The following is a 240,424-nucleotide window of genomic DNA, read 5'->3' as shown; positions in this document are numbered from 1 at the left end:
ACATAGAGGAATACTTTAACAGCAACTCCAAATGTGTGTGGCAGGAGATAAAACTTCTCAATGGCTAAAAGGACGGCTAGCTGCACAGACAAAACACTGCCAGACAATCTAAACACAGTCTTTAAACACAGAACGAAGTGACGAAAGTCCACACTGCATTGCCAGAGAGAAACAACCCCATACAACTGCAGCAGTAAGATCCACCCTTCACAGGATTAACGTGAGAAAAGCAGCTAGTCCAGATGGAGTCACAGGAAGAATCCTAAAGACCTGTGCAGACCAGCTAGCAGGGATATATTCACCACAATTTTCAATCTCTCGCTCCTACAATCCATTGTCCCTAGACTCCCAACCTGCCTGAAGTCTGCTATAATTATTCCGGTTCCGAAAAAAGGCACAGTGAACTGCCTTAATGATCATCGACCAGTCGGCTTAACCCCCATCATCACTAAATGTTTTGAGAGACTAATTCTCTCTCATATTAAATCTGCCATCCCTGCTGACCTTGATAAACACCAATTTGCATATCGAGCAATCAGATCAACAGAGGATGCTGTCATCACAGCTCACCACACAGTGCTCACTCACCTTGAAAGGAGAAACATCTATGTGAGAATGCTATTTGTGGATTTCAGTTCAGTCTTAAATACAGTTGCTCCCCATAAACTGGCTCAAAACCTAGAGAGCCTATAGGCTTCGACAGCTCTCAGTGCAAATGGACACTGGACTTTCTGAGTAACAGACCCCAGGAAGTCAGGATTGGCAAACCTTACATCATCCATCCTGAACACGGGAACACCACAGGGGTGTGTTCTAAGTCCCCTCCTTTACTCACTCATCACCACTGACTGCTCCCACATTCATCCCACAAGGACCATTGTCAAGTTTGGTGATGATACCACCATAGCAGGGGCTGATATCAGATAACAAGGAGACAGCCTACAGGTAGGAGATTCAGCACTTCACAGAGTGGTGCTCTTACAATAATCTGGAACTAAACATCAGCAAAACCAAGGACATTATTTTGGACTTCAGGAAATCAAAACGTACAGAGCACTCCGCCCTCTGCAGACAAAGAGGAGGAAGAGAGGGTAAAGAGCTTTAAATTTCTCAGCCTGCACATCTCGGCCGACCTCACCTGGTCCAGACACATCTTCCAGCAGGTGGAGAAAGCCCAACAGAGACAGCAAGTAAACACGCTCGGCTGCCTCAAAACCTGCTGACCAACTTCTATCGCTTACTTACTGCTGCACGGTATGGTACTCCAGCTGTACAGAAGAGAACATGAAGGATCTGCGGAGGTTATTGAGGGCAGCTGAGCGTGTGACTGGTATGTCAGTGCCCATACTCCATGACATCTACACTGGCCGACTTCAGAAGAAGGCCAGCTGCATCTCAAATGACCCTGCTCACCCTGGACATCATCTGTTCTCCCACTTACCTTCTGGGAGAAGGTACAGACGGATAAAAAACAATAACCAACAGACTGAAAAACAGTTTCTAGTTTTTATCCCCAAGCAGTAAGATGCTTAAATACATAATCATTTACACACCAAACTAAAATGTGCAATAAAAACTCCTATCAAGGCGCAATAATAACCCTCCCCTATATGACTCTGCTGCACTATTGCTTTACTTGCAATGTCACTGCACTACACTTTATATGTTTTATATTATTGTGTAGATATATACCTTTGTTTATGTATGTAGGTCTTGGCTGTTCTGACATTCAATTGTGTAGCCTATATTATATTTGTATAACTGTACAATCTTAAAGAGCTGCTAAACTGTATTTCATCATTCCCCAAACAATGACAATAAAGTTCTGTTCTACTCATGATGGTGACGGGTCACTATATCTGTTTGTCCTGAAAATGAAAGATGTAAACATGTGTTTTTATATATTCTTACTGAAAATATATTATAAATTGAAAGAAAATGACTAGAGTTTTTATCACGCAAAACTCTTTGGTGAAAAAAGTAACCATTTAGTAATCGGAAAATAATTTATAAAATTTAATCCTTATTTCATGACCTTCTAATTCTAGTTGAAATACAGTTTCCATACATACTGCTGTAAATAACTAAATAAAAAACAAAAAATATGGATTTGAGAAGACCCTCCCTATCCACAGCAAACTAGCCAATCAGACGGGCCAAATTGGTGATCATGTGATCATTCAACATGGCTTCACTGGTGAACGCATAGAACAACAGTAAAGAAAGAAAGTAATGGTGCTCGTTTATTAAAGTAAAACGAGGTGAGCGCAAATTTACTACATTAAATGTGTATTAAGGAGGAGATATTTGCGCCTAGATGTTTCAGTGACGCATTGAATAGGAGTGTTTAGGGTGTATCAGACGCTCCACATTATATTGTATATTCAGTGTTGACGTTATTAAAATCGCTTGACCTGTAACGTTAAACCTCGTAGTGTTTAATGTAACATGCTTTGCACCACTGTAACATGGTATTGCACTTACTGTCATTTTGTTAACGTTAGCAATAAAATTGTCAGATCTATAGCATATCATCTGAACAATACTATGCTGTGTTTTTCCAGATGAAGCTTCGCGTTCAGCTGCAGTGTAAAAACTTACACGAGTATCTGAAGGAACTGAGTCCAGAAATACTCGACAGACTCTACAATCATCCAGCAACATGTCTGGCAGTCTACAGGTTCATCTGCTTCAATGTTTAATAGTGACTCATAAATATTGAAATAATGTGCATACATTTACCTAAATATATGCAATTTGCATTCATTAAAATACTTCAAAATGTTTATTCGTTTTTAAGTAATAAAATAATATTTACTGTGTGAAGTTAGACGAAACACAACATATTCTGGGTGTCAGAAGTAAGTAAAACATGTCCAAAGTCAATCTAATAATTGACCTTTTTGGTCAATTATTAGTGGTCCTATATTCAGATAAACTTGGGTAGTATACAAATATACTGTACATGTGTCCTAAAATGTGACATCGCAAGAATTTGTAAAACAAACCGTAAATAAATATACAATAAACCGTTTTTGCTGTCCCACCATAGGACACATTAGTTTATTTGTCAACTAAATAATTATTTTGAATACCTTGAACACTCCTGGTTAAAAAATAAAACAACTAAAACATTTGAAGTTGTTATAAAATGTCTAGTCAATCAATCAAATAATGCAATGACATACATTTATATGCAGTTGCCAAAGGTGATGTTTGGAGGACATATTTGCACAATATTCGCAAATGGTTTGTTTAAACCATAAACATATACGGTGTGTCGACCGATATACATTTTTTTCAGGCCGATACCGATTATTTCCATGTGAATTGGACCGATAGCCGATATTTTGAACCGATATATATATGGTGTAAAACTTTAATTTATATAGAAATTAAGAACACAGGCTCTGAAACTTTTGAAAGATTTTTAATTCTGACTGAGAAATCTTAATCATAACACTTATATTAATAATAACTAAAGAAAGAAGGGAGCACCCAGCAGAATTCTGTGAACATTTTGTAAACCACAAGCAACACAGTAAAAAACTACAAGGAACAAATGAATTGAAAGGAATAAATTATATTTATTTATGGGAAAAAATATGTTCTGATGACTAAAAAATTGCATACAATACTAGAACTATTCAATTTATCATTTTGCTCATCATTGGATTAACTAGCACAATTTGAATTTATATAATAAGTGTAAATGATTGAATTGCCTTCACAGCTTTATTGTGTATGTTGTTGAAAAGTTAAATTAAATTGAAGTGTTTTGCATATTCAGTGTAGTGGATTGAGATTTATCTCAACGTCTGATGCTGCCTTACCTCAGAGAGCATGAACCCGAAGCAGCGCTTTCGGTGTGAGAGTGAAAAACACTTTCTGTTCCGCAGCCTCCCGCGTTGATTGGCCCGACAATGTGACTTAGTCCCAACAAATCAGAGGGGCAGTGGGCGGACATTACTCTAGGCAACAAACTAGAGTGACGTGTTCCGACTGCTCTCACTAAATCCTTGGCTGCATCCGAGCCAAATAGCGCATTTCAAAATTAAATGATTTTATCGGCAAATCGACTTTGAAAACGATCGATATCGGTTATCGGCTAAATATTTGATATCGACGCCGATAATCGGCCAGTTCGATAATCGGTCGACCACTAGTTGCCACAATGGACGCCTCTCCACTCATTCGATTGGATAATGGAAAAAGCATACTTGACGTCAAGCGCTTTTCTGCTCAAAGTTTAGCTTTTTCAACTTCGGGCACTCAGAGCGCTCCTCCTAAAACGCGAGACACAGCAGGCATCAGAAAAGCGAGGCGCCTGGCGCACATAAGCAGTGCACAAAACTCTCCCTGCCAACTGAAAACAATTCAAATGAGGCAATAGACTCGATCTGTCTGATCAGGCACGAATACCGTTGGTCGACGTACATGTGTGTTTAAAGTTTGGCGAATGTAAATAGTGTGTCTCCGCTGGTCTTACTGGTGCTCCAAATCCACATTTTGCTGTCGAAACGTTAATTCATAGTCGAGCAGACAGAGCTCAAAGTACGGAAGCCATCATATTGTTTTGGCTATACTGAAACTCAAAAAGTTGCACGACGGTGTCGTATAATGGCCTCCGAGACCAAGTGTTTTTCCAAAGTTGGATGTCGCTTCAAGCCATATTCTTTTCTGAGTGCACTTTATAACCGTGAAACTAAGGACAGTCAATGACTGATGCTAATTGGCTCATTGTCCTGTGTTTGCGTGCAGGGAACTTCCATCGCTGGGGAAAAATTATGTAATGCGGATGCTATTTTTAGACCACCCCCTACCACAGGCCGCAGTTGCTCTGTGGGTTAAAAAAGACAGCCAAAAGTAAGTACAAAGTTTGTATCGCACGATAGCTGTCTGTACTGTGATATATAATCTTTTTATACGTATCACTTTTGTCTGCTTTTTCCAGAGATCACGATCAGTGTGTGTCTGTGTTAACTGGTTTACGGCTCTGGCACAGCCAGCAGCTTCAGGGTGGACTTCAGGGTTTTGTGCTCAACCCTGTGTTTAAAGACAACCTGAGGATAGCACTGCTAGGCGGGTGAGGAACGAGACGGGAATACATCACCAATATGCATATTCGCATAATTGTGCTAGATTAATATTCTCTCTCCTTGTTAGTGGGAAACCATGGGCGGATGATGGCAGCAGTCTCGGTCCTGATCGACATGGCAGAGATGTGCTGAGTCTCGACCGCTATGCCATGGAGCGTTGGGAGGTCATCCTTCACTTTATGGTGGGCTCACCGAGCGCCGCCGTCAGCCAGGATCTGGCCCAGCTGCTCAACCAAGCGGGGCTCATGAGGAGGTACATTCACTGCAGTTATAAAATACTTCAAAGTAGGTCAGATAAGATCCGTGGACCAAATGTTCTTGATATTTCTCAGTGAACCTGGAGAGGCTCCATGTATCACATCGGCAGGGTTTCAGTTTCTGCTGCTGGACACGGCCTCTCAGCTTTGGTACTTCACCCTGCAGTACCTCAAAACCGCACAGGTTGGTGATTTCTAGATATCTTCTCATAAAATGTATCATAAGAGGATTACATGTTCAGATTTGATGGAAGGTGCTGTTTATACATCTATGTAGCTAGTGGGGTTTGGAAATGTTTTTATAACACTCACACTCTTATTCACAGTCAAGAGGTATGGACCTGGTGGAGATTCTTTCCTTTTTGTTCCAGCTGAGTTTTTCCACTCTCGGTCGGGTGAGTTTTGCTTTAGAGTGTCAAGGATAACTTGACTCGAATATCAAAGGCTTTACTTTGTATCATAATTAGCTAAAATATTCAGCTCCATTCTGCTACAGGCACACAAGGTCATTTTTGCTATTTTCTTCACTTTGTTTAAAGATTTTACTTTGTAGTTTGACCAATGTTATTTCTTTGAAACAGGACTATTCTGTGGAGGGCATGAGTGAGTCCTTGCTCACATTTTTGCAGCATCTACGAGAGTTTGGCCTGGTCTTCCAAAGAAAGGTCTGATATCATGTAGAAAACTCATTACTTTTATGATACAGTTGGTATGATATTACAACTATAAATCCGTTGGATTAACATAAAAATGCAGTACCGATCAAAAGTTTTTGAACACTTCTCACTTATTATACCTATTTTGTCCCCATTTTAGAAGCTCATCAAAACTGTAGAATAACACAAAGGGAACTATGAGGTGTATGTTTCGACTAAAATATCAAAACCATAAAATAAAACTTGTTATAATTTAGCATCTTCAATGTATTCACCTTTTGCCTAAAAGTTGGAGAAATTTTCTCTTGCCATTTTCTCAAGCAGCCTCTTCATTTTCTATGAATTTTTCCCGTGGCTGTACGTCTAGTTTTGTTCTCCACAACTTGTAGATTTGATGATGCAATATTGGACCCACCCGAGGTTAGAGGGACAGTTCACCCAAAAAGGAAAATTCCATCATCATTTACTCACCCTCAAGCTCTTTCGAATTGGAACAGATTTCTTGGTTCTGTGAAACATAATTTGAACCATGTGGGAAACCAAATAGTTCTGGGGCGCTATTGACTACACTTTAAACCCGAATAAGTTGGGAAACTCTTTTGAGTTATGATGTTCCCAATTTTAAGTAAGCAGAACTATAAAGTTTTGAGTTGGTTGTACTGTTGTTAACTCCTCTTAATTTTAAACATTTAGCAAAGTAACTCTTTTATTTACAGTTAAAGAAAAGAAAGGTCTTAAGTCAACCTAAATATTTCAGCTGCATCAACAATTAACAAACCGCCTTCATAGAGAGTGATGCAACACACATGACTGTCATTGCGCCTCCCACTACCTAAGCATAAGCACCACTCTTCTGAACGGTGGTAACCCAAAAGTGAAAAAAAACTCTTCTAAATATCCAAGATAAATGAACATTCATCATAATGAGGCCCATTCCTTTCAAATATCTAAAATAACACTTAATTTCAAAATGTACTCTCCCAATTCAATCTCACGCAAAGCATGATGGGAACTGAAATTCAATCTTCTTGGGTTAACTTGTTGAAATTAAGTTAAACTAACTTGAACTGTTTAATTTGTTTGTACATTCGGGTTTACAGTGTACCTTAGTTTTGTTTCCTACTATAGTTGTCAGTAGTGCCCCAGAACAAATATTCTTCCAAATATCTTCTTTTGTGTGCAGTGTAGCAATATTTATATAGGTTTGAAGCAACTTAAGGCTGAGTAAATGAGAACAGAATTTAATTTTTTTTTACCTTTTAAGTCACTATTTTGCATTGTTGTCTACATCACAGAGAAAGTCCAGAAGGTATTACCCCACAAGGTTGGCCATAACTCTAGCTGCAGGCATCACGGCAAACCCTTCCTCTGGTTCCGCTTCCTCTGCGCTTGGAGCTACACCAGGAACAGGAGACACAGGCTTCATTGTCGTAGAAACCAACTATCGTGTATACGCCTACACCAGTATGTGCACCCACACATACGAGTCTACAACCTATAGTGTTCATTGCTCTGTATAACATCAGTAAAACCATCTCCCTTTGTCTGATAGATTCTGAACTTCAGATCGCACTCGTGGCTCTATTTAGCGAGATGCTGTATCGCTTTCCTAATGTGGTGGTTGCTCAGGTAACCAGAGAATCAGTGCAGCAGGCCATAGCAAACGGCATTACTGCACAGCAGGTGAGAGAGATGCACACAGATGCTGTTGCTCCATTTATGAGTTTATCTCTTTAATGACTCGACTGTTTCTGTCATCTTCAGATTATTCATTTCTTACGGACCCGAGCTCACCCTGTAATGGTTAAACAGGTAATTATAAAGAGCTTGCTTTATTCTGCATCCTCTGCATCTATTTATTACATGGCAAGGTACCCAAACATATAAATTATTTAAATGAGAGAAGATTTGTTCATGGGCAAATGCTTGCTACTTGGCATAGTTAAATATAAGTCTTGGTAGCCGGAGGTTTAGTGTAGTATCAGATAAATCTTGGTAGCTGGAGGATTTGTTTTGAAAGAAATAAACACTTAACATGTTAAAAATTCAATTAATGTAAAACCCTGTTAATCCTATTGATTTAAAATCCAATTAATCCTGTTAGTTTGCCTTTTTAGGTCTAGATGTCCCTCAGGTGTCTCCCGGCAGAATATTGTGATGCTTATCAGGAATATTCTATACTGCTGTGCAAACATTTAATCTGTATGTGAACGCACTTTGTGTCTCCATCTGTGTTTTAGACCCCTGCACTCCCCCCAACCATCACAGATCAGATCAGACTGTGGGAGCTCGAGAAAGATCGCTTGCAGTTCACTGAGGGTGAGTGTCTTGGGTGTATATTTAAGCAAGATCAGCACTTTATAAAATAATACAAATCTAAAGTGTATACATATTTTATATACAGTTAATCTAGTCTACCTGTTTCATATTTGCATTTACCCTCAGGTACATTAATGCTTCTCTCTTACATTATTCTGTATTATTTAAATGAGTAGATGTAACTAGAGCAAATGAAAATGCTTCCATTTTGATATAACAGCATGTTAGTGATATACCATCACTTCCATGTTAAATAAGATTGTATTCATTAAATTCTTTGCATTGAAATAAGGTTTGATCAAGGTACCTTTAAAACTATCTATATGCAGATATGAAATAATGCATTATGCACAAGTCTTAATTATGGATTTCATATATGTGAGAGTTTTTGTGACACCACTTCCGAAAGACTAAGAAACATTACACTACCGTTCAAAAGTTTTTGGACACCTACTCACTTATGTTTTTTTTTTTACATTTTAGAATAATAATAAACTCATCAAAATAATGAAATAGAACAAAGGGAACTATGTGAATTATGTTGTAACTACAAAAAGTAAAAAATAGAAATGAATACATGTTATATTTGATCTTCAGTGAAGTCACTTTTGACTAGAATTAGTTTTCTCGTCATTTTATCAAGCAGCTTCTTGAGGTCTTAGCCTGAGATGCTCTTTAAACAACATTAAAGGAATTCCCATATATCCTGTGCTATTATTAGCTGTTCTTTCTTCATTATTCTGTTATCCATTTAAAAAATATATTAATAAGTAATCATATTAATAAAATGTTTGTTTTCTCTTGAGAAAAAAAAGGGATATTTGCAGAAACATATTTTTGTCTACTTAACTAATTTCAGACATTTGTGCAAACACCTTCAGATTCAATTTGTTTTTTATAATGAGAAACACTTCACTCAGGTGTCCGAAAACTTTTGACAGATTTAGTGTATATGAAGAATTATCTCTCATTTGCATTTGCTTATTTTCCCCCTTTAACTCCTTTTTTGTCTTTCAGGAGTATTATACAACCAGTTTTTATCCCAGGCTGATTTTGAAGTGCTGCGAGATAGAGCTCAGGTAAATGACTAAATTTTTTTATTTTTACTAACTGTTTTACAGTATCTCACAAGAGGGAGTACGCCCCCTAAATATTTTATTATATCTTTTCATGTGACAACACTGAAGAAATTACACTTTTCTACAATGTTAAGTTATGAGAGTACAGCTTGTATAACCGTGTAAATTTGCTGTTATCGGTCTCACTGTCTCATACTGGTCACTGGAAGTTCAACATGGCACCTCATGGCAAAGAACTCTCTGAGGATCTGAAAAAAAGAATTGTTGCTCTACATAAAGATTGCCTAGGCTTTAAGAAGATAGCCAACACCCTGAAACGGAGATGCAGCACGGTGGTCAAGACCATAAAGTGGTTTAACAGGATAGGTTTCACTCAGAACAGACCTCGCCATGGTCAACCAAAGAAGTGGAGATAAGAGCTGTTGTCCCAGAAGGAAGCCTCTTCTAAAGATGATGCACAAGAAAGAACGCAAAAAGTTTGATGAAGAAAAGCAGACTAAGGATATGGATTACTGGAACCATGTCCTGTGGTATGATGAGACCAACATAAACGTATTTGGTTCAGATGGTGTCAAGCGTGTGTGGCGGCAATCAGGTGAGTAGTACAAAGACAAGTGTGCCTTGCCTAGACTCAAGAATGTTGGTGGGAGGAGGGTCATGTTCTGGGGCTGCATGAGTGCTGGCGGCAGTGGGGGGCTACAGTTCATGGAGGGAACCATGAATGCCAACATGTACTGTGACATACTGAAGCAGAGCATGATCCTCTCCCTTCTGAGACTGGGCCGCAGGGCAGTATTCCAACTTGATAACGACCCCAAACACTCCTCCAAGATGACCACTGCCCTGCTAAAGAACCTGAGGGTGAAGGTGATGGACTGGCCAAGCAGGTCTGCAGACCTAAACCCTATTGAGCATCTGGGGGGCATCCTCCGACGTGAAGGGTCGCAAGGTCTCTAACATCACCAGCTCTGTGATGTCGTCATGGAGGAGTTGAAGAGGACTCCAATGGCAGGCTGTGAAGCTCTGGTGTAGTCCATGCCCTAGAGAGTTAAGGCAGTGCTGGAATATTGACACTTTGGGCCCAATTTGGACATTTTCACTGAGTGTACTCGCTTTTGTTGCCATCGGTTTAGATATTAAGGGCTATGTGATTAGTTATTTTGATGAGACAGCAAATTTACACTGTTATACAACCTTTACACTCACTATCTTACATTGTAGCAAAGTGTCAATTCTTTAGTGTTGTCACATGAAAAGATAGAATAAGATATTTACAAAAATGTGAGGGGTGTACTCACTTCTGTGAGATACTGTATGTAACAACCTGCAATCTTTACTGTGTAAAGTTAATTTACTCTGAGTTGACTGTAAAACTTCTATCTTATAGGGTTTGGGTGTATTGGTGTGGCAAAACCCGGCTCACAGGGTAATGGTGGTGTCGCCACATGGACACAGCGAGGTTAAGAGATTCTGGAAAAGACAGAAGAGTCATACATGAGAACAAAACAAGAACACACTATTTATCAAGACAGTGAGAATGACAGTAATCCACTATTCACTTTCATGTGACATAATTACTGCTTGGTGGACCTTTGATGAGGACAAACCAACCAACCATAGATCCAAAATGTTTTGGTTCCTACACATATCATAACACCTTTGATATTTGCAAGACTGCTTCTATGTACATAATCACAACCTTATTGACATTCTTTGCTTTTGTAATCCTCTGCTCTTGCTAGATTACATGTTTGTGTCTAAATTCAATGGACTGAAATAAATACTTTTTATAAGCGCTTCTCTCTTGTTTGATAACATGGAGATTCAGTCCATGAGGTTTACATTTTACCTACAAGTAATAGGCAGGAATAAAGCGCTTCCTTATGATTATTCACAGAATGGGAATTATGCTTTGAGGGTAAATAACAGTGCTAGTGGATGAATCTTGTTAAATCGTTACAGAATTAAAAGAATAGAAAATAAAGCTTATTTTATGATACCTGTTCATGTTTATGCATGTTTGAAATGAATTGCAATAATATATTTTACATTTTATCACCATAAAAAAGGAACAATACTAACATTATGTATAAAAGCAATTTGTGTTGTATTTATGTATACAGTTTTTCCAAACATTTATGCACTATTACAGTAATATGGGTGGTGACATTTTGTCATAAATAACGATGTCACATTGACAACCCTTAAAAAATAAGCATGTTTTTACCACAGTACTCATAAATGCAGATAGCACACTCCATCTGGCTTACGTCTATTTGACGCTGCATTTACATCAGCAAGACATCTACAATACAAATGCAGACGTCAAATAGACGTAAGCCAGATAGATGTACAGTCATGGCTAAAATTGTTGGCACCCCTTAAATTTTTCCAGAAAATCAAGTATTTCTCACAGAAAAGTATTGCATTAACACATTTTTTGCTATACACATGTTTATTCCCTTTGTGTGTATTGGAACAAAACAAACAAAACGGAGGGAAAAAAGCTAATTTGACATAATGTCACACAAAACTCCAAAAATGGGCTGGACAAAATTATTGGCACCCTTTCAAAATTGTGAATAAATAAAATTGTTTCAAGCATGGGATGCTCCTTTTAACTCACCTGGGGCTAGTAACAGGTGTGGGCAATATAAAAAATCACACCTGAAAGCAGACAAAATAGGGAGAAGTTGCTTTAGTCATGGCATTGTGTGTCTGTGTGTGCCATACTAAGCATGGACAGCAGAAAGAGGAGAAGAGAACTGTCTGAGGACTTGAGAACCAAAATAGTGGAAAAATATCAACAATCTCATGGTTACAAGTCCATCTCCAGAGATCTAGATGTTCCTTTGTCCACAGTGCGCAACATTATCAAGAAGTTTGCAACCCATGGCACTGTAGCTAATCTCCCTGGACGTGGACGAAAGAGAAAAATTGATGAAATGTTGCAACGCAGGATAGTCCGGATGGTGGATAAGCAGCCCCAAACAAGTTCCAAAGAAATTCAATCTGTCCTGCAGGCTCAAGGTGCATCAGTGTCAGCGCGAACTATCCGTCGACATTTAAATGAAATGAAACGCTATGGCAGGAGACCCAGGAGGACCCCACTGCTGACACAGCGACATAAAAAGGCAAGACTACAGTCTGCAAAAATGTACTTGAGCAAGCCAAAATCCTTCTGGGAAAACGTCTTGTGGACAGATGAGACCAAGATAGAGATTTTTCGTAAAGCACATCGTTCTACTATTTACCGAAAACGGAATGAGGCCTACAAAGAAAAGAACACAGTACCTACAGTCAAATATGGTGGTGGATCAAAGATGTTTTGGGGTTGTTTTGCTGCCTCTGGCACTGGATGCATGGACTGTGTGCAAGGCATCATGAAATCTGAGGATTACCAAAGGATTTTGGGTCGCAATGTAGGGCCAAGTGTCAGAAAGCTGGGTTTGCGTCCAAGATCGTGGGTCTTCCAGCAGGACAATGACCCCAAACATACTTCAAAAAACACCCAGAAATGGATGGCAACAAAGCGCTGGAGAGTTCTGAAGTGGCCAGCAATGAGTCCAGATCTAAATCCCATTGAACACCTGTGGAGAGATCTTAAAATTGCTGTTGGGAAAAGGCGCCCTTCCAATATGAGAGACCTGGAGCAGTTTGTAAAGGAAGAGTGGTCCAAAATTCCTGCTGAGAGGTGTAAGAAGTTAATTAATGGTTATAGGAAGCGATTGATTTCAGTTATTTGTTCCAAAGGGTGTGCAACCAAATATTAAGTTAAGGGTGCCAATAATTTTGTCCAGCCCATTTTTGGAGTTTTGTGTGACATTTTGTCAAAATTGCTTTTTCCCTCATTTTTTTGGTTTGTTCCAATACACACAATGGGAATAAACATGTGTATAGCAAAACATGTGTTAATGCAATACTTTTCTGTGAGAAATACTTGATTTTCTGGAAAAAATTAAGGGGTGCCAACAATTTTGGCCATGACTGTATGTGGTATCGGTGTTGTGTCTCATTACATTACTGTAGTTTAACTGGCAAAAAATACATTTAACTATATAGTTATTTAGGGTACTTTAAAAAAAACTAGTTCATTTTCAAGTCGTAACCCTGATAGCACACATAGACATCTACAATACATAGTAACTATGATAGTTTGCTCATCTGCAATACGTCTCGGAGATGTCTGCTGTCAGACATAATTTAGACATCTAGAAGATGTCTGTAAGATGTTTATGATTTAGAATGGATGTAAAGCTGCTCTTTCTAAGATGTTTTCACGCAGCAGATCTCCAGATCTTTAGCAGACGTATTACAGACGTTCTGACGTCTCCGAGACGTATTGCAGATGAGCAAACTATGTATTGTCGATGTCTTGCAGATGTAAAAGCAGACGTCAAATAGACGTAAGCCAGATATATGTGCTATCTGGGAATGGTTCTCGAAAAATATTTATTTTTGAATCAAAATTTGGTATAAATAATGATCTTCTATACTTCACAAATAACGGTTCAGAGTTATCTTTTTCGCTGCTTCAAAGAGATGCCAGATTTATTCGTTATAATTGTTTTGACAGGGAAACATTAAATTCCACAAAATATGCAGATTAGGCGGCAACCATTGTTTCCATGGCAATTTAAAAGCTCCTCCAGGACTAAAACAGCTGGCAAGAGAAGAAGACAGCCTGAGCTGAAACGTGTGTACAGCGGAAGCTGCCGGTGGCTGCGTGAGAGCTGAATGATGCGTTGAACTGACTGCGATTGGTGCTGATGGTAAACAGCCGCTAGCCGTGAAGCTAACGGTTCAGCCCGCTTTATTCTGCGCTGTCAGCTCGAGCGCTGCAAACATCACGTCCGCTCCGTTTACCTCACCTTCATTCACCGATTATGTGGCGCTTTGTCGTTAGATTATCGAATAAATATGTATTTATAGGCATGGGAAACATTTAAGCACTTAAATATTGTGATAAAAATAAGAGCACAACGGGTCATTCTCAAGGCCACGGATGGAACCGGCGCGGCAGCGTGAGAATCCCCCCGGATCCGGGGAAGCCGAGTCAGGGGAGTGGAGAGAAGAGGCCACCGGGGTGGAGGCTGCAGAGAGAGACGCGACCCCGAAAAACAGGAGCGGGGATGGAGGAAACGAAGCTGTGAAGAACACGCAGGAGAATAGCGAAACGGCAGCGAAAGAAAAAGAAGAGTACGAGGAAGATGAAGAGCAATATGAGGAAGAGCTGGACCCCAGGATTCAGGTAATAAAATGTGAACACAGAATTAACATGGAGGTTTGACAGGTGCATTATCATGGTCATTGTCAATCTAAGCAAAGTGTGTGTTTAGTGTGAAACAGGAAACGTGTGATGGGACTTTAATCAGTGATTTAACATATGAGCATGTTTATAATAAAGTGTGTATACCATAATCTGGGATTTAATAGTTTCTTTATGGCAATGAATGCATTTTATGTTCCTTCCCTTTTTGCAATGGTCAGGAGGAGCTGGAACACTTGAACCAGGCCAGTGATGAGATCAACAGACTGGAACTACAGCTGGATGTGAGTAATATGTTTGACATAAAGGCTATGAGTCAAAGCTTAAGGCCCTTGACAGTAACTTTAGGTCTTGCAACACTACATTTTGAGAAGCTACAAAAGTAAATCTTTCAAAGTTGAACAGAAATGATTTCAGGCTGTTGCCAGTGCTTGTAGTGATTTAACCTTGTTTGTCAATGACGATTGCTTATGCCAGATTATATGCTCTTCATCATGTGTGCTCGAAACATTACATGCTTTGTGAAAGCAAGAAAAGGATTTTTGAGATTTCTGGAGCTTTGGTGTGCTGACTTTGTATATATTCTTCATTTGATTCGTTTTTGGTTGAGCACCCGTTTTAACTTGATGTGTGTGCTTTTGCCATGTTTTAATTCTAGTTTATACCAAGAATTTGAATAGTTGATTCTGTTTGACTGGAAGGTGTGCATTAAAACCGTTTAATCCACACGTATTTCCAGTGAGTTTGATCAACATTTGAAATGAACTGACGAAAACACCTGTTTGATCTAAATTTACGCTGTTAACATTTTCTTGCAAATGACCATGGTATAAGCAGGATAACCCACGGCTAGCTGTGCATTAAAGGTTATTCATGCACTTCGCGTCGGGTGGTTCTTGTCCTCCAATGTTGTGCGTTAAAATCCTTTAATGCATGGGTAGTCGTTGATTATCCCTTACATCGAGTGATGTAGCCGATGTAATGCAATATATATATAATTTTCCTTCATCATTAAATTCTATTAACTATTGCTTAATTTTTACATAAAATTAAAGAAATAGGCCTATTTGTATGTGACTTTCTTTTTCAGTTAAACAAAAATGTTTAAAAATAGTTATTTATTTGCTCCATCCGTTCATTTTTTCATAAAAGTAATCAAACAGGCCCGATGCTGGGTCGGATCAACTGGGGTGAGCAATCACATATTCTGGTTGGGTAGATATAAATTCAATGTTCATTGCATTTATATTTTTATTTTCCTGTGATTAAATTGACAGTTATTTAATACAAAATACAAAAAAGGATTAAGTTTAATTTTGTATTATTTTAAGTGTCAGTCTTTTGAGGGGCCCTAGAAAAATCTGGGGGGCAGTGCCCCCCGAGACCCGGGCCTTAATCCAATTGACTCCAGTTGGTTAATAAATGTCTTCCAAGCAAAACAATAGGTTTGTTTATGTGGTTTTAACTGTGCACTGCTTTATAAATAAATTGTTTGAGAAAACAATGAATATTTTGAGTTCTTGGCCACTATTGACTACCATTGTACGAAAAAATGCTTTATTGTTGAATAGTTAAGAAAATATTTTGAAGAATGTGGGAAATCAACCAGTTCTGGTGCACTTTTGACTACCATTGTCATTGTATCAACATTGATAGCTAATGGTGCCCAGAACTGCTTGGTTCTACAATGTGTTGTTTATATTTCATACTCATTACGCTTTATGTTTACTTTTTTTCTCTAACACTCATTCAGGAGGCGAGATCCAGCTACAGGAGGATTCTGACAGACTCTGCACGGAAGCTCAACGCTCAGGGCTCTCAGTTGGGAGCCTGCATCGAGAAAGCCAGGCCATACTATGAAGCCCGTCGACTGGCTAAAGAGGTGTGTGTGTGTTAGAGAGCAGATGAACACGGTGTTACATTTGTATGTAACATCTTTCATTTTTGTGTTCGCTGACTAATTTCCAGTTTCTCATCATTGAGAAATATCCTCCTGCTGACCAAAAGGCATTTCTGAGCGCAGTGGTCTTTACGGTAAAAGAGCGAGTGTGTTAATGTGATTAACCCCTGGTAACACAAGATGCGATTTGCACATCACTTTTCATTAGCACATTTTGCAGCCAATTTCGAATATGTAATTGAAGCGATGAAAATCGCTTAGCCGAGGCCATAGAGAGTAATTGAAAGCAATTGAACCGACGTTGAATTGAAAATTTGACTTGGTCATTAGCCCGTCCCGTGAAAAATGTAAAAATGTTAGCGTGTGGATGAGCTGACTAGCATGAACACTGACCCAAGTGTCCTTCCTGATTTTGTCAAAGCAGATACTCATAAATGGTCTCTAGTTTCGAAAACAATACTGTTTCTTATTAATATACAGTATTGTTATGATGCAGGTGTTATGTCATTTCAAAGCTTATTAGCACTTTGTACTTTCACTTGTTTTTTCCTGTTAACATTTAGAAAGGAGATTGTGGGAGGCCGGAGGCGGAACTTCAAAATACTCTTTGTGCTCAGAATGAAACAAAATGCCAGACATTTCATTTTTAACATCTGCTGGTGTCTTTACATTGTTGGGGGTTTTGTATTAACAGAACTTTTTCTCTGCTTATTTTGCTCTTATATGGTGATGTAGAAAACTGACTTACCCCAAAATAATTCTAGTGTTTGCTTCCCATATTAAAGTACTTACCTCTTATATGTCAATTTGGTTCGTTCAGACAGTGGAGATAGAAGTAAGTCAGAAAAACAAACAAAATGACTTTTACAAACAGTAAAACCTGTAAAGTATGTTTACTGCATCTGAAAGTGGGTTGCTTAAACGTTTACAGATTTGATTAGCTTCTGAAATAACGTTGCTTCCAAAACATGAGTTGCCCACGTAACCCCACAAACATCCCAAGCAGTTATTTTACTCCTTCCAAGACATATGAATAAATCTTTATCAACGAGCATCTCGTATGAAACCAAGTCAGAAATCACGCTCGGTTAGCGCAGCCATATTTCCAGCAGGTTATCCCAGTGAAATACAGCCCGGTTCCTGACTTTATCGATCGCTCCGGGTGTTCTGATCCGTGCTCAGCAATTTTCGCTGACAGCAGGTCAGCCGTTTGGAGCTAAATGGTTTTTTAGATCCAACCTTGCTTGGATTATGATTGGCTGACAGCTTCATTATCCTCACCTCCTATCATCCATCTTTGTTATTTCAACTGCATACGCATCCAGAGAACTTTTTACTTCACAAATAATAATGTTGCAAAATCATGCCACGCCCTTGCTGCCGTTTTAAAGCCTGAATATGACCTCACGTAAACCTAGGAAAGATTTGTTGCCCCCCTCCACTTTTATTTCTTTTTCTGAGGTCAATGCGATTCACCCTAGTGGTCGAGTGTTTAGAGAAGCGAGTGATTGATTGCTGTATATGAAATATGATGGATGAACTCACCAACAGGCTCAACAGGAGACCCAGAAGGCGGCGCTGAGGTACGAGCGAGCCGTCTCCATGCACACGGCTGCAAGAGAGATGGTTTATGTAGCTGAGCAAGGTTTATTGGCTGACAGGAACACATTGGATCCTACCTGGCAGGAGATGCTAAACCACGCCACGGCCAAGGTATGTGACTCAGCATCACTCTCGGCTGAATGAGATAATTACAGCCACAGGCACCAGGAAATTCTCCTTAAAGATACACAAGTCAGGATCTCCGGTTGAGAACACGTCCTGATTCACGTTCAAAATCAATCCTTTCTTGTCACAAATGATAGATTTTACGTGTTAAATCTTAATTCGCCTTCAGATGTTCGCGTGGATTGTAATGCCAGCCTTGGTTTGATTGTCACAGTCGGGGGGGATCAATAACGCTGATGTTGGCACACCCACACTTAAAGATCAAGGTTACATGTCTTCATTTATATTTTATTTGCCGGTAAAATTGCTGCTCTATTCCAGTCTTAAATCATTTTAGAGTTTTTGTTTTCTGAAGTTTTGTCTCTGAAGTCGATATCAATGCCGGTGAAAATATCCTGTTTCGGAACAACAGCACAAACTAGTATGCTAATGGGCAGACTGCTTTATCTTAAAGGTTATTTGCATATTTGTAAATATAATTATGATCACATTTAAAGTCTATTTACATTGAAATTCTCAGTTACGTTAGAGTCACCATGAAATTGAAATTGACAACTCTTATTCAACTCTTTTATATACAATATATCGTCGTGTTTTTTAAAAATGACTTGCGTCATATGCACTTCATTATCCTTCCCTTGAAACAACCTCTCTTCACTTCCTGTCATGACAACTTCCTGTCCCGGCAAAAGATCGCAGTGATAAGCGATCAACAATTAGTGTTTGACAACGATCCATTCAGTTCTTGATGAACAAAATCAATTATTGATTTCAGAAGTTCACTTGGATATACGGCACAATATGGAAAAGAAGAACCTCGCTACTTCTGTTTCATGACGACTTTTTGGAAGAAATAGTCTGTAATAAATTATATAATAATACATAATGAAAAAGGTCAACAGCATTAAAACATTATATTTACTTTTACATGTATGCATTGGGCAGTTGCTTTCATCCAAAATGACAATGCATTCAGTAGTTCATTTTATTAGTTTTATGTTCCCTGAGGATTCTCGTAATACTAACAAAAGATAAAACAATTGTACAGTTTTTTTTAAATCAAAGAGTATACAAAAGTACCGATACTTTTAAAGCAGTCAAAAATATTTTTAAATCCCAAACTCATGAAGGATGCATAAATTAATGGGAATATATTTTCTTGAATTGTTTCATGTTTGAATGTCCTCAGGTGAATGAAGCTGAAGAGGAGCGCTTGAGGAGCGAGAGGGAGCACCAGCGCGTCACTCAGAACTGTCAGGAGGCGGAGGCGCGTGTGCAGACCTTGCAAAAAGCTCTCAAGAGGGTCATTATCAAGTCCAAGCCTTACTTTGAGCTCAAAGCTCAGTTCAACCACATCTTAGAGGTATGCATCTGAGACTGACCTCTGTCTTGAACATCTTCAAGGACTTCTGAGTATGTTGATTTATGTTTTTTTTTAGCAAATAAAATGTGGTAATGCCTGCTTTTGGATGATCTAGTGAGTTTAATTCCCTATGAATGCAAGGTGTATTTTTAGATTCAAGATTATTCATAATACACGAGTGGAATAGTGTAGAAAATGGCTTCACGTTATGTATGCCTTTTGCTAAAAAGAACAAATGACTCAAAACAGTACATATTATTATTATTATTATTATAATTACAATATTGAGTGTTGTCTTGCCAACACATAATTCACTAATTGTCACGTGACCTAATCTGGATGTTTAGTCAATGTCAGTTCGGGGTATAAATCGAGGATTAATCTTTAAAAGGATCTTTCCAGATCATCGTCTTGTCCTGACTTCTTGTTTTTCTCATTGCTGAGTGTTTCTCTGCCCTCATGTGTAAACAAGTTAAGCCGTTCTGCCCACTGTGAGCTCTGCAAATATTGCTACTGCTGTACACACACAATAACAAAATCTCTACCAGTTACACGGTATTTAATAATATGAGCTCTGTGGTCTGTGCTCTGTGAAGGCCAAAAGCAAAGGTGGTGTTCAGTCTATGATCGTCCCAATGTGACTGTATAATGAAATGTGCTTATCATCGCGCAGGAGCACAAGTCCAAAGTCGTCCAGTTGGAGGTACGGGTGGCAAAGGTGAAGACCAGATATTCCATCGCCCTCCGCAACCTCGAGCAAATCAGCGAGCAGATCCACGCACAACGGGGCCGCATCCGTGCCACCAGAGAGCGCAACAGAACTCGTGGGGGACGGAGCTCTCCCATCGGGGCGGAGTCCGAAGGTGTTATCCAGGCAGGGGCATATGGGGGTGTGGTGGCCAATCCTTTAATGGATAACGATTGGGCAGATCAAGAGAAGACCAGGCAGTGGGTGGAGAAACACAGGGAGGCAGGGTGGGGCCACAGAGAGCGGACAGAGAGGGCGGGGTCAGACTCCATGTCCGTCATTAGCCTGCAGACCATCGCCTCTGACCTAGAGAAGTTCGATTCTGTGGAGCACCTGGGCGACATGAGTGATGTCGGGAGTATTATAGGAGAGGAGAGAGATGCGGAGAGCGAGAGAGGATTTAAGGCTGAAGATAGAAAGATAGTTACAAGAGAGGCGGCGAATATCTCGAGGCAGGACAGAGGCAGTGACGCAGAGAATGAAGCCTCAGGGACAGATAGACAGCAGAGGGATAAAGAGAGAGAGAGCTTTCTGAAGCAGCACCACAGAAGTATTAGTTTGTGAGAAAACAAAGAGAAATTAGAGTTGTTTGGTAATCCACCTCAGTCCCGGAGAGCTAAACCTTGCCCGCGGGCTTCAACACAAGCCTCTCGACTGACTACAAATCAAAAAGACCTTCAACAACAACAGTTACTTTAAGGTGAAGTGTGTAATTTCTGCGCCATGAGATGGAATTTCCGAATATAAGGGCCAAACACTCACGCCATCGGATAGCCCCGCCCCTGATGCCATTGGTTGTGCCAATTTTGCTTCGTCAGATTTGAAAACGTCACATGACACTTTTTTTTTTAAATTCAAATCACGGTGGAAGATCTCAGATTTTAGCATTATGCATGGAAAAAAATTACATACTTCATCCTTAACGCCATAGTTACTGCTGCTTTAGTCAAGGATGGTGACTAAGATTCCGAAGTGATTTTGAAATAATTTTAAGATGTAAGCAATAGAGTCATCGAGAGTTTATTAATACTGTTACACTGATTGAATTGGCATTATTGTAATACTGCACTATAGCAGAGGGGTCTGAATGTTCTCTGCAAATTAATTAATGGGGGGGTACATCTCGCTCTCTGATCTTTCAACATCTCGGTCAAGCTGTTAAAAAAAAGAGAATGATTTTAAGAATAGTCTAAAAACATGAACTTAAAAAATTCAAAGCTGCTTGTAAGAGATCCAGTGCATTGAGAATTTCTTCTTTGGTGTACTTGTGAAACCTGCTTATGTGCGTGAATTCAGAGCCATTCAGACAAACTCACATTTTTTGTCTCATAGTATTAATATTTCTGTTGATATTCATGATGATTCCCACCTCCAGATTCCCTCAGCCGGATATCTGGAATAATGTTTTGGCTTAGATGTAGACTGTACATCATGGATATTCTTGTGAGGTGTTTACCATTTTAAAAATATTATTTTTTAATGGGTGTTTTCACACTTGGTCAATTTCAGGGGTCTGAGAGCTGTTTGAGAGTTTTGGCTTTTATGTAATGCTCAAAAATCAATATTGGACATTTTTAAGCAAACGAAATTGAAGTGATTTGGGGGCATGAACTAACTTCAGTTTCTTTTTAAGCATGTTTATGCTGTGTGAATAGAAATTTATATAGTTGATGTTGGCACACAGTGACGCTGTGGTGATAAGCCGGTTATTTTTGTGTGAGAAAAACAAAGAATCATATACACAGAGTATGAGCAATGTCATAGTTTTTTTGTGAAAATGGGAGCTTATGGGAATAACTAGCTTGCCTTTTAATGTTTTGTCAAAGTAAAGAAATGAACATTTACACATTTTGCAGACGCTTTTGTCCAAAGTAAACCGTGCATTCAATGTATACATTTTTCAGAATGTCAAAGGTCCAATCTGTAGTTTTTTGGAGGAAAGAAATGCAATATAAGGAGAGGTGTATAAAGACCTTACATAATAAAGCGTTATGTTTTATTACTTAAGAATGAGCTATTTCTATCTACATACACCACGGGTCCCCTTACATGGAATCCGCCATGTTGTTTCTACAGTAGCCCTAAACGGACAAACTGCTCTACAGAGCGTGTTTCATTTATACGTTATCTTATTCGACAAAGAAGCAAAAAACGCGACGACTTAGTTCTGTGTCAGCCACCGTAGTGCTTCGAAAGGAAGGGGTGGAGTGAACCGTTGGTTGCAATTCACAACCTCACCGCTAGATGCTGCTAAATTTCATACACTGGGCCTTTAACCCAAAGGGGATAGTTTCTGATAGTATGAGAGAATATACTGTAGTGGTCTAGGTTACAAGGAACAAAAGTGTGCATGATAAGTGAACAGATCAAAACTGGATTCATTTCTCAGTTTGTAAGTCAAGTGTGAAAACACCCAATGATATTCTTTAGCTATACATGAATCGTCCGGGTACGAGTTAATGAGGGTTTTGTCTCACCTGAGAAATGTTTACAAGTGTGTCTATCCTACTGGATTTGTAAAATAACACGTAAAAACATTGAGAAACTGAATGACACCGAAGTGTGCTCGATGAAATTTTGTTTTGCACATACACTGTACACTCTAGATTCATGTAAAATGCTAGCTGTTTGAACAAACCGTGCTTTTGGTAGTACAGTATTGTCTCCAAGTTTACATCATGCTCTTCTTTGCCAGTTTTTTTTATTGTTGTAGCTTTGTTTACCACACACCCTGTAAATTCATCCTGTATTCACCGTCTCCTCTTCTGTACAGATTTCATCTCAGAATGTCCTCATAGTAAATAGAAGATGCTCTATAGAGTTATTCCAGTATGCTGCTGTTCCATGCATTAGGTCACATGAAATCTATGCATATACTAGCTGATGTATAATAAATACAAATAACCCTTACGTGACTGATAAGGTATTCTTTAAATGTTAATTTATTGCACAGTAAGAGATATTAAAACTTGAATTTACCAACCGTGCTTGTTTCTGTATGTTTTGTCTTGACACAAATAAGAAAACAGAGTAAGTTACTGTTTGTCTGTGGGCCATTGTATGACTGATATTTAAAAACCTAAAATAAGTTTTATATATATTGTGGAACACAAAAGATATTTTAAGAAATGTCTCTGTGGTTTTGTGTCCATATAATGGGCGGTTACTAAACTTCTTGAAAATATCTTATTTTGTGATCTGTAAAAGAAAGAAAGTCATACAGGTTTGGAATGATATGATTATTTTCATTTTAAGGGAAACCAGCCCTTTAAAGCTAGCTTTGAAAGCTTGAAAAGAAAGCCACGCCTCCTCATGTCAATCTCCACATTTCTTATGAAACCGGGCCAAAGTGTTTTTGTAGATTGTTTATCTATGAGCAGGGTGTGTGAATACACACTTTAAAACCTGACTTTATACAAGTAAATATAAGTGTTGTGAATTCATCTCAATATATATTTATTTGTTTTAAAACTTAAAGGCAATCAGTTTCCTACATTTTTACATAACACATAAATTGACAGTCAAGAAGGACATCCTATCATTGCATTCCTTCCAAATATTTTATGGTCCTGTGTTTTAGTAAAAGCACTATTAGGATGTGAAGGCATCTTCAAAAAGTATAACAAAAAAAGTCAAACATTGCCATAGCTCTACATATTTTTGGATAGAAACACAAATATTTTCAGAGCAGTTTTACACAACATACTACCTTGTTTTAAGCAGATTCAAAGATTCCTTTGTTTAACAAGTGCGCACTTAAGTGTAATACTTCAGATTAGAGGTTTGTTAAAATCTTAAGAGTGAGCAATAGCAGTCCAATAGTACTGCTGGCTTTAGCAAACACTGATAATTACCGGCTTCATTCCAAGCGTCTCAACAGTTTCCTAATTGTTTGTAATTAACAAAGATGCCAAATTCCCCAGTTTCTTGGTTATTTTAAGCTGAACGTCAGGCTCTTTTGACTGGGTTTAAGAGATCAGCAGGGCACTCCGGCTACCTGAAATCAATCAGATGATGTGTTGGGATCCAAGACTTCTCTAATGAAAAGAGAATGAGAGAAGATTATCCTCCATCTTTGGTATTTAATTATTTAACAACGTTATCAATTTTGGGATAAGTACTCGTGAAATCTTCCCGCTGGGGAGATGAAGAAGGTGATGGATCCATAGAGTCATTGTTATGTAAAAGAGAAATAATTATCATGGCCAAAGAGCAGCTAAAGGGAGGATGAGAGTAGTTTGAGGAGAAAGTGGGTAGGAGTCATTTTTTCTGTGGCTTTAGAGAAGGCAGGTGACTTTAGAGGTGGGACTCTGTGAAAGAGAGAGCAGAAAGGATGACAGGTGCAAACGTTTGCAGTTTAATCTTTCTGACTTTAATCATGTTGAAATTTCTCACAGGGACTTTCTGACTCACCCATTCCATTACTGGCATACCTGAGGGGTAACAGATAAGACGTGTTTTTGTTATTGTTTATTTTGATTACAGATGAGAGCGAGGCATGTTTCTTCACGAAATTCATTGACACATAATGATTTTTAAACCAGTCACATCTCGTTTCTGTCAACACTTTTTGTTTATACAGTATGTCACATTATAACTTGTAAAAAAAAAAGTGCTTGGAGCAGGCGGTACAGTAGTTTAGGAATTGAATCGCTGTCACAATTTCTTCATTGATATTTGTGACCCTGGATAACAAGACCAGTCTTAAACAGCACGGGAAAACTTTTAGGAAAAGACAAAAACACAATGTATGGGTCAAAATTTAAGATTTTTCTTTTATGCCAAAAATCATTAATATATTAAGTACAGATCATGTTCCATGCAGATATTTTGTAAATTTCCTACCTTAAATATATAAAAACTTTATTTTTGTGAGTGGATGGCCTGCCACAGTGCCTCTGATTAACAACTTCAAAGGCAATTTTCTCAATATTTTGTTTTTTGCACTCTCAGAATCCCGTGTTTTAAACGGTTGTATCTCAGCCAGATATTGTCCTATTCTAACAACTCATACATCAATAGAAATCTTATTTACTCAGATTTCAGATTATGTAAAAATCTAAATTTCGAAAGATTGACCCACAAGTTTTGTTATCCAGGGTCACATTTGTTATCATTTTCACTTCAATTTGAACCACCTGACAGTTCGTGACACTTTATAGTCATGTATGTCTACTTCATGTTTGTGTGAAATATGACACATCGCGCTGTCAATTGCCCTGGTACACATCAGAGAATAACTGAGTTTGGTCTGGGATAAGAACCCAAGTCCCTGGGCAGATGAAACAAATCCCAACTGGGTAACTTGTGATTTCACTGATCTTAACTGTCTCGGAACAACCTTGAAATAGATTGACCAGTTGAGGGATTTGTTCTGAATTGAGGAAAAAGAAAAGTGTGAGATTAAGACTGACGAAAATAGATAGGTGGAATTGATCCAGAAATAGGAAGAGGCAGATAAGTCATGCCTCTGTTCTCTGTAGCAGTTGGCCTTGTTAGGGAAGATTTATTTGAAGTCTGGGTTTTAAAGGAATGACCCAGACAGAATACATAAATTCGAAGAATAAGAATTGTTTAGATACTTTTAAAAATACTGCAGTGGTAAGGTTTTTATTTCTATATATTGATCTCTCTCTCCGTCTTTCTATCCATCTGTCATCTGTCTGTCTGTCAGTCTCTATTTATCCATCTGTCTGTCTATCTATCACTCTTGTCTGTTCGTACGCCTTTTCGTCTTTATGTCTGTCTGTCTTTCTATTTTTCGATCTATCTCTATCTGTCTGTCTGTCTGTCTTTCTATTTTTCGAACTATCTCTATCTGTCTGTCTGTCTATCTTTGTATCTATCTATCTGTCTGTCTATCTGTCTGTCTATCCATCTATCCATCCATCCATCCATCCATCCATCCATCCATCCATCCACCAACCAACCAACCAACCATCCCACCATCCCACCATCCCACCATCCCACCATCCGACCAACCGACCAACCAACCAATCAACCAACCAATCAACCAATCTATTTTTCTATCTATCTATCTATCTATCTATCTATCTATCTATCTATCTATCTATCTATCTATCTATCTATCTATCTATCTATCTATCTATCTATCTATCTATCTATCTATCTATCTATCTATCTATCTATCTATCTATCTATCTATCTATCTATCTATCTATCTATCTATCCATCCATCCATCCATCCATCCATCCATCCATCCATCCATCCATCCATCCATCCATCCATCCATCCACCCACCCACCGACTGGAACCACTATAATACAAAAAGCAAACAATTTCCTCAAGTTAATACAGAAATGTATTTAACATCACTTAAACGTATACCATACAGCAAGAAATATGCATCCATCTCTCCAAGTGGGTTTTTAAAAATGTATGCTAATAGGTCTACTGGTCTGTGGAAATATCCTCAACAGCACCCTTTCTGTCCCCCACACTAAGACTATTGCTTATGGACTCATGTAAATGATTTGCCTCCAAAGCATGGTGTTAAAAATATAAATGAGAACTCTTTCAAAGTTTCCGAGGAGAAAAATTTGCAGTGGGGAATAATGAAATGCTACCTTTCTTGCTGTTCTAGGCAAGAGCAGTCCATTGTTATGATGTATGTATGAGTAATTACTGCAGCCCACTTCACACCATCCAATCTCTCCATCGTCTAGAAGGGTGCTGAATTTATGCTCGGAAGAGTTTATGAGTAATCTATAGAGACAATGAGATTTGACAGTGGCAATGGATTGGCTTTACTTACGACTGCCTGTTTGGGTGCTGCTGCGGTATAGTTGTAAACATGCAAATTGCACGGCATTTCTTCCCGACCAATCAAAAAGTTTTAAAGGTCATTATTGACTTTTGGGGGAAGAGACTGCTGAGGTGTTGACATCCTAATGTACTAGGTCTATAATTAAATGTTTGCTTGCGCCCTCACTCACATGATAAATGCTGCTCTCATCGAATAGTGAGATATCATTTTCAACCAGCGTGACTCATCCGCTCAGCTTCCACTGCCAAGAACAGAGCCACAGGATTTAGATCTGTGTTCTCACAGAGGTGTGCTTCTATTCCCAGTCTAGAAACAAGACAGTCAGGCTGCGTTTCCTGACAGAAATACTAGTGTTCAGAGGACGGCGACAAGAAGAAAGCTAAAGATTTAGGTTTGTTTAGGTTTTGGGTTTGGTTTTGCATGAATAAGATGCAGCCTTGGAGTCGCTTTCCAGTCTTGTTTTTTCTAAGCCACGCAATAAATGGATATGTGATATTGCTTTTATGCAGCCTTTGCAGATGCATAAAGGAAAACACCAGTTAGAATTTGGTATGGAAATAAATGCAAGACACAAGACCAATTTTGTATTCAAGAACCTTGGGTTAATTTTTTTAGTTGTATTATTATTAACATAAATCATAAGAAACATGATTCCCATAGCTAAGTTAGTACATCATTGTGTTAGCAACACAGAGGGCATGGGGTTCAATGCAAGGGAACACACAGTAATAACAAAAATTGTTTGACCCTTTGTGATGTTTAATTTATTTACTACAAAAAATCATGCAATTAATGTTTTTGTCAACACATTGTTTTTTCAGTTTAAATACATAATTTCCAGAAAATGAAAAAACATCTTTTTTCATAAATGACAATTATAACCCATGCAATATGTTGCTTGTATTTGTAATAAATGAAACTATTTAAAACTAAAAAAAGTATTTTACTTTCTACATTTTTTTGTTAACATTGGCTGAGTTACAAAAAAGTCCTAGAATAATAATACAATTTTGGAAAGAAGTGAGCCAATTTCATGAATGCAAAATGTACAAAAATATTTTCAAAAACGATACAAAAAATAAAATAAAAATACACTACATGTTTTTTATCTTTTTTTCTTAAATTTTATTCTTCATTATACGTGAAAAAAATGTTAAATTATGTAAAATAACAGCTTTTTTTTTAAGTATAAACCTTTTTTCAGTACAAGTTTAGTGCTTTAGGTTAAGAACAAACCAACAATAGTTTAAGGTCCCTCAATACAGCCCTGTGAAATATCAAAGCTGTAAGTCCAGGAAATGACAATACAGTTGCACCAGAACATTGCCTCCCACAAAAGAATCAACCGAGGATGCTCCAGTAGAAACAGAATGAATATAATACAGTGACAGAATGCCTACATACATCAAAGTGACAGAACATGAGAAGATGGGAACTGGGAATCACGGCTTTCCATTGGCTGCTCTCTGTAAGGCATCAACTCTATGCAGGGAGGAGGTTTTCACTATTTATCTGGGATATAAACGCACCATCTGTCTTTCCATCAGCCAATGAGCGCTCTAATCTGCACTCTATTCCACCTGCGGTGTCTTCATAGTCTGCACACTACAGACTGCAGATTAGAGAGAGAGAGAGAGAGAGAGAGAGGAGCTCTGCCCACTGACGTCGAGAGTGAGAGAGGGACAGTATAGAGAGAGGGAGAGGAGAGGGAGGTTCCGCGATCTGTCGTCGTTGTCTGTGTGTAGCTGCCGTGTTTCTTTTTGCCGATATTACATCATTTTTACCATTCAAAGAAAAGGGGCACTTTCTTGTTTTTAATAGCTCCGACTAGTTTTCACACGCGACACTCTCACGAACCCTTTAATTCCCATCGACGTTTGGTATTTATTTCTCCTGCCAGTCTTTTAGGCGACGGAATTATGGCAAGTGCGCTGGCGTCTTGTATTCGTGAGTACGAATTCCGATTGTCCGACGTTTGTAAACAATAGTGCGTAAACCTCTCCGTCCGACTCGACGTGAAATCGCTTCTTTTTTCGCGTGCGCTTTATGGTGTTTGTTGTCAGCCTCTGTAATTGAGCAATACATACAGGCTAAGCACAACTGTATATTTCCTTTAAAATAACAAGTTGTTTTAATCATTTCGAAACATTCGACTGTTATTTATCCGAATATTAAAAGCAATCATTTGGCGAGATCCGTCTTGCACATGTCGAATCGCGACGCACGCAATATTCATCGTACAAGAGCAATTTCACGACACTTGACAGTTGAAGTTTTTTCTGAAGCTGTGCGTATTAAACGACCATAAGCACCTGCGTGTGAGCAATTGAAATACGTTTATATACCTGTGGTCTTACGAGCAACCCCCCTCTTTACGCGCGCGCACGCACATATATATATATGCACACGTTGGCTATATCAAGCATCCCTCAAGGACCATCTCCACAGACCATCCAAAGACGCAGTAAGTAATATTACAGTTCGTCTGGAAATGTTTCGTTGTGTTTGTACCAATCAGAGGTTTCATAATAATTTAATGTGATAATGTCACAGCATTTAAATGAATGGGATTGTTTTGTCATTTGGAGCTTTGAACCTAAAACATCGTCTCAGGTAACGTACTACATAAATTATACGACGTTACCTAATAGGAAATTAAATGGTCAAAGTGAAGCGAAGTGTGTGAAGTGCACGAGCCACCAGACCGGTCGCTGTCCGTGGTGCTGAAACACGCGAGCGATACACAGCAGTGATTCTACTGTAGATGCGGGTCCAAGAGGCCCCTCCGAACTGCACGTTTTGGATGTTAGCATTATTAAACCCACCTGGTTAATTCAACTGAGTGCCATGAGATTTAAAATGGGTGTGTCGAATACGGGACACCTCCAAAATGTGCAAGTGGGGTTGAAGAACGCTGGTATAATGATGAGCAGATGAAGCGACAGGAGAAAGTAGTGGTTGAGGGATTTTGATCGTTAAGTTGGTTACAAATGTTGGTTGTTAAGAGCAGTTACATTCTACATTCCATCAGTTTGATGTACGGGTATCACTCTGTCATACATATAATGTACATACATATTAGTCTATACGTTGAGCTGTTTTGTACACTGTCAAAATAGTTTCCCTGCTTTTTTTACCAGATTCACAAAGTTAATCATCATGATTGATCATCCACCCATATTATCGAACATATACAATCTATACAGTCTATAAAAAGTTTTCATATTCCTCGGTTGCTATATAATGATCAAAATGACGCCTGTGAGATATTCTCTTACGATAATTGGGGCTTATGGGCATCATTTGGCTTTTCTAAACATGCGGCTGTCTGGATGTAGGTAATAGGGTGAAAGGTGACCCATCAGACCATAGTACCAGGTTTTGTCTCTCACCCATTTATTTTTCTTCTGGTGTGTTTGCCTCATAAAGTCTTCAACAAGTTGCTGCCCTGCTGTAAATTCGTGTCCTGTGAGGTGTTGCTCATGTGAGCTAACAAGTAAAAATGTTTAAAGCCACACTTGCGTGGCATTTAACTACCCTGTGTTGTCTGCCTATGTCTGGGAGCGCCAACTCTCTGCAACTATATTTCATCTCGCCGATCTGTTTTTTGCGCATGTTTGGCATGTTGATCGTATTTTCGAGATGTACTTCTTGACATTTCAAGTAATTTGGTAGTTTTTGTGACTGATGCACCTGTAATTTAGGCAGCTATTATTCCGCCTCTGTAGCGCTGTGTTATTTTCCTCTTGTTGCTTTGAAGACTCATGTAACAGAGTGCTAACTGTCAGCTCTCTTTTATAACTGACACATACTGCAAATTGGCAATCAACCCGGCGTGACTCACCTTTTGCAGCTGTATTTCAAATTGTGATCTTGTTTGTTCCTTTTTGTATCTATACCATACCTTCATCATGCATACATGTAGATTTGTAAACTATATTTTCTTGAATTTGCTGTTTTGATGGAATACTGTATCTTGAGATGAGGCGGTGTTTGTCTCCGTGCAGGTGTGCAGTCTGGAAACGTAAACGGGGTTAATTGGCATTTCCGTAGCAAACTGCTTATGTGTTCATCAGCGAAATAAAGCCTCCGGAGGGGAGAGAGTGAGCTAATGAACTCTCTTCATTAGAGGAATGATGAATAATAAAGTTTTTATCATATCCATGTGGATCTGTGAACGGAACACAATATTTAGTCGTGTAGGTAAAAAGACTGTACTGAAAGAAATACAGAGGATACATACTGTAGATATTAAACTTACATTTGACAGACAGCAGACTGGGTGCACACAGAATGCTTAAATTGTTCATTGTACAATCGATTAAAACAAGTAGATCCGCGCAAAATGTTAATCACTTGTTTGAAGTGTCCACAATGTATTCGACCTCTGTTCAAACATTTTTGTTTGGATTCAGGTAGTTTGTGTATGGGATCATAGCCTCGAACAATGTAAACACATTAGTACCTACCACTGCGGTCAATGTGAGTCATCTCTTGCGACTTATTTTCATAATGTTACATATTTTCTGGGTAAACAGGACTTGGAAAATATATATTTGTATTACCTGGATTGTTTATTGACTGGGATTTAGTTGGATTGTGAAGTGGGTGAAACATCGCCGCTGTCTTTCTGAAACCTCAGATATCCAGATTCGCTGTTTTTCAGGAAATGGAAAAACTTTGTACTTTTTAAAATGATGAAATACTGTGTTGTCAAAGTTGACAAGCACTTTTATTACTTTGTATTGGTTAGAAAACCCAGTGACAAACATAAAGGGTGACTAATAACAATGATTCATGGCAGAAAATAGAAATAACAGAATATGGAGATACAAGGCTATAAGACGCTATAACAGGCAAATGTTTTGGTTAAGAATAATATATAGTACCTATTTGTTCACAATACTACCTTAATATAGTCGTAAAGAAATCAGTTTTTATTTAATCTTGACTTCAACCACCCTTTTTCCATTCCGATACACTCCCATGACTTTACTTCTGAACTGACAGCGTTCCTGGCATAAACTCCAGCGTTGTTATCACTTTTAGTGAGTCAGTGCTCTTGACTTCCACGCACATTAACACAGTGAGCGAGTGGCCGTCTCCTGCGGTAGACGCATGCTGCGCTGACTGACAGTACGGATGACTGAGGGAGGACTTAAGAGAGGACATCTGCCCTGCGTGACTGCTGACTCAAGCCGTGCGAAGAAAGGCTGAAATAACTTCACAGATCAAGAGCCACTTGGACTAACACGGCCATTACAGCGGCGAGGAAAGACCAGCTGATGGACAGACTAATTGACTCGTTCCTCACCTATTTGGTTTGAGTTTTGTAGCCGTCGCGGGCTCCTCAGAGAACGTGTACAAATTGCTAGAGGGAGGCTGACAGATTGAACTGCATTACGGCTTGGCGTGTTCAGCTGGCAGGTAAATGCACTTCCTTGAGTGACATGCGAGGTCAGAGACCCGGGAGGATGAGGTACAGGCGGTGGCGTGATGAGTTCTACACCTTAACAGCGACTCTTCCAGCCACTCCGACTCGATGACATAGACTCCGGAGCCCACATCTTGATGTGTTTCCTCGCACCTGTTCCCCTGTCGAGCTCTCCCCCTGTCTCAGTCAGATTCACTGATATCTCCAAGTTTGCATCTGTTCACATTCCAAAATGTTACATTGATAAGTCGCCCACCGCCTGATGCAATCCGAGCACAAAAAAGGCAAACACTGACTTAAATCTCCAGTTCTGATGTGATTGGTCGTCTGGAAAGGTATAGGCTGCATTGATGAACTAGTCATCTCAATTTGCAAAAGTTGGCAAGGTCATTGGCACAAAATCTTTGAAAAAGTTTGAGGTGGTTGAGGCGGTAAAATGTTTGGCTTACATGCACTTTGGGTAAAACCATCTACCAAATGCATGTGGTGAGAGTTTACTTAACATCCGCAAGCAGAACTATTGTATGTTTCATTTTGTTTTTCAATTTGTTACACCGGAAAGATAAAGTCTTAACAAATGCTTGTGGTGTTCTGTAACAGGCACCCAGTTTGTTTCCTCAGTGCTCTACAGGAGAATCTAGTTCATTCAGCCCATGCTGCTTTGTTTTCCCGTGTTCTCTCACGCCTGGCTTGACATTTGGAGTCTCAACACCTCCGATAAGATGCTAAACAGTTCTCACTATCGCACGAGTGTTGAACCCGGCTGCCTCAGGGAGGAGAAGCATCTTAACGCATCAATGGTGCTCTGAAATCCAGAGGGTCAACTTCGTAAGCCCCCGTCTTAGCCTTTCCCCATGGTAATTTGTATCGGGAGCTCGACACAAACGCTATTTAGTTACTAATGTGATTCATATCTACATTCTAATCCTATCCCTCATCTACCGCCGTCTCTATTTCTTCTGTTTTTATCTCTTACTGCCATTTTCATTTCCTGTTCTTACTCTTCCCCAGACCTCGTGTCTGCAATTTGTAGATAGCGACTGCGAAAAAGTCTTAAAGAATAGTGAAAATCTATTTCCATATGGCACATTGATTTTTTGCCTTTCGTATGATGAACATTGTGAAGGTATAAAGGAACCACTATTCAAGGAGTATATTCCATCAGACTTCTCTGTCAAGACAGCTAAGCGGGCTTGTGGATTTTTGCCGTTCATCCCTTCATTTGTGATTGAAAACTGGAAAACACAAACCATATTGGATAAATAGAAACAAGGACTCTATAATATAAAATTCTGAAATCAATAAGAAAGAAAAGCTTTTGAAGCAGAATTGATGGAGATCTATCAACTGTACTCAGGGCTTGGACAAAGTGTAGAGCGATAGTTGTGGCTCTGATGCACGGGTCACAAAAAGCCATTTTGGCTCCAATTTGAGCATCCTCTGTGAGGGGAGATGAGGATGCTGTTACTGAACTGCCCATCAGTGCTGAACTTTGACTGTAGCTGTGTGACAGCGAGAGCCCATCAGTAGTACATCAAACACACTGCTCCTCTTTGCAATACAAAAAATATCAGAGCTTGAAATATGATTTGATTCAAGAACAATTAGAATAAAACAATTAATTTCTCTTTTTGTGAGTCATGCAAAACTTAATAAAAGGAAATTAATTGGGTGTTAGGTCAAGGCCATTCCAGACGCAGCCATCAAGTTAAATTAACACAGAATTTTTATATTCGACCCAATAATGGGTTGAAACAACCCAGAATTATGGACTCGAAACAACCAAGCACAGTCTAATAACAACTCATCAGTTGGTTTCGTCCCTTTTCGACTCAACACTGGGTTGAAAATAACCCAGTGTATGTCCGAATATGACAATTCTCTCAAAATGTACTCACCCTCATCAGAGTTGTATGTCAAATGTTGAATTTCCTTGGTTCTCGTGTGTCCCATGACTAGTCGTCATATGCAAAAAACAACATGCCACCATGTCTGAACTTGCCGCGTTGTTATGTATTTTGCAATGGGCATTCAACGTATCCAACGATTAAAAAACGTAAAATATGATTTATTTACCTCACAAACGTGCTGCTTTATTAAGTCTTTCATTTCCAGCATTTTTAAAAAGTTGCAAGCCAGCCGAGTTATCTTTTACCCGCGTTGGGTCAAAGGGGACAACCCCAACGGCTCGGTTGAATTAACTAAAAAATGTTTTATATTTAACCCAACAAAGAGTTAAAACAACCCAGGAAGGGTTCATTTTTATGAATTATTGAATATTATTGATCCATTTTTGATCCAACGCTGGGTTGAAAATAACAAGTGTTTGATGGCCCCCTAGAATGTTTTCTTCTAAATGAACATACTGTACAATATATCAAATCCGCCACCCACTATATAACCCTGAAAACACTGAAATCCAGAAATCCTTGTTAATGGCGGGGAAATATTGTGTCAGATATGATGGAAAATCCTGCGACTCATAGCGAGAAAGAGTTTACCCAAATGTGTATAACGTTAATGATAAATACAGTATATAAGAAGATCACAAGATAGCATTTTAAATTAAAATTATTTATTTGTATTTAAATCTGCGATGAAATGAGAGTGTTTAAATTATCACCAAATTTTCATAATCGGGTGAACTAGTCCTTTATGGTCTTACTATATGATTCCCGGGGTGTTTGGGGGGTAGAGCCCACCCCCCAAGTCTCTACATTATTCTAGTACTCAGATATCTCAGATCCTTTAATGTAAATCTGTGGGATTTGTCATCTCTTCTATCAACCTCCACCTATCTGATCTTTTAGAAATACAGCAGCCCACCACTCCATCCTTTACACGACCCGAGTTATCACTCATTTCCACAGCACGTGTGCCGACATTTAATACATACTGTTAAGACACGCACAAACCTGAAATAATACGAATGAACAATAGTAATAGCAAATGGCAGTAATTACACATTCACGTCGGCTGTCACTTGTTTAGCGTCTTTCATTAGTATGCCTGGCCGCTGGGACGCGTACACCTCTGATGTGTTCTCTTATCAGGTCCTTACACGGGGACGCTAGCGTTTGTTCAGCATTATTCTTTCAAAATGGCTGATAATAGGCTTCAGTGTGTGTTTTGTGAAACTGCCGTCGTGATTAATGGCCGTCTGTTGCATTGGACGTCGAGTTTGTGGGCAGGTTTTCTCCAACATTATGCTTACATTATGGTTTTGAAGCCTTAGATATGGGTGCGTTTTGTAAAGATAATGGTGTTTGTGTCCTAAGCCAGATTTGCACAAGAGAGAGAGAGAAAGGGAGGGGAAAGACGAAGAGAGAGAGAGAGAGAGAGAGAGAGAGAGAGAGCTGGCAGTCAACGATAAACCCAATACCAGATGGAGATCAGAAGCAGCAGGAGAGAGAAATCACTGTCTATGTGTGTGTGTGTGTGTGTGTGTGTGTAAGAGGGAATAACTGACAGGTCTGGTCAAGCTAAGACAAAAGAAACACCTTAGACCAGGAACAGCACTGCTGACCACAGCACTTTTCTTTATAAGGCCTTTAATACCTAATGGCCACAGATTTACCAACCATAAACTTTGAGGCTGTAGTTTGTGGCAGTGCTCGCATATTTAAGGTATAATAGGCCCATAGTTTAGTTTGAATGGACATACTATTTAGTTGTTCTAACAGTAACTGTGTGAGTGACAGACCGGCTGTGAGAAAGAAAGACGTGACTAAGCTAATAAATCCACCACTGAACTCATCAGACACTGAGTTAATAGGAAGATTTATTACTAAAGTTTAAATGTTAAACAAAGCACTGCAGATGTAAGCGTCGCTGCCAGTTTTCATTTATGGAAACTACGTTTTTGAACACGTATTTAATTAAAGAGCCTGATAAATTGAAAAAGTGAAAGTCTGACTAACAATAGCATGTATTGTAATACTGAATTTTAAGCTTACAGTATGTTGTTTTCAGGTCCAGTACTAGGCTGGCTGGTATATTTCTTATACTTATAGTTCATAGTTTTTACATTGTTCAGTGATTCATTTGACGGATCATTATTTAGTAGATAATACTAATAATAATAAGAGAAATATGCAGTACTTAATTTTATGGTCATGTGTATGGGAAAACTTGGATTGGTTATTTGTCGAACGCCACATGACCATATCGGAAAACAGGTTTTGTTAGATTCGCTTGTAACAAACAGTTATCTATTGATCTTTGAGGTAATCAGCGAACCTAGTTGTCATGTGTGGCATTTTATTCTATTGTTATATTAAAACGGCAGTCCGTAGGATTGGCCTCTTTGTCGCCATCTCAGTTTGTAAATGTAAATGTCATAAGATTAATGTTACCTGTTCAGAAGAAATAAAGCGATGTCTGCATCCGACATGTCTCAGATCCCCGAGTTCCCGCCACCTTTGAAATGCCTTGCCAATGTTAATTCTTGTTTTCGCACGAGTCTGATCACGTTCCCTGTTTCTTAACTGTCATCAGTTCGTTCTTTCTTGTTTTTCACAAATGATGAATCCCCAGATGAACACTGCTTGGCGTTTATAAGTAAAAGTACTAAACGCCGCCCAAAAATAATACTAAACGTTGTATAAAATCCTCCCCAGCAGTTGCGAGTAACTGTTACACGTTAAAAAAACGCCTGTCACTCGCATCCACATGCGGGCTAGCAGCCAGATCCTCTTTGTTCTGTGTACGAATGTGACGAAATTACGCATAGACGAAAAATACCATCTAAGGATCTACGGGATAGTCAATTAGTAAATTAACAGTGAGAAGAAGAAATATAAAGAACTTTTATATCAATATGCCTTTATTATAGACATCGAAAAAGTTCATCTTAACTAGGAAAAGTTATATAACTAGCAGCCATATCACCCTATAGCCCAAGACTGGTTGCCCACTGGAGTCAGTACCTGGATGTGAGACCTTCTGGGAAAACTAGGTTGCTGCTGGAAGAGGGGTTAGTAAAACCAGCAGGGCGTGTTCACCATGTGGTCTGTGTGAATCCTAATGCCCCAGTATAGTGACGGGCACACTATACTGCCAGAAATTGTCAGAAGAACCCAAGCGCAGGTAGCAGCGGTGAAGGGGCGACAAGACAAACTAGCAAACATAGCAGACACCCAAAACAAACGAGCACAGGACAATAGACACGAGGGCATTTTATAGGGGATACTAACAAAGGATAACTAACAATGGACAGGTGTCGGGGATGAAACACTGATGGAAAGCTAAACAAGGAACGAGAGGGCAGGAACATAGATGAGACCGGTGAGAGCAACAGGGCCAAAAAGGCCAACAGGGCCAAAATGCCTCTCTCCACATAAAACAAGGGATCCTGCCAAGATTTTGCCACATGATCAAGAAAGACATGACATGATGAGGCAGAATCATGAAACTATACTGTCAAAAAGCACAGTCCTTCGGATGAAATGTTAAACCAAGGTCACGACTCTCTGTGGTCATTAAAAATCCCATATAAGAGTAGGGGTGTATCCCTGGTATCCTGGCCAAATTCGCCCATTCGCCTCTATACATCATGGCCTCCTAATCATCCCCATATGTACTGATTGGCTTCATAACTCTGTCTCCTCTACACCAATAAGCTGGTGTGTGTTGGGCATTCTGGTGCAATATTGCTGCCATCGCAACATCCAGATGGATGCTGCACATTGGTGGCGGTTGAAGAGATCCCCCCTTCCATGTAAAGCACTTTGAGTGTCCAGAAAAGTGCTATATAAATGTATAAAATTATTATTATTATTATAATTATAAAACCGCTCTTACCTAAAGCAGATGAGATGAGACTTGATTTCTGCTTTCTGCATTTGATGTTCTGCAAATAGTTTTGACAGGCTGTGTTGTTTAAATCGTACATGCTGTTATTTCAGTAATTTTTTAGGTGCGATATACAGAACAACTTATGAAAACGACATATTTTTCGTTGATTGTAATGTTTAAGTGACCAAAACTCAAATGAAATTGAAAAAACTACTAGGATTCTCCTGTTGAGCCAAATTTTCTTTTTCTTCAGTCTCACACTGCCATATAAGACAACACTGCCAACACAAAGTAACAGCAGTTCTTAACTAGTTTCCTTGGAAGCTTGTTCCTATGAATATCAGAGTTTATGACAAAAAAATTCAATTGTTCGTTGGTTTACGCCTTTTTGTTCTTGGACACTGGATGTACAAGCAAGCGCTCAGAACGTGGATGATGCACACATTTCATTCTCACCGCGTTTATGAAAAAAAAGTGCCGGTGTCATCTGTCCCACCCGCAAATTACACCTATGTTGATACGTTTTAATAGGATTTGCCTTGCCACAAGTGATGGTTAGCTTTACGTGTGGGCTTTTTGTATTGTTTTTATCTACTTATCGTACGTTTTTGTACGTTTCACATGGTACGAATTCATACAAATCTTCAAGCTCATAAAATACTCACGAATTCCAGTGATCAGGATTTTTTATACTGAAATGAAATCTGCAGGGTTTTTTTTGTAACATTCTCGATTGTTTTGTTCGATGCATTTGACGTAATTGAGAATCGAGAATTCATTCCAACATTCATTCCAACAGCAATTCATAACTATTTTACGAGATGGCTTTGTATCAAAGTACGATATGAATTGTACAAAACCGTACCATTATTTGTGGCTGTATGGCTGATGCAAATCCTGGTTAACTGAGTCCAGATGTGCATCTATCTATGACAGCAGCCTGCATGTTATTTTAAACGTCTAAAGGGAGTTTGCTTGTGATGCTGGCCACATTTGTTGCTCCCAAACTCTCATTATCGGCGACTGGAGGCCTAATTTTACCCAGAATGCATTAGACCCAGTTTGCTGTTTGCTTTGAGTGTGTATTCTCCCCTTAGCAATCAGTTTTGTTTGTTGGCTGGCATTCGTATGTACATGCATACGTGCACATCTGTGTGTTAGTCTCCATGTGCCGCCCCTTTCTCCAATCCGCACAACACTGTACGTTTAACTGGCTCCCACTCCTCATTTTCATTGCACACAATAGCCCTGATGGCATAGCTGTGGTGTTTAAAGCCGACCGGAGCTGCCGCTTTCATACCTTTGTGTGCCCTGGCGTGCTTTCTGCCGCAGAGTTTTGAATACAGAGCTGCCTGCCCGAAGCCTTTCTCATCCTCCGGGGATTGGAGTTGAGGTACAATCCATTCCAGGTGGCCTTTTAAAGCCCAGCGGTGGAGGAGATGGAGTCTCCCTCACATCTGGCCTCAGGACTCTTAACTCAGGCTGCAGGGGCTCTAACAGATTGTGGAGTTCCTTCAAAAGGCCTCGATGAAGGTCTTACCACCTGCTGAAGAGAGAAAAAAAGGACTGATGCTTTTATTCAGAGTGACCTGACTGTATGAAGGACTGGAGGATGAGTGTGAAAGAGCTGGAGATTGCGGTGGTCTTGAGTGGATTACGTTGCTTAAGCTGCTACCAGTGTGTAGCTGCCGATATGTACATGAAACTCTCTGAAGCCTCAATACTGACCAGCCTAACCGACTTGGCGATGATGGTGGTCTGGAAAACTACCAGGAAAAGCAGAGTTTGATCGCTGCTGAGACCAGGTAACTTAAAACGCTCTGAGAAAGGACCCTTGAGCCAGAATGGTTATTTGTGGAAGTCGATGCAACATGACACTTGGCAATCTGAGATTCATAAATGTTTAAAGGGGTCGTATCATACATTTTTCATCACTTTATTGTTTTCTCCCTGAGGTCCACTTATTAAGTTTGTGAAATATTTTTACTGCGGCGAAAAACAGTCGTGATTTAGTTTTTCCACTCTCTCTCTATGGCCCTTACAAGTGAGGTGTGCTGTAATTTGTTCTACCTTTAAGAAACACTTTTTTATTTCCTTTTAGAAATCACAAACATCAAGTTTTTTGTTGAATTTAATAGACGGCAGAAACAATAAAACAGTTTGCAAATCACAAATTGGGCATTCGGCACAAAAATTGCTTTGGAATAAAGCATAATAGATTTTATTAGTAAATGTTGCAGAAATAGGTCGTTTTTTTAAAACACATGACTAGGATTTCACGCCTACAAATGTCCTAAAATACCTTTTTATGCAATTCATTCATTTTATGATTATTATTCAAATCATTTTTAATGACATTTACCTTAGTATTACAAATATGATTGAACATTTGATCATATTTGGAAGAATGGAGAAGTATTATGTGAAGTAAGGAAGAATGTTCAAGTCCGTATATTTGACAATATCTTAATCACCTTTTATGAATAATATTGACTAACAGTAACAAATATAGCAATAAATCAGTTTATCACTTTAACACATGAAACAGGAAGAATAAACATTAGTCTACATTTCTGTCCATTTTTCATTGAATTTCCGCATTACATTTAAACAAGCCGTTGTGTCCATGATTAAACGCACCTCTGTATCGGTCAAGTTATTCACAAATATATTTTTTATAAGTATATGTGCGAATAATCGTGATGATTTATGTTGAAGCACAGGTTTAGTTGAATAAATCACAAATCAGACTGACCGGATTTATATCACATTCATTACACTGTTAAAAATAAAGGTGCTTAGTAGGTTCTTCACAGCGATGACATAAAAAAACCTTTATTTTAAGAACGTAGACTGAGTTTTCAATAGTGTTTCATTTAAAGTTCAACTAAGTCTCAGATGTTTCTCCTAAAAGTGTATTGGGGATATAAAAAATGAAAGAAATGAGACAATTGTTTAAATACATTAAGATGATGGAGGTGTAAATTGAATGTAGATTTTGTAGGTAAAATAATATGGATAAGAGTTGATGTAAAGATGAATATTTTAGTTCATATCGGGTTCTTCAACAATGTTGATTTTTGATTGGTTTCTTGGCAAATCAGAGCTCGGTTTGTGACTTTGTTCTTGTGACATTGTTGAGATCTATTCTCAATCTTTAATGGTCACATTTGTGAGATTTCTGTGTATTTTTTTCTCAGGAGAAATACTGTTTCTGACACATTGAGGACGTAAAGAGATAATTCACCCCAAAATGCAAATTATGTCATCATTTTCTCATCACCCTCGTGTCATTCAGATTTTTTTGATATTTTGAAGAATGTTGGTAACCAAACCACATTGGAACCCATTGACATCCGTTGGTTTTGTGTCTTTACAGGAAAGTGAATTTGTACCGCTGTTGTTTGGGGTGGATGAGTAAATAATTTTCCTTTTTGGGTGAGCTATCCTTTCAAGCTATAATTTCCATTTCCTCTCAATTCTCATTGATGTCGTGAAGAAATTAAGTTATTTAATAAATCCCATCTGCGATTTTCTTTCTTAAGGGCAGATATCTTAGAGGATCCCCGAGCTAGCTGTCATTTTCTCCGTATAAGCTTGTGTCAGAAAAACAAAAATGCATTTGATTCGTATGAGATTTGAAATCACAAAGGACGGCTTTGAAACACAAATTTACCCTTGAATAAAGCTTAGGTGTGTAGTTGTTGCACTATAAAAGAATGAACCGAAATGTCAGCATTGTCAAGAGCAGAGAAAAGAGATGTCAATGTGCGTATGCTGATGTGAAAATCCAGGCTTAAGTCTTTGAGATATACTATCAATAAGCCATCTGTTACACCTCACACTGATGCATCATGGGATTGATTTTTGAAAGACAACATGGCATCTTCTCCCTCTGTCTCTCTTTGAATCCTCTGTGTCTGTGATCTCTGTGGGCGTGTATCTCAGCATGGGTTCGCATGCGCCCTGGTGCGTTTCGCTTGTGTGACTCGATGGGAGTCTGTGTATGTTTGTCTCTCGCTGCTTCCAAGTCTGTCTCTGAGCTTCATGTGCTTCGAGCAAGTTTTTTTCCTTTTTGTTTTTTGGCGACCCGTGAGCTGTACCATGTGTCTTGGAGCAGATTTTCCTCCTCATCTTAGTCACAAAAATATTGTCAATTTTCTGATGACTCAGTCAATCGGCTTTCTAAAAATAAGCGTGCGTGCTGTACGTTTGTGAAAGTAAGATATTTTGTTTAATAAAAACCCACTTGTTATCCGTGTATGGAAGAGAATGCAAATGGGCTTTTGACCTCAATTACTGTTTGTGAGAGTTGATGTTTCTTAAGATCAAAGCGGTAAATGATACGCTCTTGTGTGGTTGAGCATTTTTTATAAATAAAGAGCTGTGTGCCGAATAACCTAATACATTTTATAGTTGAAATATACTGACCAAAACATTTTTTTTTTGATGAAGCTGGTTGAGTTCACTGGTTGAGGAAAAGTTCACTTCAATATAAATTTCCATCATGCTACTTTTATGTGTTTGGAATATAGCACACTAGCTATATAGACACTTTTTTACGTTTTGGAGCTTGACATTGATTTGTCCATTAGTGATTGTAATTGTGACGGGGTAAGAGACACGATACACACAAGTCAGCAGTGTGAGCTGCCCCAGTGGGGAAGTTATTAAACAACTTAAAATATACTCGGCAGCACTCTCGTTCGGCTGAGCAGGATTTTCTGCCGGGGGGGAACGTCCCTCAATTCGGCGCCGTCAATCTCTCTCTCTTCTTGGTCGTCCTCGGGTTCCTCCCTCTTGGACCACGGAGAGAGAGAGCGTGTTCGTCCTTCTTGAGACCCAGGAAATACGATGATTAGGGAAGACGCTTCACGAGTCGGTCTCTCACCTCTATCCGCCCGCATTCTCCACCAGTTGTGACGGGGTAAGAGACACGATACACACAAGTCGGCAGTGTAAGCAGCCCCAGTGAGGAATTTATTAAACAATTTAAAATATACTGTCCAAAAGGTGACACTCGGGGTGCTCGTGGGTTAAGATCTGCCGGTCCGTGGTCGTGCAAGTGGGTCTTCTTCCGTATTTCCCTCGCTGTCCTTCCTTTCTCTCTCTCTGGGGTGGAATAGGCACAGCGGTTGGTCTCTCTCCGAACCAGGACCTCGAGTGCTGGGAGCACGCTGCTTTTATGCCCGGCAGCTAATCGGCGTCAGGTGAACACAATCAGCATGGGCCGTTTCCCAGGTGACGCTGATCTCAGATCGGCTCCTCGTCACATAATGTGTTGAAGTTGCTCTTTCATAGCTCTGGAGAGTTCATGTTTTAATGTTGCTTTTAAAATTGCTTAGAAGAAATCAACACAAAGATTAAACAATTGTTAAAATACATGGAGGTGTAAAATAAAATGTGGATATTACAGGGTAAAGTAATCTGTATTTGATCAATTTGGTGGCAATTTTTTTAGTTCATATTGAGATCTTCAATGAAATTGAATTTTTAATGATATTGACCAATCTGAGCTCAGTTTGAGACTGTAGCCAGGTTTCCATTACCCTTCAAAATGCGCAAATTGAAATAACGCATTGAAAATACGTCAATTTGGGAAAAACTCCCATGTATCACAAAACAGTTCTCACGCTCGTCTGAGGTGTTTTTTCAGGCAATACAATAAAGGCATATTTTGCGAAACTGCAATGGAAACACTTTTTGCAGTATTTACAAGTCACGTGGCGTATAAAAACGTTACATGGCCATTCGCTGTATGTTTTGGCAGAACATTTGGAAAGATAGGATGTAAGGAATACACATGAAGTAATATCTTATATGATGGCCCAAATGCAAGAAATAAATGTATAGGAACAGTGAGGTAATATGAAAATATATTAGGAAATATAGACATTTCACTCCTTCATCACAGTAGGTGCCACTATGCGCTAAAGTTTAATAAAACGTGCAAAGAAGTACAGCCAGAATGAGTTATTGCGAGAAGAATCAAAAGACACTTTAACATAATATCATTTAATGGAAACGCAGTCATTGGGCGATATTGATTTAATCGACATTTAGAAAACATCGTTTAAGTTTTGCGAAAATCTGTTATGGAAACCTGGCTATTGTTGAGATCTCTTCTGATTCTTTTTCTCAGAAGAAATATCTTGAGAGACAGATCAGACTCAAGCAATAGTTTAATTTGCTCTTCGTTTATTCTCTTTCTAATCGAATCGCTAAAATCTAGGAGAAATAATCGAGAGGTTAAAGAGATCTCATATGTGATTATTCTGTCTTATGGGAAAAGTTTCATCAACATTCTGTTTATCTTCTCCTTTTGAAAAATACCGAAAGGGGAAATGAAGATTAGGCAACAGAATTCCTGGATACTGATCGGTAATGTCATAAGGATAGGTAAAAAAAACATTACGTTCATTTTTGAAAGAACTGTTTTTTTTTTAAGTTCCGGTGAACCAAAAGTTGCAATGGTTTTAACTTCCGTGTTCGCTTTCTTATAGATTGAAAACCAGGGGCGTGGCTTGTGTTTTCCATTGCAAATAGTGTACCTCAGTGATTTGTGGTTAACAAAACCTCAAAATATTTTAGATATCTAAATATTTGTATTAAAGTTTTAATCTATGACATAAAACACATCAATTATAACTTGCTAATGATTTTTTAAACCCTTATTGTGTCTTAAAAAGGGTGCTATAAGCAACTACATCATCGCACAAATAATGCAAAATGGGTACAAATCTCTAAAATCGTGGATAGGGCTTCATTCACTGATTAATTTCTAACCAGGGAATATTTTTAATAAAGTTTAAAGCTGTAGGAGGCTTAGTGGTGGTGACATTGATATTGAGCGACCTTAGTGTAGTCTTTAAAGCCTTCTGTTAGCTTTTTACTTTGGACATTATATTAGGCTTCAAAAGTAACAATTTTCATTTAATTTGTAAAGATTATGTTGACAGACAAAATGTGTAATGTGTAAAGGTCCAGGTTGGCCTACAAAAATACATCATCTCTGAACCACTCAATTAAATGGAAATAGAAAAGTTGACTTTTTTTATTTTAGGAATTGTCATTTTTATTTCACCGGGACATTAAAGGCCTTTAACTCTCAAATACATTTCACGTATATACATCTAGAAATAATGGTCTATTTCTGATGGGCATTTACTAAAGCGATTCATTTGAGGTCATCACAGTCTGTTTGAAATGTTTGTGTTATAAATCCAGATCAGGAGTTGTATATATACTGTAGATACAGCATCAGTACTGTTCCATCTCTGAATGTTTATTGACTACGTGATGTGCGCAGGCTTATTGGCTTCACGTTCTGCCAGCTTGAATTACATCCCTCGACGTCTGGTCACGTACTCCACCAGCCGAGCTTCCAAACTTAGACGTCTCCCGTGATTCTGGAGGAATTTGAATTGACAACTTTGAACTTCCCTTTGAATCCTGCAGATTTAGCCGAATTACCGGCGGAGGAAGGCGGCTTGCATCGGATGTGTCAAGGTGGAATAAAGAGTTTACATCGCTCACGTTTTATTTCCTGTGACTGTGCGAAGAGGAAACCCCGAGAGGATATGTGTCCCTTATTAAAAAGCACATGCACACTCACCCGGTGGGGTTTCTGTTCTCTTCCCACCCTGATTTAAATCAGTCTGCCGGTATCGTTTAGTGAAAGGGTCGATAGCGAGAAAGAGGCCAGTGACAGTCTTGTATCATTCAATGTGCTTTTCACAGAAAGTGACAGGAAGAGGCTGTATGTGCAACACTGGGTGGTAAATGTTGTCAGCTGGTTAGTGTTTCCTAAGAGACACAAAGGTATTCTCCATAGTTTTGTTTTCTTGAAATATGCTTAATATAATTGTTAATAATTCATTTATAATATATATATATATATATATATATATACATATTACATAAATGTCGAAAAAGGTTCTTCAGATTATAAAAAAGTTAAGAGATGGTTCTTTAAAGAACCTTTGACTAAACGGTTCTTTGTGGAACCAAAAATGTTTCTTCTATGGCATCGCTGTAAGGGATCTTTTAAGCACCTTTATTTTTAAGAGTGTATTATAAAATAGATTTCTAATAATATGACGTACACATGTAAACACTGGTTAGATCGCAAATCTACAATGTAAAAAAAAATATGACTATATTTAAAAAAAAATCATACATTTTGTCAAATCTGTTTTTTTTACATTTTAAGTGAAAAAGCACAGTCAAAAAATAACTGTAAAATTACAGTTTTTACCATGTACATAAACAATATGTTTACACCGCTTTTTTGTCTAAACAAAAATCAAATACCTTCATTAATAAAAGTCACAAATCCATGTTTTTCAGTTTATCCTAAAAGAACATTCTTGATACACACACAATTTCAGCCGGGATCGGTCCAGAATGGCAGTAATAAGGAAGTTAAACTCCAGTAGCGTCTGTCGCATAAGCAGTTAATGAGATCAGGGATTGAGTTTTACACACTAGCGTCACAGGGAAAGTCACACAAAACAGAAACAAACAAACATAAGCCCTCACAACTCACTTAAACTTATGGAGAAACAATCCCTATAGGGAACTCTGCAAGCTCTGTATACTGCTGTGTGATATTACAGATGCCATAAGAGAAATGTCTTCCCATTGGATAAGAGCCTTGTGAATGATTTAAAGACCCGCTATGTCACTGCTGTAGTTTACAACCTCTGACATTGACAGAATGTTGACTCTTAACCTGGGAACAGAGCATTTATGCAATTTGTTTACCATTTTTTCTTGCGAGTAAAACATTGTCTTTAATAAATGTGCAACACATCTGTTAAAATCTAATAACGTTTAAACCTTTTAATGCTCTGGTGGATATTTTACGTGTTTTACCTAATTTTAAAAGAATGCCCTACCCAAATATATTGTAATAATTAAATAAAAATAATATTTTTTTTCTGTGAAATAAGACAATAATTTGATAGTAATTCGACAAAAAAAATTCAATTTCAATGACGCAAAAAGGGATGATTTTTTTAGTAAGATCTGATATTGGATAAATGGCCCATCTATGTATGGTGAGTTTTACATGTTTTGTCTGATATACGAATACGAATAAAACCTGTCAAAGTCCGGTTCCAATACACAAAAACACAAATACAAGAGAATGCATGAAACTAGTTTTTAGAAATCCTTAAATGGACAGTTTACCGAGAAGTAAAAGATTTGTCTCCATTTACTCACCCTCGAGTTGTTCCTCATGCATTTAATTGTTTCGATAAACACAGAGAAAGATATTTGGACGAATGCTTGTAACCAAACAGTTCTTGGCCACCATTGACTACCATAGTAGGAAAAATAACAATGGTCAAAAGTGCCTCAGAACTGTTTGCTTTCCTACATTCTTCAAAATATCTTCTTTTGTATTTGACCTAACAAATGCATTTATGATGTAATTTTTCCTACTATATTAGGAACCAACTTGCGGGTGAGCAAATGAAGACTGAATTGTCATTTCAGGTTAACTGTTCCTTTTAGTCTACCATATTCATACTAAAAACTTCATTTCATGGGCACTTTAAGGCCTGTTCACACCAAGAACAATATCTAAGATAACTATAACGTTTTTAAAAACTGTTCTAAACATAAAAGAATAGACATGGATGGTAATATTGTTATAATTGAATCTTTACATTCTTGGTGTGAGTAGGCCTTTAGATAAAATTGAATTGTCTACCGAAAACATGCTTGACCTAATTCCAACAATGCTAACCGTGTGAGTGGTTACCAGGGTATTGTAAAGACTTTCCGTGTGTTGCTATGTGGTTGCTATGGTGTGACCTGATGTGCTACGCTAAATAATGCTAAAAAATGGAATACTTAGATTTGTTTGAAGCGTGAGCTTTAGTACACGAAAACATTAGCAAGCTGCGCTAACTAGACAAAACACGTTTTAAGCCCCGCCCACTGTAAGATCGTCAGTTTGTGGTAATTCACTTTTACATTTGCTCACGTTATTTCTATGGTGTGTAATATTAGCTTCCAAGGCGTGAACTGTCTATCCACACATTTACGCCAGATAAGATGCTGATGATACGCTGCGGCACAAGGATGGCGCTCTCCCTCACCCCTGCAGGCTGATGAGATAGTTGGTTTGCAGAGGCGAGGGGTAGACGTTGTGTCACCAGGGGTTAAAACATGAAGAAAGTCTGACAGCAGTCAAAGAGTGCGCGGAAAGAGGGTACATGAATGGTTGCCTGGCAACAGAATTAGGCAGTTTTCAGCTTTGGTTTCAGTCAAAAAGAGCTGCGCTTTTCCTTCTGTGTCCGTATAGAGATTGCCACCTGTCATCCAAATGCATCTGAATGAATTGGCATGTGTGTGTGTGTGTGAGTCCGTCAAAACCACGAACCACCATAGACTTGAGGCGGCACCATCAACGCCCACCCTCGAATATTCAGATTAGTATTAATACTTTAACATAATTTCAACACTTCGGTCTTGATTATTTGGTTACAAATAAGTCTTCACTGTTAGTCTTGGCTGGTCTCCACATTTACTCAGACCGGACTTGCTGACTAGTTAAACCAGCCGGGCACCAGCTTGACTAGACAAGATGACCAACAGGACCAGCAAACCATTGTTTTTTTCCAGTAGGAATCAGTTTGAGACACAATAAAGATGGCATCACCAAAACTCAATTCAGATTACGGATCTAAAAATGCAAGATCTGGTTATCAGTACAGGGAACCGTGAATGCCTCACGCTGATATCTGCAGCAGTCAGTGAGCCGTGTTTTATATAGGCGATCTTAACGTGGCGTATAGCATTCAGACTGCGTATAATGAGAAGATGGTGTGAGAAGCGCTTTGAGTGAAAGATTTGCTGTTTTCATCAGACAAGCCAGTTAGAAAGATGGAGGAGAAGAGAATGAGAGTAATTGCACTGTGGAGAGATAAAAGAAGAGCGAGGAAAGAGAAAATAGCGGCGATTTTACGAGGACGCTATAAAAAAAAACAATGGCCTGGATAAAAATGAGAGAGAGACAATATGTTAAAGAGGAAAGAGAGCTTGCTACCGAGTGGTCAGTTTTGCGCCTCAGGTGGAGGCCTTGTCTCCATGCCACTGTGGGATTGTGTTTGTGTGTGTGTGTGTGTGTGTGTGTTCACCCAGCACTGCAGCAAACACTTTTCATTAGCCTCATTTTCACATAACAAAGCGGCAGTCACAACTCAAACGCTTTTCTCCACAGGCACAGTTGCCTGCATCAGCCTCTCTCTCTGACATAAGCTCTGTTCCAAAGCCTGGCGAGCTGTCTACAAGACAGCACTTTAATGTGTAGGTTTTTTTCAACGTTACTACTATTTTGGCTCAATATGTGGAGACTACACGTGAGCCATTTGTAGATCGAAACCCCTGAAAAGTTTAAACATTGCAGCATCTAGACCGGCATGGATAAAGTCTGTTTGTCCAGCCAATGAAAGACAGTCTATATTTTTACAATACATAATGCTAGTTGTGCAATAAACTAATACATTTTTGTGAAAACATTCAGGTATTGTTGACAGGTGTTGTGGAATGGCCTTTATCCATCATGCATAAATCGTCAACATCAACTATGGAATTGCCTGTTTTGCATTCGACATTTAATCATATTTTAAGACACATATGAAACAGTCTGATTTTCAATCCTACAGACGATTATTTTTTTACAGTTACTGTCACTAATGTACATCTTAAAACCCTTAATATTATTATACGTTAAAAAAACGTTTTTTTTTTTCAACTTAAAAATTAAGTAACCCAGCTGTCTACATTTTTTGTTAATTCAACGTAAAGATGAGTTATTACATGAATTTGATGCAAAATTGTTATTTTAACTAATATTTTTAAGTTGAATTAACTAAAAAATGTAAGACTGCCGGGTAACCTAATTTTTTAAGTTAATACAACAAATAGATTTTACAGAAAATGAATATAATGAACATTCAGATTAAAATCTCGCTGACAGTTATTGATGAAGATCAGTAATGTATATGATATGGAATATTTGAAATAATGTTATGTATTCTGTAATACAATGGATTTTATAGATATTTCGGTAACACTTTCCTAGAAGCATGTATACATTAAAAAGAGTTATTAAAGTGTAAAATGCATTAAAATGATATTTGTTGTAATGCATTATATGTAGTTGTAAAAAAGTAAAACCAATTTAAAATGTGTTCTGTAACAATGAATTGCTAAGTGTCATAATGTTTAAACTGTAACAACAATTATTTATAAGACATTACAATGCATTAAAAGGTGCATTACAATCCTTTTAAACTACTTTTATAATGCATTATACATACATGCTTCAAGGAAAGTGTTACCAATATTTCTATTCTATTCTATTCTATTCTACATTCTATAATTACTCTTTCTATATACTTTCTATTAAAATCATTATAAATATAATGACCAATATAAAAGACATTACATGGAATTGCAGCTATAAATATTACAATATCTATAATACAATGTTTTACAGCTGCTTTCCAACAATTCAAAATTGTGACTATAAAATTGAACTAGACATAAACCACTCCCAGAATGCATTACAAAGAAATGATGAGTTATGACAAAATATTCTTTTAAAGAAGTACGTCTGTTTCATTCTTTAAAAAAAAACTACCAATAAAACACTTAACACTTTAACATAACAATTATAAATATAATTAAGGTTGATCTAAGTTATGTTTCCTTAATACAAATATTTGTGAACTAACTGGATCTGAATAAGTTTGAAGAATTTATGTTATTTTAAATGATTCAAGCTACAGTAGTTCATTCAGCAAGTACCTGTTGATGCTTGACAACAAAATAATAGATAAAAACAATTCTGAACTAGTATAGGTTTCCTTGATTATTTATAATTTATAATATTTAAATATGTATGTGTCCTATTGGCAATATGCAATTAAACCATTCCTATCTAAATAAATGACTAATACATAAAATCAGTAGACAGGGTTGTGCCAGTGCCACCCACAGCTTTAAGCCACTATTATGGTGTTTAGTGTTTCTCTTAGTTGATTCTTCATTAAACTAATGATAGGTTTTCGTCTTGCCTTGTGTTTGTAAAACATGTAAGTTTGGCAAAGGAAACAGATTAGAATGTCATGAAGTGGCCTTCTTCACTGATTGTTGGCTTATTACACTTAATTGAATACACTTACCCAGCATGCATTGCAACATAAATAATGCTGCTGAACTAGATACTTGTTTCATAAAGGATGTGCAAATTGCTTCTATTATTTTTATAACGTGATTATAACAATGATTTAAAGGGATAGTTCACCCAAAAATGAAAATTCTGTCATCATTTACTCACCCTCAAGTTGTTCCAAAACTTTTTAAATCTTAATAAAAAATACAGATATTTTAAAGAATGTGTGAAACTAAACAGCTCTGGGACACTATTAGTTTTTCTCTACAATGGAAATCTAGTGGCCCAGACAAACATTCCTCCAAACATCTTTTCTTTTGTGTGTAACAACGAACAACTTGAGCAACTCTTGAGCAAAATTCTCATTATTGGGAGTAACGTCCCTTTAAGGCAATTTCTTTCCTAAAATGTTTCTCAGAACTTATTGGATTTTACAATGTACTTAAATTGATTATGTTACTCAATATTGTGTGCGCTGTGTGTATTTTATGCTAACTAGATCACATTATCAGCTCATCACCATGCTACAGTAATATCACACTCTGCTGGACCCTCTGAGCTGAGTTGTTCCAAAACAGTCACTTATGAGGTTCCATTTCATCTAGGATGTTGCCTTGGGGGCATTTTTGGATGCATTCTAGCATTAAAAACGTCTAGACGGAGCGTAACAGAAGGTGCGTTTACAGGCACATTAACTCCCATAAACCATGCCGTTATAAACAATTAAACTGAATGTCCCGCCCCAGATTCCTCTGATTGGTCTGTTGTTCCAACCCTGATTCGCACAAAATGTACATAAGTATTTTTATCTTAAATGTGTCTTGAAACGCAGCGCCCGTGGAGCAAAATCTTACATCATTGTTTACACAAACCGACATGAAAAACCGCTCAGGCATAACCCTGCGTGAATGACCCCTCAGAAAGCAGTGGCCCACGTAGGCAGTCGCAACGCAGAAACAAAACGCTTCTCTCTCCGTTCGGCCTTTTTTATCAAGCCTGTCCACCCCTCCGTATGTTGACTGCATTCATGGAAACGCTCTCCGGCTAAAGTTAATCCTAACCTGTCTTTCATGTTAAGACCTCCCTGAGAGCTCGCTCCGCTCCCGTGAAGGAAAGCCTCGTCTGCTTTTATAGTGTGGGATGAAATGTGTTATGGCTCATACACTCATTCATACTCCTTTGAGACCGGTTAGAAGCCGTGAATAATCTCCAGAAATTGCTTCTATTGTGACGACGGCATTGGATGTCGAGTTGAGTCTTCCCGCCTGGCTACCTGTACTTCAAATTAGCGTATCATTCCAGTGAAATTATTTTATGTATATTAGTCCTGGTGTATTGTTGCCATAATCAGATTTTGCGAACGTGTTTGTGAAGGTCCCGGTGATGTACGTCCTAGATTTCACTCTCTGTGAATCCCGGCTCTTTGAAGCCTCTCTCTCTTCCCTGCAATTCCTCGCTCATTAAAGTGGCCTACAAACATGTCCTGCTATTGCATCTTTCTTTCAGTGTTGTTCCACCCTTCAACAGGGTCCAAATTTAATTCTCAACAAATAAAAATGAACGTTTCGGGGTATGTTAAATATTACTCGGCGGTTGGTCGGTAGCTTTGTCTTGGACGTGCAACATCGTGCATGGTTTATTTGATCGAAATGTGTTTTCGTGGCAGGTGCGGTTTCACAGAGAGAAAAAAATATGTTTGCGTTGTTTTGATCCGGCAAGCCAAGGACACAATGAGCTGTGCTGTTCCCCACAATATGCAAGCAAAAAAAGGCTTATTTTTAGTGGATTTATTCCCTGAAGTTCACACAGGTGTCCGAGCAGATTGGCCACAGATGTATGTCATGTTACACCGCTTCGGCTACCAGATACTTGGACACTAGTCTTTTGTTTACTGCGTATGTATTTGTAAATGTGTTTCTTTACTTAAAGCCATAATATAATAAGATTTTAGCATTAAATATCCAAAAACCACTAGCAGAGTGTTCAATACTCTGTTCACGTGTGTACTTACATTATCTCAAATGTTTCCAAAAATATTGAATCCTGACAAATTTACAATATTAAACAATGTAACACCTATTACTCGAAACCCGTCTTGGCCTTGGTCTTGGTATCAAATGCATTTGGACTCAGTCTTGTCTTGGTCTCAGACTAAGAGGACTGGGATTTTATCTGAAAACCGGTCAAGACCACAACTACAGGGATTTATCTTAACTGCCGATGCATCGTCTGATTAATTTGTTAAGATCGTTAATGTGATTGGATTTCAAACAGATTCATTTTTTTGTTTTTTGACTTAAGTGTTTGGAGAAATGAAGGGATAGTTCGCCCATAAATAAAGATATTTGGAAGAATGTCTGTAACCAAGCAGATCTCGCAGCCCATTGACTCCCATAGTTTTTACTGTATTTCCCCTACTATGGCAGCAAATGGGGGATGGAATCTGTTACTGACATAGGTTACTGACATTCCTCCAAATATCTACCTTTGCATTTAAAAGAACAAAGGAATTTATGCAGGTTTGGAACATGATGACAGAATTTGGTGAACCATCCCTTTAATGCAAGTGACTTAATTCAAGAGGTCAGTGCAAAAAGTACTTGTATAAGATCTTTTTTTCATATATTAAATTTAGGAATATCACAAGGGCAACTGGTAAATGTGATTTTAAATATTAGGTGACTAACATTTTGGACACAACATTTTTGCTCTATTTCTGTGTTGAAAACTGTTCCATTATCAGCTCTTCAGTATTTGTTTGCTCAAAGAAACTGAAGGAAAATCACTAGACACAACATTCGCCTTTAATACATGTTTTTATTTTATTATGACTTTTTAGGGTTCAGGTTATGTGGATCTTTCGGATGAATTTGTCTGGTCTTGGTCTATGCCCTGCCTTGGTCTAGATTTAGGTGGTCTTAACTGCAACATGCAACTCTTCATTGCCTTGTCTGTCAATGCGGTCATATCCGTCTCATCCTTAGTTTTACGGATTAAGCTGTTGTTGAAATCATGGGTGTGTTTAACTTCATGTGCTGCTCAGACCAGTTGGCGTATGGCATGAAATTATTGCAAAAGCAATCGAGACGTTCTCGCAATACTTTGATGTCATACGTCAATCAATCTGGACTGTGTGCAATTGAACACACCTCACGGCAACAGTGAAATTCAAAGTAGTTGCTAAACCTTTATGCCACCCATAAACATGATTCCGAGGCCCATTTTTCTTGATTTTCTATCAGCAGTCTACCAAACTGCTTCTCAGCATCATCTTTGATGTTCTTAAACCTTTGTTTTTGTTTTGCGACTTCTTGCTCAAAAACTGATTTTGGTTCTTTTTTAAATGCAGCTTTTGAAATCCCTTGATTTGATAAATCTGCTGTATTTGATTTATATCATGCAAATCAATTGCTGACACTACGACCTCCTTTCCACACGTTCCAGCATTTAACCAGCCCCTTCACCCTCTAGTTACCCCATTGGCATGGGCCATTAAAAACCCCATAGAGATCGACCAGAAGTAATGTTGTCCAAACCGCCACCAACAAATGCTTAACAGCCACTGACCGAAACAGCGGCTATCATTCATCACGTCCACCCCCATCCACACGCGACCACTGCTCGCAGGAGTGTCTGAGTCAGAAAGCAGTTAGGTGGAATGAGAATATTGATGGGGGCCGACCGGGCAGCGCTCGCACCTTAATGCAGATATTAAGCGGATCTGTGGGCTGAGTAAGGAAAGGCACCCTGCCGCGAGTGACTCATTTGGTTGGTTGTGGTAGACTAACTGTGAATCTAGAAGAGGAGATCAGCTGTTCAGAGATTTCAGAAGGGCCGTCCGTTGGCGAGTGCTGTTTCTGATCTCTCGGCCTGTGCCTCCGCCCCTCCCTCCTCCTCTCTCTTCTCATCCATCAGAAAACTCTCTCGCACACTTTGAACAATCGCTCTCCACCCTCCGTTTTCACACTCAGACCGAGCATAATAATTCCTAACCTTTCTCTCTCTCTCGTTCTGCAGGTGGAAGAATGGCCTTCTCGCTTGTTCTATTGATTCTTCTCTGGTCTTTTCCTCTCACCGCGGTCTCACGCAATTCGACGGCAGGTAATACAGCGGAGATCTGCTGCATGTGTTTGATGTGATGTTTGTTGCGAGTGTGGCGTGTCTAATTTCTGTGATAATTCTGTGATTTCCACACTACCCTGTAAAATAGTCCTACCAGCATAAAATAATTTTACAGCGTAAAAACCCTGTCATATTATCTTTCCAGCATAAAAGAAACATGTAGGATTCATTTACAGAGCAAAACCCTATCAAACTGTACTACCAGTATTAAATAAATATGTTCAATGATTTAACAACGAAAATACACTGTCAGATTCCCCTAGCAGTATTACATAAACAGGTAGGATGATTTTATAGCGCAAAAAATGATGTAAAATTGATGTGCGCATGCCTGGTAGGATAATCTCAAGGGTAAAAGGAAATTTCAGGACACTATTACTAGGCTGGTTTGACTTAAAGTAAATTTTTTGAATAATATAGTTTATTGCATGCATCATTTTGAACATTCTCCGGATTAATTTGACAGATGGCTATTTAATAGATAATGCACAAAATATGTATGTATTGTTGCATTTTTTAATTGTCAACTGGGCATTTTTGGATGGGCCCTTGGAAAATCTGGCGGACAGTCCCCCCCTCTAGCCTCCTAAATCTCACCCTGGTAAAATGTTTTACAAGGTTCAAATATTAATGTAACAGCCCCTTTTTCTAGAAGTATGTTGATAAAAGTAAGGTGGGCGTACCTATCAGTTTAAACCAGTGGCGGCTGCTGATCTTTTAAAGAGGGGAAGCTCATTTTCGGCCTAAATAATACAAATTGTCCATTTATTTATATGTAAATTCTGCCCTACGTTCCTTTTCAAGAAAATGCTCTGTAACCCATGTCAAGAGACATGGCCAGCAGTACATTTTCTTTTTCACAGCACTTCCAGTCATCCAGCTAACTTTGTCATACCAGGAGAGCTGAAAAGACCTGTTACTTTTCCCTATCTTTTGCACTAAATCAATCTTAGGTGTTGATCTGCCCTGCTGTTTAATTCTAAGTTTCTCCTCGTAAGGAAGACTTTCTAATGGCTTTGCCAAAATCAGGTCGACAATATTAGCACTGTCTGCCATCGTGTGCAGTTTGCTAGCTGGCTAGTTCAGACTATATGAATTAATGAAGAAACGATCTAATATATATATTAGTGGTGGGCATAGATTAATTTTTTTAATCTAGATTAATCTAGATTAATTCCAAGATTAATCTAGATTAATCTAGATTAAAATGGCTCATTTGAATTCTGCCGAAGGCATTCAGAATATGTGTGCCACCCAAATAATGACTAAAAGCAAGTCTTTGAGAACGGGTTTCTCAACCCAGGTGGCGCATTAGACCAGGGGCTCATCTCCTGTTTCCAAAATGCATCACAAACTGCTTGAGAAAGCTGTTCTACTACGATAATTGGTGATGAAAATTAAATTATGTTCAATAAGATGAACTTGTGTTTACTTCCGCATTAGCTAAGGGATGATTTGCGTTTAGGTGGTACTTGAGACTGGAAGAGCTCCTACAGTACATTTACATTTAGTCATTTAGCAGACGCTTTTATCCAAAGCGACTTACAAAGAGTGAGGGAGCAACAAGCGATATGTCATACAGGAGCCACAATACATTAGGTGCCAATACAAAGTTACTGGTTTCAACTAAAGCTAGACCACTACCTGTTGAGAAAAAGTGTTTTTTTAAACCAATTCCGCATTGCACAAGGTGCAAACAACCTTAGCCTTGTCGATGTTTCTATTGGGAAGCTTCTTAAAAATGAATATTCCCTGAAGCAAACCCGGCGGCTTCATAGCTGCATCCATGTTAGCACGTCACTTTTGATGCGGTAATTTCACAGTAACGTTATGTTGTGTTCAGACCAAACGCGAATGGCGTGTCAAGCGCGAGTGATTTATATGTTAATGAAAAGAGCCAATAGACCTACTTGCGGCGCGAATCGCGCGAATGAAGCCCGGGTTATGAGATGATGAGGCGGCTTCTGCTTCCGCGAATGACGCGAATCACGCGAGTTGAAAAATCTCGTTCTCGCCCCGTACAGTGCAGTTAAGCTGGTATACATCCGCGCTAAAATATCAAGGTGAAAGTCATCATAGCTTGCGTAGTATAGACCCAGCTCCCAACCCAACTTTGAGAATAGATTAACGGTAGGGTGACCACCTGCTAATAAGCCAAAGGGGGGACAAGGGGTATGTTTCTGAGGGACAATGTGGGACACTGCCTGGCGCGGCGGTGCCCCCACCCCCCGAACAGACTCACAGATAGTGGTTTACCCATTTCTAGCACATACCACCGTACATGGTATATTAATAATGCTCTATTCCCCTAAACATGTGTAATTGCTGATGTATGCTCATATATATATTTTTTTACATAAAGATTCACAATATTTTGAACATTCAATGAATTGACAAATGCACTTCCACTTACGATTTACTTTAGCTATTTTATTTTCCCAGTCTTTCTTGTACCCACACCTTCTCTTTTTAATTAATGGCTCAGACCAGTGGCCTTGTTAGGCCCTTTTTGGGGTGAGCTAAAGCCCCCCTAAAGTTCTAGCTCAGCCCCCCCTAAAATATTGTGTGTAATGTAATCTGTACAAGAATTTGAGATCGCTTTATAGCCCCCTTTAAAACTCTTATTATGAAAACGGCGTTAGGCTGCGTTATTTAGCGCATTCTTCAGTTCACACACGTCAGCACATTGGAGTTAACGTCATTAGCAGTAACGTTATAAGGTGTGTTCATTAACATGACGTCTGCATTTTTGCCATTCTTTGTTATAAATGCATCTTAATATGATGTGCGATGATATGATTAATATGATCTTAAGCGATACAAGACCATTTCCCATTCACTGTTAAAAAGTTTTATGTGCGTTCACCCCTCGTTAACGATTTGTTAACGTTACCTCAAGGCAAATGAAAGCACTAAACACCAATGACGTCATACTTCCACGATCAAGATGATATTGTAGCGCACAGAAAGTGTCATTAATGATGATGTGCTATAGTTATAGAGAGTCGACGGTAGTTTTGACAGCTCCGGAAAGAGGACGGACAGAGTTACTGTAGATCAGCCCGGTGCGACAGTGTTATTCAATGTTCTGAGTTCTGAGGAAATAAAAGTGTACAGAAGCTCTATGTCGTTTTTCAGACTCTTCAGTATTTTTATCATTAATTGAAAACATATTGTGGAGGTAATAGATGAACACACAGTCATGCAGAGAGAGTCACAGCGCTAGTGCTAAACAGAATGAATGGCAGAGAAACATATTAAGTTATTTTTACTAAATAATGATTCAGCAGTTGATTGTGACATTTTATTTTATGGATTTGTGACTGTTGTTGTCACTTTGAAATATAAATGTTGCAGATTAACCGATTAATGTGATATTCATTTGAATAACAATAACTTGTATTTATGCTTTTCTGCATATTCTTTCTTAATTATTTATTTTAGTAACGTATACAATATGTGGTGATTAGAGTGTGTCTCTCTCTCTATATATATATCCTCATTGGAGGCTGAGCCCCCCTAATATTGAAAACCTAGAATCGGCCCTGGCTCAGACTCAGTCTCTTTCTCCATTTTTCAAATTGGAGCGCGCATCTAAAAGTTCCTTCTTAGTGTGTGCACGTGTGCGCGCTGTCATGACAACAACAACGGAGGTGTGGTTGTGGCAACAGTAGCGTGCTGAACTGTCAAGTAATGTTCGTTTGGTTGTCTGGGGCTCGAGGATATAGAGCAACCAACTTTTTTTTGAGCAAGTATTGATTATGCGTGACACGGTCTCAATTTGCGGGACGCATGAATTGGGCTTCAAACGCTGTGCGCGCACGCGCTACGCGGGACGGGTGGTCACCCTAATTAACGGCGACAATTTTTTTATCGCGCGATAAGAGTCTCACTGCGTTAACGGCGTTAACGCCGTTAACGGCCCACCACTAATATATATATATATATATTTAACTCAATGGGAGGAAATGTGCTTAGTGGTTAGCACGTTCGCCTCACACCTCCAAGGTTGGGGGTTCGATTCCCGCTTCCGACTTGTGTGTGTGGAGTTTGCATGTACTCCCCGTGCCTCGGGGGTTTCCTCCGGGTACTCCGGTTTCCTCCCCTGGTCCAAAGACATGCATGGTAGGTTGATTGGCATCTCTGGAAAAATTGTCCGTAGGGTGTGAGTGCGTGACTGAATGAGTGAGTGTGTGTGCCCTGCGATGGGTTGGCACTCCATCCAGGGTGTATCCTGCCTTGATGCCCGATGACTCCTGAGATAGGCGCAGGCTCCCCGTGACCCGAGGTAGTTCGGATAAGCGGTAGAAGATGGATGGATGGATGGATGGAGGAAATGTGGGAATTATGTTAAACTGAAACAATGAATGTGGTGTTAAATTGTGTGAAATATACGATGAAGGTTGCAGCAGTTTGTCTTTCGACTACACATGTAAAATCCGCGATGGGACTGAGTTGGAAATTGAGACACAGAGTGATACGGGTCATAATCTGAAGACCACGCCCACACCAACCGTCTCTTTGCATTGCGAGAAGCTGCCGCCTCCTTGTCATTTATGATTTATATAAAAAAAAAAAAATGTCTAAAAGCTGATAGTCCGGGCCAGCCCACTTCTCCATTCATCCCAGAGACGCTGAGCGTCCGTGGGCGGGACATAATCGCAGCATTATCCAATGACAGTCTTGTTTCTAAGCACTGAAAAAAAACTGTTTAAAGCAGCCCCATTGAAGTCAATGGACGCTGGGCTTCAACAGAGTAATGCACTGTATGCTATGGGAATGAATGAGAAGGAAATCGAGTCAGCCGACCTAAGTAGCTGATTCTGGACGAAATTGTTTTCGTTCAAGATGAACATGTTTAACGCATTTTTAGTCAATAAAATGTTAACATAATAGTACATATATTTGACCATTCATTTTTTTGACAATTATAGAGGAAGCTGAGCTTCCCTTGCAGTCTTAAAGAAATCGCATCTGGTACAATTGCTTTGGAACCTGATGTTCCAAATATGGTAAGAGGCGTTATATTTCCGCCACACGCTTGCTCTATTCGACCAATCACTACGCACTGGTTAACTGGCCAATCATAGCACACCTCGCCTAAAAACACCTCGCGTTTCAGAGAGGCGGGGCAAACAGAACATACACACATGCACGGTATGTGAAAAAAACAGCGTTTTTGAACCTTAAATCGTGTATATACATTGCTTCACATCTAAAACAAACGATAATACTCGTTTAAGGCGTGTCATATGATCCCTTTAAGCAATATTGTTTTACTGAATATCACAGCAAGGTTGCAATATGGCTATAGACTTACATTTGTATGAAAATCACTGTTAGTTTTTATTTCAGTCGAAACATTCGTTTCCTCATACACATAAACATTTCCAAAAGTAGCCAATGCATCATCTCACTAACTAAAAAAGTGACTGTATGTGAATGAGAGATACTGAATTTACTGTAATAACAGCCGCGTTTGTGAAATTTAAGGGATTTGTATGTGTTTGTGCATAATATTCTGTCCTTTATCTGGTTATATTCCGCCTGTGATACGCCTTATTCAGCGGTCCCATCAGTCAGCATCTGGAATTGAAGTTTCCTCACGTTGTCTAGGTCCAGCTGTAATTGCATCCTTCCTATCTCAAATATTATAAGCTTAGCTAGTCTGCTTCGCCCAAGCTGAACGGCTAATGAAACCCAATATAAACACTATTAGATGTCTGACAGCTATAATAAGTACATAAATCCTCACGTATATAATCCCCTCATGCATAATTGTCTTGTTCTATGGGCTGTTGACTGGCAAAAGTGCCTGTGGAATATCTCTTGTCACTGTGTATCTCCTCATCTATCACTCCTCTCAGCTGTGTACACACTGCAAAGTTTTGGGAGTGACAACCACATTTATAAAAAGGGGAATTTAACGTTCTCTGCGTGTATGGAATACAGGAAGCATTTCTACCACCCCGGCTCTTGTGCAGATCTCAATGAGAAACGTGAATGTGCCCTGTGCGAAATGCTGCCTTCGGTTTGTACAGTATAATGGCAACAAAATTTGGAATCATAAGATGACAAATGGGATACTCTATGGGTTTAGGTTTAGTTTAGTCTGCTTATTTTTCCAAAAGCAGGAACACTGTGAGCATTTCTAGCAATATATATATATTTTTTAGGTTCATTATTTACTAACACTGTTTTCATTTTAAACCTGTGTCATATTCTTTCTTCTGCAAAATGCAAAAGAAGATATTTTGAAAAATGCCAGTAACCAAAAACAGTTGGTCCCCATTGACTTCTGTTGTATGGACACAAATCCAATGTAAACGGATTTTCTATTACCACCATTTTTCAAAATATCTTTATTTTTCTTCTGCTGAAGAAAGAAAGTCATACAGGTTTGAAATGACAAGAAGGCGTGTAAACAATGACAGAATTTTAATTTCGAAGGTGAACGATTCCTTTAAATCCCAAGTATAACTGTATGAGTAAATCGACGTAAAGCCAAAATAAAGACAGATAACGGTATCAGTTTATTTAAACTATATTAAATGGAATAAATAAAAAGATATAGTAAAAAAATTATACTAAATAAACGTGATAAACAGTTGCGTTGTTCCCTTTATGACGAATTAATACAATAAACCCGACAAAATAAAATGAAAGCGAAGCAACACTAAAGCCGTACCTCTAAACCTGATGTCACTCGGTCGAATACCGATGAAATATACAGATAAGACCATATACAAATTCTTTCAAATGACCTACATTGGAAATAGTTATGAATTTTACAATTTAGAATTATTACTATTTAATCAAAATTCACACCCAATTTGGCAATTTGGCCGAATACAGTCATATTATTCACAAGTCAACTTGTACAAGTTACTGAGCAAAGCATCTAAAAATTGCTTATAGGAGAGGAGTGAACAACTAGGCCTATAGTATCTAACCGCAGCGTGTACGTGGCCTTCTCAAAAACAACACCAGAATACATATATCACTCACGATAGGCTTGGCATTTCAAACACCTCTTCAGGGCTACAAACACTGAGCCAATGGCAACGCACAAATTGAAAATTCTGCTCATGTTTTTTATTCAATATAAATATACGCATACACACATAGACTTGTGCGGATCTGTGCTGCCTTTGGCCACTGGGTTTGGTGATGACTGTAATTAGCTACTGACACTGTAGGTGAAGCAGACTGTAATAACAGGCTACAGCAACAGGACTCTTTCTTTCTGACAGCAAATCTCAGGCGGAACATTGAGCCCGAGAGAGAATCAGACATTTACACAGATTAGACCTCTGAATGACAGAAATATAATAGAAAATGATGCTTTCAAATTGTACTCGCCTACTATTCTGGGCCACACGTGTAGTCTGTAATTACAATGGGCACTGCCCGCTGCTGTGAAAGGCAGTTTCTGCTGTGTGTGAGTTTCTTGTGGACTGGGAGATAGTATTTTTAGACCTCTTATTTAATCATAGTGTCAGGAATAGGAAGTTGTATGAATAAATGCCTTTAGTCTTCGCAGGGGCTTCCATCATGGCTCTCTTATTGATTCGGTATTCTCAATGATGGCTCTGATATTTGAAATGGAGAGGGCGACACCTATTGGGCAAACTGAGTATTTATAGTTTTGATTTTAGTTTTATTTAGTTTTATTAATATTTAAATCAGCTTTTATTTTTAGATCTTTAGGTTAATTTTTGTTAAAGTGTTAGCAATTTTTGTATATGCTTTTGTCTTTTTATAATTTATTTGTTCAATTTTACATTGCTATAAAATATAAATTAATTTATATTCTAGTTTTATTTTTGTTTAGTTTATTGTTATAATTGTTGTGCTTATTTCAATTCATTTTTCACAATTTCCCCCAAAATGTTTAGTTCAATATTTTATTTGAATTCACTGTACAGGGACGTTTTCAAAGTTTTAATATTAGTAAACTAAAATAACCTTGGTTCTGACCACTTTGCCAAAGAGCGGCTTGAATGGTCTGGGAGTTTCAGATTGATACGTAAAGCAAACATCAGATTTTTTTAAAAAAAATTATCTGAAATAATACTGTTAAACCACGACAGACGGCTGTAAGCTAAATTAAATATTTGCATGAAGTGTTTTCATAAAGATGCTACACAATGCAATAGTTTACCTTTAACATCCACTGGACATTTTTCGTTTGACAAAATGGGTTTAACAGATTATAAAATATATGATTTAAGAATTTTAGACTTCAAAGGTTATATAGAAAACAAGTTGTTCTTCTACGGCATTGCTGCAACGGAAACTTTATGAACCTTTATTTTCAAGAGTGTTGGCCCATGAAAATGATAAAATTTTCATGAATATCTTTAAAAACTCTATTTATAAAAATATTTGATATAACCCACAGAACAAAGCTGAATTTGTGCTTGTGTGCAGTATCTGTCTACTTACAACACAAAACAAAAATTGAGAATGAAAACAAATCACAAGTTTGAAAATAAAACAAAATAAATATGAAATGATAAATAAACATTCTATTGTTCTTAAATAACAATCGACAATTAGAAAAAAATAGGTTTTTATCAAAATATTGTTGACTGTTGCATCTGAAAAGGACTCAGTATTAACAGCCAGTTTGCTAAAAAATACACAAAATATGTTTGTAGTACAAGATGTAAAGGAAAGGATGAGGGCAAGATGAAGTTGCAGCAAAACCATAACTTGGACAACTGAGGTAAATTCCAATATAATGACAACAGAAAAGAGCAACACAACAACTTAATATTGGAAAACATTAACCAACAATAAAATTGATAAACAAAACAAGAAGGTTTTATCATTAAAATCGGAACAGGTGAGCGGACAGAGAAACACAGAGAAAGTGAACACTGAAATCACACCAAAATGCAAGCAAAAAGACATACAATTTCAGAGAAGACAGAATTTTGTTGAATTGGATGAGACATTTTGGATTTGTGTTTACTGTTTTGAGAATACAAGGCATACTTTCAAGAAATGTGTTTAAGCAATTGATAAACAATGTAGTTAAAGAACAATAGACTTGTTATTTTATAATATATGTGTTATTTTGTAACAATGGTCAAAACGTGTCCTTGATGCTTAATTGGTTTAAAAATTCTGTTCATGAATCACACATTACTGTCATTACTGTCTTTTGTCTCAGGTTGTGCCATCATTCGTCCGCCACGGGATGGAGGAATAAGATACAGGGGTCTGACCCAAGAACAGGTGTGGAGCTTTTGTGTGTTTATTAAACATCACAAAAGAAGTCTGTGTGAGTTTGGGAGAGTGTTTGTGTTTGGTTAAATCAGTGTGTTCTCGTTCTTCATGCAGATCCGTAGCGTGCAGGTGTTGCCGGTAGATTATGAAATCGAGTACATCTGCAGAGCCAACAGAATCATTGTGGGGCCGAAGGTCAGAAAGTGTCTCCCAGACGGCACATGGACTGATCTCAACCAGCGCAGCCGATGCTGTGAGTTCAACTCTTTACATCGTTTGTGATTTATTTCGGTTTTCAATGATGTCCCAGAAGGAGGTTCATGATGTTTGTGTTTCTCAGTACTCATGTGTGCGAGGGTGTGGACGTCTCTGGAAAACGGGCGAGTAACTGTGCATCCGCCCGGCCCGGCGGTGGAGGGCACCATACTGCACTACAGCTGTCTGGAGGGCTTCATCCTGGTGGGCAGAAACAGCACGCAGTGCAATAAACTCGGCAAGTGGGACTCGCCCAAACCTGTGTGCCATTGTGAGTATCAGCCTGTCTTTCACTCTGTTACAATTCTATTTATTTATTGTGTATAATACAATACATTCTTTTTCTCGTTGACTTGCTTCAAATGTAGATGACAGACATTACACAGGTAAGAAGGATTTTTTAAATATTTTCATTTAAGATGAATACTTTTGGAGGACATTTTGATTATTAAAAAAAGAATGCAGAATCTGTGTGTCATTAGAGTGGAAGGAAACAATAAATGTTTGAAACAAAAAACAAAACCGTAATTTGGAAAATCGTGTAATGGTGAAAGATTTTTCCAGTATAAACTTAAAGTGGTTGTGCACCCAAAAAATAAAATTCTGTCATCATTTACTCAACCTCTTGTCCTTTCAAACCTGTTTGACCTACTTTTTTCTGAAGAGCACAAAAGAAGATATTTTGAAGAAGGTTGTTAACTAGCCCCCATTCCCCTTGCATTTGTTTGGTTTCCATACAATAGAAGTGAATGGGGTCCAGTGCTGTTAGGTGACCAACTTTCATCGACATCTTCTTTCTTGTTCTGTGGAAGAAAGAAAGTCATACAGGTTTAATAGGACAAGAGAGTTTGTAAATGATGACAGAATTTTCCCTTTTGGGCGAACTATCACTTTAAATGAAAAAGAACAAAGTAGGTTTGTTTGATTTAGCAATGTTTGTGCATATCACAGCAGAAAAAAAGCAATTCGACATCATGCTGGTACATGGCAGAAAAGTCCCGGTCATGGCAGCGCCTTGATATTCATTGCCATGTGTCTCTGTTCATCTCCACCAGCTGTGTAAACTAAAAGCATGAGGGGAATTCAGTCATTTTGGGCCATGAATATTTATAAAAGCTCTACAGGATCCTGATGAAAGTGATAAAGGCTTATGACAGTGTTTCTCGGTTCCAGTACTCCCAGAATGATATAGATCCTATTTACATGATAAAAAAATCCTTAGCGTTTTGTAAAGTTTCACGTGAACGTCTGCATTTAAAAATGAGGAAAAACGCTGTATTACACATGCCAGGCCAGTAGTCGGCGATGTGTACAGAAACATTATGCACTTGCGCTGATACACATACCCAGTTTTAGGCCAAAAGCACTTTTTGAAAGCTTTTCAAGTTTCTCAAATTGCTCATGTCCAACTGTGATGTCATATGCCGATCGGTCTTGGGTCTCAAACAAGCCTAATGTTGCCAATGTTTTGATAATTAAAGGTATAGTTCACCCAAAAACACAAAAGAAAATATTTTCTAGAATGTAGGACAGCAAACAGTTCTGGGGAACTGTTACTGAAATTTTCCCTACTACGGTAGCGTGGTCCATGAACTTTTTGGTTACAAGCATTCGTCCAAAAATCTTTCTCTGTGTTCAACCAAACAAAGACATGTATACAGATTTGGAACAACTAGAAAGAAAGTCATTCATGACAGAATTTTCATTTTTGGGTACATACTAACAAACCGATGAATAAGGTGTTTTATATTGGGAGAGATCTAAAACATTCGGGAAGGGGGGCGCGAGCACTGGATCTTAAAAACACTGACTTATGAGGTTGTGAATAGAATACTTGTTTACAAGTATTCTATACTTACTGTATACACCACACTGGTTTCTGTTATTAAACTGCAGTGAACAACGCATAGTTACAACGCATGATGCACCTCATGATTTAAGACTGATTTCACTCCGCTGTCATGTTGAAATCTAAAATGAGGCAGGAAGGGAAAAAGGTGGGAATAGAACCAGACAGATAGACTGCAATGGTTTTGACTACCACCGGGTGTCTGGGACATGAATAAACAAATGATGTGTTTAAAAAAACGTTTGTGGGTGCCCGAATGAAACTCGCTTATGGCAGTTTAAAAAGTCACTCATATTTGATGGTACGGGTTAAGAGGTCAAGTAAAACAGCTTGCGTGACATGCATCCTATGCTTATATTGTTGCATTTAAGATCATTAATCGTTTTAATAACTCCAGGTTGGTTGTCCAAACCATTGCAGTCCATCTGTCCTTTCGGGTTTCTTCCCACCTCTGCTTCGCTTTTGATATCAAGATGGCGGTTGCGTGAAATCAATCTATACTTGCAAACTCATGACAACGTTGTCAAAATGGTCTGCATTTACACATATCCACTATCCATTATTTTTTCATAATTTCACACGTGAGTGCCATTCGGTTATTATCTTGTTTAAAGAATAAGGGTTGCCAGATTGGTGCAACGTAATCATCCCAACAGAGAGTCAAAACTTGCCTCAATAGTCAATACCAAAACTTAAAATATTCTATTCCCTAACTTAAAGTGATACTCCACCTTAAGATGATAATTCTGTCATCATTTCCTCACACTCAAGTTGTGGTGGTCAATGATGTCACCAATTTTTTTTTAAGTTTTGGAAAATCTAGGGAGGGGGAAAATTGTGACAAAATGTAAATTTTTTGACGAACTATCCCTTTATTTGTACTTTTTTATTTACCAGCAACAATGAGTGACCCACCAACATGTTACCTCTCCACAAAATTGTGCTTACTATCTTTTCAATAAAACAATTTTAATCGGTTTAACTGGGAACATTGAAATATTTCAATACAGGAATTCAGTCAAAAATATATAAAGTTTGCAATATCCCAAACCTTTAACCCCAAAAAACGAATCATCATGTTAAAAGTAGCTCAATTACTCAGGCAATCCACAGACTTGGCAACAGAGAATTCAATGATTGTAATGCTCCTCCCTTCCTCTTGCTGGCAGTGTTGAGTAATAGCCTCAATCCAATTTCCCAGTGGAAAAGCTAAATGCTGTTCTATTAGCCCATCCATAGGGGGCACTGTTCAACAGTCAGTACTTCACAAACGAACCACAAGGTGGCAGCATAATACAGACAAACCACAGTTATGCAATACTAATAGAGTGTCAGAAGATGGCAGTAGTGAGACAAGCAAAATACAGACATAATTACAGAGGTTATCTTTTAAAACTGAAAGATGAAACTCGCTGTTATAGCGTGCGTGCATACATGACATGCATTAAAAATTTATCTTAAATTCACAATGGTGAGCACAGAGGGTGTAACAAGCCAACATGAGTTTAGATCACATACCTATTCATCACCACCCGACGTAACAAGATTGCCTGACCTTGACTTCCATGAATGGGGAGGAGGTGAATGAATCGTCCTCTGTGTTTTGGCATGTGTGCGTGCGTGCAACACCGTTTGCAGATCTGCCCCTGGTGTTTGCTAAATTGATTAATGGAGGTGTCACTGTCTCAATATGGCAGTTGATGTCTGCGCACCAGCAGGGCTCGCAGAGAGGGGTGGTGATGGAAGGCCGACCAGCAGGAAATGAGAGAGGTTCGGAAGATGAAAATGAAGGAAGGGAAATGAGATGGAGAGAGAGAGTAGATGAGGAAGAGGAAAGGGGAAAGAGGGGGTAGACAAAAGCAGGGGCTTGTGGGAAAAGAGAAAGAGAGAGAGGGGAGAATAGGCAGGTAGAGCAAAAGCAATTTAGGAGGAATGAGTAGAGTAGAGAATGATTTATGCGATACATCTACTTAGTAAATGGTGTTTTCTCACTGCTTTTACCTGGATGGAAATACACTTCCAAGTTCTCGCACATTCTCTGCCACCACCTGCCTCTCTTGAGCTTCCTCCCCCACATTCATCACAGACACATCTCTGATAACTTACACACCAGCGGCTGTAATAATCTATATTTCCCAATAAGGCTGATTTACAGTGCTTTGCCAACAGACAGCAACTTCAGAATTGTTTAAAAGCAAACAATAACAAAGAAATACTCAAGATTTATATAGTATTAATATTATAAATTACTACTAACAATATTAATTCCAAATTACAATTTCTAGTTGAATTTATTTGCAGAAAATGAAAACTGGAGAAACAGGTGACAATAATAGAGAAAATATCTGTATAACCTCAAATAATGCAATGAAAAGAAGTTCATATTCACTTTTAAGCAATACAACAGTAATGTTTATGTGTTGTGGAGAAGTTCAATTTTTTTTAAATCATAGTTTTCATGTGTCTTTTCATGCTGTCAGTCTTTCACATTGCTATTGGATGACTTTTTGACACTCCTGAGGTTTAATTTTGTTGAAATTCGACCAAAATCGGACTGGAATGGCCACAATACATCTTAAAATGAAGAATAAATGAAAATTTTGTCTCTTAATTTTTTACACGGCTGTGTACATCAGAGTTGTTATAGTTTTATTTAAGTTTTATATCGCTTCATTAATATTTTAAATTACCTTTTATTTTTAGATTTTTGTGATAATTTTAGTTAAAGTTTTAATAAGTTAACTGTACGCTTTTGTCATTTTGTATTTTATTGCTTTATTTTTAATGTTGCTTAATAACAATAATTCATTTTAATTTTAATTTAATTTTAATTTTATATTAATTTATTTTTATAATTTACTGCTTTAAACGGAGTTCAGTTCATTTTTGAGGCACCATTTAAATTCCTTGAGATAAGTTCTCCAATAATTTTTTGGTCAATATTTTATTTGATTTCAATGAACAGAAACGTTATCAAAGTTTTGATTTTAGTAAACTAAAATAACCTTGATGTATACCCTGAAATTGTTTTTAAACAGTATTGTAGTTCCCATCTATTCTGTGCTCTTACTTGCTGCTCTTTTTCAATAATCATTTAAAGTCATCAATTTTAAAGACATTTTTTATTAAATGAATGTTAGTTTGTCTACAAAACTATTTCAGTCGTTCAAGGACACACCTCCAGATCAAAACCTTTTTTAAGAGAATGAGAAACAATTCACTCGAGTGTTCTAAAACTTCTTACCGGTGTTGTACATACACAAGGCTTTCATGTAAATAACATGCAAATTAAAAAATAATTTTTTGTAATCCTAACACTGCATATTATTTACAAATGATTACTATTTATCAAAATGTGTAACACTAGCTACATTCTTTAGTCAGTTTATGAATCTTTTTCATAACTGTTTTAATGGAATGTTTAAACATTTTGATTTAGCTTAAGCCACCCCCGCAACACTGTCACCGGGGGACAGCTCTCCAGTTTGGGAAGACCTGGGGCCGGTTGCATAAACTGCTTAGACTACAGTCTTGCATGTTATTCCTTTAAATTTTTTCTTCAAGACTGGTCATAACTACTCAGTTACATAAAAGGTAGACTGGTCTTATTCAATTCTGAGGACCGATCCGTCTTAAAGATGGGGTAACATGCTATTTCGTGCATGCTGATTTCTTTACAAGGTCAACTTGTCAAAAAAACGTGTTGAACGCATGACGTAGTATTTCTGTGCTCAATTCACTCGACCAGGGTTCGTACAGGTTTCGGAAAGTTTTTTTCTAACACGGATTGCCGTTTTGTAAAGGATCTTGGTCCCTTATTGGACAATTCTGCTGGAAAAGCACGCCCACGTGTGCTAAAGAGCACGCTCACCCATCAACCAGCAAGCCTGAGAAAGAGCGCACCCATCAATGCGATTTGGAGATCGTTTGAAACTGATAGACGGCGACGTCCCAGCGCTAAAAGATGCCAGACATGATATGCAAGTGGGAAGTCAAACTAAGTTATATGTCTGTGTTTTGAAGGCAATCGGCATATACCTGCATAATGTAAACAACACAAAGGGACAGCTGTATCTCTCGTTTATAAATTTGATCAAACTAAATACTCTTCGAAGATACAAAGTGTGCAATACTACTGTATATGTTCTCAGGATTAATGTGAGATAGGAAGAAACCGCGTGTGTTACCCCATCTTTAACTAATTGCTATAGTCAGCGGGATAAAACACTTAGTGGCTATGTTTATGGGTGCAACTGGCTCCTGGTCTCGATACAACTGCAAATTTTTTAATGTTAGACATGTTGGAATGTCCTGTATTAGTTGTTGATCACATTTGTAGTAGTTACAAAAGACATTTACATCGAGGGATAGAGTGGTAGAAAATAATAAATGTAGTTGTCCTGCAAAGGTTCAGTTGAGTCGGTGTGTATTTTAATGAGTGGCGATCCAGAACTGGAGTTGGTTATTTTTAATGTTTTGCTGAGTGGTTGTTTCGCTTGTTATCAGTCACAGAAAGCACTGCCGCACACAGCTTGACACACACTCCAACCTATCGCTTTTCTGCAGCTCATTTTCCATTCCTGTGAAAACACACAACTAATTGGAAATTAATGCGGCCCCACTGCTTATATACGTTCAAAGCTGCATTCTGTTTTTTTTTTTAATAAATGATTACTGTTGGTTATAAACTGGAACTCCCAAATACTCCAAGCTCCATATTTACTGTAAACATTTATATAATCAGTGATTTATTGGTATTCAGGAGCTGATCTATAAATTGATCAACTTATCTGCAAAATACTTTAACCAAAAATGGCAGATATTAAAGGACCAGTGTGTAAAATTAAGTAGGATCTATAGATAGAAACGCAATATAATATACACAACTTGGTCGTCGGATGTTTATAAAGAGCTTACAAAATGAAGCGTTATATTTTATTATCTTAGAATGAGCTATTTCTATCTACATACACTGCGGGTCCTCTTGCATGAAATTCGCAATGTTGTTTCTACAGAAGCCCTAAATGGACAAACTGCTCCACGGAGAGCTTTTCGTAAATACGTTATCTCCTTCGGCAAAAAAGTGAAAACGTGAAAACATCTTTGTCCTTGTTTCAGCCCTCGTAGTGCTTCGAAAAGGAGGGGTCAGCGGTGGACTGAGCCGTCGGTCGCAATTCGCAAAGTCACCACTAGATTCCTCTATATTTCAATGACTTGTCCTTGAATGGGCTAGATGCACAAGATGACGGCGGTGCGTTTTTGTGACACCAGGGTCATTTCCATTCGTATAACACCATCGAGCTGTTCAAAACCCATCAAGTCATTTTTTGTGCTTAACGATTTTCTTTCAAAAAATTATCCTAAATAACATCCTATATAAGTTAAAGAACATTCTGTAAAAACACAATCTTGATATCTTTTATGATGACCAAGAAATACCATGTGAAATTTCCAGTGGCTCAGTGGTTAGCATGGTGTTAGCAATGCCAAGGTCATGGGTTTGATCCCAGGGGATTGCACATAGTAAGAAACAAATGTATATTCCATGCAATGTCAGTCACTTTGGATAAAAGCAGCTGCCAAATGTGTAAATGTAAATCATAAAGAAATTAATCGCTGAAATTGAACTTTCATGCTAATAATAATCGTATAATTATACAATAGCATTCCTGTAGCTCAGCGGTAAGAGCATTGCGTTAACAACACAAGGTTGTGGGTTCAATCCCAGGGGTTGCAAATGCTTATGTATAAATGTATAGGATAATGCATGTAAGTCGCTTTGGATAAAAACGTCTGTTAAATGCATAAATGTAAATGAATATTAGATTTTGAGACTTTGAGTTTTCACAGACTGGATCACATAGTCCCTTAAATTAGTATATCAGAAGACTGGTTTCTATTACAAATATTTTCTAAATGTCATGTACTAAAAGAATATCGTGAAATTACCAGATGCGACTAAAATGTCATTTCTTATCTTATCGTCTCCCAGTAGCTCAATGGATGAAGCACTGCATTTGCCACACAAAGTTTATGGCTTCAATCCCAGGTAACACACACACTGATAAAAAACGCTAAATGACTCGTAAGTCGCTTTGGATAATGGCGTCTGCCAAATGCATAGATGTAATGAAATGTCTCCCGTATTGTCGTTCATGCAATTGGAAGAATCATTCCATCGCACAAAGGGTTATGAATTTACACATTGAACTTTACACTCAGTGATTTAAACATTCTCCCGACCCAATGTTCGAGAAACAACAATAGTGCTTTAACAGGCATCTTACAGATCTAAATAATAAAAATGGACTATTAGAGTGAAGGAAGTATTCAAGTACTGGCATTGAATACACTGTCTGGCCATTGGAAAGAAATAGACGCTGTCTTTGGAAATCGTTCGTTCTTAGTTGGTGAGACGAGCGGATTTGGTTTATTGATTGATGAAATAGGTAGCCAGGAATGAGTGTAATGAAGGTTCTGTGTTTGTTGTGGGTTTTAATCATTAGACAAGCACATTGATGCTCTCTAGAGAGGAGAACTTAAGAAATGCTGCTGTTGGGTATTGGTGTTTGGAGTGAAGCGATGTGATTGGTTTTCTCCCAACATGCAGCATGCCGCATTAGAGGATTTTAATTAAGAGAGGATGCACACAGAGAAAGTGCAATCGCTCTCTCTCTCTCTCTCTCTCTCTCTGTCTAGCTCTTGCTGTGCAACCTATTGACAGATCTCACAGCATGTAAAAGGTCATTTCATGAATGCATTTTAGTTCCCGTGCAAATGAATGTGTCATGCTTGTTGCGGCTGGTTTCGATTAGTCAGTCTTACATGTGTTTATTTGTATACTTTAAATGTCTATTTGCTCCATTGGTGTGTGAATTTCATGGCTATCCAAGGAAAACGCTTTCCCTCTGAATCGAATTCCCCTTTTGAATTTACATGTCTCCAAAATGCCTACATAAACCTGTAACGTGTTTCTGCATCCGCACTAGTGATCTCATCCTCGACGTGTATGTGTATAAAACCTGTGTGCAGGGGAGCAAGCAAAACCACAGAGAATAAACACGGGCCGGTTCAATTGCTCCTTATTTTCAGAGTAGCGTTTCGTTTAAAAGCTCTAATAAATAATTCAAGAACAATCACTGAATTGAAGGATCTGAAATCGCAGTAGCAGCTCGCACCTCCGGCGCATTTGCAGCTCACGCTTAGTCTTATTCCTGTACCTGCACATGTGAGTGCATGGGCTGAATAAAACACAATCACAGCTACTGACGTGTCACCAGCTTGAAGAGATCTGCCACCTGAGCTAACAGAAAATGTTACATCTGAAACATCTACCGGGTGATATCTAACAAGGTTCAACATGAAATACAACACAGCTGCTCCCCTCACGACAATGGATAACCCATATCTGTCTCTCAGCCCATGATGCAAGGCCGTTCTGGGTGGTTGTCAGGGGATGATATGTGGTTGCTAAGATGTTCTGGGTGGTTTTGTATAGACTATCTGGCAAGACGTTAACACTGGTTCAAAAGCACTTCCAGTTTCAGTTTTTATTATTATTTTTATTAGCTACTATAATCTTACAATATAATTCAATTAATCAATAAATAATTCAGTAACAAACATTCTGTGGGTTGGTTTTTGTTCAGAGGTTTGTGTAGTGAAACAGGAAGTTCCTATGGACCAGCGTTTAATCTGGATTAATTACATCATCCAAACGTTTTTCAAATCTTAAACAACACGGGTCCAAGCTATTTTTACCACAAAATATTAAAACACAATACTGGCAACAGAACATTAATAACACCGTCAAAATGCTAAACAAACGTCTTCAAGACCTAAATTTGTGTTAAATTAGAAAATGACTTAAAAATGAGTGTTTAAATATTTTTTTTATTAAAAATGTGTATGTTTAATAGAATGTGTTTATTATAAATTAATGAAATTAATTAATACATGTGACATTTCTTATTAAGACAAAAAAGGGCAAAAAATGTCAGGTTTTAATTTAGGAATTATCTGATATAAAGTATATAGACTGATAAAGAAATTAAATATGGTAAATTACCCTGTGATTTATCGGGTAGTTCATTTATCCACAGAAATGACTTTGAGACCAGTTGGTTAATAAAAGCAGTTGCAAAAATGACTAGAAAGAGTGAACATTGTATATTAATTTGACAGAATTTCGTTGATTTTACGTATTTTTTAAATGCGGTAAAAATTACGATTACAGAAATAGGTTGCAAATTCACAAGTTGTGCGTGAAATAACATGAAACAAGCCAAAATTGAATACATTTGAAATGAACAAATAACTATTTTAAGCTTTTTTAATTCTGACCCAATATTACAGTTTTTTTACGGGTATTTTTTTACATGGGAGTTTTTATGAAACTCGGTCTAGAGAAGAAACAGATTCGGCATCCAAACACCCTTAAGCGTGCTTGCCATCACCGGTCATTATTTTTAAAACTTCCCACAGTGTTTCTGCTGAAAGTAAACACAATTTCTGTGACTCTACAAAGAACATGAATATTTTATGGACAGAGCCTTCAGTTTATGATTGGTTGTCTGTTGCTAAACAGCTCACTACCACCGTTTCACATTATAATTCTGTGGCCGTGCTCTGAAGCAGTGATTCCTAAACCGGGGTTAAGGTGGATTTAACCTGATATCAACCCAAAAGATAACTCAGGGTTAAGCGTAGTGTAAAAAGCCCACAAGAAATCCGATCCACTGTCCGTATAAACATCAGTGACCATCTACGAATGCGGTGAGCCAGCAGCGGTTGGCCTGGAAGTTGTGGGATGAAGCCGCTATCATTAGCGTAGTGATTTATCGATGTATCTGCTGAACCCCAGCACCTCCATCATGCCCACTCATCATCAGCACAGCCCAGGTTAAGTGGCTCACCTGCAGGCGGCGTTTGAGGGAATCGTTCTTGTAGCATCCTAATCCTCCAGTGGAGCTCATCACCCTGCTTTCCACCCCCATTACCCTTTCTTTTCTCTCCCTCAACCCCCTACATAGGTAAAACTCTTGTATTAATAATGTGTCCATTGATTTGAATCCAAGTATTCTCTGCCCTTGAAGGCTATTTGAAAATAAATGTTGTGCTGTACCGATCGCATGGTCTTAACAAATACATAAACTTCTGCTCTGGCGTAAGAATGTTTAAGATCTGACTTTGCATATGTTTCGTAATTATTCTTGCCGCATAGCCGCATAGGCTGCTTTATGAGGAACTCCATGATGCGCTGCATGCCTCCGTTGCAGCCGCATGCAAGGGGAAGATGCTGATGCAATCGCATCTAAATTATTTCGCAGTTTATCATCGTCTTCCCTCCCTCGGATTCTCACTTTCCCATCGGAGATCCTGGAAACACCAGCATCAATCCTACTAATTTTCTGCGCTTCCACTCCTCGCGGCTGCAAACCTGGGGTGCCCAAAAATGCAGTAAGCAAGCTCGGTTTAAGAGATGGGTCATAAACATGAGGAATTGCATAGCCAGAAATAGCAGAGTGGGTCCAATTTTGCCCAGACGGCTGGAGAGATTAGAGTTTGTTTACTGTTGCATGGCACATCACATTGATGTTATGACATCTAGCTGAATGAGAAGCCAGGGGTGAGGAGATAAAGCCACAGGTAAGATGAGGAGAACAGAAACTTTACACTGGGCTAAACAGCGTTGTCACTCCTTTCTGAGTTCTAGATTCCATTTCTAAAATGTACTATAGGAAAGGATCAATGCAAACATTATCTTGTAGGTAGGTCGGTTCTGAGCTCTAGAGGATGCAATAGCAATTTGGACCTTTTGGCCAGAAACCTGAATTGTCTGTGAAAATGCACTTGTCTTCACTGGTCTACTGGACATACGCCCAGTTTTGAAACTCATCAACATTTAGTGAATTACTGCTTACATGAGCAACAAAAAAATGTCATATCTTAATCTAAATTGAGCCAAATTTGCTCTGAACAGAAGGATGTTTGCTTTAACAATGACAGTGACAGGACAGTACAACACCGTTTCAGTGTATTAAGTGTCAACTTAAACTGAACTGGGGATGACTGGGGAATAAGATGCTATTTGCATTGAACTAGTGCATGTAAATGTGGCTGTAAGCTGTTTAGTGAATTTGCCCCTGAGTTATATAATTTACATAAGAGACAACCTCATTTTACTATCAAATTCATGCACAAAATATTCCTGTAGTTTGGATTTTATTTTATTTTCATTAATACTAATAGCTTCTCTGTAGCCCAGTGGTAAGAGCATTGTGTTAACAAGGTTGTGGGTTCGATCCCAGGGGATTGCACATACCCATCTAAAATGTGTAGGATAATGCAATGTAAGCCACTTTGGATCAAAGCATCTGTCAAATGCGTAAATTTAATATATCTCTGGTCAGTTTGGTCAATTATATAACCAAGTAGGCATAACCTAAACATTCAGTCAAAATGCATGCACACAGGGGGTGATGATGTACTTCCGCTAAAATCTCAGCAAGCGAAACCACATCCGCTCTCATAGAGCTGAGGTCATTTTTCACCAAAACTTCTATTTGCATCGCTAGATCGCTTCTATTTACATCGCTTTGTCATCATGCCTCTAGTAAGTACAAAAGTTTACTTCGCTTTTTTCATATTCGTGGATGTAGCTTGAAACGAATAGCCTGAACTGCATCTCCCTTTTGATTGTCTATGTATGATGTAGAGTTTGGATGATTTGACTTGTCCTTGACTGTAATCGCATATGCATCTTGAAGCGATGAAAAATGCTATTGTTCCCTGCGGACGTTACATGCCCCGATGTAACAAAGCTGACTAAGATTTTAGCGGAAATTTAGCTCTGTGTTCATACACCCCATTGAGTTTAGATCAAAATCAATTTTATTAGACTATGTTCTGCCACGTGACAGACAGATTTGGCCCTGTAAACTTTCAGAAAAAGATTTCGAAAAAGGAGTGTGAATATTGCAGTAACCACAAACTCCATAGTAAAGTGGACCTAATGGGGCAATGTGTAGGATTAAGAAGGATCTATTGACAGAAATGCAATATAATATACATAAGTATGTCTTCAGAGGTGTATAAAGACCTTACATAATGAAGTGTTATCTTTTTATTATCTTAGAATGAGCTATTTCTATCTACATACTCTGCGGGTCCCCTTGCAAGCACTTCGCCATGTTGTTTCTACACTAGCCCTAAACGGAAAAACTGCTCTACAGAGCACGTTTCGTAAAAATGTGTTGTCTCCTTCGGCAAAGAAGAGAAAATGTGATAACATCTTTGTTCTGTGTCAGCCACCGTAGTGCTTTAAAAGAAAGGGGGAGGAGTGGAGTAATCAGTTGGTTCCAATTCTCAACCCCGCCCCTAGATGCCGCTAAAATCTCCACATTGCACCTTTAAATTGGACGTACAATAAGAAACCCAACAATGGTGAGAATCAACAAAAAAGCTTCATGTTGCAATGCTTGCTGATCTACCAGCATATAATAAAACTCATCCACGAGTCCCAGCATGCATTGCAGTTGATCTGAATTATTTTGACGATTGTCATTTGCCACTATTGTTGAGGTTTGTAAAATGTTGATGTCAGAATGTGTCAGTAAAATATTCATTATAACTATCACCAATTGCTAAAACAGCAGCTACACCAATTATGAATGCCTCCATCTCACTATTATTTTCTTTCATTTCTCAGATTTTAGTACAACCAGACAAGATCAATAAAAGTAAACAACTTTAGCTGATTTCCTTATCAGTCAAGTTTGAAACGCTGCAATTTCTGAAAAGAAAATCATTTAATTAATTTAATTAAAGAAAACTGGATCATCATTTCGGTGACATCATACAAAACTATTATTTACAATAAAAATAATCCTTTGTTAAAAACCTTTGTTAATTTTCAATAAGAACTTTTGTAGACATGAAACTGGAACAAACTGGTTTGTAAGTGAAGATGGTGGTGATGTTTATGGAGTTGTTAGGACACTCAAAGCGATAAGTAAAGTTGACTAATTATTTGTAAGTCAGGAATTACTGTATTATAATTGGAATAACAGTGTAGTTTGAGTCTCCAGTATTCGTAAAGAAATGGTTGGCTTGCAAAAACTTTAAAGCATTCCATGACCATGGAAATGTTTTTGTGTCGCAGCACGCAAACAACTAAGTAACTAAATCCAAAACGGAAAAAGGGGGAGGTGGGGGAGTAGGCAGACATTGGAGATGGTCTGGAAATTTTGCAATCCCCATGGTTTTATCACATCAAGTAGCTTTATTGTCATCATTCCCATTGTAGATCAAGCATAAGAAAAAATTAAATGAAATTGTTCCGCAGCGTGCAGCAACAAAAACGCCGCCGATGACAGCTGTAGGAATCTTTTCTCAGCAAGCATCATCTTACGCTTTTTAAAAATCTCTTTACCTGCCGTATGGCTTCACGTAATTAGACTCCGCCGGACCGGACGGGCCGAACCGAGCAGCGTTCGACAGTCATTTAGAACAACTGTGCGCTTTAAAGCATGCTGTTGTTTTTTGGCGCGTCTTAGCCAGGAGCGTTAACCATCAGTGGGCTGGTGGAGAATTTAGAGGGACAGACGTTCCAAACAGCAGGTGTGTTATTAAGCAACGCTTGGTCATATTTCACACTCCAATTCAGCAGAGCAGCCGGGGGCTGCGGTCGCGTCTCGCTCGATGTGACGCAGTACCGCTGCGAAAAGATCTTGCCGTTGCTTCCTCATTGCCTGTTATCAGAACGACGAACACAGAGGTGGTTTACTGGCTGTCGGTCGTGAAAGACGGTGCTTTTTCCTTCTATTTGATCTCGCCTGAGCTCCTCAGTCATCTCTGACAGCCGAATGATCTGTCTCCTTGCGTCCTCCAATTCATTTACTTCCAGGAGGCCTGGGGAATGGGCGACGATGCAATTTCGAACCTGGGCGTTTACCAGTAAATGAAATTTGGTGTCGAATCTAACAAATCTGTCTGGAGAATGCACTCTGCAAATGAAAGGATTACTGAGGTGATGAAAGGGAAATCTGTGTCTTGCTACTGAGATCTCACTCCAGACAGCCTGTTGAGGAACCGAGTAGGAGGGGAGCATCATTTCAGACAACTCTCATTTATTTATTTATTCATTTTATTTACAGCAAGCGTTATTTGCGTGCCTGATTTTTATTCTCTGAATTTGATCTATACTAGCACCTTGGAGATAGTGAGGCATATCAGTCCTCACAGCTGCCTGCAATGACCTGGCAACCTCAAGAACCAATCAAGCAGGCCAGCTGTGACCTGGCAACCGCTCGGCCAATCACAGTTTCCCGCTGTGACCTCGTAGTCATGCCATGGCTCTGTGACACGGCAACTTGTGCAACTATTCAACATGTCTCTGTTGTATGAGCATTAGCCGGCAGCCACCTGTCACTTCACTTATTCCACTCGTCTGTTGAGGTCAAAGAATCGATGAAAACCGTACATCTTTTTAAATTACGGCCCGTGTTACGAATGAAGTTGATAGTGTGTCATTTTCTTCGACAATATGTCTTGATGGTGGGTTACAACAGTGCTCATTTATCTGTCTTTGAAGCTTTCAATATGTTCTGACGTTTCTCTCCTATTTAATGACCTCATATCCAGACAGCTGAGTTTTGTGGCATGATATTAATAAAAACTTGTCCAGTTGGATCCAATCGGGTTTTTTAAAGATTATCAAAACGATTAATCGTGATTAATCGATTCTAAAATTAATGATTGTTTTTATAAAATGTGTTTTTGTTTAGTGTATATTTATATATATACATAAATAAACAAATAAACATACATAACAAATGAATAAATAATAATGATAAATACTTAATTATAAAGTATACACACATATACTGTATATATATGTATATATATATATATATATATGTGTGAATACTATATAATTATGTGTATACTGTATAATTAAGTATTTATTTATTGGTTTTATTTATTCATTAGATACACATATAGAAATGCTGATTAAATGAAAAAATTGGAATGGTCGTTATACACAAGACACATCGTTTATTTTACAATGATGACTAATCGATTTCACATCTCAAGTTTTTTTCCATCGGTTGTATTGTATAATGACCAATAAGCTCTTCATTCCACGACTTAACGGTCAGTAAGTGCTCGCTAACTACACTACAACCCATTGTCTTCCATTTTGACAGTCTGAATGCAACTCAATCCTGTAGTTAAGAGTTTTCCGTGAACAGTAGTAATGGATTTTAAATGACCAAATAGCTGCCATTCTTCACACGAGGAGTGACATCGGTTTTCTTCTGGAAACAAAGAGAGCTGTATTTTAACACCTGAATACACAGCATCCACTTGGCCATTGTTATTTCACACATTTGCCACCAGACGAACTCTGTTTTGGTCTTAAGGTTCAGCCGACACGAGCACTTATCACAATCGTTCAGATCTTTCTGGCAACTGTGAGATCTGACCACAGCACCACTTAAACTTGAATTAGACATCGAATTGCTCGGTTATCTAAGCACAGATCCCATTTGACTTCCTCCCCAACCTGCGGTCGGTGTGGATATGGCAGTCTTAAAATGATCCGTGCCTTCAGATGCGGAGAGAGTGATTTAATTGGCCCCATTAAGCTAGCAGTAGAGTGCATCAGGTGTCTGATTTACTGGCAGAGACAGTGAGAGGTGGCCCACAGGGACGTCGGCAGCCGGCTGCTGATCTTTCTGTATGCAGAGGGAGTGTGGTGCAGGGCCGCTGACCCCAACGTGCAGCAGCTTTGCGGGGCTGTGCATGACAGCGGAGAGATTTCTCTCGAGAGGCAGTTTTGCCTCGTATTCCCCCAGTCGCCTTCAACCTTGACATTCTTTCAAAAAGCATGTGCGGATATCCATACTAATTCCAATGAGAGCACAGGACATAATACTCTGTCTCTGTCGCTACGTCCTTCTGTATGCTCGTATTTAGAGGAATAAGATGCACAGAAATACACATACAAATGTACACAAGGTGGTACAACAGGTTCTTTTCAGCAATGTCATACAAGAACCATTTTTGGTTCACCAAAGAACCAGGATCTTTGGATGTTGAAGGTTCCATGTCGAACCATTCAGCCAAAAAGGGTTCTTCTCTGGAATCGTGAAGCACCTTTTTTTAAGAGTTCATAATCCAAACCCCAGGGGTGACATATACAACTGTCAAATGTGAAAGACTGACAGAATGTTAAAACAAATTGTGTTGTTTAAAAATTAAGATGAACTTGCTTTCTTTGCAGTATTCAATATTTTGTCATTTTGACCAGTTTGTCATATTTTATTATCTGATTTGTTTTTACAGCGTGAAAGTAAATACTGTAAGTAATAAGATAGCAAGTTTTTTTGAACACAAAATGTTATTGTACTGTACATGTTATGTACATGTTATTGTACGTGTAATTGACATGTTTTTAGGTTATTTTACATCCAACTGTTTTTTAACATTTCCAGTCAATTTCTGTAATTTGACATTTTTTACTGTATTTAAACAATTTTACAGTATTTTCGAATCTTTTTGTAGCCAACAATGTGGGGGGGGGGTTACATTTCAGTTACAATTAGCAATGCACCCTCAATCCACAATAGACTTCAATACATTTTATTTAAAAGAAATTAAAGGGATTTTTCTCAATATCAAAAACATGCAGTATTCTTTCCATATAATGAAAGTAAATGAGGGTATGTGCTATAAGATGTTAAACGGCAAAACAAACAGTAGAAGCTTAGTCTATATGATTAAATTACAGCCCGCTGTGTGTGACGAACCGACCAAAACTTCAGATGTTAGTCACCACCACAATCTCAAAAATATAGGTGCTTAATGGTAAAGTTCCCCCCAAAATAACAATTCTCTCATCATTTATTGACCCTTATGTAATTTCATACATTTTAAAAATTACTTTATTCATGGGACATTAATGACTATCATAGTAAGAAGAATTTAATGGTAGTTAAAGGTGCCCCAGAACTGTATGTTTTCCTAAATTCTTCCAAATATCTCATTTTGTGGTCAACAGAAGAAATAAAAACATATCTTCTATACTTTGGTATAATGAATGATGTCCCATAACTGAAAACAGCTGACATTCTTTCAAATATCTTCTCTGTGTTCAGAACAAAGACATTTATACAGGTTTAAAACAACCTGAGGGTGAGAAAATGATGACAGAGTTTTTTAATTTTCGGTTGAACTATGCCTTTAAAAGGTTCTTTACAACAAAGACATAGAAGAACCATTTTCGTATCCGCAAAGAACCATTCAGTCACAGATTCTCAAGAAATCATCTCTTTTATATCTGAAGAAACTTTTTTCACCAAAAAGAAACTTTTGGACCATTTAGACAAATGGAAAGAAAATAAGAAAGCAGCATTGTTGATTCATAAGCTGGTTCTTTTTAATGATCCAGTTCATAAAACCAGTCTGAATGATTTGTTCACAGATCACAACGAACCGGTTCTCAAGTTCAAAGATGCCATTTTAAAGGTCGGCAGTGAGAGATTATAAGTGATAATGGCTTACATTGCTGTCTGTTTCTCATGTCAAGAGTTGGAATCACTCGGAGCACCATTTTATGGTGATTGCTTGTCCATAACTTGACAGCTTCAGTCCTCACTCTAATTATACGAAAAATCTTTAAAAAACAGTTCACGTTTCATAGGAAATGAAAAGCCATATGTCTTTAGAACAACACTAGCGTGATTAAATGCTGACAACATTTTCATTTCGAGTTTCCTTCAAATCAACAAGTGTGATTAGTGGAAGGCATGAATTAATCATCACAGCTTTAATTGGTTAAAGAAGCGAATTCGAAGACACATGGACTGTGATTTTAGTCCATCACTGATTCATTCTGAGTTTTAATGGTCCAGAATCGAATGGTATCGCCACCCTTGAGACTAATTGTTCCTCTTCATTGGGCCGCAGATATAGGAGTGTAGTTCATCTCTGGCACAACCCCAGGCCATTCACAGCAGCTGCTAAGCTAAGACCAGTTCTCTGATATATAACCAGTGCCTCTGGGTTTTGATTCTGGAGAGAATACGGAAATCAGAAGCCATTCCATTTCGCCTACATCGCGCCTCTTACGAACATGATTCATTTAAAACAATCCAGAATTTCTAATGAGCTTTGCGACAAATGTTGGCAAAAATATATGAGGTAACATTCTCAAGTGCATTCCTAAGGCACCTAGCCCAAGCATATCTTTTGTTTCCGGCTGGGTTTTCATTATTCATTTCGCAGTCTGCTTGATCATGGCCCATGTCAACCCTACCATTGAGTAACAATGTGATGTAACTGGGTAAGCGAGCTTGCGCTGAGCTTTTCCACATCGAGAGAAGTTGCACGATCCGTCAAGAGTGGGCAGGGAATACACAGGGAAGGAAGACAAATAGATAATCACATTTATTTCTATAAACTGAAGCTGCTGAACGTGTAGCTCATGCAGTTATAATGCAGTTTTGAAAGAATACATAAAAACATTAGGTTAGGGGAAAAGGTAAGCGAGTGAGATGCCGAGTGACCGTGGAGAAATGCAAGATCAGTGACAATCCATCGGTTTGGAGATGCATTATTGAAGAGTACAGTTTCTCGCCGTGGCACGAGCGCACGCCGTTTACCACAATGTTTTTCCTGTAAGGGGGAGGATTGGTGTGCCTGGTGACTGGACGATTGGAAGGAGATGGCGTAGTGGAGATGAAAATGTGTGGGAGAAAGGAACAGAGTGTGTGATTCATTATGTATAGTGTACAGCAGAATCTGCTTAATGATCCCGGAACGATTCGATCCTTCATAATGCCCGGGATATGAAATAGTGACGGCCATACAAAAACAGTAAATATGTAATTTTGTGACTCCGCGTGTGTGCTATTGTGCGAGAGAGGAGACATGATTAAATATGGAAGATGATTATAGACCACCTTCATAATTAAATTGCGTGCGTAATTTACGCGCGACGCAGAGACGGCGAATCGTGTTTTTTTCTGGTTAAGGATCACAGGCGAATGTTTCGAGGGTCTGGCGCGAGGACGTGGGGTGGGGGGTAATAAACGAGAGGCTATGTTAAGGGATTGCAAATTCAAAGCGCTCTGTGAAACGGAGAAGGAAAGTGAGCCCCCCCCTCCCCGTTTACTCTCCCTCTCTCTCTATAAACGCAGCACATTGTGTTTCTCCTTCAGTCTCTCTGCTGCGTCCTGCACACACGCGCGCACCACACACCGCACTTCAGGGTTTATCGTCTCTTTTGTTTCATGCTTGCCTAGATATTATACCAGCCAGCCGAAACCAGAATATCGGTCTTCCGTTTTCCATCGCTAATTCGTCGATTGTCATTACGCATTGAACGTATCGCGGACAACAGAAGATGAAAGTGGACAGTGTGTAACATTGCGGTTTCCAAAAACAAGATGTAACGTTCGTTTCGTTGTAATATTCGTTCCGGGAGAAGCGTGAGTACATATGGCTAAAACAATTTTAACTAGAGAGTAAGTGGCTTTGTTTTTCCTTTAAGCAGCGACCGTGATTTGTTAAACGTATCGTCGTATAAGTAGTCTGCACTGTCGCGTGTTGCTGTTCATCAGTGCGGTTTATTTCTGTCTAACTTTTACTTTCCGTCCAGCTGGCTCTGTGACTTTGATGTCGACGCAAACATTTGACACCTTACCTGTTTAAAAATCTTTACACCGTCGACAAATTGTTTGAAAACATTATAAACCAACGTAAAGCGATTGCGCGCAGTCATCAGTGAACGCAAGACGATAATCGCGCGCTAATTGTCATAATTAAACATGCGCTGTTAGCGCAGTTTATTTTTTTAAGATCCTATAAATACATTTGAAACTTAAAAAACAATTCGCAGTGATACCAGATGTCTTTGAATCTACATCGATGTCTTGTTTATGCTTTTGGATTAAAAACAACAAAAACAAAAAATTGATATAAAAGTGCCTGTATATAAGTTTAAGGTAGTTCACTTTTTTTTGCTACTGAAATTTACCCCTTCCAAAATACTTGAAAGTCAAATCCATCATTTATTAAACACATTCAGCTTTGCCTTTCATCTATAATAATATCAGGAACATAAACCGTGTTGGGATACACTCTCTCCCACTATGGCCAAACTATCCTGGCAACATCACAACAATGGACAGTGCTTGGCTAAGAGTTTCTACTTCATGTTGGCGACCCTCACTTTACTATTGTCCTGGTCCTGCCCGGTTCTAGGCAAGAAGAAACTCTACATCGGAGCCCTGTTCCCTATGAGCGGCGGATGGCCGGGCGGGCAGGCATGTCTTCCTTCTGCCCAAATGGCCCTGGATCTGGTGAACAAGAGAACGGATATTCTCCCGGATTATGAGCTTGAATTAATCCACTACGACAGTATGGTAAGTGAGCACTGCTTAGTTACTTTCAATTATGTGAACGGTTTGATGGTAAAGCATACTGTATGTCATTCAGAGTGCATTGAACTAGTCATTTCATGAGAGTGTTGACTTGATGTTGTTTGTTCAAACAGCGTGTGTGTGTCCTATTCTTGGCTGCTTGAAGATTTCTGAGCAAATGTACATTACAGCAGTAAGTCCCTTTTGGGTCAACTGTAGTATGCTAATGGCCATAATTACACTTCTGAGATGTGTTGGTCGACTCTTACAAATGTTATGTTGTTTTCCTCGTTTAAATGGCAATCTGTGCTCGATTCAGTATGACTTCATTAAAGATGCGCTGAGGAATGTTTTGACAGCATCATGTTATTTATTGGTTTTAGCTATCACCCCGAGGTTGGCTCGGAAAAATCTATTCATAGTCTCTCTGTATACCATCCACTTTCCTCTCTATCTTTCTGTTTGCCTGACTTTCTCTCTCTTCCTCTGCTATCTATCCCACCTGCGTCCCTCCTCCCCCGCACTGGAGATGCCAATGCACACACTCTCACTCGCACTCGCACACGCACAAACACACACTAAAAGTGAAAGATCAAGTGAGAGTTTCAGACTGCGAAGACTCACAGATACATGCAGACCGCAAACAGTTAATTCCCTGTGACTGTTCTGTGTTGCTAAGAGCTTTGCCGTGATTGGTCGGAACGGGTCTGCATTGGAACCCCGCTTCAAAGATACAGGAGAAGGAGGAAAGACTGGGGGTGGAGGTTGGCATGACAACAGTTACGAAGACCACTGCTGTTCAAACAAACACATAAGGCCTATGAAAAGGAAAATAGCGTGTATGGCCCTTTAAAATGATGGCATAAACACAGGGATAAGTAAAAGTAATTAACCCGTAAGTGTCACCCAGCGCGCTTTTAAGAAAATGTATGAAGTACTGTTCAAGGCTGCTCTTTATATTAGCCGATCCAGAAACTCAAAAATTTTTAGAGGAGCATCTCTGATCCAGCACGGTAGGTAGATGTTCTCAAGACCCCTGTGGATCAGAGCGAATACTCTCTCTCTCACACACACACAGAGAGTGGCACTGATTACAATTCAGCACCACGGACAGCTACATTTAGAAAGCTTAAAAGAGCTGTGTCATCAGGAGGGAAGGCAAGCGGGAAATCTTCATCTAAGTTTAGTTTTAGGTATTCAGACCCAAATCTTCCCTTCCGAGCAGCGGAAAGAGCAGGATCATTAAACCTGCACCCGGTGTGCTCTTTCTGATTGGAGCAGGGAAGGCTGACCCCTCGCTGGGTGACTGGCTGGTACGAGGGGGACATATTAGCATGTACTGGACCGGTGCCTGATTTCCCCAGAGCCCCAGTGTGAGATCACTCGGAATTAAAATGTGTGTCGTGGGGTCATGAATGTGTTTTGGGGTTTTTTTGTGTTGTGATTTGAATGTGGTTTGGCTACTGTGTTCTAATGACCGAGTACTTTACAATAAAATGTATGCATTTGGCAGACGCTTTTATCCAAAGCGACTTACATTGCATCATACTTCAGATTTGTTTCTGAGGATGTGCAATCCCATGGGATCGAACCCAAGATTTTGGCATTGCTGAGACACAGGAAAGCATGGAAAAAAGAGTACTGGAGTGCTGTTATTACAATGATTGTTTTAACAATGTTTCATGCTTCATTTACAGTGATGCACTTAGGAAAATTAGCCTTGTTTTTTTAGTACACAAATGTTGTGAACATGTTTTAGGGGCAGATTGATTACCTTTTGTGTAACTAGAGTTTTATTATTGCAAAACCGTGGTTCATTTGTGATTGCCATACTGATAGAGACAAAGAAAATCCTGCTAAATTTACAGTACGCTTGCAGGTTTCATCGAAAGCACACGCCTGGCCCAAAGTTAATTTATGGACCATGTTTGGATATAATATAACAATTTATTTTATGCTAAATTCATATTAACATTTTAGTGTATATTAACTGTATCAAATTAAAGGAATACTTTCCCCCAAAATGAAAATTCTATCATAATTTTGTTCACCTTTGAGTTGTTCCAAATCTAAAAAATGTCTTTGTTGTGATGAACACAGAGAAAGATATTTGGAAGAATGCTGGTTTTCCAGAAAGGAAAACATACAATGGTAGTCAAAAGTGCCCTAGAACTGTTTGCTGTCCTATATTCTTCAAAATATCTTCTTTGTGTTCAACAAAAAATGCTAAAGTAATTTTTCCTACTATGGGAGTCAATGGGGGGCAAAATCTGACTGGCTTTAAGCATTCTTCCAAATATCTTTCTCTGTGTTCATCATAACAAAGAAAATTATACATATTTGGAACAACTCGAAGGAGAGTAAATGATGGCAGAATTAAAATTTGGGGGTGAAATATCACTTTAAATTTAAGATAATTGGCCCACATAACATTTGTTAATGTTTTTCCACTGAAACAGTCGAGTTAAAGCTTTAATGTGTAACTTTAATCTGTCTCTTTATCGCCATCTCTGCTTAAAACATAATGTTGCGAGTTGCTTTATTTACTTATTTACTTGACAATCAGACGTAAAGCTAACAATCTTCATAATTATTTTGCTAGGTTGCTAATTTGTATGAATGTATGGTCTCATTTTTACTTTTTCGTTTAGGTTTAGGGGCTAATCGTATGTTATTTTCTGATTCACATTTTATGAATTAGCCATCTCATAAAATAGTTACGAATGCTTGTAATATCAATTCAAATGATGTCAAACTGACATTAACTGTAAAATCGTATCCGGGAGGTCAAATTATAAGTAATTTTTATTTGTAAATTGGGTAAAGGTTAAGAGACAGTTTTAAAAAAAAATATGAAATTACTCAATACTTTCTCAATAACTTATTTTTGATTATTTTCAATCTAACAAATTACGAATTGAAGCTTTAAACCATGGTTAATTTTTGTTTAAAAACTTTTGACAAAACCATTATGGTAGGTTATAAGTTTGCAGTCTGAAGTGAATGTGATGAAGTAGGCAGTTCAAAATATTACAAAGACAAAAAATAGACAACATGTCTTTCCATTGGTTTTCTGTTCAACACAAAAACATATCACTTGCAAACATACGGGGCTGCGTTTCCCAATAATGATGGATCTTAGCATTTCTTACGAGCCGCTTTGTGAACGTTCGTCATCGTTTCACGTGGGTTAACACGACTGCACGTAGAATTGCTTTAAGTGCTACTACTAAATGAGTAGCCATCCGTTTGTCAGGTGCTGAAATTTCACCTTATTCAATGGCTCGTTTTTGTAGCACGCGCTTGTTTTCAAAATGTTTAGGCTAATTATTTTCACATGATGTGCATGTGGTAGGTGAATATTGTTAAACGCTGTTTTAAATATTTTTTGTTTTGTTCAACGTGTAATCCTTTTTCTATGTGTAGATAGGACTTTTCTCTACTATAATTTTGCGCAATGTATTTAGCAAAAAAATTCAAAAGATAAAATCAAAAGTATAAAAAAAAAAATGCTGTCTTGTGTATGTCGGACCACATTTTATTGCACTTTTGGAAAGTGTGGAGGTGGCAATTTCAAGGTAAGTTTTTATTAGGGCCTATGTATTGTCAAGCTTTTTAGGTCCAATCAAAATGTTTATTGTACACATAACGCTAAATACACTTTATTAATAATTAGCACAGAGTTTGGTCATTATGAATATGAACATTTCAATTAGAGAACAATAGAGGGAAGAGATATTCAATCAAATTTTCATTGTATCAGACTTTCAATTTCTTTAAGTATTCCTTTCTGCAGTTGTTGGAACGTATGTGTGATGTTTAAGCTTTGTAACAGCCTGAAAACCTTTCATCGCATACATGTATTTCCTCTAAATAATTAGAGGATAGTTCACTATAGTCTCAAAGAGAAATACAACATTTCTACTTTGCATAAAATGTGGAGTAACTTTAATACAGCAATCCAGCAACAAACATGCATCCTTTGTTAGAACCGATAACTTGCCCATACTATATATTTTTAATCTTTACTTTATTGATGTATGTTCATTCATTAAGTTTTATTGTACTATTTTTTTATTGATTTAGTTTAGAAATTAAAAAAGATTAACAGCAAAAAACTATATTTAAATAAATATAAATTATTATAAAAATATGACAAATCACATATAGTCGTGTTTAAGTTTAGGCGCAATTTCTGCAGGTGACCTTCTTACGATGCACTTAGGGATTTATGATTCCTCCATAGCACCTGTAGATCCACGACGATTTTCAAGTGCTACTTAAGTTACAAATGTTTTGGGAAACAGTACGTAATTCTAAGATGATTTGTATGTTTGGTTTTACGATGCACTTAACCTTACAATGCTTTTTGGGAAACGCAGCCCAGCTCAACCAGTGAGTTTGAATGAATAAAAACTATACTTTTTTGTATAAAACAAATGTTGTTTTTAGACAATTGCACTACAATATTAGTATTTGTATCGACAAAATAGTTAGAAGGGGTGTCTTCAAAAACAAATAAGAAGAAAACATTATGTGTTAAAACAAACTGGATTTTGTTTCACAATAACCAATTGTAATCAAATAACTTTGCTTTTAAGAAAGAAATGGTTCTTTTAAATCGTCATGGTAACCTAGTTAATCTGAGAAATTCATGATTGCATTACTATTGGCATTCAGTTGTGGTTTTAATTCAGTTGACTTGACTTGATGGTATCCAGGTGCATTGAAAGAGGGATGCTTATGCATGGTTTCCCTCAGGGCTGGAACATCAGGTCAGGGTCGGGCTATAGAGCCCAAACTGGGTCTCCATCCTGGGGATCCAATTGTGCTGATGACCCGGGGGAGTCTGGAGAGAGCCTGGAGCAGCATTCTTTCATGACAGACACTGGAAGATTGAAAAAACAAACAAACAAAAAGACGAAACCGACAAATGCCTAAACATATTACGAGCAATCAGGCTCATTTTCAATGTTAGGTACTTCATTTTTAAGAACGTGTGGGCATATAGCTGTATGAGCAGCCCGAGACAGATGATGTGCCCTCATCCCTAATTGAACAGAATGCCACATTAGTTTTCGTGCCTTTCATAGGGAACAGCAGTTGCGAAGAGCGTTTCGATTTGAAATTGGAGCGATTTAGCTGCATGTTTGGAGGACTTTAAAAGTGGGGCAGATTGAAACAGAGATGTCTTGGGATAAGGAAGCCAGATTACATGCCAGTCAGCCACAGCAGGATTCTGCCAATCGAACCGACTGAACCATGTTCAAGCCTCTCGTCATTTGGTTAGTTTATATTCCCTTTTTACGCCTCTCTTTTTCCAAGGAAACAATATAAAAGCCCAGCACGGTCTTGCGGAAATACCTCCTGCGCCCAAGGCCGCTGGTTTGCTGTGAACAGATGATCAATGGTGGCTTTAACCTACTATTATCATTTAAATGAGATATTGATTTTTCATTGACAGTCATTTTAAGACGAATGAAGAAAACAAAATGCTTTTTGTCAGCATCGGGTTGAAGACTGATGGGAGTATTGTATATGTCCCGCAAACAAACGTTTGAGGACAAATGCAAACATCATTTTATATCCCATACTTATTTACAGTATATATACCACCATTTCAGTGCGATGTGCTTTGAAGTCTCTCTCCCCGTGGAGCTGCTTATACTGTAGCGGTGAATGTGTGCTGTAAGTGTGAAATGTGTCATTTTGTCGAGGTGTGCAGTTTTCCTCCTGATGTGACAGAATGCCTCGTAAATAGTGGTGCTGTACTTCAGATATGAATATAGATTCACACGTCTTTCTCTTTTCAGTGCGACCCGGGCGAGGCCACTAAGCTTCTGTATGACCTTCTGTACACGGAGCCCATAAAGATCGTCCTGATGCCGGGCTGCAGTTCTGTGTCCACGCTGGTGGCCGAAGCCGCTCGCATGTGGAATCTCATCGTGGTGAGTTCTCTTCTTCATCGAATATCAAATCATTTCATATGCAAAGGTCTGTTGGTAAATGGTGTGAGGTGGGCTGGTCGACCTAAAGGTTGTAGGTAGAAATCTGGCAATGCAGTCCATGGCATTCTATCATCACGTTCTTTAGCAAGGCACTTGCAATACACATACATACTATTGATTTCAAGGGGGTTGGTGCATCCATGTAGAGGATCAAGAGGGATAAAGTTGAGGGTGTTTAAGTGAGTGATGTGTCGTCATGCTTGGAAATGCATGGGAATGGTCAGAATGAATAAGATAAATATGATATTAGAATAATGAGCAATACAAGAATGTTATTTGACTTTGAGGATATGGTAAATTCCATGCGGCGACCTGTTAAGGTCATTATTGTGTCCTGCTCAAGATGCCTGGGGCTTACACACTACAGTTTACCATTTACATTGTATTCACTGATACTCATACAATACAGTTAGTATATAAAAGGGCTGTGAAGAATAATAGTATGTTTGTGTACTCTGCATGTAAATTTTTTAAATATTTACATGTGTTCATTTATATGTACCAATATTTTAAATTATATATAAATATTTATAAATTTTTATATGTTACATTTTTCTTAAATATATGCATTTATGTGTATATTTTTATAAATAGAAAATGAATAGGCACAGTACACAGACATATATAATGCAAACACAAAGTTATATTCTAGATGTGATAAATCACGGTTAATCGTTTGACCGCCCAAGTAGATCATGTTAAATGAAAACAGATTATTCACGTGTAAACCTCATAGGGACCGGACACCGCGCGAACAAGATGAATAGACCAACAACACTTTTGTAGAAGCACTTTCTGTTTTTTAACACTATTTAATGTTCATCAAACATCTTTAAGACTTGATTTCTGGACCACTGTTGTTTAGATCCTGCATAAAGATTATTATGTATTTATGTTATATCATGCATTTGTGTTATCTGGTGTTTTTGGAACACGCATCTCATCCGAGAAAGCTAGACGAGTTTACTAAATGTATTCCCATCTCACAACATGCCTCACTTCACTAAAATATCTCACTGAATTGGCCTCCAGACATTTTCAATCAGATATTTATGTCATTTTATTTCCCTTTCGGCTCATCTTTGAAGTTCACCCCCTCTGCTCATCTTCCTTTTGCTATTTTTTTATCTTTCTTTAAGTCTCTTTATTTTTCATGCTGCGCTCTATTTTTACATCTGTAAAAAGCTTTTTTCTCCCCACATATGAGATTTGACCTATATATCCCCCCGCTGGCCTTGAAATCATTGCTCTTTCCAGCCCTTCAGCAGACCCGTCACTCAGCCGTGCATCACTGCGTCTCTGAACGACAGCAAGTTATCAGAAAATAACTAAAACTCCTTGTGCTGTCATCCGGTTTGACTGAAATATCTCAGTGGCACACTTAAAACAGGAAATGGGAAAATTTACACCTCTTTTTAAAAATGTTCACCTCTGAGGTACATTTGTAAATTTTAGCTGTGTTTCGCACGATGGTAGCACACTGAAAATCCACCATGTTAAATAAGGCTTTTTTGAGGGAAATGTAACTGCGATCAAGCAGCCGGAGACCATTTAGCCCTTTGGGCATTGGCTTTCTGGCAGGTGATATTATCGTATTTATTTTAACTCGGTTGATTCTAATTCTACACATGCAGTTGATACGTGTGAATGTTTCTGTTCCTCATGCTCTCTGAACACCTCTTCCAGTTGTCCTACGGCTCCAGTTCTCCAGCGCTCTCCAACCGACAGCGCTTTCCCACATTCTTCCGAACGCACCCCTCCGCCACGCTGCATAACCCCACCCGCGTACAGCTCTTCCAGAAGTGGAGCTGGACCAAGATCGCCACAATCCAGCAAACCACAGAGGTCTTCACTTCGGTGAGTGTATAGTTACATAATATGACGATAAAAATAATAATAATTCAAGAAAGCTTTTAGACTTGCATAAATATTTGGGAGTTGATTTTATAAAAAAAGAAATTGATTGAATTGTAAAAGGTTTGCAGTTGTTTTGTTGCGCTCCTAAAACACCAAGCCATCTGTATGTTGAAAATTAAGCTGACTTTGTGACATCAGCTGAAAAGCAAAGTTCTTTAAGGGATGGAGCAAGTTATTACATTAGATGAAAATATAAAAGTATAATATAATTTTTCTATAGAATTATGTACCTTGATGAATGTTCACGTTGATATATTAAAGGGACAGTTCACCCAAAAATGGAAATTCTGTCATTTACTCACCCTCAAGTTGTTTCAAATTTGTATACATTTATTTGTTCTGTTGAACACAGAAAGATATTTGGAAGAATGCTTGTAACCAAATAGTTCTTGGACACTATTGATTACTATAGTAGGATTAATTTCTTTGTGAATGTTTCCTACTATAGTAGTCAATTGTGGACAAGAACTGTTTGGTTACAAGCATTCTTCCAAATATCTTTCTCTGTGTTCATCAGAAAAACACATTTATATTGATTTAAGAAAGTGATGACAGGACTTTTGGGTGAACTGTCCCCGTAATAATATGTTTAACGTTATGTAATACTACTTACATTATAATTTCATAAAAAATACCATTAGTGCACACTAAGATCAGGAAAAGTAAAAAGAAATCAATACTGATCTCTGTTGATTTATGACTGTAATTGTATCCCATTATGCAGCATAGTCACTTCAGTTTAAATACACACAATTCTCGTCTCTCAACACAGTGTAAGTGAATGCAAGTAACTAAGATATGTTTCAACAACACATTTTATTTAACCGAAGGTTTTAAAAAAACATTGTTTCCTTAGGGTACAGAGAAGCACATTAGAATTTGTAAATGTAGTCGTACTTTTTATGCAGTTTACTGTTGTACTGCGGTATAGATATAAAGCATGTAATGTGAATATGATATTTAGTGCTCTTCACTATACATCAGGGACTGTATTATGGGCTGTAAGTCGGTCTGCCTTGGCTTCAATCCATTGTTTCCTCTAACTCTCCGCAGCCTGAGGTTATACACAGTGTATTAAAATGAACACTCTTGTTTTATTGGCAGACGCCGGAGTGTAAACGGGAAACAAGTCCCAACAAAAGAAATTAAATCTGCCCGTCTCTTTCAAATTTTCTCTCCCCCTTCATTTTCTCCCTCTGCCCGTCTTATCTCCGCTTTCCGCAACAACAATATTCATTTCTGTCTTGCGTCTGTCTACGGATGTTTTTCTCCCCTCTACGATCTGCTTTCTGTCTTTGCCGCCTCTCTGCTCCTTTAATCTCGTTCCGTGTCTCTGTCTCTCAGACGCTGGATGATCTGGAACAGAGGGTGAAGGAGGCCGGCATCGAGATCAGCGTTAGGCAGAGCTTCCTCACGGATCCCGCAGTGGCCGTCAAAAACCTCAAGGTGCTTCATGCTTCTCTTTCACTCATCTCATTTAGGACCTCGCTGCCACGGGGACGAACAGGTGATGTCGCTGGCGCGGTGTTAGCCGAATCGCATCAGCGTCTCCCAAATTTTTTATTACAGATGTAAAATGCACACAGACTCGAAGTCTATAAGGGTGAATGAAAACATGTCCAGGTCCCAAGAAAAAATATTACATTTATTTAGCATTATAGAGTGAAAGATTGATTCAATCTCTAAAATCTAAAAACAAATTTCATTTTGGTTTAGATTCTTCACTTTGGTTGAAAATAAGTGTAAGTAGATTAAAAAAAATAAGTATTTAAATCAATTTACAATTAGATTTTTGTATGATATCCCGGAAAATGTCAGTTTGACGTCTTTTGACTTTCGAAACATGTAACAAAAGTAAAGACTTAAAGTAAAGTAACCTGCAATTTTACGTTCGAAACAAAGATGGCGATATAGAGGCAAAATAAAGGCAGCCAAAGCTAAATTGAATTTCTTTTCACCCTTATTTTGATTTGGGGGTCAAACATGACTCGAATACGTTCTTGACAGGTTTTGTGAGATTCCACATAACCATTTCAAGACATGAAAACATGCACACACATCATTATTACAATCTGCTTGCTAGCTCTTGGCACAACACATTAAAGGACATCTGCACAATAAAACCGAATATATTTCAGAGAAATGGATTTTGTTGTTGAGGAAAATCGTTTTAATTAAAAACATGGGTCAGATGATCTGCCCCCAACATCCCTACCGCCTCCCCCTTCCTGCCTGGGCCCTCGTCGCCTGTTCAGCATAGGCCTGCCTTGTGTGCCGCCCTAGATTTGGTGCAGAAGATTAATGGGGTACCACCACAGGAACCATGGTAACCTGGAATATAGCACACCGCTGAGAAGGGAAAAAGAGCGCTGATTGGGCGAATTGTCCGAAACAATATTACTGCAATGCCGCTCAGAGTAGCACTCTTGAATACTATAGGGAACACCCTCCTGCATGCTGATATACTTCACCACGCTAACTGTTGCATTCATTTCTTTGGTCTAATTATTATTTCTCCTTTTGCTTTTGTAGCGGCAAGACGCTCGCATCATTGTGGGTCTGTTTTATGAAACGGAAGCCAGAAAAGTGTTCTGCGAGGTCAGTGATCAGACATCCAGCTAAGAACTATAAATCTTTGTCACTGTCAAACGGGAAACATTGTCTTCCTGTTCATTTTTCACTCTTGTCAAAAGTCGACCCTTAAACCGACCTTTCTTTCCCCAAAACCTGAATGCAGGTCTATAAGGAGAAGCTGTTTGGGAAAAAATATGTGTGGTTTTTGATTGGCTGGTACGCCGACAACTGGTTCAAGATCAAAGATCCATCCATCAACTGCACCGTGGAGCAAATGACTGAAGCCGTGGAGGGACATGTTACCACGGAGATCGTGATGCTCAATCCAGAAACAGTTCGAGGGGCCTCTAACTTGGTGAGTTTGCCGGAACGATCTTTAAATTCTATTGTTATCTATTTATTTGACTGACTTGATGAGGACAAGGGTGCAAAAGTTGCACTGCAAAATATGAATGTCTTACTTATTTTGTTTTGTTTTTCCGTACAAATATCTAAGCATTCTTTAATCAACACATTTACTTGAGAAGCAAATTGGCTTAAGATTTTAAGTCTTGTTTACTGAAAAATGAAGAAAATCTGAAGTCGTAGTAGGAAAAAATAATTGTGATTTTTCGTTTGATTAAGATCGTAAATGGTCAAAAAAATTCAGTTAAAATCTATTTTACTTCTCAATAAAACGTATCTTGATTTATGAATATTTGAAGAGTTTTTTTCCAAAATGAGAAAACTTAATACATTTTTCAAAAATCAGGTTTTTTATTATGTAATAATGTTTTTATTGTGTTTTATTGTGTTAGTTAGCTGTAGTTTTAAATTTATTATGGCTTAAATAAAAACAACTGATTGTTATTAAATGGAAAACATGGATTTTTGAAAATGTATCACAGTATCACAGTTATCTTATTTTGGAAACAAACTCTTCGTTTTGAAAATTATACTGGAATACAAAACAAAAATAAAGGAAAAAAGGAAAATGTAGTCATTTAAATTGAAATGGAACCTCAGCAATATCTACCCTTCCGAAGAAAAAAAACATATGCTGAGTAAGTTATTTTTGATGCTGGTTTGCTGGTTTGTTCCGGTTTAAACTGGTCAACATCTTCAAAATGTCTATATGACATCTGTCAGGAGACATCTCAGAGATGTATTGCAGATGAGCAAACGATCAAAAAAATATGTCTTGCAGGTGTAAGTGCAGAAATCAAATAGACGTCTCACAGATGTATGTTTACTATGAAGGTCTTACAGTAGTTTTGGAATAGCGATATGCTAACAGCTGCGAGTAGAATCACACTAACAACAACTCGGAAAAGCTCAGCTAAAAAGTTGCATCATGCTAACGACTCACAACACCTCAGCTACCGAAAATCTAACATGTTAACAATGATATTTACATTTTTGAACAAAAATATATAAAACAAACACACACGGGAGTGTATATTGCCGTGTAACAAAAGCAAAATACATAAAACCTATCACAGGAATCTGCAACCAAACTGAAGTACGTAAGAAACAGAGCAGGATGAAGCAAAAGCTTATTCATTTCCTGACTCAGAACGTTGTGTTGTTCCAGGGGCAAACATCACTCATATTTGCTTAAAAATTTGAGAAATTTAAGTCTAAATTAATTGTAACAAAAATGTTCTGTACATCATCTATGGTATCGGTAGCCGACATTTTTTGTGTATGTATCTGCTTCCTAAATATTGTCATCAGCCATTGAAAAACCTAAATCTGTCGACCACTGTGTCATGTGTGTACCCATATGCCGCATGGTTACAATGACATCATGCTTTAATTTGTGCGTACACAAGTTTCGTTCTATTTATAAAGCTAGCTCTGTTTTCCAGTTGGGAATAGCCCATAACCTATAGTTATATCTTCAGCTTTCAACACGTTACTCTCATATATGAAAATCCAAAAAGTCTCTAAGGGGTCGAACCACCCGCGTCAAACTACTGTTCCCCAGGGAGAGCTGAACGGACAGGTGTGAGCTCAAGGGGGTGCTGTCTGGATCTCACCCAGCTCCGGTGTTCTGTGCTGGGATTTGGCTCGGATAGGTCCCTGCTGTTTTCCTGGATGCGGTTCAATCTGGGCACGAATCCAGACACCTATGCTTCACATCGGACGTAGAGAGACTGTCATAGCAGACAGGCAAATTTGCGATAAGATGGCCATACTAAATTGGCCCTGTAACTGTCATTTGCTCTCTTCCTCCTCGCTCATTTTACTTCACTTCCAAGATGTCGTTTTAAGAGAGTCGAAATGCCTTCTGACACCGCACTTTTCTTCCCCCTACACCCATCAGACTGCACACCGCTCTCTACTGTCCATTTGCATCAAGCAATCTCAGATGCCCATCTGCAGCTTGGCTCATTTCCTAAAACGCACCTGTTTGAAGCGAGGACGTGCCTCAGCTGTTTCTATAAGGTGTGAAAAAAGGAAATCGATTGAAAATAGTTTTTCATGTGCCACCGTGATAAAAGCACGCCAAGTCGATGACAGTTCCGTCATTGTTTATTCATGCTCATGTCATTCCAAACAAGAATGAATTTCTTTCTTATGTGGAGAACACATTATGAGTTATTCATAGCAGAATGTTCAAGGTTCACTTTTTCACTTTGGTGACCACGGCTATAAATCATAAAACAATTCGGAATGTATGTGACATTATTTTTTCAAATGTTTATATGGCTCTTTTGTCCTTTTGAGTGCTCGAAACCATCCGTTTTTATTAGATTGATGGCAGTGCAGCTCATACATTTAGCTAGACTATCCATGGAATAAAATGAATACTCCATGCATATGCAATAACTGAATTTTCATTTTTGGGTGAACTGTCTCTGTAAGGACATGAAACATCTTCAGAGTGTATGTGCATGTGGGCGTCTGCAAGCAAAAAAAGTTTATTTTCGGCACTTCTGATCGTAGTATGTGAGAAATGAATATTGCACACCCAAGAAAAATACATCCATGTTGACGACGCACTCCCAAAATGAACCGCACGGTGACTTATCTTGACCTTTTCCGTTGTCAGGAGTCTGACACATTTGTCAGCGCTTTTATGGTGGCAATGGAGTACTGCTTGTTAAATAATGAATGTTATTTCATCAAGCATAATCATCCTGACAGTGAACTGCTATTTTCCTGTGCACACATATACATACACACACACGTGCACAGCAGATGATACCGTATGTTCTTGTTTTTGTTCTCGATCCAGACCTCACAGGAGTTTCTAGCCCAGCTGATGTCCAAGCTGGGTGGGAAAAATCCAGAGGAAACCGGAGGTTTCCAGGAAGCTCCCTTGGCGTATGATGCTGTTTGGGCCCTTGCTCTGGCTCTCAATAAGACGGTGGGACCCTTGAAATCAAAGGGTAGACGGTTGGAAGACTTTAATTACAATAACAAGGACATCACGGCAGAGATCTACAGAGCCCTCAACACCAGCTCCTTCGAGGGAGTGTCGGTAAGCGACAAATTAGGGCCGTAACGGTATTTTGTTTGTCATTTCTGTAGTTTACATCAATGAATACTAAAGACTTTTAATGCCAGTTTTTGTATTATTATAAATAAATAAAAATTTGGGCAATTTTTGTTGTTGTTGCTGTTTAAAACAGTAGAATTAAAATGATCAGACATCAAAAGTCATAAAAAAAACATGAAAGATCACAAATGCTTCTATATAATGTAAAACTGTGAATATGTACATCTACACAGTAAATACCATAAAGCTAACATCACTACAGCCTTATTCACTCCTTATTTATTATGATTACTGTAAAAAGTCATACTGTAGTAAAAAATGAATTTATGTTATTATCGATTTAATACCAAATTAATAATACCAGATTAGTAAATTAACCACAGTAAATGAGTTTGTCCCATCCTCCCCAACATGTTATTTGTACAAGCAACTTTTCATGGCGTGTAGTTAAATTGTAGCCTGTTAACTGTCACCTGTTCCGTATACGGGACACCTAAGTTTGCGTCCATATTGTGCATGTAATTTCTAATCGAATCATGACAAACTATATAACATTGGAAAGGTCTAAGCCTCTAGAATACAGACTTTTTGGGTGTTTTTTTCAACTATTAATGTAGGGAGAGTAAAATAATTCTTTTTTATAAAGAGTTTTTCTTATCCTTTTGAGACCCGTATTTTTTCAATATATTTTTTAATAAAAAAAACATAAACTTTTTTATTTATTTTTTACAATAAACCTAACAACAAATCTTAATTTTTTTTGTGTGTGTGTGTGTGTTTTTTTTTTTTGCAATAATCAGCTACTTTTCTTTTTTCAAACGAGACAAACCGTAAGTCATGAGTTACCGCCATTTTAGTTTCAACATGCGTTTTCATGTCAAAATGCCTGGTCGTTTATACATAATGTGTGAACTTTTTACATGGTCCCTTTCCTACCATTTTTATTACGATATTACATTTGTTTTAAAAGTATATATTTGACAGATGCTTAGACAACTTACATTGCACTCAAGATATACATTTTATCAGTATGTGTGTTCACCGGGTCTGAACCAATAATTCTTGCTTCTAACGCGATGCTCTGCCAACCGAGCAATGTAAATTTCTGATTGGCCTGCATATTAAACCCCATAAATTTTAAGGCAAACGTCTCAGTGGCTAAAGGTGCTACTTTAGTAAACATTTTGTAGAATATGTTGCTGTGTCAGTAGTACTTTTAAGGACTGGGAGGATGTGTTAACATTCACTGCACAAGAGGTTTCAGAAATGTTTCTGTTTTCTCAGGGTCATGTGGTGTTTGACGCACAGGGCTCCAGAATGGCCTGGACCCTCATTGAGCAACTGCAAGGTGAGCAAACTGTAAACATTTACGAGTCTAGAAAACAGATACAGATGTAATAAAGAGTAAATGAGAGCATGGTTGAACAGCAGGTGTGATTTGTATGCATAGCTGCTCTGATGACTTTCAAAATGATGAACATTTTTTCTTTCGCTCCATTTGGAAAATAGCGCAGGTGCCTGTAAATCCCTTTACTGTTTCTCCTGCGTTCAAAACCTCTGGAACTGTGATCATTTTGCCACACAGAGAATACTACATTAGTTTTTTTGCTCATCATCTTAAGCCCAACGAATGTGCGATGATAAAGTGGGGAAAATACAGTTTCATAAAAATGTAATACAATTTGCAGAATATTTTATTAGATAGAAGAAGAAGACGGCGCTACGCCAAATTAGCTTTATTTAATCCAATACTTTTTTTAAGAAAAGCACAGGCTGCCAGGATTTCTAATTCAAATCCACTATTATAGACTTGCAAAAGTATAAGGAACTTGAGAAAACATCTCTTGAACAGGTGAATGTGTGTAGGCCGGGGGTATAAGAAAGCTTTCAAGACATCTTTAAGTCAATTATCTCATAGAACGCCTACATCCTACTATACTTTTAACATGTTTGTCAAACGTACCATTGATTTCTTTCGATTCAAAACAATGCACAGTTTGAACAACAATGAGAACTGAAGATTGTAAGATGCACTTGCCTGCAGCAGAAAAAAAGCACCGCACCTACATTAGCTTCAAGAGCTGGTGTTTGCCCCCATTGACACAAATCAGTTCTTGTTTTTATAGCTGTGAGAAATGTTCACATTCTCTCTACCTTAAGAACTGGATTTTTATATACTGTGCTGTTTATACACAAGATCAAAAGAGAAAAGAGAAGGCAAATATGACTAAACCTGGGCAAGAGTTTTGGGCACATTAGATGCTTCTATGAGATCTTGAATTTCATTTTGCCAATCAATAACCCAACATTTCTTCTTTTTTATTTTTTTGGTCTTGGTTGAGGCTTTTGAGTCATTGTTTTGCAAGGTGTCTACAGCCCAACTTCAGCTTTTTGACAGATGGTCTCACACGGTCTAGTCCTCTGGTACAATGTGGAATTGGTGATTTACCCTGTGATGCCAAGCTGACAGGCCCTGAGGCGGTGAGCAGGCCAGCACCATTGAAATCTCTTTACAGCCGCTGTAAGGGTCTTCTGATCAAAGGCTGTTTTGGTTTTCCCATTTTTAGTCCAGCATCGTGGCAAAACTTTCCCTCCAGAACATATTGTTCCATTAGTGCTGATCCATTATATATTAGTGCTGGTCCATTATAAAGAATTGAATAGCTCATTTGCATATTATTGCATAAGTTTAATCTTTCGCAACAGTGTGGGACCTGCTGATAAAGTCGGTTCCTCTTTATGAATTTGAATTTTAGTTGTGAAGTGGAGACTTCAAACAAGAAGAAAATCCACATTAGGTGTAATGTAAAGCAATAGGAAGTTTTGTTACGCTGGATGATCAAAGTTGAACACAGCCCAATGAGTCACATTTCTGGCAAAACAGTACAGAAAATGTGTTCTGTGCACTAAATTATAAATTAATTTAATAAAACAATTCTCTGTAAAAATTGATTTGTTGTTTTCACTTAAAAATTTAAGTTCCTCGACTTCCTTAAAATTTGCAGTTAATTAAATGTAAAAAATATTTGGTTTTACATGAATTTTATGCAAAATTGTTATGTTAACTTATAGTTAAATTGAGTTAAAGTCCCTGTTAACCGGAAATTGCAATTGTTCCGAGTGAAATGGATTTTGGAGAAAAATATTGGGCGTTTTTTGCATTTTGAAATGGACCTGGCAGCAGACTGACATTTGATGGGGAGGAGTTAACAGATGCTCCGCCCAAACCTGTCTGTTAGAAATATGCATGCACATGATTAATCATCAATGGCCAACATTTCATACAGCAAATGGTCAGGAAATGTTGTTCTATATATGTTTTTGTCTTTTCCATTTAATTTATGAACAAGGCATTAAGGTGATTTTTATTGCAGTTAGTTTATGGTTTTGGTTGGATAGGGCATTACAGACGTAATTGCGCTTTCTGCCATATTGCTTGTCTTGATATCATCCAAAGCACATGTGTAAGCACTCTACCTCCTATTTTGCATACGAGAGGCGAGCAGAAGCTCATTTGCATTTAAAGAGACACACACAAAAAGGATGCGTTTTCCATTGGAGCCAAAAATGGTCATGTTCAACATCTTGTAAAGATAAGTTGTGTATTATGAGCTGAAACTTGAAAGACACATTCTGGGGATACCTCTGACTATTTTTACATTGCAGAAAACACATGGGATTGCGTCCCTTTAATGATCTTGTGTGTGAAAGTATAAGCAGAGAGGACCTTTGTAAAATTACGGCGGGTTTCACTCGCACACACACTGTGTTTTTAAACACATCATTTGTTTATTCATGTTACAGACACATTTAATAATCACATAAGTATGCCGTATCCCAAAAGTTACCACTTACATTGTTCTCTCGTCTATTTAAGTTGGTTCGTTTGAAAGTGACAGCACGTCATTTCTTTGGTCTGCGACCTAAAATAAACAAATTATGCGTTTAAAAACACCACTGGTGCTGTGTGTGCGAGTAAACCCGTTCGTGGCAGTCACAAGTAGCCTATGTGATGATAAAGCTGAAGTGGTCAAGTAAAACATCTCGTATGATTTAACACACATCCTCTGTAGGTTCCAAATAATGATACACTGTAAAAAGTATCCACGATCATTTTGTGCATGAGCAAGAAACATTTTTGCTGTATTAGTCATCTGCTCCGCAGTCTGACAGGCTTCGGACAGACGAGAGATTAATGATGGTGGGCAGGGTTTTTTGTGAAGTTGTGCCGGTAAATGTAGCAAGATAAACTGTCTGGAATGCGTTTAGATTACACTGAGATCTGATCACAATGCGTCCTCGTATACCTCTGGATCAGGACACGCTGATCGGATAACATTCCTATCAGTTTAAATTGTCTCTTCAATGTGTATGTGGACAACATCCAGATACATGTTGCATGTTAATGCCAAATGTAAACGGAGCCTCTGTTTTCTCATAAATACAATCGGCAATCGGTTTGTCATGAAGACCTCACGGAACAAAAGCTGAAGCAGGAAGTGTAAAATAACTCTCTAAAATAACTCTCCATAAAGCTCTTCAAGGTCTGAATTAATGTATTGACGTGAACGATGGTGTAAAAAATGGATGGGATGAAAGGTTCCCAGAGCACAGTGACCTCCATTACTGATAAATAAAAATAGTTTGCCACGGCTATGAGTTTTTATGACTACTGCAGTTGGGCCGTATTGGTTATTTGGGAAGGGATGGTGAAGGTCAGACAGGTTAACAAGAATCCAAGGTCGCTCTAAGAGATATTTAGAATTAGCGGTAGGAGAAAAAATCTCTCCAGCCCCTCTTCAGTAACGTGAGAGTTTATTTTAAACAACAGAATCGGAACCATCCATGCTTATACGACCAACCTTTGTTTACATATAGCCGCACATTCTTCGGACATGATTATTTCATTATACCCCAGCGCTTCGACAGGGGCTTGTCTTCCTTCATTTTCTTGTTAACCTCTGCGCCTGACAAGCGCGTCGCGTCTGCAACCTCGGCTGTGGCGCTCAGATTGGATCCTTTTCTTTCCTGTCGTTTGTTTTCTTCCTTTGTATTGGCATGGCTTCAGAAGCTGTCTTTGAAATCAGCACGCCTGTGTTTCCCTGTTCAATCTGTCATGCTGCTTTGTGCCTCTGCCTGTGCCCAGATCCGACGTCAGTACCTTTTGTTTGACACAATAAAAAACCAAACTACATTTTTCGCTGAAAATAAAAATGGCGCTTGTCCCCGAAAAACAGGATGCTGGAGGGTTCTGGATGGTTGGCGGAGCATGCTATACACTTGTTATGATGTCATGAGTTCTTTTATGGGTGTTGCTATGCAGTTGCTATGGCATTCTGAGGGGTCGCTTGTTGGTAACTCACTGCTTGGGTCAAAAGAGCCTGAAAATGTGAGTGGAAGCTGTTGCTGTGCGGTTCTGCTGTGCTACGTTGTTTTGGAACTTTCCAATGTAGCTGCTTTGCTGGTAGCTTAAAGTAATAGTTTACCCAAAAATTTAGATTCACCCGCATGTCATTCCAAATCTGTGTGACTTTCTTTCTTCAGCAGAACACAAAAGAAGATATTTTGAAGAACGTTGGTAACCAAACAACACTGGTCCCCATAGACTTCCATTGTATGGACACAGAACCATTGAGACACTTCTCAAAATATCTTCTTTTGTGTTCTATAGAAGAAATATAGCATATTAAATCTTAATGATATGGTCTCTCATTCATTTTTTTTCTTGTATGGTTTGCACCAACTTCATTATTCATGTCTATAGCATAAACATAGCTAAGCACCAAATTTCTATGCATATGGTTTGAGATTTCTTCTGACAGCTTTAGCAAGCATCACCAAAATGTTTCCTTCTCATTCTACCTTGTTTTAGGACTTAAGAAAGGCGATTGAAGCTTTTTAAGAGCCCTGTAGCTTTTAGACTAATTGACGTTGAGAACATAAGGTGAAATTGGTTTCTGCGAGAAGATTTACAGAGAAGCGAAGCGGACACCATCTAAGTGGTGTAAATTGCCCGTCTTTTACCCATGGCTTCTCACGCCTGCGTCACGCAGCATCTCTGAGCGCTCCCTCTTTCTTCTTTTATCTCCTTTTCCTTCTTTTCAAGTCTCCCAGAGGGAAGCCAAAGCTAAAATAATTACGCCTAATGATCACCTGATAATTATAATGGTTCTCACTTAAGCTAATTTCTCGTTGTGTTTGGGGGTGGAGGTCCTCTGAGCTCCGCACAGCTCTGTAATGCCCATCTGTGGGTGTGTGTAAGAGAGGAGGAAGGCGTGCATGAAAGAAAATGGAGAAATGTGGCTAGGAGGGAGGAAAGGAAAGAGAAGATAAATTTCTCTGTCTTACGGTTGGCGCTCAAGCGCTGCTGATACAGTGGTACCCAATTACAGTGTTCCTATGAAGCTGATTTAAAGAGAGAGCGACCCTGTTGCGCATCCTTGTTTAAAGCTCAGCTGATACGCCTGCTGGAAATATAAGGATTGATGATGTTTTCTGTTTTGAGTCTGTTTGTGTAATCCAAGTGTTGTTTGCGCTCTAAAAGCCGCCCAGAATCCGAAGCATCCTTGCTGTATTGATTTACAACACTTTGTAGTGAGATATTTCTTCCTTTTGTTCCTCTCTTCCTAAATCTCACATCATGTGTATTTTCTCCTTTGTGGATGCCGTTTCAGTAGTTGTTGGTTACTGAAGTCATTCCATAAATGCACTTATAGTAGAACGACAAGATTAGTTTGTTCTGTGAGTAAAAGTGTCTGAAATTTGGGGAGGAGAGGTTACTAAGATTAATGGGCTATGGATGTGACATATTTTGTCAAAACTCGAAATATACATTTTCGGTTTTGTTACTAATATCTCATAAAACCTCTCTGTTTATATTTTACAAAATCCCTGATGATAGATTCCAGACATCAGTAAAATATTGGTCTATACATACGTTTTCTATTTTAAAAGTGGGAAAATGAACGCATTATAGATGTGACAAAATGGTTGCAAGTTTTTGTGAAACAATTATACTTTGTGGGATTTCTGTACATTTAAATGTGCAAATCAGAAGCAATTGTACCCAACACCTAGAGAAAGGATTGCTCTTTATAGAATATACATACTAAAATAATATTGGGCAGTTATAAATGTGACAATTCACAAAAATAGGCTTTAAAAACTCAAAAAAGCGTTAACATTTTTAATAGAGACTTCACATGACTATTTAAATCAATAATGAATCTGACCTATCAATATAGAGAAAACCTTTGGTAACTTGATTTTTTCGTCTGAAGGTTGACATTTGCATGGAAATGGTCACGTGATCACAATAGGTCAAACCCACGTGAAGACTTCATGGAAAATTATACAGCTTTCAGTACACAACTGATGGGACTTTTATTTTAAACATATTTTAAAATAATTATTAATTTACTCGGTGAAATAACCTTATAGTAAGAAATGTTATGTTCTTATATGTCTTTACGGACTGTATTTGGCAAAAAATGTGTCCTCCCTGGGAATTCGACCCATGATCTTGGTATTATTGTGCACAATATACCATTACATTTTATACTGAATAAAGTTTATGTAGGTGAACCATAGACTGTATAAAATTGGACGTAGTGTCCAGGATGTCAACCAAAGGTTAGTGAAGAGTAAAAACAAAGCCTAAAGTAGGCGGAGTGGGCCGTTGCCATCTTATTAGTGCGTCACTCCCGGATAATCAAAAATGGGCCAATGGGCGGGACGCAGTCGGAACTGAGATCCCTGGTTGCTGAAACCACTTGTCACTCAAGTGGTCATGCACCTAATTTGCAGAACTTTAAGGCTTAATATAATCTAAACCGATGAGTTAAAAAACAATTCACCCCCTCTCAGTGCAAAATTACCTATATAGACCTAATTTTTTTTGTACCAGCCTGTAAATATGTTTTTTGTGCTCTAAAGTTGGACTTTTTAACATGGAGCTCAATGAGATTCTGCTCTGTTTTGCAGCCAGCCTCTAGCAGCCAGTGAATGAATTGCAATTTTAGTCACTTGCGTGTTGGTTTCACTAGAGAGACCAGAAGATTGCCCCTTGAGTTGAACGAGTGCTGAATTATTTACAATATTACATTATGTGAAGAATGAACACATAGTGAATAGTGTTTTTTTATATTACGATCATTGTCAATTAATCTGTATATTGTGACATTGTGTATATTTCATTTTACTTACATTTAATTACTTAAATTAATAAACTAAATGAAATTTTTTAATGTTGCTTAAAAAACAAAAAACAATTAAAAACACTAAAATAATAATAATAAAAACAAACAAAAATTAAACAAAAATGTAATTTAATCTTTTATAGCAACACAAAAAAATGTATTATAATAAATTAAATATATTTTTGAATAATTAATAATAAACTGACAAAAGCAGATCCCAAAATTGCTAAACTTAATACATCTAAAAATAAAAGCTAATTTAAAATATTAATAAAACAAAAATCAAAACTATCATAACTATGCCCTACTTTAACTCAAACCTCCTGAAAAGTTGCTGTCAGACGTTTCAGGAGATGGTAGTCTTCCACAATCCATTGCAAACTCATTCCTGTCTGCTTTCTGGAGCACTTTACATCAAATCAATTCCTGATGAATAGTAAAGTCTAGTCGAACACAGTTTTTTCTCATTGAATATCCTGCTTCACCCATAAACAAAGTGACATTACAGATGTCAAATGGGTCGTGAATGCCACTTCACGTTGACTTGAAACTGCTTCTGAATTGCGCTCTCTTTCTCTTTACCCCTGCAGGAGGGAGCTACAAGAAGATTGGATACTATGATATGACCAAAGGCAATCTCTCCTGGTACGGGAATGACAGGTGGATAGGTAAGGACGCATTTGTCTCTCTCATCTCCCATATATGGTCTTGTTTATCACTGTCTGTTACGTTCTCCTCCGCTTTAAACCCGCTCGCGCGCAATCACTCACTTCATTACTCTCGCCGAGCGCCGCCTCATCTTTCCTACCGTCACGGCCTCGCTTCCCAGGCCCCGCCCTCTCCCGAAAAACCAAAACGCATGCGACAGGCTGCTACGGTGCGTTAATCAATCAGTCAGTCAAATTCTGTTTAGCATTCCGTCAGTGAGGCCATGCGCTCTGCGGGAACTCTGAGCGGCTCGACAAAAAGAGACAAATGAATGGCATTAGAAAACCGGCAGGAGTTAATTTCAATCATAACTTGAGCAAGCGCGCTGATAAAAACTCTGCCCAGTATGTAGTGAGCGATGGCTTCATTGAATCACTTTAATTGTGTTTGATGACCAGTTCACGTTCCGTTTTGGAGATGCTGTAGTGAGAAGATTCCAGCTGACAGCTGAAAACAACACAAATCAGAAAGACCCGGGTTGCTCTGCAGCTGCTCCCAGCACGCTCTAACCTTGACTGCGTGTCTCTGAATCGTCCAATCAGCACCATGCGCCTCACCAGATTGTCTTTGCCTGTCATTTAAACCCTGGAGGACTCCAAATGAGGAGATATATCTTCGAATCATACCTGCCTGGTTTGCCGTTATAATGCTGTATTAGTGCACTCATTATGTGACCGTTTCTATGCCTAGACGTCTCCCAAGACATGCTTTTAGCGTGCTTATCTGTTTTCAACCTTATTAAAACTTACTGAAGCAGCGAGCTCCATGGCAACCGTAGCACGTCCTCTTCGCGAAACACACTGATTGCCATTTTCGCAAGTTGTTGAGGGACAATGCCCAATTTTTACTAATTCTCCCAGCTGGGAATAGAGCCCACAGCATGTCATATTCCCCAGGTGAGCTGGCAACGTCTGGCACCTTTAACTCCGGCATTAGCTGTCAATGATACATCTCTTTAGAGGTCAATGCTATAACAGCAACCTTTGCCTTTGCCAGACTGCGAGGTGCTGTTTCGCTTTACAGTCCTGCTGAGAGGCACGCCAGTGATGTCAAAGGTTGTCCTTCCCCCTTAATAGGGATGAGATACAGTCTCTTATCTGGACCTATGACTAAATGGCATGAAATGTGGTGGACAGTCTGACCGTCTTGTCGTTTTTAGGTGACGTTTAGGGGTTGGTTTTTTCAAAAGCATTTTTATTATTATTATGGTAAATTATATAATTAAATTAAACTATTAACAGTTTCTGACAATCCAACATTGTTTCATCTTTTACTTTCAAGTTTTATCATTATTTCAGTTTCAAGTTTCATTTGCAATTGCAAATGAATACATTGCAAAATTTGCAATGTATTTTAAAAATATATATTGTCTTTATTTTATTTATTCATATAGTAGTGTCATATCTTTTAATTATAATGTATGAAAAAATGTTTAGCAGCAATGAAAGATCTAAAAAAGCACTACATAAATACAACAGAATTTATTAATAATAGAAATAAAATAAATAATAATAATAAAATATTTTATTCATATATATTTACATATATTTATTTATTATGAACTAAAAATGGTAAAAAATAATAAATAAATGGAAAGAGACAAAAATATAGCTGCAAGCAGCAATACAGGGCCAATTCCCCGAATCAGCACGGAGCCACGCCAGCACAGAGTAATGAGAGTGAAAACGGCAGAAACACAGCAAACGTAAATAATGAACAGGTTGATAAGAACTGGTGAGAAAGAAACCTAGACTTAACATATAAACGTAACATACTCCACACAGGATTCGAATCGACAAACTCAAAGTAAGAGGAAAGACATCTAAATTACAATAAATGACTAAATTAATAAATAAATAAATTATCAACTGGTATTATATATGAAAAATATTATACCAGTATAAGTGTCACTGTCTCTGTTTACAGTTGTGTCGAAAACACTGGAAAATGTGTGAAGATATTACAGACTCATTTATGCATTTGGCACACAGATTTATGCAAAATTACTTGCAAGCTATACTCAAGCTATAGAGTTTTCATTAGTATGTGTACTGATCCTGTTTACTAGCATGATGCTCTACCAGTTGAGCTACAGGAACAGACATAATGTCGTTTTGTTTTCAAAACTTTATAGTTTTGTTTGATTTTAAGTGACAATTTCATTTATCTTCAAAAGCCCTCAGCCATCAACACGTTTTGCTTCCCGACAAATAGCTAAAATAACCTGCCCTTGCTCCCAGAAGTTGCGTGAAATCAGATTAGAGCGAGAAAGTGCTTTCTGCATCTGATCAATATGCATCAGGCGGTCAGCAAACAGTCTAGTGGGCGTAGCTTGGGCGTGCCCTCTAGGAATGAGACTAAGGTGAACATTGCTGCAAGATTATGAACGTCGATATGGCGAGGGGGCACATCGGCAGCAGATGACCCTTGCAACAACGACTATGCTACACCGTCTGAGAACACGCACACAAATGCCACCCATCCCCACTCAACCCATTCACCTTATCGCCATGGTCACTGGCGCTGCTGGCTAGATTATTCCAGCAAGACAGAAAAGTGTAGGGCTAAAAATAATCAGCACCATGACATGCTGAAATAAAGGCCCCTTGAAGAAGGTGACTTTGCTTCCGAATGGAAGCCATGCATTGACTAATCAGGGCTCTTAAATCAGCTCATTGCGATGGGTCATGGGTACTTCCTTCCCCATCCACAATTCTCATTCGACCTACGGAAACCGAAGGTCTCGTTTATTTACCTCCTAGCTGAACGGGATCATTTCTCTTTGACCCTTTATGGTATATTGTCTCATCGCTTCTCTGGCCTGGCTTTTCTTTCATTCTCCCTGGTCTCCCCTGACAACCACTGCATCAGCGCCTTGTTCTCTCATTGCTATGGCAACCATTATGGGTCTTGGTTGCCATGGCAACATAATGTCCCGATTCTACCATCAAGGACAGAGGGAGGTATTAAACAGCATGCGCTCTGTTGGACGTACGCACACGATACATTATTAACACACACATCATTTGCCCTCGTCGTACACGCACATCCATTGTCGTCCCAAATTGCTTTCAACGGCAAATCAAAAATGACGTTCCGGTGCTACCGTGATGATTTAAGAAAAAATTGCTGTCTTTGAAATCTTTCATCAAAATGTAATAACTTCCACTGCCTTGAAAATTACTTTCCTTTGCTGCTAATGTTACCAAGCGCTTATTCGTAAGCCCCTTCGCTCCAATCGCCTGTTATAAACAGTAGAGACCCCTGGATTCACCACTGCCGAAATTTAAATAAATAGTGCCACCCTACATTTCTTCGTCATTAAAAATCCTCTTTCATACCCGCGCATTTCTTGTCGACTTAAAACTTGCATGTACTCCAGACACCTGCTAATATTTGTGAATTGCATTAACCAATCAAAACAGTGAGCTGTGTATAAATTTGCTGCATCAGATGCACAACGCCTCTTCGCACATACTCCGAGTTAATTTTAACACCATAGCAACACTGCAACGTTAACATTCTGACCTCAGACACCATAGCAACCGCTTTCAATTTCCACCAACCGCTTAAAACAATGTGTCGTGCCATATCGCAACCTTAAGATTGCCCCAGCATCAGACCAGATCCCTGCTCCTTCTGTCGCCCTGAACGCTCCTGTTCGCTCGGATCTCCTGCTCGAATTTAATCAATACCCGCCCGATCCACGAGGGAGATAGAGAACCTCTAATTAAGACTGACAGTCTGTCTGTGAGGGGCTCCCGCAGGGGCCGTAACCCGAAGTCCTGACGGTTCCAGGCTTCAGGCTTTATGAAAACGACCACCTCTAGAGAGAGCCGTAACAAGCCGTTCGATCCACACCCAATTTGTCACAGGAAAAGAATGAAGAGCGGTGTATGTATTGTGTGCAGCCCACCGTCAGAAGAGAGCTGACCACAATGCACCTCGATGTCCTTTGTTGTCGGCAATTGGGCAACGTATGGAGGCATTGAAACAGTCTGTGATGGTATCGCTTTTCAGGAACAAGAGAGAGAGAAGATTTAGTCAAATTGGAGGTGAAATTCAATATTGGTTGCTCTCTCTGCGGACTGCTGTCAGATAGAGAGAGAGAGAGAGAGAGAGAGAGAGAGAGATGTAAAGGGACTCATTACTGTTCTCAGAATGGCAGTTTTTCATCATCATCAACTTTCCTCTCTCTTAATTGTTATATCACTTAATATACATTTATACAAATATACAATTAAGATTTTATTAAAAAATTCTCAAGAATACATATTAAACATTATATAACTCTTAATGTGTATCCATCATTTTTTCTTTCTCCCTTGAACAATTCCTATCTCTTCTCTACTGTATCTGTATAAGTACATGTTTGAATACAATATGATGGCATGTGCATATTGATCTTTTGTTCAATGCATCATATAATTTGTGTACATTGTATATTTTGAGAAGACCTTTTAGGTGGTTGTTGCCCATGTAAAACTTGTTGCTAGGGTGTTGGGGGTGGTTGCTGGGGCGTAGCTATGTGCTTCTTATGCTGTGTTCACACCAAAAGTGAAGTATCACATTCCTCGTTCTTTATTACTCGCTGGATTAGTTTGTTATACTCTTGCGCCTGGGTGTGTCAAACAGTAGGTGTGAATGAGCTCTTTGCACAAATTTCTCACTCGATGTTTCGCCGCAAGTTTGTGTCTATTCGCGTCTTTGCGTTGACTTTGAATGTGTGTTTTTCACAGCATTGCATTACTGCACTGTTGCATTGCTGTGAGTGTCCGGGATTGTTATGTAAGCATACCTGGGTTGCTAAGCAGTTCATTATTAGGTTTTAATGACTCTGGTCCCTGGATATGGCGTGGATCCCTCCTTCAATATACTTTATCACCCATTAATGACTTAAAGGTGTAATGAACTGGCCTTGCTTATTGTTTTAAACTGTTGTATGAGGTCTATTTATGCATACATTCAAAAAATCTAAATCAATAAGTAATAGGCTATTTTCTAGACTGGTTTTGAGGCCAGCTCTCTAAACGCTCGGTTTTAATGGGCGTGCCCCGCATTGAAGACTTTATAAGTAAACGCCCACTGCTTTGATTGGATAGCAGGTTGCGTAGTTGGAGCTTTCTGTGAATTTGGTTAGAGACGTAACATTAGGTTACACATAAGCACCATTCACAGTTTTCGCAGGGCATCAGTATTATCTGGAGACCTCCTGTGATTTATAGATGACCTTCCCACGTCAGTATTTCATGTGACGCATTCGCAAGGGATGATTTTACTCAAATTTACTGACTTATTTCCCCGGATGTGATGGCAAGGCTTTGCGTATAGTTTGTATAGCCTATAGTTGTATGGTGTATCTCAGCATTTGAGAACTGTGATCGCGAACGGGACAGAAGATCACCGTGATCGCGGGTCTCAAATGTTACAAGAGTTTCCATGATAAGTGAACTAACGGGAGACTCACGGTAACTTATGGATATGACCCAGCACCCAAAATAATACCAAAACACTTCGAAACAGCCTCCATTATTAGCAAACGGTGGATAAATCCTTGAAAAATGATATGCGAGCCCGCCAAATCACAGAGATGCCGTTTCGCATGAGCTTAAGATCACAGACAACCTCTGCAATTAATACAAATGACTAGAGGTCCCCAGGTAATAGCACATCAAGCGACATCTAACAAAGCAATATTGACACATGGTTCAAAAATGTTTTACTCACATAAGATTGCTGCACCATTCCTATCGGATCCAATATTGACGACACTGCTTTTTCATTTTTGTCATTCCACAAATCCAGTGTTGATCTCTGCCTTGTTCACGAAGGAATCCTCTGAGAAATTAAACAAACAAACCCTCCATGTTCTTCCCACATGAGCTGGAACGTCTTTAAAAATAAACTTGAACCACGCATTACTAATGTCAGAATCCGAAAGAACGTTATGCAGCAACTTTATTCTTCCACAACCGGGGTGGCACACTATTTAGCTATCTTTAACGGCATGTTTATTTAATGCTTGCTGCGTCTTTCTAATTCCACGCCACCTGTGTTACTTTAGAATTGTCATGGGCAAACCAGTGGGCGGGACTAGAGAAGTAGTCGTTGATGTTTTTCTGTGGAAGCGGTGTTCAACCTATCAATGTCGTCATAGATAGGTGCATTCCTGAACCCAACGTTCGCTAGGCCTGGGGTCAATAACAGATGTAATCTCTTTAACAAGGGAGATTTCAGTTCTAACACTTACATGATGTTCACGTGAATACGATTCCCTCTTATATAACAAAAGCTCGGGTTAAAATTGTGATTTTAATTGAAGCCCCATTTAATGAAAGCCATTATGAATTTGCCATTTTAACACACTTTCTCTCCCTTTCTCTCTATCTCTCTCTTCCTCTCTCTGTCTCTCTAGGCTCTGGTCCACCTGCAGATCAAACGGTGGTCATACAGAAGTTCAGATACCTGTCACAAAAACTCTTTGTCTCAGTGTCTGTATTTGCTGGCTTGGGGATTTTAATGGGGATCGTTTGTCTCACCTTCAACATTTACAACAGTAACGTCAGGTACGTATTGCTGTGAGCATGTGTGTTTCTCTTATGTATCCATGACTTTAGAGAACAAAGTGGTAAATGCATGCGAACTGCTGCTGTGCTGGGGTCAGATTCACATATTTATGCATTCTGTTCGAGTCAAGTGTCATAATGCAGAAGAATAGCGATAACATTAAATACATTTTAAACTCAGCAGGCACCATATTATGAACATTCACACTTCTGTGTGTGTGTGTGTGTTTCAGTCCTTTAACACATTTAACACATTTTCCACCGGATTTTCTACACCAACAGCTTAAACTAATACATAATACAAAACTATTGATAGATCCAACTATGAGATATGGCTTGTAGATCTTATAGATCTAAACTTTGAGTCCAGTTTCACTAGATCTCTCTCCGTCAGGAACAAATTACACCTGGAGATATCAACTCCGTTGTGAGTCAATCCTTTAACCCAACCACCAGGAAGATATAGAGCTGAAGGGAAGAACAGCAGGCAGGAGACGAAGTGATGTTAAATAGACAGACAAATGATTTATTGAATAATCTCAGTTGTGCGTTGATGCTCAGTCAAGCTCTGCCAAACTTCGTCTGACTAGAAACAGGTTCAATATGTGTTTTTAACATTCAAGATTACAGTATCAAAACATTGTCTCGTTAGATGAGATGGACACCAACGGATACTCATATCAGCATAAGACACAATACAACTCCCAATGAGGTTAAACAACAGGAAAGTAAGGAGCAAATAATATGAATAGAAGTGAATAATAAAATAAAGGAATGAATACATATGATGAATATTGAAATAAATGTGATAAATGAAATAGAATAATAAAATGAAATAAACAAGAAACAAGTGTATGTTTCTATCCAGATCTATCAGTATACAGTAAATAATATATATATATATATATATATATATATATATATATATATATATATACATAATATTTATAGTATAGTATTTACCATACTTACAAATCTCATCTTGCATGTGGAAAATTAAAGTAGTCTGCGAGAAGATAATAGAAATATATAAAAAAGGTGTTACTATTGCACTCTAAATTATAGTGAAGTACCAGGTCTTATTAAATACTTTGTAATAGAAAAACACAGCATTTGAATATGGCAACCATAGTTCAATATCATGGAATGCTATGGTTCACTATCATGGTACTACCATCTGATACTTTTGTATATTTGACTATGAGCATCTGTTCTGTAACCTGCTGTACAAACATACATGAATGCATATACAGTGTGAAACATCTGCATTGTGCAGATTCAGCAATATGTAAATCTGTACTGTATGTTGAAGGTATATACAAAACTCTCAGCCCTATCTGAATAACATGACTGCGGTGGGCTGTATGATGGCACTGGCAGCTGTTTTTCCTCTGGGAATCGATGGACTCCATGTACGAAACTCTCAGTTTCCAGTGGTCTGTCAGGTGAGTGCTCAGGCATTCTGGGAATTCAGTTTTCTGATTTATGTTGATGTTATTTATAGCAGTTATTCAACATTTTTATTATATGAACAGCAGTGAAAAAAAAATTAAGAGACAACTCTAGTTTTGCCTTTTATCAGGATTTCTGCATGTATCGTGGCAATTTCAGTCCAGTGGCAGTTGAATTTCAGTCTCTGTTTTCTTTGCAGTATTCAATATCTGCAAACATTCGTCTCGTTTAAGTTTTCAGAAAAATATGGAAATAAAAAAACTATATTATCATTTGGAATTTGGAAGATGTATTGTCACTGAAACAAAATTGATCATTTTACTTGTACATGTATCTATTAAAAGTTAATTTAGAAAAAAACAGGAAATATAATCTATACTTCACAGCCTTGAAGGAAATTGAAAGACCTTTGAAAGTTTTTTTCTGAATTTACTATCTATAGGTATGTGTTTAGGTAAAATTATCATTTTTGTTTCATTCTGTGAAGTACTAACAATATTTCTACAATAATCAGGTCAAAATAAAAGACTTTTTTTCAGACCTTAAATACGGCAAAGGAAAGTATTCACATGTTAACTTTAAGGCAAACACAACAGTAATATTTCTACATGTTTTTGGGGGTTTGTTACATTGCTGTTGAGTGACTTTATGTCACTCCTGAGGTTTGATTTTGTTGAAATTCAACAGACACAAGACCAGAATGGCCACTATACATAAAAAAAAAAAAAAAAATGTGTCTCTTAATTTTTCTCTGGCTGTATATATCTGTATATATTGTAATGTTAGTCATAGTTTGGATTTTGCTAGCCATATTTATTTTTATGTAGCCATTTGTTGATACACTTCTAAGAATTTTATACACTAAGCAAACTTTCCTTTGTATCTTACTCAAATAGACATACAGTACGTCTGTAGTTATATTCCAACTAGAATAGTAGAAGTGTTTAGAAATACCATCTCATTATTATGTCCCAGATAGTATCTTAAAAGCACCTAGATGTTGATGCCCTGTAAATTTTCATGTAATAATATATTCAGATTTCCGAGGTCAGAAAGATGCAATTCTCATTTTCGCTTTGAGAATTAAAGTTCTCGAAGTTACAGTGTATTTGCATAGTACATTGTACTTAATTTCACAAGATCAAGTTAAATCAGATTTGTCATGATACGCCCTTTTTGAAATATTTACACATTGTAAATGAAAGTGCTAAACTATCGTCTGAATCGCTTGCTTTATTGCTCTTCTAGTTCCGTTTGTGGCTGCTCGGACTCGGCTTCAGTTTAGCTTACGGCAGCATGTTCACAAAGATCTGGTGGGTCCACACTGTGTTCACAAAGAAAGATGAAAAGAAAGACAAGAGGAAGGTAAGTGGAAAAGATTGCCGTGTGTATTTGAGGTTAATTAAAGGTGTTTCGAGACAAATTATCTCTCACTCGAAACTCCTCGTAGGAATAAACTCTACTGACTTCCTGTCAGAAGACTCCGGTACACCTTCAGAATGATCAATACATCATAGCCGAGTAATTATTCTCTATGAAGAATATATTTTGTAAACCTCTCGGTTATCATCCCTGTATCTACATCTCACTTGCTCCTCTGCCTCATCTGGCTTTCCACCCATCTCTCCGCCCGACCTCATAAAGATGGGTATCCCGTTGTCCTTGAGCATCCTCAAACAGCACATTCATCATCCAGCACGACTCGATGAGCTCTCCGCACAGCACCGCGAGCCAGCAGTCACTCCATCATGACAAACCCTGTCAGGCCCCGTCTGCCGGCACACAAACACGCTGCCAAAATCAACCATAATAACTAGACAAAGACTCAGAGAGGGCCGTATTATGAGATGAGAAAGGTATTTTCAGGGATAAGTAGATAATGCCTATTATTCTGTATTCATGAGCGTCAGTGTGGCAGTGGAGAAGAGGTTGTCAAATGCGAGCGCTGTATGGCGTACGATCTCCGTCTTTATGTATAAAGAAAATATTTGAAGCTTGAGAGAAGCTGTGATGCACAACGTGGCTGTGAATTTGACGCTTTGTCTTTTTTACGTTTGCTTGCACATCAATGTATCAAATCAGTCTTGTTTGAAATGAAAATCAAAAGCGATCGCAAACCATGCTTCAGTGAGTTTATTTGAAGTGGGTTTGTCAGGTTTACAAACGGGAAAAGATTGGAATAAAGAACAGATTTGACATTATGCCACAGGAAAATATGGAAGAATTTGGGACATGCTAGCGCAAGAGGGATTCAAGCTAGAATATTATTGTGTCATGAAACAAAAATACAATAATTAACACTCTTCCAAGTACTGTCAAGATGATGGGTTCACATTTTAATACAACCCTTGAATGGGTAGTTCACCCAAAAATGAAAAATTCTTCCATCACTTGATAACCAAACAACATTGACCTTCATTAACTTCCAATGTATGAACACAAAACCTGAGTTATTTCACAATATATCTTTTTATGTGTTAGACAAGAGTTAAAGAAATAGTTATTGATAATAAATTGATATTCTCGCATAATTTACCTGAAAATGACATTCGTACAAACATTTGTGTCACTTTATGTCTTTATATATTACTCAATACAACAGCCCAAAACTCACATACATACACCCACCGCAAGTATAACATACTGTATGACTCCAGTTGGTTAATATATGTCATCTGATCATAAATATTTTGAATGTATTTAGCAAGATCAAATATGGTGGCACAGCTGTAAATTCAAATTTAAATCAAGTTGTTTTATGGTAGGCTATGACAGGCAAGAACAAAATAGATTTAATGGGACAGTATGTCATTTTTGCCACTAGAGGTCACATTTTCAAAACAATAACAAAGACGTAGCCTGATGTTGCTGATACTGTTTAAATCCAGAAAAATGTGCAATTTTGTCAATGTTGGTAATATTTTGGCAAATTTTTTATCTAACTCCATTTCATTTATATAATGCTTCTCACGAGTTTGCATTGATGCAGAGCAGCTTTACATACAATTAGGCGGTTGGTGTAGTAAAGAAAAATGAGAAAAATTGACAAATAAATAAATGACACAAAATATTACTATAGATGGTAATATTGCAATTTTCTCAATACGATGTTCACTGGTTAAACTCAATGCAAGTACACCACACATAAAAAATCCTATAAATAAACAATAATATTCCAGCAGCTGGTGCGCCAGAAAAATATAGTCAAATTTTTTTTGCAAAGTACAATTATGTTTTTCATGTTATTTTACACCAGACTTGAAAATTTGGCTATCTATTTCTGGAGTGTGACTTTTTACTGTTACGTTATATTCCTTTAAAGTCTGGCTTGGCATGAGTGCCACAAAATTATGAGACTATTTTCAAACTTTTACTTTTAAAGTATATTTATGAATATGCACCAGGCAAACTTTTTGTGGAACTCTGTTTAATAAACATATATCTTTTTTTTTTATAAAGAGATCAACAGCAGTCAATATCAGATCATATAAACTGCGAACAGGGCTTTACTCATTTTGAGGCCAAAACATTTCTTGGCCGTAGAATATGAAAAGATTCCTTCATCCTCACTGTTGTGATGGTCTTTGAGTTCCCTTTCTGTCGGTCTCTCGACGTTGTGTCGAGAACGACAGATGGGGTTCGCCCTTGAGAACCAATCAACTCTGACTACTATAGAAAAGGCCAATGAAATTTGGCGAATGCAATTTGCATGCCGGGCTCCGCCCCCGGAAATCCGGTATAAAAGGAGGCCGGCGTGCAGCATTCACTTACCTTTTGTTCTTCAGAGCCATCGCTCATGAGTACAACTCAGGATTCAATCCTCTACAACTACACGCTGGTGCTACGACGTGTTACAGCGGATCGTCCCTTTCTGCAGCGACCTTCCCCTGGGCGTCTCGGCGGTTCCGGAGGTGTTAGAGATTTTTTCTAAAAGTCCTTTTCAGGACTGACTGAGCATTCTCCAGCGCGGCATGTCCCGCTGTTCTCTTGGGTGCGGCACCCTCATCGAGGAGGGGGATGGACACGATCGCTGCATTAGGTGTCTGGGCGTCCAGCACACTGAAGCAGCGTTCGTTGACACATCTGCCTGCACTGCGGGCAGATTGTCATTCAGAAGTTGCGGTCACGGGTGGCTGTCTTCCTACGGGAACCAGCCACCATTTCGTCTGCTACCCGGGCTGTGACATCTGTGGCTACGGCCCCGATGACCACCCACGTTAGCAGCGTTAGTGATACGGGGAACTCTGCGAACGTAAACCCGCCAGCCAAGTGCTCACGGGCCGATCGCACCCCGATTCGCTCTTCTGAACGTTCCCCAACCGGCGGTGGCATACCGTCCGGATCCTCACGCACACACTCGGAAACGATGTGTGACGTAGATGAGATGTCGCTCGCAGCATCGGAGGGAGACTGCCATCCGACTCTGCCGAATCCAAACTCCACCCCCAGCGGTCGAGTTCAGGAGGAAGCAGAAGTGATGTCATCCGTGCTAACCCGGGGATACGTGGTTCCCGAGGTCGGTGCGCGGTGCAAACCGCGCCCACCCCGGGTGCCATGTTTTTCCCGGAGGTGCATGAGGAGCTGTGTAAAACTTGGAACGCTCCTCTCACGGACCGTTCCAGTGAAACCAGCTCCGGCTCCCTTACTTCCCTCGATGGTGAGGCAGCCAAGGACTGCGTCGAGATCCCCCGGGTGGAACGTCCGCCTGCGGTGCACCTGTGCCGCGGACGGCTACCACCTGGGGGGGGATCGACCACTCCTACCGTCCAAAGCACGTAAGACTTCGGCATCACTGGTGTCGAAAGCTTGCGATGTTGCGGGCCAGGCTGCCTCCTCTCTCTATGCCTTGGCCATCCTGCAGGTCCGCCAGGCCAGGGCGTTGAGAGGGCTCCACGAGGGTAAGGCCGACCCGGGTATAATGCAGGATCTCCGTGCCACCGCTGACAGCGCTCTACGGGCGACTAAGGCGGCGGCACGGGCCCTGGGTCGGACGATGTCCACGGTAGTGGTCCAGGAGAGACACCCCCGGCTATACCTTGTGCAGAAGAGTGACAGCAAGGAAGTCCGCTTTCTTGATGCACTCATCTCGCAGGGTGGGTTGTTGGTAACACCGTCGAGGACTGCGCTCAGCAGTTTTTTGACGGCGAAGCAGACAGTGGCAATTAACCACATTTTTTTCACGCCGCGACTCGGCCGCCTACAGGCCTCCGAGATCTCACGTGACGTCTGCTTCCCTGCAACCCAGGACCCTTTCGACATCGGCTCCGGTTCCTGTGCCCCCACAGGCGGCACCCCGGAAGCAGAGGTCGAGGGGGAAACCTCCACCCCGTCAGCAACCTCCTCGCGAGAAGGGACACTGACGGGAAGACCCCAGGGAGAACAACATCGGGCCCGAACCTTCACAGCCACGGCTCTGATCGGTCGGTACGGGACGACTCCTGCCTCGTCACCAAAGCCGGGCCCTTGTTAGGGCTTGGCGCCCACTTACTCACTGAGTTTTTTGTTCTCCCCGGGTTTACTTGCAGCCGATCGCACACTCCACTGGACTGTGCTCGGCGAACCGACCTCACACCCTGGCGAGGCGTGAGGTCGTACACATATACGACAGCCGTCACCACTCTCAAACCGACAGTGCGTGCCGTTGTCCCGCCAGGCAGGTAAGCAGGCGGAGCAAAAACCTTCCCTCCGGGGACTCCCCGCGACATGGTTAGCTCCGCCAGCCGACGAACCACCCCCCGTGGGAATGATGAAGCAGACCGTCCCCTTGGTCACCCTGTCACAGTCCCTGGGAGCTCGAGAGCTGCCCACACTGTCTCGCTGGCTAATGAGGGCGGTCCGTCTTGGTTACTCGATCCAGTTCGCCAGAGACTCACCCAAGTTTCGGGGCATCATCTCTCCCTCTGTCAGAGGCAGGGACGCCTCCGTACTTCGGGTAGAGGTCCCCACCCTTCTGGCAAAACAGGCATCGAGTTCGTCCCTCAAAACCAAGATGTTCAGTGGGTCACCACCCGCACTTCATCGTTCCCAAGAAAGACGGCGGGTTGCCCCCAAAGGCTGCGTACCCTGAACAGAGCACCTTCACAAGCTGCCATTCAGGGTGCTCACACAGAGGCGCGTCCCGACATCTATGAGGTGTCAGGATTGGTTCGTGGCAATCGACCTGAAGGACGCTTACTTTCATGTCTCGATCCTCCTCGACACCGGCCGTTCCCACGGTTCGCGTGCGAGAGGCGGGCATATCAGTACAGAGTCCTCCCTTTCGGTCTGTCCCTGACCGCCCTTTCTCCCTGAGAGGAGGAAGGCGAGCGGGTACTAAACTATCTCAGCGACTGGCCTATCTTGGCACACTCGCGAGATCTGTTATGTACACAAAGGGACCTGGTGCTCCGGCACCTAGGTCGATTGGGACTCCAGGTCAACCAAGAGAGGGGCAAGCTCTCCCCAGTGCAGAGCATCCTCTTTCTCGGTATGGAACTCAGCTCTGTCACCATGTCGGCACACCTGTCCGCAGTTGTGCCCAACCAGTGTTGAACTGTCTGAAATGAACATTTTTAGGCAGACAGCGGTCCCCCTGAAACAATTCAGAGGCTCCTGGGACACATGGCGTCCTCGCGGGCTAATACCCCTCGAGTTGATGCACATGACACCGCTCCAACACTGGTTTCAGAGTCGAGTTCCGAGGAGAGCGTGGCACACCGGCAGCAGGCGCATGGTGATGCCGCCCTGCTGCCGACGCACCATAACCCCTAGTCTTTATGACTTTTTCGACGGACTCAGGTCCCTCTGAGCAGGTTATGAGGCAGGTCGTGGTGACGACTGAAGTCTCCCTGCAGGGGTGCGGTGTAGTGTGCAACGGGCACGCAGGTGGGGTGTTGGACGAACCCCCGCCTGCGCTGGCATATCAATTGCCAAGAGTTGTGGGCTATGCTACTTGCACTGAGCAGGCTACGGCCTCTCGTGCGAGACATGCACGTGCTGTTCCGAGGACAGCACTATAGCTGTAGCGAATACAGATCGTCAGGGTGGCGTTCGCACACAGCAGCTAAACACAACTTGCTCGACGCCTCCTCCGGTGGAGTCAACAGGTGACTCGTTCCCTGCAGGCCACACACCCCGGGCAAACTGAACTAGACAGCCGACGTGCTTTCTCGCCAGTTTATGCCTCGTGGAGAGTGGCGACTCCACCCCCGTGCAGTCCAGCTCATTTGGAGGCTGTTCGGGTAGGCCCAGGTAAAACCTGTTCACCTCCCGTAACACCACCATTTGCCCGCTTGATAGTCCCTGCCCTCGGCACGGATATCCTTGCGCACAGCTGGCCGCGGGATGGGCGGAAGCACACCTTCCCCCCCCCAGGAGCCTTCTTGTACAGACTCTGTGCAAGGTCAGGGAGCAGGAGCACCAAGTGTTATTGGTTACACCACACCGGTCTAACCGCACTTGGCCTCAGAGCCGATGCTCTGGACAGCGACTCCCCCTGAACCATTCCCCTGACAGAGGACCTGCTCTCTCAGGGGAAGGACACGTTCTGGCATCCCAGATCAGACCTCTGGAACACCCATGTCTGGTCTCTAGACGGGACGAGAAGATCCTAAGATGGCTACTCCCCCTATACGGCTGAGACCATCACCCAGGCTAGGGCCCCATCTACTAGGCGGTTACACGCCTCTAGACGGTGCCTCTTCTCGTCCTGGTGTCTTTCTCAACGAGAAAGACCCACTGAGGTGCTTGATCAGGATTGTGTTCCCCTCCTCACGAGACTGGAGACTAACATCTCCCTTCCACACTGAAAGTGTATGTAGTCGCTATTGCCACTCATCACGACTCAGTCGGTGGAAAGTTTCTAGGGCAACACGACCTGGTCACCAGGTTCCTAAGCAGCGAGAGGGCGGAATCCGCCTCATCTCCGCTCCATACCCTCTTGGGACCCTAAGTGGTCCTGGGGAGCCTCAGGGCCCCCCAAAGAGCCCCTCGGAGGTTCCGATCTTCCTCATAGAGTAAGACGGCCCTCCTGACGGCGCTCACTTCTTTCAAGAGGGTAGGGGACCACCGAGCATCCTCCGTGTCCCTGGATTGCCTTAAACTCGGCCCTGGAAACTCTCACGTTATCTTGAGACCCAGGCCCGGATGCGTGCCCAAGAAGTTCCCACTACTCCCTCCGGGGCCAAGTGGTGAACTTGCAGGCGCTCCCCATAGGGGAGGAAGACCCAACCCGATTAGTGTTGTGTCCAGTACGTACTGGACCGCACGCAGAGCTCTGAAGCTCTGACCAGCTCCGTGTCTGTTGGAGGACAGCAGAAGGGGAAGGCTGTCTCCAAACAGAGGCTGGCGCACTGGGTCGTGGACGCCGTTACGACGGCATTCCGATCTCAGAATCTCCCATGCCCATTGGCAGTGAGGGCTCACTCCACACGGAGTTTAGCCACCTCCTGGACACTGGCAGAAGCGCCTCTCTAGCAGACATCTGTAGAGCTGCGGGTTGGGCTATGCCCAAACACCTTCGCAAGGGTTAACAACCTTCGCGTAAACCCGGTGTCAGCCCACGTCCTGCGTGGCGACATGTAGGACTGGCATCCGGGGGGGCGTATGCCTGCGAAAGCACCTTTCCACCCTCTAACAGGTTGGGTCAGTGTGCTATTTACCTTTTCTTCTTACCCGAACACATCGCTAAGAAACTGGTACCTCACCAGCCTCCCTTCTTACCCAGACACTGGTTAAGAATAGGCATTCCATCCATCACCAAACAAGCACCCCCTGGGGGCTGGCTGGGCAGAGCAGCCTTCCCCCTTAGGCCGGGATACCATGTGAGCTATCACAGATAGCTCTAACCGGACCTAGTGCTACCGGACGTCTGTAACACCCCCTCCGTGGGCTGTTCCGTCTGATGTATCCTCATGAGAATGGTTCCCACTCCTGGTAACCCATGAGCTTCCCCAGGTGGGCCTCCACCTCGCGGTTAACTACTCAGTCCGCACGTTCCATGCGTTCTCCTCCAAGGACGAGACCATACCTATATCCACCATATTCCTCCCCACGGGTAGGAGGTGGCCTCTGTAGCGCTTCTCTGATTAAGAGTCGCGCTTACCCGGTGTAAACTGATCTGGATGGCCTCTCGCCTATAGAGAGCTAAGGCCCCGTCCGTGAAAGTTACCGGTCAGGGCTGTACCCATCTTTCTCCAAGAAAGCTCTGGAACCCCCCGACCACCACACTGGAAGGTTACAGTCTCACGAAAGCTTCGAGATGACACGCCCAGGCTTGTTACCGTCGCTTCGCTAGAGATTGTGACGCGATACAGCGTTGTGGCGTTTTCCATAGGCAACCCCATCTGTCGTTCTCGACACAACGTCGAGAGACCGACAGAAAGGGAACGTCTTGGTTACGTATGTAACCTCAGTTCCCTGATGGAGGGAACGAGACGTTGTGTCCCTTATGCCACGAACACGTATCGTATTCTGCTGCAGTTTGAGAGGTCTCAGGCTCTTCAGAACAAAGGTAAGTGAATGCTGCACGCCGGCCTCCTTTTATACCGGATTTCCGGGGGCGGAGCCCGGCATGCAAATTGCATTCGCCAAATTTCATTGGCCTTTTCTATAGTAGTCAGAGTTGATTGGTTCTCAAGGGCGAACCCCATCTGTCGTTCTCGACACAACGTCTCGTTCCCTCCATCAGGGAACTGAGGTTACATACGTAACCAAGACGTTTTACGAGCTCACAAAAGCCAAGATTAACAATGTGAATCTCTGAAAACATAAATGCTTTTTATGTTGCTTTTTAAATAAATGCTTTTTATGTCCACACAAACACCACCCCCAATACATAAAGAGTATTGATTTTACTGCAGTGTAATGGTCTCGACTGAAATCCATTAAAGACACTTTCCTTACATAAACCATGAAGAAAAGGCATAGTGTAGCAGATTGAATTGACATTCCAATAATGGTCCATTGTTTTCTCTTCAAGCTCTCTGCACTTATGCTCTTTACGATGCTATAAATCACCTCATACTTTTTTCATTCACTATCCTGGATGGAAAGTTGATTTGTTGGTCTTCTTCTATTCCAGCAACATCTTGAGCCGTGGAAGCTCAATGCCACCGTCGGGGTTCTGCTGGTTATTGACGTCCTGTCCCTCATGATTTGGCAGATCGTGGATCCCCTGCACATCACTGTGGAGGTACGTCCACAGATTTTTTGTTTTGGCTTTAGGGTGTATACGAACTAAACATTGTATTGACTACAGCTACTTTTTTCTTTTCTGTCCCCTGCCTGTTCTTTCTTTGATCATTTATCTGAGCAGAAGTTCACTAAAGAAGCACCTAAAGGGGACGTGGATGAGTTGATTGAACCCTTGCTGCAGCACTGCAGTTCAGAGAAGATGAACACATGGCTCGGTAATGACTGATCTGGGTTTGTTTAAACTGCACTTGATCCTGGCTTGTTTTTCCAGTTCTGTCAAAAAATAAATGTTCAGATTGTCCAGGGTTTTAAAGGGGTCATATGACACGGCTAAAACGAATATTATCGTTTGTTCTAGATGTAATGCAATCTGTATACACGATTTAAGGTTTAAAAACGCTGTATTTTCCTCATACCGTGGATGTTTGTATCTCCTCTTTGCCCCACCTCTCTAAAAACATACAGATTTTTACAAAGCTCATCGCTCTGAAAAACAAGGTGTGCTATGATTGGCCAGTTAACCAGTGCGTAGTGATTGGTCGAATACTGCAAGCGTGTGTAATGTAACGCCTCTTACCATATTGGGAACATCAGGTTCCAAAGCAATTGTTCTGACAGGTACGCCCACCTTACTTGAGTATATATTTGGGCGGTCTTAGTCAAATCATTCCATGAACTGACGTAGATTTGTGGGAGTGTGGATACACGAGGCGTTTCAGGCAGGTCTGGGTGAGCATTCGGTTTTAGATAGAATGCATCTTTTCTTTCCACCCTTTCATTTTTGCAATTTTACGTGTCTAATGCATGCATGGGCAACTCATAACACACCAAAGACACAGAAAAACACGTATTCACGCCATATGACCCCTTTCAATTGAGGTCTGGGGACCCCCACGGGGCCTAAAGAAGGTTTTAAGGAATCCTCAGAAAATTGTAGAGAACAAAAAAAGTCTACTGAACATTATTTGTGTTTTATTTTATGTATTTCATTCATTTTCATTCTCTTCTTTCTGCATATATCTTCAGGTTTATACTGTACATCCAACATTTAGTTTAGCCAATTATTTATGTTTGTGAACAATATGTTGTCTTTTGAATATCACTAAAATATCTAACATAGTTTAAATGGTTCTTTCGAAATAAATGTATAGATGGATGTGTTTTTTAGAAAGGGGGGGCCTCGCAAAATGTTCATTTATTTGGGGGTCATACAATTTGAAATTACCTGCTATAGTTCATACTGACATTGGTTGCTATGGAAACAAGAGATTGCAAGACTAGGGCTCGTTTTTTCTAGCTGACTTGCTTCCCAGAAATGTAGATGACTATTCGGCAGGTCACTGTTTGTTTACTTCATGTAAATGAGTCACTATATGGTGTGCAGCATCAGCATTCTCCACTGCCTTAACAGCGTGTCAGTGGTGAGAATGTCCGCACAGCTGAGATGATGTGGGTGGACAGCACATCTCCGATGTCGACAAAATTTGCCTGTGTTGCCACGGACAGTGCAAAAACAGTCATGATATTTTAAATAAATATAAAATTCTGTTCTCTACAATAAGTTTCACATTGCTTTAGAAATGTTTTCATATATGAAACCACACAAAGGCTCTCCACAGCACCCCTTACAGTATAACGTTCTTTGTAAAGGCAAAACACACTAATGTCACTTTTTATTTTTGCATGATTCCATAGATATTAGCATGCAAAATCCATATACTGTACATATATCATTTGAAAAGAGGAATGTTCACGCTGCCTCTTTAAGGACTACAGACACAACAGGTCACCCTAATAGTGGCAGAATCATCAACCAGTTCATTATCTGTATCAATACCATACTCATTTGTCGTAGTGCTGAACTCACCAGAGGCATCAGACAAAAGGTCAAAGAATACTGCTTGTGTATTTTATTTGCAAATTCATATATTCTTACTAGATAGCAGCAGTGGACAGTACTTCAATGTTTTACTCTCAACTACATTTTGAAAACACTTTATCAAAATTTGTTTACTTTGGAAAATGTCCACTTACTACATTCTAAAGCATTACATATCAAGAAGATAATTTGAAGAAAGTTAGTAACCGAAAAGCACTGGCCCCCATTCACTTATATTTTATGGACACAAAACCAATGCAAATGAATGGGGGCCAGTTAACAACATTCTTTGAAATATCTTTGCTTGTGTTCTGTGGAAAAAAGAAGTTTGAAATGACAAGAGGGTGAGTAAATGATGACAGAATTAAAAATGTTTTTAAGTACATTAAAAATGAAGTACTTTCTTAAATAAAGTATTTTTGCTCCAAAAATGTGCTAGATTTTTTATATAGTTCTTCCAAAGCCTTGGATGTCCAAATTTGCTGTTTTTCAGCAAAGATTAGAGAGTACATAACATGAGATCATGTAAAAGACTTTTCATGCAGTTTGTAATGTTGCCGTGTTTGAAAGTAAGCAGTCGGCCAAGTTGTAAATCCGAAGGTGAAGAACAGTTAAGGAGAGGAGGGGATTAGACAGATGAAGCGCGGAACGAATCATGTGAAAGTCAGTCAAGAAGTAAGATAAGAATAACTACCTATTTTTACAAAATAATAGTGTTTTACACCTTCTTTGTACATAAACTTGTTATTGGACACTCCTTAAACCAAATAAGGACCTTGAAATGCCTACTTATGTACTCTTTTTGCATACTTTTTTTCATACAATACTTTTTATTGGTTTGATATTTACAAAACCCAGTGACAAACAGGAAGGGTGATTAATAATTATAATGATTTATGGCAAAAATATGGACATACAAGGTTACAGAAGGACAACCAAAATTTGGATGTCTGAACAAAGCTAATGAGCGTGTGTGAGAGTTAGTGTGGTTTAATGAAAGACCCCCATGGTTTTGACCTTCCGCTTGTCTCCTCAGGTGTTCCCTTCATGTAAGTGTTTAACTAATTAAACAAATTAATTGCTTCCTTCATGAGACAAATTGGACCAGCAATGCTCTTCCAGTTACGGTCATAAAAGTGTGGAATGCTAATCTGACAGCGTCCTAGAGACAGGGACACAGCTGCCCACAAACAGAGCTGTCAAACATTTGAAATTGTGTTTTTTTGGAAATGTTTATATTAGAGTCGATGTGTTTATTTTTTCAACTCAAGTACTTTCTTCTGCCTCAGTTCGATGTGAAGAGACAATTATAGTGTATGCAAGTCATTCGGAGACTGCCTAACCAGAAAGCATAACTGTAGGGGGAATTCATTTAGAATAAATTGTGGCCACTGTCTGTATATTTTCAGTAAAAGGAATTATTCAAATCAGGTAACATTGCAAACATACCAAAAAAGAATGATATGAGACGCAGTTTGCAATTGCAATTTCCCATCTTGCAGACTTAATTCCGAAAGATGCAACTGATCTGACATGCTTGGGACTGTACAGCACGACTTAACTGTATCATGTGTCTGGAAGTATGTTTCATTATTTTACAGCGGTCTAGAATACTTGATTCTGATTGGTCAGTTGTGACATTCCGAAGTATGATATTCCCAGATAGAAACCTCTCAAAATGTATAACACATCGTATTCCGGATGCTGCAAAACCTTTTGAAAGGCACAGTTTAATATTACACAAAAATGAAATATAAATATTTCGGTAACACTTTATAAAACCATGCTATTTGTTAAAGGTGTCATGAACTGGCCTTGTTTATTGCTTTATACTGTTGTATGAGGTCTACTTATGATGTTTGCGTGGTTTTTACATTCAAAACATCAAAATCAAGAACTAATAGGCTATTTTCTATCCGGGTTTTGAGGCCGGCTCGACAAATGCTCGGGTTTTAACGATTTAAGTTTGAAGACTTGGAAGTAAACGCCCACTGCTATGGTTGGAAAGCAGTTTGCGTACTTAACTTAGTTGGAGCCTTCTGTGAATTTGGTAAAACATGTAACGTTAGGTTACACATTCACCCTATTTGCATGGGATTAATATTATCTGGGAACATTGTGTGATTTAAAAACCTTTATTTCTGTAAACCTGTAAATCTGTATTTCATGTGGCGAATTCGCACCGAATAAGTAAAGCCTGTGATTTTACTCAAATTTACTGACTTATTTCCTGGATGTGATGGCAAGGCTTTGCGTATAGTTTGAATAGCCTATTGTTGTATAGTGTTTCACGATATATGACCGTACCTGTCAGCATTTGATACCTGTGATCGCAAACGGGACAGAAGATCACCACGATCACGGGTCTTAAATGTTATGAGAGTTTCCGTGATAAATAAACAAACGGAAGACTCCCAGTCAAAATGAATGTGTTGGCAGGTAACTAATGCTCTCTCTATCTGCTTCCGCAAAACTTGCGTTACTTCAGTACTCTCATACACGTACAAGTGGGGGGGGCTAGAGAAGTGGTCGTTGATATTCTTCTGTGAAGGCGTTGTTCAACCTTTCATAGATAGGTGCATTCCATGACCTGCCGTTCGCTGGGACTGGTGTCAGCAAGGATAATACAAAATAGCAAAACGAACAAGCACAGGACAGCAGACACAAGGGCAGTAAATAGGAAACTAACAAGGGATAATAACAATGGGTAGATGTGGGGAATCAGACACTGGTGGGAAGCTAATGAGGAAATGATGGGGCGGGGTCAGAAGACAGGAGAACACATGGCACGCCAAAACAAACAATGCCATGTGTCATGACCCTGCCACAATACTAGAAAAGCATGACAAAGGGAGGCAGGATCATGACAAGTTCATGTCCGGCAACTTTTAGCACTGGGACTGTGTCATCTATCAGTTTCAAACTATCTCTATATCCAGCGTTTTTATATCAACCATCACTGAAATGCTGTGAACAAACAGACACACCTAAACTTCACTATTGCTATAGTGAAGAGCTGCAGCTACATGCCCACAGCGCAGCCATCTTGACACAAAACGCAGACAATCTTGATGGTAAGCAGATCTCGCTCGATGGTTGGAGCGTGGGCGAGCTCTTTCTTTCACCGTGCCATGCTTTTCCGGGAGAATTGGCCAATAAAAGGAATAGGAGAAAACTTTCCGAAACAAGTTGAGTGCTGGAAAATACTATTTCATACGTCCAAGTAGGTTTTTAACAGGTTGACCATGTTGAGCATGAGAACCCTGCACGTTTAACAGTGTAAAGAAGTCAGAATATATGAAATAGCATGTTATCCCACCTTCAACTAACATAAACGAACAAGGAACAACACCTCTAAAACATTTATTGATACTTATTCATGTTAATTTCAGCTTTTACTAATACATGATTGAAATCATTTGTTGTCAATGTTAACATGAGTTAATGTCCCACAAACTAACAAAAATAACTGTATTAACATGAACTAACATAAATATATGTTATGTAAAAACATGTATGACATTATATTTACAAACGATTAAGCCAAATTGCCTGTTTGTGGCATTTGAAAGTCGCGTCATACCTTAAAACGGAAAGTCTTTTTTTGAGTTTCATTTTGTTATTATTTAGCATTTGAATGGATCACTAAGCTTTCTTTGTTTTTTAAATTGTCTTGTGTCTCTGTTTTGTCCTCTAGGAGTTGTGTATGGCTATAAGGGCTTGCTGCTGCTTCTGGGTATTTTCCTGGCGTACGAAACCAAATCTGTGTCCACAGAAAAAATAAACGACCACCGCGCCGTCGGAATGGCTATCTACAACGTCTCGGTAAGTGTGTTTATCTCTTTAAACACTTTCCTCCTGATATTTTAAAGAGCGCCCCGGGTGACATTTCAAAAGTCAGTATAATGTCAGTTGTCGTCCAATTAAAAACACTCTTCAGGTAAAACTATTCAGCTGAAATCACTAACATGGCTCCGGAGCGGTTATGTTTTCGTTGGTCTGTGTGAATTGGCCGTGGCATCCGTCTGGAGCTGCGTGTCACAACAGAGTCGCGAGCAGCCAGGACACGTCAGGAGCTCCTCGGTGTGGGCTCTGCTAGTTTTGATGGAAGTGTCTGAGCCTGCCGTCTCAAATGTTGCCCAGGGACGCAGAGCTTTCCAGAGGACGGAGAGAAGGAAGAACAAGTGTTTTCCCTCATCACAGGGAATAAACTTTCACGTCAGTTTGACAGGACTCGAGCTCTAAAGTAGTTAGAAAACTGGTCCCTCAGTATTGCTCGAAGTTGTTTGTTTTTGCACAACATCTCGTTTGATTTCAGCATCTCGGCGGGGTCCAGAGGCTCACGGGTTACACTGTGTGCGCCGCACTTATAAGACACTCAATGTGAAATCTCATTTCGCTAAAGGCTTTAGTTTTGTTCTTTTGGCTTAGCACGAATGGAAATAAAGTTTTAGTCTGTCAGTCAATTCATTAGGGGCTTTTAATTCAGAAAGTGTGTTTTGCTTGATTTCGGCCACTGAGGATTAACCATTATACAGTGAAGCCAATTTGAGCTGAAGAAATTCGACTTTTAGATCAGCAAGGGGCCGACTTTCGCATTTTAATCTATATGTTTTCATTTCTTCCAAGTCGCAGAGTCTGCAGCCCTCAGCGAATGGCCGTTCTGTTAAAGAATGATTTCAGATGCCATCTGCCATGTCATTATGGACATCACTTTTTAGAATCTCTGCTCGCAGAACAATGAGGAATAATAAACGCTCACCTATTCATGGGGAGGATAAGATTTATTGAATTCGCATTTTTGAGGGCTGGTTTGACTCCTAATTTTTTAAATGAGCTCAAATAGGTTCAAAAAAGTTTAGAGTTTAAAGTCCATGAAGCGGAAGTTGCGATCGTTTTTACTACTGTATTCTAACGCATGTCAGAGTGAAATGGAGTTTCAAAGGAGAAAATAAGTGGCCATGGCTCGCGTTTTAACTGCGAACTGATGTAAAAAAACTTCTGATGCATTTTGAAATGAAACTTACAGCAGACTGACAGGTGAAGGGGAGGAGTTAACGGATGCTCCGCCCAAGCCGTCAAATTTACACCATTTGAGATGTATAGTGCATTTTCTGATTTTAACTGAAGATTTTTTTGAGTACATGAATTTAAAAAAGAAAATCACCCACATTGATAAACTATTTACTATAAACGCTTCAATATTTCATGAAAAAATAAGAATTGTCATTTTTTATTTCACTAGGACTTTAAAGAAATGTGCGTCTGAATTTGAAAATGGTGCACTGTGTTGGGTTACGACTTAGCATTTGCATAACGTGACTTTAAATTTTACAGTTACACTACACCAAAAACATCCTTTTAAAAATGATGATGCAGTTTTGGAACGATAAGGGAGTAAATTATGACAGAATTCTCATTTTTGGGCTTTAACAGATTTTTAAGTGAGTCAGATGGAGCAATAAACTACAGGGGCATTCAGCAGCGATAGCCTGCATATATTGGCCAGCACTGTAAACGCGGACCATGCGTCCATCCTGGACTAAAGCGATGCAGATTTGGTCATATCATAATGGCTCTGCCGCGCTGTGATCCAGATCTGGCTCTGTGCTCAAAGCCCAGCAGACTGCACTGATTTACAGAGAATGCTTTGCACTTTTTGCTCTGTCCAAATAACCCTGCAAAGAAAAAAATCACCTCTTTTAATGCCAGCCTGCATTTTCTTTTTGCTCTCTTTGCTGGATTTTAGTGGTTTTGAGGGAGATGACTGACTGTTGATCGATATTTATCGATTCGTGTGTCTTTCTAGCTCGATTTTTTGCGCTTTTTTTATTCCCTGCCTGTTTTCTCAGTTCTTTGCTTTTTCTCGGGTGAATGTGTGTCTTTCGTCCCAAGTAAAGGAAAGAAATAATTTTTCAGCGCTGATGTAGACAGAGGACAGTACGGCACAAAAATGTATTAAAATACCCCAAATATATAATAAAATATAGTTTGAATTGGATGGGGTTGGAGAAAGACCTGTCTGTGAAAACCCATCATATTTAAAAGCATCCTTAATAATGTAAGGAACATTCTATGAAAATAAAAACTTTATATCTTTTATTTTAATTGAGGAAGGCCATGTCAAATATTGAGATCATAGTGAAATTAATTGGTTGAAAACTTGCTCGTAAACGCATTGGACTTGGTTTTCACAAAACGTTTGTAAAATTAGTTCTATGAAATAAATTGTGATTTGAGTCCCAAGAATACTTTTTGCCATACAATGGCAGAAAAAAATAAGAAATGTTTACTGATCAAACAAGTGAGATATTGTGTTCTATGCCAAATAGTGTAACATATGAGATGAGTTAGTCTCTGTCTCTTAGTAAAATTGCACCTGTCACAAAAATGCAAAGACCATATTGATTTTATTCCGCTGTTTTTGAAGGGAGACTTAATGCTATAAATATTCAACATACTTGTCACCACACAGATTTCTAGAGAAATGTTCACTGAAGTTACAGAATGTTGGAGTCGTGACTGCTCATTTTGACTTTTTGTCTTGACCGTCTCCTGAAAAAGTAATAAAGTACAGCAGCTGTTATATATATATATATATATTTCTTACATTTTATATCAATCGATTACATATTTAAGGTTAATGGTTAAGCAGATGCATTCTTAATAGACGCTCTATATGCATCTCACTTACTGTACATCAGTGAGGCTTTTTACAGTTGTATATGAAACCACACACATTGTTGTGTGTTATGTTGAAGCTACAAATAAAGTTACCAACCGGCACATTTTTCTTGCATTTGTTACTTGATGAACAATTTGGACCCCGCGAATTTGACTTTCAATTATGTTCAAAGCCTATGTAAACCCCATAATTACAATAACGTGCAGAGTTGCTTTGCATCCAAAACTGCCCACAATTAGCATAATGATGAACCAGATCGCACACTATTAAAACTGTTTTTTCTCTCTCTTTCAGGTGTTGTGCATGATCACCGCTCCAGTCACGATGATCCTGTCATCCAAACAGGACGCCTCATTCGCCTTCGCCTCGCTGGCCATAATCTTCTCCGTCTACATCACGCTAGTTGTGCTTTTCGTCCCCAAGGTACCTCAGACGATCTTTATCTCAAAACAACACAGTGCCAATGTTAATATTGTTTCGGAGTGATGAATATTAAGTGTGGATATGTAGACATAGGGGACGGTGCATTGATGTATGAGGTACGCATCTTTCTTAGTGGACCTTCGATGAACTCAAGAAGCATGTCGAGTGTTAATGTGATGTAATCTGTGGCGTTGGAGGGGAAGGTGTTATTAGACACCTCAGGGGAACATGAAAGAGATGCTGTTCTGAAATGGCACTCTTCTTTTTTTAAGTGAAGTTTATATAACACACAACTAGAGCAATTCTAGTCACAAAGATGGAAGAAATCAGTCATTTTGTGGAAAAGAAATGTCTCTATGGGTGTGTGCCGAACCGTGCACAGTATGCAAATTTTTCTGGATGCATGCAATACATAAATGACCCAGTGCATACATACTTGTGACTTATCTTGTTTACTTCCTACTGAGTACTTTAACAAAAGCATTGCAAGTTTTGATGCCACTTACCCGACAAACTTTGGCAAATCTAGTAAATACTTTTTCTTAGAGCAACATACTGACATTACTATATGGCACAAGAATGCAACATAGACATCGTGCTGTTAAAATGTATATCTAGTGGTAATGCATACTTTTTCACATAGTATTTTAATATATACATGTACATGAGTTTTTTGCCCAAAAAATTAAATGATGTTTTATTGTGTTATTTAGCTTTATTTTTTTGAGTTGTTATTACTTTAACAAAACAACCTAACTGTAGTTTGATTAATGTTAATTGGAATGTAATTGGAATGCTGCGCCCAAATAAAAGCATTCAAAAAAATATCAAAACAATTTGCCTTAAAGGAGAGGTTGTTCGAATGGTTTCACTAGATGATAAATAAGTCTCTGGTGTCCCCAGAGTGTGTTTGTGAAGTTTTAGCTCAAAAAACACCACAGCTCTTTTAATATACCATGCGCTACATGCCCACTTTTGCATGTGAGGAGAAACATGCTGTTTTGGTGTGTGTCTCTTTAAATGCAAGAGAGCTGCTAGTCTCCGCCCCCTTTTCAGCAGAAACTGTGCAGTAAGCGAACGAGAAACAAGGTCTCGTCTTTGAACACCAAACACATTGTTTTCGATAAGCACACTGGTTTCCCCCCGGGCCATTCCCCAGAGCCCGTCCGGTCACGACCACATTAGGGCGAGAGAACCGCGTTGCGTTACAAACCATACACACAGTTTTCTGAAGTGATGATACTCGAGACAAATGCATCGCTATTTCTCCAAGTCAAATTAATGTTACACAGGACAATCCCGCCGCATGTTTACAAGCCACAGACATCGCATTCTAATAGTGAACAGACAAACGTGTCACAGTGACATTTTATCTACTTTTAAGTTGATACCTATACCTGTACTTACAATGTCTTTATTTGTAGCTTTGCCTCGCTCAGTGTGGATGATTTCCATTGAAAACGAAATAAATCCATTGGTCTCTGTCTTCCGTGAGTCTGGGAACATTGTTTTGTGCAGCCAACAACACAACAGTTCGTAAGCTTTGCTACTTTTGCCATCGTGTTGGAACTTCAAACATGTGAAAACAACAATGGCGGCGGCTTGATGGGTGGACACGTTCAGAACAAGGGGCGGAAATATTATAATAAGAACGGCTTCTTACGTCAGTAAGAGCCCGATCTCTGAAGCGCTCTTTTTCTCAAAGGCTTGCAGAGATAGGCTCACATAAAAAAAGTTAATGATTTGTCTTTTTTTACGTTTTCTGAGTTGGCAAATGCACAAGAGACCCGATTTTAGCATTCAAACATGGAAAAAGTCTGTTTTTCATAAAATGTCCCCTTTAAATGGACAGTTCATCCAAAATGAAATCATCATCATTCTTTACTCTTGTGTAGTTTAAAGCATGTACATGAGTCGAGACGACAAAAGACGATATTTTGAGAAATGTCTGTGTGATTTTGTGTCCATACAATGAAAGTCAATGGGGTCAGACAATTTTCTTTTAGAAGAAATTCATGCAGGTTTATATAGATTAGTAAATGATGAAAGAATCTTCACTTTTGGCTAAACTATCTTTTTAAGAGCCTATGGTTACAATCACACTGTCTGCCTCCCTAGTCTTACATATATATCTCAAAGATGTGCCAGCAGCTATATCACCCTGTAGCCCAAGACTGGTTGACCCCTGGAGCTAAGCAGGGCTGAGCCTGGATGGGAGACCTGCTGGGAAAGCTAGGTTGCTGCTGGAAGTGGTGTTAGTGAAGCCAGCAGGGGGTGCTCACCCTGTTATTTGTGTGGGTCCTAATGCCCCAGTATATTGACGCGGACACTATACTGTCAAAAAGAACTGTCCTTCGGATGAGATGTTAAACTCTCTGTGGTCTTTAAAAATCCTTTGAATAAGAGTAGGGCTGTAACCTCGGCATACTGGCCTAATTTGCCCATTCGCCTCTATCCATCATGGCCTCCTAATCATCCCCATATGTGCTGATTGTCTCCTCTCCACCAATAAACTGGTGTGTGGTGGGCGTTCTGACACAATATGGCTGCCGTCGCATCATCCAGGTGGATGCTGCACATTGGTGGTGGTTGAGGAGATTCCCCTTCCATGTAAAGTATTTGCGTGCTCAGAAAAGCGCTATATAAATGTATGGATTAATATTATTATTATGTGATCCTGAACCACAAAACCAGTCTTCAGTAGCCTTCAAAAGCCAACAAAGCATTGTAAGGGGTCAAAAGTATTGATTTTGCCTTTATGTCAAAAATCATTAGGATATTAAGTAAAGATCATGTTCCATGAAGTTATTTTGTACATTTCCTACCGTAAATATATCAAAACTTTATCTTTGGGAATTACCCACTCAAGTTTGGTATCAATGTTAAGCTTAGAATTTTAGATTTCAGATTCATATACTCTCCACAACGTCATTACATCGGAAAGCCATTAGAGAGAGTTAAAACAAACCTGTTTCTTCTTAGCAACGGCCTGCTACAGCGCCTCTGATGGACAATTGAAAAGCTATTTTTTTTTCCACCCTCAACCAAAACTTTCTGATGATGTATAAATCTCAATTTGGAAAAATTGACCCAAAAAACAGGTTTTGTGCAGGGTCAAAAATAAGATTTTTTGGCCACATTTTTTTTATGTTATGAAAAAAAACGTCTCTATCAGAATTATTAAGGTAACACTATTGTGTTTATATCTACAGATGAGAAGACTGATCACTCGTGGTGAATGGCAGTCAGACCAGCAGGAAACCATGAAGACCGGCTCATCCACAAACAACAACGATGAAGAGAAATCCCGTCAGCTGGAGAGAGAAAACAAGGAGCTGCAGAAGATCATCCAAGAGGTTCAGTGTCAAATTCATGTTTATGTGATAACGCTGACATTAACATTCCCTTTCTTAGTAGTTTTACGTCTTCACCATATTTTAGCTTCATTCAGCTTTTTGTTTCCTCTCTGACAGAAAGAGGAACGAGTATCGGAGCTCCGAAACCAGCTGTCAGAAAGACAGGCCCTGCGCTCCAGGAGACGCCCGTCATCGGCCAATCAGAACCACAGCTCGCCTCCTCTTCCAACAATTCAGAAAGATCCCAAATCCCTGCTCCCCCCTCCGGGATACCCCCTTCCTGCTTCTGACAACCACTCCCTTCCTCCCACCTTCTCAAACTCATCCGTCCTGTACCAGCCCGACGGCAAGATAAACCGCAACAACTGTCACCCCAGCCGACTGCAGCTCCTCTACAAGTGAGCCCGGGGATCTCAAGAGGAACCCCCAGCGGGGCTAAGCCAAGTGCTAACGTGGAGACGCTGCTTTACACAAAAGTTGCCCTTTTTTTACCCAACAGACTGGTTATGTTTCTTTGTTCGTTTTTTGTTTTTCGGGGAGGTTATGTTGTTGACTAGTCTTGAGAATCTGTTGTCACTTGCATCATCCGATGTGTCACCACGTTTGAAAGCCACACATGCCGTGAGAACCGCTAGATCCATCAAATGACTAATCCTCAGCTGTTTCGACTACTGAAAATTGCGTACGAGGAACGACTTGCAAAAAAGTACTCACAGAACCGGTTTAAATAAAAGTGGATTTTGGTGGTCTAAACAAGGGTTAAAATCGACTTTTATAAGTAAATAAAGCTCATTACTTCTTCCCAGCAGCTAGTAACCTGTGTCGTCGTCTGAACATTGAGGTAAATGACCTCATGATACAAAGCAAAGACATAAACCATCTACTAAAGAAAACGTGTACTCACTTGTACACCTTCTAAAAATATGGACGCTTATCATCTGAAGTTTATGTAGGATGCCAGAAGTCCCATGTGATGGCACACAAACCATCCAAACAACGTTTAGAACCAAAATCTCTCAGTATTGATGCAGTATTAATGTGAGATGGAGACCAGCTCATGTTGAATAACACAATTGTTTTTATTTCAAATGTAACAATGATAAAAAAAGTTTAAGACTGTGCCAATATATACATTGCAAATCTTTTCACTCATCATATTGCACACTTAAACGATATTTCGATTTGACTTTATTGATACTTTTCATTGAAATTTTTGATCTATTGACGTGTACATTCCTATTTTGGAGATTTTAACAAAACACCAAGCAGGCTGTCCAAACAAGTAGAAACGCTGAAGTCTGTGTAACTCAGCACCGTATTTCCTGCTTATATGTGTCTCGGCGCTCTACAAAAGTGAACCAAACCACATGCAATCGCATTCTTACGCACCAGTTGTGAGACAGTCGCTGATAACCAACTTTAGTTCATTTACAGGACAAGCTGGGTGTTTTTATACAAAGTGACTTAAAGGGAAAGTTTACATTTTATCATTGCGTTTTCCCTAGGAATCCAAACCTTGACCTTGGCGTTGCAAGTGTCACGCTCGTGTTGAACTTGCTAGGACTGATTTTTCCTTTCTTTCATACAATCCGTGTCCTGTTATGTCCTATGAGTAATCTACAGTTGTTGCAATGTCACCAGGTCATTATCAGCATTAGCTGGCTGACGTGCAGCTGACTTTGTTGCATACATCGCTGTGACAAACCTAGTTTATAATTTCCTTCCTGTTTTATCAACCCATTACCCTGTTTTGAACTCACGTCTCACTTTGTAGGGATTATGGATTCTCTTATGTATTTATTTGGGGCTCATGGCTTACAGCATGAGTTAAAGTGATACTTCACCCAAAAATGAAAATACTGTCATCATTGACTCAGCTTCGAGTTGTTCCAGATCTGTATAAATGCCTTTGTTCTGATGAACACAGAAAGATATTTGGAAGAATGCTTATAACCAGACAGATTTTGCCCCCCATTGACTCCCGTAGTAGGAAAACATACAATTGTAGTCAAAAGTGCCCCAGAACTGTTTGCTGTTCTACTTTCACCAAAATGTCTTCTTTTGTGTTCAACAGAACAAAAATAATGATAAAGTCATTTTTCTCACAATGGGAGTCAATGGGGAGCAAGGTCTGTTTAAATATAAGCATTTTTCCAAATATCTTTCTCTGTGTTCATCAGAACAAAGAAATGTATACAGATTTGGAAAAACACGAAGGTGAGTCAATTATGACAGAATGCCATGTAATTCACTTTTGCAATACAAAACATCTTTACCAGTATTGAGTAAAACCACAAAATGATTTAGGTTCCCTAGTCAGACATCACTTTCCTCATTGCTCATTTAAAGATTTGACCGTAAGTGGCACTTAACAGATCTCACAGCATTTACAGTATTCTAAAGCCACGAATGCTAATACTATCCATACAGCCATGTTTATATGGGTGCAAAGAGTTAATTGTGCCATTAAAAGACGCAGGTGCAATAAGACACATAACTTGAGCGCACTTCCATAACAGCACACACATCCAGACACAAATGTTCTCATCAGCAGCTTTATATGGTCATAATCGCACATCACTTCCTTTTTTTGCAAACCCTCAGTTACGTTACCCTTCCATGCTCGGTTAAAAGTCCCAACATTGGTGGAGTATGTGGTTTCTGAATTGAGTCAAGGGAAACTCTCCACATTCTGTCATGAAACTGTCCTGATTGTTTTGTTTTATGTGTGTTCAATGTCATATTGAAAACGTTTGTCTCTATGGGTTTAACTTGGTATCCTCAATAGGTGTACAGACGTTTCTTTGTTTCAGTTGGACTGTTATTTGTTTCACCTGCCTTTATGAAGTCAATCGAAGAGAAAAAAAATCCCAACAAGGGCAAAATGAGAGTATCATCGGTCTATTCATAAGTGCTTATGACATTGCACCATTTCTCATTATTGTTGCGAAGTGGATATTACCTCACTGCCACCGGTTATTTTTATTAAGGAAGCACATGCTTGGAATAGCATACTCTATCTCTGCAGTATGTGTTACATATACTGTATATATAGTATGCACTGGGTACTTTACATTTTGCTCAGTTGAATATTCCTGTCAACTTGAAGAAATATTTTCTCTTATTTATCTAAAGTCCCCGTGGACCATAATTTGCAATAGTTTTTTCTTCTGTATTTTGACGCATTACATAGTGAAATGGAATTTCGTATGACAAAAAATAATGAGCGTGGCTTTCGCCTTTATCTGCGATTTGATTGGATGTATAAAACAGCCATTTCGTTTTGAAATGGAACTGGCAGCAGACTGTCAGTTGAAGGGGAGGAGTTAACGGTCGCTCCGCCCAAGCATCTAACATGTCATTCAGAAGGATAGTCACTACAGGATGGAAGAGCATTTTCAGATTTTAGCTGAAGTTTATGAAGGCAAACACATTTTTAAAAAGAGAATGACCCAAATTGATACTTAATTATAAATATATTAAAAAAAAATTAAAGAAAAAATAGGCATTGTCAATTTTTTTCACTGGGACATTAAATATAAGTCACTATTAACAATTTTTTTCCCAATTTCAATCATTTGAAAGGACTGCCAGTAACACATTTGTCCTCAAACTGGGTTTAAAGGGGCACAAAAATTGACACCATTTGCTAAATTAAGCATGCAATGCATTGAGGTCACATGACATCATTCAGTACAGTATTAAAATGTTTAGTGTGGGAAAATACTCTTTACACATGCAGTGTGCAGTACAGTATTCCATTCTGAACATAAGCAGCTATTAATCTGCAGTGTAATGTCATTGACTTTGTGTCATATAAGCACTTGTGATTGGTTGAATGGTGCTCCTGTGATTTCCATAAACGCTGACACAATAAGACTCTCAGGAGTCTTTGGGGTGACCAACCCCAACATGTCATTCTACTGTAATAACATTTTATTGGTGATTTTTCGTCAAATGGTGGTGCGATAATAATCATGACAGTGATGCCCATGCAGACGATATGCACAAATGTTAATTGTGTAAATGCTAAATGTACATGATAAATGTATTCTCTTGCACATAAAGTATAAATATATACAGTCAAAGGTATTCGTATGTGGTATTGAAAATATATTTGTATTTGTACTACGATAGATTCTGTACAACACAATTGAACTGGTGTCTATGGTGAAATAAAGACTATTGTTTTGCTACAATTTTTAAAACTGTTCCTCTATTTGGTGTTTGTGTTTGTGTGTTTTACATTACATTTTACAAGATAATAATAATAATAATGTTAACACTTTACAAAAGGTATAATTGTGTTTGGTAACGTTAGTTAATGCATTAGGAGATGTTGTCATAATTATAACCCTAGTGATTATTTGAGGTATATTTTTTAAACTTTTTCTTCATAGACACCAATAAAACATTAAACAAATCCACCATTAAAGCCCAGAAGTAAAACTAGAGCCATAACAAGAGCGACTGAAGCTGTCATCAATATTACCAAATATTTTAGGTTCATTTTTTTAAACAACAGATAAAATATGAAACAATTCCACCATTTTTGCCCAGAAATGAAAAAAGTTATGTAAGATTTACTGAATATGTAAAAAACATATATTCTTGATAATAACTTTCATTAATAAACCAATTTAGAGGAGTGTGGGATGGGCTGTACCATTTTTTACATTAGTTTACTTTTAGTTGAGTTATCTTTTTATTATCTGCTGAAAGTATTTATGACATAGTACCGTAGTTCCATAGACGTATTCATAAAAAGACCTAGAAATCACCTCCTTCAGAAAGGATTTATTATTCTGAGAATGAATTTTTTTTTACAATAGAAAACATTGACTAAAAATAAAATTATTGTTTTTGACAATTTGCAATGCTTTTTTAAGGGTATTTCCTACATTTGAAAGGAAAGCATTGTAACACTTTTAGTTGATTAATTTAATATTATAATAACATCTTGGCAATTGATAAACATGAAGGCCAATGTATTTCTTCACCCAGGTAATTTTTTTTTATGAATTTCGTGACCCTACTTTCATTTTATCTGACATTTAATACATTTACTTTGATGTGCCAAAACAAAACCGTGCATCTCTCAATCACAGTTGGATGTTTATGATAAACTCTTTCTAAATATAGTAACGTGGTATTGCTCCTCCACTATGGTTCATTTTAAGATAATGTAGGCCCTGGAGTTACCACAAGCACTACATGAGTGCCCCTCGACGTGATGGTGCGCATTAGGGAGTTTCCCTCACACAGAAACCACACTTTCTGATGAGCATCAACGGAAACAGTCTCAAGGAGGAGCTTGCAGATGCATGAAAAGTGAAATGCAGTTTCCCGGGATGATTTACATACAATGCCACATGTGATGACAAGGTTTGTTTGATGTTTGCAGGGAAAACCATGTACCTTAAAATAAACAATGTAATACATTTTGATTTCTGAGCAAACAAGCCAATGACCGAATTAGCTGATTGTTTTAAATTTTTCAATTGGTTGGTGTCACAAACAGTCAATGAGTTTACATTTGGAGCCCAACTTTATTTCAACAAACATTTAATCATCCTTAAAGCCTATAATCTTGACATAATCTACATTTATATATATTTTTAAATATTCAAATAAGACATAACTGAATAAATATTACACTAAACTAACAATTGAAATAATATATTAATTCCTGAATAATAACATTTCTTTTCATTTTTGATGTGTGTAAAAAAGTATTTTGTTTGTCTTTTAAGATGAAAATGTGTGCAAAGCTCAACATCTTATTCAACCAGAGGAATATAAAACATCTGATCATTTATTTTATACCAACTATTACATCTGGTCAGTGGCTTCCCTAACACGTAGCTTATATGAATGGTCAACTGGTGATAGTTTTGTGGTTTTAGCTTCGTACACCTGCCCTCTTTATCTTTAGGACTGTTCCATTGCCAAACTCTTTATTAGTAACATGTTTTAGACTTACCTGTTAAATTTATGGCATATTTTACCGTGTTATTTGCATGTGGAACTGCTCTCAACATATGCCTTCGATCTGATGGGGTAAGACAATGACAATTTTTGTAAGATGACTTCTGTTTCACATCGAACAGAGCAAAGAGGATCTGATACTGCTGTTTTTAACTCACCGCTTCCATCTTCCTGAGACTATAGAAGAAAAGCAAACAATTACCCAGCTTAACATTTACTCATAATGCAGAAATATATGTGGGAAATCCAACTGTAGTTGTGTTGCTCGAGGAACCGTGAAGCTTTACCTTGTTGGATGTGAAGCAGACTGCAGCGGCGGCACAAAGGGCCACAGCCAGAAGAGCACCACACATCCTCCAGATGCCCGACTTTGAAGATCCAGATCTCCTCACCACAGTTAAGGGCTGTTCAATATCTAACAGGACCTCACTTTCATGTCCCATCATTGTTACACTATGTGTTGCAGTCCTTCAAAAGATCTATTTAAAAGGTCACCTCAACGCAGAAGTGTTTAATGGTTTGGTATGTTGGTCTGCAAAAGCTGGACTTTCATGACGTTTTTATCCAAAGCGATTTACATTGCATTACACTATACATTTCTTTTTGAGTAAGTGCAATCCCTGGAATCGAATCCATGACCTTGGCGTCGCTAGCACCGTGATCTAACCACTGATTTTTTAAGCATGCCGGTGTGAATCTTTTCAAATCATACAAGGAACTTGCAAGGAATGTGATAAATTTTGAGTGCATGTTAAAGAAAAAACAAAGTTTGCATTGAAGTTGCATTAAAAACTTTTATTCAATTTCTTTACATTAGCAATGCACAGCTAAACAATCTATAAATATGAACGAAAATAAATAAATAAATAGTTTAATAAATAAATACATTTCTTATTATGAAATAATCATAATTTAAATTATTAAATACGTATGTATAAACACTAGATCTATTGTATTGCATTAATTCAGAATTCATGACCAAAATGGCAAAATACATTTTTTCTCTGATAAAATAAGCACATCTCTTTCTGGATTCGTCAGGAGCTTGTCGATAAGTTTCATAGCGTTAGATTTTGAGCTGTGTTTTAATATAAAACATCAACTGGAGGTCAGTCCAAGGTCATCTTTCATGTTATGGAAGTTAAGGCATGACATTTTTTGTGTTTCTTTGACTTGCTTCTACTTCTCCTGAAGTTTGGTGACATTTCTCTGTAGCGTTCACAGTGCAAATGCACCAAAGAAGTTTTTCCCCTGATCATTTTCGACTTCTGTAAACTTACTGGGATGGGTCGTCACAGTGAACAATCTGTCTCCAGCATACAGTCGAAAAGCTGCACCAAAGTAAATTGTGCTGTACCACGACTGTTCACTGTCGGGCACTTGAACACACGCGGAACGCAAAGCGTTGAAGAGCGGTTTAGAGTCAGCCTTCAAATCTGAATCAGAATATAAATCAGAACTGCGCATCACCTCATGGCTCACATGTACAATCTCCTGGTCCTCCTCAGGATTTGACTTGCAGGTAACTCGAAAAGACACCTGACTGTAGATGAAGTATATTCCATCATTGGGAATGATGATTTCATTTCCCTCTAATCTCAGACCACCTTGAAAGAACGCCTGATCCATGTTGTCTTGCCACTCCAGGGAGTTTCCTTTAAAGACGTCTCCTGCTGAAGGAAAATTTAGAAAACACGGTCAATATGAATACCCACTCAAGGTGTACAATACAAGTCAGATATGTTTTCTACCACGTGCCCTATTCAATTTTAGATAAAACTTATTCAAGACTATAACCTGATACATCACACAAGGGTTAAGTGTGGCTTTAGTGTCCAAATAGATTCCGGTGACCAGCTTTGTTTGATAAGCAGATTTCATTCACCAAGTAACTTCTAGAATTCTACATTTCTTAAATCTGTAAAAGCTTTACATTGAAACCCCTACAGTACATTTTTGAAGACTTGTGACATTTTAAACACCTTTAGCCTTGTGAATTGTTAAATTTCAATTGAAAATATATGGTTTTTTTATATTCAAATGAAAAAAAAACCTGAATAATATTAAATAAATAAATAATTATACTAAACAAATATTTGAAATAGTATATTAATTAATAAAATATATATATATGCCTTTTAATTTTTGATGTGTTTTATAATGATGTTTGTCTATTTTTTAAGATTAAAATGTGTGCAAATATCAACATCTTATTCAAGAAGAGGAATATAATCTATCTGATCATTTATTTTATACCAACTATTATATCTGATCAGTGGCTTCCCTAACACGTAGCTTATATGAATGGTCAACTGGTGATAGTTTTGTGGTTTTAGCTTCGTACACCTGCTCTCTTCATCTTTAGGACTGTTCCATTGCCAAACTCTTTATTAGTAACATGTTTTAGACTTACCTGTTAAATGTATGGCATCCTTTACTGTGTTATTTTCATTTGGAGCTGCTCTCAACATATGCCTGATATCTGATGGGGAAAGACAATGACAATTTGTGTAAGATGACTTCTGTTTCACATCGAACAGAGCAAAGAGGATCTGATACTGCTGTTTCTAACTCACCGCTTCCCTCATCTTGACTGTCTGGAGACTAGAAAAAAAAGCAAACAATTACACAGCTAATCATTTACTCATGATACAGAAATATATGTGGGAAATCCAACTGTAGTTGTGTTGCTCGAGGAAACGTGAAGCTTTACCTTGTTGGATGTAAAGCAGACTGCAGCAGTGGCACAAAGGGCCACAGCCAGAAGAGCACCACACATCCTCCAGATGCCCGACTTTGAAGATCCAGATCTCCTCACCACAGTTAAGGGCTGTTCGATGTCTAACAGTACCTCACTTTCGTGTCCCATCACTTTTCTTCTATGTGTTGTAGTCCTTAAAAAGATCTATTTAAACTTGTAAATAAAATGTTTGGTAGTATGTAGTATTATGTCAGTAAGACCCTCTTATGTATCCTCAGCACAGATCTCTTTGGTAGGTTGGTCTGCAAAAACTGGCCCTTCATTCCAAGATTTGCTCTTTTTAAAGCAGAAAATGCCGCTGTGAGACTAACGGAAACTCCAGTGATGTCAGTGAAGTGCTAAGAAAATATGAGTATGAGAGGGAGATAGAAGGGGAAACCATAAAACACAACCACCCACATGCTCACACCCACACAAACATTCTATCTCATCTATCTTATCTATCTATCTATCTATCTATCTATCTATCTATCTATCTATCTATCTATCTATCTATACCCGTTGGTTTTCTATTTTATGGTGGTAAAAAGCATTTCCTCTTTTATGAAATGATTCAGCGTGCACAATATAAAGGTGCATTTGACATTTTTTAAAGCATCAACACCACAGACCTGTGCCAACAGGAGAACTATTTTCATCCACTTATCTACAGTGCAATCTTTCCACAATTGTTTTGTCTGGTCCTTGTGTGATCTAATAGCACATCATGTGGTATCTCTGTATTTACTTTTCTTCCTTCCCCGTACAACAGTGTAACAACAGAAACTGTTATGTTTTAGAGACAATACCGACCATTGTTTTGTGCTGTGGCCATCTCCTAACACACCTGACTATACACAATTGCATTTGAACAAATGTGTTTATTTCTTATTTGTTTGGTGTAATATCAAAAGTTCTGTGTCCAAATTCCAAAATTTAACTCCTAAATATTTTCGAGAATTAAATGTAAACTCCAAACAAAACTACAGTAAATAAATATAATAAAAACAGACACTTTGTGGCCATTACATTTTGATCATGTTTGGTCAAATTTGATTTTTGGCTCGAACGGGCCATGCGGTCAAACATGGTGGTAGAGTTGTGTTGGATTGGGGGGTTTTAAAGGCAGGGAAAGTTGGAGACTAGTTCCAGGTGAAATAAATATTGAACCAACATATTTCAGCACCTTACAATCCCATCCAGAGCCAACTTTACCACCACACAACAAGACAATGACTTAAAACATACATCCAAGCTCTGCGAGTATTATTTAGAAAACAAACAGTAGGCTGGAGTCATTTTTGGAGTAATTTGATGAAATGGCCTGTCCAGCCACCAGACTTTAGTTCTATTGAACTGCACGTAGATGAACACAATGTCAGAAAGAAATATTCAACCAGTGAAGAACCCCATTCGGCAACTTTATAAGAGGCATTGACATATATTGTATAATGTTATGTCTTGTTGCATATACTGTATATGAACATACACATGTTTCTCCAAAAACTTTTGATACTGCGATTTGATAATTTTGCATTTAGAACTCGTTTGACTTGTAGCTTGCAAAATGACAGAAACTTTTTTGTAAAATTGTCTGTGTCATAACATGTGGTGATGAAGCACTTATAACACTTGATAACATAGTGTTAAAAAAACTGTTTTATTCCAGTGTACTCTGCTGGGTAAAATGATGCAGGGCCCACCACATGAGACACTTTAGAGAGGTGAAAGATCTGTAGGCTGCAGCAACACGGAACTGGAGAAGGTTGGTCCCTGACTGTGGTCACATTTCAGTAGAATTTGTAGATGAGTTGGAGACGATCAAGGTAAACCCCCCTTTTGGCTTCATTTCTTGATTTATATTTTAGCTTAATATTTTATTAAAAATTAAGAAAAACATAAATAATATTATTTTTAATTTTTAAAAGTCCTTTTAATTTTTTCTGCATGTAGAACAGCTCATTCTGAAAGTATGGCAAACAGTTTACGCTTGTCTTATGTTGTCATTTTTAAAGATTCCCCAGTAAATACTACCCTATTTTTACATTCACTTTTTCCACCAGTATGACATCAAAATTTTTTACAATATTCTTAGGCTATATCCAGGAAGTGAAACTGGATATTGGCCTAGATTGGAAAATAAGATCAACCTCAAAATGTTTGGTCATGCTGACGCTGTTGCCAGAGGTCGTGACAAGGACACCTATTCTTAAATTCACAACATAACCCTTACGTAAAGAAAATTTATTTTGATATCAATGAAGAGTCAACATATAAAATAATATTCAGTGTATTGGTGATTACGTGGAGTAATACATAAATATATTAGATTACTGAATAATACAGAAGGAATTCCTGCTGTCCATATATTGGGGAATGTATGTGAACATACTGTATATAATGGCAATATAATCACATTTACATGGAAATATGTATTAGCAGTATACTGTATCTATGTTTCAATGTATATTTTTTATTACTGTGTTTCTTTCAAATGGGTAAATAAGAAAATTGGTAAATTAATGATAACAAAATGTCTATTTTTGACCGAACATTTTGGGTACAGACATAGACATCAAATGTCAACTTACAGGTACTTGTTTTTCATTTATTTAAAATAGGTAAAGTTAAAATAATATAGAAACAGAATTAAGGAACAAGATTCATGTAAAGGTGATACATTTGAAATAATTAAAAAAATATATAGCTGTTTAAACCACAGCACACCTGACTCAAAGTGAACTACTAGTGAAACAGTTCACAGGGTGAGCAATAATGACTGAATTTTAATTTTGTGTGAAATATCCCTTTAAGCCAAAGGAGGATGTGAAGACACAGATTATCATTAGATCGAAAAAAAATACCTGCCTTGAGCTACCATGTGGCGAAGTCTGCTGTTTTTCTTCTGCAAAGCTTTGACCTGGTTCCGAAGGTCTACAAGAAATGCCCCCATTACGTACAGTATGTTAGACTCTGGCCTTTTGGTTAAAAAACCTGCTTCCCATTCTGGACTCATTGCCTGTTTTAAGTTCGAATCCCACTCGGAGCAGCTTACTTATCTAGAACCATTTTACTGGTAATACTGACAGTGTGTTCTGTTTTTGATTGTTTTCAACTAAGTGAACTGCATAAAGTGTTTACTGGGACAGTGCCTAGGCCATGCCATTTATTTAAGAAAATCCATAACAATACAATAAGCTTTTATTTGTGTCCCTACAGCATTTGCGCATATAGTTTTACCAAACGTTAGTAAAAACGTTCTCATTGACCTCTATCTAAATAAAAACAATAATCAAATATTCGTTTTATTAGCTGTAATCAACTACAGTACTATTGAGAAAGTTTTGTTTTATTTTATTTTCAGAGTTATTTTCAAACAATGAGTATGTATTTAGAAGCATTTATATTAAAAATATTTTTTGGTTGTTATTTATTTACTTCCTATTTATGATGATCAGAATTCATGTTATATTAAAATAAGTATGAATTTTGCTTTAAGAAAAGTAGATTACTGTGTTTTTCAATTGCTTTGGCTCATTTCTCGAAGTTTTTTTCTCAAAAAAAGAAGATTGGGTCTTAACAGTTAGTTTCTCGTTCAAATCAGACTTTAGTTTCTTTTTGATTTGAGCCAAATGCAAATGCTTTGGCAAATGTGTGCAAACAGTATGTACAATTGTCTGCAGTTTGAACAACAACTAATTGAATATGGCTTGTTGATCAAAACTGATGAGTCAAGGCTCACTTAAACTGTCAAACTCTTCACAACTTCTCAATAATTTTTCGCCGTCACTTTCAAAATGATCCATTCAATTATGACAAATGGGTATACACGCATGTATATTCCATAAATATCTGACATTGACATTGTTTGTAATGTTTGCTAAATTGGCAAATGACTTCTAATTGCAATACAATTTGAATCAATCAACGTCCACAACCCTGAACTGCAGCAACATGCACATATACTTGGTGGTGGTGTTAGAGGAAGAGGTGAAAGTAGAAGAGTCAGAGTCTCTGTTGAATACCACGAATGCTGCATGTGAGGGCATCACAGATGATCTTTGCAGGGGATGGGTCAGCATTCAAGGAGATTTTTCCCCAGTGCATGGCAATGGAAAACAACAGATGTGATGTTGATGAAAATCTTTGGCCTTACCAACAAGAGCGAAAGGACGTCCACCAAGAATAATTTATTTCATGGATGTTATTTTATAGTTATTTTATATTTTCGTGTATTTATGGTAACTAACAGTAAGAAATATGAAATGAACAGTAATTGGACAAGCAAGATTTCACTTTACATGCAATACAGTCGTACAAAAATAAATGTACTGTATAAATACTAATGCTTATATACTTTTTTCTATGTAATGTTGAATCTTCTCAACAAAAATCTGATTTTATTTATAAAATCTTAATTTCAATGGTTGGCTGTCATGGTGAAAAAACAACTAAACATTTTGACCAGTGTGGCTCTCACGACAAAACAAAAACACTTTCTATTTTGATGGCACAGGCCAAATTACTTACACGATAACTAGGTTTTGAAGCATGAATCAAATGTTTTGGGTGAGTAACTACATTTTGCAGACATGTAATAAAGTTTTGAAGCTCCAGCAAACAGTTGTGACATTTGCACTCACAGTTTAGAGAATGTTAAGAGGTTTTGAGAAATGAGCCAAAGCAATAGAGAAAAACTGTAAGACTCTGCCCATTCAAGTAATGTTTATTGGCTACTTCTCCCAGAAATTGTCATCAATTGTTATGAATTTTGGTTCATGTGATCTTTGGACCAAGCCCCATAGAAATGACCGAAAATAATTTAGATTTTTGTCTTTGTTCAAAAGTTATGATGTCACAAATTTAATAATTCTTGCATTGATGATTTGTCATTTTCTAACAGTCCAACAACTTATTGTAAAGCATATGAATAACTGATTTTACCTCTACTCCTTTGACAAATGTGGTCTATTTTTTCCAATTTCTTCTCATTTGATCTTTGGACCAAGCCACACAGAAATTACTTAACAGATTTTTGATGTTTGTTGGAATATTTTCAGAAATTCATCTCCAAAGTTATCTGTGACATTGTCCATTTCTCACAATACAATATTTTTTTGGCACTATATAACATGGGATACATTAATATAGAAAATCTTCATCATAAGTGCATTCTCATTTCTGACATCTGTTTCTCTTGTTCATTGTATTTCTGTTATTTTTGCTCTACGCTCTCATTTCAGCACATTCGGGTTTTGGCCAGTATCAATGCATGCAGCTCTGTAATCTCTCCTCCGGCATGCTGGGTTAAGCACGTCAACTGATTTTGCTCTAAGGTAACTGTGCCTTTGATGATTTGCCCATATTGCTACTTGCAGCTCTGATACGTTTCTTCAAAAGCCTAGGTGCAAATGCCTGCTGAGTTGTGTAAGATGTTTTGTCTATCCTTAATTGCAAAATGTTACGAATACATGCAGTTGTGAAAGTATGTTAGCCTTGAGTACCTGTCATCTTGCAAACTGACTTCCCAAGGTATTTGTAAATATTTACTTGTGTAAATATAAAGTTATACCTTCATTCTGTCTCCATTTACTTGTACAAATATCTTTGTTTTGCTGAACACCAAGAGTTAAAGTATAATAGTAACTTTGGTCACATGAAGGTTATATTGTGTATGGGCATTTATTTTTCTAAACCTGTTATTCAGATAGCTGATGACGAATCTGAAGCTTGGACTCCATTCAGTGGTCAACAAAATCTGTCTGAGCAGAAGTCTATGTAAATTTCTGCTGTTAAAATACGGATTATTGATCAGACCAGTATAATTTTTTTTTCATTTTAAGCCCTGCTTTAAAGATGAGGTGACACACGCATTTTCTACCAATCTCATATTCATCTTGAGTACATATACAGTAGTATTACATACTTCGTATCTTCGAAGAGTCTTTAGCTTGATCAAATTTATAAAAATGAGATACAGCTGTACGATTATTTCTGGAAAAAGACGAGCTGCTGGAGGCGTGCAGGGAGTGAACTACAGCACGAGCACACAGTACATCATCGCATTTATCCCTCCATGTTGTTAACATTTGTAGTATTCTTATGTTGGTCATAGGCCAATCACCTGTTATTACAAACCAGTGTTTTCATTGGACAGAATGCACAAATTAGTACGCTGAGTTGAGTTTTGTGCTGCTCCAGTAAAGATGTGCTACATGTTCTAGTGATGCAATTTCATTAAATATTGATACAAGCAGATACCGGAATCTTGGGCATTATTCTCGAAACACTACAACATTATGCAACTATGCACTGATTGCCAACAAAACGCAGATGTGTGACTTAGTTTGACTTACAGAGTGTGGTTCATGTCTGCCATTATTTAGCGCTGGGACTGCGCCATCTATCAGTTTCAAACAATCTTCAAATCCAGCGTTTTCTCCACCGTATATATTTATATTTATAACATTCACCACCAAAATGCAGTGAATAAAATCTGGTAAACTTCCGTCAGCAGTGTGAAGCGGCATTGATGACAGTGCTCTTTCGTATTCTGTCTGGTTGATGAGTGGGCGTGGTCTTTCTCTCACGCTCGCCTGTGGGCATGCTCTTTCGCTCGCTTTAAAGGGAGAATAAGGGACTAAGAACTCTTGTTATGAAACGGGATTCCATGTTCAACAACAACTTTATGAAACCTGTACGAACCCTGGCGGAGTGAATCGAGCAATACGATTTTTGACAAGTTGACCATGTTAAGCTTGAGTAGCCAGCACCTTTAACATTGTAAAGAAGTCGGAATGGATGAAATAGCATTTCCTCCTCCACTTTAACAACACAATAATGTGGGCAAATTCAACTTTCAGGCCATTGTCCATATAGCTCAAAAGAGGTAGCTTGCACAATTCCATTGCTGCCTTCTTGAAATCATTTGGTAAAGCACTTTCTTTTCTTTAAATTCGTCTAAATTTAAGGCACCTAAATGATATTGCTCTACAGTTTATCTCAGCTGCTTTGGTTCATTTTTCAAATCATTCTTAAAATTCTCTTGCAAAATAGAAACTGCATTTCTCAGAACAATTCATACAACATTTTACATCATGGAATACCTGCAAAAGACTGTCGATTGTTCAAAATTATTAGTTCATCTCTCAAAAGGACATTTTGACATCAACGAACATGTCAATACCATCAAAATGACAAGTCCTTGTGTCATTGTTCACAAACAGGACAGTAAAATGTTTACCCATGTTGTCAATGTAACGGGGGACTTATTTTTTTGAGTGTTTTACGTAACTGAATGTGCAACACTAATAGCAAAAGATTGAACAGGATTCACTTTACACTTGTTCTGTTGGTCTGTCAACAAACTACACATCAAGCTTGAACAAAGTAACCAGGATGCAGAAGAGACAACATTATTTTACAGCCCAATGGGAAAAATAGAAAGATAAAAATAGGAAAGACCCCTCAGGCAGCAATGTATGCAGTAAATGCAGTAAAACTACGTTTTTTCTACTCCCCCTTTCTTTGGGATGTCTTACTCTTGCATTTTTTTTTCATTGTTAAATACCCGAATAACATAATCAAAGCCTCAAAAACAGCGAAAGACTAGTTCCTTTAAGGAATCATCCTGTCTGTTTCACACCACACATGTAAGCAGTGGGTATGCGGTGCGGTGGCAGCATGTGCCCAATGTCCTTTAATTCTGGCAGCATATACACCATGCACAGCGCTTCCACCACACTACATCAATGCAATTTCACATTTCAAATTAATCAATGCGCAAAATATCTTCCAGAACTTCATCAAACCACTTTTTAAGCAGATTGCATTTGTTATATCCGCCTGTTAACTTACAATAGTAGAGATTGACTGACTAGTGATGTGATTGCTTTTCTCTCACACATGTGTGCAATATAAGCATTTAACATAATGTCTATGTAGTTTTATCTGTTTTTTTTCAGAAGGTTGGGGTTCAGACAGTTCACTGAAAGTGTAATGGGATCGTTTTCCACTCATTATGCTAAATTATGCTATGCTAAAAGTGCTATCGGCAGACCCGGAGATCGGTTGAATACAGTAGATTCCAAAATGGTAAAACAAAACTTAATAACTCAGGGGGAGTTGGAGAATGAGCCTATTTCCCCCCCAAAAGAAGGGTGTTCCTTTAACCTGGTATCTAGTGTCCTGCACAAAATGCATTGAGAGTGTAGAATTTGCAGCTCCACATCATTGGTCAGCAACAAAATTTCCCACACTGTTTACATGCCTGAATTACTGTATTAATAAAAGAAAATCAAATCACAAGAACAACACCAGGGCCAGTGTTATATCAAATCTTATGAATTAATTAATGAATGAGGCATTTTATATAGCGCTTCATTGTGTGTTACTGTTCACCCAAAGGGCTTTACATTCATATGAGGGGGGTCTCTCCTCAACCACCACCATAATATAGCAATTATGCTATATTGTTAATGACCAGTTGTTCAAACATTTTTTTTAAGCAAAGCTACTGAAGGAGCAAGACGTGGCAATGAGAAAAAAAGAAAGCTTTCATTGTGCTGTGACATGTGTAATGCTACGTTCGAGACAGGAATTTGTTATATTTCCCTCCTCAAACACAGAAATTGTGTCTGGAACTCTAACGCCATTGGCCGTCGCAGTTGCTATTTTAGGGCTCTATGTGGGAAATATCCATGACTTTAGTGTTATTGCATGTTATCTATATAAACAAACCCTGCAGTTACTGATGAGAGATGGGTGATGTGAGCTCCGCTGCTTGAGCAATTTTTTACCTAGTCGCGTTGCTAGACACGCCCATTTCCTGTCGCCAACTGTCACTGTCGCTGGGTGTTGCTGGAATGTTGTAGAGACAATGTCAACCATTTTTTTGAAATGTGGCCACACACCTGACTACACAAGATTGGATTTAAACACATGAACAATTGTCTTAATTTTTTAATTGCATCAGTGTAATATCAATAGTTTTGTGTCCAAATTTATAAATGAAGCTGAGAACCTGTATTTTTGTACATACTTTAAATGTATTTTCTGCAGTTTGTTAAATAATGTAGTTTTCTGCACATATGAACATACAGACATCTTTTAAAAAACAAAAATTAATGTGAAACTTTTGATGAGCTACTGCCATTTTGAAACTTGACATAATTACATCAAAAATTGTACGTGTGTCGTAACATGTGGTGATGTAGCACTTGTAACACTTGATAGCATAGTGTTAAAAAACAACTTTTTTTATTCCAGTGTGTAGACTCTGAATGGGTTAATGATGCAAGGCCCACCACATGAGAGACTGTAGAGAGCTGAGAAATCTGCAGGCTTCAGCAACACGGAACTGGAGAGTTCAAAACTAGAACACTAACAAATGGTCCTTGTGGTCACATTTCAGTAGAATTTGTGCTGGTGATTATCAAGATTAAGCTCAATTTTGACTCGGCTACATTACTTTTTCTTTTTTATCTTATTATTTGGATATTTTGGTAAAATAAATATAAAATATTATCCTTTTTGTTTCCTATACATCGTTTTACTATTTTCTTCATTTAGAGCCGCTGATACTGAATGTAGCCTATTTTGTCCCACCAGCATGACATTATAAACTCTTTTGAAATATTTTCAGCCTATATAAAACATGTGAAACTGGACATTGGCCTAGATTGGAAAATAAGACGAACCTCAAAAAGTTTGGTCATGCCGTTGTCAGAGGACACTCATCCTTGGATTCATAAAATGACGAAATTCATGACAAAGCCATGTGACATCTGCCTTTCTCCATATGCGGGCGGCATCATGGCATGAATCTCTCCGTAAGACTGTGTATTGGCACAGACTGACAGTGGGACAGTGATTGTACTTGGGTGTTAAAAGAAGCGGAACATAGACGGGGAATTTAACCATCTGACTAATCACAAAACTTTTCTGACTTATCTCATATTCATTTAACAAATAACAGCACTACTATTAGATTGTTTGGTTTTGCACACCCATCCGACAGGTATTCATGGAGAACAGATTTTTTGTTTGTTTATAGAGTCTTACATTTATTTTTTACAATTAAAACTTCTTCATGTCATTGAAGAAAACAACCCTCAACAAGTTAACTCATTGTGTCATATTGTTTGTCTGAATGGCTTACTCAAGTTTGTTAATCCTAATGTTTTCAATTGCGCAGCTCAATGAAGAACTTCCCGTAAGATGCTTTGAAACAACTACAACTGTCTTGACCTGATTTGACTTCAGGGTTGACTTCCTGTTGAGGGTTTCCTTCACCCTCACAGGTGAAACTAGATTGTCTCACTCTCTTTTAGTTACCTTTGTGAGTGGGGGGCTTACACGTATCTCTGACTCATCTCTGGGTTGGGATAGTGGGTGGGGGACTATGAAAAAATCACACTCCCTAAATAGTTGGGATTTTTTTATTATGATTTTTTGAATAGCTGTGGAAAGCATATACATGCCGACACAAAGGTGAACCTCCAACAAACTTCCAACCCTACATACTTATTTTCTTAACAGTGTTTCTCAGTTTTGCAATCCTGCGAAAAATTATAATTTCACAACCTTTTTATCTTGTCAAAGATAATCATGGCAACTTTGTAGTCATGCACAACCCTTTTATCAGTTAGTCCTCTATACAATACTTTGCATATTTTTTCAGATCTTCAATGATCAATACGGCCCTTCTCTCAAAATTCTATGTACTAAAGTTAAACTTTTTATATGTCGTTGTGTTCTTTTGTGAAAACATAGATCGCAAATGGCCAAAAAATAAATAACGTAAAATAAAACAAAATTTTAAAAATGGGGATTTAACTGGAATACTAAGTGCCTTAATTGGCAGAGTGGACAGACAAAAATAAAATTATTTTATTCTTGTTTTGAAGTAGAACATTATTTTATTATAAGTTTCAAAATATTATAATTGCTTTATTATTAATTTTCTTGTATTTCCCGTTTATTGCTAGTCACATTATGATCAATAAACAAGACAACCACTTCCATATCAAAATATGGTATATTGCAATTTGCTGTACGAGAAACAAATATGATATACGAAATATACAATAAAATAAATAAAATCTGTTACGAGATCATCATATGATACAAATATATTTAAATCTTCACAATTATTTGAGTTTTTACCATAATTTGGATGCTAACGATGGGAGCAACCCTCACCTTATCGACATAACCGGAAGCCGCGCCCTTCTTTCGCCACTCCCACATATACGTCACGGCAGATTGGCCAAACCCGGAAGTGAAGATGGCGACCGCCTACGAGAGGTTCAATCTGTAAGTTTAAACTTTTATTTGAGTTAAGCGACATTTAACGACAAACACCCGTTCGGTTTCACTTTAGCGAATGTCAACTCATGTAAAAGCGGCGTCTCTGGCCACTGTCAGCGAGTGGTTTCGTCTCTATAGGACAGTTTACAGCTCGTGCAGGTTAAGCCGTTCATACAGTGTGTTACGATCATGGGCTAACCTGTGTCTTAAAAAAGCACTCGACAACATTTGAAATGCATTAACCACATGAATCGAATCTGTATACACCTCTGTATCAGTGTGGGGTGTGATGGTTTACAATGCTGTCTGGGTAGTCAGCATGAACCTGGTCTCAGTTTAGGGTTACTGATTAACTTACATCTGAATATACCGCATAACTTTCAGATATTGTGAGTTAGTGATCATACTAAACAAATTGTAGGATGATGATGTAAGAGCTTTTGCTTTGTGTAAAGCTAAGAGTGTAAAGTTGATATCAAGCACTTTATCTCTTTAAAACCAATGTTATGGAAATGTGCACAGTGATAATAAAGTATTATGGTTTGAGCAGGTGTAATATTTGATATCTCTCTTCAGTTATACTTTAAAATTCATCATGAAGTTTTCTTGAACCACAGGAGAGTAACCAGTAAAGAATGGAATGTCACCAGCCTTTTACCTTTCATCCAATTCAACATGACACTGATGGGTGTTACACTGGTCTGTTTTGTATTTAGTGACTAAGTTATGCAGTCTAATAAGTTTTAAACAAATAGCCAAAAACAGGGTTTGCACACTGAACACATACAATCAGACCAAAGAAGATCTACATACACTTTTATGTAAAAAAAGACATAGACAGAGTGTCTTAAAAACTGACCAAAGACACTTTTTTTCGTTTGGATAATACTGTTCGGATATTACTGTTCTGTGTACCTGCGTTCTACCTATTTTTTTTATTAATAAATAATTGTTAAAAGTTACTAAATGAATAAATCTCATAAGAACGTTGTTGACCAGAAACTGTAAAAAATAAAATATTATTAAATATTATTAAAGAGAAAGAAACTTATGATTTTTAAGGTCCGACTTTGGTTTATGGAGTGTCCAACAACATGTTTATGTTCATAGAAGGTGTAAAAACACTATTGTGTCATAATACATGATGTCCGTTTTGTGGTTTGTTTATTTTATTAAAAAGTTGGTTAAATGTTCGCCAGTTCCCGCCTCCTTCTTCCCATTCCTTGAAATTGTTATAGATTTAAATAAGCCGAGTTCATAGCTAGATTGACAAACTGTAATACCTCAGAAATAACGGTACATGTTAATGTTAGCTTTATATGCATTAGCTAAACGCAGACATAAGGTACACAAATATTTCTTGAAGTTAAGACAAAAATAAATAGTCACACTTACAGGTTGTGTTTTGGTGGAGCTAACAGGTCCAAATAAGGTTGGTCTCTCTTTCAAGGACAGTCGTTTAACAAATCCTGCAGTGAACGCAGCAAGATTATTAAAGCAATCTTCGTGAAATGACGCGCACACAGTAAAACCCTGGAGTTATACTCCTCTGGGGTAGTTTGAAAAATGAATTGTAACCATTGTTTCCTCAGAAGTCCTTTCTTTGGTAGTTTAAGTAAGATGGACGTAGTTTCGCAACGTAGAACACAGATTCTAGACATGATGCAAATGTATCACGAACGAGGGACACTGTTTGGGGAGGAGAGTGAAGTTCCCTTTTTTAAAAGCCATTAAAGTTGTTCTTCATTCACCTTCGTTATTACAATTTGGCAGACTGCTTACTTTCAAACACTGCAACATAACAGACTGGATGAAATGTAATTTTCATGATCTAATGTTAATTACTCTTAAAGAAAATAAGCTTGTTTTCCATGGTGGCAGTATTTTAAATGAAACCTATTTGCTTCAAATGTTTTGGTTTTGATTCGTTTGTATGTCTCATTATTCTCAATAATGAATGCATGCGTTTTACGTTACTGTAATATGACTCGATGATTAAAAATGTAAGAAAAATGTAATTAATTCAAACAAATATTGGACTCTTGTACATTACTTCCTGTTTTTGATAATGCTATGAAAAATTAGTGTTTTATAATTATAGTAATTAAAAACATTTTTGGGGGATATGTGTAATTAACAAATATTAAATAGAATAAATAGGATTTTCTTGTGGAAAGTAACATTTTCGGGGTAAACTTTATGAACCAAATGTGTTCTCTCAATCTTTGTAAATTTTATAACATTGTTTACTAAATACATTAGCAACAACTTTACTGTGAGTTCGCCTATGTTTGGCTATGCTCATGATTTTTGGATACAGAATAATCCTTAAACACTGTGTCTTTGTGTGACCTGGTAAGGATCAGCCCATTTTTACAATAAACAGAACATTGCCAGTGGTGGTAATATAACAAAAAAATACTTACAAATAAAAATACATTTTATTTTATCTTGAATATGGGAGAAATGTTGCAACTTGTTCACTGGCTGAAACAAAATTATTATTTACACATACCTAAAAATGTGCATTTACAAATTTCATTTTCCAAAGCTGAATTTGATCATATATATGGTTCATATTGATATTGATAATGTGCCTTTTTTCTGTACAGTTTTATAAATGTTTTGACTTTGCCAAAACTGTGGGCTGTGGTCACAGAAGGCTGTAGGCTAAAGATGAACAAGACCACCAAAACGTCATACATTTGTGAGCTGATAGTGCCTACCCACCAGCTCTATTATACTATTCATCAAACCCCACAGTGAGCCATCAAGTATATTTCATGTGACAACACATTCCACAGTTCTATTGCGCAGACGTGGTTAATGGAACTAAAGGTTATCCGTGCAACTGCTTAATGCCTCACTGGCTGCAAGAGCATCAGACAAGTGCGCAGAAATTGTGGCTGCTCAGCATTTGGGCAAGGAAGGAAGGAAGAGTGAAGCCATAAAAGTGGGGCAGGGACATTAGACTGGTTTCCGAAACAGATTCTCAAATTTGTCACGCACACTGTCAAAACTTGCATGATGAAGCTGTTTTTGATAATCCATCGCTATCTGTAATTTCCTCCAAGAGGAAAAATATGCATAACAGGAGTAGTATTGTGATTTATGAGTGCTGAGAATCTGCTCTCTATCCAGATGGCTTGAGACACGATGTAAACTTCTAAAAGATGAATCTGAAGTTTCTGAAAACAGATTAATCTAAAGTTTCTGAAAACAGATTAATCTAAAGTTTCTGAAAACACAGTGTCGTGTTGATATCACCACTAAATCAATGGTATATTTTATTCCTCCTAATTTCTTCCTAATATCTGCTCAAAATGAGTATTTGGTTACTTGGCATTGTTTATGTTGGAGTTAATGTTTTTCCGTATCAGAACTGATCTCCTCTGTTCGGCCTCCATTATCTTCACAGGCACGCAACACCTGAGAAGTTCTACATTGAGGCCTGTGATGATGGTGCTAAAGATGTGCTGGTTATTGATCGGGTGTCCACCGAGATGACCCTCGCAGGTAGGACATGATTGCACGGTTAGATAGAAAGCCGCAGCATATGAATCCTTACACAGGGAGAAATTATGAGTCAATTTGTAGCTGTGATTTGGTTTAAAAGATGAAAACTTTCTGGCTCCTGAACCCAGCTGTTTTGAGGGCACCGAACCTGAAAATGTTTTTGGGTCGGAGACGTCAAGATGTCCTCATCAAATGAAATGTACAAAAGGGATTTTAGGTCTACTTTATGGTTTAAGTGTTTGGAGAATAAAATGTCAACATTTGTAACACAATATTTATGTACAAATTCAAACTGGTTTAAGTTTTTGGAGAATAAAATATCAACATTTAAACACAATATTTATGTACAAATTCAAACAGCTTATTCTGACCTGTACATATACAGAAATATAATAGAATAAGGGAGCGTATTATATTTTAGTATGCTTTAAATGAGTGAAAAATTCAAGTAAAAACAATAGGCAAAACCCATAGTGGAATAAAAATACTTCTAAGTAGCATTTGGGGTGAAATTAATTAGTCTTTTAATATGTCGTAAATTGATCTTTGTTGTAAATGTGCCTGAGAGGATTGTTAAACTGAAAGACATTTTAGTGGGTGTCTTGTGTAAATCAGAGTTTTATTTTTTGCTCTGAAAAACAAAAATGCAATTAAATTAAACAGAAAACTTTTTAAACAACAATAATTTAAAGCAGTATGACATTTAATGTTTCTTATGCTTAATTCCTTTTTCGTCTTTGGCTGTGTTGAAAGTAGAGAATACATTTTGTGATTTAGCTTATATAATGAGGACTTTATACAGAAAGATTTATCGATTTATAATTATGATATTCAGATATTTATAGATTCACTTATTTTACTTATCTATCAATATTTTTTATATTAATGTTCAATTCATATTATGTGGTGATAAGAAATGTCACAGGTGGAGCACAGAAAATAAGACTGGTCATCGTTACTTTGGAAATTAATCACAATTTCCAATTTTTTTTAAGTTTCATACAACTTTATCAGTGATGAGCTCATTCAAAGACGCAAAGACCTCACTGTTTACCACAGTGGCAAACCCCAAAACACAGAATTCTTGACATTACAAAGCAAACATGAGCAAATATGTCATCTTAGTAGGTTTAAAATAATTAAATAAAATAACACTTGACTGTCTGAAAGAACGTTTCTTTTTCTCTACCCAAACATTGTAACACACTCTTAGAAATGAAATGTTGTATTTAATTAATAAAGTTATGTCAACCGGTCCCACAAAACTTAGTTGCTTAAATAGAAAAGGTAATATATAATTAATTGTAACATAATGTTTTAAGTAAATCGTTCATAACTGTGTTAATTAAATGGTACATCACACACTTACACACTTATGTCTTGAATTTAATGACTATAGCTTGATCTAAGATGACCTGATTAAGTTCAATTTATTTAACAGATATAAGCTTTGCTAATGTTATCCATTTGTGTTGATTGTACTTAATGATTGGAACTTAGAGCAACTAAGTCTGTAGGTCAAATAAAAACACACAAACAAGTGAAATGTTCAACATTTTTTATATTATACATTTGTAACATTTATTAGACATTATCTCATTTAACTTCAATAAGATGATATTGAGAAAATAGAACTCAACAGAAATGCAAAAAAAATTTTGTAACCGCCCACCACCTAACCAAAGGCAACACTTTTCTGAACAAGGGTAACCACCAAACTCAAAAATATAACTCTTTAAAACTTTTAAGATAAATGAACCTTGAACACTAACAAGTGTTTCTTTTCACTGAAAAATGCATAATATAAAACACTTATTTAAGAAAATAACTCTCAAAAGGCAGTGTACGCAAAGCATGCTGGGAAATATAAGTCCTCTGCCATATTTTAACTATTTTATGTCGACACAACACAACTCCTTTATGTTGTCCCAACATGAATGGATTCATTTATATGACTAAACATAAAACAATCATGTTGTAACCATATTTTCCAAAAGTTCTGTTGATTTAACTTAAGCAAGTTAAGTAAATTGAACAGGCATCAAAAAATTTTTTTGGAGTGCACTAAACTAAAAAAAAAAAGCTTGGTTAAAAGGATGGGGCCAAAAAGGAAGAACTCAGATGTTGGGTCAAATTTGTTTATATTCGATCCAACAATAGGTTTGAACAAGGGTTGGGAGTCCATGTGTTCCTGTGTAGCTCAGTTGGTAGAGCATTGCGCTAACAACGCAAGGTTGTGTGTTCAATCCAAGGGAACACACGCTGATAAAAAAAGACATGTATAGACTAAATGAAGTCTTAAGTCGCTTTGGATATAAGCATCTGCCAACTCCATAATTGTAAAACGAAAAAATGGGAATCGGATAATTGAAATAAACTAAATTTATCAGTTCCTGTGTGCATTTCTTCAGAAATGTGCATGTGTTAACTTGTGAAAAAGCACAGGAATGAAACCATTTAGACAAAAAAAGATTCTTCTATTGTATCGTGAAGCACTTTCATTTTTAAGAGTGTAGATGGGATCTTAACTGTACTGAGAAACCTTAAAAAAATTAAATACCTTATCTAGATCAAGTTTTTGGTATTTTTTTAGGTTTTTGCATTCACAGGTACGAATATGCTTCACTGTGGAAGGGAACATTATGTACATTGATCAAAAATGATTGTTAAATACAGTTTATATGAAAGCAAAGCTTTCAATTAAGTTTTTTTGTAATTTTTATGTGATTTCTAATATAAAATAGTTCGAAAAAAATAAAATTTGCCAAAACTGATAACTCGTAAAAACACACACACACACACACACACCCACACACACACACACACACACACACCCCTTCACACACACACACGATAAACAATAACAATATGATTACTTAATAAAAACATTTGTTTTTTTCTTTATATGTGTTGACAAAACATCTTTTGTGAAGAATAATTGAAACTTGTCACATGCAAAAAGGAAATTTGTCTAAACTCTTTCTGGTTAGTTATTTGGTAATGCTAGTTGAAATATTTGAACTACACTATTTTTTGCTGCAGGGTTTCAGATGGCTGACGTACATTGTATAAAAGCAACCTTTATTTGAGCTTGGCAAAAAAAACCTGACGAGTGCTTTTATACATTGCAGTAAACAAGATGACTCATTAAATGTAAACTTTACTGTCTCTGGGCGCTCTTCATAAATTCAACTTTCTGAATCGAGATTCAATAGCAAACAAATATTTTTAGTGCAATGAGAAACTTGTATGCAAAATTATCACTACGTGTACACTGCAATGACTGTAAATGTGTTCAATGTGAAAAATATAACTGCAGAGCGGTATTGTAGGTCACATCTTAGTTCTCCATTTGTGCAATTTTATCACTACTGACATTTTATGTTTGCGGTAGTTCCTGTGCTCTTTTGTTTGCTGAATGTTCACTTGACTACATTTATGTTCTTAATCGTCCTCGTCCATCCACATAAAACAGTATTTTTTCCTTTTTGAAGGTGTGAAGGACATCCCCCCCTCTGGCGTAACTAGACCCATTTGTGGAATCATGGGAACTACACGTCTGGTGGCTGGTATGTTTACCCTTTTTATTATTTTATTCCAGTCTTTATTTATAGCATACGCAATATGCCTCGTCATCACAACGCATTATCTTTCTCAGGTATGTACCTCATAGTCATCACCAGGAAGAGGAAAGTGGGCGACCTTTTTGGCCACACTGTGTGGAAAGCGCTGGAGTTTGATGTGATTTCTTATAAGAAGACCATCTTGCACCTCACAGATATTCAGGTCATCAAAGTCCCTCACCACAACTTACTGTCAAATGCTGATGGTTTTAACACCTCCAGGCTGTAAATGTCATAAGATGTTTGATGACTTGTCTTTTGCGTTTAAATCACAGAAGACTTTTTCCTGCCTTGAACTTTTAGCTTTTTTCCATTTACAGTTTACTCAGAAGTGCGCTCTCAGCTAGTGAAAACGAGGCGTTCTGGTATAGTAAATATTTCATTTGGGCCTACGCTCGGATATCTCTTTACGCTGTGGCATACGCGGTGCATTATTTAACAAGGCTAAGACTCCGGCTGAAACATCTGCCTTGGATGCAGCATGTGAACGGTTCAGTAATGGGCAGTAGAAGTGTTTCATCTAGACATTGGAAGTTCACAAGAGTCTTGACTGGAGGTGGACCAAGTGTAGCATTAAAGTACACTACACTTCCGAAAGGTTTGGTGTAATGTGAAGTTAAGTGGCTGCTATGGATTGCAGTGCTCATAAGGGACCGGCATGAAAGTGTCACACTTTACTCATTCACAGTCCATCCTCAGTTTGGAAATTGAGCAATGAAGTTTTAAACAGTCCCTAGTTTTTGCATTCATTGTCTACTTTGTGTAGAGCGAGGTTGTGTGGCAGACTGGTTTTGGCAAATTGGTTTCGCTGACCAGAGGTTATTCCTGTTTCCCTTTGTTCTTGGGTCTGGTGTAGTAGCCGTATCTTGTAACCGTCAATAAGACATGCAGAGATGTTAATAGCCGTATTTTTGTAGGCCAACATGGAAGTTAGCGCAGCATACAATCACTCAACATAAAAGTCACCTCCTTCAAGCCTAGACAACTCTTTCAAACTTTATTAAAAACGTGTGTCCTGATAAGTAACTAGAACTCTGTGTATAAATCTCCAACCCTTATTCACATTTGCATTATTTGTGAGATTTGTATGCGTGTAGACGTTTATGTCCCTGACAATGTCTGTAGTCAGATTTAGCAACTTGTTTGCAACTGCTGTTTTAGAGCTTTAAAAAGTCAAGAGGAGGTCATTACTGGTGTGTTTTATGCCATAGAATAAAACGTGATGTTTTATTAATCACAGACCTTATTTGAGGCACTATGCCAAAAAAACATCAACTTTGGGGCAATGGGACCGGAAATGTTAAAATTCTAATTCGCCTCTGGTTTTGCATGCATCAAAAATATGTCATCCTTTGGTACTCTATACCTTTCATTGGCTGAGACCTTGGCTGGGAATGTGCATGGTAGTAAATTTTAGCTTTTTCTCCTTGCTTTAGAAAATACATTTCTGTTTCATCTACAGACAAAAAAACACTGTCAGCACCTTAAAGGGGTGGTTCACATTTATTCACCCTCATGTCTTCCAAAATATCTTCATTTGTGTTTCGCAGAAAAAAAGTCATACAGATTTGGAATGACATGAGGTTGAGTGAATGATGAATGAATTCTTATTTGTGTGCGAACTACACTGAATTTTTTATGTTTAGTAACTTAATCTATTCATGTTGGAACAACATAAAGGAGTTGTGTTGGGTTAACATAAAATAGTTACAACAGCAGAGGACTTGTGGTTACCATTGCTTAGAAAGCGTTGCCTTCGGTTAGGAAGTGGGCGGTTACATTTTTAAATCTGAATTTCTGTTGAGTTCTCTTAAAGTAGCTTTCTGGATGTTTAAAAATAGATGTTCACATTTCTAGTTTAAAAAAATGCTTAATATTTCACATATTTCAAGTCTTTTGTTCACCGCTGTCCCTCTTCTAACAAAACGAGCGGTCTATATAAAATCCCTCCTTTTGAAATGCTCTTATTGGTAAAGCTGACCAGGTCTGTCGTGATTGGTTCCCTGCTTAAAGCGTGTGTCTGAAGATGTCCCACCCATACCATATCAGTGAGCTTCTGCTTCTCAGGCTGTTGTGATTGGTTGGTCCCCCTCTCAGTGCAGGTGCATTCATAAACTTTGGCTTTTAGGAATAAAACAGTAACAATGTCGTCAACTTTATCAGTTAAACACATGCGGATCGATCGAAGTGTAATGGAGGTCTGCTAGTGCATGTGCAAACGTTAATCTTTGTTAGAGATCTCATTTGATTTCCAATTACGGGAAATGACACCTGGACCGATTGGGTCAGACTGGTTATATTAATTAAAACTAACAACAGAAGCGTTAGTTTTGCTTTTTTATATTGGACCCAAGTTGGATAATAAAACAAGCAGATTGACCATGAAACATTTGAAAGGACTTTTCATAAAAGTGTTTTAGAGGTGTGCACACACAAACAATATCAATGTTTTACACAGAACCGCTTTCACAGCGATGTTAAAGTCATGAAGCTGTTATTAGACCGTTGGTTATCTTAGAAAGTGTGTAGCAGAATTCTTATTACCAGCTGTAGGAAAGTGATGATAGTGAAATTAGTTTAGCGCGTAACTCAGTCAAATGTTTACAATCTCTGAGTGATAACCAAACACTACTCCAGTGGCTCTACCTCTTCTCTATGGAAGGCCTCGCCCCTTTTTGGCGTATTCCTTTGAACAGAGGTTCTTTTAACACTCTGAATAGTGACATCATGTACCAGAGAAGTAGAGGGCTGTAGTCCGATTCCAGCCGTTCTCAGTACTCCTTGAAAAGCTAATTCTGTTAAATCAATATCTCGCTTTGCACTGAACTTTTAACTTTATCATTTTGCAGATATTGTTTATGCTCTAACAGCAACATTACACACTAACTAAAGGTTCAAAAAATGGCATCACAGGGAATGGACGCTTTAGTTCAATATCTTTTAATTGAAGACAACTTAGTTTTGTCTGATTAGTGTTAAAAATGTATAAAATTATAAAATGTTATTGTATGCCTTCATTGAATAAACTAATTGATAAAATTGTTTTCTTATATTGGTTTAATGTAAAATGTGCATTTTAGCATAATTGAAGTTAATCATTTGAAACAAATCTGATTAAACTGAACAACATTGCCTTAACTTTATGTATGTAAGTATCTTAAGTTTATTGAACTATATAATGTCACTTAAATTCAATGTAATCAAGTTATGTGGAACCTGTTGACATAAAAAAATAATTAAGTTGAACATATCATTTTTTTGAGTGTATAAAATAGCAATGCACTGACAACTCGCCATAACACCCTAACATGGGTTTTGCATGACCAAACCCTGCTTACATTTCTTTCAGAAAAATCTGTCTGTAATAATATTTAACAGCCCTTTCCCTCTTTCAGATGCAAGATAACAAGACGTTTCTGGCTATGATTAACAACGTCCTCAACACGGATGGCTTCTACTTCTGCACAGACTATGACCTGACACACACCCAGCAGCGGCTGTCCAACACCAGCCCGGATTTTCAGGAGATGAGCCTGCTGGAGAGGGTGAGCCGAGATAACTCTGTGATTTAAAGACTAAGAATATCCACAGCCGGCTGTAGGTTTTATCATGCATCACATACAGACAGCCGATTATCTCTTTGCTTTTAAACCTCATCTCTATCAACTGTCTCTCATTATATTAAAATGATGGCGACGCAGCTGAGGTGGTCTTTTTGTAATCTACATTTGATAGATTACTGACATCTGTGCACACACGCTGCTGCCTCTAGCATCGCGTTGTGATGTTTGATGATCAATGACAAGTCATTGTGACCCTCTACCACAAAATAAATGTGCTACACAATATTTTGTCGGTAATAACTGGCAACACACCCAATACCAAAATGGATACGCGGCTTTGTTTTTGAATATAGAAATAAAGATCCACTACATTAGTTAATTTACGTCCAGTGGTGAAAATGGTCGATATTCATTGGGGGGGACTTTATTTGGGGACATTTCATAATGTAAAACAACAGATTCAGAAAATCCTGCTATATTTATGTATGAAATGAGCATAGTGTTTGTAGGCCATTCGTAAATGAAAGATTACATTTGGAGGTGAACTTCGTCCCCCCTGTTCCCCCATGCCCCCCACATTTGCAGCCCTGTCTACATCATATGTTCTTTCAAAAAGTTGCAGAAAGGCTGTGGTTGTGTTGCATTGTACATGGCAGCGTTTTCATTTTTAGTGTGTGCGAATAGCTCGTCATTGGAAACTGGTGGCGTTGTGCCGGGTTTCATATGTTCAGACTCCCTTAACATTTTTAAGACCATTAATTTTAATGTATTAGATGACAGTAACTCACTGAACTCTAAAGTAATCATAGCATCACATTTGACATTGTCTTAACTCAAAATGTGTCTTTTTACAGGCAGATCAGAGGTTTATGTGGAATGGAAACCTTTTAAGGGAAATCGTTGAACAGCCTGAGGTATAAACGGCACATGGTGCATTAAATAGAATTCAGATTGAAAAGTATATGATGCATTGGAATTCACTGGTTTCTTTTTTCTTCTGTAGCTCCACAAATTTGCATTTCCTGTCATCCACGGATGTATCCTTGAAACTAAATGTCATGTGGTACATCAAACAGATTTGTTTGTGGTTATTGGATTCCGTGTTTATAAGTGTTGTTTTTATTGTGTTGAGGAAGTCAGTTTATTGTGCTGCACGTATGTTCATGTTTCATTCAAAGAACGCCTTTTATTAGAGACAAGAATGATTACGAACATTCATGTAAATATTCATTCCGTTATCAGCATTTTTAGTAACTATGAAATTGTCAGCTACAGTTAAGTGAGAAGAGGAATGTTTTTCTTTTTTAATTTTCATTCAGCTGTTAAAAATATCAAGTAAGGGAATTTGTAGCTGAGCACTAAAGCATCATATATCAAAATATGCTTGCTTATGAATTTTTAACAAAGTGGAATGTTTTTCAGTGTATTGTGTAAGAGCTTCTGGTACTTTCACAGAGCACGCACACAATGTTTCACTATTGATTATAGTTCAAATTCTAGATCCTTAAAGGAACAGTATACCCCAAAATAAAAATTCTGGCATAATTTTCTTGTTCCAAATCTATAGACTTCATTGTAAATAGTTTATTAAACTATCTTTTTTTATTCTTGTGCTGTCATTATCTATAGTTTAATTCTGAAAATGCACTCCTGTCCTGTAGTGACTATCCATCTTAAATAAGCACCGGTTAACTCCACCCCATCAACTGTCGGTCTTCTGCCAGTAAAAACTTCAGGTTCACGGGGACTATAACTATATACTTACAATAGGTGTAGGGTAAGGATGTGGTTTAGTTCAGTTACGTGAAATTATGCAGAATATATAGTAAATTCTATAGCAATGTAAAAGAAAGGCACTGTAAATTTAAAATGTTTACCAATTTTTCTTTTGGGAACAAAAAGTGGCCTGTAGCCAACTATAGGTGTTACATGGTAGGTTATTATATAAGCCCCTCCCCATTGACACTCCTTTGTAACCCTGTTCCTCAATTGGCCCCCCTGATGATGGCCTTGATTGAGAATGGGAGACACTATCAATATTAAAAGTTACACTGTTGTCGTTTACACTTAACCAGCTGGTTCAGTTATTGTGATGAAGCCATGCTGCATCAATGGAAAGGTCTTTGAATGGATTCTCATCTCTAGACGGAGCTGTTTCAGAGCTGGGGTGCGTTATTACGTCAGAGGTGAGACATTTTGTTTACCTGTGGATCAAACCCATGACTTTTGCGCTGTTTACGCAATGCCCTCCCAACTGAGAAACATATAGATAGTTTCAAAGTGACATCATAAACAAACGTTACTGCGCAAGCGCTGCCCTTAACTTCCGCGACACATTCACAAACAATAGAGTGCCTGTGGATTATTTCATATAACAAGCAAAAGAAACCAAGAAGAACCGTTACTTGGCTAAACTTGTCTCTCCAATATTTTGAATTTAGACTGCGAATACCAAGCACAACCACTAGATGTCCATGTACGATACGTTTTCTTTCAATGCGACCAAATTACTAGGACCCATTCAACAATTTTTCAGCATACAACAAAATTCAACAAATCGTTTATTTAATACAATTATTATACAATTAATTAATAATACAAATTAAGATTAACATAAATTAAATGGAATATAAATAGACATTAGCCAGACACAAAGCAGAAGTTAACTGCACGTCGCACGTGTCAGATGAAAAGGTCTATGCAAAGATTCATACACTTATTGACACATTTTTCAATATTCCTACATTTCTCCTGCACCCCAGGAATTGACTCTGAGGGACATGCTGCTAACTTTGTCGAGACTGAACAGATAGTCCAGTACAGTAATGCCCGGGCATCATTTGTGCAGGTGGTTATTAAGTACTATTGCCCTCAAATGCAAGCATATCTTTTCTTTGACCTCCCATTATTCACTTACTTGATTCGATCCTTTCTTTCAAACAGACGCGAGGCTCTATGCCCTTCTATTGGTCCCAGAGACCCAACCTGAAGTACAAACCCAAGCCGCAGATCCGCACAGACACAAATCACGTAAGAGCTCTGGAGAGAGTGGGTTGTCGTAGCATTTTCAATCTTTTCCCATTACAAATCAGTCAAGAGGAAAGTCCACTTAATACTTTTGTCTGTCATATCTAGATGGATGGATTCCGGAGGCATTTTGAGTCCCAGGTTCTCATTTATGGGAAACAAGTGATTCTGAATTTGGTAAATAAAGCCATTGTGTCCACTTGTGGGAAAGTAACTCTGAGTGAAATAACTTTTAATTTTGGTAACAGACTTCAAGATAATTTCTCTGTCTGCAGGTAAATCAGAAGGGATCTGAATTACCCCTTGAACAGACCTTCGCCAAAATGGTCAACAGCGTGGAAGACGGAATGATCAAGTACTTGACTGTTTCATTTAACACATACAGACACAAAGTTCGGATGCTGCTTTTTTTAGCACATTTACTTTTCTGTGACTCTTGCATCTCTTTTGAGGTACATAGCTTTTGACTTTCACAAAGAATGCAGTAAAATGAGATGGCATCGCCTCCAGATTTTGGTCGACACTGTGGCCGGCATGCAAGATGAGTTTGGGTATACATGTTCATTTCTGTCATTCCTACACGCCTTCATTGAATATTTTTCTTATAATTTGAGAAGCAAAGACCAAATGTCTGTAAGTTGTGGGTGGAATGTCGGATATGTGTAATGGGGATGACTGCGGTCTGTGATGATGTCACAAGTTTTGATCTAATTCCTAAGCACTGTTTCTGCAGGTACTTTATGCTGGGGTCAGACGGGAAGGTGATGTCAGAACAGTCCGGAACATTCCGCAGTAACTGTATGGACTGCTTAGATCGCACCAACGTCATTCAGAGCCTGCTGGCCAGGTGTTCCCTACAGAACCAACTACAGGTGAAATCACAACCACTTAACCATGCGGCCTGTTAACCACATTATTACAGCCTGTGTGATGAGATCATCAAAAAAATATGTAAAATAGGACTGATGATTAAGAATCCCTTAAATGTTGTATTTCTATTTTTTTATTGTAGTGTATTGATCTCAAATCTGCTTTTCTTTTATGGATGTTTTGTTTATCAATGCAGTGCTGTTGTGATTGCAGATTAAAAAAGTAAATACATTTTGACATGCCACAAAACCTGAATAAATAACCATAATAATTCACAATAAAGTCAAATTGACCTTTAAATTATTTTCCAATTTCCTCTTATCTGGTCAATAACTAGAGAAAGAGACTTAGAAAGTTGGAGCCTTTGCAGAATTTTTGAAAAGGTGAAGACCAAAACTTAATATGTTGGACAATTTCCAAAAAATAAAAATAATTCAGTGGTTTTCAAACTTTTTAGTTGTAAGGCCCACTTTTTTTAGGGTGGATCGCTTTGCCCCCCCAAATAAAGACTTGTAATCTGAAACTTAGTCTGAAAATCTGAAAATATTTATTTAGCCAAGAACAAATTCAGTTATACAATCCTGGAATATCAATTCTTTTGGTTGGTAGGCTTATTTTTCTGATGTTTGATTGCTTAAAATTTATAAAAAAAATCTATATATCATAAAACGCCAAAAACTCTGTGCCCCCCGGGATCCATCTAGGGCTCCCCAATTTGAGAATCACTGTTATCATTTGTATAGTATTAACACATTATCAATAATCACGGGTATTAATATCACAATCATTGACTGTAGTGCATCTCCCCTTTAACCCTTTGTAGGGCACTCATTGAAATACTTAGAAATTCAAAATTTCAACCCTGGAGTGTTATTGGATATTATTACAAGACTTTTGACCTTTTGTGACTTGGAAAAAAAAATATTTGTAATGTTGACAATCAAGGTCAATGAAGTTAGCTTATTTTTTCCAAAAAAGTTTATATATTTAAAAATATAAGACAGATATTCCATTCCATTTTCTACCGCTTATCCGAATTACCTCGGGTCACGGGGAGCCTGCGCCTATCTCAGGAGTCATCGGGCATCAAGGCAGGATACACCCTGGATGGAGTGCCAACCCATCGCAGGGCACACACACTCACTCATTCTATAAGACAGATATATAAAATATAAATAAATGCATAAAGCATATATAAACTTCATAGAATATTTATATAGGAACATTTTTCTTTTATTTAGGAACATAATTTGTAGAATTTGTGTACTCACAAAAAAACTAAACACATAATTCTTAGTTATGTGGTGTGAAATTTGGAGTTTGTGTCTCAAAACACGTAAAACTGTCTGTCATTTCAGAGGATGGGCGTCCTCCATGTTGGCCAGAAGATCGAGGAGCAAGCAGATTTTGAGAAAATCTATAGGAACGGTGGGTAAAATTGAAATCAGGATATTCACAATTCCAGCCAATGCACTCCAAGTTGGTTCACAGTAAAAACTGCAGTGTTTTCTTTCTCTCAGCGTGGGCGGACAACGCCAACGCCTGTGCGAAACAATATGCAGGAACAGGAGCACTGAAAACCGACTTCACCAGGTAATGATCTCGCACTTCCGACAGAATATATGCAGTGGTATAAGCATGACGTTTTGACCTTCACCCTTGACCTCAGGACTGGCAAGAGAACTCAATGGGGCTTGGTAATGGACGGCTGGAACTCAATGATCCGCTACTACAAGAACAATTTCTCAGATGGGTTCAGACAAGTGCGTATGAATTCTCTGTCTTGATGTCCTTCATTCAGGCTCTGTTCGCCGTGCTGAATGTTAAGTAGCTTGCTTTGCCTCCAGGACTCTATTGATCTCTTCCTTGGAAACTATACGGTGGATGAAACCGATGAGCTGGTGGCTATGCACATGCAGAAGGATTGGAAGTTCCTCACGGTCAGTGCTTTTTCTTTATTCCTTTAAATGTTAATCGTAGCGAGAGAGACAACCAATTAGAGATGGATAGGGCTATTAATGGGATTATTGAAGTTAAAAATATTAATTTACATTGCTGTGTCTCCCTTCTTTTTCTCCCGTAGCTTCCCGTTATTATGGTGGTGGCTTTCTCTATGTGTATCATCTGTCTTCTAACGCCAGGTAAGCTCGGACAATATAATGCAATGCTACATAAAGCAAAACACCTTTTTTCGTGTCATGAATATTTCGCCTTGTATATGAAAAGTATGCTCAATTGTTGATATAGCGTGGCAAATGATCTGCTCTTCATTTCAGGTGACACTTGGACCGAGACCCTGGCGTACGTGTTTTTCTGGGGCGTGGCCAGTGCCGTCACAGCTGCTGTCATTATTGTCAATGGACGAGAGTTTGTGGACGCTCCCAAACTGGTCCAAAAGGAAAAAATGGATTGAATGAGACCTCTTCTCCCTTCTCCCCTTCAAATCTCCTCCTCAGTTTCCTCTCAAATGCATCAGGCTTGGAGTTTATACTGACCTGCTCTTCACACTGTTCTTTAACCTCTGTAGACCAAGAATTCATATGCCGCATGGTCAAGCACTACAAATTTCCTTAAAATCATGGGACAGAGTGACCAACTTTCATGAAAATTCCTTAAACTTTACATTGTAGTTGCATCAGTTCAGAATTTCACATGGGTTTCACATGATCTCAGGCCAGTTAAAGGGACAGTTCGTCTCAACATTCTATTAACATTTATTCGCTCTCACGTCATTTAAAGCATGTGTATGACTCTTTCTTGTGTGGAACACAAAGTAAGATATTTTGAAAAATGTGTCCGTGGTTTCGGGTCCATGCAGTGGAAGTCAATATGGTTTAATGTAGTTGGTTACCAACATTGTTCAAAATATCTTGTTTTGTGTTGTGCAGAAGAAAAGAAAGTTATACAGGTTTGAAATGAAACGAGGTTGAGGAAATGATTCTGAGAGAATTTTCGTTTTGGGGTGAACTTCCCTTTAAGTGTATAGTGGAAGTTGGATCTTATTTCAATCATATTGTTTCTTCTTAATGATCTCAGTTAGCATTTTGGTTTAGATTTTTGGCTTTATTATATTCAACACTTAATTATGTCCATACCGTCTGAGTCTATCGTGACACATTATTCAAAGATCCATTCAAATTAGATTGTGACACGAGCAAAAGTTATATGAGACAGTACACAGTGGATTCAGTCTATGAATCTGTCCGCTCAAATCTGCCATACCTGTGTTTATTTTTTGTTCTTTGCAGTGGCAGTCTGGGTTTTAATGTAGTTGCCTTTTTTTCCTGCCAGCGTATTTATGGTTTTGTTCTCTCGTATATTATGATATTGGACAGCTAGGGAGCCACAAGGAGAGGGGGGAAGTTTTAAGCACTGTTTCTTCGTAAGTTTACAGACAGCTGTGTGAACAGAACTTTTCTGTCTAGCCACTTCACGTCTCTTCATGGACCAATAAACACTAAAAGAAAGACGTAAACTCACTCTTTAATGGCTTTTTGACCTTTTTTTCTAAGTTACCAGCACAGTGCAGTTCATTAGACAGAAATAGACTTTGTTAATGGCTTATTTCAGAATATCTGTCAATTTGACTTGCACTTTTAATTCACCTGTACTGACAAATGGGACCGTATATTTGCATCCGATTAAATCATTTAGACAACTTTATAACATCAGAAGAAATTCAAAGCATATAAGTCATTTTCAGCTGTTTTTTTTATCTTCACTTTTATGAAGGTGTATTTTATAATGGCTTACCATTAAACCTTTCTCGTCTTTTAACAGAGTAACACGGTTGTTTTCGGAGGTGTTTTTGGGAGGGGCATTTTTGTTCTTTCTTTTTGCTTAGTGGGTTTGTGAATTCTTGTGAAGTCTTCCGTTTTTGAATTTCTTACTACCATTGAAACTGGAAATTTCAGGAAATGTTTAGAAGAGTAATTTTGGATTCTTATTTGTGCTTTTTAATCATCTATAAATGAAAATGAATGTCGTATAGTAAGGTATAGGAGACCAATCTCTACATGAAACAATAATATCGAATTCCAAACATTTATTCTTTTATTTTGTGGAAGGGTGCAGAAATTATACTGTTTAGCAAAATTGATGCTCAACACTCTGATGTTATAGATCATTCGATTCTGTTTGTTTAATTGTAAATCTGATGTGAAAAATGTACATTGGGAAGAAATTAAGAATATATAAATATGAATGTTATTGTAATAATGTACTTTACAGTGCCGTTTACAATAGCATACTTTGGCACTTTTGAGGAGGATGTTGTCATAATCATATTTTTTCATCACAGGGTTCAATGAAGATGGTCTTTATTTTCTTGATTTACGAAGCTCTTGTACTAGCAGAGTGCACTCAGTTTGATGTGTGATATATGGCATATGATCAATTTTAATTGTGTTTTTGGACTTGATCCTGACAGTGTTTTAAATCATGTCTACTTCTCCCTCTTCCTGTTAATTTATAAGAGTATATCTTAGCATTCCAGCGAGACATTTGATTCCTTATGGTCAGCTTGTAAAGGGGTCATTGTGAATTCCCAGTAGAGAACAGTATACACATCCATGATTCAAATAGTCCTCTAACACTGTGTTCTAGGTCAGTTACAAAAATGCATATATCATTTGGGTTAAAGTCATTGGGATGCCAAGTGGCAACTGTGGAATAAATGGTATCAATGAACAAAGTGTTATTTGTTTATTTTATTTTCACAATAACGACTATTAACACTAAACAATGGGGAAATTTTATATGTATCACTAATTATGTGAGCTTGATACTTATGATATATACGCTTAATAAACGGAAATTCTGAACATGTACATTAATAATTGAGATGATGTGTATTGTAGTCATTCTCATGTAATGACAATCCATCCCTTCTTTATAAAGAACACACAGAAAACAATTTACGAAAACAGAAACCATACAAAGCATAAACTTTTATTTATTGATTTGCAAATACATATTCATATGCCTGGAAGGTATTTATTTTAGCCAACCTATATAATGAATTAGACAAGTTAGTAGTGTTGCTTTTATACTTCATTCATTGCTTTAATTTAGTTTTCTCGCTTCGTTTTTTCATTAAGTTTAACTTTTCTATTATTGCTTACTAATGTGAATCATTGTTTAGCCAATTCTAAGGATGATACTCATTAGAATATTTTTCGCAGGTTAATCGTAACTACACAGCGCCTCCTGGTGGTTATCAATAGTCAGACTTTCAACTGTGAGCGGATTTGATGATGGTCAAAGTATTCTAGCATGAAAGCAAGAAAATGGACTGTTAATTTATATCTACTTGGTCTTAGACAACACAAAAACATTCACATATAATAGGACGGTTATTAATTTTAATTATTTATACGAATAGTAGATTTGGATTTGAACAACATGTTGTACTGCAAATATATTTAAGCACTACAGTACTATGGGTGTATTATCTAAATATATATGTATACACCATATTGCATAACACGATAACGGCAACCACATACAATAAAAAAAGGCAGCTGTTCATTTAAAAATAGACTTTATTGAATAGAGCAACTTCACGCCACTCTGCAGACTAGCGGAGTTTGGAACAACGACATAGCGAATTTGTTGGGCTTTTATTCTGTAAACGATACTTCCGCCCAACGTGTAAATTTCTGACTTCACTTCTGCAAATCCCAGCTACAATATTTTTGAAGCACGAGAAGCATAATATAATATATAAGAAGAAGAAAATACATATTTAAAAAAAGTTCAAATAACAGATCTTGGTGCAGAGTTTGTTTTCCGCTGGGTATTTCCGCTCGTCGCTCTTCATCGGTCGCCAGTGATGTGGATTTAACGTTAGCCAGATTGATCATAAAAGCGCGTGTTCGTCTGTTATGCAGGATTATTGACCTCTTTTCAACTCCAAATCACTCGAGTAAGTTTATAATCATTATTGCATCAGTTAAACGGAAGAAGTATTATGAGGGCTTAACATTATACCAAGTAGTAAGCTTGAGACAAAAGCTACAGTGTCTGCTTGTTTAGCCCAGTTTTGACAACAACATTGTAATAAGTCACATCGCCTGAAACAGCTAGAAAATGTCACAGTGTAATGGCATCTGTGTTTAGGCAACGTTACATTACTGAAAATGTGTAATTTTAATGCGTACAAGGTATTCATATAAAGTTGTATGTGCCATGTTATATACATAAACACACGTGATATGTCAACCTGCATATCCATTACAGAAAATACTGCCTTCACTTAGTTCATTAATAGTAAATAGTTTTGTTATAGTTCCATTTTTTCATATAGAATTCATGAAACATATTGGTGCCTTTCGACTATGATTACAAAAAAAACATAAATTTTTCTATTTGGTTGTCTGCAGTTGAAGAGATGGAAGTCGACTTGGTTAGTTTCCGTCTACCTGGACATGGAGACAAAGCCATGAGCAACATGAACTCCCTCCGGACACAGCAGCACTTCTGTGACGTCACCATTGTGGCGGGGGGCAGACGCATGTTCAGGGGGCATAAGGTGGTACTGGCCGCCTGCTCCGCGTTTCTTAGGGACCAGTTTCTTTTGAACCCTTCATCAGAGCTACAGGTGAGTCTTACAAACACACACTAGGGGGTATTATCATTGATCTTTCAAGAACCAGAAATATAAAACATCTAGATGAACTGATCAACCATTCGTGGTCCATCGTTAATCCACATTACACAAAAAAACAAAGACAAAAGTTACATTCCGTGTAGATCCAGGGTGAGCAGGTTTGTAAAAGAACTGCTGGTGCAAGAATAACATAAATCATACACGCTACCAAAAAAACAAGAATAGTACAAGCTCATGAGTATAAAATATATATACACTGGAAAAAATGAGGGAATTTAATGAGATGCAGGTGACATTAATTGTTAATAATGGAAGCCCTTGACAACAGATATGTTACCAAGGCAACTAAGAGGGAATTCATTAACTTGACTAAATAGTGAACACAAGAACAGTTTTGCTGCATTCCACCCAGGATTTATGCAGCGTTCAAGACACATCGGAAGTGGGATATTTATCACCACAAAAGCGGACGCAATGTCTGGATTTAGTAACATTACAAGTGTTTAGGTACATTAAAACATTAATGTTACTAATGATTTAGTAGCTTTAAAACAACACAAGTATCTGTTAACATTTAAAGAGCAGCGTTTCATAAATGATTTCTGGGTTATAGTGGAAACTATCATTTTTCCGAGAGCATGTGAATGCAGCATTAAAGGGGTCATGTGTCACGGCTTAAACAAATATTGTTTGTTTTAGATGTGATGCAATGTATATACATGATTTAAGGTTCAAAAACGCTGTATTTTCCACATACCTTGCATGTTTGTAAAACACTCTAAAACGCGCTGATGTTTACAAAGCCCAACGCTCTGAAAAGCGAGGTGTGCTATGATTGGCCAGTTAACCAGTGTGTAGTGGTTGGTCGAATACTGCAAGCGTGTGACGGAAATATAACGCCTCTTACCATATTTGTAACATCATGTTCCAAAGCAATTGTTCTGACAAGTACGCCCACCTTACTTGCATATACATTTGGGTGGTCTTAGTCAAATCATATGATGAACTGACGTAGATTTGTGGGGGTGTGCTTACACAAGGTGTCTCAAGCCGGTTTTTAAATAGAATGCATCTTTTGTTCCGACACTTAAATGTTTGCCATTTTATGTGTCTACAGCGGTTCTCAACCCTGGTCCTCGCAACCAATTGATTTTGATTTTGATTAGAGACGTTCAAAACTAAACTAACCTGCAGTGTTCGCCCTGTTCATTAACAAAACAAACAACTTGCCGCAGCTAACGTTAAACATATTAACGCACAGAATGTATTAACGTTCATACAGTTAAACTCTAAGTGTCCATCAGCACTTTTATTCAGTAAATTTAACACAGGCTTTGAATGTTCTATTTAGCCCGTGACTGACTTAGCTCCCTTTCCTATCATATGCTAACGTTATCCTCCTATATATACGGTACGATTACGTCAATTCAGACTGTTGATAAATATTACTTACATTGGCAGTTTTTTCTCGTTCAGTCGGTCTGGATCCCTCTCGAGGAACAACTTTCAAGCTAAACATGCTTGTGCTGTCCCATGTTGAAAAAGCACTCCGGTTTGAAGTGATTCGTGCAAACAAGCAGGTTTTTACTTATGGTTTCTGATGGATTTCCACTAAAGATAAACTAAATCCACACCTGTCTCTTCCCAAGATTGGACTCTGTGCGGCGACTACATTGCATGTTGTCCACAAACTTTAGCCATGGCGTCACGTACATCGCATGTTTTAATGTTACTCAAATTAACATTTAGTCATTTAGCAGACGCTTTTATCCAAAGCGACTTACAAATGAGCGAAACAATAGAAGCAATACCTTTAAATTGACTAATCCAGTTTGAGGTGGAAAATATCCTCAATCAGAGGAGTCTTGAACGCAGCATAGAATGTGACAGTTGTATCTCTGAAACTTTGCTGCACTTGTTACTGTGACATCATTGTTTTCAATTGTAACTTCGCTAACATGTAAATGACTTTAATTCTTGATATTGAAGAAGTTGGTAACCAAACAACATTGGCTCCGGTGCCTATGGATACAAAACCACCGAAACATTTCTCAAAATATCTTCTTTTGTGTTCTTAAATTATATTTGGGTGAATAAGTGATGACAGAATTTTCATTTTTGGGTGAACTATCCCTACCACTCTGAAGACCATAAAAACAAAATTTACACAAAATCGACTACCTGTGTATCTGTGTTCAGGCTTACTAACAAGGTTTATAGTTGGTTATAAATGGTTTATGCTTGTCTTCTCTTATGTTTCCAGCAGGTGTCGATGTTGCACAGCTCAAAAGTGGTGTGTGAGCTCCTCCAGTCTTGTTACACAGGGATGCTGCAGTTCAGTGCTAAAGAGATTGTGAACTACCTGACAGCAGCCAGTTACCTGCAGATGGAGCATGTGGTGGAGAAATGCAGAGGAGCCTTGAGCCAGTACATGCAGCCCCGGAATCGAAGCCCAATGGTGAGCATCTCAACCCTGTAAAATCATTAAGTATTTAGTGTAAAGGGACTGTCAAACTCCACAAAGCACTGAAACACAACAGAAGATATTTAGAGAAATGTCACTTGTAAAGATGTGGACACATTTCCTTTTTCTTTCACGCTTTCCATTATGTCTCTGTTCAGACTGTAAAAACAGAAGACCCGCAGTCCATGCCGGTCATTGTCAGTGGAAGTACCCACTCATTGGGATCTATGTCGCCCCCGTCTGACACGGCATCATTACACCCTCACAGTTCTGGAAAGGATGCTGAACACTCTGTCGTTCACTCCAGAGATGCCAGTGATTTTTCGATGCACCATGTAAATATCTGTGAATCTGTTGGATTTCTTAGACGTTGTAGTGCTACAGAAAAAAAATGACTTCATATTAGAAAACAAGTCCATGTTAGTGCTTGTGGATGCAATTCTGCACATTCATCAGTTTCTATATCTGGATAACTAGATTGATTTTGCTGCAGGTTAGGGCATCGGATCCCTCTGGCCACTTCGAGGGCAGCAGTGAGTCCGACGTCTTTCAGGTGCAGATCAGCGATGAACATCAAGACCCAGAGAAGAACCCTGATGCTGAGGAGGTCAACAGAGAATCCATCGTCGTGTTAGACGACCACTGTCAGGAGCTGGACACGGGCGGAGAGGAAGCCAGTATGGAGGGTCGAGGAAAAGGCAACAGTGTTCGAGGCGCAGTCCGCCCGTGGAGGCGACGACACGGCGAGCACAGGGGTGGCAGAGGAAGGGGCTTCAAAAACAAAAGACGCTACACTCTGAAGGATCGCAAGCTTTTGGGGAACTATCAAGAAGCTTGGCGTTTTCCCACTCCGGATGAGATCATGGGTAACTTCGGAACAGACTTCGGGGCAGATTACCTCTCCAATCAGCATCTCTCAAACAGTTCCCTCCATGTGGAGTACAGGGTGGCAGAGGGACAAAATGAGGACCAGGGTCCAGCTCATTTCGGAGTAGAAGCTTCCAGAGGGGAAGAGACGATGGTAGTCGGGGCACCGCAGAACGAGCGAGGCGCGCCTGACGAGTCCGTGGCTGTAGTCGGCTCCACATCCTGCGTAACGGGACCGGTGGTTTGTGAGGACTGCGGACTTGCTTTCTCTTCGACGCAGGACTTGGCCGTGCATTCCCTGGCGACGCATCAGCTGTACGTGTGTCCGTGCTGCGGGAAGAACTTCAGCCACTCCAGTAACCTCAACCGTCACATGATCGTCCACCGCGGAGTCGCCAAACTCCACTGCTGTCCCCTGTGCCACAAGACCTTCACTCAGAAGTCAACATTGTGCGACCACATGAACCTGCACAGCGGGGAACGCCCGCACGTGTGCGCCTACTGCCACGTGAGCTTCGCCCACAAGCCCGCTCTAAGGCGCCACCTGAAGGAGCAACATGGAAGGACCACTGCCCAAAACTACCTGGAGATGCAGCGCAATAATGAGGGTGTGGCTGGAGGTGTTGGGGAAGGGGTTTAGATTACAGTTATAGGGAATTTTGTGACAGTTAAAGTCAACATGAAATTAAATTTTGCCCGGTCAACCTGAAGTTCTTGCTCTCGTTTCGTACGTTTCCTGAGTGCACATTATTCCAAAGCTAGAATTGTTGGTCTTATTAAACGTAATACATTTTGCAACTTTCCATTTATGTTGACTTCATTCAACAGCTTTTTAGCATTGTTTTAGGCTCATCAAATCTAGCCTATAGGTCAATAGTTCACAAAAATATGAAGATTATTTTGCAATTTGTTACCCCCCTTCCCAGGTGTACATTACTTTTTCTTCCGCTGAACACAATAAGATTAATGTCAATATGGTAGCACACAGAAACAAGATTTGGCGTTTTCATCTTGTAGTTAATCTAAAATTAACTACACTTACAGCGCTTAAAGTCCCAGTGAAATAAACAATTACAATGCCTACCTTTTCATTAAATATCGCAGCGTTTATTGTAAATAGTTTACAATGTGGGTCATTCTCTTTTTAAAGTCTGTGTGCCCTTATAATCTTTAGTTAAAATCTGAAAACCCACTTCCTTCCTATAGTGACTATCCATCTTAAATGACGTATGTTAGACGACTTGGGCGGAGCATCCGTTAACTCCTCCCCTTCAACTGTCTGTCTGCTGCCAGTTCCATTTCAAAATGTAATGCTGTTGTTATACATCCAATCGAATCGCAGAGAAGATGACAGCACTATTTTTCTCATCCAAAATTCCCTTTTCACTCTGATCTGCATCAAAATACGGAATTACAAACGATCGCAACTTCCTGGACTTTAACAAATTTACTAGGCCACCTAATAATCAAGAGAAGAAAAGTAGAAGTAATTTATTATAGTCGTTTTATACCCAAATTTAAAGAACAATTTAAAAACCTTATTTTTGAAGGAATATTTGAATGTTTCTTTAAAGGAGATATATTTGTGCACTTCATTATTTTTGATTCATCTTATCTGTAACTGGGCATCTGAATAAAAAAATTAATTGCTCTATTTTTTTTGACGTTCTTGTAAATGAGTAAATTAGAAAATTCATGGATTAAAAAAATATTTTTGAGCATTAGAAATACTACTGTGAAGATTTAAAATTCAATTTTATTCATAGGGTTAAGGGTAGGACATCATTTTTATAAATATAATGATTTTCACTCTGTTATTGTTGCATAATGTTTATTGAACAATAATACTGAGGTGCAAATAGTAACGTTATCTGCCACTATTTATAAGTATCAATAGCTCCTAACTACTATTTCTACCTAATCCACAGAACATAGATATTTTACAGCCTTAAAATTAAGTGGCTCGCCCATTGCACAATCATAACTTTTGCCCTGGCAAAAAAATATATATATCACAGCACCCCCTGCTCAAAATACAATCCCGCGGCTATGTATGTGTTTGAATGATCTCAAAAGTCAACATGCATTTCAGCTTCTCAAAAGCCTCCTAAAGGTTTTTATGTTTAATTTCTTATTTTGTTCAGCGACATAACAAAAGTAAAATAGGTTGGAGTTTCATGTTGACTTTAACAGTAGTGTGATAGATAATGACTACAGAGTGGTTTCACTGTGATAAAGGAAGTGTTGCGCATTAGTAATGTCACTGTGCGGATCATAATACTGCCAAAGTGTTTGAGTTTTTTAGTCCAGACATCTTGAATGCAGGGAGTGCCCTTATATTGACAGCCATATCAGAGAATTGGTGATTTAGTCCAGTTTAAAGTGAAGGTCACTTCAGGTGAGCAGCAGGAAAGGTCTAGTGCGGGCTTGTAGAAGGATGGATAAAAGATGACGGGCAAACAACAGCGTTCATGAATTAGTACTGTGATGAGGAAAGTAATAGTCTGTCATTTTAGAAGTGAAATGCAAGTGTCTCTATGTCTTTATAACATTAAATAAAATGGGAAAAGTTTGTCTCTACTGTTTCCTGCTGTGAGTTGATAATGCTTTATTACACGGCTCGTTGGAATGCTCGATGAGCTGCCAAATAAAAAAATATATGTACTGTTTTAATGGTCGATACTTCAGTTTTTCCCTCCTTTTTTGATTTGTTAATGTTTGTCAATTGATCATAAACCTTAGTTATCTGGAATCCACTTGAATCTGATGCAATGTTATTGTTGTCATCAAGCTGAGGGTTTACATAACAGCCCATGCCTAATTTTTTCTATACTCTTCTTTGCCTTCTGGCAAAAGCCGAGCGCCACAGTTTCTGAACCAGATCTCATTGAATCAATAGCATAAAATGTTCTGGATTGTTGCTAGGGAGCACATAAAAGAGCTATACAGTAAATCAGCCATTTTTTATATAGACACACCCCTTCACACTCCAAATAAAGTGTACACATCTGCCTGCTGCATTGTGTATAAACTTAATATACATAATATATAATGTACATACATTCATTTTCAGCCATGGTTATTGAGTGTTACTGCACACAGGCTGATGGAAAACTTTATTGATGTATTTATTGATCACAACAACGTTAACCACTGAGCTAAAAGTCCATCTACTCAACAATAAACAGTTGCGGAGTACTCTAAACTCAAAATCGACAGCTAATGCTTTTGTACAGATATTGAAAAGTATAAGACTTCAAGGACTTAATCATAAACAAATTCATTTGCTGTAAGTACACAAAGACAAGACAAGTTATTTAAGATAATCTTCACTGTAGACGACTTGGCTCCGTTTGTCTCTGTACGAGCCTTTGGCGCTGTTCTGCACGGCTGTGAAGGGGAAGATGAAGCGACGATGGAAAAAGAGACAAAAATGGCAATGGGTTAAGGGTACCAAACTCGGACTGTTTGACTATTTTATTCCTATGTAATGTGCTTATTTACCAAGAGAAGCCCAGACAGATTTCCCTGTGGCTGCGTCAAGCATGGGCTGCTTCCTGGCGATGCTGACTTTGATGTTGACATCACCCAATGTTGTGGTGTTCAGCTGGGAGGAAGAAAGAATGGAAAACATTGACGTATCACACACGGCTCTTCGAGTAGATAAAGATACTTTTACATCCTGATGCCTTTAAAAATGTCATATCATGAAGATTTGTATTTATAGAGAGTGAGCTCCAAAACCAAAAAGCATTATTTTATTGACGTCACAACCAAGTGAGGGATAATGTACAGGCAGCTGGTTGCTTATTTCGCAATAACAGACGGCTGCTTGTACATTATCCCGCTTATAACACGGCTACTTGCCACATGAGGAACAAACTGGACATGAAATGTGAATTTGTAATATTTTATTAGCCCATTTTACTGAATCCAGACCTTCTGTGAGGAAAAGCTGTACATGCCTAACAGGCAATTTTGTTCAATCATTTGTGAATATAATGTCATATATGTTATTTAAAGACATATTAATGTTTAATTTAAAATAAAAAACTGCCAAAATTATTTGCTGCATCCACGATACTGTGTGTTATTCGTTTTAAGATAATGTTATCTGGGTACAACGAACCTGCAAATTTCGCTACTTGCTAATCAGAATCAAGCATTCCAACGAGCCGTGTAATAAGAGCACAGTAACATATGAGCTGGCTTTTAGTATTTAGCCACTGGATCCCAATAAATGCCAGTATGAACTATGCCAGAACCCAGAACTTACCTCACATAAAATAACTCATTTACAAACAGAAGTCTTAAAGGGGTCATATGGCGCGAATACGTGTTTTCTGTGTCTTTGATGTGTTAAAAATTGCCCATGCATGTATTAGACACGTAAAATATTAAAGTAAATCTGCGAGATTCATAAAGGCGGGGCAAAGAGGAGCTACAAACATGCACTTTATGTGGAAAATACAACGTTTTGAACCTTATATCGTGCATTTAGCAGTGTCATATGACCCTTTTAAAGTTTCAAAGTATGAAAATGAAAGCTACGATAGTGTCTTCCCTATTTTAGCATACATCGGAGCAAAATAGCTTTTTAAATGAGAAATTAAGGATTAGGCTTGATTTTCTTATGTTGGTGAATGGCCATTGCACGGTCAATATTAGGGCTGCAACTAACGATTATTTTAATAATCGATTAATCTATAAATTATTTGTTCGATTAATCGATGAATCGGATAAAAACCAAAAAACAAGAAAAGCATTAATATCCAACCTTTTATACAAAAACAGAACTGCACAAGTGTGAAGAAGTGCACAAACATTTGCGCCTTGAACCTCCCTGAGCTGTTATAATAATAATAAAATAAAAATATAAAAAATAAAGAACAATTCAAATCAGAAAATTTAACAGGATTTCTCACAAACTCTCACACTGACACACACACACTTTCTCTCTCTCTAAAATTGACTTGAAGCTCATTCATTAAATTATAATTATCAATAATAACCTATATGGGACATAGCACAGAATACACACTGCAAAAATTGCTTTTCTAATTTAGTAGCTTTGTCCTGTTGTCAGTCCAAATATCAAAAAAATCTTAAATCAAGAAACATTTACTAGACACATGAAATAGCATAAGAAAGTATTTCTTGCTTTCTGAATAAACACCTCAAAATTAAGCAATTGTTTGTTTAAAAAAAGCAAATTGATCTGCCAATGGGGTAAGAAAAATAATCTTAACGAGATATAATCTCAAACAGAAGTTTTAAGCATCACTTAATTTTCTCATGCCATTTTTCTTTTCTAGTAATCTTGATTTAAGAATTTTTTTGATATTTGGACTGGAAACGAGACAAAATTACTTAGTAAGAAAATATTTTTTTGCAGTGTAGCTATACACGACAACAGAATGAAAAATGAATGGTCCAAAAAAGGATGTTACCACCCCTGCATTACTATTGTTAATAGCAAGTTAACGCTAACTTGTCAAGCTGGATAACGAGTAAACACCAGCACCAGCGACATTACGTTCTTCACTTCAAAACGGAACAAAAGTGGGATTCTGTAGTGACTTAACCTGCTGTTGAACTCCCTTCCTCCTCATCAAAGAACCCAACATGTTTCCGTTTCAGGTGCTGGATCATTACTGTGGTGCTCCCGTGTCATGTCATGTCGTTTTTGCATATATTGCAATTAACACACTTTTTCATTTTATTAAGTGTGAAATGCTCCAGCATCTTTGATGACTTGGTTCGCGTTGATTTCTCTGCCTCCGCCATGTATCTTTTCTCTAACTCCGCTGGTTTATTTTATTTTTGCTCCTCCCTGTTTATGATGCGCCGAACTCTGCTAGCACCAGTGCGCGAGAGAGACAGAGTCTGTTCACTCCGCTCCGCGCTTAAATAAAGTTATTTATTTTTTAATAATCAAACGTCTCCGCGTCGCGCGACACAACGAATCGATAATGAAATTCGTTGCCAACTCTTTTAGTAATCGATTTTGCAGCCCTAGTCAATAGTCCTGCACTAAGACATTTTTCATGCAAAGAAGAGCTGTCGTTTAATGTTTCTGATTATGAGAGCATATACATATAAAAAAGAATGACCCGCACTGATAAATCATTAATAATAAATACTGCAAAATATTAGAAAAATACACATTTTCCCTTTTAATTTCATGGTGATTTCAAAGGTACAGTAGCAAAAATTTAATTCTTGATAAATTCTTAGATTCAGAGTCAGAGAGTAAATGGAAAATGGTCAGGAAAACCCCCAAAATGCTGCAAATATGTAAAGACCCACCTCTGCCACGGCCTGGTCTGCAGACTCAATCTTCTCAAAGGTAACAAAGGCACAACTGAGACACATGGGCAGAAAAAAACAATTCTTCAATACTTTGATTTCTCAAAGAAATGCATACTACCCCACACACATATTGGTACTTGTTTCAAATAAAGCTGTCAAACGATTAATCGCAAAGTTTGTGTTTATATAATATATGTCTGTGTACTGTGCAAACTAATTTTGTATTTATAAACACATACATACATATATACATATTCAGGAAGTATTTAAGTTTTTATTTATATTCAACAACAATTTAAATGATATATATATTTTTTTTCTGAAATATATGCAAGCATGTGTATGTGTTGCAAATCCAAAATGAATATGCACATTACACAGACATATATTATGTAAACACAAACTTTTATTCTGGATGCGATGAATCATTTGACAGCCCTGACTTCAAAGCAAGATTTATAATAAACATTTCTAGAATATGTCTCTTGACAATGAAGACTACAGAATAGAATACAACATATCTGCCCCAGTTTTACTCATAAATCAATGAAACCCAAATAATGTAGCACTGGAATGTAACCTGTGCTTATTTTGATGTATGAAGAATAACAAATCTGTTAAGCAGTTGTCTTATAACATTTTATAGGATGTTAACAATACAGTGCTCCAGAATGGATCAGAAATCAGCCATACTTGCGTACAGAGTCCATGGTAAGGTCGATAATGTTGCCATGCTGAGTGAATGCTGGGCGTAAGGTGTCCTCAACTAAACCCACACCATAGACATACACCGTGTTTCCCTTCCGCACACCTCTGCGATCTGGAAATGAATCTGACCCTGGACAGCAGAGATATGATTTATGGATATAAAAAAGTGACAATATTTTAATGTTTTATATATTTAAATATACGTAAGTAAATAACAAAATATTGTATAAATATTATATAAGTTATAAATTGAATGTAAATAATATAATTTTATCACATAAAATTATACTGTTAAATATTATATAAATTATTTTTTAATTGAATGTATAAATAATAACGTTTATTATATAATTTATAAAAAACATTTACAACACTTATTTATGATATTTTCTCCAAATTTCTGAAAAGGACAGGATGCCACACAAAGAGTAATAGTAATGTATTGTATTTTTGCACTTACGTCTGTAGGGCCCGTCTCTCTCTCTGTCTCTCTCACTTTCTCTGCTCCTGTCTCGTTCCCGGTCGCGATCTCGTTCTCTCTCACGGCCCCGCTCGTGCTCTCTCTCTTTGTCCCGCTCTCTGTCTCTTTCTCGTTCTCTCTCCCAGTCCACCTCTATTTCTCGTTCACGCTCGACATCTCGACTCACCGACATTCCTGCCTCCTCATCATGGGGACGATCTCCAGAAACAAAACTGTGAATGGGCAGAGAAAAATCTGCCACAAATAACTGCTGTTTCGAAAAGGATTTTTAGACAAACAGTATTATTATTGGGCACAGTTTGACAGTCTCACCTCTCATACAGGGATTTCCTATTGGCTCGTTTGGCCGACTGTAATGGGAATTCATTAAACATGATATGTGTAAATTCATGTAAACAAATCTATTTCTTATTCTCAAAAGGAACATGACTGACTTATTCACAAAGATTTAGTACATTAAAAAGCACAAATGTCTGAACATAAAAGTTTAAAGCAACATTACATCCGGGGGCTCTTCATCTGTAGAGACACTCCTCTGGAAAGGAAGGAATGCTGGTACGGGACCTTTCTCTGGATCCTGAAAAACAAAGAACTTCATAAATAGCCATTCATAAAAGTTGAAGAGTAACATTTAGAATTTAAATCATCAAAATTGTGGCTTCATTTTTTAATGTGATTACTATTATTATTGACAGCAGCGTAATGATTAGGTTAAAGTATTTTACCTTCAGTTTACCCTCCAGAGTTCTAGATCGCTTGAAGCCCGAGTTCTTGTTCTCTGATTTGATAGCACTGATCGCTCCAGTCTTGATCAACATTTTCGCCTGTTCTGTAGCTGTTGCCGTGTCCACCACAGGCTGATCTGACAAAGCTGACAAACAGTTTCAAGTTAAGTTTTGGTACCTTATTTCTGTAGAAAACCTCAGTGATCTAAAGATGGACTTACTGCGTTTCAGTCCTGCCTGACTTGTCTGACTGGTGGAGCTCTGCTTCTTCAGAGCTAACAGAGCCTTTTTCTACATAGCAGAGAAAACACATGTGTGTACTGTTTACATGTCACTTTTAATGACTGTTTAGTCAAAATTAAGGATTTGACACTACAAATTGTACATAACGGGGCATGTAGTATGAGAAACGTCTATTGTAATAGTTACTTTTCAAGATTTTACCTTTTTCTTTAACTTGGCATATTTCTTCTGCAGTGCTTCCTCTTCTTCTGTAAGTGTGCTGGGAAATATCGCCATTTTGCTAGATCTCTGTGGAAAAGTTGTTTCAAATGTCTGTTATCTTTCCCAATTATTGCACATCCTTTTGAATGAAACTACAAGACACTATATAAAGGATGAATGTACGTATATATGACATGGTTTGGGGTCCAACTCTTATTTTTATCTTAATATTATGTGCAGCGAACGTAAAACCAGTAATTATATTACATTACCTTATATTTAGAAGATTAAATTGTAAGCATAAACGTCTGCTGCAGTTCAGTAACGCCTCACGTGTCGCACGAATATGACGTCATTTGTTGGTCTCAATAAATGCGATGATAAAATTGAATAAAATAAGTGATTCATGTATAAAAATGGCTATGAATGTTTCGTGTTTATTATGTCATTGTTTATTTTATTATGTGTATTTTTACCTCTCTTTTGTCGATTCTTTATTTCTGTTTGGAGTAAACTGATTGATATAAAACCCATTTTGTTCTAAAATGTTAGGGTTTTTTAAGTAAAAAAAAACAAAAACAAAAACAATCAAGAAACAGATTATAAAATTATTTTAAAAAGCTAAAGAAAAATATATGAAATATTTGGCGATCTTTTTTTGGTGTTAAAAATGTAAAACTACATGATATGCAGTCGTTTTCTTAGGCCAAGCACAATAGAGCAATTGATGTTGTTAAAATAATATTCAAAACCCACATAAAAATAAATAATAAAAAACTTCCGTCGCTGTAGTTACTCGTCGCTTCCTGTAGGACTGAAAGTTTACTGCAGAAGCTGACATGGAGAGAACAGGTACGAGAAATCAATATATTCATATTTCCCGCTGTGATGTGAATTATATTGTTTTTTATTGTTTGTCTGTGTAACTCTGGTATCTTCACGATAGTTTTGCTGCTTAATGTTTGAAATCGCTTAACATATATACCAGACTAGCAACTTCATGGTGAAACTTCAAATTAAAATAAAATGTAATGCATTCAGATTCCGTTGTTTTAGTGTAACATCATATTTGATGAGATAGTCGTGATCTGTTCCTTCTGTGTGTCTGTGTGTAACATCAGTGTTGCCCCCCGTGGGTCCTGATGACTTGCCCCTGCATCTGCTGGAGGTGGGATGCTCTGGAAATTTCGAGCTCATCACACATCCACTGCCTAAGAACATGACAATACCTCCACTGAACACGGTATATCGTTAAATAAGACATTATTCATACTTATAAAGCAACCTGTATCTATAACATGTATGTACTGCAATGTTTCATCCAATCAGCTCCCCCATGGGTTGCCCCCTGTATGTCTGGATTTAAAAGCAGAGGTGGAGAAACGTTTTCTTAGTGATCCCGGTTGGCTCCCGATACATGATATAGATGAAGCCTTTCAAAAGTTCTCCAAGTACGACAGTGTGAATGTTTAGGAATTCCAATGTTTGTCTTTGCTCTAATATGTTGGTCATGGTCAAACGTCTGCCGATGTTTTGTCTCTTAGGGTATGCAAAAGAAATATAGATGTGGATTCAATTCTGCATGCTCCTCTGACTCCACTTCACACTGAACTGTCTGTGATCAGAGACCCCACTACTGGAATGCTGATGGGTTTCACCGAGGTAACAAGAACATTCAGTTGAACTTCAAATCGATTTCAATAGCACTTTTGACATTGCTGCTTAGCAGCTTTACATACATAAAGGTAAAAGAGATATTTAAAAAAACAGGAATCTGTGTTATTGCAATTTTGCAATTGTTCTCAATACGATGTAAGACCAAAAAAGTTGAAAGTTTGTAACAGATTGTTCTATTCATATTCATTGTGTGCGTCAATATTTAAAAAAACAGTGTCTACAACGTTAACAACGTGTTAACAACGCAACGTTGTGGGTTCGATCCCAGGGGATTGCAAATACCTATGTAAAATGTATAGGATAAAGCTATGTAAGTCGCTTTGGATAAAAGCGTCTGCCAAATGCTTAAATGTAAATGTAAATGTAAAGAGATGCCAGAATTTATGACACATACATTAGATATTTAAACTTTATTTGTAAAACGTATACATTTAACTGTAATTCACTGAGAAACTGAGCAGAAAAATAACACAATATATCGCGACAGCCCTACAGTAGCCCTAAAGAGCGAACTGCTTTACAGAGAATGTTACGTAAATACGCTATCTCCTTCGGCAAAGAAGAGAAATCACGATGACATCTTAGTCCTGTGTCAGCCACCGCAGTGCTTCGCAGAAGAGGCTTGAGTGAGCCGCTGGTTGCAATTCACAACCTCGCTGTCAAACGGCGCTACATTTCATACACTGGACCATTAAGAAATACCATTTAAGGGTTGATATCAAGTTTAATTGTTTGCTGGAAATATGTCCTTTTATTGTTACATTAGCAGGAGTTGAAGAAATGTCTATCTCCCCCCATTCAAGTAGATAGGACTTGGTATTGTATGTCTGAAAAGCACCCCGGAGGTGTTGCAAATACAGCTACTGAGTGTGGAGACCCCCTTGAAGGGGTTTGGTTCTAGGATGACTTCCCATTGAGTGTGAATGAGTTTTTCCATTCTGTCAGGTACCATTAGATAACACAGGGTTATCTGCGAAGAATTCACTGTCTTTACAAAGACAGCCCGGACCTCCGTCAGAGAGCCTGAGAGGAAGTAACACAAACTACCCGTTTCTGCCAGGTACTGTTATTATATTTTTATTTAAGGATTTTATTTCTGTTTAGAAATGTTTAAACCTACAGTTCTGTTTACAGGTGGAATGGAAGAACTGACATTAGAGCAGATCAAACAGAAATCAGACAAGGAAGAGGACATTGACTTTGAAAATGGTTGGTAAACCCATGCAATGTCTAGAGAGACCAATGAACATCTAAAATGTGATGCCTTTTTTTATTCTAGATCTGTTGACTGTCGCTCCTGGAATGAGGGCTGGTATGGACTTCCATAATAAAGGTCTGATCTCATACCTGCTTTCCAATTTCCTGATTTTTGACTTTCATCACTGTGTTATATAGATGCACTGTGCTCTTTCAATGCGTTTAGAAATCAAACCCAAAAAGAACGAGGTGAATCTTCTGTCACTCCTGTCCAGTTTCAATGATGTCATCGACACCCTACCGGAGGAGAAAGATAAAGTCCCACTAAAAGAAGAAGCCCCTAAACTTCTCAGAACCAACAGTGTGGAGCATCTGGAAACTAAGGTATGTTTTTTTTTCAAGTGGTTATTAAAAATATTTCTTTGTATACATGGCATGTTTTTATCTTTTAAACCTGTATTCAACAGGTTTTGGACATGTCTATTTCTCAATCTTCTGCAAACACAGTTGGTGGAACTGAACAGAAGAAGAAAACCGGAGCAGAAGAGAAGGAAGAAAATAAAAAATGGGCCATTCCGGTGGATGTCTCCTCACCCTGTGGGGACTTTTACAAACGCATCCCTAATCCAGCATTCAAGGTATCAACACTAAACCAGCTGTACTTTAACTGAAAAATCTTAATTGTTTTGTTTACTGCAATTTCACAATTTCAATTATTAAATGTGGTGCATATGGAGTCAAATGACATCCAGAATCTCTCTTGAACATCAAATGAAGAGCACTGTTTGTACGAGACACAAAGGTCCTGCCTATGTAAAGTGCAGGTGAAACGTTTTATTCAGAATCATTTTTGTTTCCTATCCATGTCTTGTGTCAGTACCCCTTCGAGCTGGACGTGTTTCAGAAGCAGGCTATTCTTCGTCTGGAGGCACATGATTCGGTTTTCGTTGCGGCTCACACCTCAGCTGGCAAGACTGTAGTGGCAGAGTACGCGATCGCACTCTCTCAGAAACATATGACCAGGTATGCGAACATGAGACTTAATATCTACAGGTACATTAGTTCTGTCAGGTTCACTTGCATCAAAAATGAGTGACAGTTAGCATACACTGTTCTGGTCAAAATGCAGAGCAAAAGATATCATGCTAAAACGAATATTATCATTTGTTTTAGATGTAATGCAATGTGTATACACGATTTAAAGCTGCCCTGCAACCATGTGTCATGCATTCTGACTTCTTTACAATGTTAAACGTGCTGTCTTCTCATCCCTAACATGGTCAACTTGTCAAAAAACGAGTTGGGCATATTACGTAGTATTTCTGTGCTTGATACACTCCCCCAGCGATCGTACCGGTTTCGGAAAGTTTTTTTCGAACATATAAAACTGTTTCGCAACAACTTTTCTTAGTCCCTTATTGGGCAATTCTCCCGGAAAAGCACGCGGCATGGCCACATGAGAGCAGGTGAAAAAGCATGCGCAGACATCATTTTCACTTGTAAACAGGAGAGAGAGAGAGCATACGTTCGCGAAGTTCAGGTATTTGTTCGTTCACTGCATTTGGGTGATGAATGTTATATAAACTGTTGATATAATGCTGGATTTTGATTTTGTTTGAAACTGATATATGGAGCCGTCCCAGCGCTAAAAGATGCCGAACATGAACCCCTTGGGGTGAGGGACTGATGTCTGTGTTTTGTTGACAATGGGTGCGCACATGCTTTAGTTCAGCCTACCCCTCCCCCCCTGCACACGCCGTATGTTTTCACAAACAATCGTAAAGCAGTATCTATCTTTTATAAATGTGATCAAACTAAATACTCTCCGAAGATACGAAGTATGCAATACTCCTCTATAGGTACTCAAGATTAATATGAGATTGGCATAAGCCCTGTGTGTTACGCCCACTTTAAGGTTCAAAACGCTGTATTTTCCTCATACCGTGCATGTTTGTATCTTCTCTTTGTCCTGCCTCTCTGAAACGCACAGATTTGTTACAAAGCTCATCGCTCTGAAAAGTGAGGTGTGCTTTGATTGGACAGTTAACCAGTGCGCATTGATTGGTTGAATACTGCAAGCATGTGACGGAAATGTAACGCCTCTTACCATATTTGAAACTTCAGGTTCTAAAGCAATTGTACTGACAGGTACTGACAGCCCACCTTACTTGCGTATAAATTTCGGTGGTCTTAGTCAAATTGTGGGGGTGTGGTTACACGAGGCGTTTCAGGCAGGACTGGGTGATTATTCACTTTTAGATAGAATGCATCTTTTATTCCAACACTTTCATTTTTGCAATTGTATTGTAACACACCAAAGACACAGAAAAACATGTATTCAAGCCATATGACCCCTTTAAATCAGATTGTGTAAAGTAATTGAGACTTATGAAAAGGAATAATAGAAGTCGAGTCTTGATTGTATATGTTAAGTGGAGCTGGGGAAGGAGGAGGGTAATTTGCTCCTGTTAGCTGAAATAATTTTAAAATGAAAGCTTTGATAGCATCATATTTCTTAAGGGTGGATGATGATCAGCTGATGCGGGCTGGACTCACATGACCTGCCAGAACTAATGCTATATGCTTGAAATTAACATTTGACACTAAAATGTCTGTTTTTCCTGATAAGGACAATCTACACGTCTCCCATTAAGGCCTTGTCCAATCAGAAGTTTCGGGACTTCAAGAGCACATTTGGTGACGTGGGGCTTTTGACTGGAGATGTGCAGCTGAACTCAGAGGCCTCTTGTCTTATTATGACCACTGAGATTTTGAGGTGATAAAAAACGCTGAAATCTGTAGTTTGGCATATTTGTGAATATTTTTTTAAATCGTTTAACTAGACTGTTAACTTCTTTTTAGGTCTATGCTGTATAACGGGTCAGAGGTCATTCGAGACCTGGAATGGGTAATTTTCGATGAGGTTCACTACATCAATGACGCAGAGGTGATATTTCTTAGCAAATTTGTTCTTTGGAAAATGTCAAAATGTAGTTTTTCGGTTTCTCCATACTAGTAGTCATGTGACTGTGCTTTTTGTGTCCTCAGAGGGGGGTGGTGTGGGAGGAAGTGCTCATCATGTTGCCAGACCATGTTAGCATCATCCTGCTGAGTGCTACAGTGCCCAACGCAGTGGAGTTCAGTGAATGGATTGGGTGTGTTAAATATTGACATTATTCTAGTCTCCTCGAATGCCTGCATGAAAATGAATATTCTTTCATAATTCACTCACAATCATCTCATTAATGAATATGACTTCCTTTCTTCAGCTTAATACAACCAAATATTTTAAAATATATCCAAAATCAGCTACAACCATCATAAAGAACGTTTTTGAAGTAATCTAAATATTAATCGACTGCGTGGTAATAAATTATTTTTGGAAATATTATGGTTGATGTGAATGAAAAAACAATTCATATTTTGAGCTTGATTAGTAAAATTGAAACCAAAGCATCTCCATAAAACTGATCAAAAACTGAACAAATCTTGTGTGTTTCACAGGATACGTGCTTTTTTAAAGAGTGCATAAGGAGGGATTTAAGTAGGCACCACATAAAGTCGAACAAGCCTACATTGTTTGGGGGAGAAGAGTGAAGTTTTTGCGTGCAGTCCTATCAAAACGTAGGCGGGGACTATATGTAGTGACGTTAATCCGCAGCGTTACGTGAATCTGAATAGGGATGACTCGTTTGCGTGATTCGGAGTCGAATACCTTTTTTTCCAAGCCAATAACTTTGTTATTTATTCACCTTCGGATTTACAACTTGGAAGATTCCTTATTTTCAAACACGGCAAAATTACACACTACATGAAATGTCATTTTCAAGATTTCATGTTATATACTCTTTAACATGTTTCCTTATTTGAATTTAGACTCTGATGTGAGTCTTGTTTTAGATTTGCCAAATAAGCTCCACCAATCGTGTCACCCCTTTATTTTTGCTTTAGAAGTCAATTGAATTACTTTTATGGTGGATAAATGTGTCCTATACATGAACTTAATACATTTTTATTTAAAAAAAATTAAACGTCTTAAAATAAGTCTTGTGTTTATTAACATAAAGTAGATGCATTAAAGTGATAGTTCATCCAAAAATGAAAATTCTGTCATCATTAACACACCCATTTGACATTTCAAACCTGTTTGACTTTCTTTCTTCCACAGGACACAAAAAATATATATTTTGAAGAATGTTGTTAACTGGCCCCCATTCACTTGCATTGGTTTTGTGGCTATACAATAGAAGTGAATGGGAGCCAGTGCTGTTTGGTTACCAACTTTCTTCGAAATATCTTCGTTTGTGTTCTGCAGAAGAATGAAACTCACACAGGTTTAAAATGACAAGAGGACAAGTAAAAAATGCCAGAATTTTCATTTTTGGGTGAACTATCACTATAACTGACATGAACTGGCAATGAGGTATATAGTTTTTCACCATGTATTAATTCTTGGTAATGTTCGTTAACGTCTGTACAGTTCTTCATTTTAGTTCATGGTGCATAAACAACTGTTAGCACTTACAAAATTTTATATTTAAAATGCATTTGTAAATGCTGAAATGAACTAGGATGAATAAAGTATGAACGAATGAATGAACTATTGTTTTGTTCATCTTTCTTTTTTTTTACGTTTAACATATTTATTTTCTCTGTTGTCAGTCGTATTAAGAAACGGCACATCTATGTGATCAGCACAGTTAAGAGGCCTGTCCCTCTGGAGCACAATCTGTATACCGGCAACAGCACCAAGACTCAGAAAGAGCTCTTCCTGTTGCTTGATGCCAGTGGAAGCTTCCTCACAAAAGGGTTTGAAGTCATTTACATATAAAAGTGCAGCAAATCCGTTCCAAAGAGAGCGACAGTCGACAGTTTCTGTTATTAAATGTAAACTTCATATTGTTTTTCAGGTACTATGCCGCAGTGGAGGCCAAAAAGGAACGCACTAGTAAACACGCACAATCTTTCGGTGCCAAGAACGTGTCACACAACACAACAGCCAGTCAGGTCAGTGTGCTTTGAGCTCCTGTCCGCCTTTCAGGTTTGCTCTCTGTTTTCAACATCCTCTCATACATGCAGAAGGTCGTCCTGTAATGTTTTATCTTGTGTTGTTCTGGTAGGATCGAGCAGTGTGGCAGACGCTGCTGAACTATCTGTCTCAGCGGCAGCAGACTCCAGTGGTGGCGTTCACATTCTCACGGACGCGCTGTGATGAAAACGCCCGCTCGCTGACCACTCTGGATCTGACCAGCTCAGTAGAGAAGAACGAGATTCACTCCTTCGTACAGAAGAGTCTAAACAGACTGAGAGGAGGTGATCGCCAGCTGCCGCAGGTACATGAGACCAATCTATTTGGTTATGATGGTATGTTTCTCTTCATATCAGGAGTCTGTAATTGTTTTTGAGCGAAAGCAAAAACGTTGGGATGTTTTGTTCAGATCGGAAAGCTATTGACTTTTTGTGCTCTTAGATCCTGTCAATGCGGGACTTGCTAAAGAGAGGGGTTGGTGTTCACCACAGCGGCATCCTACCAATCCTGAAGGAGGTTATAGAGATGCTCTTCTCACGAGGTTTAGTGAAGGTTTGTGCGATGAGCTGTGTCTGATAAACAAATCGTTCTTAGTCTCTGTTTCATTCACCCTCACCTCTCTCTCTCTCTCCATCAGGTGTTGTTTGCAACTGAGACGTTCGCCATGGGTGTAAACATGCCCGCCAGAACAGTTGTGTTCGACAGCATCCGAAAACACGACGGCACGGGTTTCAGAAACCTGCTGCCTGGTAAAACCCTGCTTTATTAAAGAGGTCATATGACACGGCTAAGAAATATTTTTTATTTGTTTAAGATGTAATTAAATGCGTATACACGATTTAAGGTTAAAAAACGCTGTATTTCTCCACATAGATTTTATACAAAGCTCATAGCTCTGAAAAGCGGGTGTGCTATGATTGGCCGCTACAGGCAGGCAGACTTTATGATGGCCAGTTGTTTGATGAATTGTTTGTGACTAATGAATGAGCCGATTCATTATGCTGGGGTGCTGCAGATGTTTGTGCACATGGGACTGGACCGCATCCACATGGGGAAAAAAGAGGGAAGCCTTTGATGTGTGTGTGTGTTTGTACGAGACAGGAAGATAGATACTGTAGCTGGCTTCTTTTTAAGAAGTAATCTTTGCTCTGGTAATATAGTGCTTTACCTGTCGAGCTACAGGATCAAATTAAACTTGGTGTGTGTGTTTGTGAAGGTGAGTATATTCAGATGGCAGGCCGGGCCGGCAGGAGAGGTTTGGATGCTACAGGAACTGTTATCATCCTCTGTAAGGCTGGAGTTCATGAAATGGCTGATCTTCACACCATGATGCTGGTCAGTACTGCACTCGTCTTTGTGTCGTTGTAAAAGTCCAAGATATAGATTCTTATTCCCTTTCCTTCTTTTTTTTACTTTATTAAGACAACATGCCATGAATTTAGGCATTTGGTGGATGTCACAAAATCGGCTTATGTTCGAATGAACAAAAATAATGGTTAAGAGACTTTTAGATACATTTGGATTGTTTAACTGTTTTATTTTCCACAAGGGGAACACTAAAGGGTTGTACACTAAATGCAGAATTTTAGTTATAGGGCAATTCCACCGTTTATTGGTCATAATGTTATAACTTGAAATATAAACTCTCAGAGAATGTATTTATTAACAATATATTAAATCATCAGTTTTTAGTTTCTTAAATCCTTGTTAATAGAATGTAGACTTTAGGAAAATATCAGTCTATGCATAGTTTTATTTAAAGGGATATTCCACTCAAAAATGAAAATACTGTCATCAATTACTAAGGATGTAACAATATTATCTATATCGTGTTACAGAAATAGCAAAATTGCCTCAATATTATCGTGGTTACATGACTGCATGAAACGATAGGTCTTCCGGGCCTAACATTGAGAATTTTGGAAAAATCATAGATGTTACCTTTGACAAGGAATAATTGTATTTTATTAAAGGGATTCTTAGTTCACTTGACCCGTCTCATACTAAAACTCTTATGATTAGAGGATAAAGAAAAGAGGGTCCTTGTGGTACGCTTCCAAGTCATCATTTGTCATTGTAAATAGTGCAATAAATACCGTACCGGGTGTATATTGTTGTATAAGTTGTTAAAATAGGAGAATATCTGGCTGAGATAGAACTGTTTTAAATTCTGGAATCTGAGAGAGCAAAAAAATCAAAATATTGAGAAAATTGCCTTTTAAGTTGTCAATCAGGGGCACTGTGGCAGGCCATCCACTCACAAAAATAAAGTTTTTATATATTTAAGGTAGAATAAACAAAATATCTTCATGGAACATGATCTTTACTTTTTATCCTAATGATTTTTGGCATAAAAGAAAAATCGATAATTTTGACCCATACAATGTATTTTTGTCTTTTACTAAAAATGTTCCTGTGCTACTTAAGGCTGGTTTTGTGATCCAGGGTCACAAATGTTAGCAATTGACATTTCTGGGACATCATTGACCACCATAGTAGGAGTTTGCTCTGTTGAACACAAAATGAGATATTTTGAAGAATTTAGGCCAACAAACGGTTCTGGGGCAACTTTTTGCTACCGTTGTCATTTTTCTGCTATGGTGGTCAATGATGTCCCAGTTAGTTGCTAACATTCTTCCAAATATCTCTGTGTTTAACAGCACAAATATATTTATGCAAGACCATAGGGGAGGGGGTAATTCATGATTTCAAGAACTCGGGTGGAGTATCCCTTGAAATTGATTTTATGGATGTGAGAAGAAGGACACAAAATACTTCAGAAGCAATAATGCCCAACAAACACAGAAGGGAATCCTTATTTAAAGAAAATAGTATAGACAATAGTTATTATATTTCAATTTTTATGTGCCCATTTATGAGGAATATGAACGTATGGGATTTGACATTTCTGAAAGCCTAAGTGTAGCATTGTAGAAGTAGATTTTACTTACGATTTTCAGGCTGATGCGAGAGAGTATGAGAAAACAAGAATGACCAGAATATAAATGCAAGTATTTAAATGATGCAGCTGGCTTTTAAAACATTTAAAATTTCTGCTGTTGATGAATTTGACCCCATGAGAGCAGGATCAGTATGGTTTGTCGCTGAAGGCTCTGTAATCTAAGTGCTCATCAGCTCTGCATCATCATGAGCTCCATGGTAACAGCAGCTGATGCTGTTATAACACACAGTGTGTTGTCAAGTACCCCTGTATGTCAACCCCTTTCCTCATTCTGACTACACCGAAGAGTCAATCCCAATTACAGTTTCTTTGTGTGCCATGTTTTATACATGGGTGAGCATTCGCTTTTAGATAGAATGCATCTTTTATTCCAACACTTTTATTTCTGCAATCTTACCTGTCTAATACATATGTTTGATGCTTTTTTGTTATTCTTCTTACGCTATATATTCTTAGTCTATAACCTCAAACCTCGCTTACAGACTGTACATTACACCTTGGCCATACCAGACGTGATGTGTCATGTAACAAAAAGAACGTTTCTTACATAGAGTCAATTTTAGCTTGTTGTGGCTGGTGTGGACAAACTCTAACTATCATGGAAAGATTCTGATTCAAATGTGTTGCGACGTCATGTGAAGTGTGTGGACACAGTCTTAGCGTTGTAATATTCTAATGGGCCTTGAGGTTATTATGGAGTGATGCCATTTAAGTGGGATGTTTTTCTGGTTGTCAGGGGAAACCGACAGTGCTTCAGTCTCAGTTCAGATTGACTTACACGATGATCCTGAACCTGCTCCGTGTGGAGGCGCTGAGGGTCACAGACATGATGAGGAGAAGCTTTTCAGAGAACCATAGAGACACACAGGTAAACAGACTCATCTCCCAGCAACACTGGATGAACATCGAATGGCTCCAGTTACGACATTTTCTTGATCAATCTTATAGACAGAATGAAATATGCAACATTGTGCCTTTTTTTCTTCAGGCCAATGAGAAGAGAATAAGTGAGCTGAGACACACGCTCTCCTCTCTCCCTCCACTGGACACAGAGGGACAGTTATCTGATATACTGTTATATTACCACACCATCACAGAGCTGCGCATCACCACAGAAACCCTGCAGGTACACACATACATACATACAACACAACCAACACAGACACCCGGCAGATTTGGTGCACAAACACACACAAATACACACACACAACATACACAATCATCACAGAGGTAAGCATCACATCAGAAGTAACTCAGTGGGTCTATACAATACCCTGTGACCTAATGCTGATATAATGAACCTATTATAAAAGAAAAAAAAACATATCACCAAATTTGCTGTTTTTCAGGAAATGGAAAAAACACTGTACTTTTTAAATAATGTGTTGACAAGCACTTGTTATTGCTTGGATAGAAACCCAGTGACAAACATAAAGGGTGACCAATAATAACAATTCATGGCAAAGAAAAATCACAAAAATATGGAGATACAAGATTTCAGATTGACAGCAGTGATATACACTGCCCCTCCAAAAAAAGGGACACAACCTAATATTTCCTTGGACCACCTTTAGCCTTGATTACGGCCCGCTATTCGCCATGCCATCGTTTCGAGAAACTTCTGCAGTTTCACAATATTTATTCCCGTCCAGAGCACTCACTTTTCACCAAGATCTTGTATTGTATCACATCCCTGTTTGTTTTCTGAGAATATGCATAATTTTGTCCCTCATTTCTTGTTCAACCCTGTTGTTGGTCCAACAAGTGGTTGTTGTGAGATAAACATTAGAAAATTATTATTTTACAAATAATTTATGTTCTGATTTTTAGTATTTGAGTTCCAAACTTACTTCAACTGAGTTGTAATAGTTTAAACTGTCGGTGCCAGTTGATAAAATTGTTCTTGTTTGAGATATTCACACCTTATTCTATGATTCACTGCGTTTGTTAGCAAGCTGTTCTGGAGTCAATGAATGGACTCAAAGCTCTGTCTGTTGGGAGAGTGGTGATAGTGAACAACACCCAGCACCACAATGCCCTGGGAGTCATTCTACAGGTGTGTGTATCGGTGTAATATTGCATAAAGAACCAACTTCACGGTAGATTGAATAACTTTTTCCTGTATCGCAACTAGTGGCCGGTTGCATAAACTGCTAGTACTAGTCTTACAAGTCAGTCATCCATTGTTTTTTTTCAAAACTGGTCATAACTACTTTATGTCAGTCACATAAAAAGGTGGATTGGCTAAATTAAAATCTAAAATATAAGACTGGTTACTCCTAACCAGTGTTTGGTAAATGACTCTGAAAAAGTTATTAACTACAAGTTACTAATTATATATTCAACAGTGTAATTAGATTACTGTACAAATTACTCTTTCCGAAAATTATTTAATTACTAATTACTTTCTATATCCTACATCAACCTTGATTAGTTTAGTGATTCAAGGATAGACATGAAATTCTTCTTTTATTCAGATAAATAATGTAAAACGACATAAAGTGGTATTATTAACTGACCGAAGTATTACAGATGTGAGAATAATACATTGAAGCACGGAATTTGAAGTTAGACTTTGAATTTTGATGTCAATTCCATTATTGTACACACAAATATCACACAAAGTATTGAGTTTAATTACATCAGAAGTAAATAATACAATTACAGATAAAAAATTGAGTAATCCCTTACCTCACTTTTTCAAAGGAAAGGTAATTTAATTACAGTAAACAATTACTTAGTTACTAGCGGTTATGTTTATGCAACTGGCCCCAGATCTTAAGAAAAGCATTAACGGTCTCTCAAAACCATAAATGTAAAAGGTGTAGTCATTAACACGGATCACCAGTATTCAGTCTTTGTTTCCTCTCCTCCCACAGGTGTCCAGTGATTCTGTAAATCGCACGTTCACCACTCTCATTATCTGTGAGAAGGGCAACGAGGAGCCTACAGATAATCAGTCTTATAAATCTACAGCCCACATCTACAGCTCTACACTGTTTATTCCAGAGGGTCAGTCACACACACAATACATATACACACAAATGATGGCATATGGGGTTTATGATTTTTATACTGTACAAGCTGAATATACTAACCCCCTACCTAACCAACCCCTTAAGCCTAACCATCATAGAAACCTTACTGTAATTACCAAAAATTCGACATTTACTATTATTTTAAGTGATTTTCCTGTTGAGAAAAACAACATTTGTCCGGAATTTCAGGCAGAACCAAGACACAAACAGTTAAAGGGGTAAAATAAAAGACTTTTATTAAACAAAACACAAAAACCCACGAAGTGGAAAACTGAAAATAAACCAAGAACTAAGGGTAGATCAAAAAGACAAATAAACACTTCCCGCAAGGGGGCAAACAAGAACGAAACAGGGTATTAAACAGGCTTACGCGGTGTAGGCAGGAACATGGCAAACATGAAACAGGGAACAAGTCAAAACGAACCAGCACAGGACGGAGGGAACTGGGGCTTAATAAAGGGGAACACTAGCGAGGGATGATTACAAAGGGAGGGTGACGGGCAGGTGACAGGAATAAAACACTGATGGGGAGATTACCGGGAACTAGAGGGAGGGACAGACACGTGTCTCCACTCAAGACGCAACACACACACAAGACACGGTACTGTCATGACCCTGTGCACAAAACTAGACAAGAAGGACAGGATCATGATCGCATTAGCTGGGTTAGGTATGTTTTGATGCTGGTTTGACCTGGTTAAACCACCGATGGACCAGCAAATGGCCAGTTTAAACCAGCACAAATCAGCATCAAAACATACCAAACCAACATATGCGTTTTTTTTCAACAGGGTTCGTTTTAAAGGGGGGGGGGTTAACGCTGTTTCATGCATTCTGACTTCTTTAAAATGTAAAGCATGCTGGCTTCTCATCCATAACATGGTCAACTTGTCAAAAAACAAGTTGGACGTATTACCTAGTATTTTTGTGCTCGATACACTCCCCCAGCGTTCTAGGGTTCGGAATAAAAAAATGAACATGAAAAACCGTTACGTAACAACTTTCTGGAATGTCCCTTATTGGCAATTCCCCCGGAAAAGCACAACCACGGCAAGGCGAAAGAAATACTCCACCCACGCTTCAACCAATGAGGGATAGGAACAAGACATGCTGTGTCAAGATTGGCTGGGTCAATAAGGACGTTGTCTATTTTCGGAAATAATCGTACATCTGTATCTATCTTTTATAAGTGTGATCAAACTAAATACTCTTCGAAGATACGCAGTGTGCAATACTACTTTATACGTACTCAAGATTAATATTAGATGTTATACATAATATTATCATATTCATAAACCACATATTTTTTTGTTGTTGTTTTTGTCTTTATTGATGCCAAGTAGGTTGAGGAAACGTGGTTTTAAACAGACATTTTTGCCTAAATCAAAATAAATCATTATAAACTTGCCATTATTAATCGGCGTAAGAGACAGTTTTGAACACCAATGTACTCCACTTATCTAAAAAAAGTTATAGATTGCAGCTTTAAAGGAATAATTGTCATATATCATTTTATTATATATTCTTTATTAATGTTATTTTGTTAAAATACAAATTGCCATACACTAGCAAATTAAGTCTGATATATTTAAACTAAAGTAAATGGCAATGTACGTGTGTGTGTGTGTGTGTGTAGGCCCCTGCAGTCATACAGTACAGAAACGGAAGTTGCAGGACATCTCCGCCATCACAACTAAAACCCTCAAGGTCATTCCAGAAAGAATCATTGATAACTACAATAAAAGACTGCAGCCACGATTCAAGTATGCTTGTTCGCATTTTTTAACATGTTTGTTCATTTGTATTTGTTGTGCATAAATGTAAATCACCCTTCCATTCCCAGACTTGATCCACCAGGTCAGGCCATTTCAACGGCGACCCAAGAGCTCCTGCGTTTAGCCGAGGCCAATCCCAATGGCATACCGACCTTTGACCCCGTGAATGACCTGCACCTGAAGACTGTGGATGTGGTGGAAGGGGTGATGAGACAACGAGTGTTACAGGACAGCATCAAAAACTTCCACTGTATCCATTCGCCCACCTTCACTGAACAGGTCTGCCTTCCTTTTGCAGATTTCTATTTTATTCTGATAATTGCTTTCTTTTATATTCCAAATGTCAGTTCTAATGCACATTCTGGTTCACATTTTGTATGCATTTTGCATAATGACGCTTTCAGGCTCCCAGACTGCATTTACGGATTATGACAGTGATGGGGCGGGATAAGGATGTGTGTCATTAGCTCCAGACCTCTTGTGCTGATGGAGCAGTGCGAGAAACTGTTATTAATAAATTCTCTCTTTCTGTGTCCGGCTCAGTTTGCACGTGTGCAAGAGAGGATGAGTGTTCAGGAAGAGCTGGACAAGCTCATGTTTTTGGTGTCTGATCAGTCATTGACTCTGCTGCCTGAATACTATCAGAGAATCAAGGTACGATATAATCACAAATATAAATTTTTAAGTAAACATCCAGTGCATTCTCAGATGTATTATGTTCTATTGAGCAATGTCAAATATTCTCATTATGGATTTTAATAACAGGTGTTGGAGGCTCTGAAGTATGTGGACAGCACCGGGGCGGTTCAGCTGAAGGGGCGTGTGGCGTGTCAGATCACCAGTCATGAACTGTTACTCACAGAACTGCTGTTCGAGAACACCTTGAGTCCTCTTGCCCCCGAGGAGAGCGCCGCCCTTTTGTCCTGCCTCATCTTTACACAAAAAACCCAGATAGAGCCGCACATCACCAACACTTTACAGGAGGTAATGCATTGCAGAGCGAATCATTCAGAGTATTATTTGAACCGGGACACACATCATAAGCCTTAAAAATTATGCCTCAAAACTTGGCATTCAGCATTAAAGGTTGTAAATTTAGCGCCATATAGTGGTGAGGTTGCGAATTGCAACCAACGGATCACTACATCACTCGCCCTCCTTTTCGAAGCAGTGCGGTGGCTGACACAGAACTAAGATGTCGTCACATTTTCGCTTCTTTGATGAAGGAAATTATGTATTTACAAAACCTGTTATGTCAATAGGTGCTCCAAAATATTCTTAAACTAAAGGATTAATGCCCGAAAACACAAGGGGCCTCATTTATGAAATCAAATGTAAGACCGTACGATATTTAGGCGCACGACCGAAAACTGGACGTACGGTTGTTTCCACCCAAAACTTGCCATTTATCAATATGGATGTGAGTGGTTGCTACGATCAAATATCACGATAGGTCTCAGTTTGTGTATGCAAGTTTTGAGATAGAGTGAATGTCGATGTATGCTTTACCCTTTTGATAACTTAAAAAGAATAATGACAAATAGAAAGATTCGTTTTGTATAACAAATGTTATTCAAATAGCAAATTAACAAATAGATTCCTATGCGATTTCTTAATTTCATTACATTAATAAAGTATTTTCCTTTCTAGCCTAATTATATGATATTTAATTGTAGGAAATTACAAGGTAAACGGGTGCTTTGTTGTAAAAAGAACATCCATGAGGTTTTAGGCTACTTCTAAAATAATTAAAATGCACAATTAAAAGTAAAACATTTAAAAACCTACAATAATCAATTACAATGGTTAAATTTACCTATTTGCAAGATGATAGCTCCATGTTGGAAAAATATGCATTTGAGTGAAAACCAAAAACACGCATACTTTGATGGTTTTGTATTTGTGCGATCTGCGATGTTCGATGGGGTGGAAGACGCGCACTGGGTCACAGCTCAAGGTTGCCTGGCTTTGTGTGGCAGGTTTCAGGCCGGTTTGTGGGGGCTGAAGAACGCTGGTCCTGGCTCTGACAGGAATAAAGAAATGAAGCGAACATAAAACTGTGTGCTTGATTTAAGCAGCCTGAAATGCAAGATTAGCAACATTAGATTTGAAACCTTTATCCTGCTTAGAAACATGCATCTGTCTCCTCCGCCACAGGCCAGTTTCTCTTCACCTAAATGAAGGGAATAAAAGCATTTACATATAAACATTATTCTATAATTGCGTAAAATGATCAGTAATTTATATCTTCATTTGTTTTTACAATAACACATTAATGTAACTTAAACAAAGTTTTTCAGTCTAAAGTCAGATTAATTTTGTTTATATGTCAATGCATTATACAAGTAATTTAAAGCAACAACAATACTTGCCATCCAATTGACATCTCATATCCAATACTTAACAAACTTTCAGTGTAAAAATAATAGTAAAACACTAATAATAAATAAAATATTTGCGGTCATATTTACAAAACAAAAATATCCACTAAAAGATACAAACCTCAGCTGGAGTTCGGTTTACTACACCAACGTTGTTGACCACAGCGATCTCTTTCCAAACTGTTTATTTACTTCCTTTGATTCTGCTTTACAAGGTTAAACTTTAATTTCTAAATCGGAAAAGTTCCTCTTTTTTGCCGTGAGGCGTCTACACGCTGAATTTATTGGGGTGTGATATGTAAATTACAACCAATTTAACCCTCTACAGTTATCAAGGTACGATCATTCGTACGATGAGATTGGCGGCGTACGAATGTTTGATGAATCACACGTAAGCCCTGTCATAAGGCGATTTCTACATTAGATTGATAAACGAGGCCAAAGGTGTGGAATTCTTTGTATTACTAATCTAAAACATTACGCACATCTAAAATGCATTTTATTGCCCTTACTGCCAACAGAATAGCATCAAATATTCCCATCCCCATGTATATGGATGGATGTGAATTTGTACGGTTCTCTGATTTCAACACCCAAGTGATGTGTATATCAGAGTAGTGCATGCAGAATGGCGGCTCGCTTTATGCCTTTAGCCGAGTGTTGAGTCACACACGCCATGTCTGTGTGTGTTGAAATGCCCAGAAGCATGGAAGTGCTTTAAAGCGACTGTAAATAAGTCATGACACAAGATTGAGAAGCACCCAAGACTTTTCATAGTCCACAGTGTCTTATGTACCGATGTGAGAACACTCTAGCTCTACAAACACTGAAAGGTGAGGGTGCACAGGTGATGTGACTACAGTTTTTGCTGTGCTCTAGTTGTGTAAGCACTTAGACAGCAGTGGTGGACTGATGCTTTGCTGTACGAATAGAGGAACTGTTACTGTCACTTGTGTATGTATGTGTGTATTTGGTCATTCCGTGTCAAATCAGCCATATTTTGGAAACGGCCCCCTTTTAAAATATTGATTTGAATCATTCTTTATGTGGAGAAAGAAGTACAGTATTTAAATGATGAAGAAAGCCAAAAATATGAAATGCCATGGATGACTATTTACTGAGCAAACATGACACCTGAATTTTGTCGTTCTTCCCTGAATCTATTTTTCCCATCTTGCATCGCCAGGGCATCAATCAAGTGCTTTCTGTGGCACAGCGTATTGGTGAGCTCCAGATGGATTGTGGGATACCTCAGACCGCTGAAGACTTTGTGTCCCAGTTCAAGTTTGGCCTGACTGAAGTTGTGTACTGCTGGGCAAGAGGCATGGTGAGCACTGACCCTAAAATACAAATGATGAGTCGTCCTGCATTACCAGTGTGGTCTCATTTTTATATACCCTCAAAATATAATGTCACAGAGAAAAGACTATATAATGCACACTGAATCATTTTAAACTTCTTATTATTTTATGTATTAAACCGAATCCCACATCTTTTATACAATGAGGTTTATTGATACTTCAAATTGTGTGGATTTGTTCATGACTTCACTTGGATAAAATAGTCACAAGAAAAGGATCAAACTATTATAATAATTAGGGGGTGGAGCTCTAGCCAACAAGAATATTTTAGCCAACAATGTGTTAAATTTTTGTATATATGAAGAGTTTCATTGCAAAAACTTTTTCTCAAAAATTTGTTTGAAATCTTGTTTCTTACTGTTTATTTCTATTAACATCAATCAAACTGCAGTTTGGATGTTTTGATTTAGTAATGATAAGAAAAAAATATTTAAGGGATATTTTTCTGTAATTCTGTCATCATTTATTCACCTTCAAGTTGTTCCAAATATGTAAACATTTCTTTCTTCTGATGAACACAGAAATATATTTGGAAGAATGCTTATAACCATACAGATTTTGCCATTGACTACCATAGCAGGAAAATTTTGAATGATGAGTCAATGATGACAGAATTTTCATTTTTGGGTGAAGAATCCCTTTAACTAATAGCTAACAAAATAAAAGCATGATAACATAATATTTAAACATTTATAAAAACGCAGTAATCTGTTTTAGCAAATGAAATCTTCACATGTGTGTGTGTGTGTGTGTGTCCCAGATACACAGTATTTATATTTCGAACACACCTTTTAACAGTTTTTGATGCTGGTGTTTTTTTTTTTTATCTAGCCATTTGCTGAGATCGCAGAGTTGACAGACGTGCAGGAGGGGACGATCGTTCGCTGTATTCAGAGGCTGGATGAGGTCCTGAAGGAAGTGAGGCAGGCCGCTCGCATCGTCGGCGACTCCGTCCTCGGCAGCAAGATGGAAAAAGCTTCGCTAGCCATACGCAGAGACATTGTGTTCACTGCCTCGCTCTACACACACTGAGGGAAGAAAATATTGTGGCCTTTTTTTGTGGATGAAATGGGAGTGTAGAGAATATGTACCTACAAAACTTTACTTGAACTACTGAGTGCATGTTTACATGAGTTGTGTATGCATGTGTGAGTGAAGGATTCAAATATCACTCCTGACCAAAGTTGTGAACTCAGTGTGACATGGTAGTTGACATCAATGATGAACTGTAATTACACTATTTAGACACAGGAATAAAATAAGCTGTGTATGAAGTGCTCTTGGACACTGGTTTCATCCAGATGAAATGGTCTAAGGTTTGGCAAAGGTGTGATGATGTTTTGTTAGGAATTGTGATGTACATCTGAGCTTAATGAGAAGAATGTGTGATGAGGTTTTATGCATTCTTCAGAAATTTATTTCATTAAAGATTATGAGGGCACATAAAAAAAGACCCACACGGATAAATCAGTTATAATAAACACGGCAATATTCTATATTAGAATCAGCATTGTTTATTTCAAGGTTACTTAAAAATAACTGCAGTGATACCTTAATTTGAAGCACATTATGGATTTCACCATTACAATAGTAGTCAAAGTTCCCCAGAATTGTTTGCTGTCCTACATTCTTCAAAATATCTTCTTTTGTGTTAAACAGAGAAAAGCCATTTTTCCTACCATGGTAGTGGCCAAGAACAGTTTGGTTTCATGTATTCTTCCAAATATCTTTCTCTGTTCATCAGTTCATTTTCTCATTCTTCAAAATATCTTCTTTTTGTGTTAAATGGCGTAAAGCCATTTTTCCTACCATGGTAGTGGACAGGAAAAGTTCGCTTTCATGTATTCTTGCAAATATATTTCACTGTTCATCAGAACAAAGAAATGTATACAGATTTGAAACGACTTAATGGCGAGAAAATCAATTTTCATTTTTGGTTCCTTTAAGATTTCTAACTTGTTAAAGTTATTTCTATAAAATGATTGAAGGTGTTTCGTATCACAGTCGATGTGTCTGTTTTTAACAATTCTTTCATTTGGTAAAAAAATGTTTGCTAGGTTGCGCACTTAGCAATAAAATCACACTTTCCAAAAGATAACTTGCAGAAATAATATAAAACATGCCAGAACCATTGTAGTTTTTTTATATTTCACACTACACCTATTATTACTACTGTAAAACCATAGTGAATTCATACTCAAACAACATAGCCTAAAAGCTTTTATAATATTCTAAATTTTATCAATTATCTAATTTATTTTGTATGATATTTGGTAATTGCCATTATTATAGTAACAATAACGGGAGAAACTAGTACTGCCAGAATCTATTGTAGGTTACTTTGGTCATTATTTCTAGGTGTATTTTTGTCTTTATTTACGATTATTTTCAATGCATTAAATAAACACGTTGTAATGTCACAGTAGTGTGGTTTCTCTGTCTCTTTAAGACAGTCCGTTTAATTCAGTCTAACTCGATGCGTTAGTTGAAACCTGTTTTCTGCTGCTGCTGCTGTGGATGTTGCAGGCGGATCGTGGACGAACACAAAACGAAATCCAGTGGATTTACACGCAAAAACATCGCCTTAATACAATACACGCGAGGATTTTCGACGAAGATGCATTATCATTAGCCTTGAAAATCACCCCCATCGTCTGTTATTTAACACAAAGACGGACGCACTGGATATTCTCTGTATTACTGGAGGGTCGCGCTGAACATCGTTAAAACGGATAAATAAACACGATGTCGTCGGAAAAACACGGTAAATGTTATATTTATACCTCGGCTAATTAAATCAACGTGTGGCACTGGGCGACTCGCGAAATTGAAAAGTCTTTGGTAAAAATCAGCGCATGCAATTTTTAACCCTTTACTACACACAGATTCGTGAAAATAACGTTACGTTTTCATTTTTCACATCTGTCCTAGTTTTCATTTTTCACATCTGTCCTAGTTTTCATGTGTCAAACTGCGGTGTATTCTGAATGTGTGCTCAATTTCAGCCAGCTGCCTACATCTTGTGCGCGCGATGCCCATGGGAGCGCGCAGCCGTTTCAGCATCTACTGCACTATTTACAGTCTGCTACTGCAGTTATGTGCATTAAAATCGCTACAAATGCAGTCTAGGTAGGCAACACTCTTGGATTTGTAAGACATCCGGGATGTCTTTTATTCATCGCTACTTAACTACATGTAGTGTATGGAAATAGCATATTTTATCAAATAAATACATAGGACTGTACGGCCCCGTTTCTGTAGGTTGCGGTGCCGTGGATCTGTGATTCAGCAAACTGTGAGATCTCCAAAATCACTTCATATTACGACTATTTCTTATACTCATTCTCATTTGATAGTTTTATGTGCCCCATCTCACCTCTTTGTCAACCCATTCAATCAAAGAATGATAGTACGTTTATTGTTCACATTCATCTTCTTTCTATATTTCATATAGTTATATATAGGATGTTGAACTGAAAGGAAAACTCATTCCGTTTATAAAAATATGTTAAAAATGGGTTTATTTAATCATGGAGGAGGAAATATATCCTGTTTGCTTTTATTTCTCATTTAGCTAATTTAACATATAGGCAATTCTGAAATCCCTGATCTCATCCTGAACTATATAAGCGTGAAGACATGGTAGAGGATTACATAATGATTTAGTCCCTTAGTATCTCTACCACATACAGGATAAGAACACACACACAGAACTGAATCCTTTCGGTTGACATCAGATTACATTTGTACTTTGAGGGAATATTTCAGATTAAATTATACAAATTAAATGAGTAGTTTATTTTATAAAACGTGATAATAATTTTGTCATTCGCATAACAGTGATTTATGCATTTGACTTTTCTTCAAATTGATTTACAAGGCATTACTGTCCATTTTTCTATCAGTGTGTGTGTGTTCTCTGGGATCGAACCCATGACCTTGGTGTTGCTTATGTAATATTGTAAACACATTTAAGATGCAGAAACTCAAGCAGAAGTTGGTGTTTGTGTACTACACATTAGAGGTCTTCAAAAGGGTGCACGTGGGACTGAATTTCAGATTGTCTGTTGGGAGCGAGCAAAGAGTGGCCTGTGAGAAAACGGGGAGTTTAAACAATTTCACCAGAGTAGGCGGGTGTGGAATGAAACTCGAAAAAGCGAGATGGGAAATCAGTTTGCAGGGTTGCCAAGTCTTTGTTTTTCCTGTGAAATTTGGCTACCTTTTAAACTGTGGGGGTGGGTTGTTTTGTATCTGTGGATTAAATAAGGATATAGATCACATTTATCGTCTCATTCTTAAGGTAAATTGAAGTTATTTAGTGAGTATATTTTCAAAAAGAAATTGAATGTAACGCAAAAGAGTGACTGTATGTGACCGGACAACAAAACTTATTTGCTCCATTTTTTTAATTAATTTTTTACATTGTCTGAAAGCTGAATAATTAAGCTTTCTACTGATGTATAGGTTGTTAGGATATGACGATGAATGGCCGAGATACAACAGTTTAAAGCTCTGTAATCTGAGGGTGCCGAAAATCAAAACATTAAGAAAATTGCCTTTGAAGTTGTTAATCAGAGGCACTGTAGCAGACCATCCACTCACAAAAATAAAGTATTTATATATTAAGTGTAGGAAATTAACAGAATATCTTCACGGAACATGATCTTTACTTAATATCCTATTGATTTTAAGCATAAACGATAAATCTATAATTTTGACCCATACAATGTTTTTTGCCTTTTACCTTAAATGTTCTTGTGAAGACTGGTTTCATAATCCAGGGTCACATATGTGTATTTTAGATATGGGATTGACATATTTTTGAGTTAAGGATCATTGGGCTAGTTTGGTTGCACATCTGGCAGCCATGTCGGTTTGTGCATACCATAACACATTAAAACAGGAAAATTATGAAAAATGCGCTATACAGGAGGACTATAAATTATTACATATTTAGAATATGTGTACTAATCATTGACAAGACTAAAATATAATAATATCTATAGGTTTGTAATCTGCCAGTATGTGTATCACGTTTTTGATGATGTATATTAGGAATTACCATAAAAATAATTGTCTGTGAGATGGTAATCGTTTTTTTAATAGAAAGATGACTAAATTGATGACCACATCAAGTTCGGTCCATAAAATGGATGCACATCAGAATACCTGTGAAATCCTAAGCAAATTTCAACCTGTCTTTCCTGTCTGTCTTTTCCTGCAAATTCTTTCCTAGTGCGTTTTTGTTGTTTATAAAGTATAATTTTAAAAGTACCATAAAATGTAATTTTGTACATTGGCATTGATAACTGAGAACAAAAAAAGCAGAGAAGGATCTTAAAGATCACAGGATTAAGTATTAGAAAGTATAAAACCCTGACTCTAAACCTAATGTCTGCAATCTCCCAGTGACCAAAGAACCAACACTCCATTACTCTTTATTTGGGGTGTGTGACTCTCTATCTCTCGTGACCCAGGATTGGAGGACGCAGCAGGGAGACAGCCCATGTCTCAGCCAATGGCACAGATGGCCCCGCCTCCCTACCTGCCCTCTCAGGACCCGAACATGCCACCGCATCCTCCCCCACCTGGCTGTGCCCCACAGCCTAATTACCCCCCTCCACCACCTCCTCCTGGATCAGACGGGTACCACCAGGAGACCCAGTTCCACTGCGGCAACCTCGGGCCCCAGGGAGCTCCGAACGGCTACACGGTGCAGACGCACGGACCGGGAGGCACCGTCCCTCATCCTCCAGTGGGATATCTACATCCGGGATACCCTCTCCAGCTGCAGCCCTGCACGGCCTATGTGCCCGTTTATCCTATAGGAGCAGGGGTGAGTGAGGTTTCATTTGATGGGGCGTATTGTATATGTTATGATAATCATGATGTACTATATGGAATCAGATGGATGGTTTTCATCTTTTAATGTGCTTCCTTTACTCAGGGGCAGCCGTACTTGCCCAACGGTGCCCAGCATCCAGGTGTTGCTCCTGGCCAGATGGCCATGCACATGCCAAATGGGATCGCTCTGATGGAGCCTCGTCGCCCACCTCACGACTATCTGCCCATCGCTGTCCTCACCACTGTCTGCTGCTTCTGGCCCACAGGAATAATCGCCATCATCAAAGCCGTGCAGGTGAGCGAGTCCAGACATAGCATTAATGTCATGCAAATCCTGTGAATGTTATTCTGTTTCATGCTGAGCACTATTTACACCTCAGTCAGATGCAACTAAATGAAATGAAACATTGAAGATGTTAGACAACCTGAATGAAAGTGAATTTGAAGTTAGCAGTGCATAAATTTCATATGACGGAGGTGAATGGAGACTCAAGCTGTCGAGTTTCACAGAAATAGTCCAGACTACTCATGTGCTATATTTGAGGTGTTCGGACTTATTGTCGATCTGTTTATCATACAAAGCTGAATTTGGGATTCGGAAAATCTGTAATGTAGTGAAGGAGTCATATAGACTGTTATTAGGATGCTTTCATAATGCTTTTGTTCATGATGCTGTCATAATGTCTTTATTTGGTTTGTTTGCTAAGAATAAACATTCAAAACATCATCGTAGTACAATATTTCACACCTGGCATAAGATGGAACGAAAACCACTGAAACATCATGGCAGTAAAGATTTTAATTAGCCCATAAAACGTAATAATTGTTTTTCATGACAAATTATCATAATAAAAATTGTGTTCTCTACCTTGCAGAAAGCATAATCTTAACATAGGAAGGAATTATGAATGTATTTTACTGCTTTTTCTGCTAAAATTATCATTAGAGTAATACGGCCCGATAAACATTGAAACGTTCTGAAAATACGATTGGATGTTCTACTAGATTTACTTCTTAAATGACAAAAAGAAAACATGACGGAATATTCATGTATAATAAAAATGAAGAAATAGTGGAATTCCAAAGCAATTGTACTGACAGGTCACCCTCCTTACTCGCGTTTACATTTGGGCGGTCTTAGTCAAATCATACCACGAACTGACGTGGATTTGTGGGGGTGTGGTTACACGATGCATACAATGCATGGGCAACTTATAACACACAAAAGACACAGAAAAACATGTATTCGCGCCATATAACCCATTTAAATGAATGCTTTTAAACATGTCAAACCTTGTTTTTAATGAATGGAAAGAAAATTGGTTGATGCGAGTATTTTTAAGCAAATCATTCATGTTTGACATCATGGAACCAAGACTTCGTGAGAATCACCCGTCTATGTATCTTTCTAAGAAAAGCAATATTTGTGCTTGTGTAGGTGCGTACTGCTGTTGCTCGGGGCGACATGGTGACGGCAGAGATCGCCTCGCGTGAGGCTCGTAACTTCTCCTTCATCAGTCTGGCAGTGGGAATCGCCTCAATCGTGCTCTGCACCATCCTCACCGTTGTGGTCATCATCGCCTCCCAGCACCACGATGAAGACTGGGAGCCCTAGAGTCTCTCGAAGGAACCAACGTGCTACCCATCCTACCCCTGGCCATCATTTCCGGTATTTTGCTCATTCTGTCACACAGCACAGATCTGAGGGCTGAAGCCACCACATCTTCCATCAGTCAATATTCCAGCCATTGTCCGTGTATTAGTTACAGATCGATGGTACTGTAAATCTGAGCCACTTCTGTACTGTGACCGTGCACATATATACACTCACATGAACCTACCTGAACATTCCTCCTTTATCCTAAACAAAAGCCTGTATTAGATTAATAGCTTCTAGTGTATTAAAGTCAGGTCAGGTGTGTTATTGTTTTGCTCTTCAAATTAGCCAAAAACAGAGTGTTACAGGAACAAAAGAATGCTTGATAACAATAATTGTACTGATTATTTTGGTATGAATAATGTTTCTTGATGTTCAGGACATTCAGTCTATTATTTGTTCCATTTATCTTTTAAGAAACCACTTGCACAACAGAAATGATCAATTGTTGTTTTGCAGGTTTGCCAAATTTGGTTATTTGCTTTGTATTGCTTTCTAGTATTGAAAATAATGTACAATAATAATGTATTCAAATGAAATAGATTAGTACATGCTAAAATGCTTAACATGTTTTTTACACGTTTTGGAATGATATGAGCGTTTTTGTTGCGTTTTCCAAAGGATCTATTATCTTATATTTTGAAAGTGTGTATATAAGTATTGTTCGCTCATCGGCTTTATTTCTGAACCTGAGGCCAGAAACATACTCTACACACAAGTGGAGAATTGAACTTAAAGGGGTAGTTCACCCAAAAATGAGAATTCTGTCATCGTTTTATTCATTTCAAACCTGCAGAACACAAAAGAAGATATTTTGAAGAATGATGGTGAATGAACAATGGCAGTGAACGGGTTCACTTCTATTGAACGGATACAAAACCATTGCAAGTCAATGGGTGAACTGTCCCTTTAAGGGTTTTGTATTAAAATGGAATTTTTTTGTAAACAGTATTATCTGTTGGACTGGTTTGTTAAATAAAACCATGTCAGGTTTAACTGACTGTAACTTTCTCAGCAGGATTCTTTTGTTCTGTCATGACAGAGTCTACTTGTTTTTAGTCATTCCTACTATAGCGCCCCTTGTGGAAAAATATGGAACTTCAGTTCTGTCTTATATTTTTAAATGCAGCTGCACGTAAATCCGAGCTTGCATAGCTAAAACGCCTGTGTCGAGCATGTTTCAAGCCTAAGTGTTTTCATATGTTCTGTTTTCAACCAGAACAGAAGAACTGATTCAGAGATGCTGAAAGAATGTACTGTATTTTAGGGTCAATTTCTTCATTATGTCTTTTCACTGAAGCAAGTCATGACGTTACGGTGGTGTAAAATATTGTATTATTTATTGTTTAAACGCTAAATTATTCATTTGTGTATTAAATGTCTATATTTATTGAGATGTGTAATCACAGGTCTAATTGTTGTGCACAAATATTTGGTTGTTTTTGCTGGATAACAGTCAGTCATAACAGATGGATGCTCTGGCATGTGGTTATATGCACTTTTACACTCAGTAAGCGAGTAGCTAGTGTGTCTCACTTTATTGTAGATGAGTGCATATCTTGCTTCAGGTGACCTCATTGAAACTCTACACATGCTGCTGTCAGTTAGCTGTAGTTTGTCAGGTGAATGCACTTAATGCAGTTTTGGTTTAATTTAGAGACCAGAGGTATGGATTATACCAAAACATATATGCATTATTTTATGAATTCATCTTTTATTAGGATGAATTAATCTTTGCAGACTCTGATCTGTGAGAATTCAATTTTCAATCTCTAATCCCTCAACAAAAATCTCAATCTTGTCATTGTAAACCTACATTGTTAAATGCTTGATAAAGGCGCCTGCTAAATTAATCAATGTTAATATAAAATGTTACATGATTTTCTTCTGTAAAACACAAAAGGAGACTTGTTATGCAGGTCTTTTCCATGCAATAAATGCGAATGGGGACTGGGACTGTCAAATTCCAAAAATCACATAAAAGAAGCTCATAGCTATAAAGTAGCCAAAAATATGCATAAACGTGACATACATATTACTAACCTTTTGAACACTTTTATTTGAGGAACAGATTGAACCTGCTTTAAATCGTCCCCTCTGCTGTATACTTTCTCAAACACACTCCAGGGGCCTCATTTATAAAACGTACCTACGCACAAATTTGATCGTAAAGCATACGTACTCACAAACCCACGTCAACGTTCATATTTTTTAAAAACGGTATTTGACGTAGAATGCTTGCCCGAGTGCTGCAGGTTTTTGGAAAATATAAGTCACTCTTGCCGCTCGTATACAGTAGGATTTGGATGTTAGGTGCTCTTTCATATATAAATGACATTATTTAGATATCATTAAAAGGTGGAGATCTGAAACTGTTAAGCTGCACGCAATTTCTCGATCATTTGGGATCTGATAGAGAGGTGTACACCCGTTTTCTGGGCGTAAGTTCATTCTATGAATCACACATACGCACTTTAAGAAATGATCGTAAAATCAAATTTAGGAGGGTTTCAACGCAATATTTTATAAATGAGACCCCTGTATATTCAAATACAACATGTAAAGACATGTCATATCACAGTTGAGTTCCGTTATAAACCATGCAAGAACCAGCATCTAAAGACATATTTTGATGGCTCTTGCAGTATTGCACTACTCTTATAGTACGTTTGAGTCAGCTCAAGTGCTCTAGTCCCATCCACTTCCATTATATGGAAAAATGAGCAAGGACATTTCCAAATTGTGTTCGACGGAAGAAACTAAACTGTAGCACTGTAAAAAAATTGCCATTGCCAGCTGGGACGACACAAATAACCGTAAAATAACAGTTTTTCCCTGTAAAATTATGATTCCTCGTTTTCTTTCTCTGTAATTTCACGTTTTGGGCCGTATTTTAAAAATACATGAAAAATTACAGGTTTTACATAATACGTGGAAAAAAAGTATGTTTTTTTACAGTGTACATGTTTGGTATAAACAAGAATCTTCCTTTCTTAAAAGGATTGCCACAACTCCTATATTTCTGGCTTAGAAGTTATGCTGAGAGTAAAGTGTGTATCATTGCTTTTATTAGGTGAATGTGTCCTTCCTTGAGATCATTTGGAAAGATGGGAGAATATCTGTTTGCCTCTATTCATTCACAGTTTTCCCTTTTTCACTATGTCATTTAATTTTTAAGTATTTATTTTGCTTATGTAATTTGAACAGCATCATATCTTTTTTCTCCTTCTCTCTGATAAATTTTTAATCAATTTTTGATCAATGAATCTCTGTGTTTCACTGACCTGTTTGTTGAATGACTCTTGATATATTGTTTATAGCTGTCAGAGGTGTGATTGCACATGATCGTCTTTATATGGGCTTCGTCCAAAAGCCAGGCCCTTGTTTTCTATCTACAAGCTAATTGAGAGAGCATAGTTTCAATAGAAATCCTGTTCCTGTCTGTTAATAAGACAAACTGCTATAATGATTTGGGGTGTATTAAGGTTTTGCGAACTCTGTACAGTCGATGTGAACTTTTCTCCTGTTTATAAGCAGCCCAGCAATATGCCTTTTCACACGTTTGTGATGTAAAGCTTATGCTTCATTGAAACATGGCCACAGATGTCTTGATATAGTTTCTGCACACGGTTTCTCTGAGCTTGCGGTTTATTTCAAGCGATTTCCCCTGTGTTTGTGTGCTTCTTACAGAGACCAAACATGGATTTGATGTGTATGACTTCATTGATTTGAATTAAAGAGGAATACCTGGTCGTGCAAGAATCGATTGTGTTGTTTTCTCTCGCGTGTTTGACATTTCCCTTTGTCTCAGAGGTGCTATTTATAGACGCCCTGTTTTATTTCTCTCCATTTTTGAATCTGTTTCTCTCTCGTGTTACTCGACATATCTATCACAGCAGATAAACTGCACGAGGGCACCAGTGCTTGATAAAACCCTATTATCTGCATATTTCTTCCATTATACGTTGGACAATAAATGCCCAGGGCTGCAGGTTTATCTCAATCTGTGGGGGAATCTGTCGCTCTGTGAATTTAAGTTTAATGTGATTCTCAGCCAGTGAGAGGGAAGATAGCTGTCAAACGTGCATCATCATGGCCGTGCCAACAGCACAGGAAGCAGAATAGAATAGAACATGGCTGTGAAGTGATTAATCGCAGATTATCGCATCAAGAATAAAAGTTTGTGTTTACTATTATATATGTCTAAATACTGTGAATATTTAATTTGTATTTATTAACACATACACGTATACTTATTTATAAAATATTTGCATGTATCTATTTATATTTCCCAGTTATTCAAATTATATATAAATGTTAATACATTTGATATATTTCTAAAATACATGCATGTATGTGTATGCTTTTATGAACACATAATTAATATGCAGAGTACAAAGACATATATTATGTAAACACAAACCTTTATTCTGAATGTGATTAATGGCTATAAATCATTTGAAAGGACAGAATACATTAGAGTAGAGTAGAGTAGAGTAGAGTAGAGTAGATTAGAGTGTAGAGTAGAGTAGAGCATAGTAGAAAAGAATATAATAGAAACGTGTAGAGAGTAGAGTAAAGTAGAGTGTAGAGTAGACTAGTGCAGAGTAGAAAAAAATAGAGTTCAGAGAGCAGAGTGCAGTAGAGTAGAGTAAAATAGAATAGAGTTGAGCAGGTGAGGAAATAATAGAGTGAAATAGAGTAGAGTAGAATAGAGCAGAGTAGAAAAGAATAGAATGAATAGAATAGCACGTATAGTGAAGTAGAGAAGAGGAGAGTAGAGTGTGGAGTAGAGTAGAGTATAATAGAATAGAATAGAGTAGAGTAGAGTAGAGTAGAGTAGAAAAGAATAGTATAGAATAGAATAGAGTGTAGAGAGTAGAGAGTAGAGTAGAGTAGAGTAGAAAAGAAAAGTATAGAATAGAATAGAGTGTAGAGAGTAGAGTAGAGTAGAGTAGAGTAGAGTAGAGAAGAGTGGAGTGGAGTGGTGTAGAGTAAAGTAGTATAGAGTTGATCAGAGTAGAAAATAATAGAGTAGAGTAAAAAAGAGTAGAGTAGAAAAGTAAACAAAAGAACAGAACAGAACAGAACAGAGCAGAATAGAATATAGTAGAGTGTAGAGTTGAGCAGAGTAGAAAATAATAGAATAGAGTAGAAAAGAAAAGAATAGAGTAGAGTCAAATAGAGTAGATTAGAGTAGAGTAGAAAAGAACACAACAGAATAGAACGGAATAGAAAAGAGTGTAGAGTAGAGTAGAGTAGAGTAGAGTAGAGTAGAGTAGAGTAGAGTAGAGTAGAGTAAAGAAGAGTAGAGTAGAGTAGAAAAGAATTTTGCATTTTGATATTATTTCTGTCACAATAGTATTAGTTTGTAGAATCTCTAAGAATTCCTAAATTATTCTGGATTTCTAAAAAGGATTTTTAAAAAGAGAGGCATACAAATCATCACGTCATGTCACAGTCCTAAAATAATCCCCAATTATCATATTTTTCCTTAAATTAATTTATTACATATTTAGCTTTTTAGATAAAATGTGACCCAAAATTAAACATTGTTCCTAAAATTCGCTCTCTTGGAGAAAAAGACATGGAGTTGAAAGTAGGAAGTGTGCCAGGCTAAGTCGGTTGGATCACAGATGGTCATTTAGCCTCCCAATGAGACCCATCATTTAGGTAATAGCTTAACCGGGCATCACACTGCAGGCCTGCCGCCTCCATCACACGGCTTTGTCTCTTCCGCTCTGACCCTCACTGCTGGGCTCAAAGCGCAAGTCTGTGTCATCCATACTGTGCCGTGTACTCGCCCACCAATCTCCTCCATGGCTCCATCACGTCTGATTAACAACCTCTGTTGCTTAGCTACATGATGTACACATCCCTCACTGCTTAGCTGTTCTGCACTGCCTCGGTTAGCATTACACACCCGGTGTTTGGAACAGCGCTTTAATATTCCAAGCTGCGCAGCCAGTTCAGGCCGGAGTAGATTCAGTGATTCGCCAGTTGATTCATGTTGACACCCTTCCTGTCATTTCCAATATCTGGTGCAGTCATTTTGTGTTCTGCCCTCACCAGACACTTACGTAAGACCGCCGTTTCGCGCTGTATCCTAACTAGGCATGACAAGTAGACGCCACGCCAAAAGCAAAAAAGCAGCGAAATTACAGCCAATAAGAACACATTAGTAAGTGAATCAGGTGTTTGGACCAATGAGTGCACTTTAGCACACAGCCATGGTTAAGCACCAGAACTGGTTTGCAAACTGCAGTTGTGGTTTCATTTTTACTTATATGCATAGAACACAATTTACTGGAGCGATGCAGATATAAAATCAAAGACTTTCAGCTCAAAATCTGAACACAAGTCATCCTAGGAGAAGCATTTTAGAGTCCGTTGGGTCTTGAGAGTATCGAATGCAAAAAAATGGTGCTAGCAAATAAAACACGATCACTGGGTACATTTCATAATGAGTGATTTCCCCTCTCGGTGTGATGCGGAAGACAGAAATAGAAACCAAGCTGCTAATTTCTTGATGCGGTTGCAGCTGGTTAATGGACGTTCACACAGACAGCAGGATGGGACGATACGTTTCGCGATTCACACTAATCAGAGCCGGCCCTCCCTATAAGAAAATGAAGCGTCTGTTAAGGGCCCTATCACCACTAGGGGGCCCCCGAGAGAACACAAAATTCGTGAAATAACTGACTTAAAGTAACATTGCAATATCAAAATAAGTGAGTAGGCCAATGAAATGAAAGGAGGCAGGAGTTACTGGTTACAGAGCCAAGCAGTGACCAATCAAATCAAAGAAGAGGGAGCTGCTGTCGCATCTACAGCTGTTCAGCAAGACTTTTAATGTCTTTTTACCTTTTTGCATTTGGCAGACGCTTTTATCCAAAGCGACTTGAATTGCATGATACTACACATTTGTATATGAGTCTACGACATCCCTGGGATCAAACCCACGACCTTGGCATAGCTGGCGCCATGCTCTAACCACTGAGACACAGGAATGCTTGTACATGACTCACATTTAATATTTGACAGATATTCAGTGTTTAACCATAGAAATGTTGAACCTCCAACAGTGTTCACTGATGCAAACGACAAAATGCTGATTTATATGAACAATATGCAATTTACGTGTTCATAATTATCTGTCAATTCAGCGTTTTCTTTGAGATAAGATAATAATAATTGTGTGCATAATCTAAATTAATTTAATGGTTATCAACTACATAAAATTAATTAAACAAGTTTAAATCATCCTCAAGGGCTCAAGACACTGTGTGGCTTTAAAAGGGTGTTTATAAGTTCAAATACAAATCTTTGCAAATAGTAAAATGCATTGAACAATAAATTTCACAGCCTTTGTATGGTCTTTGCTCAAAATTTAAAGGCACAGTTCACCTAAAATTGGAAGTAATGAAATTATAAAAGGTTTTGATATTCACAATACATTTGTAATGCAAAGTTTATGTGTTTTTCTTTATATCACATTCCTACCTCCCAAACACAGTCACAACTAATAGAATTGGCTGTGTTAGGGTTTAAGTGTGCGTGCTTAGAGCCCCGTAAAGGCTTAGTAAAGACATGACACTAATTGTACATATCTGGGCGATTCTGAAATCGCAAAGACTTCGATTCTGTGTTTTATGCACAGCTCCTGCGTGAAGAAGACTCTTTGATCAGTAGGAAGTACTGCTCATTCTTAAATTACTACGAGCTTGAATCTTTTATAACGTGCTTTGAAAAAGCAACACTCGTCAAACATCATCATTATAAATATACTTTATCATCATGAAAATAACTGAATAGGTTTGAAGAACAGCAATAGAATATGACCACTGGCATTTCCTGAAAGTATGGCCGTTTCTCAAAATGCATTCTTCAGCGGTCTTGTGTCCTCGTGTCCTCGTCTACATCATGAACAACCATCAAAGTCTGCGAAGCATGGAAGTACCCGGATGTGTTATTGATATCAAGGATACATAGAATGCAGCCTTGCGCATGTAAGGAACCTGCTTGAAGTCCCAGAAGTCACTGCGGCATACCCATCCACATTCGTTCTTCCGAGGCTGCCTCGCAAGTCCAGTCTACCTGAGAACACCAGTCCGTTCTATGCTTACTTGAGAAACCGCTTATGTGTGTAAATCGTACTTCTTCTGCGGCCCATATTGGAGTTTCTGCTCAAGAGCACTCTCTGGCTTTCAGATGTGGTGGCATTGAATCGCAATTCATTGTGAAACTGAGCATAAGAATCGCACGATTCATCGCTAATTTTGATTGTCGTCTTCCGTCTACTGCAGGACTTTTAACGCTACATACTCACAAAGACACAGAGAGGAAGTGGAATGATTTTTCCCCGCACCCAAAGGCAGCTGTGAAGATGTAGGGAGCTTGTTTGATACAAGCAGTCGGACATAAAGTGCACTGTAGGACATCAGGAGCTGGTGAGCAATCACCTAAAATACAGTTACATATGTTTAGATTAAACATACTTAATAGTTTTAAGTTATGTGTATTTTTAAAATTTTAAATACTTAATTATGCCTTATTATTATTCTCTCACTAGTGAGTATTCAGTTATATATAATGGAAAATAAAACGCGATAATAAAATAAGGTGTAATATCATATCAAGTTTCCATCAATGGAAGAACAAGGAAGGACTTTAAGATTGAGCAAATTCTGCAAATTATGTAAAATAATTACCTAACATACAGACTGCCAGGACAATGACCTATAATTATTGTTGATTTTTACCTGATGTGAAAGGGTGGTGTCAGGAATCAAACTGATGTTTTTTGTAAGTTTGGAGTCGTCTCTTTGAGTTTTCGATGCGCTTTGTTCGGTTCTGTCCACAAGCAAGGGGCGCTCTTCCTCGGAACCTTCAGGTTCCAGCGTCTTGACTTCGGTCACCAGAACAAGGTGGGACATTCTTTTCTTGAGTCTGTTCTGCAAAGTCAAATGGGAATTTTGTCATGGTGTCATTCTTTGTTTTAAATTTCTTAAAGTAGAAGGAAATTATCACAGAGTAAGATTAAACTACATTTTATTTAGAGAAATACTTCATTGAACGATGAAAATTATTTACTCCATTCCAAACCTGTTTTATAAGTGTTTTTCTGTGTTTCCCCTATGTAATAAAGGTGAATGGGGATTGAGGCTACAAAGCTCAAAAAATTAAAACAAGCATTCAAGACACTTGGCAGAATTTTGTCGATTCGTCAAAAAATGACATTCCTTTTAATTCTATAGATCGGACGCACATACTGGCCTGAAGTTAAGATCGGGTCTGGGTTTGTTTATTGGTCTGGCTAGTGTCTAATTATATAACGATTTATATTTTAATTGATCACTCCATCCAGGGTGTATCCTGCCTTGATGCCCGATGACTCCTGAGATAGGCACAGGCTCCCCGTGACCCGAGGTAGTTCGGATAAGCGGTAGAAAATGGAATGGAATGGAATTTTAATTGATTGATATTTATATTTCTTAGTATAATAATTGTATTAAACAAACAAATTGGTGAATTTTGTTCATACAGTCATTTGTGGAAATAAACAATTTATTGCATGGGTTGTGAAACTTTATCACATTCGAGTTTAACCAGGAAACGGCAACCCCAAATAATACTGGCTAGACATACTTTGAACTTGCTAGCTAATGTCATTTACTTATTATTTATTTAGCTTGTTTTCAGAAATAATCTACAGGGAGTCTTTTTCTTGCGAATGTGTACCGGAGGTTACGTTGAGGCAACAAAAGCTGTAGCGTTTGTTTATTTTGTTACTTTAAAACCGTCTATACTGTATATTATACAATGTCATTTCATTATATGGTGTAGTACTGTACCACTGTATAGAGTACAAAGCATTTATCCGTATTGATTGTTTTCAAACACCAGCTAGCTCCTAGAACCAGAATACATCAACATTAGAATAAATGAAAGAACGAAGTTAAGCAAACCTGTTCTTGATCCCTGGCAAAACTCATCTCCTCCAGAGCTTCAGTCAGACATCTCAGACATGGGGACAGGTCCCAGTATACACAGAAGAGCTGGAGAAAAACACATCAAGAACTTGAAGTAAATGAGTATGAGGAAGAGACAGCTTTAAAATGGGTTCCACTGCTCTGAACATTATCAGATAAGCTCCAAATGAGGATGTGAAACACAGCTGTTTCGTTATCTGATTGCAGAGCATATCTGACGCTCTCTTTACTTGTTCTATCAGTCGTCATGCAAGCATATACCTACCAGTCACATATTTTCGGCCAATTCTCCTGAATCCTGTATTCTTTTACACCCAAAATTTATCCAGGGAGGGTGGGTTTCAAGTTTTAGGATTGAGCTGCCTTCTTCAGGGATATTTTTTCTAATGAAACTGAGTGAACTGATGTAATATACATTTAAATGAAAAGTACACCCCAAAATAAAAGTTCTGTTATCATTTACCCTTCCTCAAGTTGTTCCAAACCTGATAAACACAGAATGATATTTGGAACCAAACATTTCTTGGCCACCAAAACGTCAATGGTATATATACATACATATTGAGGAGTTTGGGTCCAAAATAAGATAAAAAAATCAGCTTTTTATTTCGTTATCATGTTTCTATTGTGTTAGTTAGGTGTATTTTTTGTTATTATGGTTTTAAATCAAAACAAACCAACTGTAGTTTGATATTAATTTGGAATGCAGAATAACAAACATAAAATAGAGTTATCTCATTATGGAACCAAACTATTCTTATATATATATATATATATATATATATAAATATATACACCGTTTTTTATACTTTGGTGGTCAATGGTGGCCAAGAACTGTTTGGATATAACCATTCTTCCAAAAATCTTTCTCTGTGTTCTTCAGCACAAAGACATTTGTAACAACTCGAAGGTGATTAAATGAAATCCGAATTTTTATTTTTGGCTGAACTGTTCTTTTAACTTAAGAACTGAAAGAAAAAAAACATCTATTGAAACTACTGTATTTTGTGTGTGAAAATGTAATCCAAGATTTTCTCAGAAGCTGTTACCTTTCGTACTACGAATTCTCTTTCTGTGAATAATCACCAAATTTTTTAATCATCAGTCAAACCTGTTTGACTTTCTTCTTCAGAACACAAAATAAAATATTTTGAAGTTTGTTGGTAACCAAACAACATTGGCTGCCATTGACTTCCTTTGGATGGACACAAAACCACTGAGACATTTCTCAAAATATCTTGTGTTACACTATCTTTTGTGTTTCACGGAAAAAAGCGTGATATACAGGTTTTGAATGACATGAGGATGAAAAAATGAGTTTTATTTTTTGGGTGAACTATCCCTTTAAGGATGCAGCCTTGTAAACTATAATGGACATAATGGCAAAACCTCAACTCTTGAGTAAACCTTTTCCTCAACTAATGCATATAACCCTGACTTACATTACAGATAAAACTCACAGAAAAAAAATAAGGGTTAGTATAATATAGAAGAAAAAGAAGAAGTTACTTTCAGTTTTCCTCTGCATCTCTGCATCCAGTCAGCCACTCCCAACAGAATCCTGTGTTGAACCAATCGCTCATTTACTGCCACCAACCGCACATCTGTGTTCATGTTTATCTAAAACACAAACACCCATGAGCCTTGGGCTTTAAGGTACCCTGGAATAGCAGGATACTTTAAATAAAGGGGAATACATGAAATGAATGTTTGAATGAATGATCTGTGAATGACATCATCAGACGATGATGTCATGTGACAGCCCACCTCTTTGTTGTTGTAGTGGAAGATGAGGATAATGGTGCTGGTGAGGATTACAGAGACCACACTGACAGACAGACAGAGCACTAAGAGGTCTGTCGTTTCTTCTCTGAGGTACATGTGAATGGTTGAGAACAGCGCGCACCACACCACCAGATACAAAAGCTGCGGTTGGCACAAAACAAGCAGAACCTGATTTCTGAAAAATCTTTCCACACAGTTTAATGCTGACCGAACTTGTTATAATACAATGAAATCTCAGGTGATTCTGTCATGCTGGTAATGCACGTAAATCCAAGTTTCAAGACAGTACCGTTTAATAAAGAAAATAAAACATTTTGGAATTGGTCAGTATTGTAGAATGTGATTGTCTTACCGCCGCCATGATACAATTAAAACAGGATGAGTTGAAAAGCAGATATCTTCTGACGGACGGGTGGTCCAGAGCTGAATGAAGTGGACCCTCAAAATTCTCTAATGGGATCTGTAACAGTACAACAATCAATGTTAAATTGCACAAATGGAAATTTGCTTATTGTTCACTCACATTAATGTCCATAATGCCATTCAAAATTTGTTGTGAACATTCTGCCTGAAACGTATTTTGTGTTTCTTGGAAGACATTAAGTTATTCGTGTTTGACATAACATCCATTATGATAACTGTCATTTGAAGCTGAACTACTCCTTTAACTTTGTTAGGAAGTAAATACAGTGTATCTTCATGAAGAAATGTGTAAAAAATAATGTTTACATAAACCATGTTTGTTGTTTATATTGTGATAATGTGCAAAGTGAGAGATGTTTATTAAGTTAAATATGTTGCTAGCCTGGAAGCCCTTTGTCTCCAACTGAGTCCTGCAGTCTGCCAGGTCAAATGTTGGCACGAACACAGAGGATGTGGACACAAAAGCCACACATTGACCTGGAGGTGAAAGATCAGATCCTTTTTATAGTTTCATTGAATGCACACCCCTGCTTTTGATGTAACAATTTATTTAAGGTTCAATTTGCATTGATATTAATTAATATGAATATTTTACTGTATAACATTTCCCAAAATATCTTCTTTTGTGTTTTACATTAAAGAGAGTCATATACAGGTTTTGAACTTTAAGACGAAATTATACATTTTATTCTTGGGTAAATGATCACTTTATTAACCCAGCGTGACTCACACAATCTTTTTAAGTATATTAATATCATGTCATGCCTAAACCCTCAAACCAGTTAAAATCACAGTGCGCTTTAATAACAGTTACATTGTGTGTGTTTGATTTCTGTGGATTTGAAGTTGGTTTAAAGATGTACCGTTCGTCCATGTGGGTGCTATGCTTATTTCATCTGCTGTGGCTGAATGTCCTGAAGGGGATTCGATATCACCTCTTTCCTCTCCATTACACTGCCCCTCCCTCCCATCCATGGAGACAGACATTGTCTGAACCTGCTAGAAAACATGCACACACACACACACAAACACAAAATATCATGAAACCCTAAGAGAATAGGATGCATATGAAAAACACAAAATGCCTTTGATCAAATAGTTAAAATGTGGGTTGCTATGTTGTTGCTAAAATGCAATAATTGTGTTTGTTGCTCTGCAGTTGCTAGAATGCCCTCATCAGGTCCTCCTTTAATGACATCTACATTACATTTTGATTTAATCAATTAGCAGATGCTTTATCCAAGGGGACTTGCTATGTATCACTAAGCATTACTCAATTGTTATAATATTGATCTAGGTTCGTATTTATCTGTTTAACATTAGTAAGTAAATAGTTATCATGTATATCCAGTGCACAATCTCGGTGATTTTATGTTATGTTTTATTATGTTTGTGTGGCCGGCAGTCGACCCTGAGGGAGCTGTTGGCATTTTACTTTCGTTTGGTTGTTTGTTAAATGTTCTCCGGTTCCGCCTCCTTCTTCCCATTCCTTGGAATCTCGTTACAAATACATTATTTACAAACTAGTTATTCAGAGGTTTTCAGTGGTTCATAAGATCATTTAGAAAGTGTTAGTAAATTATGATTATTTTACCTATGTCAATGTACATTTATGCATTTCATTACGTAGAGATATAATAGTTACTCTGTGTGTTAATTAATGCTTTATTAACACATTCCTAATGTAAATTATGAATAAATAGTTTAGCCAAAATTAGACTTTCATTTTTAAAACCTTGATATAATATTAAAGGGATACTCCACCCGAAAATGATTCTGTCATGAACTACTCATCCGATAGTTGTTCCAAACCTGTAGGTCTATGCACAAGTTTCCCGAGGGCGCTACTGTAAAAATGAACGTGGGCACATCTTCCACTGAGAGCGCCGGAGGTTGACATTTTCCATTTTTATGCATTTGGCAGACGCTTTTATCCAAAGCAACTTACATTGGATTAACCTATACATTTATACTTAGGTATCTGCAATCCCCTGGGATCGAACCCACAACCTTGCGTTGTTAACCACTGTGCTACAGAAAAGTAGCGCAATATGTGGTTGACGTCACGCAATATGAACTCCGCCATTTTGGCAGGCATTCAGGACAGTGCTAGAGCGGCTGTAGCATCGGTGTTGACCCTGGTCACACAAAAATTAAAAACCAGACTGTATAGAGTTTACAAATTGTAAAAAAAATTACATGTTGGAGAGGTGCTGTGCTCCAGGATGCTGGAACAGGCGGGGGAAAGCAAAGGGCAAATCATTTTCCAAGACGTTTAAATGGTTGTGAAAAGGTGCTAACCTACACATGTCATCGCTATCTCTTCCTCTCTGTCGTAATGCTGCCAAATCCCAGACAAGACATCGCCTAGGCCAGATGTGCATTCGCAGTAGGCTCCTAACACAACGCCATCGTGTCTGATCACCACCCATGGCTTCAATGAAGGGTCTTTTTTGGGAGGGGAATGTTTAACCTGCAAGATCAGTGATAAAGCTATGCTGGCTACCTACAAACAAGGACAGCTAGTGGCGATGACGTAAGCTAACAACACAGTTGACATACCCCTCCAATGATGACAAAGCATGTTAAAGCCAACAGAATAAAGACAAACTTAAAGACGTGTTCCGCTTATATCACGCAAATAGATAAAACATTAAACATCAGAGTTCAAATAGATTCATGTAATCATCAATACACTGTGTGGTCTTCGATAAAAACATGAGACAGTAGACTGGATTTACAAGGATTCTTTACTGTATTATACTGACATGTTGTCAAAAATCTGTTGTCTTTCTACATTTCTCATCTGATATTCTCATCTGATATGACTTATCGTTTTATAAACAAAACGTACAGAGAATGTTTAAAGGACAGCTTTTGCACATGATCTTTAGTATAATAATCATCAGATGAATGTCCAGCAGACGATACAGCAACTTTATGATATGTCCACGCAACCCGTGTAATGCTTGCAGTTCGCTTTAAATAGCACAAAACCGACATCATGAAAAAAAAAATAGTTTTCAAATTGCTCATTGGTTTACTGTCACAACAACTGAATCAATAAAGTTGCTAAATATCCTAAATATAAGTATTAAAATCATCATCCCATTCCTCTATAAAGTAACTTTAGTGGAAAGAATGCTGATGTAGTTAATAAGTGCGTCATGGGGCGTTGGAAACTAGTGGATACATGTCTTTGTTCTGATGAACACACACAAAAGAAGATATTTGGAAGAATGTTAGCAACTGACATTTCTGAGGCACCATTGACTACCATAGTAGGAAAAAAAATTGTCGTTTTTTGTTATGTTCAACACAAAAGAAAATATTTTGAGGAGATCAGGAAAGCAGACAGTTTGTGGGCACCTTTGCCAGCCATTTTAATTATTCCCTTGTCAATGATGCCTAAGAACTGCTTACATTCTTCCAAATATCTTCCTTTGTGTTCAACCGAACTATGAAATGGATGCAGGGTTGGAACAACTCGAGGTTAATTAATTCATGACAGAATTAAAAATTTTGGGTGAACTGTCCCTTTAAGGTTGGTACAAATCCCCTAATTCTAAGTGAGAACATGATTGTCACTGCATAATAGAATAATTTTACTAAAAGCTGCCAGATGCTTATATTCTTTAACTATTATGGACATACTACCCTGTGCATGAGCAATAATGATGCTTTAAGCCAGAATGACTTGCCAAATTCATTGTGTTTTGTAAAAAATATTCAGTAATTTCATAAATACAAATGAGAGGTTCATTCAAAAGAGGTCTTGTGATCAGAAAAGAGACTAAATATAACAACTCACATGAAGGGTTCAAATGGAGACAGGAGGTTTGGTTGAGGCCCCGATTCTGGTGAATCAATACTCGCAGCAATGTATAATCTGCATGAGAACAGGAAACAGCAAGGTTTCAGACGACTTCTCGTTTTAGAGTTTCATGTACAAGACGTTGGAAGACGTTAGTTTCTCAACAGTTACTGCAAGTATTTCTTAAGCAGTTTCCCCATGCTCTGTGTAAAGCCTCTCTGGTCATGTTGATATCAAAGTGATATTTCTGTAAGTACATACAATATACATCAACATCAGTCAACATTTGTTATATTGTCCTACTGCTTCAGAGAACTGTTCATATGTTACCCTTGTGTCCCAGAGATCAAGCTATTTTACAACAATTTCAACAAACCTGCACAGTGGATTCCATTTCAATCTGTCAGCAATGGCAAAATAAACACAGAGTTTTAGAGTCCCAATCCCTCCCAAATCTATTCACACTTACCCGTGTTTGTTTGCTAACACATGATACTGAACTGAAGTGCCTTGGCAGAATCTTTATGTGGCGCGTCGATATCTTCATTTCTTCAACAGAGTCACCCTGGCTGTTGCAACAACCTTCGATCTTCTTTCTATAAAGCCCCTCCCACTGTTTTAATATTCATCTGTTCTTTATTTCACAGCTATTTGTTCAAACATTCTTCTTATTTCTCTACCCCTTTTCTGGCAAACTCCTCTCTGTCTGTTTCATTCTCTTTACAGTGTGCTTCTTCCTATTTTTGTGCATGTAAAACTGTGATGACACATTTAGCCCCGCCCCCTTGTTGCCCTTCCACTGTGTTTTGTGCTTTCTTTTTCTCTTTCAGCGTGTGACTCGGCTCAGTCAGAACACATGACTAAGGGAATGTACCCAGAATTTCACAGCCCCATGAAGAAAAATCCTTGTGTTTGTGTGTAAGCACAAGGGGAAGATGAGGTCATAATGGGTCAAAACACATTTTGTTGTCCATGTGCTAATCATTGAGTTGTCCACAAACTGCCAAACAAACGAGAAATGCTGTTTATGAATCCTTTTGAAAGCTGAAGCTAAGGTCTTTCTCCATTTTTGGTGGCAAGTGGTGTCCTGCTACTTTACATCAGTTAAAATAAATGACCAAATGTTAGCATGTTTGTATTCTGTAGGATCAACACATTTTGTGCACTATTCATTTCAAATGAAATGTATTTATAAAGCACGATTAAACACAAGTACCGTTGACCAATGTGCTGTACAAAATAAAACCCTTAACAAAATAAAACAACAACAAAGTCACAGATAATTAATGGTTACATTTTTGTTTTAAAATATATATTTAATTGAGTTTGAGAGATTGCATATGTAACAAAATATGCATGTTTCCGTCATACCTCAGAGAGGCATCATGGAATGTAATTGTAAAAATATTACATTTTTAACACAAATAAAGTGGTTATTTTGTGAATGTAGATTTTATTTAACATGTAGAATTTTATGATATTGTTTTTAAAAATACATATTTTGTAATATCTAAGAGTTCCTGTGTGTAAAGGTCATTGCAGGTGCTGGTTGATTAATTACATGTATCACACTTATAAGTATCTGTGGTGTTGTGTTGATAACTTGTAGATTTTACATATTTTATTAAAAAATTTGATCAATACACAGTTATTAATATATCTAAAATGTCCCCTGATCTTGAAATCATCATGATGGCAGCCTCCATTTTAGAAAAGTCTGGATTTTGGCTAATTTGCATGTGGTGTTTCTTTCCTGGTTCAATTTAAAAGGAAATAGTATATTAAACTAATGCAATAAATGCATAGCAATACATTTTATTAAAAGAAAATAAGAAAGCATTTTTACAATGTTTGCCTCTTATTTGCCACCCCAATTGAAAAATGATCCATTACATGTTTCACAGTTAACTGAAAATATTTTAAGTTTTTGACTGAAAGGCCAATTACTTTTTTGTTCTCTACCAATGGTTTGGTATATTGTTTTAAAACCATCTTAAAAAAATAAGTTAAAATTTCAATATGGTAATATTTCTGTTATTTCCCTGGTATAAACAAGGAGCCACCATTTCTTTTTTTTGGCCTAGTTGTGCAAGAAGTGTCGAGCTTGTAGATATGTTGCAGTTTTTGCAGAAGGGAACTGGTTGGGGCTGGGTTCTCCTTAGGTTTGTTTTCTCAATTTGAGTTTTGGCTTCCTCGCCACAATTTGCATACTGTTTTGCACTGTTTGCCTCAATGGGGGCTGCTGATATCAGCTTTAGAATTTAAAGATTTCATATTTATTAATATATCTTTAAAATTAAACATTCTGCTTAATTTATTTATTGTTACAGAATTTAGAATTTAGAATCTGTATACTATTTGACCTGTGTTTGACATTTATCTTAAATGTGTGCTTCTCTGAGATAACCATGCTGTGTGTCTGCGTGCCTGTGTGTGTGTTAGTGAGAGCATGTATGTGTGCGTGCTTGTGTGTGTCACTGTGTGTATACTGTGCTCTGTGTGTGAGGTGTTGTGTTTTTTGCATGCGGGTGTGTACCTGTTTGTATGTCTGTATTCTGTGTGTGTTCACTTTTTTTTAGTTTAATGTTTGGCTTAAAGTCAATATGTTTCATATGCAGCTGCTTTGCAATAATGAAAACTTGACTTGAAAATGAAAAAACCCTGGGATATATTTAGGAAAGGGTCAGCTATAATAAAGGTGGATTTCACCAAAAGATTATAATGTGTTTTATTTGTGTTTGTATAATGTGTTTTTTATAAATGGCAGGTTGTGGCAGTAAAAATAATTTTTTAATAAAGCAAATTTAAGTTTATGTTTGCTAAAACGCTCAAATTTTCAATTTACGTTTTAAAATGACATGATAAGAAATCATTTTATATTTAGTTTGTTTATGTAGACTGACCAAAATAATGAACGCAAGACTTCTGTTTTTGTCCCCATTTTTCATGAGTTGAACTCAAAGATCTAAGAAATTCACCTTTGAAGTTGTTAATCTGAGGTCAGTGTAGCAGGCCATCCACATCACTTTTGTGACCAACCTAAAGCACACCTGTGTCCTTTTGTGTACATAGGAAAAGTCTTAGAACATAGAGTTCAGCTCATGAAAAATGGGGGCAAAAACAAATGTGTTGCGTTTATAATTTTGATAAGTGTAGTTTTAAATGTGTTTGTCAAGTGTGTTAACAAAATGTTTATATGTTCTCCTACTTGTAAGTCGCTTTGGATAAAAGCGTCTGCCAAATGAATATTTAAGTGTAAAATACATTAAAAAGGTAAGTACATAATCTAAACGCATACACTACAGTATGTAGGAAGTTCATTGGTAATAAAGTGACTCGTTCACAGGCGCACTGACGCCACCAGCAGGACTGCCTGAAAACTGCCTTTCTGGAACTAAATAAAGAGTTTATTTGCAAAAACAGATATTTAACATTATTTATATAACAGTTATATTATTGAGTTATTATTACTTTATCAAAACGACATGACTGCAGTTGATACTTGGAATGCACAATAAAAAAGCATGTTTATTATTTTAAAAGGGAGTTATCTGCCATTAGAAATGAACTCTCATACTCAGCCAGAACCTTATTTGTTTTTGTGTACAAATAAATATGTCTATATCCTATCCTACTATTATTTGTTCTGTACAAAGAAATCTTTTTAAATGTGAGCTACTAATACTTCCTTCTGACAAGATTGTCTCTACACCCAAACTTTAACTGTAATGTAAACTGTAATAACTGTAAACTGTTATTAACATAAAACTACTTATTACTATTAATTACTCACACCGGAACACAAACAAAACTTCTGTCGCATATTTACAACACTTTGTTTACACAACTTTTTCAAGAGTGAGAACATTCCAAATGAAAAAACAATTAATCTAATCTGTAATATTCAGACTAAAGAATGAGTCTGAACTGTATTTTGGTCAGTCAGAAATTGAAATGAGTTTAATCATGTTCAGTGAACGCAGTGTTTAACTATGGTAACGACCAAAACATAACAGGAATTATACCCATGGAAAAAAGTAAGAGACCATTTCCAAATAATTTAAAATTTGTGAATTTATAGGTAGGTGTTTAGGTCAAATTTACATTTTTGTTGCAATCTGTGAACTATACTAACAAAATTTCTCCCAAACTTCAAATAAAAATATTGTTTCTTCGGTTTGCAGAAATTTAAAACTGCAGAACCATGTCAAAATAACAGAAAAAATGCATGTTTTTTTCAGACCTCAAATACTGAAAAGAAAACAAGTTCATTTTCACTTTAAAGCGACAC

The 240,424-nt window shown here is 38.1% G+C and overlaps 10 protein-coding genes across 14 annotated transcripts; 7 read left to right on the top strand and 3 right to left on the bottom strand.

The window, feature by feature from the left end:
* Positions 1-2,174: 2,174 nt before the first annotated feature.
* gtf2h4 (general transcription factor IIH, polypeptide 4) lies at positions 2,175-11,203 on the top strand. Its single transcript, XM_056740791.1, has 14 exons — positions 2,175-2,261; positions 2,565-2,680; positions 4,762-4,866; positions 4,955-5,086; positions 5,167-5,352; positions 5,432-5,540; positions 5,683-5,751; positions 5,938-6,021; positions 7,308-7,476; positions 7,565-7,695; positions 7,777-7,824; positions 8,253-8,331; positions 9,349-9,410; positions 10,798-11,203. Exons 2-14 carry the CDS (start codon positions 2,565-2,567, stop codon positions 10,906-10,908), a joined length of 1,401 nt encoding a protein of 466 aa, XP_056596769.1. The 5' UTR covers positions 2,175-2,261; the 3' UTR covers positions 10,909-11,203.
* A 2,891-nt stretch (positions 11,204-14,094) lies between these two features.
* sh3bp5lb (SH3-binding domain protein 5-like, b) lies at positions 14,095-23,401 on the top strand. The gene is made up of 6 exons (XM_056741989.1): positions 14,095-14,661; positions 14,901-14,963; positions 16,433-16,561; positions 18,131-18,292; positions 19,497-19,670; positions 20,344-23,401. The coding sequence occupies exons 1-6, from the start codon at positions 14,416-14,418 to the stop codon at positions 20,980-20,982; spliced, it is 1,413 nt and encodes a 470-aa protein (XP_056597967.1). The 5' UTR covers positions 14,095-14,415; the 3' UTR covers positions 20,983-23,401.
* Positions 23,402-28,919: 5,518 nt separating this feature from the next.
* Positions 28,920-144,149, top strand: gabbr1b (gamma-aminobutyric acid (GABA) B receptor, 1b). Its single transcript, XM_056741172.1, has 24 exons — positions 28,920-29,670; positions 55,649-55,732; positions 64,935-64,999; positions 65,105-65,243; positions 65,331-65,516; positions 65,614-65,631; positions 86,367-86,527; positions 92,338-92,472; positions 94,219-94,389; positions 95,794-95,895; positions 96,982-97,047; positions 97,187-97,378; positions 100,247-100,492; positions 101,795-101,858; positions 109,299-109,376; positions 115,832-115,982; positions 117,295-117,427; positions 118,683-118,799; positions 127,495-127,605; positions 127,729-127,822; positions 133,184-133,311; positions 136,466-136,594; positions 139,807-139,950; positions 140,068-144,149. Exons 1-24 carry the CDS (start codon positions 29,607-29,609, stop codon positions 140,350-140,352), a joined length of 3,063 nt encoding a protein of 1,020 aa, XP_056597150.1. The 5' UTR covers positions 28,920-29,606; the 3' UTR covers positions 140,353-144,149.
* Positions 144,150-146,910: 2,761 nt separating this feature from the next.
* tnfa (tumor necrosis factor a (TNF superfamily, member 2)) lies at positions 146,911-148,996 on the bottom strand. Its single transcript, XM_056741499.1, has 4 exons — positions 148,652-148,996; positions 148,515-148,542; positions 148,352-148,420; positions 146,911-147,611 (listed from the first exon to the last, which is right to left on the bottom strand). The coding sequence occupies exons 1-4, from the start codon at positions 148,805-148,807 to the stop codon at positions 147,157-147,159; spliced, it is 708 nt and encodes a 235-aa protein (XP_056597477.1). The 5' UTR covers positions 148,808-148,996; the 3' UTR covers positions 146,911-147,156.
* A 10,947-nt stretch (positions 148,997-159,943) lies between these two features.
* On the top strand, positions 159,944-179,387 carry sacm1la (SAC1 like phosphatidylinositide phosphatase a). The gene is made up of 20 exons (XM_056741803.1): positions 159,944-159,994; positions 163,407-163,504; positions 166,999-167,073; positions 167,163-167,290; positions 170,523-170,672; positions 171,545-171,604; positions 171,694-171,727; positions 172,775-172,876; positions 173,453-173,538; positions 173,634-173,720; positions 173,826-173,894; positions 173,993-174,072; positions 174,170-174,268; positions 174,451-174,589; positions 175,946-176,015; positions 176,108-176,180; positions 176,257-176,350; positions 176,435-176,527; positions 176,671-176,728; positions 176,864-179,387. Exons 1-20 carry the CDS (start codon positions 159,966-159,968, stop codon positions 176,998-177,000), a joined length of 1,761 nt encoding a protein of 586 aa, XP_056597781.1. The 5' UTR covers positions 159,944-159,965; the 3' UTR covers positions 177,001-179,387.
* Positions 179,388-180,245: 858 nt separating this feature from the next.
* LOC130416057 (zinc finger and BTB domain-containing protein 12-like) lies at positions 180,246-187,108 on the top strand. 3 transcript variants are annotated; one of them, XM_056742150.1, is made up of 5 exons: positions 180,246-180,513; positions 180,971-181,188; positions 183,464-183,655; positions 183,820-183,996; positions 184,155-187,108. In XM_056742150.1, the coding sequence occupies exons 2-5, from the start codon at positions 180,979-180,981 to the stop codon at positions 185,166-185,168; spliced, it is 1,593 nt and encodes a 530-aa protein (XP_056598128.1). In that variant the 5' UTR covers positions 180,246-180,513; positions 180,971-180,978; the 3' UTR covers positions 185,169-187,108. The 3 variants fall into 3 exon arrangements, with proteins under 3 accessions (XP_056598128.1, XP_056598126.1, XP_056598129.1); XM_056742148.1 differs by having other exon boundaries at positions 183,461-183,655; XM_056742151.1 differs by lacking the exon at positions 183,820-183,996 and having other exon boundaries at positions 183,461-183,655.
* Positions 187,109-187,627: 519 nt separating this feature from the next.
* Positions 187,628-193,531, bottom strand: nelfe (negative elongation factor complex member E). The gene is made up of 11 exons (XM_056741418.1): positions 193,471-193,531; positions 193,199-193,285; positions 192,976-193,045; positions 192,755-192,900; positions 192,532-192,606; positions 192,342-192,379; positions 192,009-192,241; positions 191,534-191,678; positions 190,838-190,892; positions 188,033-188,135; positions 187,628-187,918 (listed from the first exon to the last, which is right to left on the bottom strand). The coding sequence occupies exons 2-11, from the start codon at positions 193,271-193,273 to the stop codon at positions 187,842-187,844; spliced, it is 1,017 nt and encodes a 338-aa protein (XP_056597396.1). The 5' UTR covers positions 193,274-193,285; positions 193,471-193,531; the 3' UTR covers positions 187,628-187,841.
* Positions 193,532-194,006: 475 nt separating this feature from the next.
* Positions 194,007-215,038, top strand: skic2 (SKI2 subunit of superkiller complex). Of its 2 annotated transcripts, XM_056741792.1 has the most exons (29): positions 194,007-194,050; positions 194,320-194,441; positions 194,528-194,649; positions 194,743-194,860; positions 195,821-195,935; positions 196,010-196,084; positions 196,155-196,208; positions 196,299-196,456; positions 196,540-196,710; positions 196,950-197,095; positions 198,702-198,848; positions 198,935-199,019; positions 199,121-199,227; positions 200,735-200,881; positions 200,983-201,079; positions 201,193-201,405; positions 201,543-201,653; positions 201,739-201,850; positions 202,318-202,436; positions 204,800-204,931; positions 205,052-205,189; positions 206,015-206,119; positions 206,943-207,075; positions 208,738-208,864; positions 208,945-209,155; positions 209,420-209,530; positions 209,642-209,860; positions 212,444-212,584; positions 213,450-215,038. In XM_056741792.1, the coding sequence occupies exons 1-29, from the start codon at positions 194,038-194,040 to the stop codon at positions 213,648-213,650; spliced, it is 3,750 nt and encodes a 1,249-aa protein (XP_056597770.1). In that variant the 5' UTR covers positions 194,007-194,037; the 3' UTR covers positions 213,651-215,038. The 2 variants fall into 2 exon arrangements, with proteins under 2 accessions (XP_056597770.1, XP_056597771.1); XM_056741793.1 differs by lacking the exons at positions 194,007-194,050; positions 194,528-194,649 and having other exon boundaries at positions 194,317-194,441.
* A 63-nt stretch (positions 215,039-215,101) lies between these two features.
* On the top strand, positions 215,102-223,875 carry prrt1 (proline-rich transmembrane protein 1). Its single transcript, XM_056740854.1, has 4 exons — positions 215,102-215,382; positions 218,096-218,454; positions 218,566-218,757; positions 219,901-223,875. Exons 1-4 carry the CDS (start codon positions 215,364-215,366, stop codon positions 220,075-220,077), a joined length of 747 nt encoding a protein of 248 aa, XP_056596832.1. The 5' UTR covers positions 215,102-215,363; the 3' UTR covers positions 220,078-223,875.
* Positions 223,876-227,406: 3,531 nt separating this feature from the next.
* LOC130415974 (transmembrane protein 268) lies at positions 227,407-237,019 on the bottom strand. Of its 2 annotated transcripts, none has more exons than XM_056742015.1 (10): positions 236,603-237,019; positions 236,131-236,208; positions 233,183-233,318; positions 232,702-232,796; positions 232,249-232,356; positions 231,879-232,037; positions 231,621-231,731; positions 230,088-230,177; positions 228,882-229,073; positions 227,407-228,581 (listed from the first exon to the last, which is right to left on the bottom strand). In XM_056742015.1, the coding sequence occupies exons 3-10, from the start codon at positions 233,304-233,306 to the stop codon at positions 228,417-228,419; spliced, it is 1,044 nt and encodes a 347-aa protein (XP_056597993.1). In that variant the 5' UTR covers positions 233,307-233,318; positions 236,131-236,208; positions 236,603-237,019; the 3' UTR covers positions 227,407-228,416. The 2 variants fall into 2 exon arrangements, with proteins under 2 accessions (XP_056597993.1, XP_056597994.1); XM_056742016.1 differs by having other exon boundaries at positions 233,183-233,315.
* Between the last annotated feature and the right edge of the window lie 3,405 nt (positions 237,020-240,424).

The sequence above is a fragment of the Triplophysa dalaica genome, chromosome 25, assembly GCF_015846415.1.
Source record: "Triplophysa dalaica isolate WHDGS20190420 chromosome 25, ASM1584641v1, whole genome shotgun sequence".
Taxonomy (NCBI): domain Eukaryota; kingdom Metazoa; phylum Chordata; class Actinopteri; order Cypriniformes; family Nemacheilidae; genus Triplophysa; species Triplophysa dalaica.
The sequence above is the reverse complement of the archived record's forward strand: the minus strand, read 5'-3'. Positions and strand labels throughout refer to the sequence as shown.

Excerpts from the sequence above, each read along its gene's own strand:
- gtf2h4 (XM_056740791.1), top strand. The coding sequence starts at position 2,565 with ATGAAGCTTCGCGTTCAGCTGCAGTGTAAAAACTTACACGAGTATCTG. Across the intron at positions 2,681-4,761 it reads ACATGTCTGGCAGTCTACAG|GGAACTTCCATCGCTGGGGA; the intron begins GTTCATCTGCTT and ends GTTTGCGTGCAG. Across the intron at positions 5,752-5,937 it reads GTTTTTCCACTCTCGGTCGG|GACTATTCTGTGGAGGGCAT; the intron begins GTGAGTTTTGCT and ends TCTTTGAAACAG.
- sh3bp5lb (XM_056741989.1), top strand. The coding sequence starts at position 14,416 with ATGGAACCGGCGCGGCAGCGTGAGAATCCCCCCGGATCCGGGGAAGCC. Across the intron at positions 16,562-18,130 it reads CCCGTCGACTGGCTAAAGAG|GCTCAACAGGAGACCCAGAA; the intron begins GTGTGTGTGTGT and ends ACTCACCAACAG. Across the intron at positions 18,293-19,496 it reads TAAACCACGCCACGGCCAAG|GTGAATGAAGCTGAAGAGGA; the intron begins GTATGTGACTCA and ends GAATGTCCTCAG.
- gabbr1b (XM_056741172.1), top strand. The coding sequence starts at position 29,607 with ATGCACACGTTGGCTATATCAAGCATCCCTCAAGGACCATCTCCACAG. Across the intron at positions 127,823-133,183 it reads GAAGATGAACACATGGCTCG|GAGTTGTGTATGGCTATAAG; the intron begins GTAATGACTGAT and ends TTTGTCCTCTAG. Across the intron at positions 133,312-136,465 it reads TGGCTATCTACAACGTCTCG|GTGTTGTGCATGATCACCGC; the intron begins GTAAGTGTGTTT and ends TCTCTCTTTCAG.
- tnfa (XM_056741499.1), bottom strand. The coding sequence starts at position 148,807 with ATGGGACACGAAAGTGAGGTACTGTTAGACATCGAACAGCCCTTAACT. Across the intron at positions 148,421-148,514 it reads CAGTCAAGATGAGGGAAGCG|ATATCAGGCATATGTTGAGA; the intron begins GTGAGTTAGAAA and ends TTTCCCCATCAG. Across the intron at positions 147,612-148,351 it reads GGATGCCATACATTTAACAG|CAGGAGACGTCTTTAAAGGA; the intron begins GTAAGTCTAAAA and ends ATTTTCCTTCAG.
- sacm1la (XM_056741803.1), top strand. The coding sequence starts at position 159,966 with ATGGCGACCGCCTACGAGAGGTTCAATCT. Across the intron at positions 163,505-166,998 it reads CACCGAGATGACCCTCGCAG|GTGTGAAGGACATCCCCCCC; the intron begins GTAGGACATGAT and ends TCCTTTTTGAAG. Across the intron at positions 171,728-172,774 it reads ATTTCCTGTCATCCACGGAT|TTATTGTGATGAAGCCATGC; the intron begins GTATCCTTGAAA and ends CAGCTGGTTCAG.
- LOC130416057 (XM_056742148.1), top strand. The coding sequence starts at position 180,979 with ATGGAAGTCGACTTGGTTAGTTTCCGTCTACCTGGACATGGAGACAAA. Across the intron at positions 181,189-183,460 it reads ACCCTTCATCAGAGCTACAG|CAGGTGTCGATGTTGCACAG; the intron begins GTGAGTCTTACA and ends TTATGTTTCCAG. Across the intron at positions 183,997-184,154 it reads GTGATTTTTCGATGCACCAT|GTTAGGGCATCGGATCCCTC; the intron begins GTAAATATCTGT and ends ATTTTGCTGCAG.
- nelfe (XM_056741418.1), bottom strand. The coding sequence starts at position 193,273 with ATGGCGATATTTCCCAGCACACTTACAGAAGAAGAGGAAGCACTGCAG. Across the intron at positions 192,607-192,754 it reads CTCTGGAGGGTAAACTGAAG|GATCCAGAGAAAGGTCCCGT; the intron begins GTAAAATACTTT and ends TTTGTTTTTCAG. Across the intron at positions 190,893-191,533 it reads ACCATGGACTCTGTACGCAA|TTGTGCCTTTGTTACCTTTG; the intron begins GTATGGCTGATT and ends CATGTGTCTCAG.
- skic2 (XM_056741792.1), top strand. Across the intron at positions 201,080-201,192 it reads ACAACACAACAGCCAGTCAG|GATCGAGCAGTGTGGCAGAC; the intron begins GTCAGTGTGCTT and ends TTGTTCTGGTAG. Across the intron at positions 204,932-205,051 it reads AGAACCATAGAGACACACAG|GCCAATGAGAAGAGAATAAG; the intron begins GTAAACAGACTC and ends TTTTTTCTTCAG.
- prrt1 (XM_056740854.1), top strand. Across the intron at positions 218,455-218,565 it reads TTTATCCTATAGGAGCAGGG|GGGCAGCCGTACTTGCCCAA; the intron begins GTGAGTGAGGTT and ends TCCTTTACTCAG. Across the intron at positions 218,758-219,900 it reads CCATCATCAAAGCCGTGCAG|GTGCGTACTGCTGTTGCTCG; the intron begins GTGAGCGAGTCC and ends GTGCTTGTGTAG.
- LOC130415974 (XM_056742015.1), bottom strand. The coding sequence starts at position 233,306 with ATGTCTGTCTCCATGGATGGGAGGGAGGGGCAGTGTAATGGAGAGGAA. Across the intron at positions 232,797-233,182 it reads AGCACCCACATGGACGAACG|GTCAATGTGTGGCTTTTGTG; the intron begins GTACATCTTTAA and ends TTTCACCTCCAG. Across the intron at positions 228,582-228,881 it reads ACACCACCCTTTCACATCAG|GTGATTGCTCACCAGCTCCT; the intron begins GTAAAAATCAAC and ends ACTGTATTTTAG.